The 288,358-nt window shown below is 32.0% G+C and overlaps 8 protein-coding genes and 5 long non-coding RNA genes across 17 annotated transcripts; 7 read left to right on the top strand and 6 right to left on the bottom strand.

The window, feature by feature from the left end:
- Positions 1-25,630: 25,630 nt before the first annotated feature.
- Positions 25,631-27,517, bottom strand: LOC127698315 (uncharacterized). Its single transcript, XR_007980786.1, has 2 exons — positions 26,592-27,517; positions 25,631-25,810 (listed from the first exon to the last, which is right to left on the bottom strand). It is a non-coding gene; the product is annotated as an uncharacterized LOC127698315 (long non-coding RNA).
- An 18,716-nt stretch (positions 27,518-46,233) lies between these two features.
- LOC127698302 (uncharacterized) lies at positions 46,234-73,637 on the top strand. 2 transcript variants are annotated; one of them, XM_052201701.1, is made up of 4 exons: positions 46,234-46,379; positions 46,613-46,717; positions 48,493-48,679; positions 73,557-73,637. In XM_052201701.1, exons 1-4 carry the CDS (start codon positions 46,329-46,331, stop codon positions 73,580-73,582), a joined length of 369 nt encoding a protein of 122 aa, XP_052057661.1. In that variant the 5' UTR covers positions 46,234-46,328; the 3' UTR covers positions 73,583-73,637. The 2 variants fall into 2 exon arrangements, with proteins under 2 accessions (XP_052057661.1, XP_052057660.1); XM_052201700.1 differs by lacking the exon at positions 73,557-73,637 and adding an exon at positions 48,986-49,068.
- On the top strand, positions 63,637-66,235 carry LOC127698303 (uncharacterized). The gene is made up of 4 exons (XM_052201702.1): positions 63,637-63,700; positions 63,954-64,058; positions 65,639-65,825; positions 66,156-66,235. Exons 1-4 carry the CDS (start codon positions 63,659-63,661, stop codon positions 66,179-66,181), a joined length of 360 nt encoding a protein of 119 aa, XP_052057662.1. The 5' UTR covers positions 63,637-63,658; the 3' UTR covers positions 66,182-66,235.
- Positions 73,638-77,022: 3,385 nt separating the features above from the next.
- LOC127698274 (kyphoscoliosis peptidase-like) lies at positions 77,023-83,012 on the top strand. Its single transcript, XM_052201666.1, has 5 exons — positions 77,023-77,102; positions 77,590-77,819; positions 79,838-79,953; positions 80,317-80,433; positions 81,976-83,012. Exons 2-5 carry the CDS (start codon positions 77,598-77,600, stop codon positions 82,937-82,939), a joined length of 1,419 nt encoding a protein of 472 aa, XP_052057626.1. The 5' UTR covers positions 77,023-77,102; positions 77,590-77,597; the 3' UTR covers positions 82,940-83,012.
- A 3,308-nt stretch (positions 83,013-86,320) lies between these two features.
- LOC127698261 (protein ECT2-like) lies at positions 86,321-135,302 on the bottom strand. The gene is made up of 21 exons (XM_052201640.1): positions 135,246-135,302; positions 132,985-133,061; positions 132,365-132,544; positions 129,972-130,061; positions 128,946-129,053; positions 122,097-122,198; positions 114,347-114,446; positions 113,759-113,880; positions 112,153-112,441; positions 110,990-111,105; positions 109,156-109,344; positions 108,233-108,343; positions 106,712-106,808; positions 100,882-100,963; positions 100,244-100,322; positions 96,974-97,093; positions 95,279-95,417; positions 93,349-93,512; positions 91,590-91,681; positions 89,462-89,621; positions 86,321-88,833 (listed from the first exon to the last, which is right to left on the bottom strand). The coding sequence occupies exons 1-21, from the start codon at positions 135,295-135,297 to the stop codon at positions 88,720-88,722; spliced, it is 2,583 nt and encodes an 860-aa protein (XP_052057600.1). The 5' UTR covers positions 135,298-135,302; the 3' UTR covers positions 86,321-88,719.
- Positions 135,303-135,389: 87 nt separating this feature from the next.
- LOC127698299 (putative lipoyltransferase 2, mitochondrial) lies at positions 135,390-146,080 on the top strand. 2 transcript variants are annotated; one of them, XM_052201696.1, is made up of 3 exons: positions 135,390-135,474; positions 144,228-144,699; positions 145,255-146,080. In XM_052201696.1, exons 2-3 carry the CDS (start codon positions 144,237-144,239, stop codon positions 145,515-145,517), a joined length of 726 nt encoding a protein of 241 aa, XP_052057656.1. In that variant the 5' UTR covers positions 135,390-135,474; positions 144,228-144,236; the 3' UTR covers positions 145,518-146,080. The 2 variants fall into 2 exon arrangements, with proteins under 2 accessions (XP_052057656.1, XP_052057655.1); XM_052201695.1 differs by lacking the exon at positions 135,390-135,474 and adding an exon at positions 142,893-143,097.
- A 3,260-nt stretch (positions 146,081-149,340) lies between these two features.
- On the top strand, positions 149,341-150,598 carry LOC127698316 (uncharacterized). Its single transcript, XR_007980787.1, has 2 exons — positions 149,341-150,036; positions 150,302-150,598. It is a non-coding gene; the product is annotated as an uncharacterized LOC127698316 (long non-coding RNA).
- On the bottom strand, positions 149,675-170,364 carry LOC127698296 (cilia- and flagella-associated protein 300-like). The gene is made up of 7 exons (XM_052201692.1): positions 170,232-170,364; positions 162,357-162,438; positions 161,692-161,764; positions 159,920-160,086; positions 156,469-156,641; positions 151,095-151,161; positions 149,675-149,822 (listed from the first exon to the last, which is right to left on the bottom strand). Exons 1-7 carry the CDS (start codon positions 170,327-170,329, stop codon positions 149,694-149,696), a joined length of 789 nt encoding a protein of 262 aa, XP_052057652.1. The 5' UTR covers positions 170,330-170,364; the 3' UTR covers positions 149,675-149,693.
- Positions 170,365-180,726: 10,362 nt separating this feature from the next.
- Positions 180,727-186,198, bottom strand: LOC127737990 (transmembrane protein 256 homolog). The gene is made up of 4 exons (XM_052248969.1): positions 185,899-186,198; positions 183,109-183,152; positions 182,035-182,115; positions 180,727-180,976 (listed from the first exon to the last, which is right to left on the bottom strand). The coding sequence occupies exons 1-4, from the start codon at positions 186,095-186,097 to the stop codon at positions 180,833-180,835; spliced, it is 468 nt and encodes a 155-aa protein (XP_052104929.1). The 5' UTR covers positions 186,098-186,198; the 3' UTR covers positions 180,727-180,832.
- A 12,602-nt stretch (positions 186,199-198,800) lies between these two features.
- Positions 198,801-236,716, top strand: LOC127737991 (4'-phosphopantetheine phosphatase-like). Its single transcript, XM_052248971.1, has 17 exons — positions 198,801-198,830; positions 202,069-202,211; positions 203,748-203,815; positions 207,954-208,177; positions 209,084-209,267; positions 210,073-210,165; positions 210,979-211,138; positions 211,397-211,584; positions 216,618-216,699; positions 221,369-221,463; positions 222,106-222,261; positions 224,652-224,761; positions 226,523-226,610; positions 230,988-231,192; positions 232,159-232,313; positions 235,110-235,279; positions 236,232-236,716. The coding sequence occupies exons 2-17, from the start codon at positions 202,112-202,114 to the stop codon at positions 236,461-236,463; spliced, it is 2,310 nt and encodes a 769-aa protein (XP_052104931.1). The 5' UTR covers positions 198,801-198,830; positions 202,069-202,111; the 3' UTR covers positions 236,464-236,716.
- A 3,222-nt stretch (positions 236,717-239,938) lies between these two features.
- LOC127737992 (uncharacterized) lies at positions 239,939-247,774 on the bottom strand. 3 transcript variants are annotated; one of them, XR_007999908.1, is made up of 3 exons: positions 247,573-247,774; positions 242,714-243,004; positions 239,939-240,130 (listed from the first exon to the last, which is right to left on the bottom strand). It is a non-coding gene; the product is annotated as an uncharacterized LOC127737992 (long non-coding RNA). The 3 variants fall into 3 exon arrangements; XR_007999907.1 differs by lacking the exon at positions 239,939-240,130 and adding an exon at positions 241,155-241,421; XR_007999909.1 differs by lacking the exons at positions 239,939-240,130; positions 247,573-247,774 and adding exons at positions 241,155-241,421; positions 246,268-246,482 and having other exon boundaries at positions 242,714-242,991.
- A 784-nt stretch (positions 247,775-248,558) lies between these two features.
- On the top strand, positions 248,559-251,894 carry LOC127737993 (uncharacterized). Its single transcript, XR_007999910.1, has 2 exons — positions 248,559-248,691; positions 249,264-251,894. It is a non-coding gene; the product is annotated as an uncharacterized LOC127737993 (long non-coding RNA).
- Positions 251,895-280,268: 28,374 nt separating this feature from the next.
- Positions 280,269-282,414, bottom strand: LOC127736924 (uncharacterized). Its single transcript, XR_007999245.1, has 2 exons — positions 282,127-282,414; positions 280,269-281,430 (listed from the first exon to the last, which is right to left on the bottom strand). It is a non-coding gene; the product is annotated as an uncharacterized LOC127736924 (long non-coding RNA).
- Positions 282,415-288,358: the final 5,944 nt, after the last annotated feature.

Raw genomic sequence — 288,358 nt, forward strand, 5'->3', positions numbered from 1 at the left:
ATCTAATCAACAAGCATGTTGTATATGTGTTTGATTTGTCAATTTAGTTTTAATCAAAGCAATATAATAACGTTTGACAATAGCATGGTGAGAAGGAACATCTCAAAAATTTGACCCAACTAATTTTATTTTTGTATTTTGTAGCACTCATCCATCCCCCCCTCCCCCCCCCCAAAAAAAAAATACACATCAAAATCAGAGATAATGATATCCTCATCATATCTATAAACATATATAAGGATATGATTTGTTTTTTAAAATAGCAAGCAGGCTATCCAATGATGATATCGTTACCTATACACTCAAATCAATGTGCTGTAAAGCTATTAAAATCTTAACGAGACAATTAAAAAATTACTCAGTTGAATTCGAAATTTATTGACATCAATCGGCAATAGCACGGCAAACTGATTTTCCAGCAACGGAATTCGACCAATCATACTTTACAAGGAGAAAAAAGGGACATTTGCGAAATCAGTTCGTTTGATTTAAATCATAATTCGTTTTGAAATTATTCAGAAAGAAGTATGTGTAGAGTAAAGTCCATTAGTGAAAATGATATAACATTCTATAAAAGCAAACATTATCTATATAGGCATTCATTTGTCCAGTAGTATTTCACTTATTTCAACAATACACGAATTGAAAAATTGTTGGGTTCTGAGGTACCCTTTCCAAAAAAGGAATATAAAATAATTACTGCATAATAGTATGCATGCGTATTCTGTTAACAGGGAATAAAAGAGAGGCGAAAGATACTAAAGGGACATTCCAACTCATGAGTCGAAAACAAACTGACAACGCCTTTGCTTTAATAGAAAAGACACACAATAGTACACAAAACACAAAAAAGAAAACTAAAGACTAAGCAACACGAACCCCACCGAAACTAGGGTGTTCTCAGGTGTTCCGGAAGGGTAAGCAGATCCTGCTACACATGTGACACCCGTCGTGTTACTCCTATAAGATACGTTGATAAGTAAAATCAAGTGATTATGTAACACAATTGTGTTCCATACGTTAATCATCAGAAGGTAACTAAATACAGCAAGTCCGAAACGATTGCATGCTATAATGGTGTCGGGAAAAAGTATGCACAATATATACCCAAATCTTGAACTTTATGAATCATATGAACTCTATGTATCCAGATGTTGGATTTGCCGAATTTTATTAACTATATATGTGGTGATGGTTACCGGAAACCTTACAATAAACTATTAGAATAACCTACAGGAAGAAAAATACCGTATTTTATGGAACTTTCGTTCTATTTTGGATGGAAGGCATTATGTAACACAATTGTGTTCCATACGTTAATCATCAGAAGGTAACTAAATACAGCAAATCCGAAACGATTGCATGTAACCTTTAGACACTTAATAACAATCTGTACGAATATTATAGACATATACCCTGCAGCCAATAAATGACCATGTCTACTGTGAAATAACATGTATCCGTCAGGGGTTAATTGCATAGTTTGACAATTAACCACAGACTAGTATTATTCCACAACCAGACTACTACGTAACCGGCCTAACAGCTATGGGTCATAGTTTAAAGGTGATTAATGGCCCACTGAACTATATAAGATCCAGCTTTGGACTCGAAAGATAGATTGGTACAGATAGATTGGTACAGATAGATTCGTACAGATAAATTCCGACAGGAGATTCGGCCAAGGTCTCCCCCCTCGTGGGTAGGCTGGAACTAATGCACTAATATCCGAATGTACTCCATCAGGACTGAACGGTTATACCACTATACGATCAGGTGTCCGTGTGACGATATGAACATTCGAACAATTTAACTTTAGAGACAGTTTGTGAACAATCGAACATTTGAACTTTAGAAACAGTCTTAACTTTCTAATTACATAATAAAATGTATTTATCCACTTACTGACTCCGTTACAATTAGACATCACGCAATACCGGATTGGTGAGTGACTTTTATTTAACCCTAAGACATCATAGATGACAACGGATATGTTCCAATTGTCGTAACTACAATCCCGTCCCCTTTTCCCTCGAATGTGACTTACAGAATTATACTTGACACCGGGTTTGTACTAACATGAGCAACACGACGGGTGTCACATGTGGAGCAGGATGTGCTTTCCCTTCTGGAGCATCTGAGATCACCCCTAGTTTTGTTTTAAAGGGGTTCGTGTTGCTCTTGCTTTAGTTATAAGTGTTGTTCTTTTTAATTTTTCAATTGTTATGTTGTTTATACCGGTAACAGTTTCGTCTATCCTTTGTCATCAAAAATGTGTTTCAATTTCAAAATTTAACATTCGGTCAAATTTCAGGTTTAAAAAATGTTACATAACCGATGGTTCAGAATAACAGTCAACCAACTCGTAATTGCGTCTGTAAAAATTACGATTTTAACTTGGAACTTTTAGTTTAATAGCTTCCATGTGAGCAGCAACCCTCTATCAAGGACATCATGATAGGAAATGAAAGCCCTGGAATATGGTATCAAATAGGAGACTCCGTATGCAGGCGCTGCTGGAATGTTGCTACATAAAATATTGGAAGTTCACAATTGGGAAGCTAAAATCATCTCTTTTTCGTAAAGTTTTGTTTTCAACCGACCCTTATTGTCAATTTCTAGTTGTAAGTCAAAAATGAGGCAGACTTAACTGTATCTGTTGTACCCTTTATCTCAAGTTCGATGGGATAGATGCGTACAACATAGTTGCCAAATTTTGAATTATTTAGTGAGAGAACATCATCTATATAGCGGAAAGTGAAGTTAAAGGATAACTTTCTTCCTAAGAAGTTCCTGTATGAAGTCAGCCTCATATGAATAAAGAAACAAGACGGTAAGAAGAGGAGCACAGTTGGTTCTCATGAGAATGCCAATTGTTTGTTGAAAACCACGTCCTCCAAACGTAAAAAATATGTTGTCAATCAAGAAATCAAGCATCTTGATACTTATAAAAAGAAGATGTGGTATGAATGTCAATGAGACAACTCTCCACAATATACCAAATGACACAGAAATTAACAACTATAGGTCACCGTACGGCTTTCAACAATGAGCAAAGCCCATACTGCATAGTCAGCTATAAAAAAAAACCCGAAATGACAAATGTAAAACAATTCAAACGAGAAAACTAACGGCCTTATTTATGTACAAAATAATGAACGAAAAACAAATATGTAACACAGCAACAAACGACAACCACTGAACTACAGGTTCCTGACTTGGGATAGGCACACACAGAATGTGGCGGGGTTAAACTAGTTTGAAGGCGCCAACCCTCCCCTAACCTGGGACAGTGGTGTAACAGCACAACATTAGAACATACTATAAAAATCAGTTGAAAAAGGCTTAACTCATCATATGGATACAAATAGAAATACATCTAACAAAAACACAAAGTGGACGTGGACGGGTACTTGTACATCCCAACAACAAAAAGACACTTAGCACAGATCTGAGAGTACTCGTAGTTGCTGACAGCTAGTTCAAGGCCAATAACAACTAAAAAAAATAATGTATCTAAGACTAAATTATCAATCAGTACACATCCAACATCTAATAGATTTAGTGTAAAGACGTCATAAACAGTTAGAGAAAAACATGGCTTTGTGCAATGCCAAGATGCAGGTATCAACAGATTGTAGAGCCATGCATGTGCATATGTATATAACAATAATATTTAGTTTGATTTTGAATGTCAGTTTCAGAGAATTTTTTGCTTGAATAAGAGCGATTATCTTTCCCTTAGACAAGATTAATAAAATTTTAAATGCCTTAATAGTGCTAAAAAAGAAAAGAGATTTTAACTTTTAATGTGATTTATTGCCATTGATATTAAAAATTCAAGGAACATTGTTTTGTTAGCGTCAAGCCCTGTTATCACTATCAAAGTTTACTCAGTGCTCTTCAACTTCGTACTTTATTTGGCTTTTTTTTTTTCGAGCGTCCCTGAAGAGTCTTTTGTAGACAAAATGCGCGTTTGACATACAACGAATTACATAATTTCAGCATTCTCTTAAAATATTATATATTTTGTATGATTTGTGCCAATATAAGGGACATTTATTTAAATGACATTTTAGGTAAATATGTAGATAAGGAGGAAAAAAAATCATGTTTTTACAACATGTTCCTACGAAAATTTTTGCCTCCATGGTAAAAATTAGAATGCATAAATATTTTAACATAATTTTTATAAATAATACATAAACAGGAATTACCAAACTATTGGACAGTATAAACAGACTACAACAAACATCAAAATCCCACACCTCGGGGGAAATAGACAACAACGAACAACACATGGACAAAAATCATGGTCCTAAATGGGTTTAAAAAATATTTTTAAAAATCACGTAAAGAGACTATCAATTTCAATGTATAAAACCATTGTTCTGGGACCTTATTCACAAATCATCCGTAAAGTTACCGCACCCGTAAACGTTGCGGAATGGTTGCGAAATTGAAAGTTTTGTATTCACAAAAACTGCGGAAATTTCGCATCCGTAAACGTTGCGGAATATGTCCGGTAATTCCTGAGAATATTTACGGGACGTCATGACTATCCGTAAACGTTGCGGAATCGGGCACTTGTGTAAATTTTAATTTTTTTTTTTCGAAAATATTTGTTTCAGAATAAAAAATAACTGCAGGTACTTGGGGACAGGACAATTTTTTTTAGCCTTTTTCCAAAATCGGTTATTTTTTTTGTTTTCTATTAATTCCAATTATTTTCGCATTTTTCTGAATCATATGATACATAAATATATTAGAAATAACTTGTATTTGCTTTTTACTATCAATTCCAAGTTTACTAATGTATAGCTCTCTATAAATATAATACATCAGTGACCGCTGTTGGTAGTAAACTTCAATTAATTGCGTAAGAAATATGTTTGATGTATTATTGATATAAAAATACTAGTATGCAACTTTGCAGAATTATCATTTAACAAATGAGTTTTTTTATAACGTTATCTGACTTTGATAAAATTATAATAAGGCACCGACCATCCATCTTTTGTGCATTTGGCATGATTTTTTTAGATAGAATGATTTCCTTGCTGTGTTGAAGACCCATTGGTGGCCTTGAGCTGTTATCTGCTCTTTGGTCGGGTTGTTGTCTCTTTGACACATTCCCCGTTTCCATTCTCAATTTTATGTTTCTTCTGGAAATGTGCCCCTATATGTTATATTTACGCTTTATATCAAGGCAATACAAGTTAACTCATCATGGAAAGACGACAGTGAAAAATGCAATACAAAACATTACACAGAAGCTACGGGTATTTCACTATGACCTACAACCCCGGGTGTGAACTCAGTTGTTCCTGTAAATTAAGCAGTTATCATTCGTAAAACCTGAATTCATACGACCCAATTTCCCATTGAATATGAGCTGCCTAAATACCAAGGATCAAAAATTTCTACGACTTCCACTACGAACAAAAAGGCCTATCAGTAGAGTCAATAAAAATACAAGACACGGAAATTATGAATATATGGAAATTTCGTCTTGACCCCAATTTCCGAACACAGGGTGTATTTGTTGAAATTTTATATCGTCAGAAAAAATTAACCTACAGCGGCAATATTTACTATACGGCGATTTGGAGTGTCATCGGATCTACAACAGTTTACCATTAGACAAGCTTTGAAATACACAGTAAAAATTGATACCACTGTACCACGGGATTGACGGATGAGTAGCCTTCATCTCCAGCATAATTTATGCATTTTATAATTAATTCAACCTTATATGCGTCTTCTTTTTCGTTCAACATTTGGTTGGTGAGGGTAAATGTAGAAAAGCGCTTCGGACTCACCAAATTTATACAGTGTTACATGCATCTTCATTTGCCTATTAATTCCATTAAAATGTTCACTTTCTTAGTTAATTTTAAGTCCAGAATGGATTACACTGTGGTATTGTTTTCTAGTTTTATTCTATATAGACCAGCACCACCGACCAACAATATAAATTAGTTTACGAGAGACTAGCATTATAGTATTTGTATGTAAATATAGATTAACATGGACCATTTCAGTAAAAACTATCAGGAACCCGAGCAACCACAAAAAATCAAACCCATTCTCAATAACTCCAAATTATATAGTACGTAATTATTTAAAAGTACCTAGCTAACAAGCAAGACAATTTCTGTCTTTATTTTCCTGTTCGGTTGGTTTAGTAAAGTCAAAGTTAAACTTGAATTGGCTTCAAGATTTGTCTAATACAGTCGATTACCCAATACGAATTACCACATTATTAAGCAAACATGTGTCCGGTTCATGTCTTCCTGCGGACTGTTACCTTGTGAACTAGCGCGCTAAAAATCCGGCTCAGCGTGTCGGTCTAGCACAAAGCAGGGTTAATATTCATATTACATTAACATGTTCTCGTTCTGAATATGCATATAATTTGCCACTGGACATTAAGCAGCCATCCACCATCATCATCAATCACATATAAATAATTCCGTAATTATAAGTAAGGAGTGAAACTCTAAACAAATATATCATTTTTTGTTTGGGTGTGGGTGGGGTGGGGTAGGCAAATTGTAAACCATCGACAATTAGAAAGTAGTTCCACTTCTGAATTCAAACTATATATTTAAAAATAGGGAGATGTGGTATGATTGTCAATGAGACAATAATTCACCAAAAATCAAATTAAGTGAATGTAACCAATTATAGGCAACCTTACTTTCGATGTACACTTTATCATCATTAAGGTCAATATCAAATCTGTAATCATCTTTTTCCTCGGAATTCATGCAATACAAATTAAAATTTCATGTTATTTGAAAAAAGTAAAAATTTAAACTGTCGATTTACAAAAAAATCGCTCAAGAGTGTCGAATATATATAACTAAGCTCCAGAAAAAAAACCTACGACAGACTGATGCTGCGTAATATGTAACGAAAGTTTGGGAAGATGAGATGAGTTCAATGCAGTTTACAGCAAACGAAAAGGTTACTGATGAATTATTAAAGAGTACCACTGAATTCGACACTGGAGACTACGGAAGCCGGTTATTGTAAGGGTGTAGTTTTATTTTTAAGTCGTGAAAACGACTTAGCTAACTCGTTATAACGACTTAGATTACCTAACTTGTTATAACGACTTAGCTTACCTAACTCGTTATAACGACTTAGCTTACTTGTTATAACGACTAAGCTTACCTAACTTGTTAACTCGTTATTACAGCATAATAAACTCGTTAAAACGTTTAAGCTTATCTAACTTGTTATAACGACTTATTCACTCGTTATAACAACTTAACTAACTCGTTAAAACGACTTAGTTAACTCGTTATAACCACTTAGCTAACTCGTTATAACGACTTAACTTACTCGTTATAACAACTTTGCTAACTCGTTGTAACGACTTAGCTACTTTCTAATTCCAGGAACTATACCCCTTAAAATCTTTGTCTTGATTTATTTTCGATTGTCTTCTTATTTAGATATATTTTTTTTATTTTCTACTTAGTGCACATAAATAATAAATAGAAGTTCGAAGATGTACAATCGAAAAAATGAAATTGAAGATGAAATACATTTTTTACTTATATATGTCCTAAATACACCGAAGAGTGAAAGCAATTTCCAGATAATGTAGAAGTTTATAAGGGTGGCAAATTTTAGATATTTATTCATAAATCTAAATTGTTTAATTTGTCTTGATGAATTCTTCAATCGGAAGAGATAAATCACAGTAGCCTTTTTTAGGTTCGCTTTGTTTTATTAGTAGTGGAACAAGGAACTTTTAAAAAGAGGGAGTGATTACATGTTAATAAGGGGGGGAGGAAGGAGCCAAACCTTATATTTTACTATTTTTTTAAAGAATATGAAGAAAATCAGCAAAATAGCACAAAAGATTAACATGCATAGGCATGCATTGATGTTTAACGATATTGAAAATTCAAACAAGTCCATCGGAACAATGTTTGGTATGCTTAAATTCAGAAATTGTAATATACTAGTAGTGCTAAAATTTAAAGATATTAAGTCGTTTTAACGATTTAGCTAAGTTGTTATAACGAGTTACTAAGTCGTTGTAACAAGTTAGGTAAGCTAAGTCGTTATAAAGAGTTAGATAATAAAAATAAGAAGATGTGGTATCAGTGCCAATGAGACAACTATCCATCCAAGTCACAATGTGTAAAAAGTAAACACTTATAGGTCAAAATACGACCTTCAACACGGAGCCTTGGCTCACACCGAACAGCAAGCTATAAAGGGCCCCAAAAAGACAAGTGTAAAAACAATTCAAACAGGAAAACCAACGGTCTAATCTATATAAAAAACGAAAAACGAGAAACACTTATTAACCACAACAACAAACGACAACCACTAAACAACAGGCTCTTGACTTAGGACAGGTGCATAAAAATGCAGCAGGTTTAAACGTTTTAACTGGGGCTAACCTTCACCCTAACCTGAAACAGTGGTATAACATTACAACATAAAAAGACACACAATAAAATATCAATTGAAATGGCTTAACTCGATCAAAAAGACAATACACAAAAACAAGTAAATATACACCGAACGAATAAGTTTGATCTATGACACAATTTAGCTAAGTCGTTATAACAAGTAAGCTAAGTCGTTATAATGAGTTAGCTAGGTGGTTATAACGAGTTACCTAAGTCGTTTTAACGAGTTAGCCAAGTTGTTATAACGAGTGACTAAGTCGTTATAACAAGTTATGTAAGCTAATGCGATAAAGCGAGTTAGCTAAGTCGTTATAACAAGTAAGCTAAATCGTTATTACGACTTAAAAATAAAACTACACCCTGACATTAACTGGCTTCCGTAGGAGACAGTCTTGACTTTGTTTATAGATGTCAAATATTTATTTCATCATTGAATATATTCAAGCAAGTGCCATCATGGGAAACAGCAATACAGATCTTTATCTATTCCTATTCAATCCTATTATTTCATGGGCCTCAGTGGCAGAGTAGTTTAAGTAGTTCATCTACAGTATCATAAGCCTGTCAAAACTATGAGTTCGAACCCCGCATGGGACACGTACGTTCTACTCTGAGATTTCCAGTTTTCCTGCCGAAGGTCGGTTGTTCTCTCATGGAACTCCAGCTTTCTCCACCGATAAAATATACCCGCGACGATATAGCAAAGAGATCTGAAAGTTGCGTTTAACACCAACAATCAATCAATCAATCAATTCTATCATTTCACTATTTTTTGTGGTACATCAACAATTCTCCAATCAATCGTGTGATTAGTTCTTTATAATAAATAACATATCATAAATGTTTTATGGTTAACTTTCGGCGGAATATGTTTCACGCATACTTAGGACAATCGCCAATTATAAAATAGTTCAATAATTATGAATAAAAAGCATAGGTTCTGCAAAGTGGTTGGACCATGAGGATTTGCAGGAAACTTTGCTTTGTATCAAATCACCAACGGATCACCAGGACATGCTAAGAGGGTGACATTCTCCAAATACGCAACCCGCATACGAAAGGAAACGAACGCATTTCTTAAATTTAAAATAACAAGTATAAAATTTTAAATTGTGATATCACTTTGATGTTATTTTAAGATAATTTTTATGTTGCAAATTGTTACATAAAAACTAGTTAAACCCCGTCATATAATAATCATTATCGAGTGCCTGTCCCGAGTCCAGAATGTTGTTAAGGGTTATCTTATATCATTTGTGAATGTATTTTGTTATATAGCAAATATGGTTATGATGACAGACCCGTTAAAGGTTATGCATACTTAATAATGAATTGTATAGACTCTGGCCTATTTAGAGCTTGCAATATTGTATAGATAACTGACTACTGTTGTAGACTGTATACTGCTCTAAACTTGTCTTAAGGTTATTTTTATTGATGGGTTGCATTATTATTGACGTACAACCCACATCTCAATTAACTCATGTATCTGACTTAAAATTACCGAATTACAAATAGTTTATGACAAATTAAAGTTTGAGCCACAATAACATCTTTAAATTAGACATCTTGGAGAAATTTGACAAAGGAATATAAAGACGACACACAAAGGACTCTTAAAACAAGAGTTTTATATTATATATTACTTTCGGCCAGGATAGTATTTTTTATCTGTAAAATATTTAAGACTTTCGAAGTGATGTTTCAATATATTCAACATAATAAGAAAAAACGAGGCTGAAAAATTATGAAAATGTTTTTTCTTAGAAAAAGGAACAAAGGAAACACCAGTGTATAGATATAAGAAGATGTGGTATGAGTGCCAATGAGACAACTCTCCATCGTAGACTATATATATGTTCCGGACCATATGAGCATTTGGACCATACGCGAATGGTCATGACCATATGCGTATACTCATATGGTCCGACCATACGCGTATGGTCGAACCATATGAGTATATACTCGTTTGGATATTAACGAGCCGGACCATATGAGTATTCAGACCATATAGGTATTTTTCGAATATATTCTAAATGGACTATTTTCTTCTTTCCCCGGTATTTAGATCATTTAATTTTTTAAATTCTTCTAAATTTTACCTATTTTCACTTAATTGATGTGTTTTTGTTCCTATTTATACGAACTTACCATAACAGTAGTTCATACATAAAAACCTATAGAGAGAGCACGTTTAAACTACGTGATTGTATAAACAGGAGCATGAACACATTAAACTTCATTAAAAAACTAAAAATAATCTAAGATATTAAAAAAATATTTACTAAAATCAAATTAAAACATTAAAATAAAGGGGAAAACGGTGAGGGTGCAATGCCCCAAGTGCCTGTGAGTTGAACAGTTGACTTTTTGTTAAACGGTACATTTAAATATTTCTTGAAGTTATATTCCAAAGTTAAAATCGACAAATGTTGTGTTTCGTAAGGACAAGTCGAAAATGACCATGAAAAAATGCTTTAACTTAAATTTTGATTTGAGTAAAATTAATTTTATTTCATTAACACCCAGTCTTTGATAGAACCATGCAAAGGCTTGTAAGTGGGTCCACATGACATGTCAACCAAATGTAATGAAATTTTGCACATATGTTATGATAGTCAAGAGAAAAAAAATCTTACTTATTGTTAGATTTTGAAGCGCCATCTACTGGAAAAGGCTTAATTTCCTAAAATTTCCACGAATATGTCACAGTTTTGTCACTCTGAATATGCTAGATATGGTTTTGATTAGCTGGTATTTGAATTGATTTTTAAAACAAGCATCATTTGTCCTTCGAAACTTGACAAAATGTTATAACTTGAGTATAGCTATATGTTGGGGCTTACCGGTCTAAAAACGGCATTTTGTGTATTTTTTGGATACTTGCTAAAAAGATCAACAAAAAGACATGAAACCTTTAAAAGTACTATATTTTTTTTAATGTTTTAAATATTTCTATAAAGGTTTACATGTGTTTTACAAGTTTTATGATTTTTGAGCTGGGGTCTCGTACACCGTAACCATGGCAACGGGATAAAAATGTGTAATTTTCAAGTATTTTTCACAATAATCCGTGTATTTAATTAATCTTGAAAACTTATTTATCTTTTGACACTGGCTTATGATATTTGGCATGAAGGTGTATTTCAATAAAACAGTGTATCTCATAAATATCAAGACCGTCAAATGACCTTGACCTTTGACCTCAAGGTCAAACTACTCGATTTTTTTTACATTTTCTTGTCCGAAGCACACCCTTTTCTCTCCCTTGACAAAATCTTTAATATTTGATACACAAGTGCATCACCTAAATATAATGTGTCGCGTTCCACGGATGATGACCTTGATCTTTGACCTTCAAGATCAAATAAAAGTCAAGGTCAAATATTTAATTTTATATGTCACCCTAAAACCAAACATATTCTTTCTTGTTATGTCAATATTAAAATGAAGAGATGTGGACTGATTGCTTATGAGACAACTATCCACCAGAGTTAAAATGAAGTGGTAGTAAGCAATTTATAAGCCTCAGAACTGGCAAGACCTTTTTATATATATCATCAATCAGCATGACAACACCTTTGAGTACATCATATGTGTTGCTGTGGTTTAGGGTTAGGGTAAGGGTTTAGGGTTAGGGTTAGGCTTAGGGTTAGGTTCAGGGTTAGGTTTGTGCCCCTTATTTACACGGTTCAGATCCCCACCCCTAAACCATATACTTTAATAAATATATCATGACTAGACCCAATAAGTGTACCATATATTTTGTCCCTCATGCCCTACTCTCTCGTTTAATGAATTGTTAAATATATTAAAAACAGTGCATATTTCCACGCATTATCCATATAACTGTATATTCTTACTTGCAATGACAATCTTTTTTTTTACTAGAGTGACTCCTACAGGGGAGACATTAGTTTTAGTTCCCTAAAACGGTTCTACCTAGGTGTAATTAAATTCAAAGACAATTTGGTAGAATTCTGACTTTATGCAGACAAATTTTAAATACTGCGAATTCAGAAGTTAATATGTGCATTAATATCATTGCATATTCATGGTGACCTTCCAAAATGTGAGATTAATTAAAGCAAATTTAAATTCAACTGTAAGGTAATATTGTACAAAAAATGAAATTGCAACTAAGGTCATGTGTCAGTCTGGGTAATATAGGGCTAACTACATGGTGTGGGGTTTCCCAGTTTGTTGCAGATCGTGTGGCGACCTCTGGGTGTACATTTTTGGTTAGTTAACTTCTGAGATGAAATATTGTCTCCTTGACATATACCCCATATCTGTTCTTGTCCCACTCAGCATCACATTGCGACCGGGAATATATAAATGTTTATCGTCCGTCTGTCCGTCCCAGCATCGGTCTGGGTTGTAAACACTCTAGCATAATTAATCGTTATCTAATTTGGATAAAATTTATGCAGTCGCTTTCTACAGACAACCGGTCAAGGTTGCAAATGAGCCCTGTTAAAATCTGTTGTTTTATTCATATTGCAATAATTTTTGAAATTACAGAAATATATTTTGAAGGTCTCGATCAGAAGGTTTCGAGATACATTGTACATGTAAAAGTCAGCTTGATAGATTTCCCAAATAAACTAAGAAAACCATGAAGATTTAACTGAAAGGCATGGGAACCAGATGATATATTTTTTTATGGACTTCTTTCATAATGTTGTTTAAGCACACAAAGTTTCAATTAAATCTGATGACCCGACCCCCCTTGTGGACTTTTTTGCATGGTTTTATGGATGGGTGTTAGGAATGGTTGCCGTTTGATGTACTAAGTCACAATTAAAATCTTTTAATTAATGACACATTGAAGGTTCGTGCTGAAGGCAACGTCCTTCATTTTAAACACCCGGACCATATGAGTATATACGTATATGGTCATGACCATACGCGTATGGTCCAAATACTCATATGGTCCGGAACATATATATAATACTCAATTATGAAAATTATATTAGACATTTTTAGTAAAACATTGATTTAATTAGATTTAGACGTCAAAAGTAGATGCGGAATAAATCCGTAAACCATCCGTAAACTTTCCGCAACGGAATATTTTACGGAACCTTTGTGAATAAGGTCCCTGATTGGATTGTATGAAGGCATTGTAAATGGACTGGGAAAAAGTTGCCTAGAGACTGTAACAATATGTTTCCGAATCATTTGAATTTTTCTATCAAGATATGAAAAATTTTGAAAATACTCAATTTTTCATTTTATTATCCTTCAGATAGATTTGATAAAGGACAATAACTATTGTTATTTTGATTAAGTGAAACTATGCAGTTCTCTTATGATCGGTTACTGGTGTAGTATAATGAAACATGTGTCTTTCCATTAATTTAAACAGTTTTGGGATGGGTTTTTTTATTTCATAGTATTAAAGATGGCCTTCAGAAATATTGTGATGAGGTATATTCAACCAGTAGTGTCAATCAACTCCATGATCATCAGTATACTAAATTTTGTACGATTCTTGGCCGGAATTTATGGACTAGAGATCTTCATTGAAGGGTATGTCAAAAAGAACTCTAAGCAATCTGTATGACTGGATAGAACCGTATTTACACTAATTAGAATGGTGGGCCTGAGGTATAACCATTGTGTATACCCAAGTTCAAGACGATAAAGACGTGATATAAGATGTTCAAAAACAACCCAAGACAGTTAATGTTTATATGTTTGTGTGTTTCATGGCGAAAAGAGTGTAATTTTATTTAGTTGGAATAATTAAAATTCATCATATAGTATTTGCCATCTTCAATTTCATTCGTAGTGTTCATGCGTATAAGGAAAATGTTTCCCTTTTCCAGGAATTTATACCGCGCACAGATTTTTATCTTCAGAAATATCAGAGCAAATCTCGTAGCAATTCGAAACTTTAAATCTGTGGTTGCTAGTTTAATCAATGATGTTTTTAAAAGTTAATTTATGAAAACACATACTTAAGGGCATACGATACAGTAGAGATCCCTCGTTGATTTTTTTCTTGAAATTTTGGTAGAAGGTCAATTTCGATGTGTACTTTTGAAATATGCAAAGAAAAATATACCTTCATGACTTACTTTTTGAGATAATTTGGTTCGAAATTTGCATATTTGAAGGAAAAACCCTGAAATTTCATAAATAAGGAATTTTAAGGAAAGTACCAGTACTTTTGAACGAACAGTCATAATTTAACCGGGTTTTTTGTAAAATGTTCCCTTGATCCATGGCATCAGCATGTTGTAACAAGTTAACGGTTGAAATAAATAATTATATCCTAAATTCTTTTAATACAAGTGAAATAAAGAAGTTGAAAATATTTTTGCGTCTACACAGAAATGCAGAAAAAATTCTATCGTTGATATTTTCTTAAAATTTTTGGCTGAGCGTTCTTGAAACAGAACTTGATCGATTGCAAAAGAAAATACTGGGGGTCCATGTGCTTGTTTTTTCAATAAAAGCAATAAACCTTAATTTTTATTGGCAAACGGGACGTTTGCCAATAAGGCGCCAAACTACGTTGGAATAAGTTTTATTCGCAACAACGTCATGAAATCTTTCCCGCCGTTCACTATACTACGTTGTCAATTTCAGTGGTAGAGACAAGGTGTTTTTTTAAATCAATGATATTAATCATGATAATTAATAAAGCTGGCTCCTCGTAAAATAGCATCATATTTGACAAACCTTTATGAATTGTTACGAAACTTGGATAGAAAAAGTATTCTAGTAAATTACTTTTAAAAAAGAAATGTTCGGAAACAAAACAGATATATATATAATAAAAAAACTAATTTGCATCTCTGTCCGACATTAGTCATACAATTCATGTAGACAACAAAGCTTGAACATAGTTTTAATTATTCAAAAGGCCCCGACATGACAAAATGTGCAACAATTATAAAGTAAGGGGGATGATATAAAAATAAGGACATTTGGTATGATTGCAAAAGAGACAACTATCAACCATAGTTCAAATGACGAAAATAAACGCTATTAAAGGTCACCCTACGGCCTTCAACACAAAAAAAAAAAAAAGAAAAAGATAAAGCCACACCGTATAGTCAGCTTTAAAAAGCCCCGACATGAAAATGTGAAACGACCTACTCTATAGGCGTTACATGAACACAAAATCATACCCACATTAAATCGGGTCAGCTTAGTCAATTACAGTGTAGTATAATATTTCATACGGCAGTCGATATTAGAGCATGAAATTTAATGATTCTGCATCAATAGATAAGTTACCTAAGCTTGTCTTCAGGGTATTTTTTTTTTAATTACGGTACATATAATCATTGATTTACTTGTCTGTATTATACCTTCAATCTAGGAGTGAGTGCAACCACATTGTTTGTCCGGTCCAACAAATATTTTGTTTCTTATCTGAGAAACTACTTTACAAAAAGACTTCGTATTTGGTCAGTAACTTAACATCAATGAGTTGCAACTCTGGTCTGTCAAATACTTAATTCCTGTGTGCCGATTTTTCTCTCTCATTATGTACATAGAGGATATGCTTAGCACATCAACGGATGCGTTTTTGTTTTTGGTATAAAATACGGGGCTTATAACTGAGTCATTTTAACTGACAATTCTTCTACATACACTTATATATTCCACGGGTTAAATTCTAAAAATGCCGTTAAACTCTTTAGTGTACCTTTTCAATGTCAGGGACAGTAAGATGCGCTGTCATTATTTATTACGTTTTTTTTGTCATTTTGTTGATAGTCTCTGTTAAATTTATCCGTACAATTCTCATTACGATTTAGAGTTGGCCAAATGGTGAAATTACTATATAAATTACTTATGTTTTTTTTGTGTAGTTGGGTTTCTCTCTCATCGACGTCTTATGTTTTTCATATCTCTTATTCATTTCCTATATGAAATAACAGACATACAAAGTTAAGAATGTGGATTTGATATTTTTCCCATTCGAAGTTAATATTGTTGACTTCCTTATTAATGAATAAATATAACAATTCTCGTGATTTGGCCGATTTTCATTGCAGGTACTTTTTTCAAATTCGCGCAATCGGGATTATGACGTCAGTGGATTTCTGCAAATTTGACTACATCTAAAGCGACGTCGCCAAATGTAATCGTTCTTATTAGAAACATCGCGAAATTACAACGTTCTGATTAACAACGTCGCGAAAACAACACGAAAAGTTTTGAAAACGTTATTATCTGCCCCTGCTACTGTATCGTATTCCCTTAAAGATATAAGATAATGGATATAACCATGGAAGTCAAAAGTGAAATATCAAAAACTTACATAATAATAATTATATTCAATAATAAAAGACAAAGGAATATTCTTTAAGAGTTCATGAAAAAGAAATATCGGGAGAGGTGCCCCAATACAAATTATTTTACAAATTATCCTGTATTTCCGTGTAAAACAAATTTATCCTGCAGATTACATTTTGGTATCCATGGCATGTTGTTAGCTTTTGTTCAAGTGATTCTTCTGTAATATGTGAACATTTTCTTTTGTTTTTGAAGCTAACACAATACTTAACTTCAAAATCTTTAACCTTTTGCACCACTTTATATCAATATAAAATGTGATCTTGTAAATCATTGCTTCTTGACGTACATTAATTCGAAATCATTCACGGGGGATTGAATTTATATTGATTTTAACACGGGTTGGCCCATTATGCTAAATATTTTACCACAAGCTATAGCTAAAAATCATTCCCTTTCATAGAAGCAAAGAATACTTTGACGAAAGTTACTACCTAAGGTCTATTGGACGGACGAAAGGACGGACGGATTGAAAGACTAAAGGACGGTCTGACGGAATGACGGGCGGAGTTGAGCGGTTGTTAAACCTGCTTTCGCCGTTGATCACAGAAAACTGTCAACAATGAACAAAACCCGATACCGTATACTAGTAGTCGGCTATGAATAGCCAATGGCCTGATTTATGACAAAACAATAAACCAAATATAAATATGACAGACAGCAACCAACGACAACTACTGAATTACAGATTCCCGACTTGGGACAAGCGAATAAAGAATGTGGCTGGTTTAATCATGTTTCTGACACTGGTCCCTCCAGGAATAGATTACCTTAGCTGTTTTGGCAAAACCTTTTAGAATTTTGGGTCCTCAATGCCCTTCAACTTCGTGCTTTATTTGTCCTATTTAACTTTTTTTAATCAAGGGTCACCGATGAGTGTTGCGTAGACAAAACGCGCGTCTAGCGTACGAAATTTCCATCCTTGTATGTATGATGAGTTTATCCCTAGAAAACCAACCTGATTTTGTTTTATGCCAGAACCAACTTTTGCAGCATATGTAGGTAAATAAGGAGCTATGATAGGTAACTTGAAAATTTATAAATCATCATGGATATATATTACAACTGTTTCTTATCTTAAATGCAGGCGTATTTGATACAATTACAACAAAATCCAAAGTTTGAGCAAGTGTAATTCTTTTGAATAACGGAAAAGTGTGAAAGTATTGTCATTAAAATCAATTTAAAGGTCTTAGAATTATATTTGGAACTTGGAAGTTCTATTCTACTTGTTCTTCAGTCACCTTTCTAATCGGTTATTTTCATTTACATGTATCACATGACTGAGTTCATTGAAGTTTTTCTATTTGACGCTTACACTTTTGATGAGCATGCCGGTCAGATGAGAAGATTGTTTAGACGATATATTTCTCATTCTTCAAGATAACGATTTTTCCTGCAAAAGAAGAGATGAATTGATGAACTCTTTACATGTAAATACTGTTTCATTCTGAAAATATTTTTTTCGTATATAATTTGTTGTATTCCAATAAAAAAAGTTCAAGAAAAAGGCCTAAAGATTTTTATTTTTGTGTTGTTCACTACGCATATAAGCATAACTCTTCGTTACACATTGTCTGCTACTTTAAACAAGCCATATTAACCATTTAGATTCAACAGATTGTACTGAATGGTACTATGCCTGTACTATATATGTAGTGCCGTGACCTGTATATTTCAGTGGTATTTCTTTCAAAGTAACACGCTTAATTTTTTGTTGTCTTTTTTTTTTCTTAATATCGCACTATTTTGGATGTCTGCCTGAATTCAAATTGTTACAATGACAGAAAAATCCCAATCAATACTTATTTTATAGACATATAGCAGCTGATTTTGTTCTTATACATCCTTGGCTTGCAAGCATTCGGCTTTAAGCGTTCCTGATAAAGGTAAATCCAGAAAAGCGCATAGGACGCATACAATTTATAAAGTGTTGTTTTCATTTTTTACAGTACTGGGTCGATACCACTGCTGGTGGACTATCAGCCCCGAGGGTATCAATAGCTCAGTAGCTAGTACTTTGGTACTAACATGATTCATAACAAACCTATCTTAAATTGTCTGTTTATGAAATTAGAAATTATTTAAAAACAAAGGTTTCAACTCCCTCAGGCAAAGTTGGCCTTGGATGGATTTGGCTATTATTTCAGGTCCGTTTTAGTCAAATAGGTGTCAAATGTTTCGGTTTTTATACATCTTCGGCTTTCAAATATTCGCTTTTGAGCGTTCCTGATGAAGGTAAATCCAGAAAAGCTCCCTGGACGCATGACATTTATAAAGTGTTGTTTTCATTTTTTCACACAGCCTACATCAACTTTTTTCAACCATTTTTTTTAGCTCACCGGGGCCCGAAGGGCCCCATGTGAGCTTGTGCCATCACTTGGCGTCCGTCGTCGTCTGTCGTCGTCTGTCGTCGTTAACTATTTCAAAAATCTTCTCCTCTGAAACTACTGGGCCAAATACCTTCAAACTTTAACTAAATGTTCCTTAGGGTATCTAGTTTATAAATTGTATCCGAAGTTTTGATTCATCGACAAACATGGCCGCCATGGCTAAAAATAGAACATAGGGGTCAAATGCAGTTTTGGCTTATATCTCAAAAACTAAAGCTTTTAGAGCAAATCTGACATAAGGGGTGAAATTGTTCAATTGGTCAAGATCTATCAGCACTGAAATTTTCAGACGAATCGAACAACCCATTGTTGGGTTGCTGCCACCGAATTGGTAGTTTTAACAAAATTTTGCAGTTTTTTGTTATTATTTTGAATATTATTATAGATATATATAAACTGTAAGCAGCAATAATGTTCAGCAAAGTAAGATCTACAAAAAAGTTAATAGGACCATAATTGTCAATTGACCCCTTAAGGAGTTATTGCCCTCTAAAGACAATTTTACAAAATTTGTTGATCAAGTTTGCTAACATTTAAAAATCTTCTCCTCTGAAACTACTGGGCCAAATACCTTCAAACGTTAACTAAATGTTCCTTAGGGTATCTTGTTTATAATTGTATCCGAAGTTTGTATCCATCGACAAACATGGCCGCCATGGCTAAAAATAGAACATATGGGTCAAATGCAGTTTTTGGCTTATATCTCAAAAACTAAATCTTTTAGAGCAAATGTGACATGGGGTAAAATGGTTTCATTGGTCAAGATCTATCGGCCCTGAAATTATCAGACGAATCGAACAACCCATTGTTGGGTTGCTGCCACCGAATTGGTAGTTTTAACAAAATTTTGTAGTTTTTTGTTATTATTTTGAATATTATTATAGATATATATAAACTGTAAGCAGCAATAATGTTCAGCAAAGTAAGATCTACAAAAAAGTAAATATGACCAAAATTGTCAATTGACCCCTTAAGGAGTAATTGCCCTTTAAAGATAATTTTACACAATTTGTTCATCAAGTTTGCTAACATTTAAAAATCTTCTCCTCTGAAATACAGGTGAGCGATTCAGGCTCTTGAGAGCCTCTTGTTATAATGACAATCAACTTGTTAGGACTTCAACATATCCCAAAAATGTCATATAGACAAATTCATCAATACATTGTTCAGATATGCTCTATAATTGCCAAAAATAATCTGGCCATTAACAACGCAGGTAATGTTGATTACGATATAAAAGTGGTCGTTCGATATTCGGGTTGTGTCAAATAGACATGTTTAAGAAAAAAATGATCCTTTGGTTTAAAAAAAAATAATAACAATTATCATTTTAGTTTTTTTTTAATTTTTATTTTCACTTTTTCCAAAATGGAAACTTTAGTATTGTCGTATTGAACGATGTTTAAATGTGTTTATATTTATTTTATTAAATCGATATCGCTAACATTTTTATGTAAGAATCGTATGAATTATCACATTACACGATTATTGAGTTCATCTAGTTTCACCGTGTGGATAATACGGAAACCAAATTCCGATTTAAAGGAAAACAAATTCGATGCAAAATATAATGGATTTTTGTTCTTAATATCATTCCTTCAAAAAGATACCAAACATGTGACTGATAGAATTACAATTTTTATCTTGAATACAATTGAGAGTGTAGGGAATTTACACAGTTAACAAATACAAAACTGTAAATCACTAATATCGATATCAATATCTTTAAAAAAAAACATTAACGGGGGGGGGGGCTTCAAAATTAATCACCACGGAATTGAATCACGCTCTTTAATTTGAATTATAGCATACTGAATTGAAATAAACACGTTATAAAATTTCGTGCGTCCGACATATTTCCCAGAGTTGCAAAAGTTCCAAGGGAATCAATAAACAATGCACGACATCGTAATGAAATACCAGCATTTCGTGTTTATTTAAGGACTATCTAATTAATCATCAAGAAAAACCTCAAAAGTCTGCCGATGTAAATATAACTAGAAATAGAAATAGGCAGACAAGCATGTGCATTATTATAATGACGATTTTTCTGTGTCTATTTGCTTGCATGTATAGAAGTATGTTTTATCTGTAAAAATGATTTTGCTGTTGGCTTTAATAACAGAAAAATGCAGAGCATATTCACAATCCACATCCAATAAGGGTCAACTTAAAGGTTGCATGCATACGGACAATATAAAAATAAGGAGATGCGGTATGATTGTGGTTGCTAATGAGACAACTATCCACCGAAAAGTTCAAATGACGTAGATATAAGCAACTAAAGGTCGCCGTACCGCCTTCAACAATGAGTAAAAACCCATACCGTATAGTCAGTTATAAAAGACCCCAACATTAAAAATGTGAAACAATTAATGCATGTTCAATATTATAATGACGATTTTTCTGGGTATGTTTGATTTCATGTAATAGATTAAAAATATATGCAAAGTTTACCTGAAAACATGTTTTTGTGGGTTTTAATAACTGAGCATGAATAGCACATGCACAACCGATCTCCAACTAAGGGTCTTATTTAAGGTTGCATAGATACGGACTCAAATAAGGTCAAATTATTGTCTTTCAAGACAACGATATATCAGTGATGTTTTTGAGCTTATTTTTTACAAAATTTATCAAAACTGGTTTCTAAAAGCAAATCATTAATTCAATATTACGCCTTTATCAATGTGTGAAACAGAAACCTCGTTCTTTAATATCTTGTCTAAATCGTAGCTAATGTCCCTTTGACAATCATCTTATGTATTAAGTTCACATGAGCTAACAAAAATAATACGGAAGACTGTTTACTTACATTTCCACATTAAAAAGCATGTTGGTAATGGGATATACTTCAGAGATGAATCTGTTCTAATCCGTGAAGTAAGAAAACAAATGTTACCAAAAGTGTTAAAACAAGCACCTTTACAACTGGAATCTTGTAAACAGTAAAAAGCACAACGAGGTAGTGAATGATACGGTAGCTGTATCATCTTATCGTGTCCTATAAAACATCGCTTGGAAATAATCTGAAAAACATCGGAAGTGACATCCTCAGCACCATAAACTAGATACAAACATAAAGCCGTTAAAAGGAACAAAGACTTGCATCCAATTATTTTACCATTTCGCATTGTTGCAACTTTGAACATTAACCAGTACCTGTTTGTCAAATAACTATTCTTTCTTTTTTGGTCAAAAACTATTTTTACCCTAAATATCTTTTGCGAACAATCTTTTAAAAAATGTAATCATTGGGAAAACTAGTCAACGATACCAAACTTATAATTTCAAAAGGGATTATAAGATTTTATATGCCATTGATATAAGTCTTATTTCCTGTAATTGTTGATTTGTACCTTGCAATGGTAAAACCAATATTTGATAACATATGGCATTATTTTACGTACCGGAATTAAAAATTAAAGTTTTGTTTATCTAATGCTCAAGAACGTTTAATACTAAAACTTAATTTGGCTAGAAGAAAAAAAAATGTACAAAGATTCTTGTGAAATAATTTTGAATCTCAGTGGTAAGGCTTATTTCACTGTGTTTATTTCATATCAGAGCCATTTTCAAAATGAAATTCATTTCAATCATTAGTAAACTCCATAGCATCAAATCTTCACAGTTCAGTTTAATAAAATTGAGAATGGATACGGGGAATGCGTCAAAGAGACAACAACCCGAACAAAGAGCAGAAAACAGCTCAAGGCCACCAATGGGTCTTCAACACAGCGGGAAAATCTCGCACCCGTAGGCGGGCTTCGGCTAGCCCCTAAACAAAATTGTGTACTAGTTCAGCGAAAATGGACGTCACACTAAACTCCGAAACATATAGATGAACCAAATTTTTGAAAAAACATAGAAGACTAACAAATGCCAGAGGCTCCTGACTTGGGACAGGCGCAAAAATGCGGCGGGGTTAAACATGATTTGTGAGATCTCAACCCTCTCCCTATACCTCTAGTTAATGTAGAATAAACAAACACACAGCAATACGCACAGTAAAACTCAGTTTAAAAGAAGTCCGAGTCTGATGTCAGAATAGGTAACAAAAGAAATTAAGCAAAATGACAATGAAACATAAATTAACAAAGAACTACTAGCAGTTACTGACATGCCATCTCCAGACCTCAATTAAACGGATTGAAAGATTATGTCTTCATGATATGAAAATCAAGCACAATCCCTCCCGTTAGGGGTTTAGTATCATACCATCATAAAATATATGAGAAGAACATAACCCGTATCATGCCAACAACTGGTTTTAGAATAAATGTGTTTATTTCCGATGCAAAGAATTTATCAAAAATTCCTGTGAGAAAGGAAAAATCAATAATTGCCCTTTTATATACAAATCGATTCATTGTGATTATAAATGTCATTTGATGATTAATTTAAAAAAAAAAAACAAGTAATTTTCAATATTGTGTTCAGTAGGAGGCAACAGCAGTCTACAACATCTAAATATTGTAAATCTGTTTTAAATATAAAACAAAATAAGGAAATCGTATGAACTCCAATCAGAACGAAACTGGCTCCGTTGACATGGTAAACGTCCAATTCTTTCCTGAACTGTCACCATCGCCAACGTTGATGCGCTGATTAATATTATGATTTTATTGATTCATAAACAATTGTTGAAATTTGAATACAATTATTTCATTTAAACTCTGATATTCAAATTCCAGTGTAAAAAATAAAATTCCAATAATATCTTTATCATAATTATTTTTCTCAATGTCTTTTTTTTTTTCATTCCCTCGGGCTATCTACCAAATCTAAAATTGATACAATTTTTTTTAATATAAAATGAAAAAAAAAAAATCGAGAATTAAAAGGCTTTCTATGTGGCGGCTTTGCAATTAAATGTCAAACAAAACTAACAAATTGATAACGTGATGTTATTATAGCTCAAAACTAATTTTAAATCTGACAAAAAGCATCCCAACATGCATAAAACGTGTACTCAGGTGGAATATACACAATTCCAAACACTGCATCTAGGTCAGTGTCCAGCAATTGAGTGCTTATCTTGAACCGGAACACCTCTACCAATACGATTGTCAATTTTTTGTTAATAACACGGTAAAAAACTACCAAATTTCACTTTAGAAGTTTGTTTTCTAATTAAAATTTGAATATATAAAATGGTAATTTTATTTCATCTCTATCGTCAAGTTTTTTTATCAACAAAACATATGATATTTTGATTTCTTACCAAAGTTTAGAAACCTTTTCTTTGATTTTCCTAATTGGCTTTAATCTACATTCAAGATGTCATCAGTTTGCAAGAGCTACATTATGTTATTAGAATTGTTTGCAAAATTGTAAATCTGGTGTTAATTTCTTGCTGTTTTGTTTTGTTTTTTAGAGAATGTTCATTAAACTTTTCAATTACTCGAGTTATTACGGTTTTTTCTACCCCAGGGTATCCACGGAGATAGCCTTAACCAGATTTAGCACACTTTGTAGAATTTAATGCTTTCAATGCTCTTTAACTTTGTTGTCGAATTATCCTTTAAACTTTCGATTCGAGCGCCACTGGTGAGTCTTATGTAGACGAAATGCGTAACGCACTCAATAATAAGCCTGTTATATTTGATGATCTGTCTATGCAATAATATATATTTGTCTTCCATCGTAGACGGCGGACATGATAATAGGGGTAAATTCAGTAAAAAATCTCCCATTGACTGTAATGCTAATCTATGTCTTGAATTAAATTTATACCTGATTTACCTTTAGAAATTAGAAAAATTCATATATCATTCATGAAAGTACAAATGTAGCCCTATCATTTGCAACAATAAAAACATAGGGTCATGCGGCATTTTTGGGCATTCACATGGCCTTGTTTACAAACACTGTAGATTCGCACTTAATTCCTTCACTGACCCCCATTACTTTTCAACCCTGTAGTAAAAAAATTTAGTACATTCAGCATTTATTTTTTTTTTTTTTCAACTCTAGTTTTTATCCATCTATCAAAAAATATTTATTACAAACATTATCTACCAATCAGAAGAGCACATGACTTCAGTTTTATACAGAAAGCTCTCCCCCAAATGGGCGGTCCCTGATGACGTATATTTATTTACTGAATTTACCCCTATAAGGGACTTTTTAGTAGCTTTTCCCTCTTTTTTTGTAATAATCATGTAATGTATCCAATTTTAAAGTTCCAGTTTCAATACAACATTCATAAATGCTGAACTTGTAAAGATAGAGGAAAATTTATACTACAGCCCATACTGCGGCCAATGTATATTTGGTATATAAAGTTGCATATTGACTGTTTGTAAAAGAATGGTGTAAAATACTATGCTTAATAAATATGAATTGTTTTCTGTGTTTGCTTTGACCAGTATTGCAAGTACATCTAGAAACTAAAGTCTTGATGTACTCTTAGTTAAATTTTGCCTTATATGGAAGTTTTTGATTAAATACCCTGAAAAGACCACAAAAACACTTTTCAAAGGCTTTTTTAAGCAGTTTCATACAAAAAAAACCAACAATTATGTTTCATTTTACTAAATTTGTGTTTTAATTACTTGTAAAGTTCACAAAATGTCATTGACAATCACTCTGCAGAAATTCCTGTTACCCCAACATCAGGATGGTTTCTTCGCCAAAACTAGACAGACAAAACTGAAGTAGAAAAAAGTGCCAAATATGAAAAAATAAGACTGGGTATGACCAAACTTTGCATTTGGAAGATTAAAGTAACAATTTAGAATATTTAAAAGCAGTTATTTAACATAGTAATCCAATTACAAACATTTCAACACTAGTTTCATAGATGATGGCCATGTAATCATAAAAGTTATCTACAATTTTTTTTAAATAAAGAAACGCAATGCGTTATGTAAAAATAAATGAATATCTTCATGCGGTCAGATTATTCAAGTGTTAAAATACTTGAAAAGTGCTTATTTACAACTTGTTCTACAACTTAACATGGTGAAACACAGCTAAAAAAAATACACTGTCAAAGGGAGGTAATTCTGATTTTCCATATGATTTTACACATAATGAGGAGAAATATGTGCAAAATGTGTTGTAAAATGTGGGGAATATTTATGCCTTTCATTGATATCATAACTCTCAAGTGTAATTTCTATTGTTTCTTTCAATCTGGACACAAAAACTGATTTTTACCATATACCCCATGCTTCCTCTCACAGTACACTCAGTGCATCTTGGATAGCCGAGTTAAACATAGAAATTTGTGTAAAAAACAACTTCAAATGGTTCCAAAATGCTTCCATTACATTAATATACACAGGAAATAAGTTTTGTGATTATTGTGTGGCCTTGGACAAGTACAGTGACAGAATGCATATTTTCCTATAGGGGTAAATTCAGTAAAAAATCTCCCATTGACTGTAATGCTAATCTATGTCTTGAATTAAATTTATACCTGATTTACCTTTAGAAATTAGAAAAATTCATATATCATTCATGAAAGTACAAATGTAGCCCTATCATTTGCAACAATAAAAACATAGGGTCATGCGGCATTTTTGGGCATTCACATGGCCTTGTTTACAAACACTGTAGATTCGCACTTAATTCCTTCACTGACCCCATTACTTTTCAACCCTGTAGTAAAAAAATTTAGTACATTCAGCATTTATTTTTTTTTTTTTTTCAACTCTAGTTTTTATCCATCTATCAAAAAATATTTATTACAAACATTATCTACCAATCAGAAGAGCACATGACTTCAGTTTTATACAGAAAGCTCTCCCCCAAATGGGCGGTCCCTGATGACGTATATTTATTTACTGAATTTACCCCTATAAGGGACTTTTTAGTAGCTTTTCCCTCTTTTTTTGTAATAATCATGTAATGTATCCAATTTTAAAGTTCCAGTTTCAATACAACATTCATAAATGCTGAACTTGTAAAGATAGAGGAAAATTTATACTACAGCCCATACTGCGGCCAATGTATATTTGGTATATAAAGTTGCATATTGACTGTTTGTAAAAGAATGGTGTAAAATACTATGCTTAATAAATATGAATTGTTTTCTGTGTTTGCTTTGACCAGTATTGCAAGTACATCTAGAAACTAAAGTCTTGATGTACTCTTAGTTAAATTTTGCCTTATATGGAAGTTTTTGATTAAATACCCTGAAAAGACCACAAAAACACTTTTCAAAGGCTTTTTTAAGCAGTTTCATACAAAAAAAACCAACAATTATGTTTCATTTTACTAAATTTGTGTTTTAATTACTTGTAAAGTTCACAAAATGTCATTGACAATCACTCTGCAGAAATTCCTGTTACCCCAACATCAGGATGGTTTCTTCGCCAAAACTAGACAGACAAAACTGAAGTAGAAAAAAGTGCCAAATATGAAAAAATAAGACTGGGTATGACCAAACTTTGCATTTGGAAGATTAAAGTAACAATTTAGAATATTTAAAAGCAGTTATTTAACATAGTAATCCAATTACAAACATTTCAACACTAGTTTCATAGATGATGGCCATGTAATCATAAAAGTTATCTACAATTTTTTTTAAATAAAGAAACGCAATGCGTTATGTAAAAATAAATGAATATCTTCATGCGGTCAGATTATTCAAGTGTTAAAATACTTGAAAAGTGCTTATTTACAACTTGTTCTACAACTTAACATGGTGAAACACAGCTAAAAAAAATACACTGTCAAAGGGAGGTAATTCTGATTTTCCATATGATTTTACACATAATGAGGAGAAATATGTGCAAAATGTGTTGTAAAATGTGGGGAATATTTATGCCTTTCATTGATATCATAACTCTCAAGTGTAATTTCTATTGTTTCTTTCAATCTGGACACAAAAACTGATTTTTACCATATACCCCATGCTTCCTCTCACAGTACACTCAGTGCATCTTGGATAGCCGAGTTAAACATAGAAATTTGTGTAAAAAACAACTTCAAATGGTTCCAAAATGCTTCCATTACATTAATATACACAGGAAATAAGTTTTGTGATTATTGTGTGGCCTTGGACAAGTACAGTGACAGAATGCATATTTTCCTATAGGGGTAAATTCAGTAAAAAATCTCCCATTGACTGTAATGCTAATCTATGTCTTGAATTAAATTTATACCTGATTTACCTTTAGAAATTAGAAAAATTCATATATCATTCATGAAAGTACAAATGTAGCCCTATCATTTGCAACAATAAAAACATAGGGTCATGCGGCATTTTTGGGCATTCACATGGCCTTGTTTACAAACACTGTAGATTCGCACTTAATTCCTTCACTGACCCCATTACTTTTCAACCCTGTAGTAAAAAAATTTAGTACATTCAGCATTTATTTTTTTTTTTTTTTCAACTCTAGTTTTTATCCATCTATCAAAAAATATTTATTACAAACATTATCTACCAATCAGAAGAGCACATGACTTCAGTTTTATACAGAAAGCTCTCCCCCAAATGGGCGGTCCCTGATGACGTATATTTATTTACTGAATTTACCCCAATAGTCTTCGTCTGATCGTCTGTCCCCTGAGATCGTTTCCGGATAGCTTTCATACTTGATTCTTTATCATTATTTGTATTTGACCATATTATACTACCATCGTATATTATTTAGATTAGATATACCTTGTCTAACTCAGTCGAGTGTTGTACAGATCACATTCAGTTAGTACAACCTCTTGTATCTATTATGTCGTAGCACACCTGTACCATTTGCGTCCCAATCATGAAATGCTCCAAAAAGGTTTTCAATGTCCAAGGTTCCTATACTCCTTGCATCGTATGCTCTATTTATGAAGTTGCATTCGTCGGTGAATATCTATCAAGAGTCCATCGTATAGTACGATTGGAATGTCTAAATCATATCTTCCAGGTGGAGGGAAAATGTCAAATTTACATCTTCTAATAACCATTGTTTGAGATTTAGTTCGTACAAATTTCTCTAATTACATAACAAGCCAGGTTCATCTTGAGCTTTGTACCAATTTCTAATTAATCTACAGAATTTGGCTATGGTACCCAGCGTTCTTCATAGCAATTTCAACTTCTTCAGTAAATATTTTATTGCGAATGCTACATTCTGCTTATCGAGAAGATGTTCTACAACTGCAAGACTAAAATAAGACCAATTGTTTGTTCTATATTTTGCCACTTGCATCCGTGCTTCTGTTTTAATTCTAGCTTTATTTATTCCAGTCGTACAAACCTTGGTTCTTATGTTTGTCAGTAAATGTTCAGGATCTATAAAATTTAATAGATAACGTGAATCAGAATTAATTGTTTAAACTTTGGTTTGGCATACCAATATTGTGGAAGTCGTGTACCTTCAAGTTAACATTACCGATCTCTGATAATCAGTAGGATCATGGAAGTATTATATTGATAATATAATACTTTCATGGTAGGATAAAGAAAAGTAGCCTAGACAGCATTGAGGAATTGTTTTTGAAAGCTAACTTTGAATATATGATTTACAAATGACTGTGAGTGTTTTTGCTCATAAGACATGTTTATTTTAACCTGATTTAAAGAGTTTTTTAAGCATTATGAAATGATATAATGTAAACATGGCACATATGACATTATTACAAGATTTGTCGAACGCACAATACTAAGAAGGTGTTTTTCTTTGGTTGCAGAAAAAATAAGATTATGTTCTAAAATGTAAAAATTATTGATACTTGGTCAATTATATGGATGTCTTTAATACAGAATCCAATCAATCTCTGGGGTTTTTTAAGTTCGAATTTACGAAACGACTTAAAATATACAATAAAACTAAGTGTTCCTTCGCATATGTTGTAACAATAACTAGGCTAGGATAGAATATCTATAACTATTTTGTAAAAGAGAGGAGAAGAATACCAACGGGACATTCAAACTCTTAAGTCGAAAATAAACTGACCACGCTATAGCTAAAAAAGAAAAAGACAAACAAACAAAACACTTTATGTATCTTTTTCACACGTAAAATCGGATTGAAATTACATAATTTAAAAAAGGGTATGTCGGCCTTGTCAGTGGATCTCATTGGGATCTAAGCATGACGAGTACCGTTTTGTTTTGTAAGCTTGACACGTGACCTCAATTAACGTCATTAGTATTGCAATGTTTATCAAATAAGTTAAGCTTATCAGTTCTTTCAATTAAAATTTTGACATCGATAATCCATGTCTACTTTGAATTCAGATGATAAATTAATTGTTGTGTTCCTGATTAAATAACAATGGCAATGCCTTCATGCATATTAAAGACAACAACAAGTGATCAATTCATTCATTGCGTAGGTTCTTGGAAGTGGTTTTACTGGAATGAAGTGCCAGAAATTTGAAATACTTCTGAAAACTAAGCGGATTGAACACGATTTCAAATGAAGTTTTACGCTATGATAGTATTTAAAATTGAGAAGATAAAGAAATAAGGACATCTGTACATTATTTGAAACTCCTTCTGTCTTATCTAATCTATTTTTATGCTGAAATGTCGTTCCTTAGAACATGTATTTTATTAATTTTGAATATTACAGGACTCATTCGATGTTTACAAAGGGTCGACGCATCACAGGAATACAACTTAAATGAATTACAAGGTATGCAAATATATTTTGTTAAGGCAATGAGGTTATTTGTTTCATTTCTGGTTTCAAACTATTTTTTTAAGAAGTCAAGGGTTAGCTTGAATATGTATTTTTGTCTTCAGCTGCATAATACGTTGGTAAAAATAACGTTCTATTTAGTTTTCTAATACCCGTTACAAATTTGAAATATGAATGAATTTTCCACCGGAAACAGAACCCGTCAGGTCACTTATTCGTCAGTCCGATATAAAGATGAATAAATAGAGAGTCTCGTGTAGTCTGAATGGAGACATTAAAAACAATGAAAACAATGCAAGGAGAGAACATAGTCATCTGCACATTAAAATCGTGCTAAGCAACGTTTGTATTCGGTCATTAGTTAGTGTATTGATAGCAAACATATAACATCTTATTTCAAATGCTCATATATACATGAGTGGGACTTAAACTTTTTGTAATCAAAATCAATTTTGTGTACACAAAATTCAATTCTGTCTTAACAAAATCATTTTTGTCTTACAAAACTATGTGATACAGACTTGTTTTATGAGAATTCAATTTTGTAATGACAAAATTCATTTTTGTAGACAAAATTCATTTTTGTAGACAGAATTCATTGTTGTAGACAGAATTCAATTTTGTCAAATAGGTATGCAAATATAAACTTATTTGCATACAAAATTGACTTTTGTTACCTGATATGGAAACTAAAACACAAAATTCAATTTTGTGAGACAAAATTCAATTTTGTGAGACAAAATTCAATTTTGTGAGACAAAATTCAATTTTGTTGTGAGACAAAATTCAATTTTGTTTTGATACAAAACTCAATTTTGTGAGACAAAATACAATTTTATTGTGAGACAAAACTCAATTTTGTCAAACAAAATTCAATTTTGTTGTGATACAAAACTCAATTTTGTGAGACAAAATTTAATTTTGTGTTTATTTTTGTGTAGACAAAATTGAGTTTTGTTAAAACAGAAGTGAAAATTTAACAAAACTCAATTTTGTCCACACAAAAATAAACACAAAATTGAATTTCGTGACAAAATCTCGGTTTTGTATGCAAATTAGTTCACAGAATCCAAGCTAAACTAATTTGCATACAAAATTGACTTTTGTCGCCCCATTTTCAAATTAGGTAATAAAAGTAAAGTCTGTGATACAAAAATGAATTTTGTCATGACAAAAGTAACTTTTGTCCACTGAAAGATAATTTTGTATGACAAAATTTAAATTTGTAGTATGCTACAAATTTTGTTAAACTGAACTCATTTTTGTTGAACAAAACTCACTTTTGTCCGTACAAAATTGAATTTCGAGTACAAAACCACAAGAGTCCCGTCGGCGCCCCGTAATATATTCCAGAGACAGTCAAATTTATCCACAATGTCTTCCCATTAAACCCCATTTTCCAAACAACGAATGGTTTCCTGTCTAAAATATTCCCGTCATTGTATATGTTTATTATCAGGATCCATCGAGCAACTGTCAATTTGTTGAGCGAATAAACAGATTTATGAATTTTGCTTGTTTCATCATACACTGTTTTTGTTGCAATTGTAGGAAATGTTCAACGGTTGGAAGACGACGTAACAGAATTAAAAGAAAGGGATTTTACAATATCAAGGGAAAACGAAGTTTTGAGAAAACAGAATGCTGTCATTATGGACCATTTAACGCACGTGCTGGCAGATATAAGAAAATTAAAACAGGAAAATGAGCATCTGCAGAGGCAAATGCGTACTTTTGAAAAGAAGTTCATTTACAATAAATCGAATGGAAATATCAGCCTCCCGACTGATGCTTTTGATAAACGTCAGCTTACAGGTAGGAAGGAATAAGTGTATGATTTCTCCTGATAACTTTCTATTGCAACAATGTATATTTCATTATTATTAGCAGCACTTAGGAGTTTTGTATGTTGAGGATTGATAGCATGTCCTATGTTGTTTTTATTCACCGCATTGTAAACCCTTTAGTCACAGACCGAAGGAAAAATAATTACAGATGTATTTTGTGACCATGTACTTCAGAGTTATTGTATACTACTTTATTCTATTATAACTTGTTTTTGTTAAACTATATAACAGAACACGCTATTCTCTTATTTCTGCATATATTTCATTTTCATTTTTCCCCAAATATATTAAATACTGGATTTGAAAGAAAAAATAATTGTTTTAAATGTTTTATAATACTAATATTTTTATGGGATTTTTTAATTGTAGAAACACCGGCCCATAGAGTCGCCTTTCTAGCAGCCCTGACACGTGAAGTTAGTTTAGGATATCACCAGCAAGTAGAGTTTGACAAAATCATCACGAACGAAGGACGGGCATATTCTTCCAGTGACGGTCATTTCATAGCGCCTTTTAGGGGTCTTTATCTTCTATCAACTACACTTTTTAATACGCAAGGACACACACTACCAATGGAAATAGTAAGAAACGGAATTCAGCTTGCTGCCATGTTTTTAGATGATGATGATTACAATATGGCCAGTCAAACAGTTCTGGTCGTCTTAGAGCAAGGTGATAGGCTGTGGGTTCGACGATTCCGTGATTCTGGATCCGCCAATCTTGACGCGACACCTAGTCAGCTATATAACACGTTTTCTGGTGTACTGATCTATGAAATGTAATAAAAGACACGACGGCTGTAGTATTTAAAATAAATATTAACGGTTTTCTTAAAATAGCAATACCATAACTCAAGGATCTCTAGCCTTTTTTTCTATGCTAATGTATTTAGAAACTTGAAAAAGGATTCATTGATTGACTGTTGTTAGAAATATTTAATGCTTAAGCAGGATGAGAACAAATTAACAATAAATCCAATTGGTGGGGATGAACTTTTTTGCAAAATTTGGATAAAGAGGGTATGTTGGATTGAATTAGAAAGTTTGCCTTTCAACATACCAGGTACGATGCTCTCAAATAACGTCTTTAACATGCGCAGAGCTTTGCACTCTTCTTACTCGAAATATCGATTGAACAGTAAAGTTTATACTATGCAAGCTCTTCCAAAAAAGGGAGACGTGTATTTACTGCGTCTTCAGGTACAAACTTTTTAGGCTTGCATTTTAACATCTTTAATCCTTGGCTTGTTATATTTAGCATAAGTTGTTATTTAGGTTTAATTCTAACATCTATACCACTTGAACTTGTGACAAACGTAATGATTTCGACTTTCCAATTGTCACTATTTTTTTAGCAATAACCATACCCTCTATTGCATCGTTCGCGTAACCATATCTCAATTTATACGTTACACCCGTGCATGTTTTAAACTATAACAGGGGTATTGCCTTACACAAAGAAAAGCCCCACCAGAGTTATGAGGAAAAACAACTGAAATCGACACAACATAGTTTTTACGATCAACATCGCAAATTGATGATCGATACGATATATATGTGTCTCAACTCACTAGTCTTGGGTCTTTAGATACCAAAATAGTCGTCGTATCTGTAGTATAACTGATTGTGTCCTATTTCCGATTGTGAATTTAGACTGAAATGAATATAAATCAACGAGAAATACATCCGTTTATCATTCAGTCGATAATGATATGATTTCAATGATGTATATAACCTGTAAGTTTAAAGAGGGGTGGACATGGGTAAGGGAATATGGGAATGAAGGGCGGGATGCGGGAGTCAGCGGCTGGAACTGGGGGAAGAGGGAGAGTAAAAATAGGGATATTTTCTAGGAAAAGTATTTTGACTGATTTTCGTCTGGCAAGAAGGGGGAGGGAAGTAGGAGTTTGGGGTAGGACAGTTGGAATCAGGGACCCCCTGTCTACACCCTCTTTAATGTATGGGTACAACTGTCTCAGTAAAAAATGAAGCTAGACAGGTTTGGCTGTTCTTATAGGCTCTTTCGGTTGTTATGCTCTCAGACATTTTGAAATTTTGGGTTTCTATATACGTGGTAGCAAGTATCCGTGATGAAGGCTTAAATAAAGGCAACAGTAGTATACCGCTGTTCGAAACTCATAAATCGATAGAGATAAAAACAAATCCGGGTTACAAACTAAAACTGAGGGAAACGCATCAAATATAAGTGGAGAACAACGACACAACAAAAACACAACATTAAAATGTAACACACACAGAAATGAACTATAATATAACAATGGCCATTTTCCTGACTTGGTACAGGACATTTTAAGAAAAAAATGGTGGGTTGAACCTGGTTTTGTGGCATGCCAAATCTCCCGCTTTTATGGCAACGTCAAACACAACACCAAAACGACAAAATCACATGACAGGATCACAATACAAATAAATGGGAGAACATATAGGACAAAGAAACACACGAATAATAGCTAGCAGAAGGCCCTAGGCTTAAAATTCAACACGCCAGACGCGCGTCTCGTCCACACAAGACCAATCAGTGACGCCCAGATGAAAAAAGTCCGAAAGCCAAAACAAGCACAAAGCCGAAGAGCACCGAGGACCAAAACTTCCAAAAAGTTGCGCCCAACACGGCCAGGGTTTTCTGCCTGGGACAAGAACATCCTTATTATTTAGAACAATTTACAATTTTGCACGGTAATTTTATAAAATGACTATATAATAGATATACATGATAAAACCGAAGTGGGGACTAACTACAGAATAAAAACGGATACATTACATAAAACAACTTAATCCAACATATAAAAATACACAGCCGAGTTAGCCAAAGCCGACGTCACATTTTAAATTCTAAAAATCATACAAAGTGACGTCACATTTGAATTTGTAAAAATATTTCTCAAAAATAAGATAGGATTAGGATTGATTCAAGATTAGATTTGTAATACTGCCATTACATTTATTAATAACAATGAAAATTACAATACTTATTAATATCAAATTGTGGTAGTAATTAGATAATTAATTGTATTATCTAGCTATGTCTAGTTCATATCGTGAACTACCTGGTGTAAACACAACAATTATATAATGTGTCCATGTTACCTTTGATGACTTTTTACAACCAATGGGTCGTTACTAATGCTGGTGGACGTTTCATCAGCTAAGGTACCACTAGTCCAGTAGTCAACAAATAAGCTGACATGAAACAGTATGATACTTTTATATAGATATAAGAAGATGTGGTATGAGTACCAATGAGACAACTCTTCATCCAAGTCAAAATTTAAAAAAGTAAACCATTATAGGTCAAAGTACGGTCTTCAACACGGAGCCTTGTATTCATTTACTCTTTATTAAATTTAAAATCATTCTAAACATTAAGGTTTTCTACCATTTGCACAGATGGCATTAGCAAAATTATGCACCTTTTTTTTAAATTTTAGGTTTCAATAGTTCTTTAACTTGGTAATCTATATTGCAATCGAACTGTTTCTATTTAAGCGTCACTTAAAAGTCTGTTGTAAACGAAACGCTTGTATTGCGTACTGATGTATTAGCCTAGTGTCTTTGATGTCTTTATTTTGTAACAAGACTCAATGCAAGGTATACCTTAAAAATTAGAATGAGACCATGTAAACAATAAACAGCAAATGAATTCGCTATAACCTTTGATAATGATAAGAATCGTAAACCGTAATCATGGTAATGCATCGTAATTGTTGTTAGTACTTGGAATAGATGATAATTGAAAAAAAGAATAGACAATATTAGAGTGTTAAAATATAAATAATAAGGGAAAATGGTATGAAAAAAGAAAACAGGATTAATGACCCCATCGAAACCCTCATAAATATGTAGCTACATCCGAACTTATTATGTATAATCTCTGTATAAGCCGAGTTCGTTTGGCTGTGCGAATATATACCCATCACTTTAATTCGAAGGTTCATGACCACTAAAAGTCAATCACAAGTTATTCCTAATTAGGATTATTTAAAGATATTCCCCAAACGCTAACCCGTTATAATTGGACAATGAATTGAAGAATTGTTTTAAGCTTAAAACATTTTAATTCCTTACATTATGCAAGACGTGAATTGAGATAATTAATACATTATTAAAAAATCAGAATTGTCTTCCTACCTACAGAAATATAGGTAAAACGGCCTAAAGTAATAATTCTTAATAGACACAGTTTAACATTTTTTTCGGCTACCCAATTGTTAACTTTCCATAACTACTTAGCAATATTCCATCAGCGGCTGCATATGGGGTATATATCTCCCAGTTGATACGATGTTCAAGAACTTGGGTTTCCTATCATGATTCCCTTGATAGAGGGTTGATGCTTAAACCGAATCTATATAACCAACCGTTCTACGTGGTAACATTGAAGTCATCCCTTCGAAAGTCTTAAAGACGCCGTTTCGAGTTACTTTACCGTTATGGAATATCTGTGTCACAGACTGATTAAATTTGACAAAATGCTTTGTCGAAATCTGTAAAATATCAAATGATTGATGCACTTTATAAATACATAGTATCGTTTTCATAACAGTGTGGACGAGACCATTTCTTCGAGCGCTCAAGTCTCCCATTGACTGGGTTAGATTAGGTGAACGTTCGTCTGTAACGCCCACTCATCAAGTCGTATGTATTATAGACATTTAAACTGTGGAGTCACCAAAGGTTTGCAACGCCTGAATCAAATAAGCCGAAAAACTAGTACAGGAATAACCTTTGTGTTTTGATTAATATTGAATACTTAAACGTTCTTTACTTGCGTTTTTGTTATGTTTTGATAACAATTTTTATGATATCGCACGTTCTTTAAAGATAAAAATTAATTTAACTAGCTTTAAAAGTTACAATGTATGTGTTGGCTATTATCTTTTTCGGACGTCAAAGCGATTAACCCATTGCGGTTGTCTAATTTTTTCACTTAGAATCTTTTAACATATATCGTGTGTAAAATTTTATTTTAGAACGAATGCATGATCAACTTTCAATAGTTGTGCATTACAAAACATAGACAAAATATACTTTCGTACGGTCTTTTTCGTACTTGCAAGGCAGAAAAAAGATATTTAGGCCAAGCCTTATGAAGTTTGCATTTACTTTACTAAATACTAGTTGGTAAAATTTATAGTTTGGTGTCTTTTGAAAACTGGAACTTTTTTTGCTAACTACTATACTTGTGAAAAACCCTTGGTAGCAGAATGATTATGCACCGACTATTCTTCCTTTTCTGAGTGTGTGTGTTGTTTTTTCTTTTTTTGGGGCGGGGGGTCTCTTGCACATACATGAACATTACTTTTTAAATCTTAGTATCGTATTCATTTTTGTCCCTAATTTTGAATGTAAATCAATTAGTTTTTTCCCCTCTTTTTTCTGAAACAAAGTACTTTTTTTCCTTTTCAATTTTTTGTTTAGAATCAATTCATTTTTTTTAACGGCCCAACTTACACACACACAATTATTGACGACAGTTTATATATCAACTTCGTCCTTTTTAAGATCGCAATGAAAATGTGCATATAATATATGTATCATGCAGGAAATTAATTTTTAAAATGTGGTTAAAATTTGCTCGAAGCGGAAAATGATTTACACAACATTACTTTTTCCAATATAAACATTCAAATTTGTTTTGTTTTGTTTTTGTTTTTTGTTTTTTTGATTTACAACATTTTTTTCAAAGACCACCTTGTGACTTCGAGATTAAATACAACAATGAAAGCTTTTTTCCTTTTCTTTCTTCTGCTGTTAGTTTAACTGAGTTATTGTGTGTCATAAATTAGTATTGATGTCATCTCGTATGCTTTTAAATATGAAGAAAAGGGGATCCGGTTGTATGTCAATGAGACACAAACAAACGACAAAAAATAAAAAAAAAAACGGGCAACATTCATTCTTCAACAGAAAAAATACGTTACAAGAAACTAAGTTTTGTAGTTAAAGACCCAAATTCGTGAGAAACAAGAATGATATATCGACGAGTACTGCAATTTAGTTTATGACTATCTTTGGTCAAAGAGACATAAGTCAAAGAGACATAAGGATCACACACACACTTGTAACAGTTTCCCCTTTACATAAAAGCATTATACAAACAGAAAAGTCTTTTAATTAACTAGATATACATATAGATATACACATAAATAGAGGTAAATTGAGTTATGTAGTACTGGAATATAGAAGGCAAACTAATGATATGAGTTCTCTGTATGACCGAATGATTCAAACGATGATCCATGTGAAAAATGTCCAGTTAAAAAAATTTGTTTTTCATTGTCCGGAGCTCTTTTTACAAAAAATCCTATGCATTGAATAAATGGTAGGTTACTCTTAAATGATCACAACGTGGGAGTATTTTTTCTCTTAAAATGTTTTGTGACTTAAACCAATCGGCTTAAGTTTTTACAGTGAAAATCTAAATATGTAAATGTATTTTTCTATTATTTAATGATATTAAAGTGCCTAACAAGATTTTGTGAGGTTGACGAAATTGACATTAAAACGATCGTATTAAATTTTGATGTCCAAAAATAGGCAGATCGGACATAATTTGACTTTGTCTATTGACTACTTTTGTTTGAGTTTAATTGTAATTATTATATTATAATAAGACTGAATAATGTTCTTTTTTTTGTTGAGATAATCAATAATTTTACCTGGCGTAACCGTGCGTAAAATGTATTTCGGCATTTCTCTTCGAAAAAAGGACTTGTTTAAAGGAATAAAACATATGATTTGTAAATTTTCTCTTTTTCTCGAGAATAGGCTATTAAAAAGTACTCTATCTACTCTTACTGTGGAAATTAAAAAAAAAAAAGGATTGGCAATTCTTACCTTTCATAGCTTTAGTTTCACTGATAACAAATAATATGGACTTGTCCAGTGTTCAGTTTGAAGGTCATTTAAGTTACTGTACACGTATGTGTACATGAAAAAAAGAAAAGCAATTATAATTCAGTTTTAAGAAGAAAAAAATTTCAAATACATTTTTTCTTTTGTAGATTTTCAGCTTAATAAATTAAAAAATAAAAGAATAAGGCACCGATTGTTTTTCTTTATTGTTACATTCCTGCACATTCTGATTTAATCAATATGTATACAAGTATATCAAATTGCTTAGGATTCAATAACAATGACAGGTCCACGTCATAATAAGTAATAGGGGTCAACTGGGAAGGGAGAAAATGACAGATATTTTAAGTTTATTTTTTGTAATAAAGAATAAAAATTTGTTAACCAAAAGTTTTGATATGATTTCAAACACATGTCGTTCTATATTGGTATAGTTTTCGGATCCTTTATTTGCGTATTTAAGTCAATAGAAAGTTTGGGCTTCAAAAGTCTACATAATTGTTGATTTTATACAGAAAATTCGCCCTTTCAAAACATTTATTGTTTCATCAATAGTACATGGATACAAAGTAAAATCATTTCTTAAAACACTGCAAAAAAAATTCATTCTGATTGGTAAAGTGGTATTGTTATAAAGTGCGTTGAAATGAACCGTGATATAGCAAACATCGAATTCCCTCACAAAATGTTATCACACACTATAGGTTGCAATTCTGTAAATATAGACAATGCAATTTCCCATAGGAACTCCCTTTGCGGCTAAAACTGTGACACTTTTACTATGAAGTTTCGTGAAAAATAATATCCAAGAACTGAAAGTTTATATGCACTACTATTTTATTCAAAGGTCAAAATATAGGGCTGTGCGGCATATTTTCAACATTTATATGCCCTGGACTTCTAAGAGTTTAAACTTATACTAAAATTCTATACTAGCCTTACCTTCATATTTGGACCTCCTAAGAATTAAAATTTAGGCGCTACCATGTTTTTCTATACTGGTAACATTCCAAAGTGATGTCTCTATAAGATGAAACACAGAGATCATAAATAGGAACCAGTACATTAACAAATTAACATATCTATGAATATTATATATCTCCCCAAAAGAGGCGTGGTTTGAGAAACAGCTGTATTTACAAAGTGCAACCTATACAAACATTTATTCAAATGGAAAACCTTCTAAAACACCTTTTCTCACAACAATACTTATTTATCAGAATTATAGCCTTACGGAAATCACTACAAATACTCTAAGTTTCCTTTTACAGTACATTTTATACCCCTACCCCTATTTCAGTTTTTTAAAGAATTTGAAAACAAGACTTTAATCATTGCCAGCTTACCCTATGTGCATGTTTTCTGACATGAAATGTCTAAAACATGTTTGAAACTATTCTGATAACAAATTGAAAGCATTTTAGAATACTATAAATGTATTGTTTAGTAGTTAATCATTCCAACATTCAAGATTATACAAAGTATCCAATCCTGCCTGTTTCTCCAGTCCACATCTTACTGTATGCCTATTTGTCAATGAAAGTTCACAATTTATGTCTCAAATGGTCAGTTAAGAATTCTTGTCACAACAGTATCATCTCTAACCATATAACTAACATAAGTTAGTTAATGTATGAACTAGATGTGTCTAAACAAAGCCATATTTGCAAAATTGTATGTAAGAAGATATCAGTCTGGTGCATAAATTCACTAAAAGTTTGATAGAAATGACTGCTTACATCTGATTTTTGCATAATTTTCCAGCACAGTTATTGTTTTGTTTACAAGAGACCTTGAAAATAATAAAATCATAGCATTTACAAGTTAAATAATCTGTTTTATGACCCAGGGTAGGCATTTTTTTCTGTTTTTTGCACCCTGGGGCCTCACATTTCTTAAATATTTTCCCTGTTTCTAGCAATGTGGAGTATTTAGTATATATTTAGGATAGAACACATTATTGTAAGTTTTATTGAGGTCTTTTGTAATTCAGCTTGTACTTTTTAATGCCGCGGTCACAAAAAAACACATTTAGGTGTTATGGCTTACTTTTGGGTTATCGACAGGACAAAAGTAACCTAACAAAATTATTTAGGAAGGATCAACGAGTTGCAATGACTGCGAAGAGTAAATATAAGCACTTCTAAACAATTTAAATCACAAATAGGCATATATTATGAATTTATTTTGAATTCAGGGCTTTAAGTAAACCATGCATACTGTAAACTGTGAATTTATGCTGAGTCATCATAGTTAAGGCTCAGGATTTTCTCAATCTTCATGAAATATTTATAAAACTTCATATTTGAGTTAAATTCTTTAAAAACTATGAGATAACCCAGATTTTGTGAAATTCTGTATGTCCTATTTTTTAACCCTATATAGGTTGCAATTCTGTAAATATAGACAATGCAATTTCCCATAGGAACTCCCTTTGCGGCTAAAACTGTGACACTTTTACTATGAAGTTTCGTGAAAAATAATATCCAAGAATTGAAAGTTTATATGCACTACTATTTTATTCAAAGGTCAAAATATAGGGCTGTGCGGCATATTTTCAACATTTATATGCCCTGAACTTCTAAGAGTTTAAACTTATACTAAAATTCTATACTAGCCTTACCTTCATATTTGGACCTCCTAAGAATTAAAATTTAGGCGCTACCATGTTTTTCTATACTGGTAACATTCCCAAGTGATGTCTCTATGAGATGAAACACAGAGATCATAAATGGGAACCAGTACACTAACAAATTAACATATCTATGAATATTATATATCTCCCCAAAAGAGGCGTGGTTTGAGAAACAGCTGTATTTACAAAGTGCAACCTATAGCTCTGAACATTTATTATTCTCTAAAATGAAATTGTTGTGTGTGCTGATTTAAAAAAAATATTTCAAATAAATTCCTTTAAAGTTTTGTGAAAAGAAACATCGAATTCCCTCACAAAATGTTATCACACACTATAGCTCTGAACATTTATTATTCTCTAAAATGAAATTGTTGTGTGTGCTGATTTAAAAAAAATATTTCAAACAAATTCCTTTAAAGTTTTGTGAAAAGAATTTCATTTTATGTATCGAACTGTGTAACAAATGATTATTTAATCCCCACTGGAGCGTAAAATCATTGTTATCGATAGCCGATGACAAACAAGTTAAAGGTAAATGATTCAGTATTAACTACGGTTGCCCACTCTGTTACGAGAATACCTCTATGTACCAATGCATTCTTATACCTTTAAAAATACTGTGATACAAACCCTATGATCCGGCGTCTTGAAACGTTATAACTGGTGATCTTGACAATGTTTACAAAATGTGTTAATCTGTAAACTGAATACACAACTTAAAAAAACATCTGGATTGAATTATGTCAAGGTGTACGCAAGATAATGGTCAAAACATAGAAAGAAGTCGTATATTACCTTTCCAAATGGGCTGACGCTGTGAGGTCGTTGATAGTTAATATAGATAAGTAGACAATTTCACGGGTCTACGAATTCTCAGACAAGACCCAAATGTTGCCAGAAACTGTCTTACTACTGTGACAAATATTTTTTTTGTTTCCGCAAACAATACTTTAAAAAATATCGATCTATTGTTTTGTTTATCAATTTTATTATATAAACTCCTTGATAATGAAATAAGGTATTGACGATTTACTAAGAACCCCAAAATATTTAATTACTGAAGGAGAAATCTAGGAAACGACATATAGTGCGATAGATCCATAACTCCTGGACGGCAGAAGTGAAAATCATCAATATCGAACTTGACCTCCATGTTTTCATCAGTGACGACATATTAGAAGATTTTAAAAGCATTGGTCAAGTTTTTTTCAAGTTATTGGATGGTTGTCATAAAGTGCCATTTTCCAATATATCAAGGACCATAACTCCTGAACGGTAAAAATGAAAAAACAAACGTCAATATTGAACTTGAATAGTTCATAAGTTATTGCATAAAAAATGTTGGCAGCCGCCCGCATGCCTACACGCCCACATGCCCAGCAGGCCCGCACACCCACCCGCAGTAAGTCCGTAAGACTTCACCAATTGAATAACTGGAGTTTTCCTTCGGAAAAATAGTTTAATATACTATAGTCAAAGTTTATTTTAATGAAATAACGAATGATAATTTGTTCATTTTCTCCTCTATGGTCTTGTGGAAGAGTGTTCGTCACGAGTGCGGAAGGTAGTGGTTGTTTCGAGTAAAATCCACAGACTTGAAAATTGGAAGTTGTTGCTTCTCCGCAGAGCAAGTGGTATCTAGGAGTAAAAGGAAAAACTGGTCGGCAAGAAGTCAATAATAATTTGTCCAATAACTTGTTAACTAGCACGTTAAAGTTCAGGCTCAGTGTATCGATCAAGTACAAAGCAATGTTCATTCTTACATCACATTAACATGTTATCGTCCTAAATTTGTATTTCATTTACCGCTAGACTGCCATTTATGATTATCGTTTATTTTCCGTAATATCTAACCGTGTGTTGGCGATTTTTAAATTCAAATTTTCGTAACTTTGACGCTTAAATTCCTACTTTGTCTGGAATAAAGTTACGTTCATAAAGTTTTTCGTAAACGGCATGATTTGTCACCAAACTTACATTAATCTTTCCTTTGCCATGTTTTTTGTTGTTTGTCTTTTCATCCTTTCCCGGGATTTTTTTTTTTTTTTTTGCAATAGTATTGTCGGTATTTCTTCGAGTTATGACTTTTGATTGTTCCTTTGGTGTCTTTTTACTCTTTTTTGCATGTGCACTTAGTGTATTTTTCTAAGTGTTATTGAACTCAATTTGAATTGAATTATTCGCTTGTTTCAATGTTTATAGAATTAATTTTTATTTCTTCCAAAAATGTGTGTGCCTTTTTTTATATAACAAAGTTTACATATTTTACTTAAAGTTGTTCAACCTAGTTGCTCAGATTAATTTGAATACAACGTAAAAGTTAATGTTCATATATGATTACCTTTCTGGATACAATTTTACGTCATTCTTTTCTAATTTTCCTTCAAAGACGGTTAGTCTCAAACAAATCCACCCACATGAACATTACAATTTAGCCTTATTGAAAGCATAATTATTTTGAAATGACCAGTTATTGACGCCTTCTTTATACGATGTCATTAGCTACAATCGTTCCCTCGTCAATGTTGAAATAAGAAGATTTAGAATGATTGCCAATGAGACAACTATCTACCAAAGACTTAACACTGATTGCTATTGAATGTTGTTCTATGTTATCTCTCTATTCGAGTTTTAAAAAGGGGAACGTTAAGTGAAACAGAAAAAAACTATTTAAACCATGCTACATGTTCATGCGCCTGAAAATTAAGTCTCGAACCTCGTCAGTTGTCTTTAGAATGTTCTTTGTCCATTGAGAGATTTGGTGTTAATTGCAGATCTTCCATAATCGCTCTTCGATTTTTCACACATTTTCAGGAGTTTGGTCAATTTAGCAGAGACACTTTTATATAGGGGAAGGTCAAACGTTGGCACACAGGCGTATGAATTGAGATAACTTATATATATGTACATAAAAAAAATCAGAAATGTCTTCATATCTTAAGAAAAATAGGTAAAACGATATATAGTCAGAATCCTGAATAGACACAGTTTAACATTTATTTCCACTTCCCAATTGTTAACTTTCAATACTGATGATGCTTATGACGAATCTATTGAATTATGGGTTCTAAGTGGTAACGTTGAAGTCATCCCTTCGGAGTTCTAAGCGGTAACGTTGAAGTCATCCCTAAGTTTTAAGGACGCCATCACGAGTTGGTTTACTTTTACTTTTATGGTTTTCTTTGTTGACATATTTGTTTGTTTTTATAGTGATTAAGAATATAACACAATTTTGACTGCTGAACCCCTATTTTTGACATTTTTACCTATTATGTCTGTATGTTTTGTTCACACATTGTGGTCAATATAATAGAATTTATGTGACTGTTATACAAGTGAGAGGTTGAACTAGCTATGAAACCAGGTTTAATTCACCATTTTCTATACAAGGAAATGCCTGTACCAAGTCAGAATTATGACAGTTGTTTTCCATTCGTTTGATGTGTTTGAGCTTTTGATTTTGCCATTTGATAAGGGACTTTCCGATTTGAATTTTCCTTGCAGTTCGGTATTTTTGTTAATTTACTTTTTACGGTTATGGAATATCTGTGTCACAGACTGATTGATTTGTATAAAATGCTTTGTCGAAATCTGTGAAATATCAAATGCTGCACGCACTTTATTTTATGTCTTTACTATTGAATTTTTGTACCTAAAGAACTACTGTAACGTTTTAAGATCCATACCCTATGATCCGGCGTCTTGAAACGTTATAACTGGTGATCTTGGCAGTGTCTACAAAATTTTTAACTGAATGTTAACTGAATACACAACTTTAAAATTTTTATGGATGGAATTCAGAATACGGTATTTAAAAAATAAGACAACTTAATTTTATTCCGAAACACAATTTAAACAAAATTGGTTAATCTTGCGTCACTAAAAGGGGTCCACATTTTTCCTGAAAAGATACAAATACAAATACTAAGCATAACTGCCATTTAGTCATCTGTTGAATTATTGATTAATGAACCAAACAAGATAAAATACATTGTGATATTAGATTGACATTTCGAGACAGCAATGTCTATGATCTTTATAAAAATATTTCTACATGCATGTGCACCTAACTCAGTGACATTTACTTCTGGCTTATAACTACAGGAAATTTGCTATTATGCACATTTAAAAAATGGAACACTGTAATGTTCAAGAGAATTAAATACTAAACATAATTATATCGATATCATTATAGTTGATATTTATTTAAAATCCAGGTGACTCATGTGTGTGATGCAAAATTCACTGCATTCAACAGCAGGCACAAAACATATTGTAAGTTAAAAAAATGTTTATATTTCTTCTGTTCAATTTATGTAAAACAATGGTATGAGAGAATTATTGAGTATGAGTAAATAAGCTGCAAGTACTTTTTTAAACTTTATGTTGAAAACATTTCTTTGTAGTCTTTTGAAATTGAATGCATTTTTCAGTTTGTTGCAGATATAGTACTCAAATTAACAACCAATAGTCATTCTTAACTGATAATTTCTTCTTTAATTATACAGGACAATATGCAGTTTTTCTTATTTCTTGCAATTATTATTTCATTGAGTGTGGTTTCACACTCGTCTTTACACGATGGAATGAGGGACGAAGGAAGATCTTTATCGGTACGTTTTGGTTATATCTGTTAAGTGAATCTAATTATATATAAGATATATTTACGATAAAAACATATTTTTATTAATTCGCTAGAAACAACATCGTATGATTGCAGCAAAAACTAAATCAAGAAACAATATACGACGGTTGATAACAAGACTTTAGTAACTATAACGGTGCATCAATATATGATGTTCATTACCACGTTTGTCTCATATATGAAATACATGTATCGACTTTTTCTTTGAAATTAATACACAAATTTGATTGGTATGGTACATGAATTATAAAAAAGGACAAAAAGAAAATGCATGATTACTCTTAAAATAATCGATGGTAACCACATTAACCATATGAGAAATACATCTATACAGTTTGAATAAAAAGAAAACCAAACAATTGCACTTTGGATCTGTAAAAATAAAAGAATAGCAATTTTTTTTTCAAACTAACTGTAAGGGATACATAAAATTTTTAATACATTCATAAACAAAAAATCAAACAATAAAAGATATTTCGCAATTTGTTACAGCACAGTAAATATGATAATTGTCAATTACACTTAAGAGGCATTAGCTACGAGACATAATAAAAAGTAAAATATGATTTTTTTGTATAGTCATTAATGAAAGGGATACAGTGAAATAATAATTTGCTTTTACAGCCAATTTGGTTCAATTTTGTCAAAATAAGCTAAGAAACATCGCTGATGAATTATTCACTTGCAAGTGAATAATTCGACCTCATTGAATCCATATTCATGTGACCTTCAATATAACCCCTTAGCTGGAGTTGGGTTACGCATGTATTCAGCTATTAAATGGAAAAGAATGTCAACATTGAAAGTGAAACAAGGATGAACCATTCGATTGACTGATTCGATCCACAATAAAGTCATTCTTTTACAGATAAAAACGGTGATAAACCTATTTTTAAGACTACAATATGAAATCAAACAGATCTAGAAAAAAAAGCAATCGCACGTGGTCGCCTTCTGTTTATTTTATATTTCTGTTTGATCGTTGGCAGTCTTCGGATTTCATCTCGATGGTTAATTAGAGGACGTCTAGACAAAAATACACACGAAATGTTGATACATATTTTCGAGTCCATGCATTGTTAATTGTTTATTTCAGACTTTTTTTGCAATTTGGATACACGTCTTAGTATGTTATAAATCAAATATGAGAATTTGAGTCAAATCGATGAACAAGAATTTGACAGCTTATGCCCCTTCAAAAACCTATTAATTCATTTTTTTTTCAATTGGCCGCCTTGTTAAATATTTGCTTTGTCCAGTCAAATTGTTTTCAAAGCGTTATTTCCAAATCTGTTGCTTAATAAAATTCTATGTCAATATTCGTAAATTTATGCAATATTCAGTTGAAACAAATTTTTGCAAAAGACCCGCGATAGATAATACAATTCCGAACTAGATTTGTAACATTAAACGATATCAATTTTACAGCTACAAATGCGCATGTTGACAATAATTTTTCTTCAGTGATGATCATGCCAAATATTTAAAAATATATAAAGCCAAACACACACGTTGACAAGCTAATATAACTGAAAAAGGACAAAAGTATAGCCAAACTCGGAAGAGTAATCCGTGATATGCATGACAGAGATACATTCCTTAATTACAATTTATTAACTATTTTTGTATTGCAGCAAATTTCAATAAAACAATATCCATATCATCATGTAAGTACCGAGGTATTGAGTTTAATTATTTGATATTTCACTGTATTGTAAGTAATAACGTTTGATCTAATGACAGAGTCTGACGTATCAAGATTGCAAGGATATGTCAAGAACTCCTGAATTTCAAGACAACTACAGTACATGGGAAGAACAGGTGTGTTTATTTTGGTTGTATGGGTTTGGAAAAGAGGAAGCAGAACAATATGCAACTTTATCTATTGAAGATGGCGATCTGGATAGAAATGGTGTAATTGACGGGGAAGGTATTCTTCAAGTATTGATTAGAATTTTATTTGGAAATCCGTCATTGCGAAACAAAAAAAAAACCTTATTTGCAAAAATGTCAAATTAATTGAAAATCATCATTTCATCCTAGGATTTTTTTACTGCGCATTTTTACTTTTTATTGAAGCCTTAACTGATATATAACACACAGAAAGAAAATAATATTTGTTTAGTTTCACGGGAATCGTCTTGGTGAAATATTTTTGAGAGAGAAATAGGAAAAGTATTATGCCCTATTCTTTCCTTTATTTATAGTATACCAGAATTTTTATTCATTTTTGCAGAATTTTTTGGAAGACCAAACCCATGAAAGACACATAATGTTACAGTTTGTTTGTACCTTACGAAAATAAAATTAATCTTTTGATGTCTTCTTTTATTTTGTCGAACAAATTTAAAGATTATTCACATGAGTTTGATGCAGAAAACTGACAACTGTTGCGAGAATACAGTGTGAATGATGGTAACCAATTCTTCAAAGGGTTTAAAGAGTAAAACTTTCTCTATCGAAGAACAAGGTGATCAATTATAGAATGAAAATAATTGAAGAAAACCCAGAACGCGACACCTGAAGTCAACGAAGGAAGGAGTTCAAGCAAATAATGCTTTAGCACTATATCTAATTTTGAAAATAGTAAGTTTTCATTAATATCTTCACCAAGGATTTGTCTTTCCACTTTGCGAGAGCATCCAAATTATCATTCGGTTTATGGAGAACTTAAACCGTTGATCTACGTTTTGATGGAGTTAAAAAGAACAGAAGTCCGTTGATCGATTAGTTACTGGTATGTTAAGTGAAATTTAAAATAGCATTCCATAACCATTGTATCATTACATTATTTTCAGGTTAATAGTATATAGTAAAATATCTCAGTATTACAAAAAAAAAATGGAAGTTAACACTTGCTCTATGTCATTACTCACTCAAACAAAATGGCGATATGACACCTCATTAAATGTCAAAACAGTCTTGAAATTTATGATGAACTAGAGGAAATTGATATGAGCCATCACAAAATGCCCCGATAGAAGCTACTAAGGTAAACTAAACTTTTTATCATGATCGTCATACTACAGTTTTCTACAATGTTTGCGACACATTCTAGTCGAGTTTCATTTCCGATACTACAGGGGTTATAAAGTTAGGGAGAGGCAATGATGTTTGTATATATGCATAGGGGTAGCTAAGTTGAACATTGTTGTTTACCATGTCTTTCAAAGTAAGATTTCCATCTTCGTACGTGCCACACGTGAATAATCATATACGACTTCTAATGGTTTTTAAGTTAGAGAGCTGAAACGATTTGTGACGGACACAGGGACGGACATATACTAGTATATTTTGGTCTTCCTCCGATTAATTGGCTGGATTCTAACAATAGAGGATCGTAAATTAACGATCAACTTCTAGCAAAATTAGTTATAGAACGTATAAGAAACTGTTTTGTAGCAGATTTATCATTTTAGGAATAAGAAGGAATGAGCTGTCAAATTGACAACAAACTGGGTTTTCTGTATTTTGCAAAGCGCTTTCAGGCTTTTTTTTATCTGCCACATTCTATGTTAATTTGTCAATCTATCAAGGACCATAACTCCTGAACAGCAAACATGGAAATTAGCAATATCAGACTTGACCACTACTTTTTTATTTTGTCATCAGTACCAGCACATCAAAATTATAAGAGCATTAGTTGAACGGTTTATAAGTAATTGCATGGGATCGACATATAGTGCGATAGAACCACAACTCCTGGACGACAGAAGTGAAAATCATCAATATGAAACTTGACTTCAATTTTTCATTACTAACAGCATATTAAATTTTAAAAGAATTTTTTGTTTTTCAAGTTTTTGGATGGTCGATATAAAGTGCCATTTTCCAATATATCAAGGACCATAACTCTTGAAAGGTAAAAGTTAAAAACGTCAATATTGAACTTGATCCCAATTTTGTCCTCAAATACAACATATGATAATTTAAAAATCATTCGATGAACAGTTCATAAGTAATTGCATGAAAAATGTTGACAGCCGCCCGCACGCCTGCACGCAAGCACGCCTGCACGCCCGCACGCCTGCACGCCCGCACGCCTGCACACGCGCACACCCACCTGCCGTACGTCCACAATATTTCACCAATTGAATAACTTGAGTTTTCCTTCGAAAAACCCAGTTTAATATGCAATAGTTATCATATATTTTTATAAAATTACGAATGTTACTTTTCTCCTCTATGGTCTTGTGGTAGCGTGCTCATCATGAGTGCAGAAGGTCGTCGGTCGATCCGGGTAAAATCAGAGACTTGATTCAAGAGAAGGGTCAATATAGAGCTCGATATTTTGAAGAGACAAGGTCAAACGTTGACCTCTAAAAGTATTTTGTTTTGTCGTTTGGTTGGTGTCTCATTGGCGCATATCCTACAATATCTTCTTTATGTAAATGTGCAAATATATATGAGTAAGAACAAGTATTGGCCAGATTGGCATACAGGCGTGTGAAATGAGATAACTTATAAATGTTCCTTTATTCATATGAGGCTTATTTCATACAGGAACTTCTTAGGAAGAAAGAAAAGAAGTAAGCAGCATTATTTAATTCACTTCTCGCTATGAGGATGATGTCCTCTTACTAAGTAATTTAAAATTTGGTGACTATGTAGAACGCATCTATTCCTTCGAACATGAAATATGGGATACAACAGATAGAGTTGTCTATCTGGGGTTCGTGTTGCTTAGTCTTTAGTTTTCTATGTTGTGTCATCTGTACTATTATTTGTCTGTTTGTCTTTTTATTTTTGGCCATGACGTTGTCAGTTTGTTTTTGATCTGTGAGTTTGACTGTCCTCTGGTATCTTTCGTCCCTCTTTTGTCTGCCTCATATCTTGACGTACATTTAGAAATTGACAGTGAGGGTCGGTTGAAAACAAAACATAACGACCAAAAGGATGATTTCAGTTTCCAAATTGTGAACTTTCCATTTCTATGTAGCAACATTCCAGCAGCGCCTGCATACGGAGTATATATCTCCCAGTTGATACGATATTCTAGGGCTTGTGTTTCCTATCATGATTTCCTTAATAGAGGATTGCTGCTCACAAGGAAGCTATTAAACCAAGAGTTCCAAGTGGTGAAGTTGAAATCATCCCTTTGTAAATTTTACGAACGCTATCACGAGTTGGTTGACCGTTATGGAATATCTGTTTCAAAGATGACGATGGGTATGTTCCAATTGTCGCTACTACAATCTCGTCCCCTTTCCCCGAATGTGACTTACCGAAATAGACATATCACCGGGTTTGTATTTACAAGAGTAGCACGACGGGTGCCACGTGAGGAGCTGGATCTGCTTACCCTTCCGGAGTACCTGAGATCACCTCCAGTTTTTGTGGGGTTCATGTTGCTCAGTAATAGGTTTTCTATGTTGTTTTGTGTACTGTCTTTTTCTTTTCTAGCAATGGCGATGTCAGTTTATTTTCGACTTATGAGTTTGAATTTCCCTTTGGTATCCTTCGCCTCTCTTTTTCATCACATCTATCCCATTGAACTTAAAGCAATACTACCACACATAAAGTTAGGTTTGCTTCATAACTTCATTAACACTGAGATATTAACAGTTATGATCGGATAGAACTTAACTTTTCGACAAAAGAAGTTTTTAAACATTGTTATAATTTTTTTTTATTTTATGTAACAAAAATCCAGCAGCATCATCATTTGAAATATATATATATATCTCCCAGTTGATACGATATAGGACTTGCATTTCCTATCGTGATTTCTGTCTTACCTACTGCTTATAGCAAGTTATTGAACCAAAGTTTCGTAATTGTGAACTTAATGAAATCTCTGAACGTCGTACGGAAGCCATCATAATAAGGTTGATCGTTATAGAATATCTGTGTCACAGATGACCACTGATATGTTCCACTTGGCGTAACACAATCGCGTTCTTCATTCTTCATTTTTAACATCATAATTAGTTTTATTTTTTGTGTCTTCTTTACGAGAAATGCAGTTTTAAACCAGTATAACTCTAATTGATCGTATTGACTCCAAAATAATTTTCTTATAAATTTCGACCATTGACATTTGTCATTTGAATACATAATAATTAACGGAGATGTTAGGGGTTTACGTCAAAGAGACAGCAGTGTAACAACAGTGAAAATAACAGTTCATTAAAGCTCAGAATACGGTATTCAAACAATAAGACAACGTAATTTTCATCCGAAATACAATTTAAACAAAATTGATTAATCTTGCATCACTTAAAAGGGTCCATATTTTTCCTGAAATGATAAAAAGTACAAATACTAAGCATTACCGCCATTTAGTCACCTGTTGAATTAATTATTAATGAAACTAAGAAGATAAGGTATATTGTGATATTAGATACTTCGAGACAGCAATGTATATTGTCTTTATAAACGTATTTCTACGTGCAAGTACAAATAACTAAGTGACCTTTTCTTCTGGTTTATAACTACATCAAATTTGTTATTACGTACATTGAAATGAATCACTGTAATTTTCAAGTGAATTTATTATAAAAACATAATCATATCGATATCATTATAGTTAATGTTTATTTCATATCATTATCATGTGAAGCTCTAAATCAAGGTGACACGTGTGTCTGGTGAAAAACTCACCAGCAAGTATAAAACATATTGTAAGATAAAGAAATATATGTTAAATTTATGTAGAACAGTGTTATGAGGGAATTGTTGAGCATGAGTAAATAAGCTGCAAATACTTTTTAAAACTTTATGTTGATAAGATTTCTGTGTTATCACAGATGCCTGAAATAGTCATTTGAAATTAAAAGTCTTTTCAGTTTGTTTCAGATACAGTACTAAAATTATCAACCAATAGTCATTCTCAACTGATCATTTCTTCTTTAATTTTACAGTGTAATATGCATTTTTTCTTATTTCACACTCGTCTTCACGTGATGGAATAAAGGATGTGAGAATATCTTTATCGGTACGTTTCAGTTATAACTGTTGATCACTGTTAAGTGAATCGAACTATATATAAGAAATATTTACGATAAAAATATATTTTTATTAACTCGCTAGAACCAACTTGGCACGATTGCAGCGAAAACTAAATTAAGAAACAATATACGGCGGTTGATAACAAGACTTTAATAACAATAACGGTACATCAATATATGATGTTCATTACCACGTTTGGCTCATATGGGTAATACATATATCGACTTTTTTCCTCTGAAATTAATACATAAATTTGATTGGTATGATGCATGAACTATAAAAAAGGACAAACTGAAAATGTATGATTACTATTCTGATCAAAATAATCTATGGTAGCCTCTTTAACCATATGAGAAATATATACAGTTTGAAGACAAAATAATGATTGAACTATGGATCTGTTCAAATAGGAAAAATAGCGTTGTCTACTTTTGAAACTAGCTGTCAGGAATACATATCGTTTTGGATCCATTCATAAACAAAACATCAAACAGTAAAAGATATTTTTCAATCTGTTATAGAACGGTAAATATCAGAAACATTTAATTGTCAATTACACTTAAAAACCCATGGATTCATTTTTTTTTTATTGACCGCCTTGTAAACAAGTATATGCTTTGTCGTGTCAGATTTTTTTCAAAGCGTTATTTCCAAATCTGTTAAAAAATAAAATTCTATGTTAATATTCGTCATTTTAGGCCATGTTCAGTTGAAACTTACCAAAGATCATACAATTCAAAACTACATTTGTATCATTAAACGATACCAATTTTACTGTAAAAGCGCATTTCGACCATTAATGTCTTTTCAGTGATGATCGAGGCCAAATATTTCAAAATTTAAAGCCAAACACACACGTTAACGAGCTAATATAACTGAAAAAGGACAAATGTATAGCCAAACTCGGATGAGTAATCAGAGCTATACATGAAGAGATACATTCCTCAATTACAATGTATTTCAGAAGTTTTTATAGCAGCATATTTCAATAAAACAATATCCGTATCATCATGTAAGGTATTGAGTTTAATTTAATTATTTGATATAACAGTGTATTTTAAGTAATAACGTTTGATCTTATTAAAGAGTCTTACTTTTCAAGATTGCCTGGGTATGATAAAAACTCCTGAATTTGAAGACAACTACAGTACATTGGAAGGAGAGATGTGAGTATTGAGGTTATGGTATTGGATTGAAAGAAGAGAAGCAGAGCATGCCACGCATTCTATTGAAGATGGAGATCTTGATAAAAATGGTGCATTTGACGGGGAAGGTATTCTTCAAGTATTGATTGGAATTTAATTTTAATTCCTTTTTCTTACAAATGAAAAAATGTCACATAACAGTAATCAATATGTTAAACAAAAATTCAGAAGTGAGTAAGAAAGATTGTCAAAACAAGGGGAGCCATTGAATACCAACATAGAAGAAATAAATGTGTAATTCAATTTAAATTTTGATTGATATTGAAATTCATGAAATTGAGAAATTATGCCGTTTAACGTTTAACTGAACGTTTTTCAAATAACTAAAAGAAATAAATCTTATAAAATTTCATATTGTTTCTGAGTTTGTACAACGAATCATAGAAATTAACATTTACTATTCATTTTACACACAAGAAATTTCATATGCTTTGCAATAATTGAAAATAAAATGCACAAATAACAGGATAATACGATGGCAGAATAAGGCCATCCAAGAAATATGTTTTAGCTCGTTCCCACAACATAGTATTTTGTTAACACAATGATATCCTGTACCCACAATTTGGTTATCGTATACCTACAAGATGGTTGACTTGTACCCACAACCTAGTATATTGTTCCCACAATATAATATCCTGTATCCACAACATATTATGTTGTTCCCATAAGATAATATCCTGTACCAACATCATTGTATATTGTTCCCACAAGACAATATTTTGTATCCAGAAAAAGGTGTTCTTGTTCACAAAAGATAATATACTTTGTTGTGGGTACAGGATATTATCTTGTGGGAACAGTTAACTATGTTGCGGGTACAAGATAGTATCTTGTGGGAACAATATACTATGTTGTGGGTACAGGCTATGATCTCGTGGAAACAAGAAAACAATCTTCAAGTTGTGGGTACAGGATATTATCTTGTGGGGAAAATGTAATATGCTGTGGATACAAGTTAACCATCTTTCGGGTACAGGGTATTACCTTATGGGAACAAGAAACTTTCTTGTAGGTACAACATACTATCTTCTGGGAACAATGTACAATGTTGTCGGAACAGGTCAATCATCTTGTAGGAATAAGATAATCAACTTGTGGGTAAATGATTTTATCTTTTGAGACCAATGTACTATGTTGTGGGAACGAGCTAAAAAATATATATTGCAAGGCTTTGTTCTGCCATAAGTACTTTTGGTCTTGGGAGATTAAGAGAAATAAAATTTGGTGTTTTTTTTTAATTTTTTATGACAGAATTTTAACGTATTTTTTAAATGGTTGCTATGGAAACAAACTATAACGTAAATTTAATTTTTTAACACAATTGAATAGTTTAGTGCTTTTTCTTTCATCCTTGTAAAATAAACATTGTATTTATTTATTATATTTATTTCCATAGTACTTTAACTTTTCCTTATTTTCAGTTTTTCAAAGATTACTTTTTTGTACTTATTTAAGCAAAGTGTTGTTTGGGTGGTTTCCATGGTAACAAAGGGTCAAAATATAAAAAAAATATATGAAACTTAAGTTCATACCGTATCTTCTTCAAAAACAAAATATAAAGACATTTTACCTTGAATCAACATTCTTACAAAGACACAGGTTCTTAACACACTTATGATTTATACTCATACTATTATCAACCAACTGATGAACTTTTGCATTTTACCGATTTTAGCTCATGTTATTTAATATACACCACAAACGAATAATAATTTGCCACTGCTTATTAAATTTAGGTGTTATATCTAAGTCTCCAGTAACTGCCGCATTTGGTGTATACTTTCTTCTCTTAGAAACAATCTACAGGCCCTTTAATGTATGGAAATTATACAAGAATTTGTTTTTGCATCCCATAAAATTTCTTCATATTCTATTATAAGATAAATCAAACTCTCATATTATTTTCCAAATACATCGAAACAAACACCACGTAAAATTTGACACTTGGCTATTTCCAACCCTAAAGCTCTATTTACTGCGGGTGCAACGGCCTTTGCTGTGATATCATAGTCTAAATGATCGTTTAAAAAGAGACCAAAATTAGTATAATTACTAGAAAACTTAATAATATGATCATCACCATTAAAAATTACATCAGATCTAGGAAACGGTTGTGGTCTAAAATGTACAACGTTACTCTTATTTGCATTTGTATTCTTACAATTATCTTCACACCATGTAGATAAAGCATTTAATAAATATTGTAACTCTTTTTCATCGTTTGCTATATCAGCAACGTCATCAGCATATAATAAAATGAAAAGTTTTTCATCACTTATTTCTATTCCGTTGTCAAATGCCGTAAGAAATGTAACTACATCATTATTACAATAAGTTACACAAAATAAGCGATAAGGGATATCCTTGTTTCAATCCACAGTTTACATCAAACTAGTATGTGAAATGACCGTGTGTTCTTACAGAACATAGTATATTTGTATAATTGACTTAAAAGCAGAACAAAAAATCCACGCAAAAACACCAATTTTGTTTAGTTTATACTATAAAATATCTCTTTGTATAGTGTCGTTATCATTTTTAAAATTATCACATGAGGTTTTTTCTTAGCAATTTGTTTAATTACAGATATACTCCAAAGATTTCTATAGAACTTTTTTGTCACTACAAAACACCTGGAGTCCGAAAATACATCACTTGTCTAGTAAATATCACCTGACGTGACAGATTTACGAAAAAGATCAAAATCTACACTATAATGGACAGGTCTAAAAACCATCCCCAAATTCCAAATTACAGATTTAAATGTGGGGAGAGGTTATATAATTTTTTCTCAAACATTCGAGCTGCTAAGGTTTTCAGACTAAAGGTCAAATATTCAAAATATATCCAGGAATCATAGTTCACGACTTATTATTCAGCGATTGATTTGTTCTATAAAGTTCTGTCTTAAAATATCTGTGTTATATGTCGTTAAGTATTTATCTTCTGGTTGCCTGTCTGTTTCCATGGTGTTGTCTATCCATCTAGTAACTCAAACAAGGCTTTTTAAATTTATTTATAAATCTTATAACATGAATTTATCTCGGTCAACTCCCTTTTGTCAGGAGAAGTCCAAGATAAACAACAAACATTTTGACAAAGAAGTCAAAAAGTGAAAGATGGTAAGATTTGAAAACATATGCTAAAAATTAAGGAAACTAAAACGAAAATGAAACCCGAAGGTTGGTATTTGTTTCCTCCTGATATTTTACGAAAATTACATCCACTGTCTCTAAATTAATGCATCGATAACACAAACTAACTTTTTCAAAGTAAGTTTGTGTAATAGAAAAACAAAGGATATGGGGTATCCATCTATGACACAAAATCAGACAAGTTTGTGTGTATATATATATCGAGCACATTTGTAAAATCAAAGATGCAAGAAGTCCATTTTTTTAAAAAGGAAATCCGTTTTAATTTAGCTATCAGACTGTAGATAAATGTGATTGAAAACTGTCAGTTGTATGCTTGGAAGTACAAAAGCATGCAAACATTTTAATACATGTACGTTTTTACTGTTTATTGAAATCCTGAAATATCACTTACAGAAGAAACTTATTTGTTTATAGTTTCACGTCTTAATGTAACATTTCCGAGAGAGAAAAAGGAACAGTATTATGCTCTATATCTCCCTTTATTTAGTATATTAGACGTTCTTATTCCTTTTGGCAGAACTGTTTTGAAGACCAAACCCATGAAAGACACAGAATGTTACAGTTTTATTGTACCTTACGAAAATGAAATTAATCTTTTGATGTCTTCTTGTCAAATCAATTTAAAGATTATTCACATGAATTTGATGCAGAAAACTGACAACTGTTGCGAGAAAACAAAGTGAATGATGGTAACTTATTCTTCAAAAGGTTTAAGGGGTAAAACTTTCTTTATCGAAGAACAAGGTGATCGGTTATAGAATGAAAATAATTGAAGAAAACCCAGAACAAGCTGACAGCTGAAGTTAACGAACAAAGGAGGTCAAGCAAATACTGTTTCAGAACTATCTAATTTTGGAAATAGTAAATTTCCATTTATATTTTCACCGAGGCTTTGTTTTGCGCTTTGCGATTAGATTTATTGATTACAAATACGAGAGTATTTAAAAATATTATCATTCGGTTTATGGAGAACTGAGACCGTTGATCTAAGTTTTCAGGTGGTTGAATAGAACAGAAGTCTGTTGATCGATTAGTTACTGTTATGTTGAGTGCAAATTTAGAATAACATTCCATAACCATTGTATCATTACATTATTTTCAGGTTCATAGTATATATCAAAATGGCTCGGTATTACAAATTAGAATCAAGTTTACACTTGCTGTTTGTCATTCCATACTCAAATTAAATGGCGACCTGACAACTCGTTAAATGTCATTAAAAATGCCCCGCTAGAAGCGACTAAGTTAAACTAACTTTTTGATCATGATCGTCAAATTACAGTTTTTTTCTACAATGTTTGGGACACACATTCTAGTAGTTTTGAATAATGATTAGAGTTTCATTTCCAATACTCCAGGAGTTTTAAAGTTAGGGAACAGCAACGATGTTTGTACATATGCATAGGGGTAGCTAAGTTGAACTTAGCTGTTGACCATATCTTTCAAGATTTCCTTCTTCGTACGTGACACGCGTGAATAATCATTACGAAGTTTCATATACAACTTCGAATGGGTTTTTAAGTTGGAGAGCTGAAACGATTTGTTACGAACACTCGGACGGACTAGATAATACTAGTACATTTTGTTCTTCCTCCGATTAATCGGCGTGGTTCTAACAATAGAGGAGCGAACATTAACGGTCAACCTCTTTCAAAAATAGTTCAAGAACGTATTAGAAACTGTTTGTGTAGCAGATTTATCATCTAAGGTATAACAAGGAATGAGCTGTCAAATTAACAGCACATTTGGTGTTCTGTATTTTTAAAAGCGCTTTCAGGCTTTCTTTTTCTGCCACATTCTATGTAAATTTTCCAATCTATTAAGGACCATCATTCCTCAATATCAAAAGTAAAAATCGGCATCATCAAACTTGACCACTATTTTGTCAAAATTCTGAGAGCATTAGTTGAACGGTTTATAAGTAATTGCACGAGACATAGTGCGATTTTTCTATCTATCAAGAACGATAACTCCTGGACGGCAGAAGTGAAAAATCATCAATATCCAACTTGACATCCATTTTTTCATCAGTAAGAGCATTGGTCAAGTTGTTGGATGGTCCACATAAAGTTCCATTTTCCAATATATCAAGGACGATAACTCCTGAACGGTAAAGGTGAAAATCGTCAATATTGATCTTGACCTCCATTTAGTCTTCAAAAACAACATATTTTAATTAAAAAAAAACATTCGATGAACAGTTCATAAGTTATTGCATGAAAAATGTTGGCAGCCGCCCGCACGCTCACACACCCACACGCCCACATGCCTGCATTCCCAACCGGTGTACTTCCGCAGTACTTCACCAATTTGATAACTGGATTCTGATAACTCAGTTTAATATGGAATAGTCATCATATTTTTTTTATAGAATTACGGATGCTAATTTGTTCATTTTCTCCTCTATGTTCTTAATAGTAGCGTGCTCGACATGAGTAGGGAAGGTCATGGGTCGGGTAAAATCAAAAGACTTGAAAATTGGGTAGTTGTTGCTTCTCCGCTAAGCAAGTGGAATTTAGCAGTAAAAGAAAAGGATGGTTGGCCAGGAGTCAAAATGATTTGTAAAGTTAGAGTTACCTTGTTTACTAGCGTGTTAAATTCCGGCTCAGTGTGTCAATCATGTACAAAGCAGGGTTCATACATATATCACATTAACATGTTCTCATCCTGAATGTGTATTTCATTTGCTGCTAGATTGCCATTCATTATTATCGTTTATTTTCCGTTATATTTAACCGTCCATTGAGTTTTAAATTCACATTTTGTAATTTTGACGCTTGCATTCCTATTTGACCTTGAATAAAGTTACGTTCATACAGTTTTCGTAAACGGCATGTGTTGTCACCAAACTGTACATGAATTCTTCGCCATGTGTCTTTGTTGTTTGTCTTTTCATCGTTTCTCGGTTTGTTTTTTGTTTTGTTTTTTTGCAATGGTGTTGTCGGTATTTCTTCGAGCTATGACTTTTGATTATTCCTTTGGTATCGTTTTACCCATCTTTAAATATGCACTTAGTTAATTTTTGTAAGTGTTAACATATTTTACTCAAAGTTGTTCAACCTAGTTGTTCAGATTAATTTGACTACAACGTAAATGTAAATATTCATACATGATCACTTTCCTTGATACAATTGTATGTCATTCCTTTCTAATTTTTCTTCAAAGACTGTCTAAAACAAATCCACGTAAATGAACATTATAATTTAGCCTTTATGAAAGCATAATTATTTTGAAATGACCAGCAATTGACGCCTTTTTTATACAATATGATAAGCTACAATTGTTTCCCCGTCAATGTCATATAATAAGATTAAGCATGATTGCCAATGAGACAACTCTCTACCAAAGACTAAACAGTTTTTGGTATTGAACTATCTTATACTAATTGAAAACTTCTATTTTTTATGGATGGAATTCTGTCAAGGGGTACGCCAGATAATGGTCAAAACATAGAAAGAAGTCGTCTAATATTCTTTTCCAAATTAGGTGAAGCTGTGAGGTTGTTGATAGTAAATATAGATAGGTAGATAAATTCACGGGTCTAGGGAAACTCAGACAAGAACACAATGGTGGCATAAACGGTCTTACTACCCTACCAAATATTTTGTAGTTTCCGCGAACAATACCTGAAAAAATATCGATCTTTTTTGTTTATTAATTATTTTATTATATAAACTCCTTGATTATGAAATATGGTATTGACATTTCACTTGCAAACCCATTATATCCATTTACTAAAGAAGAAATCCAGGAAAATCTTAGATCTCTCTTTTCTGGTACTTTTCTGGACTATTCTCCAAAATGAAAAACCTGTATTGTAGTTCTCTCTTTTCTATAACCAAATTATATAAGTGATGCCATAAACAGCATCATATTGCTGGTTCTGCCAAATGCTTCGCAAAACGTTTTTCTTAATTAATAAATTATACTCTATCAGCAATCAAAACTAGGCTTGTGAGCTGCTGTAAAAGCACATACACTTAAGCCTGTGTGTATCTCATTGAAAAGTTGACAGTGTTGATCACATCTATCACATTGAACTTAAAAATAATAATACCACAGATAAAATTAGGTTTGGTTCATTTCATTACTTGATAAGCACTAAGATATTAACAGTAATGATCGGTTAGAACTTTTAAAACTTTACTACAAAAGAATTTACTTGATTTTTTAAACATTGTTCTGGTTTTTTTACGTAGCAATAATCCAGCAGCATCTTCATTTGATATATATATATATCTCCCAGTTGATACGATATCTGAGAACTTGCGTTTTCTATCGTGATTTCGATCATACCTACTGTTTATAGCAAGTTATTGAACCAAAGTTTCGTAATTGTGAAATTAAAGTCATCTCTTCGAACGTTTTATGGAAACCATCATAATTATGTTGACCGTATAATCTGTTTGACTTCTACAAGTGAGAGGTTTATCTAGCTTAAAAACAAGGTTTAATTTTAAAGTCTCTATGTTAATTTTAATTTTGAGGTAGTAAATACTTAATGGAGTAAGTATAAATAGTCTAACACCCTTCCAATCAAAACAAAAACAACATACATGTGCTTTAAATGTCTGGATCATTACACCATGTGGCTTTATATATTTAAATATGAAAGGACCCCTATAACAATGAAAATAACTTATTTTTATTTTGATAACTTGACATATGAAGTTATTAATATAAAAGAAAATGCTCTATTCATTTTGATCTCATTCGCCTATTCTGTACTGTTATACTTGTTTATAATATATCTAACATTTTCTAATAGAAATTAAACAGTTATTTGATGAGAAATTAGAACAATTACATGACACCAAACTTAACTGAAATCCGTTTTTTTTTTTGCTGGTCAGTTGAGGTCAGGTAGATATTCAAATTTATAAAGTCACATGATACAATGGAACATACATTTAAAGCACGTGTTTGTTGTTTTTGTTTTGATTGGAATGCTGTTATACTATTTATACCTATTACTTCATCAAGTATTTACTAATAAAAAAATAAAAATCACAGAGACCTAATCGGTAATTTTTTTAATTATTGGCAAAAATTTATTAAATTATTAAACAGAGTTCGTTCATATCATATATTAATATACATTACAAAAAAATAATAATGATTTGAATAAATGAATTTTTAAAAACATTTTCTGCAAATATATAGAAGTCAAACGGACTATTATAGAATATCTGTTTCGAAGATGGCCGCTGATATGTTTGACTTGTCGTAGCACGATCGCGTCCTTCTTTCCTCGTTTTTTTACATCATAATTAGTTATTTGTGTGTCCTTTACAAGAAATGCTTATAGCACAAGTGCTATGTAGTTACCTGTTGAATTATTGATTAGTGAACCAAACAAGATAAGGTACATTGTGATATTAGATTAACATTTTGAGACAGCAATGTCTAACTAAGTGACCTTTACTTCTTAATTATAACTACAGCAAATTTGCTATTACTAACATTAAAATAAAACACTGTAATTTTCAGTGTATTAAAAATTAAACATAATTATATCGATATCAATATAGTTGATGTTTATGTCATATTATTATTATTTAAGGTTCTTATTCCAGGTGACACGTGTGTCTGATGAAAAATTCACTGTCTTCAATAGCAAGCATAAAACATATTGTAAGTTAAAGAAGTATTTATATTTCGTAAGTTCGATTTATTTAAAACAATGATATGAGCGAATTGTTGAGTATGAGTAAATATGATGCAAGTACTTTTTAAAACATTATGTTGATAAGATTTCTGTTTTATCGCAAATGCCTGAAATAGTCATTTGCAATTGAAAGCATGTTCCAGTTTGGTGCAGATACAGTCCTCAAATTAACAACCAATAGTCATTCTTAACTGATAATTTCTTCTTTTAATTTTACAGGACAATATGCAGCTTTTCTTATTTCTTTCAATAATGATTTCTTTGAGTGTGGTTTCACACTCGTCTTCACGTGATGGAATGAAAGATGTAAGAAGATCTTTATCGGTACGTTTCAGTTAGATCTGTTAAGTGAATATGATATTTACGATAAAATTAATTATGGATTTAACAACTCGCTAGAAACAACATTGCATGATTGAATCGAAACCTAAATTAGAAATGATATACGGCGGTTGATAACAAGTCTTTAATAACGATAACGGTGCAACAATATATAATGTTCATTACCACATTTGGTTCATATGGGAAATACATGTATCGACCTTTTTCTCTGAAATTAATACACAAATGTGATTAGTATGTACATGAATTATAAAAAAGGACAAACTGAAAATGTATGATTACTATTCTGATAAAAATAATCGATGGATTAACCATATGGGAAATACATGTATACAGTTTGAATAAAAAATCATAATTGAACTGAACTTTGGATTTGTATAAAAACAGCGTTTTCTCCTATTGGAACTAACTGTAAGGTAGCATCAATTGTCAGTAAATTCATAAAGTAAACAAATCATTTTATAAACATTAAAAAACAAAAAAATATAGATATTTTTCAACTTGTTAGAGCACAGTAAAGAATCATTTAAAACACCTAAAACATTTAATTGTCATAAAAATCCATGAATTCATATATTTTTTTAATTGACCGCCTTGTAAACATCGGACTCGGACTTCTTTTAAACTGAGATTTACTGTGCGTATTGCTGTGTGTTTGTTTATTCTACATTGGCTAGAGGTATAGGGAGAGGGTTGAGATCTCACAAAACGTGTTTAAGGCATTTTTGCGCCTGTACCAAGTCAGGAGCCTCTAGCTTTTGTTAGTCTTGTATGTTTTTTTTAAATTTTAGTTCATTTATATGTTTTGGAGTTAAGTGTGTCGTCCATTTTATTTGAACTAGTACACATTTTTGTTTAAGGGTCAGCTGAAGCCCGCCTACAAGTGCGGGGGCTTTGTCGCTGTGTTGAAGACCCATTGGTGGCCTTCGGCTGTTTTCTGCTCTTTGGTCTGGTTGTTTTCTCTTTGACACATTCCCCATTTCCATTCTCAATTTCAAATATTTGCTATGTCGCGTCAGTTTTTTTTTAAGCGTTATTTCAAAATCTGTTGATAAATAAAATTTTATGATAATATTTCGTGATTTTATGCCATATTTATTTGAAACAAATTTTTACCGAAGACCCACGATAGATAATACAATTTCAAACTAGATTTTTTACATTAAACGATACCAATTTTACAGCATCAAATGCATCAAATGCGCATTTGGACAAGTAATGTCTCTTTAGTAATACCCGAGGCCAAATATTTGAATACACACGTCAACGAGCTAATATAACTGAAAAAAAGACAAAAGTAAAGCCAAACTCGAATAAGTGATTCGTGCTATGCATGCGACATACATTCCTTATTTACAATTTATTAACTAATAAAAAAAATAAGGAGATGTGGTATGATTGCCAATGAGACAACTATCCACCAAAGTTCAAATGAAGTTAGTATTACAGTAAATTTCAATAAAACAATGTCCATATGGATCAACATGCAAGTATCAAGGTATTGAGTTTAACTATTTGATATCCCGCTATATTGTAAGTAATAACGTTTGATCTTATTACAGAGTCTTACTTATCAAGATTGCAAGGATATGATTAAAACTCCTGAATTCAATGACAACTACAGTACATGGGAAGAACAGATGTGTTTATATTGGTTGTATGGGTTTGAAAAAGAGGAAGCAGAACAGTTTGCAACTGATACTATTGAAGATGGAGATCTGGATAAAAATGGTGCAATTGACGGGGAAGGTAATCTTCAAGTATTGATTGGAATTTTATTTGGAAGTCCATTAATTACGCTATTAAACTGTTGTTCATTGTGAAACAAATAAAACGTTATTTGCAAATATATCCAATTAATTGGAAATATCATTTAATGCTATGAATTTCTTTTTCTGTGCATTTTTACTTTTTGTTGAAGCCTTACCTGATATATAACTCACAAACAAAAAATGAATATTTGCTTATAATTTCATGTCTTGATGTACCTTTTTCGACAGACAAATAGGAACAGTATTATGCTCTATATCTTCCTTTATTTATAGTATATCATGGTTTTTATTCCTTCTTTTTTTTCAGAATTGTATGGAAGACCAAACCCATGAAAGACACAGAATGTTAGTTTGGTTGTACCTTAAGGAAATAAAATTAATCTTGTGAAGTCTTCTTATATTTGTCGAACTTATTTTAAGATTATTCACATGTGTTTGATGCAGAAAACTGACAACTGTTGCGAGAATAAAAGGTGAATGATGGTGCAAATTCTTCAAAGGTTTTAAAGGGGTAAATTTTCATTATTGAAGAGCAAGGTGGTCAATTATAGAATGAAAATAATTGAAATTCACCCAGAACTAGACAGCTGAAGTTAACGAAGAAAGGAATTAAAACAAATAATGCTTTCAAACTATCTAATTTTGGAAATAGTAAATTTTCATTAATATTTTCATCGAGGTTTTGTTTTCACGCTTTGCGATTAGATTTGTTGATAACAGATACAAGAGTTTTCAAATTATCGTTCGCTTTATGGAAAACTCAGACTGTTGATCTAAGTTGTTTCATGGGGGTTGAATAGAACAGAAGTCCGTTGATCGATTAGTTACTGATATGTTGACTGTGAATTTAAAATAATGTTCCACAACTATGAATGATCATGTCAAGTTTCATATAAGACTTCGAATAGGTTTTTATAGAGCGGAAACGATTTGTGACGGACATACGGATGGACATACGGACGGACAAGCTTATTCTAATATATCTTGGTCTTCCTCCGATTACTCGGCGGGTTTCTAACTATAAAGGAGCGAACATTAACGGTGAACTTCTAGCAGAAATAGTTCAAGAACGTATAAGAAACTTTTTGTGTAGCAGATTTATCATTTTATGAATAACAAGGAATGAGCTGTTAAACTGACAGCAAAAAGTAAAATAACAAAAATACCGAACTCGAAGGAAAAGTCAAAACGGAGAGTCCTTTATCAAATGGCAAAATCAAAACCTCAAACACACCAAACGAATGGAAAACAACTGTCATATTCCTGTCTTGGTACTTGGTTTTCTTTCAGGCTTTTTTTATCTGCCTCATTCTATGTATATTTTCCAATCTATCAAGGACCATAACTTCTGAACAGCAAAAATGAAAATCGTCAATAACAAACTTGACCACTATTTTGTCGTCAGTAGCAGCATATCAAAATTCTGAGAGCATTTGTTAAACGGTTCATTATGAATGAAGTAATTGCACGGAAACAACATACAGTGCTATTTTTTCAATCTATCAAAAACCATATCGTCAGAGGTGAAAACCATCGATATCGAACTTAACGTCAATTTTTTCTTCAGTAACAAAATATAAGAAAAATATTAAAATTTTAAAAGCATTGGTCAAGTTGTGTTTCAAGTAATTTGCATTTTTGACGGTCGACATAATATGCCCTTTTCCAATATCTCACGGACCATAACTCCTGTATGGTAGAAGTGAAAATCGTCAATATTGAAGTTGACCTCATCAATAACAACATATTATGATTTAAAAAGCATTCGATGAACAGTTCATAAGTTATTGCGTGGAAAATGTTTGCAGCCGCCCGCCCGCCCGCCCGCCCGCCCGCCCGCCCGCCGTACTTCCGCAGTACTTTACTAATTTAATAACTGTACATTTGATTCGGAAAATCCAGTTAAATATGCAATAGTCAACATATATTTTTATGAAATTGCGAATGCTAATTTGTTCATTTTCTTCTTTGTGGTCTTTTGGTAGCGTGCGGAAGGTCGTGGGTCGATCTCTGCAGACTTGAAAATTAGGTAATTGTTGCTTCTCCGCTAAGCAAGTCACATTAAGGAGTAAAAGAAAAGACTGGTTGACCAGGAGTCAAAATAATTTGTCCTTTTATGATACTGTCATGCGGACTATTACCTTGTGAACTAGCACGCTAAAATTCCGGCTCAGTGTGTCGATCATGTACAAAACATGGTTCATATTTAAATCACAAAAACATGTTCTGGTCCAAAATTTGCATTTCATTTGCCGCTAGACTGCCATTCATCATTATCGTTTATATTCCGTAATACTTAACCGTCCGTTGACGATTTTTGAAATCACATTTTCGTAACTTTGACGCTCACATTCCTACTTGTCCTTGGATAAAGTTACGTTTCACCTAAAATATCCATTTACCAAAGAAGAAATCCCGGAAAATCATAGATCTCGTTTAATTCTTTTGTTTCTTTAGACTGTTATCCAAAAATAGAAACCTGTATCGTAGTTCTCTCTATTCGATAACAAAATTGCATAAGTGATCCTATAAACAGCCTTATATTGCTAATTATGCCGTTAGGTTCACAAAACGTCTAATTTACATCTATTCTATCAGCAATCCAAACAGGGCATCTGGTCTACTGTAAAAGCACATACACTTAAGCCTGTATGTTATCTTAATGAAAAGTTAACGTTTGACTGCAATGTTGATCTCATCTATCCCATTGAACTTGAAAATAATAATACAACAGATAAAGTTAGATTTGCTTCATAACTTGATTAACAAAAATATATTAACAGTTAACTCAACTTTACCACAAAAAAAATCTACTTGATTTTAAAACATTGTTCGTTTTTTTTTTGTTTTTTTTTTATGTAGCAAAAAATCCAGCAGCATCTTCATTTAATATGTATATATCTCCCAGTTGAAACGATACCCAACGACTTGCGTTTCTTATCGTTATTTCCGTCATACCTTAAATCAAGTTATTTAACCAAAGTTTCGTAATTGAGAAATTAAAGTCCTCTCTTCGAACATTTTTTCAGAAGCCATCATAATAAGGCTGACCGTAATAGAATATCGGTGTCACAGATGACCACTGATATTTTCCATTTGTCGTAACACAATCGCGTTTTTCGTTCCTAGCTTTTAAAATCATAATTAGTTTATTTTCTTGTGTGTCTTTTACGAGAAATGCTAGTGTTTGAAACCATATTAACTCTTATTGCTCAGATTGACTCCAAAATAATTTTTTGATAAATTTCTACCATTGACATTTGTCATTTGTATACATAAGAATTGATGGAGACGTTTTGGATTTACATCAATGAGACAGAAACCTAACAACAGAAAAAATAACAGTTCATTAGAGGTCGGAATATGGTATTAAAACAAAAAGGCAACATAATTTTATTCCAAAATACAATTCAGACAAAATTGATAAATCTTGCGTCATTTAAAAGGGTCCACATTTTTTCGGGTATAATACAAATACAAATACTAAGCATAAGTGCTATGTAGTCACCTGTTGAATAATTGATTAATGAAACAAACAAGATAAAATGCATTGTGATATTAGATTAACATTTAGAGACAGCAATGTATATTGTCTATATAAAGGTATTTTTACGTGCAAGTACATATACTGAGTGACCTTTAGTTCTGGTTTATAACTACGCCAAATTTGCTATAACGCACATTAAAATGGAACACTGTAATTTTCAAGTGAATTAAATATAAAAACATAATTATATCGATATCATTATAGTTGATATTTATTTCATATCATTATTATTTTAATCTGCATGTTAATCAAATTGACACTTGTGTCTGGTGAAAAATTATCTGTATTCAACACCAAGCATAATACATATTGCAAGTTATAGAAGTATTATATCTCGTATGTTCAATATTTGTAAAACAGTGATATGAGAGAATTGTTGAGTATGAGTAAATATGCTGCAAATACTTTTTAAAGCTTTATGTTGATAAGATTTCTGTGTTATCACAGATGCCTGAAATAGTCATTTGAAGTTAAAAGCATTTTTTTAGTTTGTTGCAGATACAGTATTCAAATTATCAATTAATAGTCATTCTTAACTTATGATTTCTTCTTTAATTTTACAGAGCAGTTTTTCTTATTCCTTGCAATTATGATTTCATTGAGTGTGGTTTCACACTTGTCTTCCCGAGAGGGAATGAAGGATGTAAGAAAATATTTATCGGTACATTTCACTTAAATCTGTGAAGTGAATCTAATTACATATAAGATATATTTACGATTAAAAAATTTTAAGGATTTTTTTTAACAACTGGATATAAAAAACATCGCATTATTGCTGCGAAACCTAAATTAAGAAAAAATATACGGCGGTTCATAACAAAAGCTATATTAACGATAACGGTGCATCAATATATGATGTTCATTACCACGTTTGGCTCATATGGGTAATACATGTATCGACCTTTTCTCTGAAATTAATACACAAGTTTGATTGGTATGATATATGAATTATAAAAAAGTACAAACTGAAAATGTATGATTTCTGTTCTAATCAATTTCATCGATGGTAGCCACAATAATCATATGAGAAATAGATCCATACAGTTTGAATAAAATTAATGATTGAACTTTTGATCTGTAAAAATAGGGGAAAAAATTGCGTTTTCTCCTTTTGAAACTAACTGTCAGGTATACATAACATTTTAGATACATTCATAAACAAAACATCAAACGGTAAAAGATATTTTTCAACTTGTTATAGAACAGTTAATATGAGAAAAATTTAAATGTCAATTACACTTAAAAACCCATGAATTCATTTTTTTGTTTTTTTTATTGACCGCCTTGTAAACAAGATTATGCTATGTCGCGTCAGATTTTTTTCAACGCGTTATTACCAAATCTGTTAAAAAATAAAATTCTGGGTTAATATTCGTCATTTTATGCCATATTCAGTTGAAACAAATTCTTACCAAAGACCCGCAAAAGATACTTCAATTCCAAACTAGATTTGTAACATTAAACGATACCAATTTCACAGCTACAAATGCGCATTTCGACAATTAATGTCTTCAGTGATGATCCAAATAATTGAAAAAACTTAAAGCCAAATACACACGTTAACGAGCTAATATAACTGAATAGGAGCAAATTTCAATAAAACAATGTCCATACCATCATGTAAGTATCGAGGTATTGAGTTTAACTATTTGATATACCACTGTATTGTACGTAATAAGGTTTGGTCTAATAACAGAGTCTTACTTATTAAGATTGCATGGATATGATAAAAACCCATAAATTTGAAGACAACTACAGTACATGGGAAGAAGAGGTGTGTTTATTTTTGGTTATGGTATGGGATTGAAAAAGAGGAATCAGAGCAGTATGCAACTTTATCTATTGAAGACGGAGATTTGGCTAAAAATAGTGCAATTGACGGGGAAGGTTAACTTCAAGTATTGATTGGAATTTTATTTCAATTCCCTGTTCTAACAAATTGTCACAAAAAAATAATCAATATGTTAAACAAATAATGAAAAGTGAGTAAGAAAGATTTTCAAAACAAGTGGGCCATTGAATACGAACTTAAAAGAAAAAATGTGTAATACAATTTAAGTTTTGATTGATATTGAAATTCATGATGTTGAGAAATTATGCCGTTTCAGTGTGTAAAATGTTTGATTATTAGTCCACGTGCTTTAATTGCATGTAAAGATTCATGAAATCCGATTTGTCCCCTTTACATTTCTCTTACCTCCATAAAGGAATTGGATTTCAAAAATAGGGCGTAAATGAGTGCAAAACGGAATGTTTATCAATTAACGAAAAGAATAAAATCTAAAAAAAATTTCAGAATGTTTCTGAGTTTGTGCAAGGAATCACAGAAATTAACAAAAACTATTTATTTTACACACAAAAAAGTTAATATGCTTTGCAATAATTAAAATGAGCTCATGTTCTACACCACAAACGAATAACAATTTTCCACTGCTTATTAAGAATACGTGTTATACCTAAGTCTCCAGTAACTGCAGCTTTTGTTGGATACTTTCTTACTCCAAGAAAAAACTACAGGCCCTATTATGTACGGAATTTATACAAGAACGTGTTCTTGTACCCCATATACCTGCTCCATATTATATTATAGGAAAAATCAAACGCTCATATTATTTTACATATACATCAAAACAGACGCCACCTAAAATTTAACATTTGGTTATTAGCAACCCTAAAGCTCTATTTGCTGCAGGTGTAACGGCCTTTGCTGTAATATTATAGTCTAAATGATCGTGTAAAACGAGACCAAGATTAGTATAATTACTAGAAAACTTAATAATATGATCATTACAATTAAAAATTACATCAGATCTAGGTTCAGATGGTGGTCTAAAATGTACAACGTTACTCTTATTTGTATTTATTGTCATACAATTGTCTTCACACTACGTAGATAAAGCATTTAACAAAAGTTGTAGCACTTTTTCATTGTTTGCTATATCAACAAAGTCATCAGCATATAATAAAATACAAAGTTTTGCATTATCTCTTTATTCTTACAGAACATAAAATATTTGTATAAATTGTCTTAATAGCAGAACAAAAAGTCCACACAACACTAATTTTATTTAGTTTATACCATAAAGTATCTCTATGTATAGTGGCGTAATCCTTTTTAAATAATCACACGATATGTTTTTCTTTGTTATATAACATATATACTCCAATGTTTTCTATAGAACCTTTTTGTTACTACAAAACATACCTTTGACCTAATATACAACACGTGTCTAGTAAATATCACCTGTCGTAACAGATTTACGAAACAGATAAAAATATACACTGTAATGGACAGGTCTAAAACTATCCCCAAATTCCAAATTACAGTTTTCAATGTTGGGAGTGGTTATATAAATTTTCTCGAACATTCGTGCTGCTAAGGTTTTCAGACTAAAGTTCAACATAGTGAAGCTCACTCTTCCCAGGCATTTCAGTTCACTATTTTTTCTTCTGGTTGTCTGTCTGTTTCCACGGTTGTTGTCTGTCCATCTTTGATTTGGTGTTTAATTTCCCTTAAAATCTACATTTATTTTACATATTTACAATTAATATAGCTTGTGATTCAAATAAGGCTTTTTTATACGTATTTATAAATCTTAAAACATAATTTGATATCAGTCAACTCCCTCCTGTCAGGAGCATACCGAGATAAGCAACTAACATTTTGACAAAGAAATCCAAGTGAAATATGGTATGATTGGGAGAAATATGCTAAAAATATGGGAAACTATAGAAAATAAAAACTGAATGTTGGTATGTGTTTCCTCTTGACATTATACGAAAATTATACCAACTGTCACTTAATCAATATAGATAACACAAATTAACCTTTTCACCGTAAGTTTGAGTGTATATATCGAGCACATTTGTAAAATCAAAGATGTGGGAAGTCTATTTATTTACAGTCGAAATCCGTTTTAATTAAGCTATTAACCTGTAGACCATTGTGAATTTTCAAAAAAATCATGAATTTTTAAAACATGTACATTTTAAATTTTTATTGAAGTCTGACCTCAAACATCGCTCACAGAAAAAAAACTAATTTGTTTATAATGTCTTGATGTAACATTTTTTAAGAGAAAAAGAAAAAATAGGAACAGTAGTATGCTCAATACTTCCCTTTATGTATAAAATACCCGGATTTTTAATATTTTTTTTCAGAATTGTTTGGGAGACCAAACCCATGAAAGACACAGAATGTTACAGTATGATTGTACCTTACGAAAAAAAAAATAATCCTTTGATGTCTTATTGTATTTTGTCAAACTAATTTAAAGATTATTCACATGAGTTTGATGCAGAAAACTGACAACTGTTGTGAGAATACAGTGTGAATGATGTTAATTAATTCTGCAAAAGGTTTAAGGTGGATCATAGGTATATATTTCCTCAGATAGAATTTTCTTATACTATGCCAAAATGAAGATTTTACCATGCTTTTTTTAAAAATATAATAAAAAGTATGGGTCACCGTGCTATATTTCAAGCTACAAGTCGTGCAAAAATGCCCAAATTTGTATAGATTGTTCATGAAAGAAATCTATGATATAGAATTTTGAAATAAATTATGAGAAGATAGGTTTTATAATATGCTTTAAGAAAACAAAAAGAAAAAAAGGTGTCACCGAACTTGTTTTCCCTGCTACAAGTGAAAAAATGAAAATTTCAGTATCATTCCAGTATAAAAAGAAATTTACTATAAGAGTTATCCCCCCTTAAACGGCCAAGTTAAAAAATTGATTCTAAAAAACACAAATATTGATATTTGTTCAAACATTTTGGATTATGCAATAAATCACTTATTTTTCTTTATACAAATAAAAGTCTTACACATAAATTGCAAATCTGTCTCAAAATTTGCAGATTAATGCAAAGAACTAGACCGAATGTGAACTGCTATTGTACAATCCAAGATGGTGGTATACAGTAAATCTACCTTAAGGTGGTAAAACTTTCATTATCGAAGAACAAGGTGATCGATTATAGAATGAAAATAATTGTGAAGAACACTCAGAACGAGACAGGTTAAGTTAACGAAGAAAGGAGTTCAGGCAAATAATGCTTCAAAACTATCTAATTTTGGAAATAGTAAGTTTTCATTAATGTCTTCACCGAGATTTTGTCTTCCCACTTTGCGATTATATTTGTTGATTACATATACGAGAGTATCTGAATTAGCATTCGGTTAATGGAGAACTCAGACCGTTGATCTAAGTTTTTATGGAATTAAATGGAAGAAAAGCCCGTTGGTCGATTAGTATCTGGTATGTTGAGGGTGAATTTTATATAACATTCCATAACCATTGTAGCTTTTTATTATTTTCACGTAGTCAATCTAGTATTCATAGTACCGTATGTAGCAGAATGTGCATTATAAAAGTTAACCTTTAGGCACAAATTCTAGTAGTGTAGATTACTAATAAAAGTTTCATACCCGATCCTCCAGGAGTTAGAGAGCGGAAACGATGCTTGTAAATATACACAGGGGTTGCTAAGTTGAACTTAGCTTTTGACCATGGCTTTCAATAAACGGTGATCTTCCTAGTAAATGACACACTTTCTAGAAGTGGTAAATAGTTATACTAACTTTCATACACGAACTCCAATTAGTTTTTTTGAGTTAGAGAGCGGAAACGATGTGTGACTGACACGCGGTTGGACTAGCTGAAATTAGTAGCTATTAGTCTTCCTCCGATTAATCGGCCGGTTCCTAACACTAGAGAAGCAAAAACGCGCAAAAATAGTTCAAGAACGTAGTAGAAACTTTAAATAATTAAGGATTTATCATTTTATTTAACATATTTTCACAAAATTACGAAAGTTTTTTCTTTTATCTTACGTTGATAGGTAGAATATATATTAACCATTTACGATTTTTTATTGTTTAATTTTCGTAATTTTGACGCTAACATTGATTCTTGTCCTTGAAAAAAGTTACCTTTAAGACACTTTTTCGTAAGCGACATGTTTTTCACACAAAACTAACATGAATGCAATGAAACAAAAATATAGATGGCGTAAATTACTTTGCCATTCGTTTTTCGTTTGCCATTTTACAATGAAAGTACCTTTTTGAAGTGACCCGCAATTAACGCATTTTTTGTTGATATAATTTGATAGGTTACAATCTTTCCCTCGTCAAAGCTGTTATAAGTAAATTATAAGATAATCTTCAAAAAAATAACACGAATTACTAAAAGCATTGGAGAACACAGTAGATCATCAACCATTGCTTAAGAATGTAAATACTGATTGGTACGTATTTTTTTATATGAAACTATTGTCATCCCTCTGATCGAGTCTAAAAACGGGGAGCGTTCAGTGTTATCCCTCTGATCGAGTCTAAAAACAGGGAGCGTTCAGTGTTATCCCTCTGATCGAGTCTAAAAACGGGGAGCGTTCAGTGTTATCCCTCTGATCGAGTCTAAAAACGGGGAGCGTTCAGTGTTATCCCTCTGATCGAGTTTAAAACGGGGAGCGTTCAGTGTTATTCCTCTGAGCTAGTTTAAAAACGGGGAGAAGTGATAGCAAAAACTATATAAACCACGCCACATGTTCATGTGTCATACTTGAACCTCGTCAGTGGTTGTCTTTAGTATGTTTTTGTCCATTTGGGATGGAAAGCACAATAGTTTGCTGATAAATGGTTGTCAAAATGTATTGCGCAAAAAAAAACTCAAAGACCAGTTTCAACAAGAATGCTTTGCTTTTGTTGCAGAATCGCCATAAACTTTATGTTATCGTATTTTTGAAAAGAATTTACAATTTGAAAAATATTTTTCATTTTTACTTTACAATTTTATTTATACATTATGCAAATTTAGATGTGGTAGTCACCATCTGCCGATTGAATCTAGAAGGTGGCAGGGTTTACCGAGAGAAGACAGAGTCTGCCGTCTCTGTGACTCAAACGACATTGGTGACGAGTACCATTACATTATGAATTGTAGAACATTTTAGTTAGAAAGAAAGAAATTTTTACCGCAGTACTGTTGATCAAACCCTAATATCTATAAATTTGATCAATTGTTTAACTCATCAAATATTGTAATATTAGAAAAATTTTGTAAATTTATCAAAGTTATAAATGTGAAAGTCAGTCCTCTAGGTTATTTTCATTGTATTGTTCACACATGCATGTAATAATTATATATTTATGTTTATATATGTTACTATGTAATTGTAGTTTTATGAGAAAGACAATATTCGTATATTCGTATTCGTATTCGACAGAATTTTAAAGTGGATATATATATATATTGCTTTTCGATTTTTTTTTTTTTTTTATTTAATTAACATAGAAATGTCAATGATAAAAGCATTTTAATTCGTATAATAAAACCTGTTGCTTTTATTGCAAACGGGGATGATTTTGAAGATACTTTAATTCAACTTATTTAGAATTATGTCCTTGATTCTCCTGTGGAAAATGTGATTTATAGAATAAAGATGGATACCTCCATTTATAATAAATACGTTTGGACCCTGAAATGTGATAAGTCAGTTGAACAGTGGGATATGTAAACAGTTGTATGTGTTTTTAAATAAGACAATGCCGTTCACGCTTTTAGATTCTTTTCACTTTCAATTAAATATTTGTAAAACGATCTTTTTATATATTTTATTGTTTACTTTAAACGTGATTACACCCTTGTATGTGGTTGTTAGGTAGACATCGATTAATTTAAAAAGAAATTTCCAATTACAGTAAGTATTTTCAAATTCTATAATCTACGGAGATAGAGTATGCAAATAAAATAAACGTACAGCACGCGGTAATTGTCATTTTCCAATTACTATAATGATATTTTAGAGATGTGGTATGTATATGCCAATGCGACAATCTACCAAAGGTCAAATGACGTTGATGTACAAGCAATTACTAGTATATTTAGAGTACTATATAAAAAAAGAGATTCGTTTAGCTTGTTATTGTAATCTTTTATTTGATGGTCATTATTTTTGTTTTGCACGGTATTTGGTTAACTGGAATCATTTTATAACAAGAGAAAACATTAGTCATTTATTATGTAATAAATGTAAAAGCTTCCATTGTCTTTTAATAAGTCTGGACTGTATTGGCATTAAAGGAGATGTAAATATGACACAAAAATAAAGATATATTACTGTGTGAGTTTTAGAAAAAAATCAGATCGAACACATCTAGTTATGCTTCTTTATTCATTTAATGTAGTCTACAAAATGGGGTGTAAGCCATCCATTGATGTTCATGTTGAAGCTGACGACATTCAAGATGGTGATGTTGTTGGATGCTTCTGCGGAGGAATCTCTCAAGGGTGCATGGGCCGACTGAAAAACTCACCTGTTCCGTATATCCTACGAGCGCCTTCTGGAAAGAAAAAAGAAATCATCAAGTATTCAGATATAGAAAAGTTCAAGGAAATTGATGATCATGCTTTGAATGTGAGGTCACAAACTTATCACATGTGTGTGTGTGTGTGTTTGTGCATTTATGTTGTTAATCATTCAATTTATTGAAAATATTGCCTATAATACTGCTACCTTAATCCATGCTGAATTTTCGATAACTTAAATGAAAAATATGTACTTACATTTTTCGTTACAAGTCAATATTTTCAGAAGAATATTGATGTCAAAAACCGGTCTGAAACTTCGTTTGAGAAGAATAAAAGCTAGGAAACATTCATTCAATAATAGCAGAAGTCTTGGTATCAAACTCCTGATATTAGCTATATTTGAATTTTTTAATCGTTTTGGCCTAATAGTTATCTGGATTATCAAATTTATGCTTAAAGTTGAAAAATCTTAATCAAACTTGATTATAAAGCTGGAAATGTCTGTCAATTAAAGTTACACGTTGTTTTTCTATTTTACTTCTCATCATTTCCAAGAGAAATAATTCGTATTTTTAAATCAGATTCGGGCTTTCGGAAGTGAGTTTCTAGAAAGTCTTATATACTTAGTGGCGATATAAACACAATACAATGTATTCCAAGACCCCTGCTCCTTTTTTGAACGGAAAAATAGAAAACAAATGTTCTTTCAATGCATTTGTCTGAATGTTACTTGAACCGCTAGGTTTCACTCCAAACTTGTGGAAAGTCTCACAGGGATCAAAAGGCCCGAGAACACAGTTATTTCGCATTTCTTTTAGACAATAAATTCAAATTAAAAAAATCGCACCTGCTCTATCTCAAAAAGATTTTTACAGTGTAGTGTACTACTATTGATACAAATAATATCAAAATTATAGAAACTTCTACCAGCTCTAACTCAAAATATTGACAATTCTGTGTTAAGGGGGGCTAATATTCAGTTTGACAGCTTCAGACATTCTAATTTTTGACCTTATTTAACCGGACCAAATCACTACTTAACATAAAGATTCAGCACCCAATTTTTTTTTTAAATGTAATTTCATCCCCTTACTTAATATTTCATGCATAAAATATCAAGAAATAAATTGGGAAAGTGTATAAAAAAAAATGCAAGTTATACACTGTTCACACTAGGGACTATATTCGTACCAAAAGCAAACTACACAGATGTTCGTACAAATGATTATCATCCTTAACCAAATGCAAAGGATAATTGCTACTTTGCATCCATTTCTGATAACCTTTGATTAAATGGTCTATTATATTATTATAGTGGAAATTTGCCATTCAAAGTACAAATTTCTATTTTGGGGTTAGACATGTGCATTTTGTGTACGTTGATATCTGAAAAACGGATAGCTCTAAAAATTAAACTTACTGTTCTTTATACATATCATAGGAAGTCTGCAAAATATCACAACGATTAGTCAACTTCCAAAGATGATTTTTCGGTGTGAAATATGTGTATGGAGAATACACTTTGCGTTTCTGTTGGCACTCATTATATAAAAACCAAGTTGTTGTTCTTGATACTATTATTAAACAAAAAGATTGTTCGGGTTTTTTTTTTTATTTTCACTTTCTATGTATATGTAACATATCCAGCAAAATTTTCAATAATAAAATTTGTTATTAAAATATTTAATGCAGATTTGGTTTTCGCATTTTGGCATGCCGGGCCTTCTATAGTTTACTTTATGATCTTGGTTTTGCTTATAGTTGAAAGTCGCAGTTGTTTACATCATCGTATATGGTATCTGGTGGATAGTCGCCTATTTTATATAGATACAGTGTAAGAGATATGACAAGATTTTTTGAAGGAAGATTCAAATCCAATCACCGAACAATAATGTTGTATGATGATAGTAGATGTCTGAAAAGGAATCGTATATCTAGTTATAATAATTGTACTTATAGCACTTCACTGATAAGCAAGCCTTTTGTGCTTTTGAACTTTAAACTAAAATATGGAAATAAATATTACTATATTAGAGATTTGCATTTGTCATCAGTAAATGTGATGGTGAAAATGAACTGTCTGTTCCTTTTACCCCCGTTATCAGTATTAATATTATATTCCAGGTTCCAGGATCAGCACTGAAGTCCATTAAAAGCTTAACAAAATATCTGGTAGCAATATGTGATACTGACAAAGAAAAAGTTCGATCATTCTTTGTATGGATAACAGCAAATATTTCGTGAGTAACATAGGAATAATAACATGTATGTATACACGTTCTCAGTTTTTTTTTTTTTTTTGGTATATGGTTTTCAAAGTTTCAAGTGCTAACCAGCATCTTTTTGTTACATTATTTCATGGTCATATGAGACAATAAAAATAAAAATAATTATTCTGCAATATAACGAAACAACGAATACTTTTCTTTTCGATTTTTATTATTTGTGTTTGTTTATTTGTGTTTTTTTGGTTTGTTTGTTTTTTGTTTGTTTTTCTTTTTGTTAGTTTTTTTTCGGGGGGGGGGGGGGGGGGGGGTTAGTTGAGTATTGAAGTGAGTCTAGATGAATGCAATGATTTTCAAATATTATACTTATATTTTAAGGTATGAAACATCGAACAATAAAGGTGGTGGTGAGTCCCTGACAGACCCAAATACTGTCTTCCGCAGACGAGCAGGAGATGCGGTAGGTTATTGCAACCTGTTCGCAACAATGTGCAAGTAAGTATTCAATGTATGAATAACATAGAATATGTGCTTTACTGGTTTCATGTTGTACGGCAATATTCTTCCTTTTAAGAATTAAGAAAATGTTAGAATAAGCCACTAAGACGAAAGCGTAGCCATTGAAGCTGGTTACAGCTATATCGTACAACAGAACTATACATTTGATGAATGTCGATTGATATGTAAAATTAACATATAATACCGTTTTCCAATTAAAGTTTGAGAATATTGTTGCTGTCTCTTTCCATTCACCTGTTCTTCAAACATTTCGTGCGTAAACCCGTTTTTTGTTTTATTTTGTGTGTTTCCGGAAACTAATTCCTTAAAGTTTATAAGAGAGGTTGTTCAGTTTTTGTAGATGTGGAACTTTTCCATGAGAAACAGTCACAAATGTTGGTCCTCAAAAAAACGAACTTGAAAAAAATTGATTGTGGCACGTTCTCTTACTATTACTATGGTTTTGATATTTATACAGTGATTCTAAATACCAACTGCAGGTGCGCGGTAAAATGTTTTTAATGGTTTTTATTTTCGGACATAAATTGAGACATTGGGAAATACCCTTTTGATGCGTTTTATGTTTTGATGTATTCTTTTTTACTTTTTTTCTTTTGTTGTTGTTTTGTTTTGTTGTTGTTTTGTTTTGTTGTTATTTTGTTTTGTTGGTTGTTTTTTTTTTTTTTTTTTGCCTTTTATTTTTGGGAGGTTTTAATTTCTTATTCAAGTAATTGCCTATCCTGTACAGATACGCAGATAAAAGGGACCTCTAGCCTTTGTTAGTCTTGTGTGTTTTTTTTATGTTGGTTCATTTATATGTTTCGGAGTTTAGTGTGGCGTCCATTTCGCTGAGCTAGTGTACATTATTGTTTAGGGGCCAGCTGAAGCCCGCCTCCGGTTGCTGGATTTTCTCGGTACGTTGAAGACCCGTTGGTAGCCTTGGGCTGTTTTCTGCTCTTTGGTCGAGTTGAAGTCTCTTTGACACATTCCCCGTTTCCCTTCTCAATTCTATATGTATGAGCCAAGAACTTATCTATAAAGATACGTGAACATTGACATCTTTGTACAAGACATCTTGTAGCAAAAATCAAAATAAGAAGATGTGGTATAATTGCCAATGAGACAACTCTCCACTAGATACCAATTGACATAGAAATAACAACTATAGGTCATCGACCTTCAACAATGAGCAAAACCCAGACCATACATTTATGGGTAAATATGTGGCTCATATCTGATTATTAATGACAAGATCCTAAAACGATGATATATTTGCAGTGTTGCAGGCCAGAACCATAAGACACTAAGAGGTTTTGTTCTATTATTTCTGTAAATAATGTTATTAAGAGGTGGTATTGTATTATTTCTGTAAAAATATTAACTAGTTATCTCTGTGTAATGTGGTTACATTTTATCATTTTACTTGTATTTTTTATTGAAATTCAGACCTTAAAGGATATACAAAATGAAGACTATGAAAATGAAGGGTGCAGGCTATATTAAAAATAGCAGTAATTATTTTCTTTCTATTTGTATCAGGAGTTCCGGTGTTCCTGTTGTGAATCTATCTGGTTTTGCCAAGCGCACGGATCACGATCCAGAAATACCTTACACACCACATGATTCTCCCGATCACGCATGGAATGCTGTCTTTGTTGACGACGATTGGCGGTTTGTCGACTGCTGTTGGGGAGCTGGTTACGAAGATGAGACTGGTTATTGGGTAAGGAAATATGAAGAATTCTGGTTCCTCACAGATCCAGATAAATTCATCAACGATCATTATCCATGGACAAGCTCTGATAGAAAGATCAACAATAATTGGCAGCTTCTGAAACAACCAATCACTTTAGCTGAATACAATAAACTTGTCAAGCTCGAGGAAACTGCAAAGGATTGGGGATTAGATTTTTCGCATAAAGAGCCCATTCTTATATTTAGAAAAGAAGTTCACATAACCATTACTGCCAGCATTCTTGTTAGAAACATAACATGCGCAATGGAGACCATAGATCATGTGAAAATGGATGATTACACGTTAGTTTATCAATTTGACACTCTAACATACAGTGTCCAAGCCAGGCCTCCATCCCCAGGAACCTATGTACTTAGAATTTACGGAAAGAAAGATGGTGAGATGTCACAGCCGGCGCAGTTAATGGTTAAATATCTTCTTAAATGCACAGATGTCAACAACTACGTAAAGTCTCTGCCATATGTTTTTACACATGCCCAAACTTACCATGTTACCCTCCATGAACCAAATACTCGAGAGCTTCCAGCAAAGTCGAAAGTTAAAATCCGTCTATCTTCACAGTATCTCCGACAAATTATGGTGGAAAACATCCCTCTTGAATGCGACGAAAACGGAACCTGGGAAGGCAAAATTACAACACCACAGTCTGGAGATGCGATCGTTATATATGGTAGTACTTCTGATGATGCAAATGGAAAATTTCATTCACTTTACAAATTTTACATTGTCGATAAAAAGCCAAAATAGTTTGAGTTCTATAACACATTCGTAGATAAAAAAAATTGATCAACTGTGAAAATCATAAATGAAATGATCTGTTTCATTTAGTTTTAGTTATTTTATCTATTTTTATATCTATCTATATCATCAAGTTTTGAAGATCGTACGCATGAAAATGTATCATGTACCGTCCTTTATATATTTTTTTGGAAATTTGTGTTTCGAATTGCTTAGACCATGGATATAATGGCTATTATATCTATGCTTAGACTGTCATCAACGAAAAATATTGTGTTAACAGCATTTTGATTGGTTGTAATATAATTCAGAGGATGTTCTTATCACTGGAAGTCTTCATATTTCGGTTTAAATGGAAAATATTTTTTGAAGCATGCAAAATCTGGCACAAAATCAAAGCAATACAATACATGGAATTGCACATTATCCATATAAAAAAATCTGAAATTGATCTACATATGTACCCGATCAAATCGTTGTACGGATCATATCTAAATGTGTGATTGACAATAAGATAACAATCAAACAAACGAAAGAGACCAAAGTTCTTTCAAGGGAAAAAAATCGAGACAACCAACGAACATTAAAGTCGGTAGCGTAAAGATGAACAACAAATTAACAATAACACTACAACCACTGAGCTCCTCAAGTCTGTTCAGTGGTTGTCGTTTGTTGGTGTGGTTCATAAGTGTTTCTCGTTTCTCGTTTTTTATATAGATTAGACCGTTGGCTTTCCTGTTTGAATTGTTTTTACACTAGTCTTTGTGGGGCCGTTTATAGCTTGCTGTTCGGTGTGAGCCAAGGTTCTGTGTTGAAGGCCGTACTTTGGCCTATAATTGTTTACTTTTTACACATTGTCACTTGGATAGAAAGTTGTCTCATTGGCACTCATACCACATCTTCTTATTTATATGCTAGGCTTAATGTTACTATTCCTATCCTTGGACATCGGTATATTAGCTGCGTTTAAGTAGTATTCAGAAAAAGATGTAGTATGGGTTCAATATTTATTTATTGTTTAACGGTTAGAATCACTAGGTTAGTTTGCATATACAATTTAAACACCAAAAACAAGAACAAATGAATATATATAATATTCCATTAGGTTCTTTTTTTGTCATATATCTCTTCAACTGTTTCGGTTCTTGTACATCTTTGGCAGTCAAATATTCGGCCTTGGGCGTTCCTGATGAAGGTATATTCAGAAAAGCGCTTCGGACTCGTTGTTTTCAATTAATAACCACTTAAAAATAATTTAGTCTTTTGTTGGCTTGTAAGTCAACCAGTTTGTGTATCCTCATAAAACTTTGTAGTCACAGAGGGATCTTTCAGTAGAGAACATGTTAAGAAGTAGGGCTAATTTCTTCTTCTTTTTTTTTTCTCACTCAGTGTCAAAATCGGATAGTTATTGAAACGTATCGAAATTTAATACTGCAGAGTGTAAATAATATACTTGTAAATTTCCAAGAATTTTATATAAATCTATAAAACCAAAAAGGTAAATAATACTGCAAATTGATATTGAAGGCAGGTTTGAATCGGACACTTAAAAAAGACTTCTCGTATTTGATTTTATTAAACTCTGAATCATTTTAAAGATTGGTAAAAAAGCAATGCCAAAACTCATTTACACTATGCAAATTTGAGGTGCCGGTATGACCCTTGTAGTCGTGTTGTTAAAAGAGACCTCGACTTTTCTTTAGAGGGAAATTAACTGTTATCCGCATTCTGAAGTGGACTGGAAATAAGTGTCCAAAAGTCATCAACAAATCTCCTTTAAAATCTTGGTTAAGTAGTATAACAGCTTTTTAAAATGTTTTAGACAGGTCATAGAAACTAAACATTTAAATCGTCTGCAACAAAATCAAGAACGAAAAAATAAATAAAAGAACTTTGTATTTGTAACAACTTACAAACATTCCACCAATGTCGCTGTCTCGTGTAAATACTGCATTGAGCATATGTAATTCAATAATAAAGTCTGGGGTTTTTTTTTCCAGTCCTACAGGATTCCACTGACGCAAGGTCTGCATGTAGGTCACCATTCCTCAACAACAGTTGAACTTTCACCTCTTTCAATCAAAGGTTCCCAAACTATGACATAATAATGTTGGATTCCTAATAGAGAAAAATATTATCTTTGTTTTTCTTAATCCCATGGTCTATTTCAAGTTGTTTCGTCAATGGTATTACATATCAAATAAGAATGGGGTCAACGTCGGATTATCCCTGCAAGATCGACAAACATGCGCAATCATTCTACACACCAAATATCGTCGACCTAATCCTTGTTGTATTTGAGAAACGAACCAAATCACGGCAAATTTACGTTGATCAATGAACCATTAAAATGAGGTCAATGTCAGACGGTTATATACACCTTGAAGTCATTCTAAACGCCAAATTGAATTCATCTTTTATTTATGTATATGCGAAACGGACCTAACTGCTAAACCTTCACTTTGGTCACTGAACCATTTACTATCAAGGTCAGGTGAACCCTCTACTTGACATTGATTCTACAATACTAAATATACAGTTTATTAAGCAGTCACTGAACCATGAAAATGAGATCAAGGACAAGAAATATGACAATAAACAAGATGTGAATTAACAGTAACTGCTTGTTTGGTGGAGAAGGAGTAAGAGACATCCTACTAATTCACCAACAAAGAGATCAACTGTGGTTACAGTTGGTAAGAAGTCTTATATCCAGAAATAAAAGAAGAATGTGGCCATAAGACACAGTTGCCTCTGCTTGTAAATACGTAAGAGTCAATGTACTAATTCAAACCTACTGACATTTTGTTTTCTTTGAAACTTAATCACATTATTTCAGTATGTTGTCATTAGAGATTGCTCAGAGGTTTGAGTGCTCTCATGGTTCATTAACGTTTCATAACATTTGAGGCAAAGTAAAATTAGATAGGAAACAGCAAATTTACCATTCTTTCATTTATAAAGGGACATAACTCAAGAAAGGTGAATGTGAAACCACCAAAAATCGAACTTGAACTGCATTTGGCGGTAATAAGCATTGTGTTAAAGTTTCATAACATTTGGTTGAGGCATACTAAAGTTACATAATGAAAACCAATTTTCGATATTTGTACAGATGGACATGACAAGGGTAAACCTTAATGCCCCCTCTCCTGTGGCAGGGGTATAAAAAGTTATTGACTGAGGCAAGGAAGTATATTAGTTATACATCCTTGACTGAGGTTATCATTTTATTTTATTACTTTGGTAAATGGAAAATGAGTAATGGTTTCTAATGTTAAAATGTGATTTGATGATAGATGGGCAGAGAGTAAACTATACTACATCCACAATTGACAGGTGTCTCATGATCACATGCTTGCTATTTAATTATAGAATTGAAAACAACACTTTATGTCTATTTTTTTATTTTACTTTCTAAGCACTAATTTCTCAGGTTCACAACCGAATACTTAATACATACACGATTATAAAACTTTATAAAATTTACACACTGATTTTTTTGTACAGAATTTTCATGCATGTAAATGTTTACCATATAAAATGACTTAGCAGCTATTGCAATCCATTTTTTTTCAAATTACTTGTATTACATGAATAATATGCTCATTGAATTTAAAAAAGGACAGTGTATTACTTGCACAAATCTTATAATAATGGTAATCAAATAGAAATGCAACTGAAATTTGACATTTCTATATTATTCATGTATAAAGTGAATTGCATATTTCATTATTAAAACTGATTTTTTAAATAAAATTTAGTTCAAATTACAAGGCAAACAGTTACCATACAAGAAAATTGAGAAGCTGTAATTGTTTACTTTGAATAAAAAATACATTAAACAACCTTGTTATCAATTAGAGTGTTTAAACCTAAAATGCTTATTTACAATATTTTACATACTGAATAAAAAAAATGGATATGTATAAATAATATCATTTGAGGAACAGATTCATATGTGAATAAAACATGCCTAAGAACAACTTATATCTTCTTATTCATATCACAGTAACTAAGATCTGGTTATAATTTAAGAAATAACTGTATCTTCGCTGTTTAGTATATCTCGGGAAGAAACAAGAATGTGTCCATAGTACACGAATGCCCCACTCGCACTATCATTTTCTATGTTCAGTGGACTGTGAAATTTGGGTCAAAACTCTAATTTGACATTAAAATTAGAAAGATCATATCATAGGGAACGTGTACTAAGTTTCAAGTTGATTGGACTTCAACTTCATCAAAAACTACCTTGACCAAAAACTTTTAACCTGAAGTGGGACAGAAGAAAGGACAGGTGAATGGACGCACAGACTGAAAAACATAATGCCCCTAGGTGGGGCATGAAAAAAAATTGTAGCAATTAGAATTAAGTTTGTTTTTGACACAAAAATGTATTTCTTCCTCTCTTTCTCCTGTGTAAGTTAAAAGGGACAGTCATTATAATTTGTTTTCTATTATCTGTACAAAACTTCACATGTGAAAAAGCAAATGTTTCTCATATGTAGAGAAGCAAAGATAATGTTTTCATTTGAGATTACCTTTTCTAAAAACTTTCAAAATCAACATCAAGGGGCAATAACTTAAATAAAGAATGAAATGCCAATTTTGATGGTTTACTGTAGCTTAATATCACAGACATTCTGAACTGTTCAGGCAGTTTAATTTAAAAATAATGATCCATCCTTTTATTACATGTGAAAAATTAAGAAAAAATAAAACAGTACTTTTATTTGAATTAAACCAATCAAAGTATTAACAGAACCAATATTATTTTATCTTTTAATTCAAAAACAGAAACAATTTGACTGTCATTCTTAAAAAGAGTAAATTTCAAATTGGTGGTCCGTAGACACATTTGACATTTAGCTGATCTTGAAGATTATATTACAGTAAAATAATCTATTATACATGGATTCTGAATGGACAAAGGGAATCTACTTACTGTTTATACCTGATGGGTTAGATATTACATTCATGTTATTTTTTTAATATTCATAAGGTGATTTTTAAATCATAAGGTTGTTATATTACAACATTTCTAAGAAAATCCATTATCTAGCAATGTATGGCACAATTTTTTGTTTGTAAGTTCTTCATAAAGATGTTAGTAACTCATGAAAAAACATTTCTTGACACAGCACCATTTAAATTAAACAAAATTATAAACAAAAAAACCAGAAAATAAAGATTAAGCTACAAAAGAAAGAGATGGAAACAGATATAACATGTGTAATAATCTTTTCTAATGCTAAGTCTCATATATGGATGGAATGTTTCAGTGAATCCAGCACTTATTATATATATATATTTTATTCATTTCAGCTGTTTTATTTTATGACCAATGAATCTGCAATGACAGTATGACACTTAATTTTTTTTCTACTTTGTTGACTTTATAAAGAATAATGGTAAACAACAATACACCATCAATTTTTTTAGCACAGCGGTTAAATTTGAATTCTATCAGGCTTCAAAATTTATCTGTTTTTGATACAAAAAACATGTTTCTCAAGTTTCTTCAAGTTTGAAATGCAGATTTTGAGTTGACATATTTGTTAACTGGACATGACAAAAACAAAACATGTGTTGGTCAATTTAAAGCAATCACAAACAACTGTCTACCTTTTTAATTTAAGGATATCTATTTTATGTAAATTAAGTACATATGTCTGATAGAGTAGATGAAAGATATAATGACTACCTGCCCTATATCCAGAAGGTACAAGAAGCATAAATATTAGTATAAAAATATCACATGGTAAAGAATTGTGTTGATATATATGTTAGTCATTAGAATCTTTCAGTGAGTAACAATCTAAGCTAACAGAGTCTGGATCTTCATAAAGAGTCATTGTGCTGGGATAACTTGAAAATGTTGATAATGTTGGTGACACTTCCTGAAAAATAAGGAAAGAACATCAAATATGTATTTATGATCCACAAGTTGGGACTCCCACTTTTATCAATCAAACAAATATGGTACCCAAACAGAGAATGTTTATTTACAGGGGGTTTTGGTCATTTTAAATCCCATGGAATCTCCTTGCTAGAATGACAAACATCTGTGGAACATGTTAGATTTTATATGTTCTTCACAGTGATAACCCTGTAAGCCCCCCCCTCTCCCCCCAACATTGTTAGTCTATGTCTATCCTGTAGGCAATGTTGCATATTTTCATGTTTAGGTAATCGGTATCATATGTGAGCAATCACACATATTTTAATGAAATTTTGCATGCAACTAAACACAAGCTTTTATTGGAACACAAAACTGAGGTTATAAAAATGTAGGACCTTAAGATATAAATGCTTTCCATTTATTGTGTGACAAACTTATTGTGGTTTCATGCAAAGCTTATCACTTGGACATACTAATGTATGGAGCCTCATAAAAGCTGATGCATTAGATATGACACAGAGGGCATTATAGGATAAACAGCAATCTGAGAAATTCTTAACAGGACTTATTTTCTTCTACATAGGTTTAATATTTTTATTTTTATCTATAATGAACCATAAACTTACTGTAAGATCTACACAACTGGCTAATCTCTTCCCCCTGAGGTCTCCACCAGGTGAAGGTGGCACACCTCCTGGACTAAATACATGAGAAATACTAGACACAGCTCTCTTTAGCTTGGGTGTCTTGTTAAAGGAGAATGCTCTGCTCACCCTCTTCCCTAACCTAAAATAGAAATCAAAATCTGAATAAATATTGTATATTATAAATTTCAATATAATTTTCCATGACCGTTGGTGTAGTTTTTGTAAACACACTTGTTATTCAGAATAGAGCTTTAAAGCAAGATAATTGATAGTTGGTGTTTCATTTTCAGTACTCTTGGCTACATCATGACAGCCAGTTTTAATTGGTGGAGGAAGCCAGAATAAAGAATGATGACATTCATTTATAATACAATCAATATGATGACAATATTTCAGAGCAATTGCTTATTTATGTAAATGACATAATCAACTGCATGCATGAGATGATGTCACAGAGAAATAAGTTATAAATAGCTCAGGCCTGCATAATTGGAGTCAACATCTGACAGACTACCAGTAGGTCATATCCTGGTGTCAAAAAAGATCCACTGCATTTATGTTTGGTATAGAGTTACAACTTCACAATCAAATTTATCTTTAAAATATAATTTGCCTGCCCATCCCTTTATACAGTAGCATTTTATAATAAACATTTGAATCAACAGAAACCAGTTATGATACAGTCTAAGAGAGTAAATTAAAGGAATTGACTTTGTATAATATTGTTCTTGATTTCAAACATAATAGACAGATAATTGTATGGTGCCAGGTGCATTTCTAAGAATGAGACAATTGTTCAATAACTTTTGAAAATCTAATGGATCATCCAGCTACCTTCTGAACATGATACTTTATATAAAAGTAATGCCACACATGCTGTTGTATTAGTATCCTTGTCTCACATTCTTTGTAATGAGACAAAAGCTATTTAGAGCTTGGTAGATTTAATAAAAATCATTTTATGATATTCCTTGTCAAAATTTTCTGTTCCACTTGTTCTAATCCATTTTTATGTAGTCATCAATTTTGTCTTTATAGTTCATAAGTACATTAAAAGACGGAGATTGGACAAAAGGCAATGGCAAATCCTTTCACATACAAAAAGAATAGAATAACTTATACAATTCATATATTTCTTTGTATGAAAGATCATTCAGTATCGCTTTGTTAGGGGAGGCAACCCTCCCTTCTTAAATTTAGTAAATACACTACATGTATAATAAATACAAAAATGTATTCATAAGTAAGCACTCTTTGGTTACTCCTTTTGCTTATAGGCAGAGTTCTTTTTAATTCACATGCTTAAATGTCTAGCCTGATTCACTTACTGTTAATTCAGAAATTATTGTGAGGTTATTAAAAATGTGAAAAATGCAACTTGATGATTATCGCACTATATTAAGAACTTGCATTCTGATATCTGATACATATATCTGAATGCAGATTTTTCATGAAATCGCAATAATTAATTTCACATTATAGTCTATTCTTCAAAAATCGCAATAACAAATGAACGCAATAATTTCTGAATTTACAGTAGCATGATTGAATAATGTTGAAAGTCTGTAATATGGAGGTTTTACTACAAATATCATATACACTTAAAATTATCAATGATCCATGTAAATGAGGTCAAGGTCAGATGAACCCAGCCAGATAGACATGTACACCTTACAATAATACCATTCACCAAATACAGTTAGCGTATTGCTGAAAGTATCTGAGAAACAGACCTCATAAAGAAAATTGAACATTGACCAATGAACCATAAAAAGGAGGTCACAGTCAAATGAACACTACCTTTCTTGACACATGGCTGGAAATATTCATATTGCCATAAATTTATTGAAATAAATGCAAAAAATTCCAAAGAAAATATAGCAAATATAATCCAAACAGTAGTTAATTAACTATCCAATCTGATCGTAATATTCATTGTTTATAGAACACACACATGCGCAGTAATTCAGTCATGTTCAGCTCTGAAAAGTGGTCACGAGGATTGTAAAACGCATACCCTTACATTATGCAACTTTTGTAGACGGCGAGACAAAAAACATTTTTCAAGAATATTGGAACATGTGGCAATACATTTTCATAACAATACCTAGCTGCTCTGCTCAATGTATGGGTTTTTCTTTCAACTTCACTGGTACTTATCTGTAAGTCTTTACCCTCTACAGAAAGAACAAGACTATCCTGAAAACAAATGCAAATCAGATTCTCATTAAAAAGTATATTCAAAATTCCAAATAAGTGTAAATCTGTCTGTGCAATGTCTGTTAATTCTTCAACACAAACTTTGAAAACCTGAGGAATAATTTAAACTGAAAAGGAAAAAAGTACTGGAAATGTTTTAACATGGGATCCCTTTGTTGTTTCTGAAAATTTTCTTTTGATGCTATTCATTGAAAAGCAGTTGTTTCCAATAAACCTGGTATGGAATAATAGTAAACCCAATCAGTAGCTGTGTTGTTTGTTTTTGTTAATATGCATTCCTTAACTTAGAAAAAATCTCGTATGAAATGGTGGTGTGTTTGTTTTTGTAAATATGCATTCCTTAGCTTAGAAAAAATCTTGTATGAAATGCTGGTGTAGGGCAATATCAACCTTGTGTTTGTGTGTGTATTTGTGCGCCTGTATACCGCCACATTATTTGTCACTTTTTCAATTGTGCATTAAATTGCAATATTATCACAAATCCTTATGACTACTGAAAATTCAGAAATTATTGCCAGGTTTTTATTCATGCGACCACGGCGGTATCGCAATAATAACTCTTTTCTGATATCCGATACATATATCTGTATTTAGATTTTCCTGAAATTGCAATAATTAACCCTATAATTTTGTCCTTTCTTGAAAAATTGCAATAATAAATGCACACAATAACATCTGAATTTACAGTAATCCTTAACACCAATCCTCGTAAGAAATATGCAGTTAAAGAAATGAATGTGACCAGGCAAATAAAAATAAAGTTTTCAACACTGTATCAATTGAATCTGTATTTAATGGAAGGGATTTGTCATTAATATATTTCTGTGAACAACTTATTTACAGGCCCTGCAAAGGAGATTTAACATAAAATCTGTTAAATCACAAAACCTTCACATTTCTCTTTGAATATGAACATGAAATTGAAACAATCTCTCTAAACTCTCTAGCATTAAAGAATGTTTGATGAAGATATAATACAAAACTTGAGTTCTAAAGTGTCTATGATCTCCTTATGTCATATTTTCACTGTGACCTTGTAGGTAAATATGGCCACTAAGCATTCACTAACTGACAATGATTGGATGAAAAAGTGCTGCTGCATGATGCTGTCAATCTTGAATCTCCTATTAAAAAAGTCATGATGTGATCCTGACATCTGACCTTAAATTTACAGGTTTCTGGCTCTTCTTACAAAGCATTGAACAATTTTTACTGAAGATAAGATATTGAACTGGTCCTCTATTGAGACTATTTAAAAGCATTATTAATTAAAGTCATAAAGTGACCTTGATTTTGACCTTCAACCTAAAACAGGATTCAATGTATCTTCATGAAAGAACAACTGAAAATGTTTAATGAAGAATATAATTAAAAACAAAACCTCTTCATTGCCTACAAAGTTGTTATTAATTAAGTTACACATAGACAGAGATGGCATTACTATTATCATCCTGCAACTTCATTGCCAGGGGAGGATAAGAAGATTTTAAAGTTTTATACACACATAGATTGATGGTAGCATTTCATTCTTTGTTTATCAGAAGATAATAAAGATCATGAAAGTTTTATACACACAGAGAGATGGATGGTATCATTACTATATTTGTTTATTAGAGGATAATAAAGATCATTTAAATTAAACATACATAGTCCGATACACAGTTCAAATTGACAATACTCTTCCCAACACTAGTAACAAATTCTTTCTTTGTTGTTTCTTCACTGTCTACCATAAAACTATATAGTTTACTGCTTGTTCCCTTGGTATCTAAAGTACTTTTACAGATCAGTCCAAAAGCATTCCGACAATCTGCAAAACAATGTTTATTATAATCTGACATGTCTGAGGGTTAATACAAGAAAAATTCGTAAGGGTTCTGCGGAACCCAGTGTCTCGCCTACTTTTGCTGTTGTCTATGTTTTCAGTGTGATAGGGGAATGCACATAATTGATTTACAGTTAATGAAATAAAACGTTTGAAATGGTTTATGAATCTAATAAATGTTTTAAAAACTTTAACTGCAGACTGTATGTAATGTTAACTGGAAGAAAAACTAAGTCCATTTATAAGTAATATACTGAAAAACAGGAAATAAATTTAAAAAAATTTTCCTCCTGGTCAATTTAGAGGTAAATTACGGAAAAAATGGATTTTTTTTTTACAAAATTTACTTCTGGATACTATATTATGATCATAAACAAGCTGCTGTCCTAGTTTGGTAGAAATCTAGGATAGTTTAAGAAAGTTCTTAAAATTTCAAAATCTTTAACCACCGAGTGAATATTTGTGGACACTGCCGTAGCTCACGGCGCAATGTAGGATCACTATGTCTCGCTTTTTCGACAAAAGTCGAAGGATCGACAAAAATTGTTTTCCCCATAAGTTTCAAAATGCTGAAAAGGTCAAAAATATGATATCAGGCATGTTTATTTCTATTCATTTAAAGGAAATTCCTAAATGCAAAATGTTAAAATATTTTAAAAGAATTATTGATACATTGTACTATAAATGATTTTAACAAGTTATTTCTTTTCAACAAGGTAATGCTCTACAAAAAATCTATTTCATTCACACAGCAATATATCCATACTTAAAAACAACAAGCTTAGTAGTTAGTGTTAAGGATGTGTATTAAAATAGAATATTGAATATTCAGTGCAAACAATGAAAAAAATATTGAAATCTATAAATAAACTGCTAACACAGAGATGTCTCACCTTTTTGTTATTTTGATCATAAAATGCAAATGTTGAAATTAAAATAGCAATACTTTTACATGTAAGTTATTGCAAAATATTCAAAGTCTATGAACCATGACAGAAGGTACAAGGCCAAACAATCTCCATGGAAATGAGATGTGCCAATGATAATACAACTGCATACCAAATATCATTGACCTACCACTAGTGGTTCCCCATAAACTGACCTAATCACAAACTTATACATTGTTGACACCACCATTGTCAGAAACAGCATATCTATGTCTTGCTTTTTTTCCTCCGTCAAGGTGAGACAAAAACTATATCAGCTATTCTCTTAGCATTAATTCTATTTAGATAACAACAGTAAGAAGGCTGTTGTAAATAAACACCCAATCCAACAAATAGTTATATCTGTCATACTTACAATGAAAAAATAAACAAACAGCTGATTGTTTATATAATGATTATTCTATGTTTCAAAAAAATTATAACTCAAACTATTGCATGGTTTCCATTTAAATGGTCTAAATTTTTAATTTTGTTGAGGTACAAATCGCTGTTGTCCTTATTTGATTCAATTATAAACCGTATTTATTCTCAGTATCTTCAAAAATGTTCAAACATTATTATGAAATTCAATAAAATGTCAGCCATTAAAATGATTTCCATCAGAGGGAAATAACTTAAAATGGTCTAATTAAATGATGAATAGCAGAACTGATCTTAAATTACAGCAAGGCGTTATAAAATAAGGCGGAAAAGGGGCATGGTGCCATATTTTTTTCTTCAAAAAAAGGGCAGGACGTTTAGAAACGCAGCAGGGGGGCCACATCCTCCCAAAACTGCCTCATCACTTAATGTTTAAAGACTTACCTTCAGTTTCATTACAATCTAACACCCGTTTTATTGTGGGTAATGGTATCATCACTAAATGTTTGAAGGGCTTCTGAGGTGTTTTGTGAGTGGCTGGACTTTTCATGCTAGTGGTATATTTCGACCGCCGTTTGCACATCTGAAAAGTTGATCAATGCGATTAAATGTTATGGCTTCATTTCAAACTTTTTTCATGTACAAAATTGTAATTTCAATGTTCAGTGGCCAGAGAAATATAAAAATAAGAAGATGTGGTATGATTGCCAAAAGACAACTCTCCACCAGAGTTCAAATGCCATAGAAAGTAAGCCGGATTAACATTACAATGCATATGACCTCTCTTAAATAATCTCACTGAAAAGTTAATTTTTGAAATGGTACACCACAAGACTATATCACATGTTGCTGAGATACCTGTTAAATGTTACACTATTTACTCACATAGGTAATTATATTAGATGTTAATTGGTTGAGAAATAAAAAGGCAATTCAAACCTATACTTCTGTAGATTGATTTTCATTGACATGCTGAAGCAAAAATTATAAAGTACTTGAAAATTCATTTTCAGGTCAACCATACAACTTCTTAATGTACATAAACTGTTAACACAGAGATATGTCTCGCCTATTTGTTATTTTGATAATGCAAATGTTGAAATTAAAATAGCAATACTTTTAACATGTAAGTTATGCAAATACTCAAAGTCAATGAATCATGACTGAAGGTACAGGGCTAAACAATCTCCATGGAAATGAGATGTGCCAATGCTAATACAACTGCAAACCAAATACCATTGACTTTTCACAAGTCGTTCCCTTTAAACAAACCTAAACCCAAATATTAACTTGTAAAGTATGTAAAAGTTTCAAAGTCAATGAACCATAATTAGGGCAAGGTGTTATATAATCTCCATGGAAATGAAACTTGCAAATGCCAATACATTTGTATACCGAATATCATTGACTTAACATTAGTGGTTCATCTTAACCCTTTCAACGCTACACAAAAAAATAGAAAAATGGCTGCTGCTGCTGCATTTTTTTTGGGTTCATTCATTAGAACAGTATATTCCTTTTCAGACTGCTGTATCTTTTTTATTATTAGAGATACAGACAAAGTTAGTGCATAAAAAATGCTCAGGAGAGCATGAACTGTAATGTTATGCAATTATTTTAGTAAAATTTTCATCAGGCTACCTGCATTTTCAGGTAATTAACAGATAAAAGGTGTAAATTATTGTATTTGTGTTGAATTTTGAATAAAAACAACTTTTAATCTTCATTTATTTTGTTGTTCTATCTGCCATATAATAAAGAAGACACCAGTTGCTCGATTCCATAGCGTATTGCACCATACACAATGTATAAAGTAAACGTGGTGCAAATAAGTAGCTCCGTCCTCAAAATTTCCAGTCAACCTCCGTTTTTCCCCTTTTTCTACATCTCATATAGATCGATCAAATCATATTTCCCACACGAATTGAATGTAATAAACACATTGAGATAACAGTGAACCTTTAAACTATTTCTCGTACCACTAGAACTAGACCTAATCACAAACTAATACATTGTTGACGCCGCCGCCGACGCTGGAAACAGCATACCTATGTCTCGCTTTTTTACTCTGTCAAGGTGAGACAAAAATTGTGTGAAGCAGTACAGGCAACTTCTAAGAAAGACAAGTAAAATACAAACCTCTACACTGTCTGTAAACAGGAATAAAGACATAGGTAAACCTTTTCCACATAACTCATCTGACAATTCTATCACATCTATCTTGGATACAAATCTTCTGTGTGATGACAGTAGTGTAGCCTATGTAACAGAAACAGTCAATCAAATTTTTTTTTTAAAAATGTAAGTCTTTCAAGGAAGGTGTCACTTGCTGCTTTCAATCAATATAAGTAGAAATAGTGGTCCATGTTTTGGCATGGGAAACCCCAAAAATCACTCAGATAAACATTTCGAATAGCAGATTCATAATGTCTTGTCCTTTTAGAAGAATCTGTGCAAGTTTGATTGAATTATGTCCAGTTATTTTCAAGGAGTTATGGTTTTTTAACATGAAGTGAAAGGGGGACGACAAAAGTTGACCGAAGTGATCCCTAAAGGGTTCAAAAGCTTCACTATCAGGCGACACAACAAAAGAATTAGTTTCCTTATATCAAAAGTGTCTTGGATCCAATAAAACTATTTTGGTAAAGACTGTCTAAGAGCTATTCCTGACATTTATAAGTCATTATATATTTCTCTATATGATAAGAAGTTATAATCCAGATGGAGAATGTTGTATCTTTACTGTCGTAAGCCTGTTCTAATTTTCCATATCATATATTGTGTAGTTAAAAAAAGATTGGCTAAATGCCTGACACAACCAATTATTCTGTGCTGATAATCCTGGAAACTTATCCGAGGTCAATAAATATTTAATCAAAAGCAAGGGTCCGGAAATGGTCATATTTGCCAGTCATATTCTAAGTTGCAAGCTATTTGTCCTAAACGAAAAATTGGGATTTAGGACAATTTTTTTTTTTTTTACAGAAATTATTTCCGTCATTTCATTGAGATCAGGTTTCTTAATTGCCATTTTGCACTTGTTTTTTGTTTTAAAATCCCTTTCCTGTAATAAAACAGTCACCTTTTACCTGTGTTTTAAATTCACACCTGACAATGATCACAAGCTCAGATCTAATATCATAAAGAAATTAAAATTCCATGACAACTGTATTCATTATTTCATTACTTTGCAGCAAAGACAATCAATAATTCTGATTTGAAAATTAAACCTTAATTTAATTTACGTAGAAAAAAATAATTTTTCTCGAGTAACACATGTGCTTTATTAACTATGTAATACACATGCGTGAAATTGTCTTCAGCAGATAGCACACTTAATCGTGAAATGCAAAATGATTTCAGGCTTAATTAAACGAGTGCAACTAATATCTGTTATATTCAAACACTTTCAAAGATAATAAAATTTAAAACCCGGTGATTTCCTGTCAATTTGATAAACAAAACGAATCCCGGAAACGAATCCTGAATTAATCGTACTTTAGAATTGTCGCAAAACTTCCGGTTTACATTTGGTCTAAAATCGAAAGAAACGTTCTGAGAAATTTACCATTTTGAGTCATTAAAATCATTTCAAATTTAAACTGTTGCCTTCCCAAACTGTTCTTGAACGTTTTGAGTAAAATGGTAAGAAAATTCACGAAGTAAATGCGATGAAACAGCCAATACAAGTTCGTTGATGCTATGAATCTAGTGACCATTCGATATCGACAATTTGAAAAAGGGAACCAACTTTTAAGACATCTCAAAATGACCGAAATTGTGTGAAAAAATTTCCGGATCCTTGATCAAAAGATGATAAAAATAACAAAATTCAAAAAGGTAATGAACTACACTATGTATAACAAATTCAAACTGGATGATATATTTATTTAGGCATCTAAAGGATACTCCTATATATTGCTTTCAATCAATATAAGTAGAAATAGTGGTCCATGTTTTGGCATGAGAAACCCCAAAAATTTTTAAAAAAATTTAAGGTAAAAAAAAATGTTTTATGATATAATAAGAATGTAGTTATTGAAGTTTTGTTTTTTACACAAAATTATCCTGCACTGTTAGTAAATTATCTGATCAGCAGAAAAATTCACATAAGTTGAAAAATTTTACTGTGATATCATAATGGGAATATTTTTCAGATTTTGCATAAAAAGGGACTGTTTCAGGACAAATTTGATTTTTTTTTTTAAATAGAGCACAAGTGTATAAAATATGTTGTAATTTTCCCTTTATTATCATTCCATGATTTGCTATGGCTTAGCTGCACAAACTAGAACTGTTATTACACTCGCAATACTATATAAATATTCATAATCTCTCCTTTAACATATAGGCAAGGGATTATATCCTTTATGCACATCCTCAGGCAGTGTTCTTTAATAATCTGTGTACAGTTTCAACAATATCCTTCAGACTTTTTAGGATATGTAGTGCTTACCACAATTTACAATATTGCAGTAGGTAAATTAGTTTATCTCCTTATCAGCTTTAAATTCCTTTAAAAACATTCTAAGGATTTTTTCTTCAACTGTGTAAAGTTGCAATTGCAAGGCAGATGGACAAACAGAAACACCAAATTGTAGTTAGTAAATTCAATTACGTCCCCTTTAACATGTAAAAAGGGATTATAATCCTTTCTGCATATCCTCAGTTAATTTTCTAAAACTTCAATATTTGTCTAGCCATTTCTGATGAGCTGGGCTTACCCTTTAACATTTAGTCAGATTTATATCCCTTTTATAAATGCAAATCATAAAGTTACAAGGCACATAGGCAGACTGACAGACAGATAGGCATACAGAAGGGAAGACAGGTTATTTCCTCTTCCCCTTAAAACTGCAAATGGTGTTAAGTAATTTTGCCAAGTTTGCTTCCAAAATTAATTGTCAGACAACATTTTGTGATGGAGTGACAGTTCTGATAAGACAATATCAATATATCACCAAACATATGTGGGGATGACATAAAATAGCATTGATATAAAACAAGATTGCACACAAAATTCAAAGTATGGGAAAAAAGGAAGTACTTGCACACACATTACAACTCATCACTGTGAAGCTACTTACCAGATATGAAGTAATCGTGTAAAATAGTACCTAAGAAAAGTGTGACATAAATATTTGTTTTAATAAAAAAAAAACAGATGGATGGACAGACAGACAGACAAGGAGATAGCAATATAGCCCACACTCATAGAGTAGGTACATGTATAACTAAGGCTGTCTACAATACAGATCTAAAAAGTGTAATTGGTCATTTTTTTATTACTGGTTAATTAAGTTGTAGTTTTTGCATTGTTGTGTAAATTCCATGTTTAGAACAATTGGTCTAAAATAACCTGGCTTTATTAAACAGATTTGTTCTGTATTTACTATCAATTACACTTACAGGACAATTATCTATATCATTCATTATATCAAACATCACAACCTGGTTCTCTGTTTTCCTCTTGTCTTCATTTATATGACTATAAGAAATTAAAGATTAAATTAGAAAAATTCTATTACCATTAAATCAGAAGTTAATTTGATAACAATATGACAAGCTCAATTTTACAATAATTAAAACTTTCTATTAGTACTAACATTTGACTGTAACACCAAAAAAGGTATCCAATTAACAAATTTGCCATATTATTGGTGGTTGAGGTTACCTGTTGATTAATCTTGAATAATGGCATTATTGATGATTTTTGAAAATTATCATTCATTAATATGACATTGTTATTAGCTGTTGAAGATACCCATTAATAAATTAAGCACTATTGGCTGATGAAGATGTGCATATACTTAAAATGCCAGTGAAATTAATATGAAATTTTAAGAAACGACAATAACATTTTACATTTTTATCTCTTATTTCATAATCAGAATGATTGAACATCTATAGGGATACAATGTAGCACCATGCTATACTTTTTTTCTTATAACACCTCTATATTTTTTTCATACCAAATACCCTTATCATATGTTTAATGGCATGATTTTGAACTTTGTTTAATGTGAATGTCTACAAACACTACTTACGTCATAACTTCTTTGGCAACTTGCAGTGCCTTTTCTACTTTTGTATAATCTGGATTATCCTTTGTTGTATGCTTCAAAATATCTGTAATCAAAAATTTCTTTTTTCACTTCTTGAAGAAAAAAAACTATGAATGTCTCAAGGACACCATACCCCACTCACACCACCACATTTGCATGTTCAGAGAACAGTGAAATCAGGGAAAATCTCTAATTTGCAAATTTAAAAGTTCACATCATAATGAGCTTGTGTAATTGGTTTCAAGTTGATGTGACCACAACTTCATGGTACACTACCTTGACCAAGAACTTTTACCTAAGAATGTACTGGATTCACAGTATCAGGGAAGATTAGTTATATAGCTGACTGTGTAATCCTCTTTAAATAAAGAATAATAATTATCATCCTTGTTCAGTGAACCTTCAAATCAGAGTCAGTGACTCATTTCACAAAAAAGCTTACAAGAAAAAATGACAGTATAACTTACGATCAATTTTTGTCGAAATTTTATTTTTATTTTTTTGAAAAGAGCCCCATAACTGTAATTTAGCAAAAAATTAAAAAGTTCACAGCGAAAGAAACAAGTGTATACTAAGTTTAAGTTGATGCTACTACAGTTTCATGGTTAACTACCTTGACAGGAAAACATTATGCTCCTCTACTATTGTAGGTAGGGTATAAACATTTAAACTTAAGGAGAAAATATATTAAAGGTTAATGAAAAGGAAAAGTTCACTAAGTAAGCTGTATCTGTTTCATTCACTGTGTGTTTTCTGAGTTGTCAGCACATTAAACTATGGTGACTTGATGTCATATCTTTTATAGACTCTTAAACAGATAGTAACTACGATTTTCATTAAAATTATTTTTTCAATCTATATGCCAGGTTTTGTACAAAAAGTTAATTAATTATAAATACAACCATCACTGTTTACTTTCCATTTACCATTTAGAAGCTTTTTATCGTTTTACACCTGAATTTACTTTTTGTCTACCAGACAAAAATTCGATGTGAAGCCAACCCTTATTCATATGACCTATGTTGACCATAACTCGACAGTCCTCAATGTGCAATCGCACTTTGTCCCTCAAAGGGAAAATGTCAAACAGAGGAATGTTACCGCAGGAATGAAACGTGTATTGACAGTTTCTGCGTGAAAAAGGAACAGAAAAGAGGTGCAGACAAGTTATAATAAATTCAAATCAAATAATGGTGATGAGATCAGTCATTAGAATGACTTTAAAAAAACTGTCACGCAGTCGAAGTCACACAGAATTAGCCAACAATTAAAAGGTTTGCGAAATGTTTACATTTCTAAATTATTCCAGATCGTATGAAAACAAATTACGACGTGTTCAAATTGTTATTGTCCAAAAAATGTTTATTAATTTACGGGCAGTGATCTCTAAACTTAAAAGAAATTAAAAATCAACTTCTTACAATTTAATATTATTCTTCCGGTGTATCCTTCATGATAACCCCAATTCAATTCACAAACACATGTCTAATATCAGATCAGTGTTGTTTTGTCATACAAATGTAAAAACAAGTGTATAATATCGCCATTATTCGAGAACCTTTTTCGATTAATTTGTACGCTTTTGTTATTTTTTTGTTATGTTTACATAATTTGATAAATGGCGTCAAATATGTACGTTTTATTCTAAGAAATTAGCCAATACTTAAGAAAACAAAAAACCACGTTCATATCTATTTATACCTGGGTCATTTCGCTCTCTGTGTCGGACAAGTTAGGGAAATTAACCGGATGCATAATAAATGAGATGAATAGGCACGCAACACAATATAAATTTTCAATTACTAACACTTCTGTAGCTTATATCAACATTTCAGCGATCTTATTGTGAATTTTAAGTACATATCTTTGATTTTATCTGACAGCTTTAAAACTTGATAATATTTTTTTCAAAATTGTAGCTACTATCCCTTTAATTATCTATTAAAGTATTAAATGATGAACTGTTTATTATTATAATCATTTGATAATGTACATGTTTAGGTGGTTGTTATCAGTTACTAGGTACTACTAAAACACTGATCTGAACAAAAAACAATACTGAACAATGTTCATTTTAAACATTTAACAAGCCTCTATTTCTGCTTGAAGATGAGATTCATTATTCTTTCAAACAGTAAACAATATGAATGGCCTATGATAAGAAACTTAAAGAAAAATTATACCTAATAATGTCAGTCAGCATTAGGGCTGACAAAGTACACAGCTCAAGTTAAATACTTTAATAGTGTTTACCTATCTGCCTATCATAAGTGATGTTACAAGTTAAACCTTCTAAAAAGGTATGGATTGCTTCACAGTATCATCAATTATGTCAACATGAAGCAATAATTGTTGACTGGGTCTTGAATACCCATACTGTAATTTAATATCTTCTACAGTCTGGGACATGTTCCAAAATCTTAAGCTCATTCTAGCCACATCATACAGCAACTAATCAGAACCGATATTTGTTAAGGGCATATGATATAGTTTTGATCCCTAGGTGATTTTTTTACGACAATTTGCATACATGCTATTTTTCACCTAATCAATTCAAATATATAATAAAAAATATTCCTTCATGTGCTACTTTAAGAGAAAATCCGTTTGTGTTCCGCGGAACCCAGTGTCTCGCCTACTTTTGCTGTTAATCGCAGGCTCAACAAAAATGAGATGAGGAAAAAATTTAATACAAATATTCCTCTCGATACAATTTTTTTATTGTAAGAAGCTTCTGTCCAAGTTTGGTAAAAAATCCAGGATAGTTTATGAATCTAATAAATGTTTTAAAAAATTTAACTGCAGACTGTATGTAATGTTAACTGGAAGAAAAACTAAGTCCATTTATAAGTAAAATATGGATAAACAAGTACAAAATTTTAATAAAAATTTCCTTCTAGATACTAGCTTTTGATCATAAACAAACTTCTGTCCATGTTTGGTACAAATCCAGGATAGTTTAAGAAAGTTATTAAAATTTTAAAAACTTTAACCACAGAGTGAATGTAATGTTTCCTGGCAGAAAAACTTAGTCCATTTATAAGTAAAATACGGAAAAACGGGATTTTTTGTTTTTTAAATTTACTTCTGGATACTATCTTATGATCATAAACAAGCTTCTGTCCAAGTTTGGTAGAAATCCAGGATAGTTTGAGAAAGTTATTAAAATTTCAAAAACTTTAATCACAGAGTGAATATTTGTGGACGCCGCCGATGACGACGACGACAGAATGTAGGAATGCTATGTCTCGCTTTTTCGACAAAAGTCGGAAGGCTCCACAATAAATGGGGTTGAAATTTTAGACATTTACTAAAAATTTCATTATTTTTTAACATTTCTATCCTTTTGATAGACATACCTAACTTTTTTGTTTCAAAAGATAAACACAAGCAGATTTTTGTAAAAACATTTGGAAAATCTTCTTTACATAGTATGCTCTAAATTCGTATAACAATTCTTTGGAAATAATAAATTTTTATCAAAGTTTCATGATTTTAGAAAAAAAACAGCATTTTTTGCTGTATATTTATCTGATTTTAAAAAATTTCATTGGTGACTTTTTCATAAAAATTGGTACAAACAAGTGAAACTGCGAGCTACTGCACACTGATGATACCCCAAGCCAAATATTTGACGGTAAACAGGATGTTGTTGAGTGATGAATCTGAAAACTCATCATACGGTATAGCTGACTTGTATACACACTGAAACCAAATTTCAGAAATCCTTGTAATGTAGTTCCTGAGAAAAATGTGACTAAAATTTTCAACTTGGATGTGTGTGTGTCAAATGATGCAAGTGTTCGGTAAACAAGAAGTTGTTGAGCGATCAATCTGAAAATGCATCACACAGTATAGCCGACTTATATAAACCCTGAAACCAAATTTCAGAAATCCTTGTATTGTAGTTCCTGAGAAAAATGTGACAAAAAATTTAATTGTGACTGATAGACGGACTGACGGATGGATGGGCAGACAAATGTAAAACAGTATACCCCCACCTTTTTAAAGCGGGGGTATAATAATCTTCATACGTATTCAAACCTAATGTCATTTTAAAAAAGAGGGGTCCATGAACTTGTTTACAAGTTAAATCAGTCGAAAAATGCATCTTGTCAGAGTTTTGACGTTGAGAAAAATAACATTTTACGTTAGCGTAGTCATTACCTCCCCTTTAACTGTATCGTATGCCCTTAAGTACTAATTTCAAGATGACATGAATATCAAATGAACCTAATAGCATCGCACTGTGAAGTGGAGCAATAACAATGCATAACACTTACTATTAAAGCCAAAGTGGAAAAGTAAAGTGCACCGACTGACATATCTGTACATATTGCAAGGAAATGCAGATGAGACTTATTCAACTGCAAATCAAATATTACTGACTTATTGTATAAAGTAATTTCTGTTTAACTGACATAATAAAAAAATCCAGGTCTGTACTGCTATAAACATTCTATTATCATTGCAAATGGGGTGGACACTTGCTTTTGTAGTCTTCAAATTTCAATGTTATTTTGTTTTTCAATGAAATGCTTACATGAAATATGTTAAGATTGAAAAATTCGTAAGGGTTCCGCGGAACCCAGTGTCTCGCCTACCTTTTCTGTTAATCGCAGGCTCAACAAAAATGAGGAAGTAAATCAATAAAAATATTCCTCTTGATACTATCTTTTGATTGTAAGAACTTTCTGTCCAAGTTTGGTAAAAATCCAGGATAGTGTATGAATCTAATAAATGTTTAAAAACTTTATCTGCAGACTGAATGTAATGTTAACTTGAAGAAAACAAAATTTCCTTCTAGATACTAGCATTTGATCATAAACAAGCTTCTGTTAAAGTTTGGTGCAAATCCAAAATAGTATAAGAAAGTTATTAAAATTTAAAAAACTTTAACCACAGAGTGAATGTGTTGTTTCCTGACAGGAAATCTAAGTCCATTTAAAAGTAAAATACGGAAAAAATGGATTTATTATTTTACAAAATTTCCTTCTAGATACTAGCTTTTGATCATAAACAAGCTTCTGTCCAAGTTTGGTACAAATCCAAAATAGTATAAGAAAGTTATTAAAATTTTAAAAACTTTAACCACAGAGTGAATGTGTTGTTTCCTGGCAGAAAATCTAAGTCCATTTAAAAGTAAAATACGGAAAAAATGGATTTATTATTTTACAAAATTTCCTTCTGGATACTATCTTATGATCATAAACAAGCTTCTGTCCAAGTTTGGTAGAAACCCAGGATAGTTTAAGAAAGTTATTAAAATTTTAAAAACTTTAACCACAGAGTGAATGTAATATTTCCCGGCAGAAAAACTAAGTCCATTTATAAGTAAAATACGGAAAAAATGGAATTTTATTTTTACAAAATTTACTTCTGGATACTATCTTATGATCATAAACAAGCTTCTGTCCAAGTTTGGTAGACATCCAAGGTAGTTTAAGAAAGTTATTAAAATTTCAAAAACTTTAACCACAGAGTGAATATTTGTGGACGCCGCCGACGCCGCCGACGGAATGTAGGATCGCTATGTCTCGCTTTTTCGACTAAAGTTGAAGGCTCGACAAAAATGACTGAAATTTATACACTAAGAACATTACATGTCACAGCATCTGATGTTTAACAAAGTTGCAAAAGAATTTTGAATGCAATTTTTGATCCATTAAACATGATGATTAATTTCAAATTAATTATTTTTTTTAATTACTTTCTCAGGTCTTAAGAAAGTGAGAAAATATGCAGTAAAAAGCTTAGAAACCTAAACCTAATTCTATTTGGTCTAAACACATGAAAACAATATACATCTTACCATTTAATAACAAAGATACACTAGGTAACCTTTGTACTGGTCTGATTAATAACTCTGTCAAACTCTGTCTACCACATTCAGGCTTAGATAAACACACCTGAAACAATTATAAATTCTATATCAGCTTTATTTAACAAGATGATGTGTTTGCAAGGTGTGGATGCCCTGCCTAAAAAAATATGATGAACAAATGTAAAACTTAAGATGACCCCAAGTCAATGACATGTAATTAAGATAATTGGAATGATCAAAACTGTTTTGAACAACATAATAAAGAGATATTGGTAAAATATCACTGATATGCCATTATAAATGTATGGAATATTGAAGAAACTAGAAAATTAAAAAACAGTTTTTGGCAAATGTCTAATTGTAATTGAATGCTATATTTATTAAAACAATAATTTCTAACAGCTCATACGACTATTAGTGGTCCCCTCAATGTCTAATTGTTCAAGCAAAATTATATGATATAATGTAATGCAGCAAATATTTGTCTTTGGAATTTAAAAAAGACAGATCCTAACTATAAAAACAATATATCAAAAGCTAAAAGGTTTTTGTTTGGCTATTATATAAAATCGCAGTAACAAAATAACTCATCAATTATCAATTACAATTACTAGTATGCTAATAAACACACAGGAAACATGTAACAAACAAGAACAAAGACTCACAAACAAAATTATTTCCCATCTCATTTCTTTATCCTTGATTAACAATCTTCAAAGAAGTCAGTTTGATAAAGCACAAATATAATCCCTATGACTGGAAACAGTGAATGCATCCATAAATAAGATCTTATAATATCAGGTTTGTTTATATAATAAATTATCTATCCAACTTGAAATTTAATTTGTTGATCCCTGCACTCACTATGGTTGAAATCCAAAATATGTCAGCTTTCACCAAAACCCCTTTTGTTTGGCCTATTTGGGATCTAAATGTCACTTTATAATATATAAATTGAAATAAATTTGTCTATTTCGCTACATGTTCATGCATCAATTTGTAAAACTTTCAATCCTGAAATAATGGACTTAATATTTTGGGACAAATAGGGCCCTTACCAATGCTTACAGCACCTACTCTTTTTACCAATTGATAACTTAAATTGCCCTTCCCCCTTAATTTTCCACAGGAAAACACAACTGATAATTATCTTTACACCTTTCCTTGTTTGAATTGTTTCACATTTGTCATGTCAGGGCCTTTTATTGATGAATAATGATATGTGTTTTGTTCATTGTTTGATGTACAGTGACCTTTACTTGCTTAGATTCACTTTGGAATAGCTGTCTCATTGGCAATCATACCATATCTTATTTTTATATCTTACTTGATTAACAAGTTTTATTTTTTGTACATGGTCATGTCTGCACTAACTTATTGGAAAGACTCACTAAAAATGAAGATTTTAAAAATGTAATTATTCTTAGGATAGATAGTACAATGTTACCAATCCATCTACAAAATAAAGTGACTGGTATAATAATGTCTACTACAAAATGAAATACTTACTTTAAGAAAAGCATGGAATCTAGGGTTGGTTTTATCAGATTTTGCAATTGTTTCTTTAGTTTGTTCAAAAAAGTTCACAAATGGAGGATAAGCTTTCATCAAAGCTTCTGCCTGTAATAATAGTAAATAATTACATTGTAAAATGAACCACGAGTAAAGCTGTAGTGGTGTGTATCCTACGTAATAATATCCATATTTGTTTACACTTCTGATTTAAAAAAAATATTAACATGAAATGTGTTGTTCATATAGACAAACATTGTGGTAAATTATTTTGTTGGTATGTCCATGTCCTCTATATTGCGGATCTCAAAACTATCTAAATAAAATGACCCGATATTATGCATTTTTCACCAAAAAGGTGTAGAAGGGCCTTTTCTTGTGATGTCGAATCTACACTTATTGTGATGTCATGGATTCAGAAATCATTCCTTTTTAATTTTGTATTATCTCTTATAACTTTAAAACAGACATACATGGAAACCTTAAATAATAAGGTCAATTTTCATTAAAACATTACGCCAAATATGGCCCTTATCGCATATTGTTCTTTGTAGATTTTATCCTGTTGATCATTTTTGATATCTGAAGTTTCTCTCGATATATTATAGTTTTCTAAATAAAAGACAAAACTTGCATTTCACTCCTATGTTTTATTTATATCCATGTCAGCCATGTTGATTGGCAAGCAGGATCATCAGACACATTTTTTTAAACAAGATACCCCAATGATGATTGTGGCCAAGTTTGATTCCAATTTAGTTCAGTAGTTTCAGAGAAAAAGATTTTTGTAAAAGTTCAGAGCTGATGACGCCAGAAGCCATGTGATGAGAATAGCTGTCTTGGGCCTTTGGGTCAGGTCAGCTATAAATGTAAAGGATGACACAAAATATATATATATATTTTAACAATTATATACTTACATGCTCAATAAAAATATCACCAACAGACACTTCTTCATTCCAATTGTCAACTATCTGTGATAGCCTTTCTCTAATCTTACAATGAACTTCATATATAGGAGGAATATTGCCGAAAATTAACTTGACCTCTTGTGCTCCTAATATTGCACCATTGTATTGATTAGATTTTTCAATTTCTGTTTTAAATGTCTACAATTAAGAGAACAATTACAAATACAATCAATAAGCACTTCTAAGAAAGGTTTCTTAAAAAAATAAACTTAGTGAATTGAATCTTCAAAAACTTAATAAAATATTGCAAATACTGATGTGTCGTAATTCATTTGTTGTAAAAGTTCTTTATATGAAAGAATAGCCAATCATACATATGTGTATCATTCTAATATTTTTCCTTTGGCTGTCCATTATTTCAGATATGAACAGTTGGATAACATAATGAACTGTTGCAGATGATTGATTTCTTTTTGGCAATTCTGTTAACAGAGACAATTTCAAGGTATCTATTTTTACAATGGACTGGTTATAATAGAAACAAAATTCATAAATCCAACCCTCGTATGCTTATGGTAATATATATATGTCATGAATCTGAAATCTTTCAACTAAAATAGTGAAGATTTAAATTACTGCAATGAGAAAACCTTGAAAATAATATATATCACTTCATGTCCCAAAGTTAAAATCAATTTTCTTTTCTTTTCTGAAAAGCAAAATTACAAAAGAATGTATTTGCCAATTAATCGAAAATTTGATGTAAATTTTAACTTTCATTTATGTCCCCAAATCACACTTATCATTTGCATACTTATTTACATGTCGGAAGAATTTTTCACTTATAACATTTGTGACAGATACATTTTATTCTCTAAGATATATATACAAGAAAGAAATATTTTAATTGAATTAAAGTCACAATTTTAAAATTCATTGCTTATACAAACTGCATTTGTAAATATTGAAGACTTTTATAAATCCAAGGTTAAAATTACACCAAATTCTAATAAAATTAAACATGTAAACTCTCCAACACTTATATTAGAAACTAATGCCTTGTAGAAACATACATACATGGAAACATGTATGAAATTTTGTATTAGTCAATAAGTGTTCTACAAGGATCAATAGTCCTTCACCTTTCATTTGATACCTTAATTACTGAAATATATTCTACATAGTTTTATATACACTTATGTGTAGGAACTGAACTATTTTGTTTTAAATATGTACTACTTTCCAGTATGTTCTTTTTTGATCGGGCCCAATTTGGTGGTGTTACATCTTACAAAGTCTATCCGAATCATTTTGAAAAGAATTCCACACAAACCGTTGCTAGGGGCCATCTCTTACTCAGTGAGGTGGGCATTTTTTTTTTTTGCTCCTTGTTGAAGGCCTCACTGTGACTTTGAGATGAAGAACAGCAATAAAAAGTGCTGTTCCTTTGTTTTTTGTGTTTTTTTGCTGTGAATGTACTGATGTGTCATGGATGGATACCCCATATCCTTTGTTTTTCTATTAATGATACCAATGTTTGTTAATACAGTATCTTCTGGTACGAGTTTTAAAGTCTGAATTCACAAGCCTGATGGTCGTTTTAAAATTACGTACACATATGATTTATATTTGTATATGCATATTGGATGGGTTAGAACTCAACAGATGAAATGGTTGTCAAGTATATATATATAACCTGCTAGGTTGTGATCATGGTTTTTAGTTTGATACTGGATTTTATGTGTTTTTTTCTGGCTAATTATGTGTTGTTGGGTTGCTATCTCATTGTTTATCCCTTCATCTTAATTCTTTTAACAAATAAATATATTAAAGGAAGACTTACATTTATAACAGTGTGTAGAATTCCTACGTAATTTTTCTCTGTCTGTAACAATTCTGTAACAACCTGAAGTCTTGGGGACATCTTAGGAATTTTCTCCTTGTAACTTTCTACCGATTCTGTGTAAAAAAAACAAAAAAAAACTAAAACTTTAAAGAGTCATCTAAATAGACATTTTACAATAGCAATTGGTCATTTTTCATAAAGTATGAAGCTAGAAGATTTATTGTCTATCACAATTAACACAAAGCATATATAAGTATATAAACATGATTGCTATGTAGCAAAATGTCCCCCACACTGTATTAATGAGGAATTATATTGTGGTACAAAAGTCAAAATATGATACAAGTCCCATAACTTCTAAAAAATGATCAGACCAAAATGACTGTATAATATGGTCAACTACACATGATGGCGAAAATCCTACCAAGTATGAGAGATTTCTGTCGAAAAGGTTTCAGAGAAGTTCCCAAGGTGACTATTGTAAATTGGTAAATACTTCATCTGTTGTTAATAAATTAAAACTTATAGTAGCTTTCTAATAATCTATCTGCAGCATTAACAATTCTTATAAATATAGATAATAAGAGAACATTTGAAGAAAATAAAAATTAAAACGTAATTAAAATATGACATTAGGACAAGGACAAATATACTTTATTTAACTAAGATGCGAGATAGCTTTAATATGCATATCACTGGTCTTTTGTAAATACCTCTTCTTTTAATACACCTTTATACAAAATGTCACATGGTTGAAAATTGTAGAAGTTGACTAGAAAAAAAACAGGAACTCTCTTTCAAGCTTGCAGAACACCCTACCAAACTCCTGAATTTCACCAAAAAATAAACCGATTTGTTTTTAGTGAAACCAAGCCACAAAATGAAAATATAAGAATTTATTGACAACCTTTTCTTAAAATTGATGCAAAAAAAATTTGAATTTTGAGTGAATTATAACTATCAACCTCATATAGTAAACTTACCTCTGAAAGAATATTTATATGTCTGAGGGCATCATCAACATATTCTGCTAATATGTTGGATATTCATGTAACATCATCAAATCTTTATAAATATCCTGATAAAGGTAAAATATATTTGATAATTGAATTGTTCAGTGAATGAATAAAATTGTCCAAAACAAGTTTGAAATGACCCACCTGAAAAGACATCAGATTTGTCTGGTGTATTTGAAGCATCTAAGAAAGAATTAGGACTCATGGAAACTCTATCAGTTGATCTTCTTTTGAATGGTGAGTCATACTCTCCATCAGCTGCCAATTGAGCAATATTTTCTTTCAATCTCTTTCTCTTGCGAGATTTGGATCCAGACATGTTTCTACCAGGCATGAATATATTCCCATTCACACCATTGAAATCTATTTTCTGATGATATTCATACAATGTCTCATCAGCACATGCTTCCATCTGAATACTTCCCCAAAACCACTGAAATCAAAATATTTAATATGTTGAATAAATGTTAATGAGTAAGCATATCAACAACACATTTAACAAAATATACATCTGGACAACACCATACCATCTCCATCAACAAGCCTTAAATTGGCCCTAGTCAACAAATATGACAGATACAACTTTCTATCTGACACCAACATCAAAATCTCAGTTTAGTACTTACTACAGATTCCTTATATTATCATGATATTAATAACATTAGACTAGTGAACACAAACCAAATACTATTAACTTATTGCAATACAAACAAGTGAAACTGTGAGCTACTGCTCACTGATGATACCCCCGTCCAAATATTTCGGTAAACAGGAAGTTGTTGAGTGATGAATCTGAAAATGCATCATACGGTAAAGCTGACTCGTATAAACCCTGAAACCAAATTTCAGAAATCCTTGTAATGAAGTACCTGAGAAAAATGCAACGAAAAATATTCATGGGACGGACGGATGGACTGACAAAAACTGAGAACAAATTGATACCCCTGCTTCTTAAACTTGTAGACAGCTCAAGTCTACTTTCAGTCAGAAATCCTAGTAATCATTTTGTTAAACAAATAAAATAGATAAACAATAATGAAGTTCATGTCCTTGTCCAATATTGATATCTTTATATCTAAGTGTGGACCTCTATAGATATTTATATTGATATCTTTATATCTTAGTGTTAACCTCTATATATATTTGTTTAACCCCGCCGCATTTTTGCGCCTGTCCCAAGTCAGGAGCCTCTAGCCTTTGTTAGTCTTGTATTATTTTTAATTTTAGTTTCTTGTGTACAATTTGGAGTTTAGTATGGCGTTCATTATCACTGAACTAGTATATATATTTGTTTAGGGGCCAGCTGAAGGACGCCTCCGGGTGCAGGAATTTCTCGCTGCATTGAAGACCTGTTGGTGACCTTCTGCTGTTGTCTGTTCTATGGTCGGGTTGTTGTCTCTTTGACACATTCCCCATTTCCATTCTCAATTTTATTATATTGATATCTTTATATCTTAATAGTGTTAACCTCTATATATATTTATATTGATATCTATTATGACCTCTAAATGGCTTTTTGGTTTCATGGAGTACTGTCTCAATGGCATTTACATCTAGTCACTGGTTAGAATAGTTGTAAATGTGAAGTGCTTACAGACAAATGCTAATACAAACAATCTTAACAGTATCAGAAACCTGTATCATATTATTGACTCATAAGGATCTTTACTGGAACATCAGCTGACAATCACGCTGTCACATCTGACAGTGTGGTAGCTTGGAATAAGTCATGATTGATTCCAAATCTTACCTCCCCTCGGACAACATAAAAATTGGTGTTATCTAACAAGTTGACAGGAATGTCTTTGACCTGTTGATCATCATAAACCAAATGTGAACAATCGTCATCTCCAACTGCTGCAAATGTCCCACCTAAAAGTAAAAAAGCTAAATATTACTTTAAATTATTAGGTTTTATATCATCCGTTCTGACAAATGTATTGTAAAAAATCTATCGACATTCCTATAGCTTCCATAAAGTCTTGTGAGATGAACATCAATTTGGCTATTTGTTTATAGTTTCAATTCAAACTATACGGTGTTGTAATGTGTCATTATTGATCTGTCTTTTGGTTATTTGTTTAACACAAGCTTTAAAGCAATACCTAGTGCTTATGGTATTCATGAGTGCTAGCCAATGAAAGTTTGTGGTAAGTTTCTGTCAACACCTGTCATTTTTTCTTCTTTTTATATAGGGAAATCCTTCTTCTTTACAATTTCAATGCAATGTTAAATATTCACAAAATTCTATATCATAGTTTATCAAAGTTGTCTCCCAACAGAAATTTCTATAAAATTTAACGTTTAATATATAGGATACGCCATAATTAATCATTACCATTTTCAATAGTTAATTCTTCCATGTGTTTTTTTTCTTCATCAGAAAAGCCATAAAAACACAAACAACATTTATAAAAGGGTGGCATTCTATGTTGCATCTGCAAATAAAAAACCAAAACTAAGATCAGTTTTTAACTCAAAACATAGTAAATATTCAAAATCTCTCATTGCATGTTAATGTTTTTTGTGGACTTGTTTGTCATTTCCTCTTTTCTCTTTTGGCCATGGTTTTTTATTCAGTTCTTATGGAGCTTTCAGTTATTGCTTCTTGGTACCTTTTTAATGGTCAATTTTTTTTTTAAATATCTATGTTTGTATTATTTTGAGCCCTTAAAAACATCTTTGTCATTGAAGAATATTAAAAATACTTTTGAACACAGACTTACTTTTATAAATTTATAAAATTTCATAATATCTACCAGCACTCCAATGATGATGCCTAATGTGATAGACTATAAATATTTGATTATTATCTTACTATCATACTTTTGTAGACAGATTTGACTTCCATCCTGATTTCTGTCAATATTACCTTAATCAATTAACTATAAAACAGATACCAAAAATCAATCATACCATAAAATTTATTTTAAATTTTGTAAAATTATTGATAAGAAATATGTTTCAGAGATATTTTATGGCATCTAATCCAGTCAGGGGAGTTACTTGTACAAGTGATTTTTAAAATCACTTATTTGCGTGATTTTTTTATTTTTGCATAGAAACATAGCGATCGGTAAAGAAAATTGAAAATTTGAATTTCCCGCAATTTGTAGCTCGTTGTAATCTCGCGAGATTTTGCGGAAACCACGTGGTTTTCCAAAGATATGGTGGGAAAATACTGTAAACATTGACAAGATAAGGAGTTTACAAAAATTGATTGAAAATTACTAAAAATAGCCTCGGAATATTAATAGTCTGGGGATTTTATAAGATTTTTGCTGATACTGTGAATATTTTTCCGATAAACTTCAACATTTAAACTACGTTTTGACGTTGAAAAATATAAGTACTCTCGATTGAAATGCAAGTACTCGCGTGGTCAGAAATTTGGACCTTCTGAAGATTGGAAATCACGCCAATGAGTGATATTTTTTATTCAGGTACAAAAGATCATTTCAGCAAGTGATTTTTGGGAATGGTATTAACTTAAAGGGGATTAACTCCTGACGACTTAAAAAGTTTAAACAATTTCCCCGTGCATGTTTGTCAGAATGTCAGAAATTAATTTTGGCACGATAAAATAAATATGAAATCATTGTGCGTTTTCTTTTTTTATTATAATTTCACACTGCAAACGGAAATATTAAATATTTATTTGATAAATACAGACTTAATAAAGCAGATCTTTTTACCAAACTTCGTAACAACTAACATGCAAAGATAATTTTTTTTTGCCAGAAATGGTAAACAAATAACTTGCATATTTATCTCCAAGTGTATTTTTTATATAGTTTATTACATTTGTACATGCAGTTGTATAAATTGTGCATATCATGTACTATGTGTTTCAGGAAAATAAACAGATAAACAGTTGCATATATAGACTATGTGATTAACCATTACTGCATTAGGCATTAAATGTTCTATCACATTATCATGCATATTTCATATTTGTTGTTTTTATAAGTCCCCTAACTACCAACAAATTCGAAGGGGACTTTAGGTTTGCACTCCGTCCGTCTGTCTGTCCATCCGTCAGTCCGACAAATCAGTTTTCCACACTTTTTTCCTTCATGCTTGAAGATATTGACTTGATATTTGGTATATAGTTTAATTATGACAAGTTACAGATCAAGTTTTCATATTGTTCCGGTCTGATGATTTTGTGCAGAGTTATGGTCCTTGAACTTAGAAATTTCACTCAAATAATCAGGTTTCCACACTTTTTTCGGTCAGGCTTGAAGATATTGATTTGATAATTGGTATATAGTTTTATCCTGACAAGTCACAGATAAGTTTGAATTTTGTTCCAATCTGAAGATTTCGTGCAGAGTTGTGGTCCTTGGACTTGGAAAATTCACTCAAATAATCAGTTTTCCTCACTTTGTTTCGTCATGCTTGAAGATATTGATTTGATAATTGTTATATAGTTTTATCATGACAAGTTACAGATCAAGTAAGCATTTTGTTCCAGTACAATGATTTTTTAACGGGTAGGGGACTATATATTGCCATGCAATACTCCCAGAATGCTTGTTGATCTAACAATCTAACATTCAGATTTATGCATGATATATGAAATTATTAAAAATCACTGTGCAGTAAGATTATTTGTACCATCATAGAAATCACTCTGTGCAGTGATTTAAAATCATTTGTACAAGTGATTTATATTATTTAATGTAAATCACTCTGTGCAGTGATTTAAAATCATTTGTACAAGTGATTTATATTGTTATTTATCCTGGTCTTATGGGTTTTTTGTCGAGTCTGCGACTTTTGTCGCAGAAAGCTTGACATAGGGATAGTGATCAGGCGGCGGCGTTAGCTAACTTCTTAAAAGCTTTATATTTTAGCTGGAAGACCTGGATGCTTCATACTTTGTATATAGATGCCTTATGTTACGATGTTTCCATCTGTCACATGTCCATTGTCCTTGACCTCATTTTCATGGTTCAGTGACTACTTGAAAAAAAAGTAAAGATTTTTTGTGAAGTTAATTTCTCTCTTATTATGAGTAATAGAATAACTATATTTGGTATGTGCGTACCTTGCAAGGTCCTCATGACCGTCAGACAGTTTTCACTTGACCTCAACCTCATTTCATGGATCAGTGAACAAGGTTAAGTTTTGGTGGTCAAGCCTATATCTTGGATACTATAAGCAATAGGTCTAGTATATTCGGTATATGGAAGGACTGTAAGGTGTACATGTCCAACTGGCAGATGCCATCTGACCTTGACCTCATTTTCACGGTTCATTACTTAGTATTAAGTTTTTGTGTTTTGGTCTGTTTTTCTTAAACTATAAGCAATAGGTCGACTATACTTGTTGTATGGAAGAATTGTAAGCTGTACATGTCTGCCTGGCATGGTTCATATCATACAACTAATGTTCTCCAGCTGAGCCTAGCAATATTCAAGGTAATTTATACACTGTCCAACATTGCCCTTAAAATCTGGGTTATAACGCTAAAGTGCCCTTTCAGACAACTAGCACCCTTCTGCCCTGAGATTCAAGCTAGAACACTGATATGACATTGACCTCATTTTCATGGTTCATTGGTCAATGTTTAGTTTTCTTGATTAAGTCTGTTTCTTAGAAACTATAAGCAATAGGTCAACTATATTTAGTGTATTGAATGATTGTAAGGTGTAAATGTATTTCTTGTTTGGTTTATATGACCTCGACCTCATTTTATTGGATCATGTTAAGTTTATGTGATAGTTGTAGTTAAGCTTTATATTTGTGACTATCAACATGATATCAATGATTAGTAAAGAAGGCGAGACATTTCAGCGTTTGCACCCTTGTCTTACTATTAAGAATGCATTTTGACGTCACAATGTCCATTAAAAAAGCATGCATAGTACAAATTCATATGAGGTAAGAAAACATATGATCTGACCATAATGAAAATCACTGTGTAGTGATTTGAAATCATTTAATTTGTACAAGTGATTTATATTATTTAATGTAAATCACTCTGTGCAGTGATAAGATTTGAAATCATTTGTACAAGTGATTTACATTATTATTTATCCTGGACTGCGTGGTCATATGGGTTTTCTTAACTATTATAACAGGTTGGGAACAACCCCCAAATGAGGGATATCCCTTTAATGAGGGACTGTCCCTCAGACAAGGGGTCATTTTACTGTTGTAAAACGTAAAACTTATATTTTTTAACTTAAAAACAGTTTATCCCAAACTTTGACTGACCAACAAAATGTCAGACAAAAAGTCATTCGGTCAGACAGAAATTTTCAAATTTTTTTAGTTGAAAGTATAGACGAAAAGGTCAAATTTCTTTTTCAGTCAGACAAACTCTTAAACTGTTTGGCATAGACTGTTAAAAGGGAAAAAAATTATTATACATGTATTTCATAATTTGGAACAACTTTTCTAAAAGACGGGTACACTTATTTTTAATAATAAAGAAGATATACATGTAAGTCCAGAAATATTACAAAATTCTTGGACATGTTTTGACCATTTAATACAAGATAGATTTACAGTTCTTTGGGAAAAGTTTCTTCAAATAATATAAATATTTGCTCATTTGCACATGTATACCCTGTGATGCGTTTTCAGATTCATCACTCAACAACTAAAGTTACTTCCTGTTTACCGAACACTTGTATCGTTTTACACATGATAGCCAAGTTTTGGACGATCAATGCATTTGAATGAGAAAATATGGTTTAACACCCCTTATACATTAGTTGGTAAATATCACCATGATCACTGACAAGTTCAATAAATAAATTGGGTCAATTGGCTATAAATACCTTGTGTGCTATAAATATTTCTTATCAATTAAAACATTCAAGGCGTAACAATAATCACAAATACTACAAAATATTCTTGTCAAAAGCTGTATTATATATATTATCTCCTTCTGGCATCAACACTTTGTGGTGTAATTGTCAGGAAAACCTTCATGTGCACTCCAATACCCCCCTCCCCCCCAAACCAATACACTTAAAAAGCATTTGTACATCATCATCATAATGATCAAGTTGATCTGTGGCATTTTGAAGCTAAAGTAAAAAAAATCACTGGTTGAAGTGATGCACGTAGAAAAATTAATTAAAATCACTCTACACAGTGATTAAGATTCAAGTTCACTACATTAGTTAAAGTTATTATAACTAAACAACTAAACATACTAAAAAAAACGATTGTGAAAATTTGAGATATTTGTACTCTTGTCCACCCCCCCCCCCTCAAAAAAAAACCAACAGTTTCCTTCAAGCTACACCTTCAACAATGAGCAAAGCCCATACCGCATAGTCAGCTTTAAAAGACCCCTCTCTGGATTATGAATTTTACTCCCAATTTTCCGACTAATAAGCGAGTAGGAACGGTAATTTTAATTTAGACCTGGCCTAACATTAATTTGTTAGTTTGTCTGACCTTTCAAATAAGTGAGCAAAAAAAATAAAAAAGAAAGCATAGCACCCTCCCTTTTTTCAATTGATAAATGGTTTGGCAGTTATCGTGTTTTTGCCCTATGAAATATTCTTAAAAAATTAAAGATTTGATCTGATTGATAATTTTTTTGTAATCAATGAAAAGATGTTACTTTAGTAAGTCAGTTTTTGAAGGTAATTTGAAATTAATTTAAGGATCCTGACCAGGGACATGACAATGTGAGAGGAATAAACATTTTTTTAGAATTGAACCCTGATTTCATCCATGTATAATGGTAAATATGGAAACGAGTTCATGTAACCTTTTTACAGATAAATTTTAATTGCAATTTGAAATGATTTGGGTTTTAAGCACCTGGATAAATCAATTTTTTCTTCATGAATGATCTTGTGCTGGACAGTCAGGACCCCTTGCTGAACCAGATTACAACAAAAATGTTATCTGAATATAAATTTATAGAAATAGTTATATTCTGACAAAAAGATTCAAATGACCTAGGACTGCAAAATTTGACAACTTTTATGACCTCTGCATTCTGTTTCAACCCTTACAAAGACTAAAATCTGCAACAGAGTTCAATCATTGATGATTAGTCCTGGTCATTAAATAAAGATTAATATTCTGGTACTGGATTTCTAATAGAGGAGGGGTTTCTAATTGGAAATCACTTCTACCAGTGTTCTGTTGAAATCACTCTGAACAGTAAATAAAAGTCACTCAAGTCATCCCCCCTTTTTAGCTGACTGAGGCCGGAAGTGCCCTATGTGAGCTTATGTCATCACTTGGCGTCTGTCGTCATAAACTATTTCAAAAACTTATCCGCTGAAACTACTGAGCCAAATACCTTCAAACTTTAAATGAATGTTCATTAGGGTATCTAGTTTATAAATTGTATCCGAAGTTTTGATCCACCAACAAACATGGCCACCAATTCATTAAAGAACATTTAAATGGTATTTTTAAGCCACTCATTATTAATATATATTGAAAAGCAAAAATAATCATTGATGAAAGATTTAAGCAAAAAATAACAGGTAGGTGATTCAGGCTCTTGAGAGCCTCTGGTTTATTAAGATTCAATTGCTGTTGCACACATTTTGTTTCAGCCCTCTGAAATTATACAATTTACAACAGATTTGATTTGATTGATAAATATAGTTATTTTTTTAATTTGAATTAAAAAAAAACATATCTGTTTTTCACCATAGAAGTTAATTGGAAATACTGCTGGTATCAGAGATAAACACACATTTTAATTCACTCTGTGCAGTGATTTTAAGTCATTTGTACAAGTGATTAACATTCTAATTGAATGAAAATCACTCTGTGCTGTGATTTAAAATCATTTGTACCAGTGATTTACATTATTTCAAAATGTATGTGATGAAAAACACCCTTTGAAGTGTTTTATTTTTATTTATACCAGTGATCAATACTATTTTTTTAATGAATGATTATATTCCATTAACTTCACTACAAATTATAATTATGACCTGAAAATCTTATTTATTACTGTTTGAGTCTTTAGTTTTCTACAAATGTATGTAAAAATGTTTGTGATTTTTTTTGGTCATATATATATATATAGCATTTTCAGTTTATGAGTTTTTATTGTTCCTTTTTATGCCCCAGCTGTAGCGTAGGGGCATTAAGTTTTACCCTTGTCCATGTTGTCTGTACATCCCAAAATTGGTTTCCGTTCTCTAACTTAACTTTGCCTCAACCAAATGTAATGAACCTTATAGACAATGCTTATTACCGCCAAACTCAGCACGAGTACAAATATGGTAGCATCAGTTTTACAGTTTGTGAGTTATGTCCCTTTATTACAGTATATGCAAGCAGTTTATTTGAAAGAACATTTGAACAGATTGCTACTAATCATTTCTAATGGTATTGTTTGTTCAGAAAATAAATTTTTCTCCTTACAAGTTAGTTTTTATTTATTTTCACTTTTTAAACAGGTGTCTTCTATTAGCTAATGTCAAAATGACCCCTGTTGTGATGTTGTCCTCTGAAAGAGGGAGATAACCCTGGTTTCTTATTGAAACTTTTCCAAACATAATAATCACTTGAATGAGTGATTTTAAAAAATATTTCTAATCACTGGTAGAAGTGATTTTTAAAAAGTAATGAAAGGGAATTAACTCTAGTTTTGTTGAAAAAATCACTTGAGAAAGTGATTTTAAAAATCACTTGTACAAGTAACTCCCCTGACTGTAATCAGGACTTGTCCAGCAGATGCACAGGTTCATCAAATGGCACATCCAGTCAGAAAATAATAGTCCATGACAATATATTGGTATTTACAAGAACTCAGTAGCAAATATAAGTTTTAATTTATATTTTGATTATCGGCTGACATTTTGAGAAGGTTTGACTGTAAATATCTTACTCATTATTCTACCAAAAATCATTTTAAACATAAAGGCTGTTCCAAAAAAAAAACATCCTTTGGAAACAGGGAAGGCACTTTGAAATCTCTTTTAAGAGTGGGTGTCAAGTACAGGGAAAATGTAAGTAAAATTCTAAATTTGCCTTTTTATATGGTTACCCCTTTTTTCCCACTTTTACACAAGATAATGTTCAATACAAGAGCCAATAAGACAATAGATCATAATGACTATTCGATGTATGTTATAAGATACCATTTTCTCATCTGTAGCTTTTACACCCAATGTGTTTCTTTCTTCCCACACTCTATAAATCCACTTAGCATCCATGATTGGAGTACCATAACCAACAGCAAACTGAAAGAATAAAAAAGTAATGATTTAAAAAAAATATTTTTACAAAGAAATAAATAAACAGCTGCGCCATGAGCGCATGATACGCCCGTTGTCTTGTGTGTGAATTTTTATGCAATAAGCATAAATAGTTTCTGACATACGGCGTGACATGCGAAAACCCCCCTTTTTTTTTACAAAAAACTCAATATCTCTAAAATAAAATTTTGAATCAAAACCAAAAAGTATACAGATCTTAAGATTAATATAACTAAGAAGTGTGTAAAGTTTTAAGCAATAATCATAAATCGTTTTTGAGATACGGTGCGACATGTGAAAACCCCCCCTTTAAAAAAAAAAAAAATCAATATCTCAAAAATGAAATTTTGAATCAAAACCAAAAAGTATACAGATCTTAAGATTAATATAACTAAGAAGTGTGTAAAGTTTTAAGCAATAATCACAAACTGTTTTTGAGATACGGCGCGACATGTGAAAAACCCCTCCCCTTTTTTTACAAAATACTCAATAACTCAAAAATAAAATTTTGAATCATCACCAAAAAGTATACAGATCTTAATGTTAATATAACTAAGAAGTGTGTAAAGTTTTAAGCAATAATCATAAACTGTTTTTGAGATACGGCGCGACATGTGAAAAACCCCTCCCCCTTTTTTAAACAAAATACTCAATATCTCTAAAATAAATTTTGAATCATCACCAAAAAGTATACAGATCTTAAGATTAATATAACTAAGAAGTGTGTAAAGTTTTAAGCAATAATCATAAATTGTTTTTGAGATACGGCACGACATGTGAAAAAAAACACACACCTGTTTTAGTTACTAAGTCCAGTAACTCAAAAAGTTTTAATCTTATTTTCACCAAAAAGTATACAGATCGTTTGACCATCATAAGAAACAACTATGTTAAGTTTCATGAAATTTGGATAAGTCATTCTCAAGTTACGGTGCTACATGTTAACGCCGGACAGACAAACAGACAGACAGACGGACGCCGGACATTTGTATACCATAATATGTCCCGTCAAAAATTTGACGGGCGTATAAAAATAAATGAAGAATGTGTCTGAGGACATGAATGCCCCCCCCCCTCAAGCTTTGCAATTTTCCAAGTTAGAAAGGGGCATAATTCTAGAACGGTAAGTGACTCTCTACCCAAATTTGTACACTGTCTGCATGTTGTGGTTCTTAGCATTGGGAATGAATTTCATAAAATTTGCAAGAGGCAAACTTTAAGAGTGCGGAAATGAACTCTGTCTGCGAGTTTTTGTTGTTAGCATTCTGTTTGAGTTTCAGAAAATTTGGACGAGGAAAACTTAAGTTAGAGTGCGGAAACGAAATTGGACATACTGAAGGACGGTCAAGGGTGACACTCAATCCCCCCATTGCCTAGGGCCGAGGCATAAAAAGCAACATGAAAGAACTAGCATTGACTTTTAATAAACTGTTAACACAGATATGTCTCGCCTGTCAGCAGAAAATAAAAAAAAAAAAAAATGGAGAATGTGTCCTCGGGACAAAGATGATGCCCCCGCTTGCATATGTTATAAAGGAGCATAACTTGAGAATGGTAAAAGTGACGCCACCCAAATTCGAACTTGATCTGTGGTTTGCGGTAATAAGCATAACATTCGGTTGAAGCAAACTAAAGTTAGAGATCAATAAACTGTTATCACAGAGATATGTCTCGCCTTTTTGTAATTTTGATAATGCAAATGTTGAAATTAAAATAGCAATACTTTATCATGTAAGTTATGCAAATATTCAAAGTCGATGAACCATGACTGAAGGTACATGGCTAAACAATCTCCATAGAATGAGATGTGCCAATGCTAATACAACTGCATACCAAATACCATTGACTTATTATAAGTCGTTCCCTTTAAACAAACCTAAACACAAACATTTACTTGCAAACTATGTAAAAGTTTCGAGGTCAATGAACCATAATGAGGGGGTGGGGATATATATATAATCTCCATGGTTATGAAACTTGTAAATGCCAATACATTTGCATACCAAATATCATTGACTTAACATTAGTGGTTCATCTTAAACTGACCCAATCACAAACTAATACATATATAAACTTAGCAAATAAACCATGACTGAGGGGTAAGGACCAAATATTCTCTATGGAAATGAGATGTGCTATGCTTATACAACTGCATACCAATTATCATTGACCTACCACTAACAGTTCCCCTTAAACTGACCTAATCACAAACTAATACATGAAAACTATAAAGCAAAAGTTTTAAAGTCAATAGACCATGACTGAGGGGTCAGGGCCAAATAATCTCCATGGAAACGAGATATGCCAATGCTTATATAACTGCAAACCAAATATCATTGACCTACCACTAGTGGTTTCCCATGAACAGACCTAATCACAAACTAATACATTGTTGACGCAGCCGCAAACATCAGCATACCAATGTCTCGCTTTTTTGACTCCATCAAGGCGAGACAAAAAATAATAATCAATTGATAAGTAAGTTTAAATATCTTAAAAACGGTCTTGCATTGCCAAGATCATAATTAATTAATATATTTGTTCTTTAAATTATTTTTAATATGAATTCAGAAAAAAAACCTTTTTATCACTTGTTGAAAACGTATAGTAAAACTCAGGTTATTTCAAATCGTGTGAGATTGTTTGCGGTATTTTCACGGAGACGGCCATTTTCCATCATCAAGTAGACGTTGTCAATGCATGTAAATATTTCTAGAACACTTCTCGAGTGTTCAAATATGACAAAATCACAAAAAGTAACATTGGAAAAGTTGTATTTGTCATTTAACTCTTTATCTACCACTGACGGATATATACGTGGTTTTTATCATCGTTCTGTCCGCAGTGACTGATAAATCCGCTTGCATCATCAAGCGTGTATTCGCAGTGACTGATAGATCTGCTGTAAACATACACTTGTGCAGTCCCGGCGACAGATATTTCTGTAAAATATACCATTGTTAAAACCCTTTAGATTGTACAAAACTGTTGGGGAATCCCGAAATGAATCAATGAAATTCGGTTTTACAAATGAATAATCTTTCAACTCATACATTCCTTTTCTATAAAAAGTGTGTGTTTACATATAATTATGAATTTTACACGTGTTCGGAATGCGACTAAAACAATGGCGGATGAATGGGCTTCTTTGTTCAAATCATATAGCGAAAGTAAAGAATTTGAAGGATTTATGCAATTAGAAAGCAAAATTGGAAGTATAGGAAGGGATAATTTAGCTTGTCGGAACAAGATTGTGAGTCTTCCGAGGATGAAGAAGCCAAACATGGACAAATAATTTGAAAACTTTTTACGTCCATTTACGGCAGCTATCAAGCTTGATAATGAAAAGAAAGAAATTGATTTGGTATTTGTTTCATTTTTCAATTAATATACAATAAATACTGATTACCTAATTAAAAATTTAATTAGAGTACTCATAACACAGCCTTAACAATTTGTGAAAAATTCTCTCACTGCAAATTATCTCTGGTAGTTAACCTACAATTCAGCTGCAGTAGCTAACTAATCAGCAGTGTGTAGTAGTGAACTGTAAAGGTACCTGTGGTAGATAAGAAGTTAATACTGGAAATTGAGGAATAAGTACATGTCAATTGAAAACAAATACGGTGTGATATGTGGTGGAAAATTTGTACTTAATGGTTTACAAAAATATACAATTTTGGATATTAAACAGTGTCGTCCTTTAGTAAATTAATGTTAAATGTATTCATCACAATATAATTTCAAGGACCTTCAGCTAAAACTAAGCACATGCAGCAGTCTGTAACATCAAATCCTGAACAAAAAACCGACCACGTTTTGTAGTTTATACATCGTTGTGCTGGTTCCCAGCTTACTACTAAACTTTGTATGTAGCTTAAATACAAGCTGATTCCAGTTTACATTGTGCAACATTTGAAAAGAAATGAGAAATTTTTAATGAAGCATAAAATTTTGATATCTACCAGTAAATATTAGATTTCAAATTTAAATTGCATATCAATATTGATTAGGTAAATGATAACAGTTTTGATAAGAAAAAAGAGCACCCTCTACAATTTCAATAACAAAGATGGTGGAACATAAAACAAACATTGCAAAATCAAGTTTTTTTCTTGTTTCTTGCAATTTAATGTTGGAGTATATAATCTTGGACAATTAAATTCTGAATTTGGGGAAGCATTTTTTTGTATTTCGTCAAATATCAGATCATCTGCATTTGGATTGAGAATTTTTCAAAAAACATGAGGCGGCATTAGGAAAATTTACTGAAAATCAAGGACAACATAAACTTTTCCCTGAAGCTTCTCTAGAGCGAAGTGAGGAGTCCTAGGACGACTTAATCACTCACTTCGCCTTTTGTGGTGACCCCTGGATCTATCACAAGTGGTTCCTATCCAATTGACTTAAGCAGAAAACTTAACATTGAAAATTGCTTATTAATTCAAAGTCAATGGACCATGACCTAAGGCCAGGGCCTCAAAATAGTGGTCAAACTGATATGTACTAATAGTAATGCAACTTTATGTTCCTATCAAATTAACTAAAGCAGAAAATTGAACAATTGTTGACGCATCCTCTGCTGTCACCACCAGAAAAGCAACACCTATGTCTCGCTTTCCATGACCTTCGTCGCAGGCAAGACAAAAATAAGCTTGCCTGCTGAAGTACTTGAACAACTACAAAATGTGAAGCAGGAAAATGAAGTGAGCATCATAGGATACCTCCGAAACACATGAACCTGAGGTCAAGGTCATTCGACATAACTGGTTTACCATGTTTACACAGTCTTAATAAAAACAACCTCTATACAAAATTTTTTTAAAACTGTAAGTGTAATAAGATAAAAAGCTATAGAGAAAGGGGTTAGAAGATTAAAAGGTTTTTGCATGCAATAACACAGTTTGGTGATACCAAACTTCATTTGCTAATTGTGTAGACAAGATTATTCAAAAATTTCAGTAATATCAAACATTGGTTGTTTTTTTGCTTTGTTAAAAACTTAAATATACACAAATGAGTCTAGCAGGGTTTTAGCTAGGATTCACAATTTCACTTCAGTTATTTTCAGGGGACATTCCTGATCAACAAAAGCTGAGTTCCTTTTTTTTTTAAACCAGGAATAACAGCATAAATGAACTTGTAATAACTATTTCACTGCATAATCATTATCCCTGTAGAACGTTTAAATCAATATTTGGAATTCATTTCTATAAACTTGGAACCAATGATTTGTACATATCCTTGTTGGAACGATTCTAATGATTTTATTGTAAATTAATAGATCACTTTCACTTTTGATTTATAAAAGAAATGAAGACAGAAAGTAACAAGAGGATAATAAATTCAGAATGAATCCGGAATCATCTACGGATTGGTTCATGTTTAACAAAAGGTAGGAAATTATCGTTTTTTAAATTAAGTTGCTTAGTAAGAAATATATTTGACTCTCGTTTAATTTGATACTAATTTGATTTCGTATTTTACGTTTGAGTGTTTAATCTATAAGAATACTTTCACGCATGCGCAGTACATAGCAAAGAAAGCACCTGTTTGACTCCTGAAAATATTTCTGAAATTTTTGAATAAATTTCTATCTTTTTAAACGAAATTGTCGAAAGCTTTTGATGAAAAGTTATATAAAATATGACGAAAAAACGTTCATATGACAAATCTACAAGAAACAAACCGCAAATTGTGATCCTTTGAGAAATATCGAAATTCAAATACAAACTGTCCGGGGAACACAATTTTGTTCAAATGATGAAACTATGATAAACAAACTGCAAATTGTGGTCATTTGAGAAATAATGAAATTGAAATGCCTACTTACCGATTTTACTGGGAAAAATAATTATGATGGTCAATTATGAGGTTTGTTAATTAACGGATAAGTGACCCATCTGATGGCGATAGCATGACCTGTTATCACAACTTATAACACGTCAGGGATGGGCACGATTACTGACAAATGTAATCGATTAATAATCGATTACATGAAGGATTTTTGTGCAATCGATTAATAATCGATTACTCAGATTTTAGTATGTAATCGATTACAATCGATTACTTTATCAAAAGTAATTACATTACTTTTCGATTACTGTCAATTACATGCTTCAAAATTTCAACAAAAAAATAAGTAAGTAAAACACAATTATGTTGCTCAACATTTATATAGTGGAAATTAAGAACTTTACCAAAAGCAGCATTTAAAGCATTGTTTCTAAATTATAAGTTAACAGCTGTTTTCTAGATCAAATCTCTTACTGAGGATTAGAAATATTTAAAAATCTTGAAATTTTGACTTTCAACATGAATGAGAGATGACGTCTCATTGCAACAATCACTTATTCATATTATAATTTTTTTCAAAAATTTTGCTTTCTTACTTTTTTAAGTAAGCTTTTATGTTTTACTCTTTAAAACAGGTTGTAAGCGTTAATTAGCCAAGGGTCATAAACTTGTCAGAAACATGAAAACAGGTAGAATTATAGTATTTTCATGCAAAAATATTTTTACACTTTCCAAATTAAAGTGACGAAATTGTTTTGAAATACTTCATTTTGAAAACTGTTTCATAAATGATGAAAATGATGAGCGCTAGCTAAATCACTGAGTTTAGTCACTGAAACACAGACCTTATTAAAATAAAAGAATTTCTATTCTTGAACATGCAGAAAACCAACCTTTAGGAAACGCTTGTGCCTTTAGGCAAAACTATTTACATACCCTGTATTTGAAACCATCTATACAGTTAGCTACCAGATGGGTTACTTTTGGTGATATATCTTTTCTTACACTTCCACCCATATGATGAATTAAGTCAGCCAAAGGACTCTACAAAAAATAAAGTATATTACAACATTATCAATATTCGGAACAAATTACAGAAAAATCATAACAGCTGGCATCTGTAAATGGCTGGGAATGCACACACCAACACTGATTTGGAGGCATGACAAGTGTACAACAGGAGTCACTTCATTGAGGAAAACTCAAAATAAATAAACTGTTTACACAGAGGTTTGTCTTGCCTGTATGTAATTTTGATAGTTTAATTGAAAATGTAAATTTGAAATGTCAACACTTTAACATGTAAAACTATGCAAACTTTCAAAGTCAATGAACCATGAAATTGAATAAGGGCACAGGTACGAATTATCTCTTTAGAGATGTGCTAATGCTAGTACAACCACATATCAAATATTATTGACTTACCATAAATGGTTCCCCTTTAACTGACAATCATAACCCGTAACATGGCCAGTGCAAACATTTCAAAGTAAATCAACCATGATGGAGGAGGCATTACAATATAATCTCCATGAAAATGAGATGCGCTAATGCTAATACAACTGAATACCAAATATCATTGACTTCAAAACAACTGAATACGAAATATCATTGACTTCAAAACAAATTTCAGTATGTTTTACTATGAACTATCAAAAACATTGTTTATATATAGTTAGAAAATTCAATGTTTAAACCATTCAATTTCCCGACATTGTTTCGGTTTTATGCACTGACCATATTCGAAACATTTTCAACTTTACTCAAGTTTCATTGTTTTATTCAGTGGGAAAAATTTGGTAATCAAAGTGCCAGCATGTCCTTAAAAATGATTGGCTGCTTAAAAGTTTGCATGGAGGGTCATGCCAACATGACCCCTTATGCTTTCAGATCTTGCACGAACAACAAAGCAAATCTAATTTAGCAAAGTGAAAGATCTGATTTTAATTAGATTGTACTAACCACTTCTTCTCTCCTACTAAAACCAGTAAAGCAAACAATAACACCCTGCATAGCTGTACAAAATAATGGTCTTGTGTGCTGTGGTATTGGCTAGAAAAAAAATCAAAATATTCAAGATATGAATCTAATTTCTAATAACTATACATTTGTACATTATATTCAATCAACAGGTGTATGACACATTGACTTTTCAAATTCTTATGATCCTGTTGCATGCTACTTCAGCTTTCATAACCAGTAAAACAGACATAAGTCCATTAAATATCTCTTTTCTCTATAATAATACTACAACATATGGTGTTAAATATATATTGGGACTGTGGACAAGAGTTTTTCTTTAAACACTGTAGTCTTTGAGTAATATTATAATCATAGACTGAAATTTGATACAAAACAGTCTATGAAAGTTACGAGTCCAGCAAATGATGGCAAGTATACTTCAAAAATCCAAATTTTAATACACAAACTGTAGTCTGTACACTTTTGGCATGAATGAAAATCATCAATTTTGAAGAATTCCATTTATCAGTGTTTGCAAGTGAAACAATTTGTTGTCACTAGACAGTCAGGGATATAACTCTATAGGGTTATTACAGAAAATATCTTGCATGTGTTATTACAGATCTATTCTTTCATGAGTTGTCTACTCTTTAATCCTTAAATTTTCTAAATCTGTAATAACATATGTTTGTTATTTGTAAAATAAATCATAAATATTTTAATTTTTAGTGGGCTCTAGGGAACTCTTGAAAATTTGTGCAGAAACTAAATGCATAGCCTTGATAACTAATTTTTGAATTAAATTAATACATTTTTCATTAACCATTGTAAATCAATGAGACAAAGCTTTTAAGGGATAAACTTAGCTGTAATAACAAGGCTTAGTTGTTGTAGGCATGTAACTTATTATATGAGACACTTGGGAATTACTGGGAAGCTTGCGCAGAACCTCATTACATGCTCTGATCATTATTTCTTACAATAAATTAAAATACATTGTAATTAAGCATGATGTATGTCTGAGCAAATGCTTTGGAGTGATGTAGAGAAGCTGTAATAACACCCTTTAGTTATTACAGGCATATTTTTTTCTGTAATAACATAAGTGTACTATGCATGATTGGCAAACTATGAACTGTTATATCTTTCTATAGTTAAGTATACATAAAGACAATAGTAAAATCAATAGAACTTGTATGCATTTTAACAAAACTAATGATGTATATTGTCCCTTTGAAACATGTAACATAAATATGTTATCACAGTTCTTTGATTTTTTAGTCCACAATAACAAATGTACGTTATTTTTCTCTAATAACCCTATAGAGTTATATCCTTGACTGCTAGATGTTCATGTACCTGTTTGTCTTTACACTTATAATAAGGGCATACAATAAAGAGGAGATCGTATGCTGATTTTCTTTCCTCCTAAAATTTAGAGTAATTGTTGATGCTGATTGATATGAACTCTCTAAATATAAGAAAAATATACTTTCATGATTTACTTTTTAAGATGTTAAAGTTTGAATTTGATGTAAAAATAACATTTCTAATAAAATTCAACAATACATAAAATTCTTTGAAGACTGTATTTCAAACTTTTGAAGTACTGTTAACCAACTATTATTTTGCGAGTGATTTATTTTCGCTACTAGAAAAATAATGTGAATGTCAATTGTAAAGAATATGTGAAACTTGGAACTTTCCTTATACAAATACTTAAAGCAGTTGAAGAAATCAGGAAAATTTATTACCATGACAATTGTTCGAGAGGTTCAAATGGGAAATAAAGTATCTGGGAACATAAGTTGGTTTACAAAATAATTTGTTTTATATTTGGTTGAGTTGTTGTCTATTTAACGTTTAACCTGTAAAAATTGACCTTATCATTTAACATGTTAACAATGAAAATGTGGACAAGGTAATGTAATAACTGTCAGAGACAAATGTACCCCCTTCAATCATTTTATAGTCAATTATAATTAACTGGAAAAAATTCCAGTTCTCAAACTTATTTTCTCTCCTGTAAAACAGGTTTTGCCTGTTATGTTTGTCTATTTTAAATTGGTTTTTTTAACTTGTGCTTAAAGTGCATTGAATTATATAAGGAAACACTTGAAGATTTCTCAATTGATGTAAGACCTTTACAATGCCTTGTATATAAAAATTAACATAATCAGTTTATGAAGTATCAAAATATTATTCAGGGGAATGCACTTATAGAGAAATCAGTTCATATTTCAAAGTACAGTTTAGTGCACTTAAGGCAAAAGTCACTGTTGAACAAAAATCCTTATCATATCTCTTTGACAGGAGGAAAGCTTACAAACTTTCAGAAATGAAATTTTCCAGGTACTTGTATGAACTAAATGCTTATAAGTGAAGCATATTACTTTTTTATCTATAGCACACTGAAATATGATAGGTGGGCCTACTATCCAGGTCTCTGCTTTATGTAATTTATGGAATACATGGCCTTCAAAGTTTTCCAGGACAAATGCTGTATCCCATTCTGAGGCATCCTGAACACAATCAAGTCCATCTTCAGAGTTTACATAGGCAATTTTTAATTCCTGGAAATGGAAAAAATGAGTTAAGTGAATCACAAATACATTCAAATTGAGTTTCCTATATGTGAGCTTATTATTACAAATTTAATGTCAATAACTTGCAATTTTTCCAAAATAGTAGTAGCAATTAATATCAGCAAATTCACAAACTGGTTGTGATCAACATTCCAAATTAAACAAGTACATTTCAATTGGCAAATTTGAAAGTATTCTGAAGCATTAAATAAAAAGGAATAGAGATAAATTTAGATCAATTACTCATATGGTCAGGTTGTGCAGAATATCTGCATTACTGTACATACCAAGTTTGAATCATATAATTTCTTTACTTGCATATTATGACTAATAAAATTCATAGGATCACCTGACTTAACTGGAATAAAATTGTATACCACTGGTATACCTGTATTGTGATTGCCAAAGTCAGGTGATCCAATTCATACCTCAAGTGTTGTTTTCAATTTTTCATTTTTTTGAGTATCTTTGCCAACAAGAACCACCTTACAACTGTCTTTTGTGTCTGAAATAGTTCAAATACAATAATCTCAATTAAAGTGGTTATCAGCAGTTAAAAAAATATGGAAAGAAAATACACCACTACTTCAGTACATGTTTATCATAGATGTATAAAAGCACACTTTGGAATCATCATAGTAACGGTTTTCACTTTCCCATTTAAAGCACATGATTAGCCTGTCCAACCAATGGGTATCAGATTATAAGACACTTTGTGACATTATGCTGTACTTTATTCTTTTGGAATTGAAAGGATTGTATATATATATATATAGACACTGGCTACGGTTACATTGAAATGTAACAACAATAAAAAAGTTATTGTTACATTGGAGACTAATTGCCGGAATGCAGGGTTAGGTAAGGAACTAATTAATTACGAATGTAACAATAATATTCTTGTCTACGGTTACATTGTGTTATTGTTTAATGTGACGTTAGATTTTTTAACCTTCTATATAATTTTGTTGCTTAATTCTTCGATATGTACTTCATAATAATAATAATAATTATAATATTTATTATTATTATTATTATTACAGGGCTCACACTACTTCAAAATCATAGGGAGAAGTGACTTCTCTTTTTGAAACTGGTAGGGAGAAGTGGTGAGATTTGAAAGAAAAGTGCTCGTTCGCTCGCGGCGCTACAATGTTTGGTTTTAACTATATTATAAAGGGCCATAAGAATCCTTTTTTTTAAATAGGTGTTCAATTCATACCCGAGTCAAAAAGTAACAGTTGTTTCAGTTTATGTCTTAAATAATCATTTATAGTTGCATAATTATATTAATCCTCTTGTCAGAATCTACCGACTAAATATCTAGCACTTAAAAGAACTTTTTTACATCAAAAAGGAAAAAAAAGTATCTTATAGCAATTTAAATGCAATTAAAAAACTATTCTTTTTATCTTCTTAATGAAATTCACTTTTTCTCATTAAAAAGATTTATAAATTTAACTAAGTTAAGCAACTTTAATTAATAAATTGAAACAATGCATTTAAATGGAAATATATACATTTAGCAAGGAGATTTAACCAAAAGTCTGTTAATGGGTGTGGAATGCGTAATTTTCACTTTTGGGGTCATTATTCTTTTGTCAGCTGTTCAATTCAGGCGTCTGTAGTTATTATAGTAAGAATACAAATTTCGGTCATAGCGGGTCCGCTTCCGATGAATCCTGCCTCCAATCCATGGTTCGTACAAATATTTCAACGGCGGACGAAGAAAATTTACAAAAATAAACAAAGTTTGATAAGCGATTAGGAAAGGAATATGACGCTTTTAATGCAATCAATGGATCAACCATTAACTAAAGGCAATTTTGATCACTTTCTAATGAAGTATCAAACTTTTTTTGCCGAAAATTAGATCTCAAGTAACAAATACCGGAAGTGAAAGAAAATACATCATAAAGTTGTTTCTTTGAAATAACGTACGACCGATCTGTAAAGTCAATACTTTCACATCTTTTCTCAAGAAATAAATTGTTTGTTTTTTATATTCTTCACTTTTAAATGAAAAATATGCTGTTTCATTGACCATGTTGACTTGGTAAGAAGGGGAAATTGCTATATATATATAGATTAACCCCATTACATTCTGTGTGTGCCTGTCCTAAGTAAAGTCTAAAGAGCCTGTAATTTTGCTAAAAATATCAAAAGGACCTAAGAGCTACAGTTCCGCAGCTATAAAATTATAAGGCTGTTAGTATTCTCGTTTGAATTGTTTTACATTTGTCATTTCAGCACCTTATTGCTTGCATTGCAGTTTTAGTTTTGATCATTACTGAAGGCCATATGGTGACCTATGGTTGGTGACCAATAGTTGTTAACTTGGTCTCTACTAGACTCTAGTGGAGTGTTGTCTCAATTTGGCAATCATACCACATATGATTTCTTACTTTTATATTATAAATCTTAAAATATTAAATGTGCCAGTCAAGTATGCGTTCTATATTGGGCAAAAGGCGTCTCTTAAGTACAATTTAGGATTCATTCCAGTCGCCATTCACATATTTCCGACCAAAAACAACTGGAGCCCTATAGTGCTCGAGTGAGTTGGGTGAATCTTAAACACGAAGGGAGAACAGTAAAACCCTGATTTGCCTTTGTTATTTACATCATCAAAATATTGAAAAATTGAATTTTATATGAGGCCTTTTAACTTAATGTTATAACAACGTGCCATCATCTAAGGGTACGTCGGGCTTTGTTTTACACTCCGACATTGTTTCCATAACTTGAAAATGGCGCTGTTCAAACAAACCTCAATTTTGATTGGCTTATAAATTTGAAGAAAAATTCCCATAGTTCAAAACAAAAACAGGAAGTAGCATACTGTCAAGAAAAATGTCAACAAATACAAATTAGTTCCAATTCCAAATGAATTGGACGACTACAATACAAGCTTACTGGTAATTAAAGAAATAGTAATTTCGATTTAATCCTTTTCTTTCGGTCAATTCACCACGATTTAATAAAATTGTTAGTTTTGATCATCAAGAAAGTGAAAAAAAATAGATTTTATGTTAATAATTTGTCAAAATGCAATTTATAACATGCTTTTTGAAAAAATATTATAAAAAACTGGGTCACAGAGCTATTTCAAGCTTCAGGCTGTGAAAAGTTTTCAATATTTTGTATAGCTTATACATGAAAAAAAAATAATTTGATATTGGAACTGAGAAGACTTAAAGTAGTAGGGTGCAAAGCGTCCAAAAAGTCCTCTAGTTAACGAGTTTAAGCTAACGGATTACACACGGCTAATTTTAGGAAAATCATTATATTTTACAATCATGATTGTCATCGTAAGTTCCTGTGGTCACGACTTTTTAAATTTCATGTTTTTACAGGGTACCCCAGATTCCATTTTGTACGTGGAATCTTTAACATGAAAAATAAAACTATTACGCTTTTTGTTGGTGGCTAAAATAGTACTTATAATATAGTTTATATATTAAATATATCTTATTACAAAAGCGAAAGTATTTAAGTGATTTTAGTATAAGTATTTCAGCATTTTAATAAGATTAAAATTTTACGCGAAATTTACCACATTTTCATCGAAAGCAAAATTATTACATGTTTCATCATGATATTTTTTACTCTGATTAAAACAATAAGACAGTGCATGCATATATGTGTGTGCCAAATTTCATGTGTGAAATAAAAGTCGTTTTGAAGAAATTAGCAATTAAAAACACAAATTAATATAAAAAAGAAGATGTGGTATGATTGCCAATGAGACAACTCTTCACAGGAGACCAAATAACACAGAAATTAACAACTATAGGTCACTGTACGGCCTTCAACAATGAACAAAGCCCATACCGCATAGTCAGCTATTAAAGGCCCCGAAATGACAAATGTAAAACAATTCAAACGAGAAACCAACGGCCTAATTTATGTACAAAAAAATGAACGAAAAACAAATATGTAACACATCAACAAACGACAACCACTGAATTACAGGCTCCTGACTTGGGACAGGCACATACAAACAGAATGTGGCGGGGTTAAACATGTTAGCGGGATCCCAACCCACCCCCTAACCTGGGACAGTGGTGTTACGGTACAACATAAGAACGAACTATAAAAATCAGTTGAAAAAGGCTTAACTCATCAGATGGATATAAATAGAAATACATCTAACAAAAACACAGAGTGGACGTGGCCTGGTACTTGTACATCCCAACAACAAAAAGACACTAAGTACAGATCTAAGAGTACTCGCAGTTACTGACAGCTAGTTCAAAGCCAATAACAACTAATAAAAAAAATCATGCATCTAAGACTAAATTATCAAACATTACACATTCAACATCCAATGGATTCAGTGTATAGACATCATAAACAGTCAGAGAAAAACATGTCCTTGTGCAAGAGACAGGTTCCAACAAATTGTAGATCCATGAATGTGCATATGTATAACAATAATATTTAGTTTGCTTTTAATTTACTGATAACAAAATCAATATCAATACCAATAAAAACAATATTAAAAGATCTAATTACAGTGTTGAATTGGTAACCTTTTAGAATAATTTTATTTAAAGGATCGATAAAATTACCAGGATTGTTTCTAAATTTCCGGGCACGGTAGACAACATCTCCGTAAAAATAGTCAACATTTTGACATCAATTAAACACAGATTTTCTATTGCCATTAATCATTTTGTAGCTTACACTATTAGGTCATTAACAAGGACAGTGATCACTCAATACATTTCTCATTTTTGCTTGTTTTGTGGTTGATTTATTTGTTTTGAATAGCCAGCTAACTTTGTAGATTGTTATTAGTCCCCTACCAACAAAGTCGAAGGGGACTTTAGGTTTGCACTCTGTCTGTCTGTCCATCCGTCAGTCCGGCAAATCAGTTTTCCACACTTTTTCTTCGTGCTTGAAGATATTGATTTGATATTTGGTATATTGTTTTATCATGAAGTTACAGATCAAGTTCGAATTTTGTTCCTGTCTGATGATTTTGTGCAGAGTTATAGTACTTGGACTTAGAAAATTCACTCAAATATTCAGTTTTCTGCACTTTTTTTCGTCATGCTCGAAGATATTGAATTGATAATTGGTATATAGTTTTATCATGACAAGTTACAGATCAAGTTCGAATTTTGTTCTGGTCTGATGATTTTGTGCAGAGTTATGGTACTTGGGCTTAGAAAATTCACTGAAACAAGCAGTGTTCTACACTTTTTTTCGTCTTGCTTGAAGATATTGACTAGATATTTGTTATATAGTTTACAACATGACAAATTATAGATGAAGTTAGCATTTTGTTCCAGTACAATGAATTTTTAACTGGTAGGGGACTATGTTTTGCCATGCAATACTCACAGAATGCTTGTTTTCTTTGGAGGAATATGTTTTGTGTCTGTTTTTCAAAACTTTAAACTTTTTATTGACCAGATATTTTTGTTATTAAGATATTTGGTATATTGTTTTATCATGACAAGTTACAGATCAAGTTCGAATTTTGTTCCGGTCTGATAATTTAGTCCAGAGTTATGGACCATATCTAATGTCAGAGTACTATGTTAAACCATATTTCTGTACAAAGGGAGATAACTCATTTTTTAAAAGACATTCATTGTTAAATTATTTGAAGAATTTTTTAGCAGGTTTGTTTGTTATTAAGTATAAACTAATTTTCGGAATGCTATATATATATATATAAAGAAAAATTTATGAAGAGAAATCCTTTAATTAGATAATAATCTATTTTAATTAATGTATATATTTCAATACATTACACTGTGTAGATAAATGTTGTTGACATTTTATAGATAAGTTACAAATCTATATTAGTTTGTGACAAATGAAAGAAAGAATATTTGGAACTATTAATTATATTTGATTATAATTTGAAAATAGATATACACTGTATGACTTCATATCTAATTTTAGAGAACTATTAAACATATCTAATGATTTTTCACTCATATAATCAGTTTTCCACACTGTTTTTAGTCATGCTTGAAGATTCAAGATATTGACATGATATTTACTTTTTGTTTACACCATGACAAGTTATAGAACAAGTTAGCATTTTGTTCCAGTAAAACAAATTTTTACCCGGTAGGGGACTATATGTATTGCCATGCAATACTCTCAGAATGCTTGTTCATTTTCAAAATCCACTTCCCCTCCCCCTTTCAAAATCAAATGGTCATCCCCTTACAAAAAGCTAATGAAAGGACGTCATCAATAGTCCAACAAAGTCGAAGGGGACTTTAGGTTTGCACTCCGTCTCGTCTGTCTGTCTGTCCATCCGTCAGTCTGGCAAATCAGTTTTCCACACTTTTTTTCTTCGTGCTTGAAGATATTGATTTGAAATTTGGTTAATAGTTTTATCATGACAAGTTACAGATCAAGTTCGAATTTTGTTCCGGTCAGATGATTTTGTGCAGAGTTATGGTCCTTGGACTTAAAAAATTCACTCAAATAATCAGTTTTCTGCACTTTTTTTTGTCATGCTTGAAGATATTGATTTAATAATTGGTTAATAGTTTTATCATGACAAGTTACAGATCAAGTTAGAATTTTGTTCCGGTCTGATGATTTTGTGCAGAGTTATGGTCCTTGGACTTAAAAAATTCACTCAAATAATCAGTTTTCCACACTTTTTTTTCGTCATGCATGAAGATATTGACTTGATATTTGTTATATAGTTTACACCATGACAAGTTATAGATCAAGTTAGCATTTTGTTCCAGTACAATAATTCTTAACCGGTAAGGGACTATGTATTGTCATGCAATACTCTCAGAATGCTTGTTTTTGTTAAATTGTTTTGTTATAAATTAGGCCGTTAGTTTTCTCAAATGAATTGGTTCAAATTTTTCATATCGGGGCCTTTAATACCCTACCATACAGTATGGCTCATGGGTTTTTCATTGTTGAAGGCCGTACGGTTGCCTATACTTGCTTACTTTCACGTCTCCTTATATTTATATTATACAATGAGTTTTACCTCAAATTAACATTATCAATGTTCCATATAAATGAGGTAAGGTAAGATAAACTCTTCCACAAAGAGATTTACACCTTGCTACCATTCCATACACCAAAAATATTTGACCACTACTTATAGTATCTGAGATACGGACTTGACCACTGAAACTAAACCTTGTTCACTGATCCACGAAATGAGGTCGAGGTCAGGTGAACCATGTCTGACGGACATATAAACCTTGCAAGGATACCATATATAAGTAACCAAATATAGTTATCCTAGAACTCATGATAAGTGATTATATTACTGTGATACATTCACATGACGAAAAAAAGCTATACAGTTTTTTAGCAGTCACTAAACAATGAAAATGAGGTCAAGGACAATGATTATATGACAGAAGGAAACTCCTATATACAAAGTATGAATCATCCAATTCCTCTACCCTCTGAAATATGAAGCTATAAAATAGTTTACGGTGTTGCCGCCGCCACCATCAGATTCAGTTCTGCATGCCCCATATTCTGTGACTTGCGTCGAATGCGATTTAAAAGAGAATAACTGAAATTAGCTCTCTAACCTAAACCTGGTCGGTGGGCTTCCAACTTAACAGTAGACAATGAAACTTAATAGCTACTACTTAAGCTTCGGTAATTTGTCTATGTTGTTTCAATCTGATTAAAATTCTTATCTATATAAACTTGCATGCTCGTATATATAAGCACATATGAGGGTAACGAAATCAGAGATCTATACTTCAATTATATTGATGTTGTTTACAAGTGTTTGTAAAATACATCAATGCTGTACATAATTAACCCTCTTTTTGTAGATATTCTTTAACTTCATGTCAATTGTAGGCCAATTTATGCTCAATAAGTCAAATACAGTACACTTGATATAAGTGTGTAAGATGGAGTGATTAACCTGTTTCTAATTGTCATTTTGTTTTCACATAACTTGAACAGAAACCCTCCTCCCTTTTCACCGTTTGCAGTTTTTTTCTTATTTCTATAAAGCAAAGATATACAATGTACTCAGACCTGCTAATTCAATCCATTCTGAGTTAATATTACACCAGTTTTGGAATAAATTACAATTTGATGTGCTTCCACACTCACCAAAGGAAAATTGGATATTTACCCAGAAAATCATTACGAACACCTTCTATAAAAAGACAGAAAAATAACATTTTGGGAGGGCAACTTATAAATGTTAATATCTAAAAACATCTCTAGAGATCACTTATATCGAATCTTGTGTAAAAAGTCAGAATTTGGAAATTTTAATAGGTCAAGGTCACTGTTATTTAACAGCTGAAAGAAAATTGTAAATGTGCAACCTGTAAGTACAAATGTCAATCTCGAACCATATTTGGCAACAGAAACATCTAATTAATCCTAAATATAGAAACTATAGTTATAATACTTTGAATTATTTGAATTTATTTTGCTATACACGCATATATGTAGGGGCGGCTAGCTGTCTAAACGTGACTCTGCTTTTTCCGTGAAATTTTAACTTTGACCTTTGACCTAAATTCAAGAAAATTGTGACCACTGTAGACAACGACGACATCAATATTTCGATGAGGCTTGTTCTCCTCTTTCCAATGATATAAAATACAGCGGTGTGTTATATCGTTAACCCAAATCGATCAAATTCGTTGACAGGGCACCCTATACTAAAGGTTCATCATAAACTTTTGGCAAATATGGCCATATTTACATCACAAATTTTCTTCTGAGTATAATAATACAGACAAATCTGTGCACTTGGTAAAGTTTTATGGCATGGCAGGAACTAGGTAATTAAATTTTAAATGCATTTTATGTTTCAGAAAATGTGTAAACACTCCAAACTACTCTTGGTTTTTGTTTTGAAGTTAATTAATCAAATTCCAAAAGATCACAATAACTACTAGTTTGAGGAAGACATAATAATATTTTGAGAAGGATATAAATATGGATGTTCATGAGACACTGACAACTGTCTCATAAAGTACAGGGAAATATAAACAAACCGTTCTTTTATTGCTATTATTCATCTTGATATTCATATTTTAAAAAAAAGAAACTTTTTATTGAGAGAGTTATCAGAATCTTATGTCAGCACTCAGTGGGGGGATACCAGTAATCATTTTGGATAAAGAAAACAGATGTTTTACAAAGATTTTATTTCATATATTTTTTGTCTCCCCTGCAGAGCGGGATTACAATCCAGCAGCGACAGCTATATAAATCTTTATATTCCAGAAGATACACGACCTGGTTGCTTCATATCTTGTATGTAGATCCCTAATGTTACAAGGTATCCATCTGTCATATGTTCATTGTCATTGACTCATTTTCATTGTTCAGCAACTGCTTGAAAAAAATTATAGTTTTTTTGTCATGTGAAATACTCACTTATAATGAGTAATGACAGAAAAAGGATAATTATCATGATTATATTTAGTAAAAAATGTATATGGAACCCTTGCAAGCCATACATGTCTGTCAGACAGGGTTCACCTGATCTCAACCTCATTTCATGGATCAGTGGTCAAAATTAAGTTTTTCTGGTCAAGTCTGTATCTCATATACAATAAGCAATAGGTCAGACTATATTTATTTATGGAATGATTGTGAGGTGTACATGTCCAACTGGCAGGTCTCATCTGACCTTGACCTCATTTTCATGGTTCATTGGTTAATGTTAAGTTATGTAACGGTTTGGTCTTTTTCTCAGATACTATAAGCAATAGATTAGCTGTATTTGATGTATGGTATGATTGTAAGGTGTACATGTCACATGTCTGTCTGGCAGGTTTCATACGACCTTGACTTTTTTTTATGGTTCATTGGACAATGTTAAGTTTCGTGGTTTTGTCAGTTTATCAATTACTTTAAGCAATATGTCAACTGTAGTTGGGTGTATGGAATGATTGTAAGGTGTACATGTCTGTCTGGCAGGTATTATCTTACCTTGACCTTAATTTTTGGTTCATTGGTCAATGTTCAGTTTTCGTTATAACATGTAGGTCTGTATCTCAGATGATATAAACAATAGGCTCACTATATTTGGTGTATGGTATGATTGTAAGGTGTACATGTATGTCTGGCCTCTGACTGACCTTTACCTTATTTCCATGAATAATATTAAGTTTATGTGATACTTGTAGTAAAACCTTCATTACAGACTGATCAACATAAGTTCAATCACAATATATGTAAAGCAGGCAAGACATTTCAGTGTGTGCATTCTTGTTTAAACAAGCTTGATGTGCATTATGATGTAAAATTTACTATTCTTTCCAACTTTATCCTTTGCAATTAACTTGTACAGTGCATAGGATTAAGAATTGGAGTAATATGTGTAAGAAAATTATAATTCATAATTTCAAAGACTGAAATGTTGTATTTTTTTTAGGCAAATGGGCAGCTGTCTAGTTGAAATCAAACAACAGACAGAAGTTGAGGCTACATGTATTTATCATAGAAAGAAAAAAGATTGTAAGGGGTTCTGCGGAACGCTGTCTCTCACCTGCAATTGCTGCTGTCAATGTAAAAGTGTAATACAGACTTAAAAAGTGAATCCATTTATCAGTAAAATACAGAATTTAAAAAAAAAAATTCAAACATTTTCTTTAGATGGTATTTCTTGGTCTTGAAGATTAGCTTCTGTCCAAGTTTCATAACAATCCATTATGGTTTACAAATTTATCATGTCAAAAAGATTTAATCCCAGACTGTCTGTAAATGTAAACTTAAAAAAAAAATATTTAAAAGTCCATCTATCAAAAAAATACTGAAAATGAAAAAATATATTTTCTAAAGTTTGCTTCAGACATTGTCTCTTAATCATAAAAAAGCTTCTGCCATTCATAAAATTCTATGAAGGTTTGACAAAGTAATGCAGGTGTAACAAACTTTAACCCCAGACTGTATTTACTGTAAAATAAAACTAAGTCCATTTATCAGTAATATACGAAAAATGAATATAAATGTTTTCAAAATTTTGCCCTGGATAATGTCTTTTGATCATAAACAAGCTTCAGTCCAAATTTCATAAAATTCCCTGAAATTTGACAAAGTTATTGATGACTGAAAAAAACTTTTAACCTCAGACTAAATCTTAATGATAACTGTAAAAAAAACCAAGTCCATTTATCAGTAAAATACAGAGAAATGAAAATAAATATTTTCAACATTTTGCTCTGGAAAAATCCATGGAAAGTTATTGATGTTTAAAAAAAACCTTTAACCACAGACTGAACCTAAATGTTGACACTGCCACCGACAGAATCTAGGATTGCTATGTCTTGCTTTCACTACATAAATGTCGCAGGCTCTACAAAAATGATCAGAATAGCAATGTTTGATTGTTTTAATGGCATCAAATCAGTGTCCTTTCTCTTCAATAATTCATTGCAGCCTTATTTGTTAATGACTGAATGTGAATCAATTTTTTTTATTATAGGGAGCTCTCATGACAGCATGTCATCTCTAAAATGACAACCTTTTTCTTGATTTATCAAAATCAATAATTTAAGATGGTATATATGTAGTCGATTATTGACAAGTGGAAAAATAGCTAAGAGAAAATTTAATTTACAGCTTGGTCATTAGAATATTTTATATCATTGTCAATCTTCTTTCAAGTTACATTGTATTAGAATAATGATTACTAAAATACTTGTTTCTTTTTTTTCAATCACAGAAAAATGTAATGATGTGCTCTTACAACAGGATTGTGAGTGTATTAAATCTTGGAAGAATGGGATTCCTAGATGCTTATAAAGTACAGAACAAATTTGCACGACAGCATTTAGACAGTATGGCAGGAGTGCATGGTGCAAAAGGAGAAAATGTTGTATTACTTGTGGAACATAACCCAGTTTATACCACTGGAATTAGATCTAAAGACTATTCTGAAGAATATGAACAAAAACTAAAGAAGCTAGGTGCTGAATTTTACAGAACAGATAGAGGAGGTTTAATTACTTTTCATGGACCTGGACAACTTGTTGCTTATCCAGTTTTAAATCTTAAATATTTCACACCAAATATGAAGTGGTATATTTGCTCCATGGAAAAGACAATGATCGGAACTTGTCAGTATTATGGTATGAATGCCCATACAACAGAAGATACAGGGGTATGGATTGGAGATAGGAAAATTGGAGCTATTGGTATGTTTTAACCAAATTACCACCAATAATAGCCATCTTTGTTTGTGAAAGACATGAAAGATATTCATTTAGATATTGATATTTTCCACAGTTGTAAAATGCTTAATACAAAAAGAGGGATAGAATGATTAAACACTTTATGTGGTTTGTAAACTGTTAAATGAAAAAAAAATATAATAAAACTGAATATATTTATTTTTAAGCTACAATTTGCCACCCTTTTGCTATCATAAAATAATATGAATTTCTCAATTAATACTAGAAAAGTTCTGATATTGATGTCATTAATTGGAGAAAAACTATATATATCCAAGTGGTTGATTAGCTGTCACATAAACATATTGTTTTCATCCTGAATATGCATTTAATTTGCCACTGGACATAAAACAACCATCCATCCATCATTAATAAATAACAGTTTATTCGTTTGTTTAATTAGACTTTGTGCTAATGAGTGTGAGAATTCATTTATAATTTCTGATATATTGTGTAGCATTAAATTTAATGCCTTAAAGATAATTTGTTTAAATTTGATAAGTAGTTATTATATTGTAGGTGTTCATGGTCGCAGATATGTAACAACTCATGGTGTATCATTGAACTGTAATACTGATTTGAACTGGTTCAAACATATAGTACCTTGTGGATTAGAAGGAAAAGATGTTACATCCCTTAGTAAAGAAAAGGGCTGTGATATTAAAATAAATGATGCTGTTAGACCATTTTTAGAAACTTTTCAAAGACAATTTGATTGTCAGTTAAAGTATATACATGAAGAGACAGAGGAATATAAAAACAAAATTAGTATACATGTATAACAATGTAACATGGTTAACTTTACCAACAAAATATATTTAATAATAACATTTTTATAGATCCAGACTTATGACTAATAAATTAATCATTAATTAAAAATGGTCTATTGGACAGAGTATACAAAATTGTGAATAACAATTTAAGGTTAAGAAACGAACAAAAAGAGATGTGAGGTATGTGTCATGAGACAGCAATCCAACAACACAATGAACCAAACAATATTTACAAAAGAGCCTTTTCAAATTCAAATAATTATACATTGTTTTTTTTAATTTTTATTGTATACTGACAAAGTGACATATCATGAATGGTCAGTTTTAGTCAACAGTCAAGTAAATTCCATAAGTTGGTAAAATTAATTTAATCTAAAATGTAGAAATATATTTAGGAGTATGATTATTCTTGCAGAATGCAATAAAATTTATGGATTGTCCTTTTAATATTCTTAGTTTGGCTTAATAGATAAAGTTTGTTATTATAATGTTATTATAATCATGTAAATCAGTCATTGAGTCTTCCTGGATTAACATATCTTTGCTTATTTTTATAAAGAAATCAGACAAAATGTTTTTGTTTTTTCTGAATTGAAAATCTGTACAAATTTATTCTTGGCATTTATAATAATAGAATTGTGTCTACATGACGTTTTGATGGTGCTTTAGAAAATTGTTTTCCTGCACTTCTAGGGGTAAAAAGTATAATATGCAATCAAAATTCTATTGTTTCTGGTTTGATAGCTATATTTTACAGGCCATATATATAACTCCCCACAATCTGTGCAAGTACATTACCACGAGACAAGTGAGACCCTTTTCATGATTCTAAATTCAAAAGAATAGAATAACCATGTAATTTACCAGCTAATTCCATGTAAAAACTGGTTCAATTCACAACTTTTATTTATTTAGGACTTGTACTAAAATTGGAATCTCTTATTTAGTATAAACAATTGTTCCCTTGTTAATGACAATTTAAAAGCATTAAATATTATCTTAGGTTTTAACAAAGAATATGTCAATCTTCTGAATATTGCATGGTTTTCTGGCGGATTGGCTCTTAATAGGAAACCTAACCAGATTATTTTGTAACAGTTATGAAATGTTGCCTTGGAAGTCACTCATTAAATCCCCTTAAACTTTGTTGAATCAAACAAAAATAAGTAAAAGTTAATATTGTGTGAATGTTTGTTACTATAAAAACTTGAAGACTAAAGTGGCATTGTGAAAGGAATAGTAAACAAAAAATTCGGAAGGGTTCCGCGGAACCCAGTGTCTCGCCTACTTTTTCTGTTAATCGCAGGCTCAACAAAAATGAGGAAGTAAATCAATAAAAATATTCCTCTTGATACTATCTTTTTATTGTAAGAAGCTTCTGTCCAAGTTTGGTAAAAATCCAGGATAGTTTATGAATCTAATAAATGTTTAATAACTAAATTAACTGCAGACTGAATGTAATGTTAACTGGAAGAAAACAAAATTTCCTTCTAGATATTAGCATTTGATCATAAACAAGGTTCTGTCCAAGTTTGGTACAAATCCAAAATAGTAGAAGAAAGTTATTTTTTTTAAAACTTTAACCACAGAGTGAATGTGTTGTTTCCTGGCAGAAAATCTAAGTCCATTTAAAAGTAAAATAAGGAAAAAATGGATTTTTTTTTTTTTACAAAAATTACTTCTGTATACTATCTTATGATCATAAACAAGCTTCTGTCCAAGTTTGGTAGAAACCCAGGATAGTTTAAGAAAGTTATTAAAATTTTAAAAACTTTAACCACAGAGTGAATGTAATATTTCCCGGCAGAAAAACTAAGTCCATTTATAAGTTAAAAACGGAAAAAAATGGAATTTTATTTTTACAAAATTTATTTCTGAATACTATCTTATGATCATAAACAAGCTTCTGTCCAAGTTTGGTAGAAATCCAGGATAGTTTAAGAAAGTTATTAAAATTTCAAAAACTTTAACCACAGAGTGAATATTTGTGGACGCCGCCAACGACGACGATGACGCCGACGGAATGTAGGATCGCTATGTCTCGCTTTTTCGACTAAAGTCGAAGGCTCGACAAAAATCTAAAAGATAAACTGAAATGGTCATCTTTTGTACCAGTACTAATAGCTGATCCAGGATTTTCTTTCAAAGCCAGAGTTTGTGCATACAGTGTTCCAACTAGGATTTCAAAAGGGCAGGGAGCCAATCATGAAAAGGGCACTTTAGCACGATGATTGATATTTCAAAAAGGGCATGTCAAACATTGTCTTATGTTAACTGCAGGGGTTTCAGCTAGGAGTTTTGAGGGGGTTTAGTCACTTTTACGCTAGATGAAAATCAACCTTATTTTGGGTAACAGTATTAAAGGGACCATGCAAGGACGTATATTACTAGCTCAGTCTTCCCTAGAACATTTTTGATGCATGGTACATGTAGGTCTAAGGTTAAGTTGCAATGCAAAGCGGCGTTTTGTAGAATTATTTTTATTTCATTAGTGAAATGACTACACTAGATCTGCAATACAGCTGGGACTATTATACTATTAGTATAATAGTCCCAGAATACAGTCAGGAACAATACCTTACATTTTCTCCAGGGGCCAACCTGGATCCCAAAACTTTTTTCCAAGGGCCCAGTAGAAATTTTAAGGCCCTACCAGGGTATTTTTACTACAGGAACACACTTATTAATAGTCTTGAATGTTCTTATAAAGGCAATAATATATGTTTGAAATGCCTAATACATGTAGCCCAGTGTTTCTGATTATGATAGAAATAAGAAATGAATTATAATAAACCACATTGAGTTTTTCAGAATTAAAATCCATTTAACCATGCATATATGTCTTTTCAGACTGTTAAACTTATATTTGTAATATTATATATAAAAAATATATAAAAAAAAAATCCCCCCCCCCTCTTTTCCATTTTACACACCCCTAGATGTAGAGTATTAAAGTATTATCAGTTTCACCCCAAGAAAGTATTCATTTTTAATGAAATAATCTTAGCAGTTAATCAAAATGAAAATCTTGCTGTCTATAAATAACAATGAAATGTAACTGTTTCTTGTTAAAGAGGTTTTCTGAATTTTCCCTCCAAAAAAGCACATGGCTTTCAACAAATGTAAACAAAGCAGTCTATTTGTGATCATGGATTACAGCTTTAATTAATTTAATTTGGATATAGATATTCAATGAAAGGTACAGTCAAGCATTGTTTTTACTTTCTTCTGGATTAAAACTAGTTTAAAAGATCAATTTAAAAAAAAAATCTTTGACATATAAACAACAGACGATCTACGGATACATCAAACGCAAATTGTCATCTTTTGAGAAATATTGAAATTGAAATGCTGACTGACCGAATTTAATGAGAAAAATTATTACAATGATCAATTATGAAGTTTAATTAACGGATTAATGACCCATCTGATGTCGATAAGCGGATTATCTGTAATCACAACTTATTACACCTGCTGTAAATGTTAATTAGCTGAGGGTCATAAACTTGTCATAAATATGAAGACAGGTAGAATAATTGTATTTTCATCAAAATATTACGGCAATAAAGGCATGGACTTACGAAAAGGGCAGGGTGTCTTAAAAAGGGCACAGGGCGTCAGAAAAAGGGCACAGGGCGGCACTCGGAAAGGGCGGGCGGACCGCCCTGTGAAAACGTCCTAGCTGGAACATTGTGCATACAAATAACTGGTTAACCAACATTTTTTTTGCCTGTACAAAGTAAGGCTATCTGGATCATTGTTTATTATTGGTGTTTGTCTGTTTGTACATGACATTTTTTTTAAGGAGTTGTGTGTTGGTGATTGATTTTATTTCTTGTATTGTCCAATTTTGGGCAATGTCAGTTATCATTTTTATGCATTTTTACAATAGGTATTACGATTTGGTGGAGATTTCTTTTCCGAATCCACTAAGTTGGTCAATCAAACAGTTTATCTATGTCTTTTTGAAGTTATTTATACTTTATTTTCCTGCTTTTTAAGCTTGTATTTTGTTATTTTTCAATTGACATATTGAGCCATAGCTAGTCTTAGACACAAATATTTTGTGAAACAAACTTGTCAACATTTCATTTGTTGCAGAACAATCCATGATAAATCAAAACATATTTGTAATGCAAGCAGGATAACTGTTATCTGATACATAAAAAGGTAAAACAACTTCATTTATTCAAAAACACCATTTCCATAACTATGATAAAACACTGATATATGTCTCTTAAATGGATCAACTACTAAATAAGCAAAAGTTTGTTGATGATCTGTATCTGTAGGGTAGATCTGAGAATCTTCATGCTGAAAATATAATACAAAAATTTTTCTTTATAGGACTTCACAGCAAAATGTTGTTTTTTTTATGAACAATGCTATATATATACATAGATATATACATTGTAGCTACTATAATAGCAAAAAATAAAATAAATTCCTTGGTAGTTTTCAAATATGTCTTGTTGTTTCTCAGAGTTATGGTTTATAGCCTAAGAAAATGGAAAATACATATTTGATGGTAATGTATCAATTCTGAACTAAATAGTTATTTATGGTTGGAAAGGAGTAGGGGCAATAAGGCCCTTATTAGGCCCAAATGTAACTGCAAATTTAAAAGTTATCATACATTTTCTTAAAATTGTCCTAACTAGACTAAGGTACAAGTTATTCAGAAAATAAAAACAAATCTCACATTTAACGAGTTACCATGGCAACAAACCATGACTAAATTTTGATATTTTGTAAAATTGCTTGATTTTCCTTGTTTTTCATCAAATTTTAAGTATATTTTCAATTGGCAAAGTATGTGCGCACCCAAGAAACAACTTTATGTTTGGTGAGATTATGTCAATAGTTTTGATAAAGCTTCTCTTAAATTATTTTGTTGTTTCTTGGCTGCGCACGATGTTTCCACAATGGAAATAAAGATGGAAAACTGCATAAATTCTGAATTTTTCATTGTTATCATGAAAATGCTACATATAATGACGTAATTGTGACGTCATCAGATAAAAATATTATGTTTTTCATTTATATTTCTTGACTCTATGCATTTCCAAACATTATGTGCCATTTTGAAATAGTTGTGTTGAGTTCTATTTTCTTGGGCCAAAACCGGGCCTTAATGCCCCTACTCCTTTTTCTCCTTTTACCCAAAACATGTAGTATTGTTTTAAAAAATCAATGTCAACAAAAGCAAACTGTTAAAAATGAAAAATATCAATACAGTGTCACAGGTGTTGTTTTAAGAGTTCAATTGAGATTATGTTAGGTAAAATAGGTCACATGTATGTTCAGTTGTAAATTGAATTATTTTATATGTACATGTATGTAAGCTGCATTTGTATTCTTGTGTATTAAACTTAGTGAAAATATACCTACTGAAAATTTCATAAAAATAAATACAACACGAAAAAAAGTAAATAATATACAGTATTTCAAATAAAATGCAGATTCTAAAACTTTCATTGCAGACAAAAAAGAAAATTCCATACATATTGGATACAATACTCATCAAATTTATATATTGAGAATTGAAAATGTTTATATACATGGTAAAAGAAGTCATTTTCTTACCTTTGCTGATATTTTGAACACATGCGATATTATGTTTAACTCCTTAGTTTCTGGATTTTTCTGCACACTGCAAAAGAATTAAAACAAGCATTCAAATGGAGGAACAATTTTTATACGACCGCAAAAAAATTTTGTGGTCGTATATTGGTATGACGTTGGCGTCGTCGTCGTCGTCCGACGTCGTCGTCCGAATACATATTGGTTTTCGCACTCTAACTTTAGTTTAAGTGAATGGATCTTTTTGAAATTTGACCATAAGGTTAAATACCACAAAAGGAAGGTTGGGATTGATTTTGGGGGTTATGGTACCAACAGTTAAGGAATTAGGGGCCAAAAAGGGGCCAAAAATGAGCATTTTCTAGTTTCCAGACAATAACTGTGGAACGGTGTATGGATCTCTCTGAAATTATACTACAAGTTTCCATACCACAAAGGGATGGTTAGGATTTGCTTTGGGGGGTTATGGCTCAAACCGTTTAGGAATTAGGGGCAAAAAAGGGGGAAAAACAAGGTTGTCCTGGTTAATGGACAAATACTTTAGTACAAAACATAATTTAAAGCAGTGTAAGGGAGATAAATCAAATACATCATTGAAATTATCTCCCTTACACTGCTTTTAAATTATGTATAAAGTAATGGTTAATGAACAATAAAGATAATCTAAAACAGTGTAAGGGAGGTAATCCAAATACAACGTTTTGGTTACTTCCCTTACACTGCTTTTAAATTATGTTTAAAGAAATGCATATTTATAAAGGAAGACCAGTAAAAATATCTGCAAATGTTTTCATCTTTTTTTTTTACAAAAAATCCATATGAAAGATTTGACACTATATTTTTATTAATTCTATTATAAAATAGATTAAGTTAGCACTATGGTAAATTTAAATGGGTAATTATGGTTGCCAACTTCATTGGAAATTTGAATTGAGATTATGACCATATCTTGAGGGAAAGAATTTTTTTGGGGGAAAAAGGGGGGGGGGATAAAAAGAAATTGTGGGGGGCCGATTTTTTCTCATTTCAGATTTCAGAAATTAAAAAGAATTATTCTTCAAATATTATTTTTTTTTCAAATTTCAAATATTGAAAAATTTCAAGAAGTAATCTTTAATTGCACAGTATGGCGCATTAGATTTGTAAAATCTTTGATCACATTTATTTATTTGTTATGCCGAATCTAACAGTGTATTTAGATTTTTAATTTTGGGTCCAGTTTTCAAATTGGTCTACATTAATGTCCAAAGGGTCCAAAATTAAACTTTGTTTGATTTTAGCAAAAATTGAATATATGAGGTTCTTTGATATGCTGAAATAAACATGTATTTAGATTTTTGATTTTTGGCCCAGTTTTCAAGTTGGTCCAAATTGGGGTCCAAAATTAAGCTTTGTTTGATTTCAACAAAAATTGAATATATGGGGTTCTTTGATATGCTGAATCTAACCATGTATTTAGATTTTTTATTTGTGGACCCCGTTATCTAATTGGTTCATATTGAGGTCAAAAGGGTCCAAAATTAAACTTTGTTTGATTTCATCTAAAATTGAATTATTGGGGTTCTTTGATATTCCAAATCTAACCGTGTATTTAGGTTTTTAATTTTGGGTCCTGTTTTTTAAATTGGTCTACATTGAGGTCCAAAGGGTCCAAAATTAAACTTAGTTTGATTTTAACAAAAATTGAATTCTTGGGGTTCTTTGATTTGCTGAATCTAAACATGTGTTTAGATTTTTGATTATGGGCCCAGTTTTCAAGTTGGTCCAAGATAGGGTCCAGTATTTAAACTTTGTTTGATTTCAACAAAAATTGAATATATGGGGTTCTTTGATATGCTGAATCTAAACATGTATTTAGATTTTTGATTATGGGCCCAGTTTTTAAGTTGGTCCAAATTGGGGTCCAAAATTAAACTTTGTTTGATTTCAACAAAAATTGAATATATGGGGTTCTTTGATATGCTGAATCTAAACATGTATTTAGATTTTTGATTATGGGCCCAGTTTTCAAGTTGGTCCAAATTGGGGTCCAAAATTAAACTTTGTTTGATTTCAACAAAAAATGAATATATGAGGTTCTTTGATATGCTGAATCTAACCATGTATTTAGATTTTTTATTTGTAGGCCCCACTATCAAATTGGTTCATATTGAGGTCAAAAGGGTCCAAAATTAAACTTTGTTTGATTTCATCGAAAATTGAATTAATGGGGTTCTTTGATATGCCAAATCTAACCGTGTTTTTAGATTTTTAATTTGGGTCCTGTTTTTTAAATTGGTCTTCATTGAGGTCCAAAGGGTCCAAAATTAAACTTAGTTTGATTTTAACAAAAATTGAATTCTTGGGGTTCTTTGATATGCTGAATCTAAACATGTGTTTAGATTTTTGATTATGGGCCCAGTTTTCAAGTTGGTCCAAGTTGGGGTCCAAAATTAAACTTTTTTTGATTTCAACAAAAATTGAATATATGGGGTTCTTTGATATGCTGAATCTAACCATGAATTTAGAATTTTTATTTGTGGGCCACGCTATCAAATTGGTTCATATTGAGGTCAAAAGGGTCCAAAATTAAACTTTGTTTGATTTCATCAAAAATTGAATTATTGGGGTTCTTTGATATTCCAAATCTAACCGTGTATTTAGATTTTTAATTTTAAGTCCCGTTTTTTAAATTGGTCTACATTAAGGTCCAAAGGGTCCAAAATTAAACTTAGTTTGATTTTAGCAAAAATTGAATTCTTGGGGTTCTTTGATATGCTGAATCTAAACATGTGTTTAGATTTTTGATTATGGGCCCAGTTTTCAAGTTTGTCCAAGTTGGGGTCCAAAATTAAACTTTGTTTGATTTTAACAAAAATTGAATATATGGGGTTCTTTGATATGCTGAATCTAACCATGTATTTTGATTTTGGACATTGGACCATAATAGGTAAATTAAAAAAATTCAAGTTCTTAGACCACATTCTTTCTGTGTCAGAAACCTATGCTGTGTCAAATATTTAATAACAATCCAAATTCAGAGCTGTATCAAGCTTGAATGTTGTGTCCATACTTGCCCCAACTGTTCAGGGTTCGACCTCTGCGGTCGTATCAAGCTGCGCCCCAGCGAAGCATTTTATTACATGATGTAGACTTAATTTAATAGTGCTTGGATGAATTTACTTTTTTTTTAATTTGGCATTTTTGCATAGCTCTAACTTTACACTGTAGTTGGGATTGGTGAATGTAAGTTCCCTTTCAATTTTGAAAATGTAAAGGAAATTTGCTTCTCCATATTTATGGACTTTTAATTAAAATTTTAGGCAACTTTTATAATGCAAAGAATATCTACATGCAAGTTTTTTCTGTATGGACACAGTTGGGCCATTTAACCAACTTCTGATTTAATGTCTTCTACATTACAATTTTCTATTTCACTATTCCAACCACTTTTAACAGGAATAAGACAGACCAGGCCTATCATTCTCTCTTGGCTGTAGAAAAACATGTACAACAGGAGTGGACATGCACAAATATGTAACACACAGTGTAACTTCTATAACTGATTAGGAGAAACTGACATGGTATTCATACAATAAACTAGCTGGGGAACCGTAGTTCATAGGTCCTAATGATATTTTTTGACAATTTGCGGAACATCTATGTCTACAGTTCCGCAGCTAACAATAAACAAAAATGCAAAAGTCACTATGGATTCATAACTTCAAAGATCACTTGGAGTCTAGTGACAACCCTGGTCATTTTCAAACTAAGTTTTGGTGAAGGTTGGACATATTGGTTAAAAATAATCTGGAAACAAAAAGTTTACCCTAATTTCAGTCTACCAATTGCAGCTGTGACCTTGTGACCTAAAAATCAATATTGATCTTCTCGTTCCATGGGGCATTTTCAAATTAAGTTTGGTTAAGACACTGTATATTGTTCAAATGATATTATCAAGAAACAGAATCATCAAATGTTGATGTCTGTATGGCATTCATCATAGTATGATGATCATACCATAAGCCAAGTTTGACTACATCCCAGCTCAACAAAAAACTATAAATACTTTTAAAGGGAGGCGAAAGATACCAAAGGGACATTCAAACTCATAAGTTAAAAAAAAATAACAACTCCATGGCTAAAAAACTAAAAGTAAAAGACCATCAGACAATCAACAGTACACAAAACACAACATAGAAAACTAAAGACTGAGCAACACGAAAGTACTTTTATTCGTGGGTTACCAATTTTGTGTTTTTTGTGGATGGCTCTATCCATGAATTTAAGTGTCCAATGATATATAACAACTGTTGTCCATGAAAATTCATGTTAAGCTTCCCATGTACATGTAGGTTTGACTACATGGATACGGCAAATAATCTAGAGAATACATCAACTATCAGCAAACATGCTATGAACTATATATACAACTTCAGACAGGATTTTACTCATTTAATCTTTACAAAAACTATAACTGTAAGACTTTAAACCTTTTAATTCTCATGAAAAATTAGATTTGATCAATGAAAGTCAGACTACCAGTGATGATTTGCGATGTTGAAGACTAAGCGTTCATTTTATCTCCTTATAATTCTCATATGAAAATAACATTGTAATTCCATATTTGGCTTGCGATTTTATTTCATAAAAATTAATTCTACTACTCAAAGTACATTTGTTGCATTTTTTTTATGTAAAATTTACCGCTTCTATAGTGATATGTTTGATGATCGTTAATCTGTTGATCATTCGTTCTCGGGTTAATTAATGTCATCACTTCTGATTACACATGTGCAACAATTAAATGTTTACTTTGCAATTTCTTTCAATAGAGACATTTGTAAGCATAGATGAATCAGCTTATTTCCAAAAGCAATTATTTCATTAAAAATTTGATGAATGTGTAAGTAATGAAAGACGAATAAGAAAGTATTTTGCAATCTCCCACAATTCATTATAATACAACATGATTATTTTCAAGGATCTTCATTTCTGATTCAATTTCTCCATATGCTTTTTTTCAAAAAACTAAAATCCACATATTTAAGAACCCAAGAACATGTTACTTTTGCTCAAACCACGAAAATTGATACCATCGAAAAAAAGTACTTTCACAGTAACTGAGAGACTGACCTAATTATGAAAACTAAATATTGACTTTAGTAAGTCACTGAAGCATGAAAATGAGATTAAGATCAGCTTCTATATGCTACCAAGAATTGCAGACTCTAAGCAATTCTACCAGCTGAAATATTAAAGTTCATACAATTAGTTGATTCACTGAAACTTGCAAGGGAGAATAACTGTAATATTGCAACCCATTACAAGATAATACACAAAACATCTTATGATTAAACAGTTTCTTATAGTTAATCCCTGGCTTATAAAACAATACCTTATCAAATCTTTATATATGTTTTTTGTGATGTCTAAGTAAGGATCAACATTATCTTCATATTGACAAAGTTTCCCTCCAATACAAATGTGTTTGAATATACAAAATAGAAGTTCTTCTCTCTCTGTGTCACTATATAAACAGTAGTGATCTGAGTCATCTATCAGTAACATCTGAAAATAATTAAATAATAGTACAAAGCTGTGGAAAACATGTACATATATTATGTGAAACTTCAGCAATTAAAAATGTTTTAAAATCTTTAAATTGAAGTGAGGTGAGAATTTTTGCTTCATGTAGAAATGAAAAATAGCAAATAAGTGCTGTTTCTTTGCAGTTTTTTTTTCATGTGTGTGTCATGAATTGATCATTTCCATTCAACAGGATAAAAAGGAAAATTTTTGCTCAAATATTCCTTTTTGTATATATCTTAACATGTACAGTTTAAAAGCTCATTAATGGATAAGACCCTATACCTACAAATTAATACAGGAAAAGTTTCACAAACACTATTGAAAGTTATGATCATTTTTTATCTGTATAAGTAACATTGCATCTTCTATAAATTTGAAGTACATGTATAATCATTAAAAAGTTGTTAGATTGGGTAATCTATAAGATCTCAAGTTCTGCTCATCTTTAAGCTGTTTGTCATTGACTCTACATACTCCCAAAGAACTTTTATTCAAAAATTCAAATTTTTTTGTCACTAGTTTTCCAAGGCAGATCTGTCAGAAAAACTAGTGATAGAGTGTTTATTAAGCAACACATATAAAGTGTTTTTTTAGGAAAGAAATCAGACTAGGATTCTAAACACCCAGTCCTTGGGTCAATATAAGGATCATCATTCTGCTAAACATGCTAAAGGGAATAACAAAACGAGTAAAAAACTACCATTTTTATAAAATTATCTGTGTTACGTCATTTTATGTAAAAACTATAGGTCAACTCAAACAAGATTAAGGTGATTGTATTGTGGTCTTGGGGTTAATATAGGTGTGATATTGAAAAAATTCGTAAGGGTTCCGCGGAACCCAGTGTCTCGCCTACTTTTGCTGTTAGTCACAGGCTCAACAAAAATGGGGAAAAAATTATTAAAAATTTTCCTCTAGAAACTATCTGTTGATTGTAAGAAGTGTTCAAGTTTGGTAAAAATCCAAGAAGGTTTATGAATCTAATTAATGTTTTAAAAACTTTAACTGCAGACTGTACATAATGTTTACTGGAATAAGACTAAGTCCATTTATAAGTAATATACGGAAAAACAGGAAATAAATTTTTACAAAATTTCCTTCTAGATACTAGCTTTTGATCATAAACAAGCTTCCATTTATAAGTAAAATATGGATAAACAGGATTTTTTTTTAACAAAATTTACTTTTGAATACTATCTTATGATCACAAACAAGCTTCTGTCCAAGTGTGGTACAAACCCAGGATATTTTAAGAAAGTTATTAAAATTTGAAAAACTTTAACCACAGATAGAGTGAATGTTATGTTAACTGGCAGAAAAACTAAGTCCATTTATGAGTAAAATACGGATAAACAGGATTTCTTTTTTACAAAATTTACTTCTGGATATTATCTTATGATCATAAACAAGCTTCTGTCCAAGTTTGGTTGAAATGCAGGATAGTTTAAGAAAGTTATTAAAATTTGAAAAACTTTAACCACGGCGACGACGACGCCGACGGAATGTAGGATCGCTATGTCTCGCTTTTGCAACAAAAGTCGCAGGCTCGACAAAAATCATATAATATTTATTGTTTATTCAATTCCAATAATGTGCTTGATTCATTGCATTATCTCCATTAATAGATAAACTCTTTTATGATAAGCTTCATTATTTACGTCATTTACATGTTTTATAAGTTAAACTGAATGACTGCATTTTTGAACTAACAAGGTCATTGTTGCAGCTTGAAATAGTTAAATGTACAAGCATATCTGCAGTCTTATGTTTATAATACAACACAGCATACAGAAATATGCCAATTTTATCATTCATCACTTATATGATTTGTCAGAATATGAGAATTTACCCAATTATAAAATATCCACCCCTTTACATTACTTACTGACATAGATTTCATGCCTAACAAAAAGGTGTAAAGATTAAAACCAGTTCATTTGATTTTCAGTTCCCTATACTACCATTATATATATAATTTGAGAAAAATTTAAATAAAAGAAGAACGTGTCATCAAGGTCACGAATGCCCCTGCTCAAGCTTTGCACTTTTCCAAGTTAAAAAGGGGGCATAACCCTAGAACGGTAAATGACTCACAACCAATATTCTAACTCTGTATAGTTGTGGTTCTTTGCATTGTGAATAAAATTTGCACGAGGCAAACTTAAGTTAGAGTGCAGCAACAAAAATGGGACAGCCAGAAGGACGAAAAATTCGTAAGGGTTCCGCGGAACCCAGTGTCTCGCCTACTTTTGCTGTTAATCACAGACTCAACAAAAATGAGGAAAAAAATTAATAAAAATATTCCTCTCTATACTATCTTTTGATTGTAAGTAGCTTCTGTCCAAGTTTTGTAAAAATCCAGGATAGTTTATGAATCTAATAAATGTTTTAAAAACTTAAACTGCAGACTGTATGTAATGTTAACTGGAAGAAAAACTAAGTCCATTTATAAGTAAAATACGGAAAAAATGGAACAAAATTTTAACAAAATTTCCTTCTAGATACTAGCTTTTAATCATAAACAAGCTTCTGTCCAAGTTTGGTACAAATCCAGGATAGTTTAAGAAAGTTGTTAAAATTTTAAAAACTTTAACCACAGAGTGAATGTAATGTTAACTGGCAGAAAAACTAAGTCCATTTATAAGTAAAATACGGAAAAAATGGAATTTTTCTTTTACAAAATTTACTTCTGGATACTATCTTATGATCATAAACAAGCTTCTTTCCAAGTTTGGTAGAAATCCAGGATAGTTTAAGAAAGTTATTAAAATTTCAAAAACTTTAACCACAGAGTGAATGTAATGTTTCTTGGCAGAAAAACTAAGTCCATTTATAAGTAAAATACGGAAAAAATGGATTTATTTTTTTACAAAATTTACTTTTGAATATTATCTTATGATCATAGACAAGCTTGTGTCCAAGTTTGGTAGAAATCCAGGATAGTTTAAGAAAGTTATTAAAATTTCAAAAACTTTAACCACAGAGTGAATATTTGTGGACGCCGCAGACGACGACGACGATGCCGACAGAATGTAGGATCGCTATGTCTCGCTTTTTCGACAAAAGTCGAAGGCTCGACAAAAATAGGAAGATGGACAGACGGTCAAGGGAAACACTAAATGCCCCCGTTGCCTATGGAATAAATATTTTAAATTTAAATTAGGTATATACTGTTAGTTTAAACGCGTCACCGGAAGGAATTGACATGAATTTTTGTCCTTGAAAATATTAAGATAAATAGAGTAATATAATAAAACCTTTCTGAGTTCATCTGACACAACCATGTCTTCATAAAACTCATCAAAACATTTCTGTATAGCTCCAGACTCCCTCACAATACCATCATTATGAATACGGTCAAAGAATGACATTGATAATACTGTACAAGGAACAATTTCTGCTTTTACACTGGTAGCCTTTACTCCTAAAATTAAAAATAAATGTTTGACAAATAAAAAGTAAAGGGTAATGCCGAAACACAATTAACAGTGCCTGCTGATGATTCATAGCCTGTTCAAACAGTTTCAGTCCTTCATGGACCTTCTTCAGAGGCAAAATGAAGGATTGATAGTGACACACTATTTATAAAGTGTCTGAAAGTTATCCATTACAGTAAAATTATCTGTTATTGTAACCGAATAATTATCTGTTATCCATTGCCTTATAATTTTTATCCCTTCAGTTAAATATCTCATGGAATTTTCATCAGTCAAAAATAAATGTTTGTATAATTAATTTCCTTTTCTCATTTCAAATATATATATATATATACAACGTCTAGATTATAGTCACAGATCTTTCTTACAAAGGCGCTGGATCATTATGAATATCAATACTGTACACAATAAATAGATTATATATATGCCTAAAAAGTGTACAAAACAACACCAATATTAAAACAAGAGTGCACACACTGAAATATCTCGCCTGTTTTACTTATTACTGAATTCATGTTGTAAGTCTGTAATATGATGGTTTTAATACAAGTATCACATAAAATAAACATTGCGTCTGGCTATCCTCATGCATGTTTTTCTACATATGCATTTTACTAACTTGATGCCTCCTAAATATTCCAGATCATTCTCACTACAATTCTTATGCACAACTTGGGGGTATCATGAGCTTTTGAGGTAGCTGTTTTTATTATATCATTTATTTATACTTGTATTCTGACAAAATTCTTCAAGATCATTGGCAGTAATTAATTTGTATTTAAGTGTTAATTGGGGTATATGCATATATAGTCAGATAAGCACTCAGAAACTTTTTAATCTTTGCCTCCCTCTTATTTAACAATATGAATTTGATGTGACGTTATATAGCAAGGTAAACCAGTAAAGGCAAAATTATTTATTGATCGGGTATCAGATAGGATCTTAAATACCCATACTGATCTTTTTCCGTATTTGATATCTTCTCCTGTCCGAGACATGTTCCCAATTCTATATCTCATCCTAGCCAATAGAATCTTTTCCAAATCATAAGGCAACCAATGAGAACCAATATCTGTTACATACTAATTTCCCGATGTCATAAATATTGTATGAAACTAATACTTTCGCACCGTGATGCGAAGCAGTTAGATCCTTGAATATTGTTTTTATTGGTATAAATATTGATTTTGTATATATATATATATCAGTAAATTAAAATCAAACTAAATATTATAGTTATATACATATGCACATTCATGGCTCTACAATCTGTTGATACCTGTATCTTGGCATTGCAAATTAGCATAAACATACATTGTATCTTGCTTTCAACTACTGTGTTCCAGAGGACAATATTGTTTCTTTAGAAATCAATGGGTTTCACTCCTTCTTCCCTATGTCAAGGAGGATCTTCAGAATTAAGCATGTCCTATCTTATCATATTGCAGAGATAAAATTCAATTGAATTTGGAAATGGTTCTTATGTTATTGAACAGAAACAAAAACTTTTGAAAATTATTTACTTGATTTAAAAGTGAAAGGAAAGAATGTTTTCAATATTAATTTCATTTAGTTTCAAAGACATTTCTTACCAAGGGTTGACCATCCACCATCTGATGATACCACTTTTAGTGTGTGGAGGACATTTGGATCTGTTAAAAAGTCCTATTAAAAAGAAACATAATCACATTTTTTTAAATAGGCAAAATAACCATTAATTAGTTATATTTTAATAACAAATCTTGTCAATCCGACATATTTACCACTGTAGAACAATAATTGTTTTGATTAAATGCACCATAATCCCAACACTTGACATGTCATAAGTTTTCTTTTCTGTTGTATGCATCCTTTGTAATAAAAATGAACAAAAATATAACCTAAACACAAAAGTGAAAACTAGCATTCAAATCTGTCACATATTAAACTTTTTTTTCATAAGCGTAACAGTGAAATCATTTGTAAACATGCTTTCTTTAATCATATCAATGAAAATAGGTTTGTAAACTGTTTCTTTAAATAATAAAAAGTCATTTTTGGAAATTGCAACTGTTATTTGGTCCAATCATAATGGGTGATAAAAAAACTAGAAAAAATTAGTAAAATTTCTAATAAAACAATTCTTCATTTTGAAAGGTACACAATTACAAAGACCTATACATGTATATTATATATAACTAAAAAAATTATAATGAATATCAAAAATCAAATTTGAATGTACAATGTACTGGTAATGTTGCAAATTGAAAACACATACCATTACAAAACTGTCCTTTTCATATGCTTGGAATGACTGGTCAAAACTGTACATTTGTGCACATATTCTTCCTTTCATAGACCTATAAAACAAACTTCATAGTCCTTGCATTGTGCTTATATGATTATTATATAAATGATGTTAAACAGAAGTTAATTTTTGTCATATTCTGCACATAACATAAAGAACAAAACACTTTAAAGGAACATTCTGGACTCTTTTTCTTTAAAAAAAGATGTGATAAAACACATGCATTGCCCATAATGTTTTTTCAAGTGAAAAGACAAATAAACTAGAGGCTCTAAAGAGCCTGTGTTGCTCACCTGTATCTTAAACAATGGCCACTTCATATTCCAAATCCTAATTAAAGGGGAATAACTCTATTAAGAGTTAACTGACAATTTCAGTCATGTTGACATCTATATTAGTAGTTTTTTGTAGATCTTATCCTGATGATCATTTTTCCTTTTTTTATTATCTATTATAGTTTTCAAGATAATCGGTAATAAATGCTAAAAATTAACATTAAAATTAAAGGGCAAAAACTTGTCAACTGAAGATTTCGGCCATTATGACTTATATATGTAGATCTTGTCTTGCTGATCATTTTTACTATTTTTAAAAGTTTTCCAATTATCTTTTATAGTTTAAAAGATAATACACAATAAAATGCTTCGCTGGGCGCAGCTTGATACGACCGCAGAGGTCGAACCCTGAACAGTTGGGGCAAGTATGGACACATCATTCAAGCTTGATACAGCTCTGAATTTGGATTGTGATTAAATATTTGACACAGCATAGGTTTCTGACACAGAAAGAATGTGGTCTAAGAACTTCAATTTTTTTAATTTACCTATTATGGTCAAATGTCCAAAATCAAAATACATGGTTAGATTCAGCATATCAAAGAACCCCATATATTCAATTTTTGTTGAAATCAAACAAAGTTTAATTTTGGACCCCAACTTGGACAAACTTGAAAACTGGTCCCATAATCAAAAATCTAAACACATGTTTAGATTCAGCATATCAAAGTACCTCAAGAATTCAATTTTTGTTAAAATCAAACTAAGTTTAATTTTGGACCCTTTGGACCTTAATATAGACCAATTTAAACAAGAGTGCACACGCTGAAATGTCTCGCCTTCTTTACTAATCATTGATATTATGTTGATAGTCCTAAATAGAAAGCTTTATTACAACTGTCACATAAACTTAACATTAACCAAGTAAACTAAACATTGACCAATGAACCATGAAAATGAGGTCAAGGTCAGATGAACCATGCTAGGCAGGCATGTACAGCTAACAATTCTTCCATACAACAAATATAGTTGACCTATTGCTTATAGTTTAAGAAAAACAGACGAAAACACAAAAACTTAACACTGAGCAATGAACCTTGAAAATGAGGTCAAGGTCAAATAAAACCTGCGTGACTGACATATAGATCATATTTCCATACACCAAATATAGTTGAACTATTGCATATAGTATTAGAAAAAAAGACCAAAACTCAAAAACTTAACTTTGACCACTGAACCATGAAAATGAGGTAAAGGTAAGATGACACCTGCCAGCTAGACATGTACACCTTACAATCATTCCATACACCAAATATAGCTGACCTATTGCATGCAGTATTAGAAAAAAAGACCAAAACTCAAAAACTTAACTTTGACCACTGAACCATGAAAATGAGGTCAAGGTCAGATGACACCTGCCAGCTAGACATGTACACCTTACAATCATTCCATACACCAAATATAATAGACCTATTGCATACAGAATAAGAAAAACAGACCAAAACACAAAAACTTAACTATAACCACTGAACCATGAAAATGAGGTCAAGGTCAGATGACACCTGCCAGCTAGACATGTACACCTTACAATCATTCCATACACCAAATATAGTAGACCTATTGCATACAGTATAAGAAAAACAGACCAAAACACAAAAACTTAACTATAACCACTGAACCATGAAAATGAGGTCAAGGTCAGATGACACCTGCCAGTTGGACATGTACACCTTACAGTCCTTCCATACACCGAATATACTAGACCTATTGCATATAGTATCTGAGATATGGACTTGACCACGAAAACTTAACCTTGTTCACTGATCCATGAAGTGAGGTCGAGGTCAAGTGAAAACTGTCTGACAGGCATGAGGACCTAGCAAGGTACGCACATACCAAATATAGTTATCCTATTACTTATAATAAGAGAGAATTTAACATTACAAAAAATCTGAACTTTTTTTTCAAGTAGTCACTGAACCATGAAAATGAGGTCAAGGACATTGGACATGTGACTGACGGAAACTTCGTAACATGAAGCATCCATATACAAAGTATGAAGCATCCAGGTCTTCCATCTTCTAAAATATAAAGCTTTTAAGAAGTTAGATAACGCCGCCGCCGCCGCCGCCGGATCACTATCCCTATGTCGAGCTTTCTGCGACAAAAGTCGCAGGCTCGACAAAAAACGGGACCCAAAATTAAAAATCTAAAAACACGGTTAGATTTGGCATATCAAAGAACCCCAATAATTCAATTTTTGATGAAATCAAACAAAGTTTAATTTTGGACCCTTTTGACCTCAATATGAACCAATTTGATAGCGGGCCCACAAATAAAAAATCTAAATACATGGTAAGATTCAGCATATCAAAGAACCCCATATATTCAATTTTTGTTGAAATCAAACAAAGTTTAATTTTGGACCCCAATTTGAACCAACTTGAAAACTGGGTCAAAAATCTAAAATCTAAATACATGTTTAGATTCAACCCCATATATTCAATTTTTGTTGAAATCAAACAAAGTTTAATTTTGGACCCCAACTTGGACAAACTTGAAAACTGGTCCCATAATCAAAAATCTAAACACATGTTTAGATTCAGCATATCAAAGAACCCCAAAAATTCAGTTTTTGTTAAAATCAAACTAAGTTTAATTTTGGACCCTTTGGACCTTAATGTAGACCAATTCAAAAAACGGGACCCAAAATTAAAAATCTAAATACACGATTAGATTTGGCATATCAAAGAACCCCAATAATTCAATTTTTGATGAAATCAAACAAAGTTTAATTTTGGACCCTTTTGACCTCAATATGAACCAATTTGATAGCGGGGTCCACAAATAAAAAATCTAAATACATGGTTAGATTCAGCATATCAAAGAACCCCATATATTCAATTTTTGTTGAAATCAAACAAAGTTTAATTTTGGACCCCAATTTGAACCAACTTGAAAACTGGGCCAAAAATCAAAAATCTAAATTCATGTTTAGATTCAGCATATCAAAGAACCCCATATATTCAATTTTTGTTAAAATCAAACAAAGTTTAATTTTGGACCCTTTGGACCTTAATGTAGACCAATTTGAAAACTGGACCCAAAATTAAAAATCTAAATACACGGTTAGATTCGGCATAACAAATAAAAAAATGTGGTCAAAGATTTTACAAATCTAATGCGCCATACTGGTCTTCCTTTATAAATATGCATTTCTTTAAACATAATTTAAAAGCAGTGTAAGGGAAGTAACCAAAACGTTGTATTTGGATTACCCCCCCTTACACTGTTTTAAATTATCTTTATTGTTCATTAACCATTACTTTATACATAATTTAAAAGCAGTGTAAGGGAGATAATTTCAATGATGTATTTGATTTATCTCCCTTACACTGCTTTAAATTATGTTTTGTACTAAAGTATTTGTCCATTAATGAGGACAACCTTGTTTTTCCCCCTTTTTTGCCCCTAATTCTTAAACGATTTGAGCAATAACCCCCCAAAGCAAATCCTTACCATCCCTTTGTGGTATGGAAACTTGTAGTATAATTTCAGAGAGATCCATACACCATTCCACAGTTATTGTCTGGAAACTAGAAAATGCTTATTTTTGGCCCCTAAATCCTTAACTGTTGGTACCATAACCCCCAAAATCAATACTACCTTCCTTTTGTGGTATTGAACCTTATGGTAAAATTTCATAGAGATCCATTCACTTTAACTAAAGTTAGAGTGCGAAAACTAATGCGTCTTCGGACGACGACAACGACGACGACACCAACGTCATACCAATATACGACCACAAAAATTTTTTTGCGGTCGTATAAAAATAAATCAACTAACGATTTTGGTCGTCTTGACATATTTGCAGATCTTGTCGTGGTGATCATTTCGCTATTCAAAGTTTCTATCTATCTATTTATAATAAAGTTAAGCAAAATAGAATATGTATCAGTATCAGAAAATTTTTGAACCTGTGTAAATATACAATAAAAGAGTGGGGTAGGAGAAGGTCTCATACAAAATTCAGAGAAAATGAATGCCAAATCTTGAAGCTTTCATGTCGATCCAGCCCCAAGTCGATCCGTCCCAAGTCGATCAGGCCTCATATTTAAAGTTGAATCGTCCCCAATATAAAAATATTTATAAGAAATAAAAATAAAAATATATATGAATTCAGTGTCATTCATAAATGTTTATGAATTTTAAAATAATAAAATTTGTAAGGGTTCCGCGGAACCCAGTGTCTAGCCTACTTTTGCTGTTAATCGCAGGCTCAACAAAAATGAGGAAAAAAATCAATAAAAATATTGCTTTAGATACTATCTTTTGATTGTAAGAAGCTTCTGTCAAAGTTTGGTATAAATCCAGGATAGTTTATTAATCTAATAAATGTTTTAAAAACTTTAACTGCAGACTGTATTTAATGTTAACTGGAAGAAAAACTAAGTCCATTTATAAGTAAAATACGGATAAACAGGTACATTTGTACAAAATTTTAACAAAATTTCCTGCTAGATACTAGCTTTTGATCATAAACAAGGTTCTGTCCAAGTTTGGTACAAATCCAGGATAGTTTAAGAAAGTTATTAAAATTTTAAAAACTTTAACCACAGAGTGAATGTATTGTTTCCTGGCAGAAAAACTAAGTCCATTTATAAGTAAAAAAAGGAAAAAAATTTAAAAAAATTTTTAATAAATATACTTCTGGATACTATCTTATGATCATAAACAAGCTTCTGTCCAAGTTTGGTACAAATCCAGGATAGTTTAAGAAAGTTATTAAAATTTTAAAAACTTTAACCACAGAGTGAATGTAATGTTTCCCGGCAGAAAAACTAAGTCCATTTACAAGTAAAATACGGAAAAACAGGAATTTTGTTTTTACAAAATTTACTTCTGGATACTATCTTATGATCATAAACAAGCTTCTGTCCAAGTTTGGTAGAAATCCAGGATAGTTTAAGAAAGTTATTAAAATTTCAAAAACTTTAACCACAGAGTGAATATTTGTGGACGCCGCCGTCGACGACGAAGACGGAATGTAGGATCGCTATGTCTCGCTTTTTCGACTAAAGTAGAAGGCTCATCAATAAAAGGTCAACGGTAAAAAAGTTGGCCTTTGACAAATATTTTAATATTAAATTTTCATAAGATGAGACATTTATTTGAATATTTTTTTAAATTTATATTAACATTTCCTATAGAAATATAATATTATTTTTATTTCAAATATTTGAAATCAAATCAATTTATCACCTTAAATGAATACAGATGATTATGCAATTTCAAGACTATCGAGTATGCATAATTATAATAAAACATATATAACAGAATTTAATTTAGTACCATCAACATTAATCAGCAGTAATTCGTATTTTTTCAATTGACTGTGATTTTAACAAGTCTTTCAACTGATGTAATAAAATAACATTTTGTTACATACAAAACTGTACAAGCCGATCCCCAAGCTGATGTATACCAACCAATGTCTCGCTTTCTTTACTAATCATTGATATTATGTTGATAGTCCTAAATATAAGGCTTTACTACAACTATCACATACACTTGACATGATCCAAGAAAATGAGGTCAAGGTCATATAAACCAAACAAGAAATACATGTACACCTTACAATCATTCAATACACTAAATACAGTTGACCTATTGTTTATAGTTTCTAAGATACAGACTTAACCAAACTAAACATTGACCAATGAACCATGAAAATGAGGTCAAGGTCAGATGAACCATGCCAGGCAGACATGTACAGCTTGCAATCCTTCCATACAACAAATATAGTTGACCTATTGCTTATAGTATTAGAAAAACAGACCAAAACACAAAAACTTAACACTGAGCAATGAACCATGAAAATGAGGCCAAGGTCAAATAAAACCTGCAAGACTGACATGTACATCATTAAAATTTTCCATACACCAAATATAGATGATATATTGCATATAGTATAAGAAAAAAAGACCAAAACTCAAAAACTTAACACTGAGCAATGAACCATGAAAATGAGGTCAAGGTCAAATAAAACCTGCAAGACTGACATGTACATCATAAAATATTTCCATACACCAAATATAGATGACCTATTGCATATATATAGTATTAGAAAAAAAGACCAAAACTCAAAAACTTAACTTTGACCACTGAACCATGAAAATGAGGTCAAGGTCAGAAGAAACATGCCAGCTAGACATGTACACCTTACAATCATTCCATACACCAAATATAGTGGACATATTGCATACAGTATAAGAAAAACAGACCAAAACACAAAAACTTAACTATAACCACTGAACCATGAAAATGAGGTCAAGGTCAGATGACACCTGCCAGTTGGACATGTACACCTTACAGTCCTTCCATACACCAAATATGCTAGACCTATTGCTTCTAGTATCTGAGATATGGACTTGACCACCAAAACTTAACCTTGTTCACTGATCCATGAAACGAGGTCGAGGTCAAGTGAAAACTGTCTGACGGACATGAGGACCTTGCAAGGTACGCACATACCAAATATAGTTATCCTATTACTCATAATAAGAGAGAAATTAACATTACAAAAAATCTTAACTTTTTTTTCAAGTAGTCACTGAACCATGAAAATGAGGTCAAGGACAATGGACATGTGACAGATGGAAACTTCGTAACATAAGGCATCTATATACAAAGTATGAAGCATCCAGGTCTTCCACATTCTAAAATATAAAGCTTTTAAGAAGTTAGTCAACGCCGCCGCCGGAAAGTCGCAGGCTCGACAAAAACTTCTCAAATTGAGAAATGTTGTTTGATTTGCCAAATCCTTCCTATAAAAGAGGAGACAGGATGGGTTGTTCTTTTAATTTTTTATTCATATCAGTGTGAGCTGTATTTTGAACGGTCAACCTCGTGAACACTCATTATGGAATTACCAAATGATTTGAAAGCGCTTTTAGCCACTATGAAGTTAGAAGGAAAAGAACCATTCATCCTGATTCAAATATGTCACATAATCCGCCGAAGTTTATATAAATTATTCATTATTTTATTATGGGGCCAGATCGACGTGGGCCGGATGGACTTCAGACAGATCGACTTTGGGTCGGATTGGTTTGGGGCCGCAACGACCTGATACCATCTTGAATTCCTGAGAAAATAATATGTCTGATCCTGCATAACATTATAATTAAATCATGAATTCCTGCCTGATGATTTAATTGGCTATTCATGAATCCCAAATTCCCGAAAAAAGGTCCATCCACTCTATGTAGAAACAGCAATGTTTTTCCAATTGTAATGTCTAATGTCATGATGAACTATAATTGTCATGATTGTAATGATGAACCATAATAGTATGATTTTAGACCAAAAAAGTACGACACACGCTTTTACACTCATTTTGACATTTCATGACAAGAATTCTCATTGCTAGAGGTTGGCAACTGTGTACCAGGCATCGGACTTTCTGGAACAATTTTGTAGCGTCTATGGCAACAATGTTAGATATTTAATATTTCTATTAAAATACAAAAATGTAAAATCATTAACAGATTTTCATTCTTGAATTTACCATTTAAGAAAGGATTCTTGACTTTCTTTGCTGTCTATCGAAGAAAATTTCTTTGAATTGAGATGTTGAAAAGAAAATTTTCTTGTTTTGACTTCCATGTTGGATAAGTTCTCGTCTACTGGTTAAAGCGATTGCTTTTCAGCAACAGTAGTATAGCATAAACCGAAAACCAGTCATCTCTCACGTGGATATGCTTGTTAAAATATTTTTGTTAGTTATAGTATTTTTCTTCTTCTAGATATATATAGTATAGTGATAGCAGGCCTTTAAGTAGTCTGTCTATTCTGATTTAATCGTACAAATTTTACTGATTATTTCTTCACGTGTCATTTCGGTCATATACAAGTTCGGCCTTGGTCGTTTCGGTCCATGTTACATTTTCTTCTTAATGTCCGTGTCTATCAATGTTTTTAATAGAAAAATAAAAGGTAAGTAAATATTTCTTTATTTGTGATATCAAATTTCTTAATAAAGATAAGTAAAAGATATGTCCGCGTTTACCGTGACCACAAAATTTACCGTAAGACAAACCTGTGCACTTGCAGATACATATAATACATTGTATTATATGTCTCTCAGTGGCACATGGAAATGTTTTAAGGCATGGTAGGAACTAGGTAAATAAAATTTGAATGCATTTTATGTTTCAGGAAATTAAACACTTACCTGGAATTTGAGATTCCCTTTTTTCAGCCTGCAGCAGGGGATAAAATAATTTTAAAAAAACCCACATGAGTTTCATTTGATATGCTCCACTCATTTAAATAATCTATTGCTGTGCAGATATCTATTGTCCAGTTAATCAATACAATTCAATACAATTATTTACATAGGGCAGCATCTCAAACATTTTTCCAAACTTAGTTTATTTAGGCACCTTCTGTGGGAACGGAAAAAAAGGAATCTCAAAATCCAGAACAATTAATAATATTCTGAAACATAAATGCATTTGAAATTTAATTATCTAGTTCCTGCCGTGCCTTAAAACTTTTCCAAGTACACAGGTTTAATATAAAAATAAAGAGATGTGGTATAATTGCCGATGAGACAACTCTCCACCAGAGACCAAATGAAATAAAAGTTAACAACTATTGGTTATTGTCCAGAGAACAAATGAGATAAAAGTTAACAACTATTGGTTATCGTACGGTCTTCAGCAATGAGCAAAGCTCATACCGCATAGGCAGCTATAAAAAGTCCCGAAATGACAAATGAAAAACAATTTAAACGAGTAAAGTAACGTCCTGAATTATGTAAAAACAATGAACGAAATACAAATATGATATACAGCAACAAACGACAACCACTGAATAACAGGCTCCTGATTTTGGGATTAGCGGGCGCCCAACCCTCACCTTAACCTGGGACAGTGGTGTAACAGTACAACATATGAACAAAGTTCTATACAAATCAGTTGAAAAGGGCTTAACTCATCAGATCGATAAAAAGCAGAAAAAACAAATAACAAATACACAGATAAGTATGATGCAGAGTACAATCGCCAGAGCCAGGTAAAGATTAAAATTTTCTTTTTTTTTTATCAGTAGGTTGAATTCTCGATTTTAGCAGATCAAAATTTATACTCCCGTATTACCTTTACTATATTTTTCAATTCCTTCTGATTAACTTTAACGCCACTTTCAGCATTATTGGCTATATCGTGTCGGCCAGTTTTATTAGCGGAGGAAGCAAGATTGCCCAGAGAAAAATACCGACCTTCGGCAGGAAAACAGACAATCCTCGAGATTGTAGTCGAACGCACCTGCCACGTGCGGGGTTCGAACTGACATTGTGTTGTTGGGTTGTTTCCTCATTGACATATAACGTGAGGGTACCCAAATTGCACCTATTTTGAAAGTTTTTTTTTCATCAACGTTTATTAAAGAATCAGACAAAAGTTTCGATTCTGTGTTTATTTTGAAGATGTATCCTTTTTATGATATAGTTTCACAAGTTTAAGTGTGAATGAATCAATCCATGCTGAATGATTGAAAAATGGGTTTGAACCATGAGGAGTATTTAAAATGAACTAACGTCGACTCCACTTCCGCAAAAACCGAACAACCGATGTTTTGTATTATTTCTCAACATTTTTAGAATCATTTGACAAAAAATCATGCTTACTATGCATTTTGTAAGAATTTAATGCCCGCGAATAAATCTTAATTGCTCATTTATAAAAGTTAAACTTTTTGTGCACGTACGTCGCATGCGGCGACGTTTCCGTAAATTTTTCTCTTTTCACTGGTTACGTCATCTGTTGATATACATGTATATACTAATGTCAGGAGCCTGTAATTCAGTGGTTGTCGTTTGTTGCTGTGTTACATATTTGTTTTTCGTTCATTATTTTGTACATAAATTAGGCCGTTCGTTTTCTCGTCTGAATTGTTTTACATTCGTCAATTCGTAAATTTGAGTATATCTAAGGAATGACTGTGTAATTTTTTCTATCTATGAAGAAGTAACATCAAAAATGTGGTGCACACGCGGGTTATTTAAAAGTGTGCACCACATTTTTAAGGTTAGTTCGAAAAAATATTACAGTCAGTCCTTATAATCTAATTCTAAATTTCATTTTCAAGGAGTAAATCATGAAAAAAACATTGATGACATCACGGTCACATGACAAAATTATGTCTATGAGCTGATAGACAAAAAAACTTTGAGCCAATCAGAAGACGTGTTACATTCAAAATTAAATTATTTAGCAATGTTGAAGACGTGAATAATGGCAATTTATAAAATTACGATTTTTTATGTCTGGCTAAGAAAAACTATAAGATTTCCACTGCTTTATTTGCAAAATAGGTGCAACTTGGGTATTCGGTGCAATTTGGGTACAGCGACTTTACCCCACATAGAAAATAATAAAACAAATAAATTAAAAGTCACAAATCTAATCAATACACTATCGTTTGAATATATTAGAGAAAATTCTTAAAACCATCTTTTTTTTTATAGAGGCTCAGAAAGGATTTGTATAGTATTACTATTCAAGATAAAGATAAAGATATTTTATTTTTCCACATAAAGTACCAAGGGAAACATATACATATAACAAATAAGTTCCTTCACAATATACAATATTTTTACAGGACATTCATATAATAAACTTGAATATAGATATAGAGTTATGCAGACTATTATATGTTATCAAAATATATAAGGGTTTCTACTCCCGAGATGTGGCAAATGTCTTCTCACTTGGTTTTATGTGCTAATGTTTTTCTCTTTATCTTTATTAATTATTTATATTTACTAGAAATGTATATATATTTTTTGATTGTTAAGCTGCAACATGTTACAAGGGAAGATGCTCTAGGATTGTGAACTTTTAAAAAGCTCTCGCAAACTCCTCGTACCTGATGCAGAGAAACAAACATAATCAAAGGTAACAAAAGTTCAATGTCAGTCACAGCGAATAACATATTATGTAGTAATGGGTTTTGAGAATATGAATCTTTGTACTCTTTAGCAAAGGCGTTATTTAATGCATTCTGAAAAAGGACAAGGACCTATCAGATTTCCCCTTTATTTGTTTCAAAGGATCAACAACGAAAAGTTGTAAAACGTAACGGAATTTGAATATTAAAGTATCTAAATAATGTACTTAATATTGTTTTATATACTAGTACATATATTTTTACATACACATGAATCCATTAAATTAATGTGTTATTCGTCGCTACACATTGGTGTTGAAGACAGATTTGATACAAAGTTACATATTTTACATGTTTTTGTTAAAAATTTTCCTTGAAGGGTATCATTATGCAAAACTGATCCATAAAAAAGGTATGGAGAATTTACTTTGTATTTGTTTCAATACATTTTGTCAAAATATGAAAGTTGCTAAAATCTCCTGGTTTTTGCATATTATAGAGTCTAAATAATACATGCAAAACAGATTTTACAATTTTACAAATACCCATAAAGTATGAATGTTCTTCATTGCCTATACATTGCTGTACAATATCGTTGCATGCATAGTAACTTTTGAATCAAAGGACATCATCAACTAAGATGAGCCAGGCTTTAATTAAAAGACAAACAAAGACTTAAAATGAGTTAGCAGAGTTTTGGTTGTTGTTATTCTTTTAGTCATTTATTTTACAAGTACTTAAAATTTGACAAAATAGATTGCAGTTTGAGCAATCTTTAGGCATTTATATATTTTATAATGTTGTAAGAACCTCAAAATACAAAAACGGAGCTGCGATTTACTTGTAAATTTGAACAAAGTTTGAAAGACCTTTTCAATATGGCCCTGATGTGAAATAAAACCAGAGGACATTAGTCCATTGTGCATTGGCCCTATCTCTTTGTAGTATGAAACTATAAGTTTATAAATCCACAAAGAAGACTTGACAGCTGATGCTGTTTGCATGAACGAAACATGTACTAATGTTCTTCTTCTATAACCGTTTTTCCTTTTTTGCTTGTTTCTTAAGGGTTAAGGGTTTATGACATTACTTTCATGTTTGTGTTTTGTTTATATGAATAATTAAATGTCAATCATACAGAATCACATTGCTTTCATGTCGATCTGGCCCCAAGTCGATCATCCGTCCCAAGTCATTCGGGGCCAAGTCGATTTGGACCACATTTAAAGTCGATCCGGTCCAATTTGAAAAAAAAAATATTCCAAGGATGAGGGGGTGGACAGGGTGGTACCCTTCTCCCACCTCCCGCCCCTATCTCCCACCTCCAACTTTTAGAATCTTTTTTTCTCTCCCACCTATTTTTTGTCACCCAACTCCCTATATTGTTTTTTTTTTTTTTTTAAATTTAATCATTTTATCACCTCCAATGAGAAGGGATGATGATGCAGTATATAGCATTTATTTTGATTTCGATTTTATTAGAAGTTATTAAGTTATGTATCAAGAATATTGGGTATTCATAATTATAATAAAAAACATATACTACAAAATTATAAAAACTATTCAAATTGAGAAATATAATTTGATATGCCTGCCGGCCGATAATCCGTTTGATACAAAGTTTATTATATGTTGTCATTGCTCATTAATACTGTTTCCTAATAAGTATTCCTTCAATCAGCAAAATTTACACATCTTTTTTATGTGCAAATTGCCACCAATACAGATACTATTAGTTACATAGTGTGCTAGTGACCTAATACGGTATATATGGGGTCAGTAAATTCCATATGGGGTGTGAAATTTAGACTAGTGACCTATCAAAATGAGCAATTAAGTCTTCAATACCGCTAGCATTAAGAACTACTACCATTGATCCTACAAAAACAGATGCCAACTATAATAAAATGCTTCGCTGGGGCGCAGCTTGATACGACCGCAGAGGTCGAACCCTGAACAGTTGGGGCAAGTATGGACACAACATTCAAGCTTGATACAGCTCTGAATTTGGATTGTTATTAAATATTTGACACAGCATAGGTTTCTGACACAGAAAGAATGTGGTCTAAGAACTTGAATTTTTTTAATTTACCTATTATGGTCCAATGTCCAAAATCAAAATACATGGTTAGATTCAGCATATCAAAGAACCCCATATATTCAATTTTTGTTAAAATCAAACAAAGTTTAATTTTGGACCCCAACTTGGACAAACTTGAAAACTGGGCCCATAATCAAAAATCTAAACACATGTTTAGATTCAGCATATCAAAGAACCCCAAGAATTCAATTTTTGCTAAAATCAATCTAAGTTTAATTTGGACCCTTTGGACCTTAATGTACACCAATTGAAAAAACGGGACTTAAAATTAAAAATCTAAATACACGGTTAGATTTGGAATATCAAAGAACCCCAATAATTCAATTTTTGATGAAATCAAACAAAGTTTAATTTTGGACCCTTTTGACCTCAATATGAACCAATTTGATAGCGGGGCCCACAAATAAAAAATCTAAATTCATGGTTAGATTCAGCATATCAAAGAACCCCATATATTCAATTTTTGTTGAAATCAAAAAAAGTTTAATTTTGGACCCCAACTTGGACCAACTTGAAAACTGGGCCCATAATCAAAAATCTAAACACATGTTTAGATTCAGCATATCAAAGAACCCCAAGAATTCAATTTTTGTTAAAATCAAACTAAGTTTAATTTTGGACCCTTTGGACCTCAATGAAGACCAATTTAAAAAACGGGACCCAAATTAAAAATCTAAAAAAACCGGTTAGATTTGGCATATCAAAGAACCCCAATAATTCAATTTTTGATGAAATCAAACAAAGTAAAATTTTGGACCCTTTTGACCTCAATATGAACCAATTTGATAGTGGGGCCCACAAATAAAAAATCTAAATACATGGTTAGATTCAGCATATCAAAGAACCTCACATATTCAATTTTTGTTGAAATCAAACAAAGTTTAATTTTGGACCCCAATTTGGACCAACTTGAAAACTGGGCCCATAATCAAAAATCTAAATACATGTTTAGATTCAGCAAATCAAAGAACCCCATATATTCAATTTTTGTTGAAATAAAACAAAGTTTAATTTTGGACCCCAACTTGGACCAACTTGAAAACTGGGCCCATAATCAAAAATCTAAACACATATGTTTAGATTCAGCATATCAAAGAACCCCAAGAATTCAATTTTGTTAAAATCAAACTAAGTTTAATTTTGGACCCTTTGGACCTTAATGTAGACCAATTTAAAAAACAGGACCCAAAATTAAAAATCTAAATACACGGTTAGATTTGGAATATCAAAGAACCCCAATAATTCAATTTTTGATGAAATCAAACAAAGTTTAATTTTGGACCCTTTTGACCTCAATATGAACCAATTTGATAACGGGGTCCACAAATAAAAAATCTAAATACATGGTTAGATTCAGCATATCAAAGAACCCCATATATTCAATTTTTGTTGAAATCAAACAAAGTTTAATTTTGGACCCCAATTTGGATCAACTTGAAAACTGGGCCAAAAATCAAAAATCTAAATACATGTTTAGCTTCAGCATATCAAAGAACCTCGTATATTCAATTTTTGCTAAAATCAAACAAAGTTTAATTTTGGACCCTTTGGACCTTAATGTAGACCAATTTGAAAACTGGACCCAAAATTAAAAATCTAAATACACTGTTAGATTCGGCATAACAAATAAATAAATGTGATCAAAGATTTTACAAATCTAATGCGCCATACTGTGCAATTAAAGATTACTTCTTGAAATTTTTCAATATTTGAAATTTGAAAAAAAAATAATATTTGAAGAATAATTCTTTTTAATTTCTGAAATCTGAAATGAGAAAAAATTGACCCCCCCCCACAATTTCTTTTTACCCCCCCCCCCCCCTTTTTTTCCCCAAAAAAATTCTTTCCCTCAAGATATGGTCATAATCTCAATTCAAATTTCCAATGGAGTTGGCAACCATAATTTCCAGTTTAAATTTACCATAGTGCTAACTTAATCTATTTTATAATAGAATTAAAAATATAGTGTCAAATCTTTCATATGGATTTTTTTGTAAAAAAAAAAGATGCAACATTTGCAGATATTTTTACTGGTCTTCCTTTATAAATATGCATTTCTTTAAACATAATTTAAAAGCAGTGTAAGGGAAGTAACCAAAGCGTTGTATTTGGATTACCTCCCTTACACTGTTTTAAATTATCTTTATTGTTCATTAACCATTACTTTATACATAATTTAAAAGCAGTGTAAGGGAAATAATTTCAATGATGTATTTGATTTATCTCCCTTACACTGCTTTAAATTATGTTTTGTACTAAAGTATTTGTCCATTAACCAGGACAACCTTGTTTTTCCCCCTTTTTTGCCCCTAATTCCTAAACGGTTTGAGCCATAACCCCCAAAGCAAATCCTAACCATCCCTTTGTGGTATGGAAACTTGTAGTATAATTTCAGAGAGATCCATACACCGTTCCACAGTTATTGTCTGGAAACTAGAAAATGCTTATTTTTGGCCCCTTTTTGGCCCCTAATTCCTTAACTGTTGGTACCATAACCCCCAAAATCAATCCCAACCTTCCTTTTGTGGTATTTAACCTTATGGTCAAATTTCAAAAAGATCCATTCACTTAAACTAAAGTTAGAGTGCGAAAACCAATGTGTCTTCGGACGACGACGCCGGACGACGACGACGCCGGACGACGACGACGACGCCAACGTCATACCAATATACGACCACAAAATTTTTTTGCGGTCGTATAAAAACTTGTTAGGTTTAAATGTGTTTTATGAATTTATTTCAATCTTCATCATCAATTTCTTCGTCTGTTGAAACCTTCAAGATTTTTTCTAGTACCGTTTTGTTTTTTTAAAGGGACGTAACACCACTACTAACCGTGTATGCCAAATAAGCCCCGCCTCCCTACTAACCTAATATGGAATATACACGGTCTCCACGCGGACGCTTTTAACCAATCATATTCCTAGAAATGTATAGGAGGTAAGATAAAGCCACTTACCCTGAATTAAATATTTCAAAAACTCTCCGACTTTTATAGCAAATTATTCATTATTTTGTTATAATGACACCAATACTTTGAATTGATATTTGCTGCTTTTCTACTGATCACTTGGTATTCAGTACCAATCATAAAGAGTGGTGTGGTCGGAGTGAGAGTTAAGTTGCCTGGTATAATCTTTATCATTTGTATATGTACATTGTGTGAAATAGCACTTAAGTATTGGAACCAAAAACCTGTCAAATATTGCATATCGGCCTCCAGTAATTGTTATACAACTAGTATGTCTGTGCTTTTAACAAGCTCCCTTACTACTATCAAAGAATTTATCATTAATTTCTGTAATAAAGCATATAAAATTAATGGTATTGATTATTTCTGGAGAGTAGACAATTCTTTTGGTGTTTTAGTTTTGATGGTTCTTACAAGTCGGTCTTGACTTTTCGACTCTCTGTTCTCTAAACTTTCAATCTGTATGGAAAATGTACTTTTCAACAATAGTTTATCGACAGATTGTAAATGTTCCCATGGGCAACAATTCATAGTGCACCCTATCATAGCAGACTTGTTCCTGTATTGTTATGAATCAGTTATGGCCTTACTCGGTAAAGATCCGTCTAAATTTCTAAATCCAACAACACCTATCGTACCTTCATGATATTTTTTCGTTAAATAATCAAAAATTCTCTAAATAAACTGCGGAAATTTACCCGAGGGAACTTACTTTGAATATATCTGAAATAAACAGTAATAACTGCCCTTTCCTAGATTAATATATTTCAGTTTCACACGGGAAACTCTACACTTAAATAAACGACAAAAGGGACGATTTTTCGTTCCCTATTGTTTATTTTCCTTTTTTGGACGGGGATGTTCCATTGGTTCTATCTTACGGTGTTTGTTTATCCCAACTCGTTCCTATGTCGTTATCTGTAGTGACATTATGGATTTCAATGAACGTATCAGTGTATCACTGGTAAAATATTAAGTCATTGATTTCATTACAATACTTACTTAAAAAACCTTTACTAAGTTATGTTAGAGATGCAATGGCTGTACCTGTAAAAATATCTTATAACTAACGGGATAACGCATCCTAATTTTTAGGGCGATGCTGTTTAAGAGCCCGTAAATTTAGATACGATCTACGTAAGCTTATCAATCCTTTGAATAACTTTATTCTAAAGGGTTATTGATTCATCACTGTAATCAGAACTTTGATTATTGTTTTTATCGGTACTAACAATGATTTTGTTATCAATGAATTAAAACATAACTGCTATAGTACAGTTATTAACACTAACGGTTCTACATCCTGTCGATACTTATATTTTTGCATTGCACAAGGTTATGTTTTCCATGACTCTTTATGGCGTCTTAACAGTAAATCTATTTGGTGTGTACTGATATTTTGTCTTGCACACATGATTTGTTTTTTATTTGTTAATTCTTATCGGGTTTCAAATAGCTTTCCGAAACTACGAGTACTCTCAGATCGATTCTTTGTGTATGTAGTATTTTTTTTTGTTATTTATTTTTGTATTTTGTATCGACTTGATAAGTCAAGCCCTAGAGGAGGGACGAGACTCTAGTCAAGCCCTTTCCAACTGATTTTTATAATTTTGTTGTGCTGTAACACCATTGTCCTTGGTTAGGGGAGGGTTGTGCGCTGGCAAACATGTTTAACCCCGTCACATTCTGTATGTCTCTGTCCCAAGTCAGGAGCCTTTATTTCAAAGGTTGTCGTTTGTTGCTGTATACTATACGTTTTTCGTTTGTTGTTTTGGACATAATTCAGGTCGTTTGTTTTCTCGTTTGAATTATTTAACATTTTGTCAGGCCTTTTAGAGATTGCTATGTGTTATGGGTTTTGCTCATTGTTCATGGCCGTACAGTGACCTCTAGTTGCTAACATCTACGTTATTTGGTCTCTGGTGGATAGTTGGTAGTATATTAATATACATTTACTTTGTATCTGTTTTGATGAAAAAGCAGGGAGAGGATTTCTTTATATTAATGGCATTGTTTGATAAAATGAGAGACACACATATTTAAAGTATTTTTCTATTTAATTGGAATAACTTGCACATCGTATGTAACATATCATATATAGTCATACAATTACACATCGGTCACATTGTTTTAAATGATTGGGCTCATAGCATCATAGCTAACCAAGCCAGAATAAAAGCCATACCACCATAAGGTGTTATCATTCTAACTCTCTTGTCCCCTGTCATTGCATTGTAATAGCAGCTCCCAGAAAACACAAGTATTCCTAATGTCAATAAACTTCCAACCTAGAAATAATATATAACAATATTAAAAGACAGCTGAATATGTTCCAATATTATATCCATGTAAAAGGGAAGAATATTTTTGAACTCATCAGGCAACGTAAATTCCTTCGACTTCATTCAAGGAGAAATTCTGGTACAAGAGCGAATGTCGATTTCCTTCAATCTTATTTACATTTCACAAAGTGCAAAACAGCCCAAAAATAATGAATCGGTCCACATACATTTCATTATTATCCGATGAGAACTGTATGCGCGAAAGCGCTTACAACGTTAGACGGAATGACCGAATTATCCGATAATGAATAAATAACACTACATCAGCACAGAATGATTCCATTGTGACGAATAAATCGAACATACAGAAAATTATATGTTTGAATGAAAACATTTGCAAAAAAGGGTAATTTTATTACACCACTGTCCCAGGTTAGGGGGAGGGTTGAGCGCTCACAAACATGTTTAACACCGCCACATTCTTTATGTGCCTGTCCCAAGTCAGGAGCCTGTAGTTCAGTCGTTGTCGTTGGTTCATGTCTGGCATATTTGTTTTTCGTCAATTGTTTTCTCAGTTGAATTGTTTCATATTTTTCATGTCGGGGCCTTTTATAGCCGACTATACGGTATGGGTTTTTCTTATTGTTGAAGGCCGTACGGTTGCTATAATTGCTTACATCCACTTTATTTGAACTTTGGTGGATAGTTGTCTCATTGGCAATCATACCTCATCTCCTTATTAATATATAATATATTACCTGTGCATGGAAACTTAAGAAACGATGAACATGCAGAAACTATATATTTTTGCCTACAGAAATAGAAATACTATGTGATGCCAAATACTGCAATATCATAAGCAGTATTATGATTACATAAAATTGAGAATGGAAATGGGGAATGTTTGCGCTAGACTCAAGCTAGCAGCCATGTATGCATAGAATGTAGCAAAATAATGTGGCAACTTTCTCCATAGACACGATTATGTCACATATCAATTTCCCTTCCCATAGATCATATATATATATTCCATGAGATCCCAATCTTTTGAAAATGAAACTTACCAACACTGGTCGACGTGTAAGTGGAGATCCCAATAGCGCAAGACTATGGATAAGATGCATATGATTTCCCGAATCAAAGATCTGAAAATAAATAACAATCACACAATGAACATAAAGTCAAGTCAGCTTTATAATGAAAATTGCCATATATCATCCTCGCATATAGTAACACCCTTCTGGCGTTCCCTTAAACACTAATTTGTTGATAGTAACAAGTAAGAAAATCAGATCAAATTCAAAAGTACAATTTTGAAAGTCACAGTATGAGATTAATGTTTATATGACATTCATACTTCTTACATATTGCTTTTCTATGTATTATTTAGATATAATACGAGTGTGTTAGATTAGTAGCTCTAGAGTTTAAATTCATGTCCAAGTTCGACCGATTAAAAACTTATACTCAGTTCGATTGTTTAAAATTTAACTCAGCTGGCCTGGAAGTGACCAACTAGAGGCCCTTAAGAGCCGTAATCGCTCACATAGGTCTATGTGCATCTTCAACAATGGACAAAACACACACAAAAATGGTAAACATCGTCAAGAGCAATTATTACAATGAGGATTCGACTAACAATTTTGGACATTAGACTTATTTGTAGATCTTGTCTTGCTGGTCCTTTTTTGTTATATAAAAATTCTCTCTATCTAGTAATACACGTTTCAAGATAACAGCAAATATGAAAAAAATGGACAAAATTTTCATTTAAGGGCAATAACTCCTAAGAGAAGTCGTCTGACAGTTTTGTAAATGGACAGTAGGTAGACCTCAACATTATGAACATTCTGTGCCTTTGTCAGATTTTCTGTATTTATAGCCATTTTCAATATAATAGTCAAAACTTGCATTTTACCCCTATGTTATAATTTTAGTCGTGTCGGTAATGTTGGTTTGCAGGCGTGGTCGTCGGGCATATTTGTAAAACTAGATACCCCAATGACGATAGAAGAGAAGATTTTTGTAAAAGTTAACGGACGACAGACGACCGACGCCAAGCGACGAGAAAAGCTTACTTGGTTCTTTCGGTCTAGTGAGCTTAAAATATATGGATATTATTTGTTCAACATACTGACCTTTTTTCTTTGGGCCATTTCTTTCGATTCGTCGTCTTTAAATCCTATAAAAATATGTCAAACACATGAATAATATAAAAAAAATATGTCAAAAACATTAACAATATAAAATAAAGGCATTGTTTAACAAAAATTGCTGTTGAATTCTGTGTTGTTGAGAAATGACAACAATATGAAAAGGAGAATCCAATATTAATTGCTAATATATTAGTTCCAAGAGTAAATATACGAAAGAGTTAATCGCCTGAAAGAACGGGGATATACCTTTTAAAAACAAATCCCTTTTTCTGACAGGAAAGAGCTTCCTAGACAGTAGACCTTCTATTGTGAAAGGGTATAGAAGCTTTCACACACACGGGTCTAATTTTTAAAGAAAGGACAGAGCGCATTCTGGACACACGAATCTACAGTTATGGGTTGATTAATAATTGATTGTCGGTTAAACGCCACTTTCAACGCTCTTGGTTACATTGTGGTCGCCAGTTTTTATAGGTGGAAGAAGCAAAAGTCAATGGAGAGAACCACAGAACTTCGGCCGGAAAACTGTTAACCCTTGTCAATTAAAATGGGATAGATAGAATGCACCTGTCACGTGCAGGGTTCGAGCTCATAACCTCAGTGTTGACAGTAAATGAACAATTTAGACCACCGAGGCCCCTGATTATACTGTTATGGAAATATTGATTGATTGATTAATTGGTTGATGTTTAATGCCATTTTCAGCAGTAGTGTGCTATTTCGCGTGGCGGTAAGTTTTTATTTGTGATGAAGTCGGAATGTCTGGAGAGAACCACCGACCTTCGGTAGGAAAATGTTATGGAAAGAGAAAGGTTTCTGAACACACGGATCTCCTCTTATTAAAGACAAAGACTTTCAGGACACACGGATCTCCTCTTATTAAAAGGCAAATCCTTTCCTAGGCACACACATCTTTTCTTTATAAAAGGCAAAGACTTTCCTGGATACACAGATTTCATCTGATTAAAGGACAGCGAAGTTCTTTAGCACACAGATATCATTTTTGAAGAAATGACATATAGTAAAAAATTAGGTTCCTTGACACACGGGTCTCTTTTTTCGAGAACCTGGGCACACCGATCTAAAGTTAAATGGAAAGAAAAAGGTTTCTGGACAAACGGATCTACTCTTATTAAAAGGCATAAATGTTCCTTAACACACTGGTCACTGCTTTTTAAAGGACAAAAAGGCTCTCCTGTTATGAAAGGACATAGGGGTTCCTAGACAGACACTCAGATCCCCTGTTATGAAAGGACAAAGATATTGAAGGGAACATACAAACATCCCCTGTTATTAAGGGGTAAAGATGTTCAAGAACCATGCATACAAATACCCCCTGTTATTAAGGGGCAAAGATGTTCAAGGACAATACACACATCCCCTATTATGAAAGGACAGAGATGTTCAATGACCGCAAACAGATCTTCTGTTATGAAAGAAAAAGAGGTTCCTGGACACACATCTCCTGTTATTGGTGGACAGAGGGGTTCATGGACACACCGATTCTTCTGTTCCAAAAGGACAGAGAAGTTCCCGAACCGCTCACAAACGTTTGTTATTAAAGGACAGAGACTGAGAGGTGATCGGGCACGTGTTATATATCTAAATGAACAAAAATATGATAAGTTTATGTCAGTGTTATAAAAGACTAGCACCTGTGGAGGAATCTTATATACGGAAGTATGTCAATAATCTAATTTAAAATAACTGTGTAACTCACATCAGCGATCCACTATTTCGTAAGTATTGTTTATTCTTATAACAATCAGTAAAAATATATAAGTTCCCACAAATATACAATTATATGATATACAAGATCACAATAAAAAAAAGTATACGACAAACTGTGTGTGATATATATTTTAAAGTGCTACGCAGGATATAATGGTTCTAGAGTAATTTCCAAATATTGGGGTTGACTGTGGACAATAATCATCGGACTTAGTAGCACACCAATTATTAGCCGATTCAGTGATCTGTTTTTACAAAAGGTAGATGAAGGATGAAGGATTCCAAATATATTAGGTGCTGTTACAATAAGACTGTTTTAGCAAGATAGAAGAATGTTGATGTATTTCAGACAAAATATATGTGCCATTAAAATGAGAAAAACACATTTTTTTTTCATTTTTTCTTTAAGGATAAAAAAAACTGCTTCTGGCGGCCGTTTTTTCTCTCACCCCGACCGGAACCAAAATGAAGAACGCGTGAAGAGGATCGCACATACATCCTTCCTGTTATTTTTGGTTAAAAATCGATAAAAATATGACATATCTTACATGGGGTTTCAATGGGAACTCCACCATTTACCCCCTCCCCCAGAACAACATTTAACAAGTTAACAGTAAAGAATATCCATGTCATCAACCCTACAGTATATATAAAAGTAACCAAACTTTTCGCCTTGTAGTTCAGACGAGAAGAGTTTTTTAATAAGTTCGCCTACTAGAGTATATTTTTTCTTCTGGCATGTTTTTTGTTACGAAATCGGAAGATCGTTTGAAGAAAACCTTCCATACATCATTCCAGCCAAGTTTGGTTAAAATTGGTTGAATGGTTTCTTGATAATTCAGATAGGAAGATAAAAATGTGGAAAGTTTACGAACGACGGACGAAAACAATGTTTTCCTGTAACGCATTCCTACGACGTCATATCTATTTGGACTACACATAAGCACTTTTTTTTTCATTTCATTAAAGCAAAACTGTAATAAACTTGTTTTTTGGGGTCGTTTTAAGATACAACTGGACTGGACATAGAAATATTCTTACCGTGCGCTCCATAAGCTGACATGGCAACCGCTACAGCACCGGAGAGACCTGCAAGTCTTACAAAGTGTCTGGACTGTCCGATAATCATGGTAGATTCTTTTATAACAATTCTTTCTACAGGTATCTCAATGATGCGTTCTGGGAGGAGGGAAGGAAGTCCGTTATAAAAATCAATCACTCCGCCAATAATGTTAGACATGACAATATTTCAGTCGAACATTATAGGCCTGTCGGAAAACAATTTCGTCAATGACAATGTACAAAACGAAAGAACGAAAGTACATAAGGGAAATAACCAGGATTTCTACGAACCGAAAGTAGAAAAAAATATTGTAGGATAATGTATATGATTAACGTACAGTCGGCTGATGTGAGGCACTCATACGATTTTGAGTTATTAAATTGGGCGTGATGACTAAACTCCTAATGTTATCAGGGTTTAGTCAGGATAAATGTGTTATATATCTAATGTTGTGTACGTTTTCTTAATTAAATTGTACCAAAATAATATAAAAAAAGTACTAAAAGGTGTCACAACCCGCTTTCAGTATTGCAAAGTAAAAAATTAAGATTGTTTGGCACATTAAACTGACGGATTTTAAGACGTTCAAAGAATTTTATCCCATTACATATACCTATTATTTATCCAAGGACAGTTCATTCTGACTTTTTAATTTAAAAATCTGTCTTTAATGCAGAAGGAAATTTTAAGGTTTTGAACTGCCACCTTATAGACAGTGTCTGATTTTTTTAAAAATTGTTTTGCGTCAGGTATATAGCAAACTACACATAAGTATATATATATGGGTTGTTTTAGTCGAGTAATGAAGGGACCTCGGTGGCCAAGTGTGGTATATATACATACATACATTTGTCTACAAATGCGATATGTAACAGAGAACTAAATTTTATTAATTTATAAAAAAACGATTGTAAAGTTGCAAAATATGTTCCTCTATAATTAGATAATCATAGATGAACGCGCTTTACATAACAACACATGAACAAAACTCTACTGATGATCAATGCATTTGCTTCCTATAAGAAACCTAATTCATCTCGCTGTCATATACTTTCTAGTGCTGATGCGGCGTAAAGCAAAAATCAATATATTACAATACGTTTTATATCTGCATCCAGTAAATGTCTAACTACACATTCGTCGGTTCGTCTGACTTGTGCTCTTACAACCGTTATAGCTAGAATAGTTATAAAATATGGCAAAGCTTATGTTGAAAGTGGTATTAACTATTTCTAAAGTTTGAATACTGCTGGAAGTTCAGCTAAAATATATTACTTTGAAGATCAGTTTGTTTCAACTGCGGATGGGAATTTTGTACTCTGTATACAACACTTCCACACATCTCAACAAAGAGAAATTTTTCTATTCAAAGATATGGTTTTCAATAAGGTTCATAGGCGGATCCAGGGGGGGCCCGGGCCCCCCCTTTCGTGGGAAAAATTTGGTTGATTTTATAGGGAATCACTGAAGCATGACTGGAGCGGGGCCCCCCCTTAGGTCAGTCAGCGGGCCCCCCTTATGAAAAGTTCTGGATCCGCCACTGAGGTTGACTGTATAACGATACCTGTTGCAGTCGTTAAAATACCCTTTTCGTTAATAAAATATATGAAAATTCTCAAAATTTTACATGAAAAGAAATATGTTCGCTATGGAGATCAAGGTATACTGCCAATTGATTGGTTTTCCGACAAGAAATGTCTATGCACCTCTCATTACAGATTTTTCTTCTATGAATCATAATTTATTTTAAAATAAGCTCTGTTAAGAATTTAGACCATGCATTTTCATTGTGACTTAGGCGGCGTCAACAATGTAAGGTAAGGTAAGGTCAGTCTCTGGGGATCGAACCACAGTGGTAGGTCAATGATATTTGGTCTGCAGTTGTATAAGCATTGGAACATCTCATTTCCATGGAGATCGTTTGGCCCTACCCCCTTAATCATGGTCTATTGACTTTGAAACTTTTGCTTAGATATGAGAAGATGTGGTATGAGTGCCAATGAGACAACTCTCCATCCAAGTCACAATTTGTAAAAGTAAACCATTATAGATCAAAGTACGGTCTTCAACACGAAGTCTTGGCTCACACCGAACAGCAAGCTATAAAGGGCCCCAAAAATGACTAGTGTAAAACCATTCAAACAGGAAAACCAACGGTCTAATCTATATAAAAAAACGAGAAACGAGAAACACTTATGAACCACATCAACAAACGACAACCACTGAACATCAGGTTCCTAGTTTACATGTATTAGTTTATGATTAGGTCAGTTTAAGGGGAACCATAAGTCAGTGGTAGGTCAATGACATTTGGTATGCAGTTGTATAAGCATTGGAATATCTCATTTCCATGGAGATAAGTTTGACCCCGCCCCTCAGTCATGGTCTATTGATTATTGAAACTTTCGCTTAGTTTACATGTATTAGTTTGTGATTAGATCAGTTTAAGGGGAACCATTAGTGATATTGATATTTGGTATTCAGTTGTATAAGCATTGGACCATCTCATTTCGATGGAGATCATTTTGCTCCGCCCCATCAGTCATAGTCTATTGACTTTGAAACTTTTGCTTAGTTTACATGTATTAGTTGGTGATTATAGGTAAGTTTTAGGGAACCGTTAGTGGTAGGTCAATGATATTTGAGGATTATTGTCCCCCTCCCCACCTAGGTCATGGTTCATGGACTTTGAATGGTTTGCAGAGTTTTCATTTTAATTTCAACATTTGCATTATACTATCAAAATTGAAAACGCGAGATATATCTCTGTGTCACTAGTTTATTATACCTAGATATAAGAATTTCCCAAAGTATCATGGATTCCATAATTCATAGTGAACGGGACTTTTTTTTTTTATCCAACAGGCTTACTGGTGAAGGTTGCAATTTTACTAACAGTTGATGCTCAATCACATCGTCTGCTATTTTTGGTACAAACATCATTCCACAAGTATATCATTTAAGGGGTTGTGGATGGGGGTTTACAGAATAGAGAATAATGGGCAAAAGATATAAAGAATAGAGAAAAATGTACCAAAAAAAAAAGAATAGAGAATAGTGAGGTGCTTAAATATAAAAAAAAGAGAATAATGGGCAAAAAGTATAAAGAATAGAGAAAAATGGCCTAAAAAGTTAAAGAATACAGAAATTGAGGACCCCATCCAGACCCTCATTCAAAAGTGTTTTCTTTTGTTTGTCTGTATAGTTTGTTCTGGACATTGCCCAAGGTCTGTTCCTGAACACAAAACGAAAGCTGGTTGGAGGAATATGGCCTTCATCTATTTATTAAGAAAAATGATGGTCCAAAAACAACTTTGTCACTAGTTTGGATGTATAGTATTTATTTTTCGTCAGATTCGTCGTGCATGTCACGATCTTTTAAGGGGTTCAGTTATGGTAAAAGCCTTATAGTTTGTTACTGTTACTGTTATTTCTTGTCCGATTAAGTTTCAACATTTTACTGTAAAGTCCCAATGATAATTCTTATATGCTTTTTTTGGTATGTTTTAATGTTTTCGTGTCATATGGGACCAAAGAGTCCAAAGTAGCTCTTTTACACAATACACCTGGACTTTAGTTGTCTTTGTTGGTGTGCACTTTAAGTGGTATGGCGGCGAATTTTGCGATATTATCAAAGTTTCCAAGCATTACTAATCAGTCTCAAAAGAAAATGATAATTGCACTTTTACATGGTAAATATGAAGAAATTTATGTGTCCAATACACCCCTCTATCAAGCACAACACTGGTAAAAACTTATTCAACGATCCCGTGTCAACTTTTATGTTTTTTTTTAATTACAGTATTTGGTGATAAGGCAGTTTTAAGTATTAACATTTGGTCTGCCGCAGGCATGGGGCGAATTACATTGCAATGTAATGCATTATATTACAATTACTTTGACAAAACCATGCATTAAATTACAATTAAAATTACATGCACTTATCAAAGTAATGCTTTAAATTATAATTACTTTTGCAAAGTAATGCATTGAATTACACATTACATTTGTAAATTTTATTATCAAGTGAAAAGAAAAACCAAACATTTTGAAAAACAACACGAAGTAACAAAAGATTCTAGCTTATGCAGTAACTGTTCAATATATTGAATTTAAGTATATTCAATACAATGATCACATTTTAACATCATAAGGGTTTCACAGGTTTCATCCTTTGTGCGCATTCTATGTTTCAAGGTATACATCTCTGTGTTTTCTCTAAAAAAAAATACAGAGATGAAGTTTAATACTTATTTTAACTTGATGTTAACTTTACTTTTATAAATATACATTTGGTTTTTTTTTAATTTCAATCAAAATAGTAACTGAGAATTTCTTTCCTAAATTATATAATAAACATAGAGCTTAATCTATGACCAAGTGTCAAAATGGTGAAAAGATTGATTGTAAAACAAACTAATTTGTGTTGTATGGTTATTTAATCATGACTAGGTATTCATTGATCTTTTGACAACAATGGAACACTTTTACAGTAATGCTTATCAAATATCAATCTTTTTATGCAGGAAAATGTATGAAATAAAAAAAAAGAACTCAATCTGATATACAGTGTTGAGTTATTCATTTAGAATTGTAATTTGGTCATTCTAGTATTTATACCATTTTTTTCAAGTTCTACCTGGGGCAAGGCTTACTCTCCAAATTCCCTCTAGTGATTTATGCAAAGTGTGAAAAATAAATAGAAAATAGAAAATCAATATTCAAATGATTATGTTCTTAGTTAATCAAGAAATCTTAAATTCTGCTTTAGTTAAATCTCCAACAATCTTTTAAAGATATATAGCATGTGAAAAAGTAATACCATGTAATGCAATGTAATGCATGAAATTACACAACTTTTTGCTGAAGTAATGCATTAAATTACATTTACATGTACATGTAATGCAAAAATTGCTGCATTACACATTACATGCAATTACTTGGAAAAATGTAATGCATTACCATGCATTACAATTACAAATTTGCATTACCCCATGTCTGGTCTCCCGTTCTTGTTTTTTTTTGTAAATCTAATTTGGCTATTATGTATAATACTTTGTTCCAGAAGAAATCTGTCCAGTCGTAAACTTAAAATTATGTTAACAAGTTTTTTTGTTTCAATTGCGTCAGGTATTGTTATGTGCTATAACCTACAACCGTTATGGTGGAATGTACTGTTGTTACATGAAGGGACTGGATCGCAACCACTGGTTAGCGAAGATGCAAGCTGCCAGTTGTTACTGCTACGTTTTGATGGAAAATGACTTACAGTGGGATGAAGTCGGTTTTATTTTCATAATTTCAATCGAGATAAAGATATAGGGTCTGTGTAATCTCAAGGTCAGTACACGAATTACTGTATTGCCTCAAGATGAAATAAGATTCAAATTTTGGAACAATGCTTATTAATGGCATATGCATGTACTATTGAATGTACAGATCGAATCGGGCCAGAGTTCTTTTCATTCAAGGTTCTGATCACAATAAACCTTAGATTAGTTCAAAATTAAAACATTTATTGACTACTGTGGCAGAAGTTTAATAACCGGAGGATTTTAAAACGAGAGAATAGTCCATAGAAGAGTATTGAAGTCTTGTGTTGCACTTGTTTTCGTGTTTCGTTTTTGATTTCTGTCCTATACGAAAACGAAAACCTACAGAAAACTTGTCTAATGGTAAAACTGATCCTTCAGTGAATAGTTCTGAAACACTGTTGGCATGAAGTGTTATCCTCTTTGGTAGTAAAACCTGACGACGTAATACATCGCTCTTTGTTTCTCTACTGTTATATTTAAATTTTGATGATGTGGATGTTTGGCACAATCCCAGTTGGTAACAATCCACTTTCTTCATGTCATTACTTCTGTCAAAATTAAGAAATTTGGATCGAGAAGGGAGTGATAAATCAACAACATGGGCTTTAATCTGAGTCGGTGTACAGGAAATTGTCTTTGGTTCTCGAATTTCTTCCTTGTGTCTTCTTTTATTTTCTGCGTCAGTGTATCCATACTTATGAAATAAACAATGTTGGCGTGTTGTAGAAGTAAAGCTGACATTCAAGTCCGGGCTTGTACTTTCTGATAAAGATTCTTGTACCTCTGTTCGTTTATTGTTATCAAATGCCTCATCATAAGTTTCATCATATTCACGACGTTGTCCTTTGTTACAAAAATTCGGAACAAAAGTATCATTTTTGTCTGTATGATTTTGCAGCTTCTTTATATCGATTTTATTTTGTTTATGAAGTTCAGTCGCCTCTTTACTTTTTTTATTCACAAGTTCTGTATTCTTCTTTGGCGAAATTTTCGGTTTTGTTAATTTCTGTGTCTTCTCTATTTGAATGGTTCTGCCTTGGGTATACGAAATTGGACCGTCAATAGGAATAACAATATTTATACTTTGACGTTTGGTTTGTTGTGTTTGTTTATCTTTATTTATCTCGCCGATGGCTTTGATTTCTGGTGACAAGTGAGATTCCTCGTGTTCTTTACGGTCGTCCTTTATCAGGCTGGCAAGTCTTCTTAGGTCATTCGACATTGTGTTCAATCGATCAAGACGAGCGTTTGTGTTTTTTATAAGTGCCTTTGAAGATTCAACGAAGTTTTGATGAGCTCCGAGATCACAATGTTGATAGACATCTACAAAAGAGAAAAAAACAACTTGTAAATTAAATGCACCCATAAACACTGAGAAAAGTCCATTCAATTTTTAAGTTAAAACTTCGGAAAGAATAGTGAATACGAGCTTGAAAACCGCAAACAAACTTGGTACTAGTATTAGAAATACAAATCATACTGAAAACATCTGCATGTGTTCATTTTCTGAAAATAAGAGACGTTTTGTGCATAGCATAGTACCACTATTTGATTGACATATTGAATTCATTAAAAGCAAAGTTATGTTTAATTGGTCAGCATTTAACCTTTGACATATGTCATCGACCATTTATATCATAAACCATATATATCCACGCCTTACTCATTATCATATTTAAATTTGTAAAAAACGTGCCGTTATAATTTTAACCTTATTCTTTTTTATCGGTATGTTATAAGAGTTACTGGTATATATCGCTTTATTGAAGAAAAACATGTTTCATGTTTCTCTAATAAAGTGTAGAATCTAAAGCTTGATTGTAGCTTTGCGGCTCTACCAATTACAGTGTAATAGAGTCTCTTTTCGCACACACAAAACCAAATATTAAAGTCTTGTAACTTTTTTTTTTAAAAACTATATGGAAAAGTTTATAATTGACAAAAAAAAGAAGGAACAAGAATGTGTCCATAGTACACGGATGCCCCACTCGCACTATCATTTTCTATGTTCAGTGGACCGTGGAATTGGGGTCAAAACTCTAATTTGGCATTACAATTAGAAAGATCATTTCATAGGAAACATGTGTACTAAGTTTCAAGTTGATTGGACTTCAACTTTATCAAAAACTACCTTGAACAAAAACTTTAACCTGAAGCGGGACAGACGGACGGACGGACAAACGGACGGGCGAACGAACGGACGCACAGACCAGAAAACATAATGCCCCTACTACTATCGTAGGTGGGGCATAAAAATGTACCTCAACGTACATAATTGAGTTATATTTGCACTATATTCAAAAGAAAACTTCAAGCAACAATGTACAACATCGTTTCAAAATGAAATGACATTCCTAATAATATGAACCCAAAACAATTCTGCACCATAATCCTCAAACAACTTATTTAGATATAAATTAAAAAAACAAACAAAATCTCCAAGCAAACGCGCTACCAATCATTGCCGTAGTCCGGTTATCGTATTTTCAAGAAACCTGATTCAATTAAAAAACTTTATTTAATCTTGCCGTCGCGATATTACTTAAGGTTCCACTAAAGTCAAAAAATAGGACACTTAATAAACATCTAAACTTTGCCTGTATTTTTCAACCTATAATGAGTAAAGTCCTAAACTATGAGAACATATGTTCATTTAAACATACTTAACATATACACACTGTGTAAATTGTAAATAAACTTGAAATTGTTATGTTGTGGCCAAACCGGTTCTTGGGGTGAACACTAGATTTTCAAAAAAATCTGGAGGCCTGTGAGACAACTTAATTTGTTTAAAATTGGTATGGACGAATACTGTTATGTCTAATGCAGGGCAAGCTCATGTTGATTTTTCAGAAAATGTTTTGATTTTCGAGTTTCAGTTAATTTCATGTATCTAGGTGAACAAATATCGAAGGTACAATACAGAAATTGGACAAATATGCCATTAAAACATATGTATGTGACAAATCAAAATGAGCTTGCCCTGCATTACATGTAATAGTATTCGTCCATACCAATTTTAAACAAATTAAGTCGTCTCACAGGCCTCCAGATTTTTTTGAAAATTTAGTGTTCACCCTAAGAACCGGTTTGGCCACAACATTTTGTGATGTCAAATACTTCAGTTCATGTGTAACTTATGAATTCGTTTAAAGTAATTCAAGGAAAATATATGAAAAACGACAATAAAGACCCTTGGTGTTCAGTGAGTATTTATTTGATTTTAGAATACTCTTCAGGTACATATGCTTGAAAATATGTTTACATATGGTGAAATTTGGATTTTTAATTAGTTATTAAAAAATTGCTGGAACCTGTTTTATGTTGTTATTGTTTATGGCATTTTATCAGATTGTGTATCATACTCTAAGTTTTAGAGGGGATAAAGAACGACAAGAGAAACAGCACTAATTTCATGGTGAACATTTCAAAAAGAATTGGTAAAGAGATGAGTTCAAAGTATTTTTTAAAGTTTACAAAGCGATTGAAAACAATGTTGTGGCAGATGTAAAATACCGCGGAATATCTATAAAAACTTAATCATAACCCATGTAGTCATAGTTAGTACAAAAAAGTCATTCTTATAATAAACGTCATTGTATATCGTGAGTGTGACAACTTTGTAAAATAAAATAAATGCTGCTATTTTCCACGCTGAGTCTCCAATCCGATACTTAGGTTTGCAAAAAAAAATTATTGATCTTTAACTCGATGGTACATATGCCGATTCTGTTTTCTGTCACAATCAGTCGTTTTGATGCTACGTACTTAGCTACAATTATAGATTTCAAAGGGTTATCTGTCTTTTTTTATATAAAAAAAAAGATAAAGGAATTTTTTATATGTAACAAGTGGTGAGACTTTAATAAAGTTTTTGTCTTGTCTGGAGCAGTATAACAGTACTCTTCTTGCGATCAAAATTGAAATTGCATATATTCAACCAAGATTTATTAATATATATTGATTAAAAGGATAACCTGAATCACCAAAAAATACTGTATAATACAATAGGCCGCACCTACCTAACACCTGACTCTTTCGTAAAATAGACTTGTAAAAAAAGCCACACAACAATGAACAATGTCTAGAAACGTGTTACCGTGTTGATGTGAAATGACATAGTTTCATTTAACTATGAGACCTTCCTCTCATGTTTTCTCAAAAATCTTTCTTTTCAAGGGTAGAGCAAATTAAAAGTAAATTAAGTCAGTCCCTTTTCAATTTTTCCTTATTATCTAAAAAAACGTAGGGTGTCACCTAATTTCCCTTTTTATTATGAAATAAATAAATGTTGTATATATACCGTTGAAGAATAACGGCGATCAGCCAAAATAAGCGTACACTTGAAAAAAAAATATACAACAAAAACAAAACATTTTTCTCAAAGCAGGTCATTTTCGCAAAAGTTAAAATTTACCAACATATATCAAATATGCGAGATTTATGATAGAATTAAGACAACCAAAAATTTTTCAAAATAAACATACACACATTAACACACCAACCCTCAAAAACCAATATTATAAAATTTTAATAAAACCATAAAACACGATTATCAGGAAATTTACAACAAATGTTAGACGCACTCATTTTTACATTAAAAACACCGGTAATGAATTGTCAATTTTCGTGACAATCTAAGAGTCTTTATAGATTTCTTACTAAATTAATAAACAACGTACTCTTTCACAGTGGTCGTATTTATGTTATTTTAACATGTTAAAGATGCTTGATTCGACTAAATCGATAATGAAATCTTCCGTTGTTATGGATGTATTAACGTTACCATGGTGAAATATAGGCTTTTGTAAAATTATTTGGAAAAATTAAGTAAATACCAGTTATAGATGTCATATAGATAACCGTTTGGAATTCTGAACATCATAGACAAACACAGGCTTAATGATCTGCTAAAATCATGTATACTAGTATGTAAAAAACAATAACGTCGAAATAACTGTTGGAATAAACCAGTGAAACATAAATCGTAACATACAAATTCTTATTAAAACACAATAATCTTAGTCTTTATTTTAATATCTAAATATACCATTCATTATATCAATGTTTACATCTCATGAAAGTTATTAACATTATTGATATTAAGATAATTAGATTTTTTTTGAACCAAAACAAATTAAAATAGAAAATAAATACGAGACGTATTGCTAACTATACATAACTAAAGCAATTCAAAACTTAGCAAGATGATACCTATAACTAATGGAAAAAAACCTCCCATCAGTTTCATCCTGCGTCATATTATTTTTGAGAATGCGAAAAGGTAATTGTGAATTTTTTCAATATATCTTGCTTCCAACTTACCAGCATGGACATTATTTGTTGGTGCCATTATATTGGATTATATCCCACTTTTTAGCATACAAAATTCCACATCAGCTTCGAAGTAAAAAAAAAATCAAGTTGTATAGGTTTCTTTGGCAGCTATGTTGTAAGTTCACATGAAAAACGCAGTACTAATGGATAAATAATTAATGAATGTTAATCAAAGCAACAAACATGTATTGTTACCTATAATTAAGTGTCACATGGGGTTGGAAGTGAGATAAATAAAATAACAGTTGGTACCAGGTGTGACGGGTGCAATTCAGTAGTCTTTGATGGGGAGGTTTACTGACATTATTGATTTGTGGCTGTTATCGGTTATATGTAACTGTCTTTAACCCCCCCACTCCCACAAAAAACACCAACTATAGGTTTGTTAAAGAATTTAAAAGAAGCCTTTGCCATATTAAGGTTTCACACCACTGAAAACTGTCGTCGTAAAAGTTGAAACTTTGTTTTTTTTAATCAATAATTGCGTGTTAAGAAATTATATAACTACAATTCACTTGAAAATCCAACATATATTACCTAGACACCACAGGCACTTGTCTCTGAATTTTTTATTCTATATACCTTAATTTACACGTGCGATACTGATATAACATGATTATTTTCATTTTCCACATGCGTTGTGCCGGAAAACTCAAGTTAAGAATAGAGGGCCATACATCATATATAAACCACTGATATTGTAATATCGTAAGATAAGATAAGAGCAAGAACACATTAGATAAGTGAAAATAGGTTAAATATTAAAGAATAGTTACTAAATAAACATTTACCACCCTCCACCCACCCCAAAAAGAAACAAAAGAAAACTAGAGGCCTATGTCTATGTGCGTATTCAAAGAAGTACACTCTCCAACATTGTAGACGCGAATAGAATTCATGACAAAAATCTCTTATAAAGAGTGACAGTCTACTAACAATATCGGCAAAATTTGACTTGATTGTAGATCTTGTCTTACTGGTCATTTTTGTTATTCAAAGTTTATACTTATCTATTAAAATTTTTATCATATAAAGCAAAACGCAAAAAAATGGTAAAAATCTTCATTAAAGGGCAATAACTCCAATAAGATGTCGTCGGACTATTTCCTCCATATTGTCTTAATTGTAGATCTTGTCATTCTGATCATTTTTGCTTATTTATGTTTTTATCTATCTTTTATAATTTTTAAGATATAAGCTAGGCTATAACGAAAAAAATGTTAAAAATCGTCATCGGCAATAACTCTAATAAGGATTCGACCGACGATTTTGACCATGAGACTTATTTGTGGATCTTGTTTTGCTGATCATTTTTGCAAATTAAAGTTTCTCTGTGTCTTTCTCTATCATAGTTTCCAAGATAATAGGCAAAAGATGATAAAAGATGGTAATATTTGTTATTAAATGGCAATTACTCCAATAAGAAGTCCCCTTGACAGTTTTGACGTTAATGTACAATTGATAGAGCTCAACATTCTGAACATTTCTGCCCCTGTCAGATTTTCTCTTTTTATAAAGGTTCTCGAAATAATAGACAAAACTTGCATTTCCCCTATGTTCTATTTTAGCCATATCGGCCATCTTGGATGGCAGGCGGCGTCATCGCACACATTTTTTTTCAACTAGATACTCCAATGGTGATTGTGGCCAAGCCGGTTTGGTTAAATTTGTTCCAGTAGTTTCAGAGAACATTTTTGTAAAAGTTAACGATCGACGACGACGGACGACAGACGCCAAGTGTTGAGAAAAGCCCAAAGGGGCCAGGTGACGGCTAAAAACTCAGCAGGGACGAATTAAGGGGGTGGCCAGGCCCCCTAGCTCCCCTTATGGAGCTTTATTAATGGTTAATCAAGACTTTTTACCGGATCCACTACACGTTTTGTCTAGTTTGGGGACCCGCAGGCCCCCCTTTTTCAAAATGCTTGATCCGCATTTAAAAGGGGTTCATTCCCCCAAAGATTTGTATAGTACTAGTATTACTATACAAATCCTTACTTGATTCCCCCGAAGCGCCAGTGACATTAACATAAGAATCATGACGAAAGTATATCAATTTGATTGAATCTGTCGTTTTCCTTCGTTATATTAGTTTTTAACTCGTTTCGAAGGTCAGGTGAGTTAAAAACAAGAAAAATGAATGCCGGCGACTGTTGATCACTGTTCGCCAATTAAATTTTTGGCGGGAAAATGTATGTCATCCGGGATTTTCCATAGATAACTTTTAACTTCCGGTGTAAACAAACAGTAGTTAAAAAAATGTAAGAAACAATCAGTATGCCTAATCATCTGATCTATTGACCAATACTTGCAAAATTCGTGTAAACAAGTAAACTGTCAAATATTTATGACCTGCTGAAATTTATCTATATTGACTGAAGGCCTGACTTTTGTACTAAAAACTACTATCAACCAAGGATTTGTATAGTATTAGTATACAAATCCTTGTAGTTGTATCAAATAAAGTCAACATCCACTCTTTGATTTCGAGTACAACAGGTTAGGACAACCCCCAAAATGAGGGATATCCCTTAAACGAGGGACTGTCCCTCAGACAAGGGGTTATTTTGCTGTTGTAGAAAAGAAAAACTTAGCCTTTTTAACTAGATATGATAGGGGAAAATTCATTATATTTGTAACAACTTTTCGAAAAGAGGGGTCCTCGTATTTTCAATAATAAAGAAGATTGACGTAAATGAATGTTCCAAAGTTCATCATGACATGTTTTGTTGATATAATACCAAATAGACGTATTGTACTTTGGGAAAAGCTTCTGCAAATAATTTAAATAGATATATAAGATAAGATATATTTTATTACCAATTAAGGGCACAGGCGCTTAGGTATATGATAAAAAAATATCCCCCAAAAATATCTGTATCATATATACCCAAGCGCCTGTGATTAAGGGCCCACAAGGGGCATATAGAGAATACATGTATAAGGAAAAAGAACATTGATTAGCATATATCCATAGAATTTAAATATACAATTACAATACAATTAGACTGTGAAAAAGCCCTTGGTTTAAAGTATATTATATATTTATATGAGAAATAAATATATCTAACTCAAATTGACTTGAATAAATTTTCGAACAGCATTAAGTACCTGATTGTCTTCACCATGTTCACAGCTCAATAAATATATGATTTTTTGCTGATTGTCCAGTAAAGTAAAGTTTGGCTTTTTATGGCAAACAAAGTCAAAGAGAGCATCTCTATAAGAGTTGAATTTTTCACATGAAGTTAAAAAATGGATTTCATCTTCAATACAGCCAGAAGAGCATTTTTTGCAAATTCTTTCATTTCGTGGAATATTTGAAAAATGGCCAAATTCTATTTGAAGCTTATGAGCCGATATACGTAATTTACAAATAGCTCTTCCAAAATCAAAGTTCTCAACCAAAGAGAGATAATTTTCATAGCCAAAATTTTGTTTAAATTTCAAGTAATTGAACAATTTTCCATCAGAAGCATTTTTATGGCTAACATACCAATTGTGCCCTTTTGTACTTAAAAGCTGTTATATAAATTAAAAAAAAAATATATTCTATCTCTTGAAATTTACCCCTCATAAAACGGATTGTCATTACTTTGAGGGGTTCCCACCCTGTTCAAAGCACATGCTAATGGGGATTAACGATTTTGAAAAAGTGGGGTGGTGGAAACAAGGCAACTTTAGGTGTGGGACAAGTAAAAATTCTATGCATTTCTGAGTCTTGTTTATGTGCAAAAAAATTAAGTGAAAAAAAAATAAAATGAAATCCATACCTACCAACCCTATTTCATAATGGTTGGAGGCAGGAAACAGACATATTTTTTTGTACCTTAGTCCTTATAAGATTAGATGTACTTTATGAATTTGCTCCTTCTTACTTGTTACTTCAATGATTTTTTTAAATTTACTATGTGACGACATTGAATTTGTCATATCTGTATGCTACTATAGGCTCTATCTGTAAGTAATCTTCAACTCCAGTATAGGAGATCGAGGAAATCCCCATTTAATCCATAGCCCAAATAAAATCACACAGTACTCACTGTACATGTGTACATTTAACTTTAAAAAAATTACAGTTAAACATAGATGTTGAAAATCATCAGTCTTGCCAGTCTTGGGAAAATTTTTATCAGGACCAGACAGAAGTCTGGAGTATTTCAAACTAAGGATATATAAAAATAAGGAGATGTGGTATGATTGCCGATTAGACAACTATCAACCACTATTCAAATGAAGTGGATGTAAGCAATTATAGGCAACAGTATGGCCTCCAACAATGAGAAAAACCTACACTATATAGTCGGCTTTAAAAGGCCCCAACATGAAAAATATAAAACAGTTTAATAGACCACTTTTGAGTTATGGCCTTCTCTGAAAAAGTTTGTCAATTATGCAGGCCTTTATGATGTCATCTGCCAGATGGAGGGAACCGCCTGTATCCCTGCACTATTGAAGTTCATCAAGAGAGTTTCTGATCGTCATTATGCAGGATAAACTTGAAATAATGTTTATTCTGTAGGTACGTAATCACAATTCCCTAATGACAGAAGTGCTGACTATCAATTACTTGTATAATAATTTGTGGAATAATTCGTGCAATATAGCATCATATTTTTTTCAACCGCTTGCTCAACATGAGAAGGACGTGACAATGCCCCTCTACGCACGAATGATGTTCATTAAAATTAAATATTTGGATGGAAATGCAACAAACTCAAACCTGGTCTATTGAGAAAACTAAAGGCCTCATTTATAACAAAACAATTTCCAAAAAAAAATATGACAGACCTCCTGACTTGGAACTAGCACAGTACCTTGTACAATACCAAAATATAGGTATCGGCAGATTGTAGAACAGTGAATGTGCATATGTGTATAAAGGCACAATTGATTAGCTTCTCCATTAACCTCTAATCAGAAAACACTAGTGTAAGGAAACTATTAATTTTTTGGATCAGAATTCTTTTAATAGTTTACCTAAGTAGATAATGAACTTTGCCATTTCTTTATTTTGTGGTACTGGTACCAAATATCTATCCAAAATTAGAATCTATTGAATCTTTCACATAAACATATACATATACATTTTGTAATGTTATAGGGCACTTATTTTATTTTATCGATTATCTTTTGAAGCACATAGTCTTGTAGTAGCGTGTATGCCTGAAGTGGAGTACGGTTATGGTTTTGGTATCAAGCCTTGTCTAACCAAAGACTTGAAAATGAGTATTTGTTGCTTTTCCACTAAGCATGCAACATTAAGGAGTAAGAGCAAAGACGGCAGTCTGGAGTCAGAATAATTTGTCAGATTAGGGTGAAATATCTTCTTGCAGCCTTGTGAACTACATTCTAGAAAAGTTAAGGTTCTTGCACAGTGTAATTGATTAGTAAACAGCATATCTCATGATTTTGTTTATATTAACCATCTAATTTTAGATGAAGTGTACACCTACACTATAATTTGATTATTTTTAAACTGTAATCAATCATTTGCAGGTAGTCTATGTTTGCATATATTGTATGATGTTGACAACCAAGGATGAGTTCTACAGATAAAAGATATGCTACCAGCATTGACCTTCCAACAGAGGATGTGTTTAGAAATTTACAGAATGCTTGTCACTTTGCTGTTGATATTGGTAATACAAATGTATATAAAATGTATAGGTCTGAGTCACTTAAAATTCTAGACAGTGCAACAGACCTCATCAACCACCAACACATGACTTCTCCAGAAAAACAGACATACAAACAACAATGACAACACATGACTCCTCCAGACAAAACAGACATACAAACAACAATGACAACACATGACTCCTCCAGAAAAACAGACATACAAACAACAATGACAACACATGACTCCTCCAGATAAAACAGACATACAAACAACAATGACAACACATGACTCCTCCAGACAAAACAGACATACAAACAACAATGACAACACATGACTCCTACAGACAAAACAGACATACAAACAACAATGACAACACATGACTCCTCCAGACAAAACAGACATACAAACAACAATGACAACACATGACTCCTCCAGACAAAACAGACATACAAACAACTATGACAACACATGACTCCTCCAGACAAAACAGACATACAAACAACAATGACAACACATGGTCAAGATAGCCTGACTTGGTATAGTCACAAAATGTGTTGGGATTGATCCATTTACCTAGCTACAAATGTAGGCATATGTTGTAAAACTAAAACATGTAGCAAAATACCTGCACAGCACAGCTACCAACAGAATGACCAATAACTTGAACAAGAAATAATAAATAGCACATAATTGTCAAAGCAGTATGCTCTCTATCACATATAGCTAGATATAGCTAGTTTGTTGGATACTGCCAATCAAGAAAACAAAATAATTAGTAACAATGACATTTAAATGAAAAGGTAGGGTGAGAAATACTGTCCAATCTTTTATTAATATGAGAAACATATTAACAAATAAGATGCTGACAACTGATAATTTCTGAAAATATTCAAAAGTCTTTCGTGTCTGTTACTCTGGAAAATTATGGCCCATCCTTAATTTTAGAACACATTGAGTGATTGTTTTCTGAATAATTTTAATGCATACTTATTTAAGCTTTATTTAAGAAAACATATGTCTGGAAATGGTAATTACTATAATAATTTAGCTAATGATGCAAATTCTAACTGATTCAGATGTAGACATTGTTATTTTTAGCCCTTCAATCAACACACTTTTGATTTACTGTTGATTGCTTCTGATACAGATTTAAAATTTTGTCATGCTTGTTCAGGCCGCCAATAAATACATTGTGTTCTTAGGAATCTAATTTTTTTTTCAATTAGGAGAATACTGTAGCTACTTTTATTGTACAACTGTTTCAGTAGAACATTGGTGTGGGGTACTTTATGAAGTGATTGAAAACAGTTACCAAAGGATTAATTGGAATAAGAAAGTTAGACGGTATGATTACCTATGATTGATTAAATCCATTTCATTTGAACTTTGGTGGATAGTTGTCTCATTGGCAATCATACCACATCTCCTTATTTTTGTATAAGAGTCAATGTGGATGGAGAAATGTTATCAAATATCATTGTTATTCCAATGTATGATAACAATGGCAATTTGTTTTATATTTTCTGTTCATATTGTTATTTTTATTTTTTCACAGGTGGATCCCTGGTAAAAGTTGCCTACTGCTCCAAACTACACAGAAGGACATCACAAGTTCGTGATCATGTGAGTCAATGATTTGCAAACTTGTTTTATAAATAATTTTTTTTTTGGACTTACCATTATCAGTCAGGGGAATTACTTTAACAATATAAAATTAAGAAGATGTGGTATGAATGATAATTCGACAATGCCCCAACAGAACAAATAACATAGAAGTTAGCAACTAAGGTCACTGCAAAGCCTTTAACAATGATCTAAACCCATACATTATAGCAAGCTATAAAAGGCCTGAAATGACAAATGTAAAACCATTAAGTTTTTTAATTAACTATATAGCCGATTTTAAAAGAAAAATTCTAAATAAATTTATTTTAAATGGACTACTGAAGTTTTTATTAATTTTTACATTACAATAAAAAGATATTTTAATAGTCTCAAAAAACCCATTTTTAGCTCACCTGGCCCGAAGGGCCAAGTGAGCTTTTCTCATCACTTTGCGTCAGTCGTCTGTCGTCGTCCGGCGTCGTCTGTTAACTTTTACAAAAATCTTCTCCTCTGAAACTACTTGGCCAAATTTGTCCAAACTTGGCCACAATCATCATTGGGGTATCTAGTTTAAAAAATGTGTCCGGTGACCCGGCCAACCAACCAAGATGGCCGCCATGGCTAAAAATAGAACATAGGGGTAAAATGTAGATTTTGGCTTATATCTCTGAAACCAAAGCATTTAGAGCAAATCTGACATGGGGTAAAATTGTTTATCAGGTCAAGATCTATCTGCCCTGAAATTTTCAGATGAATCGGACAACCTGTTGTTGGGTTGCTGCCTCTGAATTGGTAATTTTAAGGAAATTTTGCCGTTTTTGGTTATTATCTTGAATATTATTATAGATAGAGATAAACTGTAAACAGCAATAATGTTCAGCAAAGTAAGATTTACAAATAAGTCAACGACCAAAATGGTCAGTTGATCCCTTAAGGAGTTATTGCCCTTTATAGTCAATTTTTAACCATTTTTCGTAAATTTTTGTAATCTTTTAAAAAAATCTTCTCCTCTGAAACTACTTGGCCAAATTTAACCAAACTTGGCCACAATCATCATTGGGGTATCTAGTTTAAAAAAATGTGTCCAGTGACCCGGCCAACCAACCAAGATGGCCGCCATGGCTAAAAATAGAACATAGGGGTAAAATGTAGATTTTGGCTTATATCTCTGAAACCAAAGCATTTAGAGCAAATCTGACATGGGGTAAAATTGTTTATCAGGTCAAGATCTATCTGCCCTAAAATTTTCAGATGAATCGGACATTCCGTTGTTTGGTTGCTGCCCCTGAATTGGTAATGTTAAGGAAATTTTGCCGTTTTTGGTTATTATCTTGAATATTATTATAGATAGAGATAAACTGTAAACAGCAATAATGTTCAGCAAAGTAAGATCTACAAATAAGTCAACTTGACCAAAATGGTCAGTTGACTCCTTAAGGAGTTATTGCCCTTTATAGTCAATTTTTAACCATTTTTCGTAAATTTTTGAAATCTTTTAAAAAAATCTTCTCCTCTGAAACTACTTGGCCAAATTTAACCAAACTTGGCCACAATCATCATTGGGGTATCTAGTTTAAAAAAATGTGTCCAGTGACCCGGCCAATCAACCAAGATGGCCGCCATGGCTAAAAATAGAACATAGGGGTAAAATGTAGATTTTGGCTTATATCTCTGAAACCAAAGCATTTAGAGCAAATCTGACATGGGGTAAAATTGTTTATCAGGTCAAGATCTATCTGCCCTTAAATTTTCAGATGAATCGGACATTCCGTTGTTTGGTTGCTGCCCCTGAATTGGTAATGTTAAGGAAATTTTGCCGTTTTTGGTTATTATCTTGAATATTATTATAGATAGAGATAAACTGTAAACAGCAATAATGTTCAGCAAAGTAAGATCTACAAATAAGTCAACTTGACCAAAATGGTCAGTTGACCCCTTAAGGAGTTATTGCCCTTTATAGTTAATTTTTAACCATTTTTTGTAAATTTTTGTAATCTTTTACAAAAATCATCTCCTCTGAAACTACTTGGCCAAATTTAACCAAACTTGGCCACAATCATCATTGGGGTATTTAGTTTAAAAAATGTGTCCGGTGACCCGGCCAACCAATCAAGATGGCCGCCATGGCTAAAAATAGAACATAGGGGTAAAATGTAGATTTTGGCTTATATCTCTGAAACCAAAGCATTTAGAGCAAATCTGACGTGAATAAAATTGTTTATTAGGTTAAGATCTATCTGCCCTGAAATTTTCAGACCAATCAGGCAACACGTTGTTGGGTTGCTGCCCCTGAATTGGTCATTTTAAGAAAATTTTGCAGCTTATGGTTATTATCTTGAATATTATTATAGATAGAGATAAACTGTAAACGGCAATAATGTACAGCAAAGTAAGATCTACAAAAAAGTCAACATGATCAAAATTGTCAATTGTCCCCTTAAGGAGTTATTGCCCTTTATAGTCAATTTTTTACAATTTTCATAAATTTTGTAAATTTTTGTAAATATTTACATAATATTTTCCACTGTAACTACTGGGCCAAGTTCATTATAGATAAAGATAATAGTAAGGAGCAAGAATGTTCAGTAAAGTAAGATCTACAAACACATCACCATCACCGAAACACAATTTTGTCATGAATCCATCTGTGTCCTTTGTTTGATATGCACATAGACCAAGGTGAGCGACACAGGCTCTTTAGAGCCTCTAGTTTTACCCAGAAGTGTCAATTTTAAATGTAAATACATCTGGAAGGCAAATAGTGTTTCAGGAGGATATAGTTTTTATACTTCATGTAAAATAAAACAGAAGTCTGAGATATTTTGTTTATGCTAGTAAAAGCTGATAGAATGGACACCTCTGTAAAAAGTAACTCCAATGAAAAGTCCCTTATCAAATGGCGAAATCAACAGCTCAAACACATCAAACAAATAGAAAAATACTGTCATATTCCTGACTTGTACAGGCATTTCCTTATGTAGAAAATGGTGGATTAAACCTGGTTTTATAGCTAGGTAAACCTCTCACTTGTATGACAGTCATATAGCATTCCATTATATTGACAACAATGTGTGAGCAAAACAAACAGACGTAATAGGTAAAAATGAAAAAATTGGGGTACAGCAGTCAACATTATCTTATAATCTTAATCAATATAAAAACAAATAACTATTTAAACAAAAAAAAAAACAAAAATGGCATATAGACACTCTATAGACAAAGTATATAAGCAAAAATGAAAGACAAGAATACAAAAATGACCATAGACAATAACACAATGGCGGGATGTATAAATACCTAGCCACGTCAAAAGTATATACCAAAAATGGACAAAACAGTAAAGGTTAAAATATACAAAGACAAATAAAAAGAACACTATATGATATTTACAAAAGTGACTTGTATGAGTAATTTCAGTAATATTTAAAAGTACCTTATTTTCAACATAAATTGTAATGATGATTTTGAAAAGTAAGTTGTTTAAGTAATGCCGCTGACAGATTATCCTTATGTGTACACCCAAATTCAAATTACCAAACATAGGTGTAGATTTTAGAATTGATAACTAAGAATTCTTGCTTCTGCTGTGTTTATGAATTCTGGAATATTAAATTCTATAATTTTCAGTCAGGTGTGACCAGGATAGTAATGTAGCTTGAATGTTTTCTAGTAAGACAAACAATTTGCATCATGGCTATCACAAGGACTTGAATCCTTTAGACAGAACCCTGATGTTATCTCGAAGTATCAAACCCCGACATAACAATTTTTTTTTATGTATTTGTATAAAAAACTTTAAATGTCTGCTTTTGTAAATGAGTGGTGTTTGCTTGCTGCTTCATTAATCTTTATCTGACTTCTTTTTTTTTGTATTATGTTTGGTGTATCTACAAATACCAGTCTTACCCCTAGAAATTTTTCTAAGCATCCTGGCAAGAGGGAACTTTATAATTAGCTTCATATCACTGGAATTTAAGTATATATTGGACCAAACTTTGTATGAAAACCTAAGAGAAGTTATGTCTCATAGGATCACAGTCATCAATACAACCATAAAAGAGACATAAAGGTTTCCTGATAGAAATACATTTCAACCAATATTAAACTTATATTGGGATAAGTTAAGCTGATTTTACTGAAATATTTCTTTTTTCAGAAGGAGGACAATAATTGTATTTATCAAATTTTGGAAGAAGATGGCTACACAAGAAGATTACATTTTATCAAGTTTGAGACAAAGTATATACACCAATGTTTGGATTTTATTCGAGGACATCTTATGCAGTCAAAAGAATTTATGTTGGACAAGAAAAACATTAAAGCTACAGGAGGAGGGGCACATAAGTACAAGGACCAAATTATAAAGACCCTTGGTGTTCAGTGAGTATTTATTTGATTTAAGAAAACTCTTCAGGTACATATGCTTGAAAATATGTTTTTATATGGGGAATTGGATTTTTGATTAGTTATTAAAAAATTGCTGGAACCTGTTTTATGTTGTAATTGTTTAAGGCATTTTATCAGATTGTGTATCATACTCTAAGTTTTAGAGGGGATAAAGAAACATGAAAGAAAATGAAATACATTAAGGTTGAAGGTCAAAGGATTATGTAATTAGGGATGGACAAAAAAGAAGGTTTGAGAGGGTGATATAAGTATTAAAGAGAGTGAAGTCTTATCAGTTTGAAGTTGAGAGGTGTAATGATTACTAGGATGGCCAAATAGACAGACATTTGAAGGTATTATACATCTTGGATCAGTCTAAGAGTTGATACAATTTTTGAACGAGATAAGTGTAAGAGAAATTATTTCCTTTCAAGTTATATGTTCAGTTTATAGGAAAATGTTTTAGAAAAAGATTGCAGGAATGTAAGAACTTGGTTTTAGCATTCAATGTTCACTGAGCATGGACAAAGTTTGTAAGAGAATCATCAATCATATTCAGATTCAGTTTTTAGGGTTTGGATCAGAACATCAAACATATGCAATTGTTACTAAACATCAATTCTACATGATAAGTTGAAATTTGCCTTGGCATTGTCAATTTGTTTGATTATGCCTATAGTATCTTTCCCCTCTCTTGTAGCAATTGCAAGATAATGTGTATTTTTTGTATTTTCTAGTTTATTTTCAATGATTCTACATCACAGTGCATTTGCTGGCAACACATAATACATGTTTATGGTACATAAATGATACAAATAAGTCTCTTATACTTTGGAAATACATGTTTATGGCAATATATTTTGTGTTCACTTTCATATCAACATAGTATATTTATCACAGGTTAGACAAGGAAGATGAAATGGAATGCTTGATTAATGGAAGTAACTTTCTGTTGAAGAATATCCCAGATGAGGCATTCATATACCAAAGACATGGCCAGCCAGAGTATCAATTTCAAGGAATACATCATGATATTTTTCCATACCTTCTTGTCAACATAGGATCAGGTGTCAGTTTTGTAAAGGTAAAATATACTGTAAATTGAGGAATTATTATTGCATGCATTAATTATTGCGATTTCTGAAAAATATGCATACATATATATGTATCAGATATCATAATGCAAGTTGTTATTATTGCAATTCTCATCCAGTGAATGCATTTTTTGCATTGATTAATAAAAACCTTGCAATAATAACTGAATTTACAGTAGGTGAAATAGAGAGAGTCATCTGTCTGTCTGTTTATTCATTCATTTGCTCATTTTTATGCACCCACCATAGCGGAGGGGGCATTAAGTTTTACCCTTGTCCGTCTGTACATACGTCCCAAAGTTAGTTTCTGTTCAACTTTAGTTTGCCTCAACCAAATGTTATGAAACTTATACACAATGCTTATTACCACAACATACAGATCAAGTTTGAAATTTGGTGGCTTCACTTTTACTGCTCTTGAGTTATAGCCCATTATAAACATAAAAATTGCTAAAGTTTTCGTTTCCGTTCTCAAACTTAAGTTAGCCTCAACCAAATGTTATGAGACTTACACAATATTTATTACCACAAATCTCAGATCAAGTACAAATTTGGGTAGCGTCACTGTTACCGTTCTTTAGTTATGTCCCTTTATAACTTTATATGATATGCAGTCGGGGTCATCATCTGTGTCCCATGGACACATTCCCCATTTATTCCTTCTGTCTCATTTTGAAAAAATACAGTTTATATCCAGTTTAGTTATGTTCTAGACAGACTTTTACCAGCAATAAATGTAAATACCCTGTTTAGAAAACCCTCAATTGCAACTTGACCTTTATGTTATTTTTGTAGGTAGAATCAGAGACAAAATATGATAGAATTGGAGGGACATCTACTGGAGGGGGAACATTCTGGGGACTTGGATCTCTTCTTACAAAAGCCAAGGTAAGCAACCAGCATTATAGTACAGACTTTGAACTAGACTACATTTATTGACTGGTAGATATGTACAGTCTATGTGTTGTTGTCTTTTCTCTAAATACATATATGATAAGTATGTGCAGTCTTTGTGTTGTTGTAGATCCTCAAATTACAGACTTGATACTTTCAGATAGAGACAGCAATCTTTAACCATCAGATACAAAATATGGTAATACAAAGAATTTGAAATCATTTCTGTACCGAACTTTTGATTGCTTTGTCATCTAAAATGTAGGTGTAGACTTACTGATCCATCGAAGGTAGTCTAGAACAGTAAAATAATATTAAGAAATTGACTTAGTTATTAAATTTGAGTTACTTGATAAAACATGTGGTAACTTTTCACTCAATTTTGTGATTCAGCAGTCAGCTTACAAATCAATAATCTCTAGAGAAATGTATTTGATCCTTATAATTCTCAACCTAAACATTTGCTATTTTTCTTTCAATTTCATTTTTTTTGTAACTTAAGGATTACATGAATGTGTATTGCACATGAATATATGACAGTGCAATCGACATATTGTTTACATACTCTACAAAAGTTGTTTCCACATCAAGGACTATCAAGTCTTAAACAAGGAAACACATTCTAACAGACCAATCACAATCCACTTTTTGTAGATATGCAAATCATAGAAGTGTTATCTTCAATCAATAAACTGCTTCTCAGATAGTTTTCAACTCTTGTGAGATAATCATGGCTTATCAAAGTCTAACCTTGTTCAGAGAATAACAAATAAATAATATAGAAGATTAATATTTGATTAATTGTAGACATTTGATGATTTGTTAGAATTGGCAGAGAAAGGAGACCACAAGAAAGTTGATATGTTAGTGAGGGATATTTATGGAGGAGAATATTCTACCATTGGGTTGACAGGGGATATAATAGCCAGTAGTTTTGGTAAAGCTGCTAGGACTGATAAAGAAAATGGTATGGTTCAGATAGATTTTTATAGAGCAATGATGATAAAGATTTTACACAAATGGGGGGAAAAAACAATGGAAAACTGAAGGATGTATTAGTCTTAATTTTATGGTTTCTAGTTTAAGTAAATATGATAACCTTTTAAAGGAAAATTTTATGCAAACAGTTGGAATTTAACAATATATATTTTAAGTCTGATATTGTGGTACTGTACTGTAATGCTGGACATGGAAAGATATTTATTATTTGGTTTTATCTTTGCAGTGCCTTGTTACAAAGATGAGGATGTAGCCAGAAGTTTATTGTTGTCCATTAGTAATGATATAGGACAGTTAGCCTCCTTGTACTGTAGACTTCATCAGTTAAAGAAGATTTACTTTGGTGGTTACTTTATCAGAGGACATCCCCTTACTATGCATACTATTAGTTTTGCTATTAACTTTTGGTCAAAGGTATACTATCATTGTAATGTCAGGATTATTGAATCATTGTTATTTTAACATGTTTATTTTAAAGTATTTAGGTAATAGGAATAATATTGAAGTTGTGTCTTTTTTACCATTTTTCATGTACAAATCTTCCTTTATATTATGGAGAACAAGCCAGTAATAGATGCACAATTTTTATGCCCCTGCTGCTAAGTTGAGGGGCATTAAGGTTATATGTCTCTATGTATGTAAATCCTAATGTCCTGTTTTCTAACTTTAGTTTGCCTCAACTAAATGCTATGAAACTTATACTCAATGCATATTACCACTAAACACAGATCAAGTTGACGTCACTTTTACTGTTCTCAAGTTATGTCCCTTTATATATGGAACAATTGCCAATTTTTCATTTCCGCATTCTAATTTACCTTGCCTCAACCAAATAATATTAAACTTATACACAATACGTTTTACCACCAGACACAGATCTAGTCCGAATTTGGGGGGTGTCACTTTCACCGTTTTTGAGTTATGTCGCTTTGTAGATGGAAAAACTGCTAAATTTGTTGTTCTCTACACTCCATCAGTTTAAATGTTCTTAATTGATACCTCTTTATAACTGGAAAGTTGTCTTTTGTCTGCACTCAAACTGTTGTATGTACTGATGAAATATTTCATGTCCATGCTCAAAAGTTTGAATTAGTACATTCACTCTTGCATATCTACAAGCAGGGGGCATCTGTGTCTCATGAACACATTCTTTTATTTTTTATACTTTTGAAATAGTGTCAAAACTCATTAAACATATCAGGCTTATAATTTTGTATGCCAGACACTCGTTTCATCTTCATAAGTCTCATCAGTGATGCTTGATTCAAAACAGTTGAAGAGCATTAAAAACTGATAATTCCAAAAAGTTGAGCCAATAGGACTAAGGCAATCTATACATGGGGGCTTTTCCAATCAAGTTCTTGAAAGGTAGTAAGAAAATTTCTCACATTTATTATGATTAAGAAAATAGCACATTGTGTCAAGCTATGAAATGATAATTTTTAAGGAAATTTGTCAATTAGAATATGAAGTAAATTAAACATGTATAGCATATATTTAGCTCACCTGGCCCGAAAGGCCAAGTGAGCTTTTCTCATCACTTGGCGTCCGTCGTCCGTCGTCGGCGTTAACTTTTTACATTTTGAACTTCTTCTAGAGAACCACTGAATGGAATGAAACCAAACATGGCAGGAATGTTCCTTATGAGGTGCTGACCAAGTGTTGTTACTTTGTAGCGGATCCATCATCCAAGATGGCCGCCAGCGGGGGACTTAGTTTAACATAGGACCCTATGGGAAATACATACAAATGTCTTCTTTTAGAGAACCACTGAATGGAATGAAACCAAACATGGTATGAATGTTCCTTATGAGGTGCTGACTGAGTGTTGTTACTTTGAAGCCGATCCATAATCCAAGATGGCCGCCAGCAGGGGACTTAGTTTAACATGGGACCCTATGGGAAATACATACAAATGTCTTCTTTTAGAGAACCACTGAATGGAATGAAACCAAACATGGCATGAATGTTCCTTATGAGGTGCTGACCAAGTGTTGTTACTATGAAGCGGATCCATAATCTAAGATGGCCGCCAGCAGGGGACTTAGTTTAACATTGGACCCTATGGGAAATACAAACAAATGTCTTCTTTTAGAGAACCACTGAATGGAATGAAACCAAACATGGCATGAATTTTTCTTATGAGGTGCTGACCGAGTGTTGTTACTTTGAAGCCGATCCATAATCCAAGATGGCCGCCAGCAGGGGACTTAGTTTAACATGGGACTCTATGAGAAATACATACAAATGTCTTCTTTTAGAGAACCACTGAATGGAATGAAACCAAACATGGCATGAATGTTCCTTATGAGGTGCTGACCGAGTGTTGTTACTTTGAAGCCGATCCATAATCCAAGATGGCCGCCAGCGGGGGACTTAGTTTAACATGGGACCCTATGGGAAATACATACAAACGTCTTCTTTTAGAGAACCACTGAATGGAATGAAACCAAACATGGCAAGAATGTTCCTTATGAGGTGCTGACCAAGTGTTGTTACTTTGAAGCTGATCCATCATCCAAGATGGCCGCCAGCGGGGGACTTAGTTTAACAAAGGAGCCTATGGGAAATACATACAAATGTCTTCTTTTAGAGAACCACTGAATGCAATGAAACCAAAGATGGTATGAATGTTCCTTATGAGGTGCTGACCAAGTGTTGTTACTATGAAGCCGATCCATAATCTAAGGTGGCCGCCAGCGGAGGACTTAGTTTAACATAGGACCCTATGAGAAATATGTACAAATGTTTTCTTTTAGAGAACCATTGAATGGAATGAAACCAAACATGGCATGCATGTTCCTTTTGAGGTGCTGACCAAGTGTTGTTACTTTGAAGCTGATCCTTCATCCATGATGGCTGCCAGATGGGGACAATGTTTAACAAAGGACCCTACGGACAATACAGAAAAATGTCTTCTTTTAGAGAACCACATACTGAATGGATTGAAACCAAACATGGCATGAATGTTCCTTATGAGGTGCTGACTAAGTTTTGTTACTTTGAAGCTGATCCTTCATTCATGATGGCCGCCAATGGGGGGACTTCCTTTAACATAAGCCCCTATGGGAAATACATACAAATGCTTCTTCTAGAGGTGCACTGAATGGAATGAAACCAAAACATGGCATAAATGTTTCTTATGAGGTGCTGATTAAGTGTTGCTACTTTGTTGCCGATTTACTGTTCAAGATGGCCACCAGGATTTTTTATTAAATTACAGGACCAATATTAAACCAAATTTGGCCTCACTCATTATTAGGGTATCTGTTATGATTTTAATCTATTTTTACATGATTTCCAAAACCAAAGTAGAATCAGGTGAGCGACACAGGCTCTTGAGAGCCTCTAGTTTATTTTCTTACTAGTGAATACACATTTTTTTAATATAACATCTTTTTTGTAATGTTGTTTTACTTTATTTGTTTGATGTATCTCCCTGTTTTGTGGAATGATACCCTTTTAAGTAAAATTGGGTGTAAATGAAGATAGACTGCCTCAAAAATTGTACGTTTAAATTCCAAACCCTGGGCTAGAAAAGTTTATATCCATGTGAAGTTTATCTTTTCCTTTGTTTAAAAATGTAATTTTTTTCTTAAGTAAAACAAAGTGTACTATGTTTTTGAATGCACATCTTTAACAATAATATACACTTGTTTTCAACTTACTACAACTGAAAAGGATGCATATCCTGCCAAGCTCATGCTTGTTACTTGGAGCTTGTTAACCAAAACAAATTTCCATTTGTAGTGACGAATTTAAAGGTCATATGCAAGGGTTTTAGGGTAAATTATGATATTTTACTTTGAACTATTACTTGAAAACAATAGATAAGATTGAATGTAATTGAAATATCTCAATAGTGATCTTTTACCATATTTCCAAAATAACATGACTTGTCTCCCTTGAATATATGATGTGTCCTTCCCAAATTATACTCAAGCAAGCAGGGTTTTAGCTAAGATTTTGAGGGCTTTAGTCAGTTTTGCGCGAGATGAAAATCAACCTTATTTTAGGTAACAGCAAGGGACCAAGGACGTATATTACTAGCTATACATCTTTGAAGAACTTAGAAATGCTTGGCAGTAATTGCATGATTTGACTGATGTGACGCTTAAATATGAAGATTAGGATATAAGATCCGAAATAAATTTCACAATTTCACTTCAGTTATTTTCAGTGAACATTCCTGATCAACAAAAGTGTGTTTCATTTTTTTTAAACCAGGAATCACAGCATAAATGAACTTGTAACGAATATTTCACTGCATAATCATTATCCTTATAAAACATTTAAATCAATATCTGGAATTCATTTCTTTAAAGTTGGAAACAAGAATTTGTTCAAATCCTTATTGGAACGATTCTAATGACTGTGAATTGTAAATTAATTAAGAATAGATCATGTTTACTTTTGATTTTTATACGAAATGAAAACAGGAAGTGACAAGTGGATAATAAATTCAGATTGAATCCGGATTCATCTATGGATTGGTTTGTGTTTAACAAAGGCAGGAAATTATCATTTTTTGTCTCGCCTGCGATGAAAGTCATGCAAGACATAGGTATTACTATCTGGTGGCATAAAACCTTCATCTTTAAGACTTTCAACATAAAATCAATGGTCAGTAAAAAGGCAAGACAATTCAGCGTGTGCACTCTTGTTTAAATTAAGTTGCTTATTAAGAAATATACTTGTCTTCCTCATTTATTTTGGTACTTAATGTTTTTGTATTTTACGTTTTTATTAGTGTCTTTAAATTTATAAGAATACTTTCACCTATGCGCAGTACATAGTAAAGAAAACATATGTTTGAATATGAAGAAACTACGACAAACAAACTGCAAATTGTGATCATTTCAGAAATATTGAAATTAAAATGCAAACTGTTCGGGGGAAAACATTTTGTTCAAATGACTACGATAAACGAACTGTAAATTGTGGTCGTTTGAGAAATAATGAAATTGAAATGCCGACTGACTGATTTTACTTTGAAAACAATTATGATGGTCAATTATGAGCTTTATTAATAATTAACGGATTAGTGACCCATCTGATGGTGATAAGCAGATTACCCGTAATCACACAACTTATAGCACCTGTTGTAAACATTAATTGGCTGAGGCAGGAACAGTATGTTAGTATAGACTGTCCCTGGCTGAGGGTCATAAAATTGTCAGAAACATGAAGACAGGTAGAATTATAGTATTTTCATGCGAAAATATTTTTACACTTTCAAAATTTTAGTGACGAAATTGATTTGAAATACTTTCGTCATATTGAAAACCGTTTCGTAAATGACGAAAATGATGAGCGCTAGCAAAATCACTGCTTGTCTTACAAACTTCATTGTATATCCTGGTAAATTGGTTGATGTTTTGATGTGAAATAAAATGCACATAAAGACAGGGAAATAGTTAAGTTTTGAAACAATGATTCTGTTTCAGGGTGAGATCCAAGCGTTGTTCATGAGACATGAAGGATACCTTGGTGCTATAGGAGCTTTTCTGAAGGGAGCAGAAGAAGAAGGTATACAGAATAATAGGAAACAAGATATTTGTAATTCATATGTATACATAATAATAAAACTACATTAGTGATATGGTTGGTACCTACTGGTCCCTAGAAAATCACTTAAATCTAAAAGTATTCTTAAAATGGTCTCAGGTAAGTAGACTTAAACTGACTTACATTACACATGGGGGCAGATATACTGATCCCTAGATAATAAAATAGAACCAGGTTATGTCCTTAAAATGGTCTCGGGTAAGTATAACTGACCTACAGTATACATGGGGATATATATACTGGTCCCTAGATAATGAAATAGAACCTGGTTATGTCCTTAAAATGGTCTCGGGTAAGTAGACTTAAACTGACTTACATTACACATGAGGGCAGATATTCTGGTCCCTAGATAATAAAATAGAACCTGGTTATGGCCTTAAAATGGTCTCAGGTAAGTAGACTTAAATTGACTTACATTACACATGGGGATAGATATACTGGTCCCTAGATAATAAAATAGAACCTGGTTATGTCCTTAAAATGGTCTCGGGTAAGTAGACTTAAACGGACTTACATTACACATGGGGGCAGATATACTGGTCCCTAGATAATAAAATAGAACCTGGTTATGTCCTTAAAATGGTCATGGGTAAGTAGACTTAAATTGACTTACATTACACATGGGGATAGATATACTGGTCCCTAGATAATGAAATAGAACCTGGTTATGTCCTTAAAATGGTCCCAGGTAAGTAGACTTAAACTGACTTACATTACACATGGGGACAGATATACTGGTCCCTAGATAATAAAATAGAACCTGGTTATGTCCTTAAAATGGTCTCAGGTAAGTAGACTAACTGACTTACATTAAACATGGGGACAGATATTCTGGTCCCTAGATAATAAAATAGAACCTGGTTATGTCCTTAAAATGGTCTCAGGTAAGTAGACTTAAATTGACTTACATTACACATGGGGATAGATATACCGGTCCCTAGATAATGAAATAGAACCTGGTTATGTCCTTAAAATGGTCTCGGGTAAGTAGACTTAAACTGACCTACATTACACATGGGGGCAGATATACTGGTCCCTAGATAATGAAATAGAACCTGGTTATGTCCTTAAAATGGTCTCGGGTAAGTAGACTTAAACTGACTTACATTACACATGGGGCAGATATACAGGTACCTACCAGGGCTTCCAAAAAATATTTGAGCCAGCCGGACATTTTATATCTTATCCGGATTTTAATCCCTTGAGACTAAGTAACAAAAGGCAATCATGGTAATCAGATGGCCATCCCAATGATTGACATTAGATTAAAAAAAAAAAACGATATTAAACTTTACTTTGATGTGAATTTGATGTCCGGACGTAAACTGTTAAATTGGCAGTGCATAATTCGAAGTGTGCACATCAGCGTGCTCATAACTGCCTTAGACTCTTTATTTGTGCAAAATTACGTTGTCAAAAACTTTACTTTCGTTTTTAAAATCACATTTTCCTAATACTGGATGTTGACCTGACAATGGTAAAACATGGACCAGAAACGGATACGTAAAATCCGTATACGTTTACAAAGCACGACTGAGTGAAGAAGCTCTTTCCACGTTATTTCTTCAACAGAATACTTGAAATGAACATTAGATACAAGTATCAATGATAATTTTTATCATTTTTTAAGAAATGTAGGATGCATAATTAAATTTCCCTACTGCGCACATGCGCACACGTGTTCTAGTTCATACAACGTAGTTCTTACGATTTTTCATTTAAAACCTTTTAAATTTTTCATCAAATCATGTTTATAAACGTATTTCTTATAATTTCAATCTTTTGGACTAAATCAATTAGATAGAAACCGCTGAAATGTAAGAAATTAACTTTGAATAGACCGATCAATTTATAGGATGTCCGGTACTGGAAATAGTTTACCTGTCACCTGAACAGGTAGATTTCAGCTGTCCAACAACTAATTAGCCTTGATTAAAATTAGAAAGTATTGAAGTAGGGGTTGTTTTGATAGTAATTAATCATGTTACTTGTATGACCGGAAACGTGTGGCTGTTAAAGGCAAAAGGTTGGGTCAAAAAGATTGCGAATTATTCTAAAATGACCGTCTCTTAAGAAAGCCTTTACAACTAAAAAGTAGATGACCGTTTCATGCTTTGCCAAGCCGGACTTTTACCGGACATTATACAATTGTCCGGAATATATGACCGTTTTGGAAGCCTTGGTACCTACGGAGGTAGATAAAAAAAATAGAACCTGGTTATGTCCTTAAAATGGTCCCGGGTAAGTAGACTAACTGACCTACATTATACATGGGGGTAGATATACTGGTCCCTAGATAATAAAATATAACCTGGTTATGTCCTTAAAATGGTATCAGGTAAGTAGACTTAAACTGACTTACATTACACATGGGGACAGATATACTGGTCCCTAGATAATAAAATAGAACCTGGTTATGTCCTTAAAATGGTCTCAGGTAAGTAGACTAACTGACTTACATTAAACATGGGGACAGATATTTTGGTCCCTAGATAATAAAATAGAACCGGGTTATGTCCTTAAAATGGTCTCAGGTAAGTAGACTTAAACTGACTTACATTACACATGAGGGCAGATATACTGGTCCCTAGATAATAAAATAGAACCTGGTTATGTCCTTAAAATGGTCATGGGTAAGTAGACTTAAATTGACTTACATTACACATGGGGATAGATATACTGGTCCCTAGATAATAAAATAGAACCTGGTTATGTCCTTAAAATGGTCTCGGGTAAGTAGACTTAAACTGACTTACATTACACATGAGGGCAGATATACAGGTACCTACCGAGGTAGATAAAAAAAATAGAACCTGGTTATGTCCTTAAAATGGTCCCGGGTAAGTAGACTATCTGACCTAACATTATACATGGGGACAGATATACTGGTCCCTAGATAATCAAATAGAACCTGGTTATGTCCTTAAAATGGTCTCAGGGAAGTAGACTTAAACTGACTTACATTACACATGAGGGCAGATATACTGGTCCCTAGATAATAAAATAGAACCTGGTTATGTCCTTAAAATGGTCTCGGGTAAGTAGACTTAAACTGACTTACATTACACATGAGGGCAGATATACAGGTACCTACCGAGGTAGATAAAAAAAATAGAACCTGGTTATGTCCTTAAAATGGTCCCGGGTAAGTAGACTATCTGACCTAACATTATACATGGGGACAGATATACTGGTCCCTAGATAATCAAATAGAACCTGGTTATGTCCTTAAAATGGTCTCAGGGAAGTAGACTTAAACTGACTTACATTACACATGAGGGCAGATATACTGGTCCCTAGATAATAAAATAGAACCTTGTTATGTCCTTAAAATGGTCTCTGGTTAGCAGACTTTAACTGACCTACATTACACATGGGGGCAGACATACTGGTCCCTAGATAATAAAATAGAACCAGGTTATGTCCTTAAAATGATCTCAGGTTAGTAGACTAACTGACTTACATTACACATGGGGGCAGATATACTGGTCCCTAGATAATAAAATAGAACCTTGTTATGTATGTCACATGGGGGCAGATATACTGGTCCCTAGATAATAAAATAGAACCTTGTTATGTCCTTAAAATTGTCTCAGGTTAGTAGACTAACTGACTTACATTACACATGGGGGCAGATATACTGGTCCCTAGATAATAAAATAGAACTTGGTGATGTCCTTAAAATGGTTTGAGGTAAGTAGACTTGAACTGACTTACATAGACAGATGAGGACATATTGGCATATTTTTTATCTTTGGCCTGTTTTACCTGTGATGTAACACCTGAGTGTCAATAACCTGACTCACAACAAATCAGTTTCCTCATATTTTATCAATTTTAACCACTACTGGTAATTACATTAATAATCATTACTACTAAGCAATACAGTTTGGGTTTAATTCAGGAAAAGTTTATTACAGCTTTAATATAATTTTAACATCTAAAACTTGATTAATATTGTATGACTTTTTAAATTTTTGAAAAAGAGATGACAGGTTTAATATGATTGTAATGTTTTCATAGAGATTTTAAACAGCTTTATAGCTCACAAGGAGAAGATTGTATTATTTCTGGATAATTTTATGTATCTCAACTCAGGTGTTTAGTATCTATTAAAGTGAAAGTCATATGACAGTTTTATGTCAGTTTAATTGAAATTGGATATTAAATTAAATTTTCAACAGATATGATGCTACTTTATATTTCTTATTGTTAAAAGAAAATTATAATTTTTAGAGAGAAAACTGTGTTATCCTCCTGCCTTCCTAAAATAGTTTTTGTCCTTTTGTTAATATGTTGGCTCATTATTGCAGGTTAAGCTTTATGTTTTGTTTCAATCAGCAACAATGGTGGTTGCATCTGTTTCAATGGAAAACTGTTCAATTAATGCTTTTTGATATTTTTATTTGTTGTTAATTATGGCAAATGTGTACCCTAAGTAACCAGGTACACTGAAACCAATAGGTAAAAGTAATATCCTTTCAGAAATCAGTAAAATTGTCATAACTGTAGTGTCAGATTGATAGGATACAAATATTGTATGTACAGTTACAGCAAGGTATAGAATAAAAACATGAGGCAGTAGGACAAAAGGGATGTACACATTGGTGATTATTAGTTGTATTTTCAGATACAGACAGATATACATGGGGAGAGAACTTTGCAGGATGTTCTGGTTTATCTAGTTCTAATCCATTGTTAGATAGTAGAGAAAGAAGTTCAACGGTAATTATTAAACCTGCCCCCCCACAAACAAAGTTTGGGGGAGTATATAGGAATCACCATTTCTGTCTGTCTGTCAGTGTGTCAGTCAGTCCATCTTGCTTCCTGTCCGGTGCATTACTTTTGTACCGTAAAAATTAGGTTAACCAAACTTGTTATGCAGTTGCCTCATGGTCTTGGTGTGTGTCATATACCAAATTCAGGTAATTCTGATCTTGACTTTGACCTTTGACTCCTTGAGGGGGAAGGGGAGGGTTTAAGTCCCATAATGCAGACAGCTCTAGTTGCAGTGGAAAATAAATCATTATGTTTGGTGTAAAGCAAGCACCTGCATAATTTGAGCATAAGTCATACTTTTACATGGGAAAATATTTTTTTTTAAAAGATGTCTTTCAAAGGGAGATATGCAAGGGCATAGAGGAAGTTAAATAAAGGTGATTTTGATGTATTCCTTCAATTACAAATTTATATGTCCAGTGATGTACATTAGCTTGTAATAAAAAATGTATGCTACATGGAAGTTTTATGAATTTATTTGTTTTTATATATACAAATACTGTTGGCCTTCTTGTACTATCAGGTTGTCTCTTACGTCTTTTTATAAAAGAATACCATAGAAAAAGTTTCATTTTGATATATTTCCAGTTTGATATGTTAGAACTTGATAAATTAGAAAAGATGTTACAACCCTGTTCACTACTACTAGATCCCAAAAGTTACCTTCCAGACACAGTTGATCTGACAACAGATACAGCTGCCAGGGAATATTGGATAGATTGTTTTTCTAACAGTGTTGATAAGGTTTGTAGAATTACTGAAAAAGCATTAATCACAATATTTGATTATTTGTTGTTTCTTTGTATCCTATAAAATTTGAATATTGATAAAAAAAATTATTTGTTCCAAAAAATTGAGCCTAAAATTCTTAGAAAGACAAAGAGAGTTGAGCAATAGTTATGAACAGCAGATTAAACTGATTGTAGTTATGTTGTGATATTTTTCTGTTGAGACACAGTGATCCTGAATTCTGGCATCTGCAGTGTCAATGCTGTCAATGATTTCAACATTTAGGTACAATGTTAGGTTTTAAGACATCAATAATTTTTTTAACTTTCATTAAATTTAACAAAACTTAGACAGAAGCTTGTTTTGATGAATAGATAGTATTAAGAACAAACGTTTGAAAATATTTTTGACATTTTGAAAATGTTAAAGATTTTCAAACATCAATAGTTTTGTCAAGGCTTCATTAAATTTTATAAAACTGCTTAATTATAAAACAGAAGCTTTTTATTGGTTACGAGAAAATTTCAGTTGTAAATTTTTGAAACTATTTTTTTTCTTCCTTTCCATACTTTACTGATAAATGATGGACTTGAATGATGGACTTGTTTGTATTTTGCAGTTAACATTTACATACAGTTTGGGATTAAATTTTAAAACCCTACTTACTTTGTTAAACTTTCAAGGAATGTTACGAAACTTGGACAAAAGTTTCTTCAAGACCAAGAAATAGCATCTGAAGGGAAAAGTTTCATTGTTTTTATTTTTTCGGTTTTTTACTGACAAATGGATTTATTTTGGCAGTCAATTTTACACTATTACACTGAAAGCAGAAATTGTAGGCAAGACTATCCATGGAACCATTTACCGACACATTTTATAATATGTCAGTGACATTATATTGATTATTAACTACATATTTATTTTGAGATGTAATGTATTTATTATGCCCCCGCCGTAGCTGAGGGGGCATTAAGTTTTACCCTTGTCCGTCTGTACGTACGTACGTATGTACGTAAGTCCGTCCGTACGTCCCTAAATTGGTTTCCGTTCTCTAACTTGAGTTTGCCTCAACCAAATGTTATGAAACTTATACACAATGCTTATTACAACAAAACACAGATCAAGTTTGAATTTTGGTGGCGTCACTTTAACCGTTCTAGAGTTATGCCCTTTATAAATGGAAAAATTGCAAAATTTTTAGTTTCTGTTCTCTAACTTAAGTTTGCCTCAACCAAATGTTATGAAACTTATACACAATGCTTATTACCACAAAAACACAGATCAAGTTTGAATTTTGGTGGCGTCACTTTAACCGTTCTAGAGTTATGCCCCTTTATAAATGGAAAAATTGCAAAAATTTTAGTTTCCGTTCTCTAACTTAAGTTTGCCTCAACCAAATGTTATGAAACTTATACACAATGCTTATTACCACAAAACACAGATCAAGTTTGAATTTTGGTGGAATCACTTTAACTGGTCTAGAGTTATGGCCCTTTATAAATGTCAAGTAATTTTAGAATTGGAGTTATCTTCCTTTGTCCATGATTATAGTTGAATCAACTACAATCAATGCTTTATACAATGCAATGTTTAATTTTGACTTCCAGTGATAAAACACAGATCAAGTTGAATTTGGGTAGTGTCACTTTAACCATTATTGAGTTATGCCCCTTTATAATTCGAAAGATTGCAAAATTTTTAGTTTCCATTCTGTAACTTAAGTTTGCCCCAACCAAACATTATGAAACCTATACACAATATTCATGACCACAAAACTAAGATCAAGTACAAATTTTTTGTTTCCGTTTTCTAACTTTAGTTTGCCTCAACCAAATGTTATGAAACTTATACACAATGCTTATTACTACATAATACAGATTAAGTACGAAATTTGGTGGCGACACTTTTACCATTCTTAAGTTATGTCCCTTTATAAACATAAAAATTGCTGAATTTTTTAGTTTGTCTCAACCAAATGTTATAAAACTTACACACAACAGTTTTAGAGTTATGCGTGTTTACAAATAGAAAAATTGCTGAATTTTTAGTTTCTGTTCTCTACTTAAGTTAGCCTCAACCAAATGTTATGAGATTTACACACAATGCTTATTACCACAAAACTCAGATCAAGTTCAAATTTGGGTAGCGTCACTTTTATTGTTCTTCAGTTATGTCCCTTTATAACTATATGATATGCAAGCGGGGGCATCATCTGTGTCCACATGTGGACACTATCCACATTTTTTTATTTCTTTAAAAACTTTCTTCAGTTCAATGATGACACAATTCCCTTTTTTTCTAGAATCACCACAATACAGAAATACTATTTTCTGTCTATAAATACATTCCAGTATGTGTATTGATTTTAAAACCATTACAATATTGATCATGATAATTTATTATAGACAAGAGATCAAGCAATGGCAAGTCAAACTGGTCCTGATGTCAAAGAAAGAGCAGAAACCTTTAAACAGAAATACTTACAAAGATTACAAGAACTTCATGATAATCCTTGGTATTGTATATTAATGCATCACCAAACTTGACTCTTTTAAATTGCTTGTGTGGTCTGACAATATTTTTATATAGAACTAAAGTATTTTACTATTGTTCATTGGATAGGATCTTTTAATACTACAAAATAGAGCATCAGAACAGGTTATTATGCTACAAGTTTAATTGCTTTTATTTTAATGATATCTCAAAGAAAGCATGATGGCTGGTTTTGTTTCGCTCGCGACAAAATTTGCAGTATGCGAGACATACGTATTACTATCTGGCTGTGGCGGTGATGTAAACTATTTGTATAAAGCTTTATATTTCAGAATGTAGAAGACCTGGATGCTTCATACCTTGTATGCAGATACTTTATGTTACAAAGTTTCCGTCTGTCATATGTCCATTTGTCCTGACCTCATTTTCATGGTTCAGCAACTGCTTGAAAAAAAAACCCACTTTTTTTGTCATGTGAATTTCTCACTTATTATGAGTAATAGGATAACTATATTTGGTATATGGGTTCCTTGCAACACCTACTTGTCCATCAGACAGGGTTCACCTGACCTCGACCTCATTTCACTGATCAGTGATCAAGGTTAAAGTTACGTGATTAGGTCTGTTTCTCAGATACAATAAGCAGGAGTTATTAATAGTGGTGTATGGAATGATTGTAAGGGGTACATGTCAGTCTGGCAGGATTCATCTGACTTTGTATTCATTTTCATGGTTCATTGGTTAATATTTAGTTTTTGTGTTTTGGTCTGTTTTTCAAGTACTATAAGCAAAAGGTCAACTGTATTTGGTGTATGGAATGATTGTAAGGTGTACATGTCTGTGTGGCTTGGTTCATATGACCATGACCTCATTATCATAGAACATTGATAATGTTAAGTTTATGTGATACTTGTAGTAAAACCTTCACATAACAGACTTTCTACATAAATTCAATGATAAGTAAATCAGGCGAGAACTTCAGCATGTGCACTCTTGTTTTTTAATGTACCAAAAAAGATGAAAATTATGATTGTTTTACTTGTTTTTTATACCCCCACCTATGATAGTAGAGGGGCATTATGTTTTTCGGTCTGTGCGTCTGTCCGTCCCGCATCAGGTTAAAGTTTTTGGTCCAGGTAGTTTTTGATGAAGTTGAAGTCCAATCAACTTGAAACTTAGAACACATGTTCCCTATGATATGATCTTTCTAATTTTAATGCCAAATTAGAGTTTTGACCCCAATTTCACGGTCCACTGAACATAGAAAATGATAGTGCGAGTGGGGCATCCGTGTACTATGGACACATTCTTATTTTTAGCTGACCTGGCCAAAAGCCATATGAGTTTTATCATTTTTTTTCATATTTCATTTTTCTGTTGACATTTCACATTGTAATATTTATGAAAACCACCAAAAAATTTTTAAGGATATTCTAAGAAACTAGTGATGCAACTGAAGCCAAACAAACTTGACAGATATGTTTCTTGAAAATCCCAATCAAGAGAAGGGTTGCTTCTTTAGTGCCAGCCACATTTTTATATATATATATAAAATTGTTGCTAATAGAGGTCAAATTTTACATGGAAACTTAATTAAAAATAAGATTTTAACATTTTCAAAAACAGTTGAAATGATTTGAGATCAAACCAAGCAGAAAAAAATATATCAATCTCTACAAATAAAATATGTAGGACAAATTTCACATGTATGCATGTGTATTAGTTTCAGATGTGCTCAATGCAAAAAGAAACTAGTGTTATATGTGTTCAATTTGATTTTTAGTGCATATGGATCGCTTACTGTGAGAAGTTTACTGGACACCAGCAGTCACTGTTTATCAGATTGTCTCTTTACTGATCCGTATTCACAGGTGAGGAAATTAGTGATCAGTCACACCAAGAAAGATTCCAGCTAGTAGTGTGGAATACTTTATGTCATGGAGATGCAAATTGTCATACTTTGAAAGTACTTTAATTGGTGGGTATCAATTTTCGTGGTTTGAGCAAAAATTACATGTTCGTGGGTTTTTAAATTCGTGGATTTTAGTTTTCTAAAAAACAATACCAAATGAGTGAAGAATTGAAGCCATTAGAAACCAAAATTATTTATAATAACCATTTGTTGTTTTATAATGATTTGTGGGCATTGCAAAATAAGATGTTCATTTTCACTTACTAGTTCGTCTTCAAAATCTGACAACTGATCACGGGATTCAACAAATTTGAAATAAAATAATTGCTTTCGGAAACGAGCTGATTCATCTATGCTTACAAATTGTCTCGATTGAAGGAAATTGCAAAGTAAACATTTAAATTGTTGCACCGTGTAAATCGCAAATCATAGTGATGACACTGATTAACCTGAGATCGAGTGATCAACAGATTAAAGACCATCAAAGGTGTTAATTAAGCCATAAACATGTCACTTAAAGAAAACAGTTACATAAACAAATGCTATAAATGTACCTTGAATTGTAAAATTAATTTTTATCAAAAGCAAGCCCAGCATGAAATTATTATTTTCCATACGAGAATTATGAGGATATAAAATGAACACTTTATCATAGCATATCATTACCGGAAATCTGACTTTCATCGATCAAAAATATTTCTTTTGAGAATTTAAAGATCAAAAGTTGTACAGTTTAGATTTTTAAAGATTAAATGGGTATAATCCTGCCTGCAGTTGTAGTTCATAGTGCATTTGTCCTGGGACTACTATATTATAGTAGTATCAGATTTGCCGATATTAAATGTATTCTCTAGATCATATCGGTAGTCAAACCTACATGGAGATCTTTCCATGTCTTGATTTGGACAACAGTTGTTATGTTTCGTTGGACACTTAAATTCGTGGATAAAGTCATCCACGAAAACCACGAAAATTGGTTCCCCACGAATAAAAGTACTTTCACAGTAATACAGATACATGAAATATATAAAGCGTCATTAAGTTTAATGAAGACTTGTTATGAAGTTGGATTAGAAGTGAAATTTCCTTAAGTTTAACAGATACATATATAGATATTTATAATTCTCTAGTTCTTAGACGATTAATATTTTTTGGCAGACCATTGAAAAAGAAAAAAAAAACTTTGTCTACATATTGTCTTAAAAATCATGACAGAAACAGATTCCTCCAATATATCTCAAGGGGTACAATATTTCTTCTCTCTTGACAGTTAAATTTGAAATATTTCAAAACCTCAACAAGTATTGCCGTTTAAATTTGAAATCCTCATATTTCTTGACAAAGGAGTAGGGGCAATAAGGCCCTTATTTGGCCAAAATATTACTGCAAATTTAAAAGTTATCATACATATTCTTAAACTTGTCCTAACTAGACTAAGGTACAAGGTATTCAGAAAAAAACAAATTTTACATTTAACGAGTTACCATGGCAGCAAACCATGACGAAATTTGTATATTTTGTAAAATGTCTTGATTTTCCTTGTTTTTCGTCAAATTTTAAGTATATTTTAGATTGGCAAAGTATGTTCACATCCAAGAAACAGCTTCATATTAAGTGAGATTATGTCAATAGTTATAAAAAAGCTTCTCTTAAATTATTTTGTTGTTTCTTGGCTGCGCATGGTATTTCCATAATGGAAATAACGATGGAAAACTGCATAAATTCTGAATTTTTCATCATTTTCATGAAAACGGTACATATCATGATGTAATTGTGATGTCATCAGATAAAAAATCTTATGTTTTTCATTTATATTTCTTAACTATACATTTCTAAACACTATGTGCTAATTTGGAATAGTTGTCAAACATTTTATTTTCTTGGCCAAATACGGGCGTTAATGCCCCTTCTCCTTTGATTATATAAAAGGTTTTCATCAACAATATTCTCAATGTTGTAGAGTTTCATAGATGTTACAGCCTGATATTTCCATTCCTACAAAAGCTGATTGGTTGAAAAACAAAACATTTGAATCCATCATTTGTTTTCAATTTGTATGAAAACAACCCATTCCTAATGACAACTCAAGATTAAAGAATCAGTAGCTCTGCCCACCTACATGTTATTAATCTGCACTAATTTTTTTGCATTGATCATTAACTCAGTGCAACCAGTTATGCTTTTAAAAAATTGGCTTATTTTATTAATTTGAAAAAAACTGGTTGACAATATATTTTATAAATATGGATAATTGATATGAATATATAACAATAAATTTATTAACCTATGATTTTTATAAATGTATAATACAGATTGAGATTTGATAAATTATTGAGGAACTCATTACTATGAACTCAACATTTTTAAATGTAAATTTCAGCTAAATGATGTATAATAGACAATTTCTGTCATAGGTTTGTATTTAAAGTTTTACTTTCAGATTCAAAATGATAACAACATTTTTATTTTAAAAATCTGTAAATTTAGGAATTGAATGCCATGTTTTCCAAAATTTATTCCAAATGCAAGTAAGTGACCATCAAATTGTAGCAGTAAGCACTTCTTCGCTTCATGCAATTTGTAAAAGTAACTTGCTTTCATTTCATATAAATTTTTTTTTAAAATGTGTTTAGTTCTAAATTGAAATATGAGTAATGTGTAAAATTCACTGGTAAGTGCTCTAACCTTCAGAATTCTAGCTTCATTTTTTGTCTTGTTCGACAAAGTCATAAAAGTGAGATTTAGGTGTGCTGTTTCTGATGTCACCAGTGATGTCAACAATGTATTAGTTTGCAGTTGTATGAGCATTGGTACATCTTATTTCCATGGAGATTATTTGGTCTCTTCCCCTCTGTCATGGTCTATTGACTTTATAACTTTTGCTTAGTAAACATGTATTAGTTTGAGATTAGATCAGTTTATGGGGAACCACTTGTGGTATGTCAATCATATTTGGTATGTAGTTGTATGAGCATTGGCACATCTCATTTCCTTAGAGATTTTTTGGCCCTGCTACCTTCACCATGGTTCATTGACTTTGAAACTTTTGCATAATTTACATGTTTAAAGTTTGTGTACAGACCAGTTTAAGGTGAAACACTAATGTTAAGTCAATGATATTTGGTATGCTGTTGTAAAAGCATTTTCAAGTCTCATTTCCAAGGAGAATATATGACCTTGCCAAATCATCATGGTTAATTGACTTTGAAACTTTTGCTTAGTTTACAAGTTCAAATTTGTAAATGGGTTAGTTTAAAGGGAACTACTTATGATTAGTCAATGGTATTTGGTATGCAGTTTTATAAGCATTAGAATTTCTCATTTCCCTAAATGCTATCAAAATTACAAAAAGGCAAGACATATTTCTGTGTCAGCAGTTTATGATAAGGTAGATAGTGTGTCTTCTGCCATCTTGGATTGTGAAATAACAGAAAACAATCAGTCTAGATATTAAATAAAATGTGTAAATTTTGAGAGAAGAATGTAATTCATTTGTAAGACTTTTTATTTAAATGAAGACAATTATTGGTTTAACCTTATTTTCAACACTGTTCTTGCAAATACAGAATGTTTTGTATGATTCAATTTTTTCAACATTGCCACATAAAGGGAGATAACTCAAATATATTACTTTTATAAAGGAATGTATTAGGAATTTACCTATTTTGTTTTGTAGCAAGAAAACGAGACCTGTGACCCCATTTTTTATTTTTATTTTCAGAAAGCACATTATAAGAGCTATCTTCTCATATTTTATCTTAAAATTCTATTGTTTAATTTTCTTTATATCATTCAAAATTGGGTTTTTCATATATAATCTATACAAAATCTGACAATATTATACACCCTGTAGCTTGATGAAAAGCCCATACTTTTTATTATATTTTTGAAAAAATCACGATACAAACTACATTTTGGCAAAGTATTAAAAAATGTCTATCGATTTTAATTTAGACCCCCCATCTACCTTAACAGTATTGTGTGAGCATACCAACTGGAGTTATACTATTGATTGCTGAAATTTGCTTAAATCAAGCAGTATTTTACACAATTAAGTGTTCATTACTGTCGCCATATGGCAAGGGATATACGAACAATGCTTTTTAGTATTTTTACAATGAATATGCTGTAGCCATTGAACCACATTGTATTCTTCTGCGTTCTCTATAAAAAGAGAAAACAAATGCTGCATGATAATACATTGAAATGTCTATCTTGTTATACTTGTGTTGTTAAGTTACTGCCTTATTAAGGTATACCCCACATCCCCTTTTATCTGTATTATATAATAATCTATATTATACTATGTACTTACTGTTTACCTGTTTTGAAGTAGTTGAAACAGACAGAGAATGAACAAGCATTGAAGTGCCTACCTCAGTTACTACATAAGTTAGATGGATTATCATGGGAGGAGCTTCAGTTGTCTCTGGCTAAAGGTCTGCTGGCAGGCAATGTGTTTGACTGGGGAGCTAGAGAGGTTGTAAATATTATGGAAAATCAAGATTTTGGCTTTGTAGAGGCTCAGGACAAATTACAAGGTAGCTCAATAGCAAAAACTCTACAAATCAATCAATAGATTTTATTTGAACTTCACCAAATTTTCATATTGTACTTACATTATTTACCAATTCTTATAAGTTATATTCCTGATTGCCATTAGTTAATGCTACAATAAATTTGGTTATTATATTCATTGAATGCTAAGTCAGACTTTCTATACCAATAATTTGCCACTGGACATTAAGCAACCAACAATCAATCAATCTATACCAATACTTTACTTATTTTAATGGTTTATTAAAACATACTCTTCAAAGATTATTTTCTCAGTTACCATAAGTGATACACAAGCTATATTTTGTCACCATACTCAGTTAAACATTTACGATTTCCTTTCGTGCAACACATGTTTATGAATAAACTTTCAGCTTGTATGCTGGAGACTAAAAATATGAAATAGAGTCCACAGAAACCAAAATTGCTAAAAAGGAACTGTCAAAATGGTCTGTCAACTGACTGAATGATTTCCAACTTAGCTTTAGCTGTATAAATTTAAATTTACAGACAAAATTTATCATTTGAATAGTACCAATACAAAAGTAATGGCTACTGGATTTAATGGGTCCCTCAGGGACTGATAGTCTGAAAGTAGCAATACTGACAAAATGGTTGCAAAAAATTATATGATTTCTATATTTATACACTAAACATGTTTTTCTAGGTGCGGGATTTTTTCTCGCTGTGTTGAAGACCCATTGGTGGCCTTCGGCTGTTTTCTGCTCTTTGGGTGGGTTGTTGTCTCTTTGACACATTCCCCATTTCCATTCTCAATTTTATTTTGGAATAGCCATCATCAAGTACAATCAGTAGTTTGGAAAAAACTTAGATAAGGTTAAGTTTATGATAGATATCTTGTGAAAGACTGCTCCTTGCAATTCTGCTTTTCATTGTATCATTTGCTTAAACTACTGCCACAAACTGTTGAATGTAGTCTTGTATTTCAGAGCGACCTTGGCTGTGTGATAATTATGAAGAATGGCATCAAAGACTTCAAGATAAACCACATAAATGTGCTGTGATATTTGTAGACAATAGTGGTGCTGATATTATATTAGGAGTATTTCCATTTGTGAGGGGCCTGCTCAAGAGAGGGACAAATGTATGTTTAGGTGTATTTGACCTTCAGATTTTTCATTCACCTTTTTATATACATATTAATGACTGGACTAATAATGTAGTTCATTTTCTGGTCATCATATGCTAATGTGTCACCAACTGTATGTCCTGACCATTTTATTTTAAACTTTGCCAAAGTATTTGGAATATTTGGTGATCTGATGTTCTATACACTTTTTTCATGAATTGCACTTTTGTCAGATAAAGTGAAAACAAAGATTTTTTAATTGTTTTGTGCTAAACCATATGTGCTTGATACTGATTTGCTGAATATTTGTCTGAGGGTCTGTAAACCTTTCAATTATCAATTTTGTTGCTACAGAATGAATAACCTTTATTGAGTGAAAAATAGGCATTTTTGAAAAATCTCAATATAAAAATTAAAAGGTGTGGTATGATTGCCTATGAAACAACTCTCCACCAGAGACCAAATGACATAGAAGTTAATAACCATAGGTCACAGTACAGTCTTCAACAATGAGAAAAACCCATGCATAAGTTTTACAGGATTATTAGAAATAATAGTGTGAGGGTTTAAATGTGTGATCTTTGTAACTTCCCACTAACACTGTTTATAACTTCTCATGACACCAGTTACACCATTTGGAATTCCCCATAACACCATTTACAATTTGCAATTACACTATAAGCCATCCCAAAAACCAATGGAAATTAGCATGTTTTCATTGAGATAGGTAGAAAGCTAAAACTTATACTAAAAGAATGCTGATACTTAAGTTAAAAAAAACATGCAGAAAGCTTGACATAGGGATAGTGATCCGGCTACGGGGCAGCAGCGGCATTGGCTAACTTCTTAAAAGCTTTATATTTTAGAAGCTAGAAGACCTGGATGCTTGATACTTTGTATATAGATACCTTATGTTACGAAGTTTCTGTCTGTCGTATGTCCATTGTCCTTGACCTCATTTTCATGGTTCAGTGACTACTTGAAAAAAAAGTCAAGATTTTTTGTAATGTTAATTTCTTTCTTATTATGAGTAATAGGATAACTATATTTAGTATGTGCATACCTTGCAAGGTCCTCATGCCTGTCAGACAATTTTCATTTGACCTCGACCTCATTTCATGGATCAGTGAACAATTTTAAGTTTTCTTGGTCAAGTCCATATATCAGATACTATGAGCAGTAGGTCTACTATATTTGGTATATGGAATGATTATAAGGTGTATATGTCCAACTGGTAGGTGTCATCTGACCTTGACCTCATTTTTATGGTTCAGTGGTCAAAGTTTTTGAGTTTTGGTCTTTTTTTCTAATACTATATGCAATAGGTCAACTATATTTGGTGTATGGAAATATTTAATGATGTACATGTCAGTCTCGCAGGTTTTATTTGACCTTGACCTCATTTTCACGGTTCATTTCTCAGTGTTAAGTTTTTGTGTTTTGGTCTGTTTTTCTTCAACTATAAGCAATAGATCAACTATATTTGTTGTATGGAAGGATGGTAAGGTGTATATGTCTGTATTGCAGGTATCATCTGACCTTGACCTCATTTTCATGGTTCATTGGTCAATGTTAAGTTTTCATGGTTAAGTTTGTTTCTTAGATACTATAAGCAATAGGTCAACTATATTTAATGCATAAATTGATTGTAAGGTGTACATGTCTGTCTGGCATGGTTCATCTGACCTTGACCTCGTTTTCATGGTTCATTGGTCAATGTTAAGTTTTCTTGGTTAAGACTGTTTCTTAGAAAGTATAAGCAATAGGTCAACTATGTTTGGTTTATTGAATGATTGTAAGGTGTACATGTATTTCTCGTTTGGTTTATCTGACCTCGACCTCATTTTCTTGGATCATGTTAAGTTTATGTGTTTCTTGTAGTAAAGCTTTATATTTAGGACTATCAACATAAAATCAATGGTTAGTAAAGGAGGCGAGACATTTCAGCGTGTGCACTCTTGTTCTATCTAGTCATTGTTTTAGCAATGCTACATTATGGTTATGGCCATTAAATCTTAATTTGAAACTTTAGTTAGAAGTAGAAGCCATATTTTGGACTCTTAAGAACCTAATCCTTTAGCAAAAAAAGGTAATTTTTACTTTAAAAGTTTACTAGGGTAAAGTTGAGTGCAATCTTTATTTTTATGCCCATGCCATAGCGGAGGGGGCATAAAGTTTTACCCTTGTCTGTCTGTACGTCCGTATGTACGTACGTCCCAAAGTTGGTTGCCGTTCTCTAACTTTAGTTTGCCTCAACCAAATGTTATGAAACTTATACACAATGCTTATTACCACAAAACACAGATCAAGTTTGAATATTGGGGGTGTCACTTTAACCATTCTAGAGTTATGCCCCTTTACAAATGGAAAAATTGCTGAATTTTCCATTTCCGTTCTCTAACTTAAGTTAGCCTCAACTAAATGTTATGAAACTTATACACAATGCTTATTACCACAAAATACAGATCAAATTTGAATATTGGGGGTGTCACTTTAACCATTCTAGAGTTATGCCCCATTACAAATAGAAAAATTGCTGAATTTTTCGTTTCCGTTCTTTAACTTAAGTTTGCCTCAACCAAATTTTATGAAACTTATACACAATACTTATTACCACAAAACTCAGATCAAGTGCAAATTTGGGTAGCTTCACTTTTACTGTTCTTCAGTTATGTCCCTTTATAACGTTATATGATATGCAATCGGGGGCATCGTCTGTGTCCTATGGACACATTCCCCATTTATTTGTTTCTAGAATATATTCATGTTTGTTTATTTTTCAAGTTATTGAATTTAAATAATATATTATAGGTAATATTATGTGCCAATTCGAGACCTTCATTGAATGATGTGATATATAGTGAACTTCTAATACTTGTAAAGAGAGTAGCAGAAATTTCACCAGACATACAGGCAGCCTATAAGGATGGTAGACTGATGGTTATGGACTCTGGGCAAGGATCACCCTGTCTTGATTTAAGGTGAATAATAAGTCAAATAGAAAAGTAGGCCTTTCAATATGTAATTTTTGTTGTTTTACAGTTTAATATTCCATTTAGAACATAAATGCTCAGTATAACCTTTTTTGGATTAGTGCAGTAACCCATTTGTTGTATGGAAATCTTTCAAATTGACAAGAACTGTTACAGTTGCTGTTAGAAAATTGGCAACATTAATGATAGTTGAACTTGTCATTTGAAAAATTACATTGCAATTTAACTGTACAAAATCTAAAGACCATGGGTACTTTCATTTTTTGTACCCTAAAAGGAAAACAATGTCACATCATTGGTAGAATTTCAATTGTTTTGGATGTTGTAGGCCAATCAGAGCGTTTTTGGTATATACTTTTGAAAATAACTCCCAGAATGCATTGATGCTGAAACGGCAAATTGAAGGGTTATTGCAGGAATGTCAGTGAAAAATGATCCCTTACAGAATAGTTATTGAATTCACAAGCTTGTGCAATGTAATGCTCAGCTACTTCACAGCAACTTAATGTTCTAAGTCAGACAGGCATTCTCAAAATAGACTAGTTTAACATAACATATAATAGAAATACAAGATAAAACTAGAACCTTGTTAAACAATTATTCAGAAAAGCAATCCAATAGTTGGTAGTAAAAAATTTAAGATCCTATATGAAGATATAGTATTCTCTGAACTGTATGATTAATTTAAAAGTGTTCAATATAGCAAAGTTAATAAAAATTCAAGTAAAAAAACTATTATGTAGAAGTACAAATGTACTAGCTAAAATTGAGAATGGAAATGGGGAATATGTCAAAGAGACAACAACCCGACCAAAGAGCAGACAACAGCCGAAGGCCACCAATGGGTCTTCAATGCAGCGAGAAAATCCCGCACCCGGAGGTGGTCCTCAGCTGGCCCCTAAACTAGCTGTTTATTTATATTTTACCTTCTTTTTTTCAGATTGATTAATTTTGAACTTGTGGAATTGATGAAGAAACAAGAGGCAGATTTAATAGTGATAGAAGGAATGGGAAGAGCCATTCATACAAACTTTGATGCTGCATTTAGTTGTGAATCTTTGAAAGTTGCTGTGATAAAAAATCGTTGGTTGGCAAATAGACTTGGGGGAGATATGTTTAGTGTTGTTTTTAAATATCAGAAACCCCAAAAAATAATTGCTGCTAAATCATAGCCCTTCTTATGAGGTTATAAAAATGAGTAATGTGGATTCTTTTAATTTTGTTGATACAAATTTTCTTGAATTTCTGATTTCAAAATGAAGAAAATTGATGTAGAAAAAAATAATTCAGTGATTTCTATTTTCAAAAATGTTAAAAATAGCACTTTAAGTTTATGATCAAGTGTAATTTCAATGTTTTGTGATTTTGGTAAGGACCTCTACTAGTGGAAAATTGTTTATCTCTATTAAATGTATACTGGTGTAATTTTGTAATGAGTAAAATTGAAAATGGAAATGGGGAATATGTCAAAGAGCAGATAACAGCCGACGGCCACCAATAGGTCTTCAACGCAGCGAGAAAATCCCACACCTGGAGGTGGTCCTCAGCTGGCCCCTAAATAAAATTGTGTACTGGTTGAGTGAAAATGGACATCACACTAAACTCAAAAACATATAAAGGAACTAAAATTAAAAAAAACATACAAGACTAACAAAGGCCAGAGGCTCCTGACTAAGGACAGGCACAAAAATGCGGCGGGGTTAAACATGTTTTGTAAGATCCCAACCCTCCCCCTATACCTCTAGCCAATGTAGAATAAAGAAACACATAGCAATATGCACAGTAAAACTCAGTTTAAAAGAAGTCTGTGTCCGATGTCAGAATAGGTAACAAAAGAAACTAAGCAAAATGACAATGATACATAAATTAACAAAGGACTACTAGCAGTTACTGACATGCCAGCTCCAGACCTCAATTAAACTGATTGAAAGATTATGTCTTCATCATATGAAAATCAGGTACAATCCCTCCAGTTAGAAGTTTAGTATCATACCATCATAAAATATATGAGAAGAACATAACCCGTATCATGCCAACAACTGGTTTTAGAATAAATGTGTTTATTTCCCATGCAAAGACCCTATGAGTGAATCAATATTAATACCAAAATATGCAATCCTTAATGACCTGACAACAGTATCATAACTATATCCCTCCGGAATAAGTCTGTTTGAAGGTTTGGTTAGCTTTTGAGGTGAATGCCGACATTTTTGCGCTTTGTAATATAAAGAATATTACCATAAAATATTGGATGTGTAATACCTGAACGTATAAGATGTCTGCATGTTGATTTATATTTACGAATGATGTCCTTGTACCGATGATAAAATTTAGTAAATATTTTGTCTAGTTTGTGATATCGAAAACCCTGGTGTAATAATTTTTCAGTAATACAGAGATTTCTTTCGTTAAAATCAAATACGGTGTTACATACACGAATCGAACAAGTTGAGATATATAAACACCATAAGATGGTGACAAGGGAACGTCACCATCTAAAAATGGATAATTAAAATTGGAAATGAAAAATCATGTCTTTTATCATAAATTTTGGTATTAAGCTTCCTGTTAAAGATATAGATATCAAGATCCAGGAAAGGGAAGTGTTCATTTTCAGTATTAGCTTTATTTAAAGTCAGTTCCGCAGGATAAATCTCTTTAGTGTACATACTGAAGTCGTCATTATTGAGAGCCAATATATCGTCTAAATATCTAAAAGTGTTATTAAATTTTTGAATCAGATGTTGTTTCGATGGGTCTTTGCTGATTTTAGTCATAAATTGTAACTCATAACAATACAGAAACAGGTCTTCAGGGCGATCAATTTTTGGAAACAATTTAGAATAACAATATGCAATTATAATTTGGACGATTTCATACTTAGGACTGCAATATGGAATTTTGTTGCATTCCTCCAAAATTTGATGTAATTTATTAACAGGTAACGAACAGAGCTTGGTTAATAGATAATGTCTACTGTTGTTTTTTAAGCAGTTAAGCTGCTTTATGCGAGCACCCTAGATTTGTGTTCTACCCAATAAATCCTGAAATATGTGCCACTGTTATTATCTGGCTGGCTATTATGTTATTTATAACTAATTGAACACTTTTTTCATACTTTTTATTCTGGAATACAAAAAATATGACCAGAAAAACCTTAAATGATCGTCGAACCACCCAAAAGTTTTGAAGTTGCACATAGAAAGTAGTGCTCGCTTGAAACCCTTATGTAGATTATTATCCCCTGTGCTTTTGGCTAAGATGTCAAAGAACAATTGTATGAAATATTTAATCGCCGAAAATCTCTAATTACAAGTCGTTTACATTTGCCAAATTGCAAAAAGCGCAGGAATATTGTATAACGGCTGTGACTAATATGACACGGTGTTAAGTCTCAGTTGGCGGTAATTTTAACTTCGTCGACAAAACGTAAATCAAGGACTTTCTAAATTTGGTGGATTCAGATAATACGAAGGTAATTAATATTAATCATTTTATTCGTTTTTGTCTGAGATGATTGTGATTATTTAAATCATCTTAATTAAATGTATGCTCATTTGTTTTCTTGTTAACACTATTCCGTTTATCATGGGCTTAATGCTTGTCAAATCAAGTTGTTGTTATTGTTATTGAATGAAATAAAACTAGAGATCTGATTGGTCGATGTCAAGGTCATTTCAAGATGGTTTCCTTTGTGTTTTTAGTTCAGGCTTTGGTGTTACAGACTGCTACACATGCTTTGATTTAGCTCAATGTGCTTCAAATAATATTGAGATTAAAACTTTAACAATTATTTTCTAAAGGAACTTCCAAAGTCGCATATTTATGTAAAATATTAAGTCCGAATTTGTGACGCGTCTCACACCGTAATTGTTTTTGATTTACAAGGACTTTTCGATTTCCTGTATTGAAAAATGGCCAAAGACCACAATTAATGATCCCGCTTTTCGTTGTCCACGAATATAGTTCCTTTTAATTAGAGTGTATTTTTTCTTAATTTTTTTTCTTTCCCTTCCTCACTCATTTCTTAGATTTTTTTGGATGGAAATGAAAGAAGAGAGGTGAAATAAACTTTTGGATGTTGTATTTTAACTGATTTTGATATGGAAAGAGTAATTAGGCCAGGTGCAAAAAGGTGATATTTACAGTTTTCGGAACATCTCTTGACTTGTCCATAGGGGTATGGATGTGTATTGGCTAAATTTGTAAGATGCTGGGGAGCGATATTTCTGAATGTTTGATATATGTTTGGACTAGTACTGTACTTTACACACACAAAATATTTGACAAAAAGAACCGGAGCATTTTTTTTAATGAAACAAAACGTTATAAAGAACTAATAGAGAATTTAATTGTGGTCTGTGGCCTAAGAGGTGAAATTCAGGAAATATTGAATTTGTACTTTGACAACTTCCCTGAATGATCTATTGGTATTAATTTGTCAAACTACATGAGAATAAATGATTTCCACTTTTATTTGATAGAAATTTTGTAAAAAAAGTGACATTTCAGCCTACATGCCCAAAATTGAACTTTTTCAGTTGTTTCAATATTTTTACAAAAGTAGCATGCTTACTTTCTCTCTCACAGGTTTTTCTTGATTTTCTACTTGTGTTTGTGGTATCTAATGTAGATGTTTAACTCATTTTTGAACACTAAACATACAAAAAAAGTAGATAAAATCAGAATAAGAGTGCAATATGTGCTGCTTTAATGGTCCTAGTCTAACGGTCAGTATGAAGCAAGTGAAAAATGAGGTTCTATGCACATACAAGTTGAATTCCTTTTAGCAGATTTCACTGAAACTGTATCAAAAGCACTTATTACTGGTTGTTTGACCTTGTCTGTTTCACACACTACCTTTATTTTCTTTTGTTTGATAGCTAGTGGTTAAAATATTGGCCTTTTGAGGCTGAAATTTCATGCTGGTTTTAAAAAGTAAAGTAAATAACTTTGCATTAGATCATACTGTCTACATATATAGTTGAAAGTGACAGTCTTGTTACATCCAGGCTCCATGTTTTATCATATCTGAGCAAAGATTTGAGCAAAAAGAAGCATATCTTCATCTCCCATATCATTTATATGCTTTTTAATATGCAAATGTGGGGAACGACCTAAATTGACAACCTGTTTTTTTAAGCTTGACATTGCTGAAGACCATTTTATTCACATGTGTTATGCTATTTGAAACTTATATTTCCATTAAAAGTACATTTATAACATGTAAAAGGTTTTTTTATAACTTAGCAACTTCAGAAAATTGTGGTAAGTGAAAAATATTACATTGCATATAAGGCCTCACTTCATTTGAAAACCTCTATTTTTTGGCACAGGCCCATATGATATTTACTTCTGGCCATTTTTTATAAGTCTGAAACATGAAGTATGCTATCTGTTGCTTTTAATAGGTGATAACTTATACATAGAGACATTAAAAAGTGTAAGTTTTGGTACATTTTGGTTTTTAGAAGCCCAAATTTGATAGTTGAAATTATTCTAATTCAACGCCACAATTCAGCACCCAAAGTTCAGATATAAAAAATGCCACAATTTTTATAATTGGTATCATATGGCTTTGAAACTTTGTAAACTGTTTCATAATATACTAAGCTTAAATCATACCAAGTTTTATTAGAATTGGTCAAGGTTTAGACCCCTAAGAGGTGAAATTCAGGAAATATTGAATTTGTACTTTGACAACTTCCCTGAATGATCTATTGGTATTAATTTGTCAAACTACATGAGAATTAATGATTTCCACTTTATTTGATAGAAATTTTGTAAAAAAGTGACATTTCAGCCTACATGCCCAAAATTGAACTTTTTCAGTTGTTTCAATATTTTTACAAAAGTAGCATGCTTACTTTCTCTCTCACAGGTTTTTCTTGATTTTCTACTTGTGTTTGTGGTATCTAATGTAGATGTTTAACTCATTTTTGAACACTAAACATACAAAAAAAGTAGATAAAATCAGAATAAGAGTGCAAAATGTGCTGCTTTAATGGTCCTAGTCTAACGGTCAGTATGAAGCAAGTGAAAAATGAGGTTCTATGCACATACAAGTTGAATTCCTTTTAGCAGATTTCACTGAAACTGTATCAAAAGCACTTATTACTGGTTGTTTGACCTTGTCTGTTTCACACACTACCTTTATTTTCTTTTGTTTGATAGCTAGTGGTTAAAATATTGGCCTTTTGAGGCTGAAATTTCATGCCGGTTTTAAAAAGTAAAGTAAATAACTTTGCATTAGATCATACTGTCTACATATATAGTTGAAAGTGACAGTCTTGTTACATCCAGGCTCCATGTTTTATCATATCTGAGCAAAGATTTGAGCAAAAAGAAGCATATCTTCATCTCCCATATCATTTATATGCTTTTTAATATGCAAATGTGGGGAACGACCTAAATTGACAACCTGTTTTTTTAAGCTTGACATTGCTGAAGACCATTTTATTCACATGTGTTATGCTATTTGAAACTTATATTTCCATTAAAAGTACATTTATAACATGTAAAAGGTTTTTTTATAACTTAGCAACTTCAGAAAATTGTGGTAAGTGAAAAATATTACATTGCATATAAGGCCTCACTTCATTTGAAAACCTCTATTTTTTGGCACAGGCCCATATGATATTTACTTCTGGCCATTTTTTATAAGTCTGAAACATGAAGTATGCTATCTGTTGCTTTTAATAGGTGATAACTTATACATAGAGACATTAAAAAGTGTAAGTTTTGGTACATTTTGGTTTTTAGAAGCCCAAATTTGATAGTTGAAATTATTCTAATTCAACGCCACAATTCAGCACCCAAAGTTCAGATATAAAAAATGCCACAATTTTTATAATTGGTATCATATGGCTTTGAATCTTTGTAAACTGTTTCATAATATACTAAGCTTAAATCATACCAAGTTTTATTAGAATTGGTCAAGGTTTAGACCCCTAAGAGGTGAAATTCAGGAAATATTGAATTTGTACTTTGACAACTTCCCTGAATGATCTATTGGTATTAATTTGTCAAACTACATGAGAATAAATGATTTCCACTTTTATTTGATAGAAATTTTGTAAAAAAGTGACATTTCAGCCTACATGCCCAAAATTGAACTTTTTCAGTTGTTTCAATATTTTTACAAAAGTAGCATGCTTACTTTCTCTCTCACAGGTTTTTCTTGATTTTCTACTTGTGTTTGTGGTATCTAATGTAGATGTTTAACTCATTTTTGAACACTAAACATACAAAAAAAGTAGATAAAATCAGAATAAGAGTGCAAAATGTGCTGCTTTAATGGTCCTAGTCTAACGGTCAGTATGAAGCAAGTGAAAAATGAGGTTCTATGCACATATAAGTTGAATTCCTTTTAGCAGATTTCACTGAAACTGTATCAAAAGCACTTATTACTGGTTGTTTGACCTTGTCTGTTTCACAGACTACCTTTATTTTCTTTTGTTTGATAGCTAGTGGTTAAAATATTGGCCTTTTGAGGCTGAAATTTCATGCCGGTTTTAAAAAGTAAAGTAAATAACTTTGCATTAGATCATACTGTCTACATATATAGTTGAAAGTGACAGTCTTGTTACATCCAGGCTCCATGTTTTATCATATCTGAGCAAAGATTTGAGCAAAAAGAAGCATATCTTCATCTCCCATATCATTTATATGCTTTTTAATATGCAAATGTGGGGAACGACCTAAATTGACAACCTGTTTTTTTTAAGCTTGACATTGCTGAAGACCATTTTATTCACATGTATTATGCTATTTGAAACTTATATTTCCATTAAAAGTACAAAATTGAACTTTTTCAGTTGTTTCAATATTTTTACAAAAGTAGCATGCTTACTTTCTCTCTCACAGGTTTTTCTTGATTTTCTACTTGTGTTTGTGGTATCTAATGTAGATGTTTAACTCATTTTTGAACACTAAACATACAAAAAAAGTAGATAAAATCAGAATAAGAGTGCAAAATGTGCTGCTTTAATGGTCCTAGTCTAACGGTCAGTATGAAGCAAGTGAAAAATGAGGTTCTATGCACATACAAGTTGAATTCCTTTTAGCAGATTTCACTGAAACTGTATCAAAAGCACTTATTACTGGTTGTTTGACCTTGTCTGTTTCACAGACTACCTTTATTTTCTTTTGTTTGATAGCTAGTGGTTAAAATATTGGCCTTTTGAGGCTGAAATTTCATGCTGGTTTTAAAAAGTAAAGTAAATAACTTTGCATTAGATCATACTGTCTACATATATAGTTGAAAGTGACAGTCTTGTTACATCCAGGCTCCATGTTTTATCATATCTGAGCAAAGATTTGAGCAAAAAGAAGCATATCTTCATCTCCCATATCATTTATATGCTTTTTAATATGCAAATGTGGGGAACGACCTAAATTGACAACCTGTTTTTTTAAGCTTGACATTGCTGAAGACCATTTTATTCACATGTGTTATGCTATTTGAAACTTATATTTCCATTAAAAGTACATTTATAACATGTAAAAGGTTTTTTTATAACTTAGCAACTTCAGAAAATTGTGGTAAGTGAAAAATATTACATTGCATATAAGGCCTCACTTCATTTGAAAACCTCTATTTTTTGGCACAGGCCCATATGATATTTACTTCTGGCCATTTTTTATAAGTCTGAAACATGAAGTATGCTATCTGTTGCTTTTAATAGGTGATAACTTATACATAGAGACATTAAAAAGTGTAAGTTTTGGTACATTTTGGTTTTTAGAAGCCCAAATTTGATAGTTGAAATTATTCTAATTCAACGCCACAATTCAGCACCCAAAGTTCAGATATAAAAAATGCCACAATTTTTATAATTGGTATCATATGGCTTTGAAACTTTGTAAACTGTTTCATAATATACTAAGCTTAAATCATACCAAGTTTTATTAGAATTGGTCAAGGTTTAGACCCCTAATAGGTGAAATTCAGGAAATATTGAATTTGTACTTTGACAACTTCCCTGAATGATCTATTGGTATTAATTTGTCAAACTACATGAGAATAAATGATTTCCACTTTTATTTGATAGAAATTTTGTAAAAAAGTGACATTTCAGCCTACATGCCCAAAATTGAACTTTTTCAGTTGTTTCAATATTTTACAAAAGTAGCATGCTTACTTTCTCTCTCACAGGTTTTTCTTGATTTTCTACTTGTGTTTGTGGTATCTAATGTAGATGTTTAACTCATTTTTGAACACTAAACATACAAAAAAAGTAGATAAAATCAGAATAAGAGTGCAAAATGTGCTGCTTTAATGGTCCTAGTCTAACGGTCAGTATGAAGCAAGTGAAAAATGAGGTTCTATGCACATACAAGTTGAATTCCTTTTAGCAGATTTCACTGAAACTGTATCAAAAGCACTTATTACTGGTTGTTTGACCTTGTCTGTTTCACAGACTACCTTTATTTTCTTTTGTTTGATAGCTAGTGGTTAAAATATTGGCCTTTTGAGGCTGAAATTTCATGCCGGTTTTAAAAAGTAAAGTAAATAACTTTGCATTAGATCATACTGTCTACATATATAGTTGAAAGTGACAGTCTTGTTACATCCAGGCTCCATGTTTTATCATATCTGAGCAAAGATTTGAGCAAAAAGAAGCATATCTTCATCTCCCATATCATTTATATGCTTTTTAATATGCAAATGTGGGGAACGACCTAAATTGACAACCTGTTTTTTTAAGCTTGACATTGCTGAAGACCATTTTATTCACATGTGTTATGCTATTTGAAACTTATATTTCCATTAAAAGTACATTTATAACATGTAAAAGGTTTTTTTATAACTTAGCAACTTCAGAAAATTGTGGTAAGTGAAAAATATTACATTGCATATAAGGCCTCACTTCATTTGAAAACCTCTATTTTTTGGCACAGGCCCATATGATATTTACTTCTGGCCATTTTTTATAAGTCTGAAACATGAAGTATGCTATCTGTTGCTTTTAATAGGTGATAACTTATACATAGAGACATTAAAAAGTGTAAGTTTTGGTACATTTTGGTTTTTAGAAGCCCAAATTTGATAGTTGAAATTATTCTAATTCAACGCCACAATTCGGCACCCAAAGTTCAGATATAAAAAATGCCACAATTTTTATAATTGGTATCATATGGCTTTGAAACTTTGTAAACTGTTTCATAATATACTAAGCTTAAATCATACCAAGTTTTATTAGAATTGGTCAAGGTTTAGACCCCTAAGAGGTGAAATTCAGGAAATATTGAATTTGTACTTTGACAACTTCCCTGAATGATCTATTGGTATTAATTTGTCAAACTACATGAGAATAAATGATTTCCACTTTTATTTGATAGAAATTTTGTAAAAAAGTGACATTTCAGCCTACATGCCCAAAATTGAACTTTTTCAGTTGTTTCAATATTTTTACAAAAGTAGCATGCTTACTTTCTCTCTCACAGGTTTTTCTTGATTTTCTACTTGTGTTTGTGGTATCTAATGTAGATGTTTAACTCATTTTTGAACACTAAACATACAAAAAAAGTAGATAAAATCAGAATAAGAGTGCAAAATGTGCTGCTTTAATGGTCCTAGTCTAACGGTCAGTATGAAGCAAGTGAAAAATGAGGTTCTATGCACATACAAGTTGAATTCCTTTTAGCAGATTTCACTGAAACTGTATCAAAAGCACTTATTACTGGTTGTTTGACCTTGTCTGTTTCACAGACTACCTTCATTTTCTTTTGTTTGATAGCTAGTGGTTAAAATATTGGCCTTTTGAGGCTGAAATTTCATGCCGGTTTTAAAAGGTAAAGTAAATAACTTTGCATTAGATCATACTGTCTACATATATAGTTGAAAGTGACAGTCTTGTTACATCCAGGCTCCATGTTTTATCATATCTGAGCAAAGATTTGAGCAAAAAGAAGCATATCTTCATCTCCCATTTCATTTATATGCTTTTTAATATGCAAATGTGGGGAACGACCTAAATTGACAACCTGTTTTTTTAAGCTTGACATTGCTGAAGACCATTTTATTCACATGTGTTATGCTATTTGAAACTTATATTTCCATTAAAAGTACATTTATAACATGTAAAAGGTTTTTTTATAACTTAGCAACTTCAGAAAATTGTGGTAAGTGAAAAATATTACATTGCATATAAGGCCTCACTTCATTTGAAAACCTCTATTTTTTGGCACAGGCCCATATGATATTTACTTCTGGCCATTTTTTATAAGTCTGAAATATGAAGTATGCTATCTGTTGCTTTTAATAGGTGATAACTTATACATAGAGACATTAAAAAGTGTAAGTTTTGGTATATTTTGGTTTTTAGAAGCCCAAATTTGATAGTTGAAATTATTCTAATTCAACGCCACAATTAAGCACCCAAAGTTCAGATATAAAAAATGCCACAATTTTTATAATTGGTATCATATGGCTTTGAAACTTTGTAAACTGTTTCATAATATACTAAGCTTAAATCATACCAAGTTTTATTAGAATTGGTCAAGGTTTAGACCCCTAAGAGGTGAAATTCAGGAAATATTGAATTTGTACTTTGACAACTTCCCTGAATGATCTATTGGTATTAATTTGTCAAACTACATGAGAATAAATGATTTCCACTTTTATTTGATAGAAATTTTGTAAAAAAGTGACATTTCAGCCTACATGCCCAAAATTGAACTTTTTCAGTTGTTTCAATATTTTTACAAAAGTAGCATGCTTACTTTCTCTCTCACAGGTTTTTCTTGATTTTCTACTTGTGTTTGTGGTATCTAATGTAGATGTTTAACTCATTTTTGAACACTAAACATACAAAAAAAGTAGATAAAATCAGAATAAGAGTGCAAAATGTGCTGCTTTAATGGTCCTAGTCTAACGGTCAGTATGAAGCAAGTGAAAAATGAGGTTCTATGCACATACAAGTTGAATTCCTTTTAGCAGATTTCACTGAAACTGTATCAAAAGCACTTATTACTGGTTGTTTGACCTTGTCTGTTTCACAGACTACCTTCATTTTCTTTTGTTTGATAGCTAGTGGTTAAAATATTGGCCTTTTGAGGCTGAAATTTCATGCCGGTTTTAAAAGGTAAAGTAAATAACTTTGCATTAGATCATACTGTCTACATATATAGTTGAAAGTGACAGTCTTGTTACATCCAGGCTCCATGTTTTATCATATCTGAGCAAAGATTTGAGCAAAAAGAAGCATATCTTCATCTCCCATATCATTTATATGCTTTTTAATATGCAAATGTGGGGAACGACCTAAATGGACAACCTGTTTTTTTAAGCTTGACATTGCTGAAGACCATTTTATTCACATGTGTTATGCTATTTGAAACTTATATTTCCATTAAAAGTACATTTATAACATGTAAAAGGTTTTTTTATAACTTAGCAACTTCAGAAAATTGTGGTAAGTGAAAAATATTACATTGCATATAAGGCCTCACTTCATTTGAAAACCTCTATTTTTTGGCACAGGCCCATATGATATTTACTTCTGGCCATTTTTTATAAGTCTGAAATATGAAGTATGCTATCTGTTGCTTTTAATAGGTGATAACTTATACATAGAGACATTAAAAAGTGTAAGTTTTGGTATATTTTGGTTTTTAGAAGCCCAAATTTGATAGTTGAAATTATTCTAATTCAACGCCACAATTCAGCACCCAAAGTTCAGATATAAAAAATGCCACAATTTTTATAATTGGTATCATATGGCTTTGAAACTTTGTAAACTGTTTCATAATATACTAAGCTTAAATCATACCAAGTTTTATTAGAATTGGTCAAGGTTTAGACCCCTAATAGGCCAAAGACCACAATTAATGATCCGGCTTTTCGTTGTCCACGAATATAGTTCCTTTTAATTAGAGTGTATTTTTTCTTAATTTTTTTTCTTTCCCTTCCTCACTCATTTCTTAGATTTTTTTGGATGGAAATGAAAGAAGAGAGGTGAAATAAACTTTTGGATGTTGTATTTTAACTGATTTTGATATGGAAAGAGTAATTAGGCCAGGTGCAAAAAGGTGATATTTACAGTTTTCGGAACATCTCTTGACTTGTCCATAGGGGTATGGATGTGTATTGGCTAAATTTGTAAGATGCTGGGGAGCGATATTTCTGAATGTTTGATATATGTTTGGACTAGTACTGTACTTTACACACACAAAATATTTGACAAAAAGAACCGGAGCATTTTTTTTAATGAAACAAAACGTTATAAAGAACTAATAGAGAATTTAATTGTGGTCTGTGGCCAAATACAACTTTTTCGATGTTTCTTATTATGAATTTTTTCATATTTAAACACTCATGAAGTGTTCTAGAATCATTTCTATTCGACTTTTCCATGAAAATACTGCAAAAAGAAATCGCATGATAAGAACAGAAGGTAACGTTAACGTTGTCAACAAGTTGAAGTTACAAACATTTTTTTTCTTAATTCCTATTACAGTTATTTAAATGTCAAATAAATGGGTTTTTTTTATTATGATATTAATAATGGAAGACAGTGAAACCGTAATCAAGATATTTTAATTCACTTATAATTTTAAATAAAATTTAGAATAGGGAATGTGTTAAAAAGACAACAACCCGATCAAAGAGCAGACACCAGCCGAAGGTTACCAATGGATCTTCAATGCAGCGAGAAACTCCCACACCCTGAGGCTTGCTTCAGTAGGCCCCTTAACAAACATGTATACTAGTTCAGTGATAATGGACTTCATACTAAAATCAGAAATATACACAAGAAATTAAAATTAAAAATCATACAACACTAACAAAGGCCAGGGGCTCCTGACTTGGGACCCCAGAGAATATAAACATTAATTATCACAGCATCAATGAAAATGGACAAAGCTAATACGTAAAGATTTTAGACATGAAGTTTTTTTGCTACATTGTATTTGTCAAAATAAGCAATATTATACCTATTTGTATTTGTTTCTGTTTCTGTTTCAGCTTGATTCCAACCTTTGGCAATGGCTAATACTAGAAGAGGCAAGGCATACATGTACATGTACAATACATGATTCTCTGTAGCACCTGGATTATCTACAATATATAATTCCATAACAGCAATGAAACTCTAGACTACTATGATGTTATGTACATGTATATCTACATATATGATCAATGTTGAAGACAGGTTATGCCAGGTCTCATCATGTCGACTAGTCCGACAAGTTTTGGTTCAGCTTTCTGACAGGAATAATTATAAATTTGCCAGCAGTAACAACACATGAATATTAGTTATTATACCCCACGCAACGAGTTGCGGAGGGTGTAATGTTTTTGACCCGTCCGTCCGTCTGTCCGTCCGTCTGTCTGTTCGTCCGTCCGTCCGTCTGTCCGTCCGTCAGTCCTGTTTCTTGTCATCGCAACTCCTCTCAAACCACACAACAGAATTTCACGAAACCTTTTTAGATAATAAGGACAAACTACGTAGTTGTGCATATCGACAGGAAATTACGATTCAATTATTTTTCTAGGAGTTACTCCCCTTTGAACTTATTTACTTTAATGTACTACTGCAACAGTTTGTCATCGCAACTCCTCTCAAACCACACAACAGAATTTCATGAAACCTTTTCAGATAATAAGGACATACTACGTAGATGTGCATATCGACAGGAAATTACGAATTAATTTTTTTCCAGGAGTTACGCCCCTTTGAACTTATTTGCCCAATATACTACTGCAACCTTTTGTCATCGCAACTCCTCTCAAACCACACAACAGAATTTCATGAAACCTTTTCAGATAATAAGGACATACTACGTAGATGTGCATATCGACAGGAAATTACGATTCAATTTTTTTCCAGGAGTTACGCCCCTTTGAACTTATTTGCCCAATATACTACTGCAACCTTTTGTCATCGCAACTCCTCTCAAACCACACAACAGAATTTCATGAAACCTTTTCAGATAATAAGGACATACTACGTAGATGTGCATATCGACAGGAAATTACGATTCAATTTTTTTTCCAGGAGTTACGCCCCTTTGAACATATTTGCCCAATATACTACTGCAACCTTTTGTCATCGCAACTCCTCTCAAACCACACAACAGAATTTCATGAAACCTTTTCAGATAATAAGGACATACTACGTAGATGTGCATATCGACAGGAAATACGATTCAATTTTTTTCCCAGGAGTTACGCCCCTTTGAACTTATTTACTTTAATGTACTACTGCAACCTTTTGTCATCGCAACTCCTCTCAAACCACACAACATATTTCATGAAACCTTTTCAGATAATAAGGACATACTACGTAGATGTGCATATCGACAGGAAATACGATTCAATTTATTTTATAGGAGTTACGCCCCTTTGAACTTATTTGCCCAATATACTACTGCAACCTTTTGTCATCGCAACTCCTCTCAAACCACACAACAGAATTTCATGAAACTGTGTAGATAATAAGGACATACTATGTAGATGTGCATATTGACAGGAAATTATGATTCAATTTTTTTTTCTGATACAATTTTGTTTTCTTACACTTATTTTATTTCTCTAATGACAATGTGGGAACGTGGGGTATGTGAGCGCGCTCACTAAGGTTCTTTCATTATTAAGTGCGCTTATCGGTCTAGCAATTTTTATTATTGTGCACTAAGAAGTATGCCTAGTAATCCAAAACATTTTGCATGAAGTTATATAAAGATAGTTGGAATTCATGATATTGATGCATTGTGCAGAAACATGAAATATTTTAGTTTGTATTCTTAACAATCCAAGAGTAGGGTTAAATTGTACCAAGGAGAATTACTTATTACTATAATTACGCAGCAGTATTTTGATTGTGGATTCTTTTCAATTTTATTATTTACTGAATGCATATTTGTCACTTGTTTAATGCCTTGTTCAAACGTAAGTTTAATTTGAATTGAATGCAAACCAATTTCACACAATATTCTTTTTTTCATTTTGAAGCGAATTCAAATATAATGCGAATCGAATTCACTAATCGCGTTCACACATTCATCTTTTTTTAATTCGAATCTAATTCAAATAAGCTAATTTGCATTATTCAAATCTCATTAGAAATACCTTTTTGGGTTAATTCGATCAAACTTTGGTGTGAACACTTTCCAAATTGTAATTCAAATTAAACTATAATAGATTAATTCATAAATCACATGTGGAGCAGGATCTGCTTACCCTTCCGGAGCACCTGAGATCACCCCCCAGTTTTTGGTGGGGTTCGTGTTGCTTAGTTTTTGGTTTTCTATGTTGTGTCATCTGTACTATTATTTGTCTGTTTGTCTTTTTATTTTTGGCCATGGCGTTGTCGGTTTGTTTTCGATCTATGAGTTCGACTGTCCCTCTGGTATCTTTCGTCCCTCTCTTGAATTAAAAGTTAACGTCATTTTGACAGTAAAGCGATTTTGACGCGTATTGCAATTTGAAGTAGAATTTACATTTGGACATTAAACATGTTAAACTTTTCGAATGGGTATTAAACTATAAATTCAAATCAGTTAATGCGAATCGAATTGGAATTATGTGTGAACACAGCATTTATATATCTAAGAAATGAGGAATATAAAATTATTAAAAAAAGATGGCCAAATATTTGTATTAATTTTGTTGCAATTTTTGTCTTGCCTTGACAGAGTCGAAAAGAGAGACATCTATATATATAGGCATGCTGTTTTGGCGGCATCAACAATGTATTAGTTTGTGATTTTGTGATAAGGTCTAGGTTATGGTAGGTCAATGATATTTGGTAAGCAGTTGTGTAAGCATAGGCACATTTCATTACCATGGAGAATATTTGGCCCCACACCCTTAGTCATGGTCTATTGACTTTGAAACTTTTGCATAGTTTACATATGTATAAGTTTGTGATTAGGTCATTTTAGGGGGAACCAATAGTATTAGGTCAATGCTATTTGGTGTGCAGTTGTATAAACTTTGTCATTTCTAATTTCCATTGATATTATTTGGCCCGCCCCATCAATCATGCTCTCTTTACTTGGAACCTTATGTTACTTTGAAAATTCATTTATTAGCTTTTGATTAGGTTAGTATTAGGGAAACCAATAGTGGTAGGTCAATGATAATTGGCATGCAGGTGAAGAAGCATTAGTATGTCTCATTTCCATAGCGGATATTTGGTCCGTACTCGTCAGTCATATGCATGATCTATTGATTTTGAAACTTTTATTTAGTTTACATGAATTAGTTTGTGATTAGGTATTATGATGATGTCAGTTTAATATTACCAGTAATCTTAAGTCAAAGCTATTTGGTATGCAAACGTATTGGTATTTAAAAGGTTCATTTCCATGGATATTATTTAACCCCACCTCCTCATTATGGTTCATTGACTTAGAAATTGAAGTTGTGTTAAGGTTTGTTTAAAGGGAACGACTTATGAAAAGTCAATGGTATTTGGTAAGCAGTTGTATAAACATTGGCACATCTCATTCGCATGGAGATTGTTCAGCCCTGTACCATCAGTCATGGTTCATTGTCTTTGAATATATTTTACACGTTAAAGTATGCCTTTTTTAATTGCAATATTTGTATTATCAAAACAACAAATAGGCAAAACATGTCTCTGTGTGAACAGCTTATTATAGATTAGACATGTACAATTATTATAAAAATAAGAAGATGAGGAATGATTGCCAATGAGACAACTATCCACAAAAATTCAAATGAAGTGGATGTAAGCAATTATAGGCAACCGTATAGCCTTCTAAAACATATGTTGCATCATTGCTAGGCCATTTTAACAACATAAGCATGTATTGTAATATAATATACAAGAAAATAACACCACTTCAGATAGTTTCAGGTATGATTTGATAATTGTGCATAGTACTAGTGGCACCAGCTGATCCAACTAAAACCGCTAATATGGCATATTCAAACTCTAGTACATACAAAGTGGAATTAAACCATATATACACCACTGTTGGACACCATTATCAAAATTATTATTCAGATAAGAATATTCCTCCATGCAGCCTGCAACAATTAGCAAAACCTATACTGCATAGTAAGCTATAAACGACCATGAATTGACAAATGTAAAACAATAAAACTGAAGCATCCTGATTTATGTACAAAACAATTATAAAAAATAAATATGATATACAGCAACAATCACCAAATTAGTGGGTCCTCACTATGGACAGGTACATGCAGAATGTGGCGGCTTAAACATGTTAGCTGGCACAAAATTCTCCCCTAACATGGGACAGTGTATGTGCATAATCTAAGACTGAATCTTTAAAAATATAAATTGGAAATAACTTTTGAAAGTGGTGGAATTGGATAGCGTACACATTTCTGTACAAACATTATTTGATACTTCAGAAATAGCTGAGAATAATGCCTGAGATAAATATTTCCACTAATTCTTCCACTATATTCATCTGAACTTCTGCCAAGTTTGCCTTTGGTTTTTTAATTAACTGCCTATAGCGCCCTTGGTGCTTTGATTTGAAATAGAAATTAGGTCCAAAATATTTGTATTGTTATTACGAAATAGTTTTAGAATCTTTATCACAAAATGTTAACAGAATCTGTTCTAGATGTATTACCAATTCCCATGATATTGTCATTAAGACCGAGAGGATAGACTGTCTGTAATTTTTTAATCCAATTTAATTCAATTATTTTTCGTGATCTTACAAATTTTGAATGAGATCCCCCAGACTGCTTATTAAGGCATGCTCTATATATCAAAAATATTTTGTTGAAGTACTGTTGAATGAAATGTATTTTAGCATTAGTTTATATTGATTATAAAAATACTTCTTATCAGATTGGTTTAGGTTACTTCTACCCTTTATATCAAACAACAAAATAATTCTTTTGGAGAATTAGGTGTTGATGACAGATCTTTGATATTCTCTGTTAAATATATTCACAATTTTTAGACTGGCAACAAGAGATTTACATATTGTATAGACAACTGTCTATTGTTGAAGACCTCTAGATGTTTTTTGGTTTTTAGTGTTGTTGGGTTGCTGTCTCATTGACAAATACCAGTATCTTCAATTATACATACTATAAAATGTTTGCACAATAAATTACAGCATTGAACTATTATTCCATGAGATAAAATGTTATTACTTACAAAATTACACGCCGATACATTTTGACTTAAGTACCGTGACCATAAACTGGTATTATGTCATGTATCAATGTTCAACTGCCTAAAGACATTTGTGTCATGCATACCCATGAAATTTTCTCTGAATGCAGACAAAACTGTGTAATTCTAATAGTTTTAAATCATGGCAGCACCTGGCCACAACTTCTTTTTTTCCTGTGGTACCTGAAAACAATAAACCGGTTTGGTACATTGTTGAGGTCTGAAAGTGACTTATAACTGCCAACAGCCACATTGTTTGGACTCTGGTAGATAGTACATCAGACTGTTATCTCATTGGCAATCACACCCCATCTCCTTATTTTATTACGGGTCAATTATTTGAAATAAATGACTACGGTACTAAACATTAAATCAATTGAAAAAAAATAATTTTGCAATAATTTATGTTGTCATTTTAAGATTTCAGTGTAAGCTTGCTTACTACAGGCTCTTCACAATGAAATTAAGTTGTATAAATGGTGTCACTTTGTTTGTAATTGTGAAACTAGTATAACAATACTATTGTCTAAATTTACAGAAATTGATCATGTTTAGGTAACTGAAATAACAATGTGATTATGTCACTAGGTCACCTGTAACTTATCTCTTGAATAAGGACTATGTTGGGTATAAGAGCTTTCTTACTACAGGCTCTTCATAATCATTTTGTTAAATAATTCTACAAATAAGGGAAACAAATTCACATATTACTTTGAATATTGTAGATTGTTCAGGTAGTCTTGAGCTATTTTTTTGTACAGCAGAACAACTAGTAGTTATTTTCACTTCACACACATATATATATATCTTGACAAACAAATAAAAACTCTATAGATTGTGGAAACAATTCATATTTATTCTATCAGTCACCCTACCTACCATAAACTGAAACGTCGCCTAAGATTCAGTAGGTAAATTAAGTAAAAATCAAGACTTGCATCAAAAATATCCCAATATGAGAGACAATGGCGTCATTTTTGGAAAATGACGCTATCAGCGGCATGTTTCCGATACCATTGACCAGAACTAACGGAAGTTGATTATGCCTCCGCCTACCGCACTCGGTTTCATATTTACTATTTTACATACTAACTGGAATCTGCTTGTATTACGCTACACTCGAACAAAGTCTTTGTTAAAGTGTTGTAGTCGGACGGGAACCAGTATACATACGTTATTTTATTTACCAAAAAGATATCTTGACCTGTCCATATGTTTTTTGTTATTAAATGGTATTTGGAGCTATCCCTTTGTTATATTTTTCATATTTATTCGAGCTTTCACTTTTATGCACATGTCTTACAATCGTAAACAATCGGTATGTATACATGATAAATAGATCCGTTTTGTTATGGTGTTGGACTTTTTACCCTCCAATGATCAGCAATCGCTAGACAAAATAGTTCTCCTAAATAATGTCAGCCTTTCATGCCATTTCAACTTTACAATCATTAAAAAAGTAATAATCGGAATCATTTTGATATCCATTGGATAGAAACTGGTCTTTATCAAGATTTACGAAGATTTTAATAATCGGAAATTAGTAATACGGTTATACCCACGCGGTGCGTATGAATCTTTGTTCACAAAGTTATAGCAGCAGAGTCTGTAACTGTATCATTATTAATTAACTACACTGTTATTGTACTTAAAATGATGAAAACTGCATATGCAATATAAGATGTCAACTCGGCCAATACAGATTTTTTTTCCGTATTGGCCGAGTTCTGATCCGGCCAAAACAGGATTTCGGAACGTCTCTAGTTTTTAGATCGTAAGTCACGATAAACTCAAACTGAAAGTAAACAGTTGTTTGTACGACGCAGTTTTTATTTACTCACCATAAACAAGCTGAAACGTTCAGTATGGCATATATTTTAGGTTAAAGACGGTCCCATTCATTTGAAAAGCATTTTGAAAGTAGACGATGGAATTATTTCAGGTTTAGGGAACGAGTAAATTATCACTAAGTTCATTTCTTGACGACCTCATAATTTCATCATGTCGATTTTTACTGTTCACTTTCGCTTCTCATGTTTTGTAAACGGTCTTTTATTTTTAAACCCGAACCAGGCATATGCATTCTGTAATTGCGCAAATCTTCGTTCTTTGGTCAATTGGCTTATGGATAGTTGTATCAATTTCAACTCTTACATTATTTTTTTTTTAAATATATTTGCATTACACATGCAATGGCAGTACCTTTCCAATTACTATTTATGTGTTGTGTCTAGATTAAAGTTGTAACACTTTATAGTGAGTGGAAAGGGTAGAAAAATTCATCAGATGAGAAAAGGCTGAAGATGCATGGAAACGGCACCAAATCATTAGATATTGCATCTTATGAAAAGAAACTGAGATTTGGATAGTTCCACTTCAAGGTAAAAATGTTTATCTCTTGTGAAATGAAATAAAAAAATATTGTAACACTGTAGTTAATTAATAAAGATACTATTACATGTATTTCTGTATTGGCCTTATTGTTGGTCCTCGGCCAGCAGTATTGGCCTTCGGCTTCGCCTCAGACCAATACACCAAGACATGGACCAATAACAAGGACAATACAGAAATACTTACACAATAATATTATAGAATGACAGTATGGTTCAATAGCGGGAATCAGCCCCTCAACTACTTTTTACATAAATATTAACTTCTGGCTTCAACTCCTTGTTCGTCTTGTCTGGAGATCTTGTTGTAGTTCCAGTTAGGCAAGCTTTTTAGAGACGTATCCCGTCCATCCTCTCTTGACTTGTAATTTCTGGTGATAGATTTTGCCGCTTGATGTTGTATCTTTTCAAGCTTGTTTTTTTTTTTTGTTACCGTGTAGGGGTCCCATACTATGGCTCCATATTAAATTGTAAGATCCATTCCTAAAGGTCTAGATCATTGTTCTAATCTGACACAAATTTCAATAACTGGAATGCTACCCGAGTTGAATATATGGTGACCTACTAGAACAGCATTATCACTATTGGAATTGTGTTTAATACCATGATTGTTCAATGTCATTAACTTAAATGGAGACAGACATTTGACCTGAAAGGTGGTGTGGGAGTGCAAAATCAAAAACTAACTGACTATGATATATGGTTAAAGAATGAATATCAATTACATGGGTCAACATGGTCAAGGGCAGAGTTGTTATGAAATAACAATATGGCAGAGAAGTGGTTTCAAGTTTCATATAAAGCGACCTGACTGACATGAAATAAAAAATCAAAGGAGTATCCCTATTTGTCTAATCTTCAAGGTGAAATAAAACTAGTAAAACGATATTATACTATTGTCTAAATCTACAGAAATATAATTTGCTTCAAGTAACAGAAATAACTAGGTCACTAGTAACTTATTTAATGAGTATGTGGGGTATAAGAGCTTGATAACAACAGGCTCTTCATAATCATTTGGTTTGAAAAGGATACTAGTAGTCTATATTCTTGATTTAGAAAAATGTAATTGCAAGACAAAAATCACATTACTTAGAATACTTTAGATCATTCAGGTAGTCTTTATTTATATGTACAAAAGAACAGCCAGTAGTCATTGGATATTGTAGATCATTCAAATAGTCTTGACCTATTTATTAGTACAAAAGAACAGCCAGTAGTCATTGGATATTGTAGATCATTGTGGTAGTCTTGACCTATTTATTTATAGAAAAAAACAGCCAGTAGTCATTGGATACTGTAGATCATTCAGGTAGTCTTGACCTATACATTTGTACTAAAAAAACAGCCAGTTGTCATCCTCACATAACACACACATATACGAATATCAATTATATGCTTATGAGACATGTTGGAATGTTAAACTAATTACGGTATGTGAAAAGACTTGCATAAAAAATATCACAATATTAGAGACAGTGGCGTCATTTTTCCTCAGAGCTTTCAGCTCTTTGATTACTTAGAGCTTTCAGCTCTTTGATTTTACCCTCTTTTGTGTTTTGAGCAAAAACTAAAAAAGATAGAGAGAAACTAAACAAACAAAATGATCAGCAATACAAGATCAACAAAATAGAAATTTTTGTCATTAATTCTATTCTTGTCTACAATGTTGGAGAGTCCATTGTTGATTATGCACATAGACCTAGGTGAGCAACATAGGCTCTTTAGAGCCTCTAGTGTGTTACCCCATTGAATTTGTTAATATCTGGGAACCACAAAAATGGAATACCACAAATGGAAATGAACTCCCACTACCTCTTAATTTTATGTTGAATATAATGTAAAGTCTGTCGTGTTCCAGTGAATTTAAATAATTGAATTGCCCATTAATTTTCTGACTATGTTATTGTTGGACATTGTGACTTCTTATTTTTGATCCGGCCAAGGTGGTTTCCATGTTATCACTTTCGATTTTTAAGATGGTGCAGAGTTCTGAATTAAAGACATATCATGAAACCAATCATAAAACACATTCAAATGACTTTTGAAAGTATATTCACCATTCCCAAGTTTTGATATGTAATTTGCCCTTAAATTAAAAAAAGAGAGGAAGAACAGCTACTAAATTTTAAATATACACTTTTATCCCTATTTTGTGTATTTTTCCCTTGGTCTTTTTTTGTGGTAATTTCGCTTGAGATTGAAAATTATCGTTAGCAACTAAGGGTGCATATGCCATTGTCAATGTAAACATCAATGATGTCAAAGGCAAAATAGTGATAAGCAGATTATCAATGGTCTTTCAAACTCGAGGATGTTTCTCGGCTGCATCTCATCTCAGGGCTGATGTTCTTCGATGAGATTGTAGCTGAGAAAGACCCTCTCATTTGAAAAACCATCAATAATCTATAAACATATTGTTTCTTTGTAAATGAAAATTTATAAAATATTACTATTTATGAATTTATGTGAAAAGGTAAGATATCAAATTTAAGCATTTTCTTTGTTATAATTCTTTACTTTGTATTTTTTCACCACATACAATAATCATATGCATTCTTTCTATTAAAGAAGGATACAATACATGTTTTATATTTATGAACTTTCAGTGTCAGCACTAAATGTATGCAGTAGATAAGAATTATTACAGTATTTTATCAGTATTTTATGGTTGTGTAAGTAATGAAATAAAATTTGGTAAAAATTATGTATTGATTGCAAAAGTGATTAACCATACTTTTTTTCAAATACTATTATTACAATTGTCATGATTAATAAATGATCACAGTCAAACGTATGAGTTTTACTTGGAATCACCTCACTTTAATGCGAATATTCATTGACCACAGTTAATATCTAACTCTTGTATTACATATTTTATCAGACACTTTGTTATACAACTAAATACAGAACTTAATACACAGTTCTTGATCTCAGTACTATGTAGGATTATTTAAATATAGTAATGCTATAATTTTTTTTTACCTATTATAGGATCTAACTACACAACTATTCTGTAAATTATATGTCAAAGATGAATGATTTAACATGTATAATAAAAAGAAAATTAAAGGGGCATTAGCTGTCAAATTCATGTTTACCGATTTGACTCAAATTCTCATATTTGATTTATAACATACTAAAACCTATATCCAAATAACAATAAGTCTGAAATAAACAGTTAACACTGCATGTACTCAATAATATATCAGCAATTCATGTGTATTTTAGTCTAGATGCCATCTAGTTAACCATCAAGATGACCTCTGAAGACTGCCGCCGGTCACATTACCTGATATAACATAAATATAAATAGATAGGGACCTCGTGCAATTGGACTTTTCTAGGTCTGTTTGATTTCATGTTATAGGTTAAAAAAATTAATTAATCATCGTTTTTACCTGTATAAGAATGATTTTTTGTAGATCGAAACAGTCAAGGAAATGGTTCACCTTTGTTTCACTTTCTATGTTGACATTCTTTTCCTTTTATTGGATGAACACGACTAATACATGCGTAACCAATCTCTAGGTAATGGGTTAAATTGAAGATCACATGAATACGGATTCAATGAGGTCGAATTATTCACTTGCAAGTGAATAATTCATCAGCGATGTTTCTTAGCTTATTTTGACAAAATTGAACCAAATTGGCTTCTTAAAGGGAATTATTAATTTCATTATTTCACTTTCATTAATGATTGAACAAAAAAAAATATTCTAATTTTTTCTAACTCGTAGCTAATGCCCTTTTAAAGAAAAGACAAAAAATTAAAATCTGTATAAAAAATGAAAGCAGAGTCTGCTTTACTTGTATAATCAGTGTCATAATCATATTATATTAACCAATACTTTAGATTATTTTAAAGTACAATTATCCGTGTTTTTCTTGAAACAATAAACAAAAATACATAACTATAGGCTGAGCCTTTTCTGCAATACAATTTGTTTCTTCCACCTGATTATATTGCTAATTAATAGTATAAGGTATTTGTTTATGTATATTTGAATACAAGAATACGTTTGAATAATAAAAAAACTGTTACTTTATATTTTGTAGTTGAAAACTAGATTTTCGATGCCTATTTCTTCAAAATAATAAGTCAAACTTGAATAAAAAGAAATATACTACAAAGTACACCCTCCTTTGAAGATTCTTCTGTCCATCCTTATCGAAACCATTAAATTGAAAAATGTTTATAAAAGAAAAAGAAAATGTAAAAAATCAGTGCACTTTCTCAAATTGACATACCAGAATTAAAAGAATTTGAATAAATATTGAGAAATTCTCCATCTTTGGGCAATAGAATAAAAACGTTAAAGAAAGATTATGGAAATGAGAATAACCCTGGGCTACCCTACAACCGTTCATCTTCAGTGTCATATAATTTTTAGCAAAAATCAATAAACAATCTTAAAATTTTGAATCCCTATATTTGAACATACAGATACCCCCAAAGGCAACCATTTACGAGTTATTTTAGGGAGACAAAGATGTTGATTGCAAGACTGTTTATTGAACCAAGGTTTGCTGTGGAACTACAAGGATCATCTTTTTTGATAAATCTTCATTTGGAACTTCAAGGATAATCTTTTATTTGATAATTTCTTCTGTTTTAAAAACTATAAACTTAAGATTTGAAACTATAAACATAATTTCATGGAAATATTGAATTACAATTGAAAAGAACTTGTTATACACATAAAGCTCATTTTATCAACTTAAAGTAATGATTACCTTTCTAAACCTACTGCAATAATGTTCTATCAATATGTGTTGGTTCATGTTCATACCTGACAATCTGAATTTAAATTATGCACACTACTCTTCCTATCTTTCCATTAGTGATTTCAATCACTAAGATTTCAGAAGTACCTTAGAAGAAATAGTTTTCTCTCATAAATTCTGGAGCTGAAAGAGGTGATTTACAAAATGAAAATGCCTGGTAATAATTTAGTGAAGTAATAATGACACTGTTGAACTTCAATAAATCTTGTGTTGTGGTGTCTGATATTATTATACTTATCATTTTAAAATGTCCTCTTGGTGTCTTCTCTCTCTTTTTATTTAATTAGAAATTTTGTCCGAAAATTTTTGGCCAAAATTAATTATCCCAAGTTTTGATGACCGTCTTGAAATGTTTTACAGGATCTTGTATAAGCAAAATAGATATTGAAAAAAAAAATAAGAAAAAAATGGCTTAATAGCTAAAAAAAAATGGCTAGATCGCAGCACAAATGATGTTTGCTTACTATTTTTCAATGATCAGTGTGAAGTGTTCGTGGTTGGGTATTCATTTTAGATTGTATGATAAACTGTTTTATCAGCTCACCTCTCCAAAAAGAGCATGGGAGACTTTTTTTTAATTGGCGTCAGTCATCGTCCGCCATCCGTCTAAGATTTTTAAATATATTCTCTTAAACTACTGTTTTCACCAAAATCATCTCTGTCCCGTCCGTACGTCCCAAAGTTGGTTTCCGTTCTCTAACTTTAGTTTGCCTCAAATAAATGTTATGAAACTAATACCCAATGCTTATTACCACAAAATACAGATCAAGTTTGAATTTTGGTGTCGTCACTGTAACCGTTCTAGAGTTATGCCCCTTTACAAATGGAAAAATTGCTGAATTTTTCGTTTCCGTTCTGTAACTTTAGTTTGCCTCAACCAAATGTTTTGAAACTTATACACAATGCTTATTAACACAAAATACAGATCAAGTTTGAATTTAGGTGGTGTCACTTTTACTGTTCTAGAGATATGCTCCTTTACAAAAGGAAAAAAATGCTGAATTTTTCGTTTTTGTTCTCTAACTTAAGTTTGCCTCAACCAAATGTTATGAAACTTATACACAATACTTATTACTACAAAACTCAGATCAATAACAAATTTGGGTAGCGTCACTTTTACCGTTCTCCAGTTATGTCCCTTTATAACTTTATATGATATGCAACGGGGGCTTCATCTGTGTCCCATGGGCACATTCCCCATTTATTTTTGGATTATTTTCATGCTTTTACCTATTATATCAAAAACTATAGTAGCTAGGTATATACTGCAAACAGCAAAAATGATCAGCAATACACGATGTATAAAAATGCTAAAATCAGAACCATGGGATGACTCATTGGGGAGTTATAATCCATAAATGATTATTGTTGACACATTTACGTGTCCATTGTATACTTTTATAAAGATCTTTTCCTCTGTAATTAAGTAGCCGATTTCAACAACTTTATGTGAATGATCCTTATGGTATCTAGTAGGAAGTTGATATGTTTATTCAGACCCACCGACCACATAGCCGCCATAGCAAAAATAGAACATAAAGGTAAACTGCATCAATAGTCTCACATCTTGATAACTATAATACATGTGTAGTATGAAATTCAAGATAGACGTACTTCCTATTTTCACCAAAATTTTCAGATGTTCAAAAACGATAATGAATAGGTTAAAAGTGTTAATGGCAAAAATGATCAGCAATAGCTTTTGCTTTTGCCATTTGATTGGGGACTTTCCTTTTTGAATTTTCCTCGGAGTTCAGTATTTTTGTGATTTTACTTTTTTAGCTCACCTGGCCCGAAGGGCCAAATGTGCTTTTCTCATCACTTGGCGTCCGTCGTCCGTCGTCGTTAGCTTTTTACAAAAATCTTCTCCTCTGAAACCACTGGGCCAAATTTAACCAAACTTGGCCACAATCATCATTAGGGTATCTAGTTTAAAAAATGTGTCCGATGACCCCACCAACCAACCAAGATGGCCGCCATGGCTAAAAATAGAACATAGGGGTAAAATGTAGATTTTGGCTTATATCTCTGAAACCAAAGCATTTAGAGTAAATCTGACATAGGTAAAACTAATGATCAGATCAAGATCTATCTGCCCTGAAATTTTCAGACAAATCTGACAACCTGTTGTTGGGTTGCTGCCCCTGAATTGGTAATTTTAAGGAAATTTTGCAGTTTTTGGTTATTATCTTGAATATTATTATAGATAGAGATAAACTGTAAACAGCAATAATGTTCAGCAAAGTAAGATCTACAAATAAGTCGTCATGACCAAAATTGTCAGTCGACCCATTTAGGAGTTATTGCCCTTTATAGTCAATTTTTCGTAAATTTTTGTAATCTTTTACAAAAATCTTTTTCTCTGAAACTACTGAGACAAATTTAACCATACTTGGCCATAATCATTATTAGGGTATCTAGTTTAAAAAATGTGTCCGATGACCCCGCCTTCCAACCATCATGGCCGACTCGGTTAAAAATAGAACATAGGGGTAAAATGCAGTTTTTGGTTTATATCTCTGAAAGTGGAAATTTAGAGCAAATCTGACAGGTGGCAAAAATGTTCATCAGATTTAGATTTATCTACCCTGAAATTTTCAGACGAATCCGACAACCAGTTGTTGGATTGCTGCCCCTGAGTTAGTAATTTTACAGAAATTTTTCAGTTTTTTGTTATTATCTCAGATATCATTATAATATCTAATATCTAATACTATTAATTATGATTTAAACCTTATTTTACATGATTTCCAAAGCATCATTAAATACAGGTGAGCGACACAGGCTCTTGAGAGCCTCTAGTTTTATATACAATCTACGAAAAATACCAATACGATCGAAACCATTGAATATTGCTTTAAATAATGACTTTGGCTAATTTTCATGTTTTCCTACTAGTTTTATCTTGAAAACTATCAAATATAGAAAGAAATTGTAAACAGCTATAGTTATCAGCAATACAAAATCTACAAAAAGACATATTAATGAAATCATAGGATTTATTGATCTTATATGATTTAATTTAGCAAATTATCTCTAAACCATAATTGGTAGGTAGAAAGTAAACAACGCTAAACAAAAATGCTAATATAACCAAGTCACTGAGGGCCTCGGGGAAGATTAGTTTGTTGTAACTAACTTTAAAGAAACAGTTTATAATTATTATTATCATTATTATTATTACTGTACTTAAATGATGATTTTATCCATTTTTTGGGGGTTTTGCGCATAATTTCTAGTAGATAGAGAGAAACTGTAAACTGCAAACATGATCAGCTATACAAGATCAACAAAAGAATATTTCGGTCATGAATAAAATGCTTTTATAATGTCGGAGAGTGACCATTTGTGATGATACACAAAGAACCCGGTGAGCGAAACAGGCTCTTTACAGCCTCTATTATTATAATGGAGTTACCTTTTCAATATCTCAACACGTCCTTTTAATTCATAAAAGGACACTTAAGACTGTTTTATTGACATTTTTCACTGAAATCATTATACCACATTTATAAAAAGTAAAATAACAAAAATTCCGAACCCCAAGGAAAATTCAAAACGGAAATTCCCTTATCAAATGGCAAGCTTATATTACATCATGCAACTGACTCGGTGACACTGATAGAGAACAGTCAATACACAATTGTACCATCCACCCCGTGTACAGTGTTTGCTATATGAATTATTTTAATGATACACTTAAGCTTTAAATTTCTAGTTTATAAGAAAAAAAAACCCATCTTACTTTGTGAATAACCGCTCTGATTCCGATAACAATACACAGACGATGATATCATCAAAATGCTATACTGTTTGGTCTTATAAAATTTAATATTTCACTTTCATATATATTGGTGTTCTGTGAATTAATGACCCACATTTCAGCGATTACTTGAATCTCATATATCCCAGTGAACTTGAGATTAAAGATACTACCGTCACTAGAAGGTATACTTCATATCTTGATCTTTTCTCAATATTGACATAGTTGGATGACTTCAAACTAGAATCTATGAGAAACTGACAACTGTCAGCTAGTTGCCAATTTTCAATTTCTAGTCAGTAACTTACCCTATGCCCCATCGTATGGCATTTACATAGCCCAAACAAATGATGAGGTATGCTCGTGCATAGTCATACTATAAAGACTTAACTAGGTTATGCCCTTGTACAAAAAACTGCTCCAACAGAGTTGTGAGGAAATACGACTGAAATCGGCAATATATAACTTTTAATGGCACCGTAGCGTAATTCCGGATTGTGATATTTTGACTGAAGGTGGATTCACATGGCGGATGATGCACGCATTATAGATGTTTACCCTATTGACGCACCCTTTCACGCTTCTTTGGATTTTATGTAATTTCCTCAGTTTTTTTACTTTGATTTGTTTTTTATATCGACTGATGTTATTTGAACATCGGTAAAAGTACTGTTGTTCATATTTATAAATTAAGTGCATATACTGAAAGTAAGACATCATTGCCCTTTGGCTATGCTGTCCTTAGGCACTTTTGACTGTTCTCTAGCTTCTTCTGGGTTTAACCTTTATAGATATCGGTTCTGTTTTCCAACGTTTTGATCTAAGAATCAATTACTTTATTTTGGTTGTAAATGTTCAATTTATAAATTATCTTGTTTATTCTTAAGAAAAATGTTAACCCTCAGAAAAAGTGGACCTCCTTTTTTTTTGAAGATATTCATTAGGTCTTATTTTGTATGCCTTCTATGTCTTGAATAAATAGAGGCAACAGTAGTATACCGGTGTTCGAAATTCATAAATCTATTGAGAAAAAAACAAATCCGGGTTACAAACTAAAACTGAGGGAAACACATCAAATATAAGAGGAGAACTACGACACAACAGAAACACAATATTAAAATGTAACACACACAGAAACGAACTATAATATAACAATGGCCATTTTCCTGACTTGGTACAGGACATTTTAAGAAAAAAATATGGTGGGTTGAACCAGGTTTTGTGGCTAGCCAAACCTCCCGCTTTTAAGGCAATGTTAAATATAACATTAAAATGACAACATTACATGACAGGACTACAATACAATTAATGGGAGAACATATAGGACAGAGAAACATACGAATAATAGCTAACAAAAGGTACCAGGTTTTAAATTTAAGACGCGCGTTTCGTCCACACAAGACTAACCAGTGACGCTCAGATCAAAAAAGTTCGAAAGCCAAAACAAGTACAAAGCTGAAGAGCATTGAGGACCAAAAGTTCCAAAAAGTTGTGGCAAATACGGCTAAGGTTATGTGTCTAGGATAAGAAAATCCTTAGTATTTAGAATAATTCATACTTTTGCAAACAGTAAATTTATACAAATGACTATATAATATACATGATAACACCGAAGTGGTGACTAACTACAGAATAAAAACGGATACATAAAACAACATAAACCAGCACATAAAAATTCACAGCCGAATAAGCCAAAGAGATCAACGCAAAAAAAAAAAAAAAAAGTGACGTCACATTTGAATTTCTGAAATTTCCCAAAAATAGGATAGAATTAGTATAGAATTCAAGATTTGGTTTGAAATACTCATATAACATTTATTAATAACAATGAAAATTACCATACTAATTAATATAACATGTGGTAGTAATTAGTATCTAGCTATGTCGGTGTTTCTTCTAAATCAAACTGTAAACCAAATATATCGTTTAAATTAAGTGGACCCAAACTAAAATCTAATTAATGAGCTGGGTGATTAATTATCTTTACCATAACACACGAATACAACAGAAAATAATAATAAGAGGTTGAAAAGTATCTCTAAAATTTTGGGTCCGATCATAGCTGATTACTGCTATTTAATAACGCATTGGTGTTGATGTCAGACTTTAAAATTAAGATGGAACTCCTTTTAATTTCAAAGCTAGCGGTAATAATACCTGACAGTATAGACAAAAGATATGTCTGCGCAGAAAAAGATAAGCGGATGAATTAGAGGCAACGGTTGATTACCTGTGTTGACAAAAAAAAAACCCGAACTGAGGGAATAGCATGAACTCTAAATGGACCGCGACCGGGTTCGGCAGCTGGGTAAATATATCCTGTTATATATGCATGACCCCCATGCAAATTCATACTAATTCAAAACGCCACAATCGGGAATAGGACACAATCTTTAAATTTACAGACCAGATGACTTTTGTGATATCTAAAGATCTAAGATCTAAAACGTGTCGTTAGTGAATTGAGACACGGGTAGATAGTATCTGTGTACCTATTCGTGATGATGACTGTACCACTTGTATTGTCGATTTCAGTCGATTTTCCTCATACATCTGTTGGATCAGATTGTGTTTCAAGAGCACACGATGTTAATGATTCCGTATAGTGTGAACATACACGTTCATACTTATTATTTGAGATGTGTATACGCCATACGTAGGGATTAGATGGTATGTTACTGCTGAGAAATGGCAAGTTGACAATCGGAAAGTTAAAATCATCGCGTTTGTCATATATTCTAGTTTGAAGTCGTCCATCTAATTATGTCAATATCGAGAAAAAAATTATGCAGACCTTTAACTTTCGATAGTTTCCTTAATCTCAAAATCACTAGGATATATGTGACACAAGTCCTCACTGAAATGTAGATTATTTAGTGAAAGAACATCAATAATATATCTGAAAGTGAAATTAGATAACTTTAATCTTTTTAAATTTAGTCTATGGCCTTGTGAACTCTTTAAAAAATTATGTGCGAGCTTTCGAAATGCACAAAAATCCGTTTGACAATAGATAAACCAGCTTTAATTATAAAAGAGGGACGAAAGATACCAGAGGGACAGTCAAACTTATACCAATCAATAACTAATTACTTCAAGGTTACTGCATCATCAATGATATAATCAATTGTTCCTTGATATTTTTGTCTCGCCTGTGACGAAAGTCGCGGAAAGCGAGACATATAGATTGCTTTTCCGGCGAGACGGTGACGGCTCCGGCGTCAATAAGTTTTCTGCTTAAGTTAGTTTGATAGGAACTACTTGTGATAGATCATTGATATTTAATATAAAGTTGCATTACTATCAGTACATATCAGTTTGACGACTATTTTGAGGCCCTGTCAACTATGACATGGTCCAGTTGCTTTGAATTTATTGGCAATTTTCAATGTTAAGTTTTCCGTTTAAGTTAGTTTGATAGGATCTACTTGTAATAGATCAATGATATTTTGTATGACGTTGCATTACTATCAGTACATATCAGTTTGACAACTATTTTGAGGCCCTGCCCCCTAGGATATGATCCAGTGACTTTGAATTAATTAGCAATTTTTAATGTTAAGTTTTCTGCTTAAGTTAGTTTGATAGGAACTACTTGTGATAGATCATTGATATTCAATTTAAAGTTGCATTACTATCAGTACATATCAGTTTGGCGACTATTTTTAATGTTAAGTTTTATGAGAATTCATACAAAATATCATTGATCTATCACAAGTTTTTTGAAAGGATCAACTTGTGATAGATCAATGATATTTTGTATGAATTCGCATTGCTATTAGTACATATCAATTTAACGACTATTTTGAGGACCTGCCCCCTAGGACATGGTCCAGTGACTTTGAATTAATTAGCAATTTTCAATGTTAAGTTTTCTGCTGAAGTTAATTTGATAAGAACTGCAGTTTATTACTTTTGAAATGAAGAACAGAAAACTGTTACATATACCTCAATTTAAAGGGTAATCTTGTTATTTATCTCCAACATATAATATATGATGGTAAGAAGTGATTTATTCTCAGAGGGAAAATTGTTCAGTTATTAGGACTCTATTAACGTTCGTTGACATTCTTTCGATATTCAAATTGTCTTATGTCTTTGCTTTACACTTTGTTATTTTCTCTGTTCATTTAGATCACTGTAAGTTATTTTTTTCATAGGGTATTTAGAGCTGAAGTAACTATATGAAAGTATGCTCCACATTGATGACTATAAAAATGACCTCTAAATGTTCAATTATTTATTGGAAGTTAATGGTTGTTGTCTCGTTGGCACTGATTGCATGTATTTTTCAATGTATTTACATTAATAGGAAATTGATCAGGTTCTCGTTAAACAACCATTTGCTTGTAAGTTAAACTAGCATGCATTAGTAGTAACTTTAGATTTCTGTATGCCGTGTTCTTGCTTCTCTTTCTCGTTGACATTTAATTATTTTTTCAAATATACCTTTCTCGTTCGTTATGCCCGTGTGTGTAGTGATGTCATAGATTTTAACGAACGTAATCAATGCATCACTGGTAAATTATTAAGTCAGGGATTTCGTTACCATAAATTACTTAAAACTTTTACTAAATTCTTTCATAGATACAAATATTTTATCAGTAAATTTGGCTGTACCTGCAGAAAACTTATTAAAAACGGTATTTCACATCCTAAATTTTACGATAACATTGTACTAAAAGCGCGGAAATCACTATGTGATCCGTGTAAACTCATCGAACCTTTAAACAAACCTATTAGTAAAGGTTATCTTACCAATGTTGTAATTAGATCTTTGAATATAGTGTACATTGGCACAAATATCGATTTTGTCATCAGCAGATTAAAACATAACTAAATTTGTATTCTTTTCAAACGTTTTTTTTTTTGGGATGTTTAAATACACATCCACGTTCATTTTCTATATAAAAATTACTCTATCTATATATTACATTATTCATATTTATTAACTGGTTAACTCCTAACTATCCTACTGCCTGTCGATACTTTTATTTTGGCATTGCACAAGATATGTGTTCTTTGACTGTCCATGACGTTAAAACACTAAATCCCTGTGATGTGTTTTAGTTGATTTTAGTCTCTGATGCATGATTTTTTTATTATTAATTGTTTTTGGCTTTTAACTAGCTTTCAGTAACTGCGAGTACTCTCAAATTGTAATTTCGTGTTAATTTGACCTGTTGATACAATTTGTAATGTATTTTTGTTATTTAATGTTTACTTATTCCGTGTTATATCTAGTCTCACTATTTTTAATATATACCACCTTTGATAAGTGTTTAGTATGACTATAATTTTTCACTTTTGCTCTCGTACTAAGAACAACAAAAGTATTTATTTTGTAAAAAATATTTCCGTACTCCATGTATACCTTACAACAAAATTATTTTTATTTACCAGTGTACGTTATTTTATTTGGCGGCATTTTGTCCAAGGTTATGGTTGTCTTCTGATATTGTTAAACATCTAACCCCCTTGTTTTATTAATTTTGTATTTACATTGTGTCATAGATCAAATTTATTCGTTCAGTGTATGTTCACTTGTTTTTGTCTTTTGATTGAGTTAAGCCATTTCAATTGATATTTCATAGTGTGTCTTTCTATGTTGTGATGTTACACCATTGTTTCTGGTGGGGTACGTGAAGGTTGGCGCCTATTGAAACGTTTAAACCCGCTGAATTTGTGTGCACATGTCCTAAGTCAGGAACCTGATGTTCAGTAGTTGTCGTTTGTTGATGTGGTTCATACGTGATTCTCGTTTCTCGTTTTTTATATAGATTAGACCGTTGGTTTTCCTGTTTGAATGGTTTTAAACTAGTAATTTTTGGGGCCCTTTATAACTTGCTGTTCGGTGTGAGCCAAGGCTCCGTGTTGAAGGCTATGCTTTGACCTATAATGGTTTACTTTTACAAATTGTGACTTGGATGGAGAGTTGTCTCATTGGCACTCATATCACATCTTCTTATATCTACTTTCTAACAACCCTTGTGAAGAAACTAATGCAAACTTACTACTTTGAATTAAATTCATCAATGATAAGAGTATTTCTCCTTCATTTTTTTCTAAATCAACATAGATACTTCAACAATTGATTCATAGCTTTTCCTAATCTATGGTGTATTGTTTAATAATGTAATTTACTACTGCTCATGCTGTATAATCTAGTGTATCATTTCAACTACTGTTGCCAATGGGACCTGTTTGACTGAGGGGTGTGTTTTAAAATTCAATCACAACTGGTCTAATCAAAATGTTAAATTTGATACATGTATGAGTATGCCTATCTCTCCTGGCGTGCGAAGAGACAGTCCATTTGGCTATGTGGGATTAATAAAAACAAGAAGACACTGAGTGTCGCCAGTCTTTGACTACTCCCAAAATTATATTGACCGTAACGAAGGCGAGGATAACAACTATTTTGGAAATAAGATAATTACGAATACACAGATGACCATAGAAGCAAAGCACTACACCACAAACATGCATTTAAACCTGAGACAGACATATGCTTTTTTTTTCTTTCTGTGCTTGTTTAATATCCCTAACAACAAAATTGCAGAAAGGATATGTACCGATTATTAGATTTCTGCATATTGATACGGTAAATATCAGTGTGATCCACAATGTGTAGCTTTTTGTCGAGTGAGGGCAGCAAACTAGGTAACTAAGGTTTCATATTGTGTCGAGCAGCTAATGTGTTAAATTCTCTACATTGTTATTCGATTTATACTTTTCCCAACCGTTGGATTGAATACTTTTTTTATAATTCTTATATAATTTGAGCCAAACATGAATGGGATCTTGGGGTTCAAGGAAAGTTAAAATCGAAAGAGTATAAAAAAACACATGTTTGGGACTATAACTATAAGGATTAAACACATTTTATTAAGGTTGGTGATGTGTAAACTGGACCGTTGGTTCACAAACTTTAAATAAAAGTCCTTTAGACTTTTCAGATTTGTATTTAGTTTGTGAGTTAATTGTCCCCAGTGGACACATCAATAAGCTCTAATAAATTTTTATAGTGCTATACCATGTTTTATAGAAATTATATTAGGGATAATAAATATAAATCCAAGATTAACAAACCATAGTATAATATAATCGATAATAATAATTAATGATTGTCACAAGGCAATGATTGCTTATAATAAAGCAAAAAAATAAAGTGAACAGTCAAGAGGATTCGAAACGCTTTGAAAAAGAATAATTTGACAAAACAAAGTAATATTTACAAGGACACTTTAAACAATTGTTACTTAAATTATCGAAGGACATTATATTGGCAACTTAAAGAGTATGCGTACTAATGACCCTGAATCATTTGGGCCACTTTTGAATAAATATTAAAAGTCGGATAATATGGCTAAAAAGGTGTCAATTCAAACTTTTTAACACTTTAAAAAATTATATTGCAAATTTAGATGTTACAGAACACAAAACATTTTTGAACGCTTCATTTACAGAAGTTGCTAACGCTATAAAACATCTCATGCATTTTTTTTTTCACTTTAAATTGCGTTTTTTGAATATCCGCCCATAGGATTTTGCTACCTTATAAAAATTATGTTATTGCCATACACATTTCCGTTGTAATGATATGAAAAAATAAGAAGGTATTTGGGTTTTTTTTTATTTTTTTGCAGAAATAAATTAGTATCTATGTGCGTGAAAAAAAGTTTCAACACGACAACATGTTTTAATAAAGTTACATCACTCATACTCAAATGATGTATAGCAAAAACGCTAATCCACTAATATTTGTATATCATTAGAACGAAAATTTTTATCGCAAAAGATATAAATCCAACATAATCCTGTGAACGGATTTTCGAGAGATTGCAATTGAAAGTACAAAATGCATATTTTCGACGCTCTTCACATCTATTCCGACCAATTTCACATTTTTTTACTGATTGTATCTCTGGAATTACAAATGCTACATATATCATTCTTCTATTTGCTGATGCAGTCCTGAATGCTTAAATCAAATTTCATCAAATCATAAATATCATCCAATTACGTATAATTTGCCTTAAAATGAGAGATGATGTTCGCCTTTAAATCGTAAAAATAAAAGAGAGAAACAGTTTGCACCAGCGTAGTGGGATGCAGTTAATTTGATTTAAATATGTAAAAGGCCCTGAAGTCTCGCGAATTAAATTTGAAAGTTGATCTCGAGTGGAGAAATATCACATCACACTCGATGCAGTAGTCAAATTCACACATATCAATATAATGAAAATCGGGTATTTAACTGTGTGTATTTCATGATGGAAAGTAGTGTTTTCTTTGATTTCTGTAAACTGGAAGAAGACTTGATAAGTACGGGGTCAAACATTATGTCGTCAGTGATAAGTCCCGGGTCATTTATTAAAGCCTGGACAGGTATATTTGACGTCACGAATCCGTGATATGGAATTTTTACAAAACTGAGACGAGAGATACAGACATGAGAACGATTGATAAGTTTACTTACATTACGATACAATAGCAGGAGCAAATAGTTACGCATCAAAATTTAACGCGTTTTTCGAATTGTTTCTTACAATAGCATAAAAAAATCGCGGATAAACGCTACTACAATTGAAACTGTTCATGGAAGCAGGTGCAATGTCCAATTGTCTATATTTTCTCTCAAAAACTATTGTTTTGTACGTTTTGTAAGTTTTGTACGGTGAAATGGAAGCACAAAGATGCTACACTCAAAATATACTGCGACTTTTTTTAGTTATTGCGACAGATATAAATAAGATATACAGCATTTTAAAAACTTCTTTTTCTGCTTTAATCTAAACAAAAAGTAAATTCACCCTTTTTTTTTTTGACAACCGACTGCGTACTGCAAGGAAAAAATCAAAGACTGATTTTTTTTCGGTTTTCATTTGTAGTGGTAGTTGTAAATGTTTGTGTTATAACCTGAAACATCTCTAAATAGAAACTGAAATATCGCAAGTATGCCATGATTGATTGATTGATTGGTGTTTGCTTCACGACGTATCATGTATGAATTGAAGATATTTTTTTTCTTCATATTTCGAAAGTTCATAACAAAAACCTTGTGTTGATATTCAAAGAAAAAAATCAACGTAATATCGTTTCTGTATGAAACTACTGCGATGTTACTACTGAGAGCCAACAAAGGGAAATGGGCTCTCATTATTGAAAGAATGATGTGTTCTCAAAGATCCTAATGTTGCAAAACACCTGTCATACCTTCATGACAAATATGTTGTTGTCCACGCAGATAAAGCCCCAAACAAAATCTTTTTGTTTGTAAATCACATTAAATAAACTGCTTGATAAATGAATTGGGTATTGACAATTTACTTGGAAACTCAACATATGACCCCACAACACTTACCAAGGAGGACATCCTGGATAATCATAGGTCTGTTCTATGTTCCTTTGGAATTTCAACCGAAGAGGAAGAACTGGATCTTCATTCACTGTATTGGATACCCAAACTACATAAGTGTCCTTACAAACAACGTTATATTGCCGAGTCTTCCAAGTGCTCCACGAAACCTCTTTCTAAATTATCAACATCAATTTTATCAGCAATCATGGCCGGGCTTCAAAGTTATTGTGAAACTATCTATTCTAGAGGTAGCGTGAATAAGATGTGGATACTTAAAAACTCAAAAGATATTTTAGAGAACATACAATCTAAGTCTCTTTCATCTTGCAAAAGTATTAAAACATTTGACTTTTCTACACTTTACACAAGTATTCCCCATTCCAAACTTAAAGACAAATTGAAAGAGTTGGTCCTGCTTTGTTTCATAAAAAAGAATGGCCAATGTAGATACAAGTATCTTGTCTTAGGGAGGGATAGATCGTACTTCTTAAAAAATCACTCTGATTCAAACAAAAAATTCTTCTCTGAAACTGACATTATAAAGATGCTTGATTTCTTGATTGACAACATATTTGTTAAGTTTGGAGAACGTGTTTTTCAACAAACAATTGGCATTGACATGGGAACAAACTGTGTTCCTCTTCTTGCCGACTTGTTCCTTTATTCATATGAAGCTGACATCATACATGAAGTTCTTAGGAGAAAGAAAAGAAGTTAGCAGTATCCTTTAACTTTACTTTCCGCTATATAGACGATGTTCTTTCACTAAATAACTCAACATATTGTGACTATATTTAACGCATCTGTCCCATCGAACTTGAGATAATGGATACAACAGATAGAGTTAAGTCTGCTTCATATTTTGTCTTTCATCTAAGAATTGATAATGAAATCCGGTTGAAAACAAAAAAATTACGACAACAGGGATGATTTCAGCTTCCTAATTGTGAACTTTCCATTTAAATGTAGCAACATTCCAGCAGCGCCTGCATACGAAGTTTTATTTTCCCAGTTGATACGATATTCCAGGGCTTGTATTTCCTATCATGAATTCCTTGATAGAGGGTTGCTGCTCACAAGAAAGCCATTAAAACAAGAGCTCCAAGTGTTGGAAGTTGAAATCTTCCCTTCGTAAATTTTACGGACGCCATCACGAGTTGGTTGACCTTTATGGAATATCCTTTTCACAGCTGATATCGGATATGTTCCTATTGTCGTAACTTCAATCCCGTCCCCCTTTCCCCGAATGTGACTTACCGAATTATACTTATTACCGAGTTTGTACTAGCATGAGCAACACGACGAGTGCCACATGTGGAGCAGGATCTGCTTAACCTTCCTGAGTATCTGAGATTACCCCCGGTTTTTGGTGGGGTTCGTGTTGCTCGGTCTTTAGTTTTCTATGTTGTGTTTTGTGTACTGTTGTGTACTGTTGTGTTTGTCTTTTTCTTTTTTTAGCCATGGCGTTGTCAGTTTATTTTTGACTTATGAGTTTGAATGTCCCTTTGGTATCTTTCGCCTCTCTTTTAAGCTAAACAAAAAAAGCACATGAACCCTCCTTTTTTTTTATCCGTAATCAAAACATAAACTTCTTAAATAATGATAATCTAATTTATCAGAAACAAAACCAATAACATGTTTTTTCTGTATGCTGTTGTAGTAGTAAGAAAGTTGTCTACGCTTGTCTATCAATGGTAATTGTGTAGTTTCACAAAATTGTTATCGTATCTAACCTTAAAACTTGGTATCTAAGAATGGAATACAAAATAAAAATATCCCTATTTGTCTCAGCTATTTGTGTTATTTTGTCGGAATGTTTTAAAATATAATATTATGGGGTTGTTTACCTTATAGACAAACATGCCAAAATCAAACTGATAAATCTCGAAAAATAAGTCGCGACGATATATAATTTTACTTTCTACTGTATAATCAAACAAATGACTAATTGATTTTTCAAGATAAATTGTGCACCATTGTTTAAAATCTATAAATAACTTTTATGTATATTGCAAATTTCTATAAAAGTTTCTTTGAAAATATCAGATTTTAATTTTCATCTTGTCAAAGTCAATGTCGCGAGGCATGACATATATATTGATTTCTAGTTGTATTTGACAGTCTAATGGATGTCTAATTATAGTGAAATAAGTACTACAGATTTGACAAGAGAATGACATATCCAATTTATACAATAGTAATAAAATGGTGTTTTATAAATTAAAAGACGAATTGGCTATACTTTCTCCTCAATGTTTAATATGTTTTATGGCCACCTGTTTTAAAAAGTCAATCTTAACTGTATTTGAAATTAACATATAAGCTGTCAGTACAATCACAATTAACTTTGGTTAAAACACAAGCAAACCTGACACGTGGATCACTTTATTGTTGTACGTGAAGGCATATCAGTTTTAAGGTTTTTTTATTGACAATATAATGATGATTTGATGATATTTGGTATTGGTGTTGGTTTTTTTGAGGCCATTCACATCTTATACTCAACGTGACATTGGCTGTGATTGCTGGTGCCAGTTGCATTTGAGATACCGTACTGCTACTTGGTTGTGTTCATGTTACCAAATCTTCACCATTGGACATTTTTTTTCATTACATTGTCTTTGTTTTTGGCAATGGTGTTGTCTATTTTTAAACGACGTATAGTTTCTCATTGCCCTTTGGTATATTCTCTATCATTTTTCTCAATGCTTTAGTTCTATAATACAATATCTGATGAGATATGCCGTCTGGTATTATATTTTTTACGATGAATTTATATGTACAGATATAAGATGCTGATAACATCTGTTAAATATTTTTGGCTATTTTTACCTTGTAAAAGTAATTTTGAGTCATTTTATGGATGGGCTTCCTAAAGTCGGCTCCACTAGCACATATTCAAACAAACCGTACAAGTTGTGAAATATATCACATGCCAAACGATGCGTCAAGAGAAACATTGCAACCTAGGAAAAGGAAGTATCTTTTGGCGTATATTGAATAATTACATATTTTGATTTTTTCATTTAGTACCTATTAATTTATGTCTAAAAACGTACAAGATTAAGTGTTCCTACTATTAAGCTAATTTGTTTTTGATAATTAAAATCAGCGTGCTTAATAAACTTGGGATTATTAACAGTATAAGTAAGTTTTTTTTTAAATTTCCAATTCTAAAGATTTTCCAAAGAAAATTCATTTTCATGAAATAACTAAGGAAAAAATTCGCAATTACAGGTATATGATTAGTACCCATAGGAAATCTGATAAACTGCCATAAAAATTTTAAAAAAATAGGCCTTAATCCTTTTTTAGCATGACCAGCAACAATGATTTGCATCCCTTCCAAGACTATAGACAGACCGGTAATTATTACCGGAGAATCCGTTCCATTGAATTCTTTATTTAATATAATGATAACGGTTTAATACCAGAATTTGTGGAACTTTACTACTCATTAGTTTAGTTAATTGATGTGTTGATGTATCTTCACAGCACCTGCTTCCTTTTAAAGTATATTTGTGTTGTTGTTTTGTTCCTGTTTAGCCTGATTATGGTTTAACTCGCAGCTAAATATACATCCTATAGTTTATTTTCATTTGCTTTCTTAATAGAATAAAGAATGGAAACGGGGAATGTGTCAAAGAAACAACAACCCGACCAAGGCGCAGAAAACAGCCTACTGCCACCAATGGGTCTTCAACGCAGCGAGAAAATTCCACACCGGAGGCTGGCCCCATTAACAATAAGGTATACTAGTTCAGAATGCCACACTATACTCCGAAACATACAAATGAAAAAAAAAAACAAAAAAAAACAGAACGCACACACACACACAAGACTAACAAAGGCTTGAGGTTCCCAACTTGGAACAAGCGCAAAATAGCGGCGGGGTTATACATGTTTTGTGAGATCTCAACCCTCCCTTTTGCCTCTAACCAATGTGAAATAAACAAACACACAGCAAACGTACAGTAAAACTCTGTTTAAATGAACTCCCGAGTCCGATGTTAGAATAGGTAACATGAGAATCTAAGAAAACTGACAATGATAAACATAAATTAACAAAGGACTTCTAGCAGTTAATGACATGTCAGCTCCAGACTTCAAATAAACTGATTGAAAAATTATGTCTTCATCATATGAAAATCAATCACAACCCCTCCCACTATGAACATAACCCATATGATGTCAACAACTGGTTTTAGATTAAATATGTTTATTTCAGATTCAAAGACCCTATGAGTGAATCAATATTAATTCAAAAAAAGAAATGCCATCTTTAATGACTTGACAACAGTATCATAATTATATCCCTTGTGAATATTGTCTGTTTAAATGTTTGGTTAGCTTTTAATTAAGGTGAATGGCGACATTTCTGTGCTTTGTATACAATATCACCATTAAAGAAAGGATGTGCAATACCCGAACGTGTAAGAAATCTGCACGTTGATTTATATTTACGAATGCAGTCCTTGTACCGATGATAAAATTTAGTTAAAGTTTGTGATATTCGAAAACCTTGGTGTAAAACTTTTTTAGTAACACAGAGATTTCTCTCGTTAAAATCAAATACATAGTTACATACACGAGCGAATCGAACAAGTTGAGATATGTAAAGACCATACGATATTGCCAAGGGAACGTCACCATTTAAAAACGGATAATTAACAATAGAAAATTAGAATCATCTCTTTTATCGTAAATTTTAGTATTAGGCTTCCCATTAGAGATATTCATACCAAGACCCAGGAAAGGGCAGTGTTCATTGTTAGTATTAGCGTTATTTATAAGTTCAACAGGATAAATCTCTTTAGTGTACATAATGAAGTCTTCATTATTGAGAGCCAACATATCAAATAGAGCTTATTAAACTTAACAATTGACCCTATTCAGCACATGAATCGGATTAAACACGTTTCCTAACAATTTCCAGACGTGTTTAGTCCTCAAACCGAGTTTGACACTATTGAAACATTATGCGCCTCACGGAGAGTAGATTGATATGTACACTTCCAAAATAGCTGATGTCACTTATCTTTTTTTTTCTGGTGAGATGAAGTTATGTATGAATTGCAGTAGGCTTCAATTTACAATTCGAAAATGCTGTAGTTTTGTGACTACATTCATCGTAGTAAAGCATAGTTGTAAGCATTGGTGTGAAATTTGGTGATTTGATGACCAGCATTATAATAAGTAGCAAGATAAAAAGTTGCAAATTTCAGTACATTCATACCTAACCGTCTACAATCTACAAACACTCACGTACAATAAGTGATAATTTGTCGAGATATATTCCAAAAATAGTAACCAAGGGATCTTAAGGTACCTTTCTGTGCACTCGAACAAACTTAAAATTAACACTTTCCAAACAATTAGAATTTTGAACTCGACCAATTTCAGAATTTGAATACCCTTTCCGAACTTTATACCTGTAACGATAGACAGTTTTAAATTAACGAACAAAAATTAAAATATTTTACTAACAAGACTAGGTCACTTCTATTCTACAATTTATAAGATAATGACATGAGCTTTCAAAGTGGTTTATTGAAAAGCGATAACTTTTATTTTTAAGTTGAATGACATAATTGGTATATAACATATCTCAAAATAAAATTTCCCCTGCTTTTGATTGGTAAGAATGATAAATGGCCATGCAATTCCCCCAAAACAAAATATGCTTCTCGTAAAACAATGTTCATTTATTATCTTAAAAAGACATAAATGTTACATTCTTGGGCTGTGTACTACACCATTTTAATGCTCTACTTTTTACACTTATTTGGAACTAACATACATACATAGAATATAATGATATATATAATACACGATAATCAAACAAAATGATACTGTCTAGCACGACAAACGTTGTCAGTTATATAAATACGTTATGCACAAGAAAGGTAAACAAAAATATCATTGTTTATGTATGTCTTAGAAAAACAAAGGATATGGGGTATTCATCCATCCATGACACAAAATCAGTACATGTACAGCAAAAATCACACAAAAAGCAAAGGAACAGCGTCATTTTACTGTTGTATATTACATATATAGTCTGTTCATATAAAGATAAGGAAACGTGGTATGAAACCCAGATGAGACAAATCCCAGAATCCAAATAAAATGCATGTTACCAACTATAAATTACCACATTCAACAATGAGCAAAATTCTTATCGTATAGTCAGCTATAAAAGGCTCCAACATGACAAAATGTGAAGCACATCAACGGTCTATTTAATGCCAAACCAATTTAAAAAATGATAAATGGACATACATGTGCAGCAACAAACGACAATCGCTGAAAATCTGTCATAAAAAGACAACAACATTAAAACCTTGGTTCAGTCCCTTTTCATATCTTTTATAACAAATTGAAAATGGTCTTTCAATGTTTTCGCTAACTGAGGATTTCAAGTATATTTCTAGTATTATCCTAAAAGGATTTGCTTTTGTAGCTCCAATAGAGGCCTCGTTTGAAAATTAACCCAGCCACAAATATAAACAATCAAATAATAAATGAGCTGATTGACTCTCGGTCCTGTGAGCAAAATCAGGAACATTCAGCTCTACGTGAAATGCTGGTCCATTAATGTATTTTATTCCTATAACTCCATATTGTCGAAATTTCCAACAAAAATATCGTTGATTTTTAATTCTCCTTTGTACAGTGTCACACGTACCTCTCTGAAAGTAATAAGAAATGAAAAATTATATAAGGTTTAGTTTCTTCTTGTTTGAGATACATGTCTCAAAAAGTGAAAGATATGAGTTATTTCTTTCAAGAAATTGTTTGACCGGAAGACAAATACGTTAAACAGCATTTACAAGTATAACGCCAAAATTTTAAATAAATATCAAATACAAACCACTCTTAATAGCCTTAACTACGTCAGGCTGATCGATTTGAATTATATGCTATAATTATAGGCGGATCAGGAGGGGGGCTAGGCCCCCCCCTTTTGTGGGAAAAGTTTGGTTGATTATGTAGGGAATCACTGAAGCATGACTGTAGCGGGGCCCCTCTTATGGCAGTCAGTGCCCCCGTCTGTAACCAGGTATTTTACTTAGAAAATTTACAATCCAAGAAACACAACACACAATGATAGATGTTGCCGGGTTAGTGCTCTTTCCCAAAACTTTTCAATATTCTTCAATTTAAAGTTACAAAAATGTCTACAGTTCAATATCCAACGATTACATCGTATCACATTAAAAAAAAAACGATTATTCTCACACACTTCGTTGTTCTGTAATTCGATTATACAAATTTATAGACATAACGCATTACCTGGTTTTTGTCAATTTTATCTTATTGGTTTTATTTTTTTCATGTCATGTGACCAAAGTATTCAAGTTAACTAAAATTTCATCTTTTCTCACCTTTGAACAAACGTCGGAGAAGAAGGATTTGAAGCAAGAGGGCGAAGAACATTTCCATTCTGTACTTCTTCCAATACTTCTTCGTTTTTGCAAAAAATCTGTTTTGCAGCTGTTCGGAAACTACCACTGAACAAGGCACAGGATAACGGACTTAGAACAGTGCTGCTTTTTGCAAACATCGTTGGTGTCAGCAAAATCCAAGCTGGCACATTTTTATCGACCATAACATACACACCAAGTATGGCATAAGGCGTCCAAGCTACCATGAAGGCAGCAACCATTGCCAAAGAGGCCTGAAGTAAGATAAACAATAATTTTATAAAAGAAGATAACACATCTTTTTTTTGCTAACAATACTTTTCAATATATATTTTTTTATAAATCTTTGAAACGACACCTTTTTTTTCAAAAACTACTATGAGAGTTCTCCTTTCGATATTTACATCACTTGCAGTTATAGCATCTGTCAATAAATATTAAATAAAACCACAGTGATGGTATTTCAACAAAAAACATACCATACATCAAAACAGAGTTTAGATTGGGTGGATGTAAATTAGAAAAAGTATTGAAATATAAATATATAGGTAATATAATAGAGGCTTCGGGTAAATTCCACACCTCCCATGTGGAGCTCTCTAAAAAGGTACAAAAGTTCTATGCAATATGAACAATATAGAAAATATACATATAAATATATATAAAAAACTTTTTGAATCTTTAGTTAAGCCAATTTTAATGTATAATTCAGAAATTTGGTATATGGACTACTATGAAAAAATATTAAAATCTCAGAGTAGAGCAGTAAATAATAATACAGCTTTATTGAAAAAGTAAATTTAAAATTTTGCAAATCAATTCTAGGTTTAAGTAAAAAGCAGTAAACATTGCGTCAAGGTCAGAAGTTAGGACAATATCCAAGAGATGTATATGTAAAAGTACAAGCACTAAAATATTTAGCAAGAATATCTAACATTGAAATTAATCCTTTGATACATGATGCATACTGCACAACAAAACTATTAGATGAAGAAGGAACTTATTCTTGGTATACATTTGTCAAAAATATAATTCATGAAAATAATATAGAATTTATTTATCAGAGATAGAAAATATTAATTTTATGCAAGAAAAATATAAAATAAATAAACACATGAAGGAGATTATACAAGAAAACTATAAAAAGTTGTTCTTTAAGAAATTAAACTCTTTAATGAATAATAATAAATTATATATTCATAGTAAATTAAAAAGATTTATGAAACTGAACCATATTTACTTAAAGAAAATAACTTTGAAACAAGGAAATGCTTTACTAAATTAAGGGTAAGTGACTATATTTTGGAAATTGAAAGGGGGAGGTACAGAAACATAAAAAGAGAAGTACGTTTATGTCAATATTGTCCTTTAAATAAAATAGATGATGCAGATCATTTCTTATTTGAATGTAAACAAAATGAAAACTTGAGACTTGAATTCTTAAGATAAAGTAAAAATATCTATTCAAATATAGATGAGATGGATAAATTGAATAAATTGATTTTATGTCTTTCATGTCGTCATATTTATTTATTAAATTTATTAAAAAGTCCTGGTCACTGAGGAGAGTGGATTCAACAACTGCATGATATGTACATATATGAATTCATTTCTTTTTTCTATTATTTTTGTGATGCATTATGTAATGTGTTATTTTGTTTTATTATACTTCACGTAAAAATGCAATATTTTGATTGGCTTATACGAGGTGTTAATTTACTCTATTCTATGATAAATACTCTATTACCCTTCACGGTGACCCTTGATCAACTGTGCGCTTTATTAAATACGGATGGTTGTTATATATGTAAGACGTCATAGTTTATTACTTTGAATTTGAAATTTAATCGACAGTAATAACAGAACATTCAGTATAATAGATTAAATAACACATATCTGAGAGGGTGATAGAGCAGATTGTTACCCCTCGAAAAGACATTGTCAATCTTGGCTTCGCCTCAGTTGACAATGTTTTCTCGGGGTAACAATCTGCTTTATCACCATCTCAGCTATGTGTTATTTATATATTCGTGTATGCCATCAACCCCATTGGGTTATAATAGTGCATTATTTTCAATATATCGAACCACAAAATTACGTTGGATGAAAATGTGAAGTTATGCTTTCGTCCAGTTTCTTTTACATTGAAATCTCTCGTAGTATTTCCAAGTCGTTAAGCAACAATAAAAGGTTGAGACTGTTCCGAATGGCATATTGATTTTCTGAGATGTGATTTTAAAATTGTTTACTTCCTATACTGCGTGATAAAGCTGACGTTATTGAGTGCAAAATAACAGTCTTTATCTCTTCATATATTATAATCTAGTTAGCAAACAAATTCATTAAAAACATTTATTATATAATTTATTTGTTTAATATTTCAATATGTTTTGTACTGAGAAAAATATATAATTATAACACGGATGAAATGCTGATTTGACGATGTATACCAGCTTAAGGTTAGAGGATTGAGTCATAATAGCTCAGGTTAAAGTTCGTTTTTTTTCTATATCTCCTCTGGGGAGGGGAGCAAAGTCGAGCCTGTGTAAGAGATAAATTTGTCCTGGTAAAATATGTCCGGGCGGACACATTTTACTAGTATAAAAAGTCCATGGTTACAGAATTTACTAGTATTGTTAGTCCGATGTTAGTAATTTATGTCCCCAGACTAATTTTCCTAGGAATTCAAGTCCATGTCATTAATATTCCTAGGTAAAAACGTCCATGTCCTTTTTTTTATAGGAAACATATTAATGACTCAAATCATTTACATTTAAACAATGAAAATTTAAATGTTATCTTTTATTATTGTTTAAGAGTTGTGTATTTATATTTTTAATAAAATGTATGTCCCCAGACTAGTTTTCCTAGGAAATCATGTCCATGTCATTAATATTCCTAGGTAAAAACGTCCATGCCCTTTATTTTAAAAGGTAAATATAAATGTTATGTTTTGATATTGTTTAAGAGTTGTGTATCAATTTTTTAAATAAAATTTATGTCCCCAGATTAATTTTCCTAGGAAATCATGTCCGTGTCATTAATATTCCTAAGTAAAAATGTCCAGGTCCTTTTTTTAAAAGGAAATTTTTAACGAAACTAATTATTTACATGTAAACAATGGAATTTCAATTTTTATGTTTTAATATTGTTAAAGAGTTGTGCATTAATATTTTCATAAATTTCATGTCCCCAGACTAATTTTTCTAGGAAATCATGTCCATGTCATTAATATTCCTAGGAAAAAACGTCCATGCCCTTTATTTTAAAAGGTAAATTTAAATGTTATGTTGCTAGAGTTGTGTATTAATATTTTAATAAAATTTATGTCCCAAGACTAATTTTCCTAGGACATCATGTCCATGTCATTAACATGCCTAGGTTATAACGTCCATGTCCTTTATTTTAAAAGGAAAAAACTAATGAAACTTTCCCATCTTAACTAAGAATTTTTTTTTTCTTTTCAATAATCTTTATAATATGATAAAAATAACTAGAAAAACAAGTCTTAGGACAATTTTCCTAGGAAAATAAGTGCCAGACATATTTTACTAGCTATGGACTTATTTACCTAGGAAAACATGTCCTGGGACTTACATTCCTAGTAAAACAATGGTCATGGACTTGGTTAACTAGGAAAAAAAGTCTGGCGGACAAATTTTACTACCGGACCAAATTTACTGTTACACCTGTTCCCTGTTAGAATTTACTTAGTGATAATATTGTTTATTGTTTATTAGAAATAATAAAAATGTTTCTGAAATCCAAAATACGGTACCCGAAAATGTAAAAAAACAAAACTAATAAATACGTTTGAAAAAAAAATATCTCCTCTATTTCCCTAAAACATCACACAAAAAGCTAACGAAATGTATGATACTGCGTGCTCACCGTGGAACAGTTCATGTGTTTTGACTACATTTTGGCTTATATTTACCACCGGAAAACATGCAGATCTTTCCAAACGTTATTCTTAAAACTGTCAAATATGTCAAATATATCAATCACCTCCAATAACCTCTTTAAACATGTAAAACGGTTTGTTTTCACTGCTGCAATAAGCATATCCAATTAGAGTTTAATAAATATGAATACTGTTTAACTTATTTAACTATTATGTGGAAATGGAATTTGCCTATCTTACACCGAACAACCAATGCCTTTTTAACTTTATCAACGGTCGTGTTCAGCATTATGTCTATAAGATATGTCTTAAATAGACTTACATGTTTTTAAACTTAAAATCCAAAATTACTTTGAAAGTCATTTTAAAAAAAAATACTTTATATTTGTTTATTCGAAATATATAAACAAATGCGTTATTTAAACTATAAGAGAAAATACGTTCTGCCAGTGATAGTAAAAAAAAGTCTAAGAATAAATATAAAGTAAAACATATACACTACTGTTTCAGGTTATGGTGAAGGTTGGCGCCTGTTAAAACGTTTAAACCCGCTGCATTTGTATGCACCTGTCCTAAGTCAGGAGCCTGTTGTTCAGTGGTTGTCGTTTGTTGATGTTGTTCATAAGCGTTTCTCGTTTCTTATATAGATTAGACCGTTGGTTTTCCTGTTTGAATTGTTTTACACTAGTCATTTTGGGGCCCTTTTATAGCTTGCTGTTCTGTGTGAGCCAAGGCTCCGTGTTGAAGGCCGTACTTTAACCTATAACTGTTTACTTTTTAGACATTGTGACTTGGATGGAGAGTTGTCTCATTGGCACTCATACCACATCTTCTTATTTATAAGTATACTAAATTAGCAATCCAAGGTTTTAACTTCACAATAGAAAGACGAACTTACACGGGGTTTGCTTTTCTGTTTGGATACTTTTGTTTCTTGTTCTTTTGAAACGGTTATATATTTAACTTTCCAAAATGTTTTGCATACATGGTGGAACACCTGTCGTTAGCATTGAAAGCAGTATCATACATTATTTTACAGGTAACTTAAAATGTTTGGTCCATTTTGTTATTTTGCGTTATAACAAGTCAAAATGGTACTTTAAAAAAGCTAAAAATAAAGTTCAACAATTTAAGCGTCAACAGATGTCTAATTCTATGTTAAAAATTCGATAGATTCCTTATTACTCTAAAGATGTTATGATACTACAAAAAGTAAAATTAGTCAAGAGATTCACAATTTTAATGGTGGTTAACGTTCGAAACTTTCGTGTCTATATTTTAGTAAGTGATCACTCAATGGTTTTAGGGGTAATACATTTCAAATTTTGTGCCAACTTTGTACAACTTGTAAAAATAATTGTTTAAAAAAAAAAAAGGGAATGACAGTAAAAGTAGAACCCAGTTACAGAAATTTGTCCCTTTAATACAAATTTAATCTTTATTCAGTGCGCGAAAATAATTTACCCTACCAACTCAAATTATCAGTGATCACAGAACGTTTAAAAAACAGAGCATTAAAGGTACGGAACTTTCCAATCCGTTTAGGAGAAAAAATAAAAACATAAAAGATATTTTGGATAATAAATTCATTTAATAATCTGTCTCGCAAATATTTAGACCTGACCATTTAAAAGTATTTTGAAATTATCTGTATGTGTTAAGATTAAAAAAGTATTTACAATTTTTACAAACAGAAAGCAAATATTTTGTTCTTTTTTTTTACTCACGAGTGTAATTTTACTTTCTGTTTGAATTCTGAACGCCTTTGCAACATTTTTCATATGCAAGAACATCAAAAATCGATAGCCAAAAGCAAACACGTTAAACGCCAGCCGGCTTGTACAACACACTACTAACTCAGTATTGTAAGTAATACCGGTAATAAGATTACATAGAATATCTCTTGGTTTAATCAATGCATTTAGTTTCGTAAATTTGATTCTCGAGTGTATATTCCCAGACGAATCACATTTTCAAAACACGTCTAATATAAAAATAACGAGATGTGGTATGATTGCCAATGAAACAAATATCCTTAAGAGTTCAAATGACGTTGAATGACTTCTTTTATCGGTTCCACACTTTAATAATACAATTACTTTCAAATATGTTTGTCTTTGACCGAACAGAATATAAATATATATTAGAAAAAATGTTAAATCCGCAGAATTGTACAGGGACTTAGAAGCACAAAGATTACGTTACAACACATTTTCGATTGATACCGCAGACGGCTACTACACTTTTTAAAATTTATTTACTGTCTTTGCATACTTCATTGATTTGCCT

This window comes from Mytilus californianus, unplaced genomic scaffold, assembly GCF_021869535.1.
Source record: "Mytilus californianus isolate M0D057914Y unplaced genomic scaffold, xbMytCali1.0.p SCAF_4, whole genome shotgun sequence".
Classification (NCBI taxonomy): domain Eukaryota; kingdom Metazoa; phylum Mollusca; class Bivalvia; order Mytilida; family Mytilidae; genus Mytilus; species Mytilus californianus.

Bases quoted from the DNA above. Each gene is read 5' to 3' on its own strand.
- LOC127698302 (XM_052201701.1), top strand. From the start codon at position 46,329: ATGTGTGTGATGCAAAATTCACTGCATTCAACAGCAGGCACAAAACAT. The intron at 46,718-48,492 runs GTACGTTTTGGT...ATCTAATGACAG, and splicing joins ACGAAGGAAGATCTTTATCG to AGTCTGACGTATCAAGATTG. The intron at 48,680-73,556 runs GTATTCTTCAAG...ATTTTTTTTCAG, and splicing joins TGGTGTAATTGACGGGGAAG to AATTGTTTGGGAGACCAAAC.
- LOC127698303 (XM_052201702.1), top strand. From the start codon at position 63,659: ATGAAAAATTCACTGTCTTCAATAGCAAGCATAAAACATATT. The intron at 63,701-63,953 runs GTAAGTTAAAGA...TTAATTTTACAG, and splicing joins TAGCAAGCATAAAACATATT to GACAATATGCAGCTTTTCTT. The intron at 65,826-66,155 runs GTAATCTTCAAG...CTTTTTTTTCAG, and splicing joins TGGTGCAATTGACGGGGAAG to AATTGTATGGAAGACCAAAC.
- LOC127698274 (XM_052201666.1), top strand. From the start codon at position 77,598: ATGGGGTGTAAGCCATCCATTGATGTTCATGTTGAAGCTGACGACATT. The intron at 79,954-80,316 runs GTGAGTAACATA...TTATATTTTAAG, and splicing joins TGGATAACAGCAAATATTTC to GTATGAAACATCGAACAATA. The intron at 80,434-81,975 runs GTAAGTATTCAA...TATTTGTATCAG, and splicing joins CTGTTCGCAACAATGTGCAA to GAGTTCCGGTGTTCCTGTTG.
- LOC127698261 (XM_052201640.1), bottom strand. From the start codon at position 135,297: ATGGAAACAATGTCGGAGTGTAAAACAAAGCCCGACGTACCCTTAGAT. The intron at 111,106-112,152 runs GTGGGTCATTTC...TTTTTTACACAG, and splicing joins CAAATCTGATGTCTTTTCAG to AATCGGTAGAAAGTTACAAG. The intron at 89,622-91,589 runs GTATTGTTATGA...TTTCTATTTTAG, and splicing joins ACATTGAGCAGAGCAGCTAG to GTTAGGGAAGAGGGTGAGCA.
- LOC127698299 (XM_052201696.1), top strand. From the start codon at position 144,237: ATGATGTGCTCTTACAACAGGATTGTGAGTGTATTAAATCTTGGAAGA. The intron at 144,700-145,254 runs GTATGTTTTAAC...ATTATATTGTAG, and splicing joins TAGGAAAATTGGAGCTATTG to GTGTTCATGGTCGCAGATAT.
- LOC127698296 (XM_052201692.1), bottom strand. From the start codon at position 170,329: ATGGAAGTCAAAACAAGAAAATTTTCTTTTCAACATCTCAATTCAAAG. The intron at 151,162-156,468 runs GTATTGTTTTAT...ATTCTTTTGCAG, and splicing joins ATATATAAAGATTTGATAAG to TGTGCAGAAAAATCCAGAAA. The intron at 149,823-151,094 runs GTAAGAAAATGA...TTATATTTTCAG, and splicing joins TGTTCAAAATATCAGCAAAG to CATGAAGATTCTCAGATCTA.
- LOC127737990 (XM_052248969.1), bottom strand. From the start codon at position 186,097: ATGTCTAACATTATTGGCGGAGTGATTGATTTTTATAACGGACTTCCT. The intron at 183,153-185,898 runs GTAAGAATATTT...ATATTTTTATAG, and splicing joins GTCAGCTTATGGAGCGCACG to GATTTAAAGACGACGAATCG. The intron at 182,116-183,108 runs GTCAGTATGTTG...ATTTATTTTCAG, and splicing joins AAATGGCCCAAAGAAAAAAG to ATCTTTGATTCGGGAAATCA.
- LOC127737991 (XM_052248971.1), top strand. From the start codon at position 202,112: ATGAGTTCTACAGATAAAAGATATGCTACCAGCATTGACCTTCCAACA. The intron at 210,166-210,978 runs GTAAGCAACCAG...GATTAATTGTAG, and splicing joins CTCTTCTTACAAAAGCCAAG to ACATTTGATGATTTGTTAGA. The intron at 211,585-216,617 runs GTATACTATCAT...ATTCTGTTTCAG, and splicing joins CTATTAACTTTTGGTCAAAG to GGTGAGATCCAAGCGTTGTT.